Here is a 223,699-nt window from a genome sequence, read left to right on the forward strand (position 1 = left end):
AGCATATTTCAAATCCAATGCTTGCAGGTATTAACTGGGGCTCTATCAGAACTATGTCATCAGTCTGAGACAGATGAAACTGAAATACAAGCTAGTTGGCTGTCCTCGATAACTAACATGGTCGGCCTTATGTTTGGGACGGAGGGTGATTATTCTCGAATGCAGCAAGTAAAGTAAGTAAACTACATGTGTGAATATTTTCCAGCAGAGACTTGAACATTCATTCAGGCCCACTCATGGATGAGCCATCTTTCTCATCAGATGATGAACTGTAATCATCATTAATTATTTTTTCCCCAATTTTAATCGCATTTGCAATTGCAATCGCATATAATCTCTTTTATCGTTATTGAATTTTAAAATCCTTAAACGCATTGCTCTACTGATAACACAAGGCTTTCCTAGTGCAAACAATGATACAAAGAAACCAATACTCAAAATTCTAGTTTGCCTGTTAATAATTTGATTTTTCACTTTTTCAGCTGCAATACGGGTGCGTTGATTGCATTATACGAAGTTGTCCACTTAAATCGGAATTTTATGACAACATTAGCACACATTCAAACTGATGTTAAAGTGGGCTCATTTCCACAAGATGATTCTAACGCTGGATTAGAACAATCAACATTACTAGTCACTTTTTTTCAATATTGGTAAGTTCTCTACTTTTTCTTATTTCCATCCCCAATGAAAAAGTCAATAACCTTGGAATCCCATTGACAGGAATCGCCAGAATTATTAACAATAATTCAGAATAGTATGAAGATTTTACCTCTTATCGTTACAAATAAGTCCTAAAACCATAAGTCCTTTGAAATTAACCCATTCACTTACATTAACAAGCATATTTGTCATCACTGTTCCGGGACAACTGTGCATTGACGAAGTAACTTGTCAATTGTTTTAATTTTGTCAGTTTTAATTTCGAAAAAACATGCAATGTTGATGTCACCGTTTGCTAACCTTTCTATTTTTTCTTGCGAGCGGCTTTGCAATAATGATCGTGTCATTAAAAAGTTTCTGCACCCCTGCAGAAAACTATATTTTGTCAAAACAAATTTAATGATCAAGTACTGGTTTCTGTCCAAATGTTTAAAAAATGATTCGCTTATTTCTGTTAAAACACAGCCACATTCCTCAATATTTTTCTGATTTTATGAATCTCTTTGATTTTATTGTGTGAAAAACTGTATGTCTGCCATGGCCAAGGTTTTAAAAATACTTGCGCTAAATTTTCAGTCACAGTTGTAGGCAATGTAGAAACATTCCAATTGTGTTCCATATTTTTCAAAAAGTTCATGGAAATCAAAGCTATACAGGTTCATTCTAGGCATTATGTGCTTCTTGCCTTGCTCTCAAGGTAAATTTTACATATTATGTGACTAAGTTTTTAACTCAGTGTAATTAGCCTATGATACTCACCAATCTGTATTTAAACCTCACTCTTTTTTATCTCAACTTCATTGAAACAAAACCTATTTTTCTCAAAATTTATAAATGCGTTTGAATCTCTGATTTGGGACATTAACATCGAAAGAAAATTGCTTCGAGGAATAAGCATTGGTATGAATTTTGAGTCTGCGTCAACATGATTTTTTACAAAATAAATAAAGAAATCAACGGAGTCAATTTTGAGACTATTTTATTTTTGAAATAAGTAAAATTTCACACATCAATGTGTCCAAAAATTATTCTTTTAAGAGGGCTATAAATGTTGTATAATTTACTGTTTGCGTTACCTGATTCTGACTCTTTTTTGTTTCACAGTTCAATTGTTATGCAAGACCCAAAGTGTGCAAATAGTACAAAATTATGTTTTATCATATTGTCATGTATTGCTGAAGATCAATATGCAAACTTTTATATGCATGATTCAAATCTGATGTTCAAAGTTATTTTATATCGATTACCAATGCGACATCGGAAGATAACCCTAGATTCTCAGCCGCAAACGTTGGCTGCAACTCTAGTTGGTAAGTGCCTACATTTTTTATTTAATACTGCTGAAAACTGTTATATTCGTATGTGAACAGTGAATAAACATTTCTAACTGTGTTCCGGATTCAACTAATTACTTTTAAATTCTTGGTGAACCAAGCTTTACGCAAATCTGTACATAACAATTCCTAGTTAATCTCTTGTATTTTTAAATGTTTCTCCATTATCTGACATTCTTTTTTTTTTGGTGTTCTCTGTTATACATCCACCGAAGTCTCTTCGATAACATAAAAATCTCAAGTGAATCATTGCTTATTGCTGGTTCAAGGTGAGGGTTCAGGAGGTTTCATTTGTGGTCTAGTGCTAATTAATTTTTCTTTTACTTTTGCTCTCTTTCAGATCTAATCGTTGAATTCATTATGAGTCATATGATGAATAAATTTCCCCTCGAGCTATTTTTACTGGCAATCGGAATTATACATCGGATTCTCTGTTACCAGAAAAAATCGAGGGTTCGACTGAATTATCAATGGAAAAACTTGTGGAGTGCCCTCATTTCTCTACTTAAATTTTTAACCCTACATAAAGCTCAATTTGCCAAGAAGTATGATATATTTTCTCTAGGATCTCAGGTATGTTGCCTGTATCAAGAATTATTAACCTCTCATACTTTGAAAGTAGCTCAATGCCAGCGGTCAAAATGGATGTTCTTGGAAAAAAAAAGTGTCGTGAAACACAATTTTGTGTCAATGCCGTGTCAACAAAATATGTGTGAATTGACTTTAAAGGCTATACAACCAAAACTTGAGGTGAATTGTCCACTAGAAAAATAATGCCTCTTATGTTATAAACCAATGATAATTATACTTCAGTCTACTGAAATTAAATACAATGTTCACCTCTTTTCTGTCATCCAACTTTTACCTTCCTAACATTTTTTTTTTTTTTTTTTTTTTTTTTTTTTGCAAACCCCGCATAACTGGTGAAGAAGGATCACAAGTCAATTAGTTCTTTCAAAATAGGAGGAAGTCCAATTTTTCATACTAGTTTTTTTTTCATTTTTTACGCATTTCTGTGCGTCTGTCACCTGCGCTCCAAGAAGCAAACTTAAGCAATATGTTTCTCAACGGCTTTCTCAAGTAATATGGTAAGGACAATTGGAGAGTTCATAAAAGCAAAAAAATCATGTTTGAAAAATGGACTCCTGCCCTTTTTCAAAGTATTGATTCAAGCAGGTTGTTTGGCAGGTCAAGTATATTTATTTCCAGTCAACATCACACAAAAGCAATATACCAAGTAAAATAAGTAAAGGACAAAGGAAGAATAAAAAAATATTCAAAGCTTAATCTTTTCTGTCCTAATTCTTCTTAAATTAAAAGTATCAGTTCATTTCTTCTCGGAGCAATTTTTTATTGCGTCATGTCTTCATTTTACCTTTAATATTACCTAAATATATGATTCCAGGTTGTAAATATATTCAACTTATTCATAATGTATGGTGACTCATTCCTTCCATCACCAAACAGTTATGATGAACTTTATTATGAAATAATACGGATGCACACCGTTTTTGATGCCCTTTATACTTTTGGTAAGTCTTTCTTTATCATCAGTGTTGATGATCAAGATAGCTTATTGTTGTGTTGTTCCTCAGTAAAGTTGGTGGAAAATAAAAAGAGGCTCATTCCTGCTGTACGGATATGCTAAGGAAGAACTTTGTATGAATTTTCAAGAGTTGCCAAATTTCCTCAGTTTAAAAATCTCTTTTTAAGGAAAGTTATGCATATTATCCCTTGAAATTTTCAGATCTGTTTGATTAAATTGAGTACAAAATTATTTGAAAATTCAAAGGAAAATAAAATTCACAATTTTTCCTGCAATTTTGATCTTTATTGATAGAAATGTAGCGGTGGGTAGAGAGCATCCATGAAGAGATGGGGAGATGCCAGCTTCCGGAGGATCTCTACCATGACAGATTCCTGTGGAGAGTAGGCGTCGCAGAGCACCCTAGCGCGCCGTAAAAGCGGCTCATACATACACATTGATAGAAATGTGGCAAAGTCTGAAAGCTGTACAGCGTTCTTCCTTAGAATGGTAGTATATGACGGAAAGAAATTAGTAGCGGGACAATAGTAGCCTCTGATAATTCTCTAATAAAAGTCAAATGTCAATGGTGAAACTTTCAAACCCTGTATCTCGGTTTGCGGCTTAGCAGACTTCCTGTCATTCTTTATTTTTTGAGTAGGAAACTACTCCACATTAAATCTTAAAAATTCTCGTGATTTTTCTTCTTTTCCTTCTGTATGAAGAAAATTCGGTGTAAACTTCATGATATGATGTCGGTTTGTTTTTCTTCAAAGAAATAAAAAGGCAGCAAAGATTCAAAACACTGTAAACGAAATACGTGATTTGGGAGTTTTACCATCGATGTGTTTAACAAAATGTCAACTCACATTATTTTTGAGCATCAGTAACAGCCTTAAAATGCTATTTAGATTTGTTTTTGTCACTATGTATCTCCTTCATATATCTTCTTACAAGGCTGCAAAAATTCTGATTTCAAGTACCTATGCTACAGTTTCATCTTTTTCCCCAACTTCCTTTAGCTTTAGGAACATTTTATAAAGTCTCTATTTTTTAGATGTTCACCTATAGTTCTGTGTATTCTGGAAAGATCCCTCTATAATCCATACTTACTCTGTTCTGTTTTATTCCCTCACAGCTTCCAGGTACTCGTCCACCGATGGTGAATTCAAGTCATCGGCAATCTCATTAACAAACTGCTTAATTAATGTTAGGTAAGTTCAATTTTAGTTGAAGCTGTGCTGACTTTTTTAAATGAAATTTTGTATTTAAAGCCCAATTTTTTTAAATATGCCAAATTATTTAAATTTATTTTTTCTTCAACAATCCTCAGAGCCTGTGGATAAAAATTATACTACAAAAAGGTTTAATCCTGAAAGAAAGAATAGCAGAGGCTCAAATATATGTTGAGGTATAATAATTCAACTTTGCACTTGTTTGCTACTGAAGTGTTTATTGTCATCAAAGGCGATAGTATCAAATCAACCATTATGCCTCCATTCTTCATTTTATATTAGTGACAGGGCCATGAAGAACCTTCGATAGCAGAAAAATATTATAGCTCTTACTTTCCTTTGCGATTCAATTTTTTATTTGGGTTTTATACCACTGAAAATGAGGCCAATTCGTTGCTCATTAATTACACGTGGAGAAGGTAGGTTTAATTTGATTCACTATTTTTCTTTGCAGAGTTTCCAAATTTTAATACTACTTCATAATTTTCATATTTTCCAATTTTTTTCAGAGCCATTGTCAATCATTTTGCCCCAAAAATAGATAGTTGGCTATCCGATCAATCCTTATCGACACCATCTGAAGATCAAGTATGTGAGATTTCTTTTTTATATAGTTTTGCTTTTGCCAGTTTTAACCTTTTGATATTTTGTAAAATTTAATATTAAGGCCATTTGGAAATGTTGACTCGCAAAAACTCTCTCATTTTACATTCTTATTTGGATCTATCTTGCAAAAATAACTGCCCCCTCCTCTTAAGGCAATTATTCACTCCTTAGCAACTTAATACAATGAGAGTTTTTTTCTGAAAGTATAGATTGATCAGGAACGAATATAGGAGCAGTACACAATTTTAAAATATCGCGAGTTGAGGTTTGTGGCTCCCTAATTGCACTGAGTGTACAATTCATAATTCATATGACTCAGAAAAAAGTCATGGTGCATCTGCTTCCTACTAGTGTAATGTTTAAGTCCTATCTTGTTCCCAGATTTTAGAGGTGGTTCGGAAAAACTATGGAAGTCTGACATTGAAATTGCAAGATGGTTTGGACCAGTATGAACCTTACTCTGAAAAACCAAACCATACCGCCTTCTTCACAAATATGGTAGGCCTAATCTTGGCTCCTCAACATTATTTAATATCCTAAGGCCTTTTTTGGCCTCATACAGTTTGTGCTAATTCGATCTCGGAAACTACTGGACCGATTTTGCTCGGATTTGTTTTAAATGAAAGCTCTTAGGCTGTAGACGTGCCAACATTCCTTAGTTTTTCGATTTGCGAGACCGACGTTGCAAAATTTACCTCGATTTGATAACGACATGCTTGCGTTTTTGACGTTGGACAGTTTGTGCTAATTCGATCTCGGAAACTACTGGACCGATTTTGCTCGGATTTGTTTTAAATGAAAGCTCTTAGGCTGTAGACGTGCCAACATCCTTGGTTTTTCGATTTCCGCGACCGACGTTGCAAAATTTACCTTGATTTGATAACGACATATTTGCGTTTTTGACGCTGGACAGTTTGTGCTAATTCGATCTCGGAAACTACTGGACCGATTTTCCTCGGATTTGTTTTAAATGAAAGCTCATAGGGTCTAGATGTGCCAAGACCCCTTCGTTTTTCGATTTGCGCGGTAGTTATAATTACTGTAATTTATAAATCTCAGATCTCATTTGTTCCTGTTTTTTTCAAGGGGTAAAAAACCAAATTTCAGTGGTTGTACCTTTCAAGGCATTTAATCTAAAATGACCCCTACAGATGGAAGAGCGCAGTTAAACATTTTAAAATCAGTTCTCAGTCGAGCTGGGCGTTCTTTTATTTTTAGATTTGAATTTTCTTCTTGAGTTTGAAATCCTTACCCAGGATTGCAATGGTTTAACACCTGAATAATAGGACATATTTAATCTATACTCTTTCATGAAAATCTTGTATGTTAAATATGTCATTTACTTTGAAGAGGGAATCGAATCTGAAAAAACGTGGAAATCAGAATTTTACTGATCTTTTCCAAAATTACTAACCTACATTACTTAAAACCTCTTTGTCTCTACTAATAAAGGAAAGTTTGAATTAAAAGGAGTGTAAAGAAATAAACTTGAAAGAACTTTTTATTTACAGACTATAAAAGTAAAATTCAGCAGAAAATCACAACAAATTTCAACATTAGAACAAGTTTGTGCAAGTATCTGCGTTTACTACAAAATCAGTGCTTTCAGAATTCAGATGAACTAAAGTAGACTTCAATAAGTGATTAAATTTTTTTTTGTCTTTTTCAAATTATTCATCTACGCTGCAGTAATAAACATGATTCATTTGTTCTTTTTCTTCATGAGATATTTGAAAAAAATAATAAATGAATAGAAATCTATTTATAACACATATCATGCGTATTTGCTGGTTAAAAACTAGCACTGATATTTTTTAAAAAGAGGTCGGTGCTAATTTTGAACGTAGCAAGTGGGAAAATGTCTTAAGTTTGTTATTAGTGCTTTTATGTTGTTAGTATCTCTATGCTTCAAGTGCACGTGTGGGTAAACTATCAGACAGCCTCTATGACTGAACTTATGTTTCTAGTGCATCTGTACAACATTAGATCTTGATACATTATCTTCAGACCAAATTAATTCTATAGGACATAAGTGGAAACATGAAGGGGAAGAAGTTATTTCTGAACATGCATCTTTGCACTGTAATAATAACTATAAGCAGTATCAATAAAAATATTTGCATTATTTCTTAATGGACCACTCTACAAGGCATGAAATTAAGCGCTCTAATATATGTTTCCTTTTCAAAATTTCTTGTAGTACATGATCTGTGCAACAGGAGTTACTGACATTAACTTCCAATCAATATATCAGTGGTTTTATTAAGCACGAAAAATTTGAATTTCCTGCACACATGAAAAACCAGAGTTTACTCAGGTCAAATCCAGTACTACAACGGTTCCTTTAGGCTTCTCAAAAAGCAGTTTTCCTCTCCCATCCCGTGTTTCCTAAAGTGGAACAAACTGCAATAGGTGAGACAAAGCGACGATATTGAGGTTCTCATATTTTCATACTGCAAAGATTATAACAGCAACGTTCAGCATGAAATTCAACTCAAGCAAATTATGTGAGCAGAAAGTTTTAATTTATGCATCAAAAAACGGTAATATCTTAGTTAGAAGTCACTTCCAATAAGTTTTGTCGCACAAATCATGTTCTGTGTGAAATTCCAATGAAAAAACATACCTCATATTGCTTAAATTTACACATTCTCTAGTGTTTCATCGTGTAACTAAGAATTGCTCATTTTTTCGTATTATGTACAAATTGTATGCTAATCAATAAGCCTCTTTGTTTGTATTTTGCAGATTAGAAATGTTGTCATTGATATCAAGCAAAACATTGATTATGCCTCTTTAGATTTGCAAGTTATATTGAATGATTTTTCATCGATCACATAAGGTATCATCGTTTTCTAAGTTCATTGCTTCTATTCAGCCTTCAATTTCATTTTCAACTTTTCCACTATGAAATTAGGTTTATTATTTTAGTCAAACAAACAATTTTATGCTTTGAAGACACTTGAGGTATCTCCAAGTATAAAGATCAACTTACATCACGAACGATTTGACAGGAGAAGACTTCCACCTTGTTCATAATGGTTGTAAATTTTCTAAACTGTGTGTAACGACATTATAAATTTATCTTAATCACACATCTTGTATTACTTGATAATGCTTGTTGACAGCAAACCAACTCATTTATTTCAGCAATACATATATTTTTATGTTTCTACCTGTCTTGAACGTAACTCCACCTCAAGGCTGCAAGATCGACTTAAAAAATTAAATTGTTTACAAGAGTATGCAAGAAACCTTTGTGTGGGAAACAATATATTATGACACCTCCGAATTTGAAATTAAAATCAACAGCAATCTAAAATATTTAAAATAAAAAAAAAAACCGAGCACTAAGTAAATACACTAGATTAGAACAAGGTTACCACCCCTTTCTTTCTGTCTTTTACTATAATTCATTGACAATGTGCTTTATTTTTTCAGAATTTCTCTCCACTCACATCTCTAAAACTTCCTAAGAAGATTGTTCAAGCTGATTTTCAACTCTGAAGTATGAAGAATCAAGTATTCTGAGTTTTCTATCGTACTGAATTGGAAGTGCTTATGGCTTTTTCACCGTCAGACAGTACTTTGAGTGTTCTAGATGAAGTAGGCTAAAATAAGAGGAACTCAAAACATTTCCTGTAGGATAAGAATATGAGGCCAGTAGCTTGCATAGGTGAGGAATAATACGGAAATATTCGGAACAGACAGAAATGCTTATCAAAATTTAGCTTCTCTTCATAGAATTCAGCTCTATTTTATTAATACTTCCCCTGTATGTTAAAAAAATTGTTCCTATTTTAATTGAGCAAAGCAGTAAGATATATTACCTAACAATGGAATGAATATCTGAATATATTTTCGGAATTGTTTTGTATATTATGAGTTTTAGTGAACCGAGAGCCCTCACCCTCTCACCGAGCTTATTCGCTGAAGCTTCACGAAAGTATTCTCGGGTACAAGCTTATCTGACAATGAATTACCTTTTTGATGACAAATTAATCTTTGTAAAATATATATCATTGAAAGTATAATTATCAAAGATCAAATTAAAAACAAATCATGGTTAATACTTCGTTAAATTTGATGTATGCCTATCATTTACAACTTAATAGCATGGTTCTCATTTGCTCTAAAAAATTGCCATAAATCAAATTCTAGAAAACCACGATGCAGTGTTTTAAAGTAAAATCTTCATTCTCTACTCTCACTGTTTTATAATCGGTTTAGTAGCCTCCTCTTTTCCAAATGGACACTTTCTGATAAGTTGCCTGAAAATGAGCTAATATTTTTAGGCTCTGATACATGTGTTAGCCATCCAAGATTGATCTTGTGTCACTTAATCTCTCAGAAATGAATTTAAATATCAAAAGAGGATGAAAAAAGTATGTTCAAGTTTTTCACCGTAAAGCTGTCACCACCTCATTTGTTGAGGAGCTCCTCTGTTTGCTCATCATATCACAGTAGACAATGATTGACGTTCTATTATTCATGTAATCATTTCCTTTAAGGTACCGGATATCTCTCATTCTCAGAGAACCAGCCATTCTTTCATCAAAGTTTACCAGTTGTCCGTCACAGTTGCAATTGGTCCCATCCGAGAGTGTCTGAAATATTCAAAAGGGAAGAAATAAAAACGGAAGCCTAATTGGTATCTTCCATAATGCGCTCACAGCACAAAATTACAAAAATAAAGCAGCAAGTGGACATGTGATTCAGGTTTTATAATTGTAGAAAAAATTAGTCTAAAATTTCTAGAATTTGAGCACATAACGTGTTGAAGTCAATAGATGAATATCCTTTAGAACACTGATCATTGCAATTTTCACCCAGAGTGTGCAAATTGTTTAAGTAATTCATAAATTGAAGTATGCTCATTGTGTAAACAGCTTCTTTGTATTGTCCATTGGGTCAAGATAGTTCATTCGTTGATGAAGTTAAATTTTTCAGATGCGGATTATATTTTGATTATTTTGCAACAAGAAATTACTATTTTTCGCTCATCCATAATAGCACGTATCTGCATAGAGAGAGTAATGACACAAATCGAGGGCAAACAAATGATACCACCTTACTAACAATTGTGGCCAAAAAGAGTTAGAGACTTTCCCACATTCTACAATATAAAATATGCAAGCTGATGATTTAGTTTTTCTCCAATTCTGTAGGGGAGCTTCTCAGTGACTCTGTAATGTACGGAAAAAGTACAAATCTGGCCCTATAATTAAATAAATGACGAAGTTTTCTTTTCGTCCTGCAAAATCACCAGATTGCATATAGGCAGTATCGTTCGTGAGCCACTGAAATGTTGTTTTTAAAATGAATCAGAAATACTAGTTTCGTATTGCAAATTGTGGTCCATTTGAACTTTCATTTAAAAAAATTCCCTCAATTTGTTTGCTACGAACAATTCCACCCTATGATCTCTGCAGTGGGGGAATAAAGGCATGGAATGGAAAAGGAGACTTGATGATGAGAAAGTCTCATAACGTAGATGGAATAAATTAAGAGATTTCAAAGATTCAGTTTCAACCAGCACAAGATTGACCTTAATCTATCAATCCTAGCTTAATATCATGTTGCACCTTGACTTTCTTCACAGGGTGTCCACAGGTTTGGAAAACCAGGAATTGTCGGGGAGTTCTATGAGGTCAGGGAATAGTCAGGAATTTCAATGAAGAAGACTGAAAGTTTGAAAAATTTTAAAACTGAAAAAAAGAAAAATGGAAAAAACATGAGTGCTAGTCACAATCAAACTAAGTCTCTGTCTAATTTGGGACTCAATACTCTGATTTACACTCGAAATGGTGAATAGAAGAATAATCTTCAATTAAAATTGAAACTTTGTTTTCAATGACTTAATACCTGAAGAAGAAAGGGTCACACGTATCTGTCGTTTGCAGTGACATTAACACAAAAGATTGTTACTTTTTAGTTCTGTATGTGCAGATTGTTGATGGGAAAAGTCAGGGTATTTCGTTTATTTTGGTATTGGAAAACCTGGAAAAGTCTGTGAATTATTTCTAGCCAGGTCCAAATATTAAAATTTTACCTTTTGAAGCCTTGTTGAATGCTTGCTTGTTTGCTTTGTGTTCTGAAGTCGGAAAATTTCCTTGATCCCTCGAAATTCTTGGATAGTTTTCCAGAGATAACTGGTTGGGCTGAATTCTCGTTAGTGGTGGATTTTGAGTTGTACTTATACTTGTACCACCAATATTCAAAGGCCAAAGTCACGCAAGCCAACCCGATTCCCACAAATATCACAATGAATACACCTCCTGGGAAAGGTACAAAAAATGAAATGAAGGTAATGAGAGGCTCAAGGCAAGAGTATGAATGTGCGAGAATCTAAAGGAAAAAACAATTGATTTGAATGATTCAATTTTGTCACATTTTGGTTAAGGTATCTCTAGTGCCATTTGGACTGCATTTTTCAATTAGGAACTAAAATTTCTGGCTCAGTTTAAAGACAACGTATGTACCATTAGTTTCCCCGAAGACATAGGTGTTTTTATAAATGAATAGGAAATGTAGTTCCTAATTGCAAAATGTAGTTCAATTGTGCTTAGGCGCTACATCGCCAAACTTCTCAAACTTGTTCAATTTTTTATGGGAAAAATAACGAACCAACTCACATGTTTTCTTACCAATTTTTTTCCTTTTTCTTCAAGATCAATCTCTAAAATTTTAATGTAAGAATGTGCAAAAGTTTTGGAGGAAGATTAAGACAAGATTGAGATGTCCAGCAACATAGCGTCTAAGTGTAAATGACGCTTGTGAAGTTTTGGCCGAGAGGTGAAGTTATAGTGAAGAGCTCAGTGCAGGGAAAGGCACTTTTTGGTTCTTGTGTTTCAGAAGTTTCTTTCAGAATAAGTGTTGAAAACGACAAGGTTAATTTTTCGAATACCGTTGTGATTTTATGTATTGCTCAATGAAAATTTCATGTAAGTTGACAAGGTAGTTTTGTCTCCAGAAAAATATGATTCGTTAAGATTCTGAAGTATGATGTGAAAGGGTCTTTTCTATTAACCGGTAATTTTCAGTATTCATAAGAGTCTGCTCTTTTCAAGAATCTGTTATTTCTATCATTATAGCTTATTCTTAAGTGAAATCTTTAAAAGAATGGAGAACCAAATTAATTTTTGTCTCTGTACCAATGTTGTAGATACTGATGCCATCAGACTGATTATCCTGGGTGTCGCATGTTTTCTTCATCTTGTTTTGATTCCACCATATTTCTTTCAGTTTTTCAAGTTTTCGCTTATTCAGGAGCAGCAAAATCCTGAAAATTTTAAAACATATCACTGTAAGGAATACTGCTCCAACTCAAAGGTAGTCAAAGCTTGATGTATGTTAAAAATATTTTTCTTTTTTTATTTGCGTTAATGCAAAAGGGAAAAATCTAGATCAAAGAAACCTTTGTACGCTTAATTTCAAGCTCGATGAGTTTTGTCAGTGTGCAGGTATAATTGGGACAATTTTGTCTCCAAATTCTCACCTTTAATTAATCGTATTATCTTCAACTTCTCTATCGTACAGAGGCAAAGGATACCTGAGATAAAGGATCCCAAATTGTCGTTGTACGTTTTAGAGTATGTTGACTTTAATATCAGTAAAATATTTATTTAGGCCCAGCTACTTATTTCTATTGAGACTCGAATGTTACTATAGGCATTGTTTGGAGGATTTTATCATGATGAAATTTCTTATTCCCACAGGAACATAGTTTTTCATCAGCTTAGTAACACAATGGCTGTAGTAGATTATAACTAGGAATTAACTGCCAAAAGTACATCATAACAGAATATAAATAAAAATTGTTACGCATTATTGAATTGATCTTTAAGAGGAGATCCTTGTTGCACTGCAATGGCGTACGGCTTTCTCGAAAACTCATCACCCACCATTTGAAGATCACAATTTGTCATGACTTGGTACCGAATATCTGTTGCATCTCCTAAAAAACAATTGCATGATTATTGATTGGTCACATTTGCTTCGAAGAGACTTATTTTCTTTGTCACTAAGTAATGTGTTTTCATGAAAATCAAATAGTGTTAATGAAAAATTCATTTTCTTAGTATTTTTAAATTTATTTCCTTTAGCAAATTTTAAATGACATCGTCCTTTTATCAATCTATCATCAGCCTGACTCATTAATTTTATTTTTTCGTCCAAAAAAAAAATGAAGAAAAAAATTGCAACTAAAAGGCAGTTGATTGGTGCTTGTTCATTAATATGAGTAGCGCATCAATGTACCTTTAAGATGCACTTATTAATCAACCAAGCGTATAGTCATCATCAGACATAATATGGAAATGATTGACTCACACTGTCAGTTTTTCTCACATGTTATGCAATCAAGTCTTACACGTGTTTTTTAAATTCTACACTAAAAAAAAAAGACGAGAAAGGCACGCTCTCAGTATTCAACAAGAGGAATTTTTGTATTGCACATCTATGCCCTGAGTTGTATGAAGGGAAGTTTTTCCATGATCATTGATATTCCATGATTGTATAAATTTCGAATCTGTCAATTGCTCGTTTTTGGAGTTTTATGCCGTTTTATGTTTGTTTAAGTTTCAACTTTGCTATATGATGATGGTCTTTTGAACTACGTAGTCACTTGAAAAATAGCTTGTGACCTTTATGTTCTCTGCCTGGCGGTTTTTTTTCCCTCCCATCAATGAATTTAAAAATTTTAAGATCTAGGTCAAAAAAAATTGCCTTTGGTTTGACCAATTGGTCCCCTCAATTCATTAAGATACTATTTTGAACTTTTAAATGAGCTTTTCTCCAAATACTGCACCTTTTACTTATGCCCTTTTTCCCGCATAGTCCCCTATTATGTTGAAATATTAATCAACTACAAAAATAAATACCATTCATATTATTGAGGAGAATTTTTACAATAACTTTTACTTATGTTAGGAGGGGGCACTTGAATGTAGTAGCTCTGTAATATATTATTTTACATATGTTGTAATATCATTGCATTCCAATAATTTTTATTGTGTCATCTCTTAAGTCTTGAGCTTGACATATCTCAGTTGAAGTTTTTGAGTCACTTGCTTTTTTAGCACAATGAGTTATAGCTCCTTTTAGATAATAAGCATCAGTTCAAACCATTGTATATCACACTTTTGTCAAACTTTCATTCATTAAGATGTTAAAATTCAAAGCTTACTATCATAGCAGTGACATTTTTTCACATTATTTTTTGCAATGATCGATAAAAAAATCAACATGTATCAATTTATTTCTCGAGGAAGTCTTGCACAGGTCTCTAGCTCATGCGATATTGTAATATAACATTGCAATGGAAATATTCCAAGACGTCCAGAACCTAGTATTTTAAAGAATATTTTTCATATTCCCAAGTATAATTGAAGCTTGCTTTTGAGGGTAGTTAATGTGGAAGTGTGTGCCCACATTACTCTCAGCAACAATGTGCTATTTAAAAAACACTTTTTTGATCATCAGATTTTTTTGTCAGACGTAAGAACATGTAAAACTCTTATTAAGTAATTCTTGGACAGCTCATGTGATAGCTTGTCCAACTGCTCAGGCAGTATAAAGTTGTCCGAATGAAGATCTTTAAAGTTTTATTTGATAAATTAATACTCTGGTGAGCAGTTAAGCTTTAAGCTCATAGTCCTTACATTCTGTAGTATGATATCATACTGAATTTCTCGAACAAATACTGTTCTTAAAAAATGGACTTTTCACCAAACATTTGGTGAACAGTTGAGTTGTAAATAATAAGATATTATTGGTGAAACTAGAAAAACATATTTTTAGTGCAATACATCATAAATTTCCGGATTTACTTTTTTTTTTATTTCAATACACATTTCAGTGTTTTTTAGCAGTGCAGAACTACATACATTGGGATTTTTGTAAAAAGACATAGAGTTTAGAGCTGGTGACTTATGTTAGATAGGCACTAGAGGCAAGCAGTGAGCATTCGTAAAAGGTACTTTTCACCAAATGCAATTCTCAGTTAGCAGAATGTACTTATGTGCAAACATTTCAAGAAAAGAAAGTTTTGTCCACGAAAGGCACCATTTTGATAATTTAACCATAATTTTTTAGTTTTCCTATTAGTTATCTGTAGAATTTGATTACCCTCAAACCTTGCCCTTGTAAAACTAAATTTTCATTAAATCCCATCTCAAAAACAGATAGGTCCTTTCTAAAAAAACCCAGTGTAGGTATTTCCACACTGCTCTGTGATTTCCAATTAATCGATATTCTCTTGAAGGTTCGTGTGATTATTTATCATTCTTCTCGGAGAATTCTCCGAGTACTTCTAGAAAAAAAGGCAAGTACCGAATACTCTTCGGTCAAAACAAATTTTGATGCACAACAATTCAGATTTGTGTTTTTTCATTTTCACCAACCCTAAGCTTAAAGCCGATCATTACTTAAATTACCAAAAAAGTGTGTTGTCAATCCTACCTGTGTCAGTATTTTATACTTTTGGCTTGTCAAAACTTTTACGAGTTAATTTGTATTTTTATAGTGTTATGTTGATGAATTCATGTCTATTTCTTGTTTAAATAAAAAGTACAAATAAAAAAATGTCTTTATTATTTTACATTCCGGATAGAGTAGTCACTACCAATATTCATAGCTAGAGGTACAGCTAAATCAATCAAAATCAGCCAAAAAATCTGATTTTTTGCCATTAATGTCTTTGAACTTCTGTATATTATTGTGTCTGCTTGAATAATCAAGCAGTGCACTCTTTCAGGAAATCCAACCCAAATAACTCTAGAACAAACACTCACAAACATATCTACCATATTTTTCTCAACTTCGGCTTTAAACTCGACAAGGAATGTTGACCATAACTCTGATAAGTCGAGAAAAGTTTAAAAAAAATTGAAAGCTGCCCGGCTTTTTTGATGGTTGGATCTGGATGCAACTATTCGTGGTCTTGTGATGTCCGTGTTGCATACTCAAAAAATTGCAGGCGCGCTGACTTTCTTTAGCACAACAAATGATGGCTGCGGTTGTTAGCTCTCAAAGGTTTTTTAACATAGGATTTACAGACGTTTTTACCATGAAATCCTCGAAATTTGGTTATGTCGTGTAGCACCATGGTAGCGTTGCAAAATTGTGCAGATTGCGGAAATGTTATCGGCGATTGCCTTTGTGAAAACGTTTTTGGCGGAAAATTTGCTTTATTTGGCAACGGCGCCTGATGCAACACGGCTCATTCGAATTCCGAGAATTTCATGGTAAACACGACTGAAAATTCATCGTGGAAAACCCTTGAGAACTAACAATCGAACTGCCGTACTAAGGAAAAACGCCGTATGAGCCTTTAGGCGTTACTGAATTTCCTTTGATAAATCACGAATTTTCGGCAATATTTATCAACATTTTCCTTTCGATTTTTCAGAGCATTTCGTTCGTAATTTGATCGTAACAGTCTAAAAATTTCAAGGAAATATATTGATAACTTTTCTCAAAAATAAACATTTTATTGGAGGAAATTCGGCAACTCTCAAATGTTCATACGGCATTTTCCTCAGCATGGCAGCGCAGCCATCATTCGTTGTGCCTAAGAAAGCCACAGTGCCTGCAATTGTTTCGTATGCAACACAGATTTCCCAAGACCACGAATACAGTTGCATCCACGAAAACAGAGGGGTTTGAGTATTTAATGATCCGCGATGCCTACGTCGAAATATTTTAGGCAGTAGATTTGCGGAAAGTTGCATCACTTGGCAATGCAGCCATTTACTCACCCGCATCTCAAGGATTCAATTGTAAAGGAGGTTGTAAAATAATGTACTTAGTTACGTAAATAACCCTTGAGAACTAAAAACTGCAGACGAACGCTTGCTTAAGAAAGCCAGTGCGCCTGCAATTTTTAGTGCACGCAACTCGGACATCCCGAGAACACGAATAGTTGCATCCCTATCTAGCCATTGAAAAAGCCCGAGCGCCTTCAATTATTTCCGCTTCCGATAGAAAACTGTATCACTCATTGTAGTCGTACCTATGTTGTTGCGCGAAAAAAGGGCGCTTCCTAAGTGGCAGTGATCGAGAAAAATAGCGATTTCATCGGTTGATCATCGCGATCATAGATACAGGTGGAAGTTTTCGCGATATTATTGAATAAAAAATTGAGATTTATGGCGTTAAATCGCTATGCATCGCAATTTTTTGTGCGATGAAATCGCGATCAATTTTCGTCGAAAATCTGAATTAAATCATCATATATCGCGATTTTTGTTTCGATAGTATCGCGATAAATTGCCGGGCGATAAAATCGATATTTTATTGCAATAAGATTGAGGATAATCGCTGAGATGTTGATGGTCCTAGCGATCCCTGGTAAAAATTGGCAGTAGAATCTGTGTTTCAAAATACCATATATCTACAGCCGGCTGTAAGATTTCCAATAGCTCCTACAGCCGGCAACACAATTTCTTATAGCATTTTATAGCCGATGGCGATTGAGCAACAGCCTGGCGATGAAGTGTATGCTAAACGTTCCTAATTACGGATGCTAGGACTTAGTGAGTTTTTCGACTACCGCTCTCTTTTTGGGCCGTAGTATCTTGATTTATTTTGCGAGGAAAGCTCCGTACTTTTGAAGGATGCCTGCCATTCCTACTACGTTGGAGCGCCTCCAATTTCTTATGATACTGTGCAACACCTCTGGTGTGAAATAGTTGCTTCAAGTGCCGTGGTACGCTGCGGTGCGGAGCGGCGGGCGGGCAGCCAGCTCAAAACGCGCATTGGCGCCTACAAACCTAAGAGGATACTTCAAGCATTGCGCAATGCGTGAAGTATCCCTGTTAGGTTTATAGGCGCCAGTGCGCCGCCGCTCCGCTTTGTGTTAGGCTCTAATATTTAGTCTCGTGGAGTCAGCGTTTTTCAACTCATGACTTTGAAATGTTTGCACCCTCTGTACGGATTATTCTCATTTTAATTGATGAAAAAAATATGGAGTAAATGAAAATATAATGTGCCTTTTGTAAATATTACGGTGATTCCATACAAACTCAAAGATTTACAAAGCACACGAATTTCTACACAATTTCTTATAGCCTTTTATAGCCGATGGCGAAAAAGCAACAGCCAGGCGATAAAGTGTAAAGCCCGGTGATAGGAACTATAGCCCGGCTGTATGATTTTTTCCACTCTCTACAGCCAGCTATATGATTTTCTATCGCCTTCTTCAGTTGGCTATAAGAACTCCTATGGTATTTTGAAACGCAGCTCCTATCGCCAATTTTTACCAGGGTATAGGTGGAAGTTTTCGCGATATTATTGAATAAAAAATTGAGATTTATGGTGTTAAATCGCTATGCAGCGCAATTTTTTGTTCGATAAAATCGCGATCAATTTTCGTCGAAAATCTGGATTAAATCGTCATATATCGCGATTTTTGTCTCGATAGTATCGCGATAAATTGCCGGGCGATAAAATCGATATTTTATTGCAATAAGATTGAGGATAATCGCTCAAATGTTTATGATCTTAGCGATTTTATCGCTGATAAAATCGCAATACATCGCGATTTTTCCGTTGAAAAATGCTACTTGGATTTGAGTATGTAATCAACTTGATACAGAGTAAATGTGTAGCTCTAAAATTAATGGATCCAGGTTAATCTTCTGGAACGGTAAACTTACCTAAGTAAGCAAACCCTTCACTGGAGGACTTTGACTTTCTCACTCGAGCAATGGCCTCCTCCAAGGTGCTAGGAAGGCCAGCAGAGGACATCGCCTGCCACATTTTGGTATATTTGTCACTCACCGGATAATCCCAGACGGCCAGTTTGGCCCTTTCAACATCCGAGAGACTGTCATTCAAGCTCATATCTTTCCATATCCTGGAACATTTCCATAATTCCAGTGGGTAACGAATGAAACAGTGCTCGGAACTCTTATTTACATTAAATTAGTAGAGGAGACCAGAAAGGAATCTAAGTATACCCATTGCTTGGTTTTCATGTATTCATAGGCACGTTCCACTCTTATTTGGACCGCGTTAGGCAGAAAGGAACCAAGTCACATCAGCTATTGCAAAAATTTCATTGCGCAATTCAATTTTTTGTAGAAAAACTTTTTTGCGGATTTTTGTGTTAATTTCAATGAATTATCTGCGTAGTACGAAGCGAATCTCGAGGGCAGTGGCGATTCTTGAGACTTGGCGACACTGTTTTTCTACATTTAAATGTATGTAAACCAATCGATTCTTGGTGAGGCACTTAAAGTCGATATTTTTAATGGATTTAAATATGGAGGAAAAACACTGCTGCCAACTTTCTAGACTCGCCACTGCTCCAGGGATCAGTGGACAACAAATTTGGGTAGGTAAGTATGAGAAGACCCCGGAAATTGGCGGGAATCGCCGGTCATGCAATCCGAGATGTCACACGGTGGATCGAGTCAATCAGAGAGGTCGGACAGGATATTTTTGACTGAAACCACAAATTTTTATGTTTATCTCGTCACATTTTGAATTTTAAGGAGTGCTTCTATAAGAGGATTTCACGAGGAAACCAATGAACCCACTTTTAAAACCCCAAAATTTTGTGGTAACGGAGTTATAGGTAAGCTTTTAAAGTGTCCTAATTTTGTCCGACTTCTCCCGTTGATTCGATCCACTGTGCGCCAGGTCTTGTTGCATTAAAAATAGGGGGTGCCACACGGCCCGAGATTCCAATTATGTCTCTTGTATTCAGTTAGTTAGTTATGTATGATTTTCAGACATTCAGCGTCTCAGGCTATTAACGTCCTTACAGGTAATTTTGAAAATGGGAGTATATACGAAAATCTAGATTTTTAAATTAAGAGAGGTGAAGAGTTTCAGAATTTTGGTAGTAATATTGGGTTCATCGCATGTAAGTGGGTTTGTATTTCTGTTGATTGTAGGGGAGTACACTGAAAAAAAAATCTCCGTGTATTTACTAAGAAAAAAAAAAAATGAAATCTTGGATGGATCCCTGGATGGATTGGATCCCTGAATTCTTGGTAAAATTACCAAGAATTCAGGGTTCTATTTGATCCCAGTTTTCTCTTGGTAAAATTACCATTTATGGAATTGATAATTTTACCAAGAATCTCGGTAAAATTATTGAACTTTCTCGGTAATTTTACTGGACCTTGGTAAAAACGCCAATATTTTTTATCGACTGTGGTAGAATTACCGAGATAAAATGGCAAAGTTACCAGGAATTGATTACCAATAAAAGTGGTATTCTTACCTGAAAAAAACAGTAAAAATGTCGGTTTTTAGGTAAGCTTACCAGTCTGTCATGGTGAAATTACCAATAATTGGTAAAAAAATTGAGATGGGAAAGGTACCAACGGACCTTGGTAAAAACGCCGAGAATTTTTTTTCAGTGTAGATCTGTGATTTGATGAGTGGAGGAAAAAATTGTCAGATACGTATATCTAATATTGGAAGAGGAGAGTGATATTTACTCATAAAATCGAGCCTCGATCTCTGCCATCCTTTTGAAGAAAGTCATGGCGGCGGAACCGTTGAGGGGAGCGTACTGTATCTTGTATTGTTTGGAGAGGTCATCGAGGGACTCAACGGGGGTGTCCAATCTTGAGACCGTGAGGAAGGCGGCCAAGTTAGCAGTGTAGGAAGCGATGATGATGAAACCGAAAAGCCACCAAGTGGCCGCCACCAGACGTCCGGATAGGTTTTTTGGTGCCTCCCCTCCTCCCTGAAAACCATGGAATCTTCAAGATGGACTACATTTTGTAATTTGGAACTATACATTCTAGCCCGGTTTAAAAACAACGTATGTTCCAATAGTTTTCCTATGCACATGAGTGTTTTTCCGGAAGAGCCAGAATAAAATTTATAATTCCAAATTGCAAAATGCTGGCCATGATAATCCTTGCGAAACGCCACATCAAATTTTGATCAAAATTGATTTAATGGAAACAACATCAGTTGCTCCTGAAATTAAATTAACCATCCTCCCTCTCCTTGCTTCGCTTTTCTCCTTCTTCTTCTTCTCCTCCTCCTTCTTCCTTGTTTTGATACCTAGGTAGGCTACCCATGTATTTTATATGTAAATTTTCGAAGAAAGGCATGATTCAAAGAGAAGGGGAAAATCAGAGAGGGCGAGGAAAGGGAGAGAAAAGGGGAGGGAGAGAAAGGGTGAGGAAATGCAGCTTTGGATGAAATATTTTAGATTAAAAGTAGCTTTTAACTATCATTCAATTCGACAGCATTTTGCGATTTGGAATTATAAATTCTGGCTCTTCTGGAAAAACACTTATGTGCATTGGAAAACTCTTGACACATACGATGTTTTCAAACCGGGCTAGAATTTATAGTTCCAAATTGCAAAATGTAGTCCAATTCAACCACGTTACTTTCTCGCATCGTTGGGATGTTGGGTGAAAAGTTGAAAACGAAAGTTTGATTCGGAAGACTAGGTGCATTACATTGGAAGAGGACGGCGCAATGCATTATACGCGTACGCTTGCTAATTGGACACAATTGGTTAAAAAAAGTTGATGAATTCTGAAATGAAGGCCACGAAAAATTTCGAGTAGGTACTTAGATGCCTCAAGAGTAGAGGTAGACCCGTTCGATAGGTATGCCATTTTTTGCCTATCTTTCAGTTCCTTTAAGTGTATTCATGTTAAGTTTACATATATTGTCATAATTTCCGCGTATTACATTTGTGATTGTCGTAAGTATATGTATTTTCAGTTGCGTGATCGGGCATTGTAACTTTTAATGTTATACCTGAGGGGTGAGAGAGGTCATGCAGAACCAGAGACATTCCTTGAGAGTAAACTCTCGTTTTTCTTCATCGTCCTTGTACTTTTCGCGGTTGTTCTGATAGCTGTATGGACTCCATCGATCAAATACCCACATAAGGAAGCTGAAATTTTATAATCGTCATGTTATATTAAGGAAATACTTACTATCATAACGTATTAATAGTACATGAATAGCAGATCAAACGACGTATATCGATGGAAAAGTGCGAAATCACATATCCCCATTGTGTCGTTTCAAAATTTTCGCTCCCATTATATTTTACCAAAAATAAACGAGCCAACTTAATAACGTGAAATTTTTACTGCAAATTCTGGTAGTCGCACGACAAAGATACGCGGTTTCGCACTTCGGCCATCGGCATGCGAAGGTCTCCATTAAATAATTAAATGAATGACTAAGCTTTAAAATTGCGCCTCTTCGATTAAGACGCTACCGTGGTTAAAAATTGGCGATAGGGGCTGCGTTTCAAAATACCATAGGAGTTCTTATAGCCGACTGAATGGGCGATAGAAAATCATACAGCTGGCTGTAGAAAGTGGAAAAAAGTATACGGCCGGACTAAACGAAGCGATAAAAAATTATACAGCCGGGCGGCTATAGTTCCTATCGCCGGGCTTTACACTTTATCGCGTGGCTGTTGCTTTTTCGCCATCGGCTATAAAAGGCTATAAGAAATTGTGTAGAAATTCGTGTGCTTTGTAAATCCTTAAGTTTGTACGGAATCACCTTAATATTTACAAAACGCACATTATATTTTCCTTTACTACATATTTTTTTCCATCAATTAAAATGAGAATAATCCATACAGAGTGTGCAAACATTTCAAAGTCATGAGTTGAAAAACGCTGACTCCACAAGATTAAATATTAGAGCCTAACACAAAGCGGAGCGGCGGCGCACTGGCGCCTACAAACCTAACAGGGATACTTCACGTATTGCGCAATGCGTGAAGTATCCCTGTTAGGTTTGAAGGCGCCAATGCGCGTTTGGAGCTGGCTGCCCGCCCGCCGCTCCGCAGCGTACCACGGCGCTTGAAGCAACTATTTCACACCAGAGGTATTGCACAGTATCATAAGAAATTGAAGGCGCTCCAACATAGTAGGAATGGCAGGCATCCTTCAAAAGTACGGAGCTTTCCTCGCAAAATAAATCAAGATACTACGGCCCAAAAAGAGAGCGGTAGTCGAAAAACTCACTAAGTCCTAGCATCCGTAATTAGGAACGTTTAGCATACACTTTATCGCCAGGCTGTTGCTCAATCGCCATCGGCTATAAAATGCTATAAGAAATTGTGTTGCCGGTTGTAGGAGCTATTGGAAATCTTACAGCCGGCTGTAGGTCTATGGTATTTTGGAACACAGATTCTACTGCCAATTTTTACCAGGGTACAAGTCTCAGCCAATTTGTTTTAACCATAAAGCTGACCAATATTTACCCTTAAAAATTTCTGCAGAAGTTCTTCACTCATTCAAAAACATCTACAGAAAAATGTCAACAAAATATCTTGATTGAGTACCCAGTTATCTTCAAAAAAGTTAAATAAAATATCCAGAGCTTTTTAAATGTATCCATGGAGGTAGCCTCATACTTCCTTCATACTTCCTTTTGGTTCATCAAGAGATCGACAGGTATGCTATGGTAAAGTGAAGTGGAGACCTCAGTAGAAGATTTCACGCTTTTTTCACTGATGCCATCAGTTTCGAGAGAAAAAATTCTGCCAAAGCTGTGTCTTAAAAGTTACATACCAAACTTGGTATTTCAAGAAAATGTTAGCCTCGGTTTCTAACCGAACATGCACCAACAAGTCATAGATGCCTTCATCGTTCGACATTGAATATATTTCTCTTATCTTCCAAGAGTCATTTGTATGCAAAATTGTTGTCGTTTTCAATATATAGATATCCGTAAAAAATAAGACATTTTAAATAAACCAGAATGTGAGTGAGATATAGTCTTCTGGAAAACTCCACCCCTTCTTCCATAAGAAATTGGCTTCCTTCTCTAGTGAATCTTTGTGACGTAAAATGGGAAATTTTTAATCCGGGAAGGAATACGTTTCTTTGTTACCTACTAGCTAATTTCTCCCGCGTTTAATGATCCAGGTGCACCATACGTTTTTTCAAAGTTGGATAGGCTCACTCACCTCGTGAAAAAGTAAGCCCCCAAAATGCAGATCCACACATCTTGTTCCAGAACGGTCAAGAATTTGAACAGAGAAGTAGGAGCCTTTTGTTTCTTCATCAGAATCGTAATGCCCACCAAATCGTAGTATGGCACCGTAAAGTCAACGACATTTTCCCGTTCAGCCATGACGGAAAGAGAGCCCAAAGCTATATCCGCTCTCTGAAAAGAATCAAAATCGAGCCACTCTAGTATTTTGTTTTGACATGGGCGCAACCTTTCATTTACCAGTTAATGATAGAAATTTTCAAGACACTGCACAAAAAACTTTAACGAGATTTCTTGTCTTGTGATGATTTTATTCATATTCTGTATCTATACTGGGTCTTTGATTATAATACTACGAAAATGGTAATAGGAAACAAATGAACGTGACTGAACTGGTGCAAGCAACTATTACCACTCCCAAGCCGTTCATGTTGCCTAATCAGATTTTGAAGGCGAACTTTCCAAGACGAACGTGCGTCGCAAGTGTTTCGCTCCAAGCTAAAGAATAGTTCAGCGATCTTATCAATTGAGAGAGAACGCCGAAGTATGAATCATTTCAGTCCATCCATCCACGTGCTCGTATGGACACAAGTTCAACAGGTCATGACACAGTGAACATTTTTCGTCTTACTTTTTCAACGAGTTCTTTAATCATGCCATTCCACTGTCCATTCTCGTCCATGTTGCCGAAGTTGTTGTCCGGGACGACATATATTTCGTACTCGAACCCTATTTGGCTCTTGATTTCCTCGATGAGATCGATGCAGTAGCCCGAAAATTTCCAGTTCCCGTTTTCATCTTTCTCGCGCATGATGAAAGGATGTTGCTAAAATCAAAACAAAATTCCGCATGAAATATTGGTTATTGCAGATTGATCACTGGCAGCAGGATGAGAAATTACACTTTAAAAAAAAAAGTCGAAAAAAAATGTCTGTGATGGAAGGGTTTGCCCTTACCCTGACACAAAAAAAGTCCAAGAGTTAATTATGCAGGCTTCTGTGGATCTTATGGATAGGTTAATTGGACTTGACCTTCCAGGAAAGAACCACGCCGCGTGCAGTGGCGTGGCGTGCTTCGCGATATATCGCATGATCTGCCGTTTAAACCTATGGAAAAGGATCGATAAACAGGGTGTTCGCAGAACACCTTAATAATCGATTCTTTACCATGAGTTTCAATTTCATTTCTATCGATATATCGCAATTCACGCCACTCCACTGGCCGCGTGGAGTTAAATAGAAAAATCCCTTCGACTTCTACAAGACTCGAAACCATGAAAAAATCATGAAATGTAAGATCACGATTGGGATACTGAGAAACTTTTTAGGTAAAAGTAACGGGCCGTCCATAATTCACGTCATCCAAGTAGGAGGAGGGGGGAGGGTCTCCGATGGATGACGTTGGGTGACGGAGAGGGAGGCAGGGATCAAGGCAAGGATGACATAAGCTTTCCTGAGTGCAAAAAAGTTGAAAATGCTTGCTTAAAATTTGATTATGTCTAACGATTTTTATCGATTTTCAGCGTTTTCCCCCTAAAGGGGGGGGGGGCTACGCCAAGGATGACGTAATTTTTTTTTTTTGGGGGGGGGGGGTCTAGCAGAAGATAACGGTTGGAGACGGGGAGTGAGGAAGGGGTCGAGAAATAGAAAAATGGATGACATGATTTATGGATGGCCCTTAAGATAGGCGCAAGACAAGTCCAAAATCGCATCTTTTTCAGGGCATATCCATCCATCAGATTCTCCGTCAATTTGAGGGGTTTCGCGTTGAGGACCTATAATTCCTGGTGCGATGTTTATAGAAACATGATTCATGATGCATGAGCATGATGATTCAAACAATGCGATGACTGGTTGCAGCAATCGTACCAAAACCGTAACAATCCGATAGTTGGTGACAGCTGAGAAATTTGCCAATGCATGTGCATCTTTGATCAGGATGGGCGAGTGCAGCGAGGATTTCCATGAGCCGACGGTTTCTGCGCTGATACTTTGTCCGTTGATCACCGTGACTTTGTCCAGTTTCATGACGAACTCCTCAAAACTGTGACCGTTGGTTTCAATCACGAACGGAGCGTACAAAGGACGCTCCGAGACCTTCAATACGAGAAATCATATACAACAGTACATATCAGTATTAAAACTGGCAGAAAACGGTAAAAATTAAAGTGATTATGTTTTTTTTATATAATTTTTATACATTATCAATGAGAATGATTAACTCAAGTCTGCGGAGTCGGTTATCATCTTGCAGAAATCTCTTAAAATAATTTATTTTACTTATATCTATACGTATAAATATAAATTAGTGAATGTGGAACAAATGCAAAGAACTAATCAAGGAAAACTGTCGATTAATGTATCTATAAAAAATAAAACATGAGCAGAGACTTGCAACATCACAATCGGAGCAACGCATTTTCCGACTTCAAGCACTGCAGTTCTAAAAAACTGCAATGAACAACAGACTTCTTCGCACGAGGCCAGTCCAACTTGTATGACCGGCCTCAATGTTTATTTCATGTATTGGAAATATTATATCGCATGACAGCCAAAATCTGAGGTCAGATTCGAATTCCTCGTTGAAAATCAGTTGGAAACCATGTATGAAACGTCAGAATCGCATGAGGGGAAGGGTATGTACCGGTTCCTCCACATCGACGTGGGTGGTCACTGGGTCAGGAGTGAAGGAAACAGATTAGAGACATCAGCTCTCGGAAACGAAATCGAATTCTCTCGGTGGTGGCGCTTCCGCAAATTCTTGAGCAATTGCGGCGCGGCACAAAGGAATTCGAGAGCGCACCAGACAGAGTGGCGACAGGTGGCGCGCGATGGGCCTTCGATGTGAGTTGCGGGAGGGGAGGGATAACTCGGCGCGACTTGTGGTTCACTGTTGCGCCGTCAGAGAGCGTTGATCATCGGATAGCGCAAGTGCATTAATTCGCATCTTTTCTGGACGATAATAAGGGAGGTTTAGCTTACAGTTTTTTGTATTTAACTTCTGAAATGTTTTATATGTCTCGTGCCTCGTTGGCTATTATTTTCAGAAGGGTGAAAAGACATGGCTAAAAGCTGAGCTTCACCTCTCAAATCATCAGCGCTGGCAAATCACAGGGCGCCGTAAAAAATTATATATGCTACCGAGACTCCATGCCCGACGACGAATGCATCGAGTTGCACCAATTTTTGTGGGTAATCTACTGCCGTTAGGACTTAAAGGTGGGAAGACTCTTTGCAGAAACCCGGGATGGACCTTGAACTAATGTTCGGGTGACACAATATTGCCGACTCGAAGTCTTCTTATCTTTTATTCGTTTGATGAATCCAGGTGAAAATCAAAGTTGAGTAGTATAAAATCCATAATATTGTTTGGTAATTTATCATATACTTCTTGACACATTCGAATGTGAAATTTTACTTTTGTCCATTTAATCTCATCTTCGTCCCACTGATTAATTCTTTATTTTGCACCCTGTGCCGTCGAATTTTATTGTACCGACTCAAATAGCATTGTCATCTCAAGTAACAATGGCCCGGTCAAGAGAAAAATAACGTTTCGGATTTTACAAAGGTTTGTAAAGAATCAAAAGAAAAGCAAATTTTTATTTTTTTTATTTTTTGGAAAATACTCATTATTTAAACAAGTATTCTGACTCTGATTGAAACAATTCAGTAATTTTTGGAGTTCAATTGTTTTTTTATTTTTATTTTTAGGAGGCATCCTGTACCATTTATACGTAACAATTTACAATGATGTAAAAGTCAACGTGAAAAGGTCTTATAGAATGAAGTTGAAGGCTTTTCTTTGTCGTTGTCAGAATGTAATAGTCTCAACCACTCAAAACGCCTTCAATTCCTTGAGTATGCAATCCGCGCTCCGGAACGTCAAAATAGTTGCATGCAGCGCCGTAGCACACTTCTACAAATGAGGACTCCTAGACCAAGTTCCATATAGATCATTTCAAACATCGTCTCGCACTTCAATCCCAACTATTCATGCACGTATCCCCCCCCCCCCCCCCCAAATACTATCGTCTGAGCTATCAATGATACCATTAAACTTGGTTTCCTTAAAGCACTCACTGTTTGAAGGCAAAGACAAGGAGGAGGAGGACGACAGTTTTAAACATTTATTTTTCGGAAGCATACCTGACGAAGATGTCTCCTCAAATCCAAGTCAACGCGAATGGGCACATTATCGCTGTTGTACTCCTCACACGTTATGTAGGTAATATTCTTGGGCCATTCGCCGCTTGTCAACATGGATCTGGAGTCGAAAAAAGATTTAAATGTAGTATTAAAACCAGTTTGAAGTCTACTTGATGGATCAGTGAAAAATAATGCACAGAAACGGTAAACATTTCAAGCGCTTAGCGAATGCAGACCAGCGGTATGATCATTGAAATTGATAGATAAAAAGATAGACAAAAGAGGCAAAAAGAAAATGGAGCGATCCTATTGGTGGAGGCGGGTGGTTGCAATGGACGAAGGAGGTAAGTCATGGACTAACTAACAGCTATACCCACGAGAGACTCTATAGTTAGTCCATCATTTTACTCCTTTGTCTTTCAACCACCTATACATTCCAACCGACAGGACCGGAGCCATTTTTTTTGTCTTTTTTGTCCATCGCATTGTCCATCAATTTCGATGATCAGCCCGCTGAAGTTGTACTCGCATTTTTTGATTCAGCTCAATTTCTCAAAGGTAGGTGATCTCGTCATTTTCTTACGTTTTACGTTAGTAATCCCCTTTATGATAAGTGACGTGAATTTTTTTCTGTAAGGATTTTTTCTTGCTTTACATTTATATTTGTTTTTATTTCACAGGAAAGTACTGGAATGATGACATTTAGAAGAGGTAGCGCTTCAAAATATTTTCTATCCATGGCTAATGAACTCTTCTTGGATTACATTTTCTAATATTTATCTCTTGTTCTCCTTCTAAGGATAGGTTTTATCATTTCATTTATCCGTCAATTCAGTGCCTTATTTCTTTTGAGTTAAGTTCAACAGTTCGATCAAGACCTAATTTTTCTTGATTGCCTTCCAAGAAAATAGCATACACGGTGTTTCAAATTTTGAAGCCAGTAAGCGCAATTTTTCGAGCGACTTTGAGCTTTTTTGGTTTATGTGACAAAAGTTCGGCTTAGTTTAAAATTTCAGCCACGGACTGATACCTTCGCTTGGCAAAACGAGTGCTCCATAGAATTCCTTCCCGATCACACGACGCAGTATAAAAGACTGTACAATTGTACATTACTATTTTTAGATTTTGCAATATTTTTTCAGTTAAAATAATCCGGTAGATCAACTATACAATCCTTACTTCATCGCCAAGAGTGATCGGACAGCCAAATCGAGGTAGAATGTAGCAGTGATTTCTGGTTCGGAGGTGAAGCTGTACGTGGTTCTAAGATTAGACAATCGCTCTTTATTTTCAGGGCTCGGTTCCGGTTTGACGAGAATGATGGTAGCGTTTGAGCATCCGCAACGTAGTGATCCTTTATCCTGAAAACAAAAAAATTGATTCACACTTGCGTGATAGAAAATAAATGTAAAGGGTTCGGGGCTTTTTGAAAACCTGCAAGATTTTTGTGTTTTTTTTACTAAGCAAAAAAACATCCGTTGCATGCCACTCTAATGTAACTGCACCCACCTGAATTCCTTCCTTCTTAACCGCGGTGTAAATAGCTGTGAGGAGAAGCCCCCCTCCCCCCACTCGAGGCTCTCTAATCACACTGGAGCATTACTTGAAGGGTTTATGATCCCCCTGGCCCTTGCCTCTTATTCTTAATATTATCTATTTTATGAAATCATCCAAGTCATGCAGTGCGGGAGAGGATGGGACAATATGACTATACCGAGTGTATGATAACAACCGCATTTGTGTCCAGGGGCGGACTGGCAGTCGAAAAGTTAGGAGGCGAGCTAGATTTGGGGGCCCCTCCAGTCGTTCGGGGGCCCCTCCCTCGGAAAATTTTGAAAATTTCACACTTTTTCAACGCAACTTCAAGGATTTTCGGAGTCAAATTCAAGCGTATTTGAACTTCAAAATAACCTATTCTCAGGATTCTTTGGGGGCCCTGGCCCCCTCAGTACTTCTAGAGCCCCAGGAGCCTACTAGATGTCCCTGTGTATTCTGTATTATAAGTTTTAGGCGACCTTTTATGTCTCATAGAGACACATTTTCAAGGATTTTGAGGCTTCGGAGTGACTGAAAAGGATTGGAAAACTACAACGTTACGGGGTAAAAAACAATGATTCGAAAAAAATCGCCGCGGGGGCCCTTCGGGATTCCGCGGCAATTGTTAGGAGGCGATCGCCTCCCCGTTGTGCCCAACCTTCTGATTGGTCGGAGTATTTCTTTTAAAGCTACCAGGTCATAAGATAATTGAAAAAAAATGTGAAAAAAAAGAAAAATTGAGAGCCGCCGTTACTTCTCGATGCGCAGTGAACTACATCTACAAGAAAATAGCGCTAGTGCCATATTTCAGAAAATGAGTTTCCACCATCATTACCTGAGTGATGGCGTACCAGGCGTACTTCCTCCCGAAAAACTTTTGTGCGTTGGCATTGTCGAGGACGGTTTTTATGGTAGTAAGACGGCCCAAGATGAAGTAGTTGACGATGTCCAAGTCTCGAAATTGGGTTAGCTGTCGGCGAATACTTTTGACGTCCTCCACTCGAGCGATGATGTGGCGGGTTGGAATGTTTTGAAGCAGGGATTTGTATTTGTGCTCCATCACTAAAGTAGGAATATACACACTATTTTAGTAGTAATAGACATTTCTCCATGCACTGAGCTATGGAGGAACAGGGGGCCTACTCCCCACAATTTTTTTTAGTCCCCTCTTTAAAAAAAAGTCTGATTCAGCTACTTTTGGACTGCATGGACGTCCAAGTACCTTAAAGCTCCAGATTCTCTACTTTACAAAGAGCTAACGTCTAGCAAAAAAAAAGAAAAAAAAAAAAAAAAAAAAAAAAAAAAAAAAAAAAAAAAAAACGACAAAGAAAATGAAACTTGGAACGAGCACAGCGCTAGAGTCTTTCAAGAAAAAACCGGAAACCACTACTATTTAAATTTGAACATTTGCCTGGGTAAAGAAATTGAATTTTTGACCCATATTGTCTGATCAACTTTTAAAATACTTGTCATGTGACACCCATATAAAATCATTCATGATATACCACGGCTCTATCATTATACTGAAAAAAAAGCGTATCTGACATCGGAAGCTCCTCTTTTAAGTAAAAAAGAAAAAATAATGACCGATGATGAAAAAAAATATTTCCTCTAATTGCCACCTAGATCGGCCCTCTAGCCTATTGCTATCTAGATTTGTGAGTATTCACGTGCCAGCGAGGTTTTTTTAAACTGCATTTGCAGATGCCATGATATCAGATGCTTTCTTTTTTAGACATGTTTTTTCCTGATATTGTTAGGTAACTTACCGAATGAGTCATCGTACAATATTCCAGTGTCTGTGATATTTTGTGCCACCACAATACTTCTGATCACCTCTGGAATCATGTCGGCCGGTGGGTTGACTTGGATCAGATATTTCAGTTGCTCCCCGTCCAAATTCTTCCATTGTCTGTAAGGCAAACACCAGAATAAAATACATGTGCAGATTTTATGTGACCTCTGGATCCAGTTTGTGGTCTGTGGCTCATAGACGAAACTTCCAAACCACGTATCTCGGTTTGCGACGTCGCAGACTTCCTGTAATATTTTATTTTTAAAATGGAAAATTACTCAACGGCAATTCTCAAAAATTGCCGTGATTTTTCTTCGAGGTGCGAGAGAAATTCTGCAAAAACTTCAAGAACACTCGGTGATTTGTTCGTCATTTAAAAAAATGAAATAGGAGCGGAGATTTTCAAACATCGCAAACGAGATACATGGTTAAGGAGTTCCACCGTCGATATGAAATACTTATATGGAGTGCAATATACCCTTGCAAGACGAAGTTCTTCAAGAGCAAGCTCTCTCCAGAAATCTGTCATGGAGACCTGTTACTTCTTTATTATTTTCTAATTTCGTGTTGTTATACTTTCAGCATCAATAAAAGTTTTGAATGAACGTTCAATTTTACACGCTTCAGTATATTTTGTCATACATTTTTTGAAAAAACAATTGTATAAATAATTATTTTTCTTCTCTCATTTTTAATAAGACACACTGAAGTTAGATTTTAGCAAATTACATTCGCAGCAAAATTTCGTCAGACTATACGGTAGATAATATTTACTTACACCTAGCATGCTCCAATAAGTCTTCAAATCAAAAGGAACTACCTACATCGTGACCTGGTCTCTGAGACCCATAAGAATACATATATGACACGGCTCAAGTCATGGTTAAGATAGTCCCTTATAATGTAAATACGTCCAATTGTCCTATGCTCACCTGACATCGCCGTCCTGCCCAAAAGATGCGCTGATTGTAGGAATTCCCAATGCCGCTGTGAAAGTTTTGACTGCCTCAGATGGAATGCCACTCATGGTGAAATCAATCAGGATATGCGGCGGTTTCCCATCCTTCACAGACGCGTTGTATGTAGCGCATACTGAAAACATGAGATCGACATTATTAATATCATCTGGCTTGATCTGCGAAATAGATGAGTAGAATTATGCACCAGAGAAATGCAAATAATTGTGTACAGAATTGATAGATTTTATCATTTTTCTGGTTGATTTTAATGCCAAAATAGATTCGTAAAACTGATTGATTCGATTTTTCTCACAGTTCATCAGTTTTTAGCTAACTCTAACAGAAGAGTGGTCTATATTTGAACCAAATTTCTTGATTGAATCCAAAGTCAGCCAGGACCAGGGTTAAATATTTTCGCCATCTTTCTCTTTCTTTTTGTGTGTGCAAAACTTTTAAAAGACTCCAATTTAAGACGCACGAATGAGGTAATATGACAAAATCAAGTCATACAATTAATCGATTAAAATCCAGTAACCAGTATAAAGCTCTCTATAAATAACTCAACTTATATTTTCAAGCTCGATATGACCATTTCGACACTGCTGTTGTGTGGGGTTGCATGGGCGTCATTTTGAAGGCGAATTCAGAAACTCCAATTTAGTTCATATACACAGGCTGTGGGAACCGCTTGGGTATGAGACAAAGAGAGAGGCTCCTTGTATAATGTATACTCACAATTCTCCAGAATGACCTCTGCATCCTGTGTGGCAATGGAAACAGGATAGTTACCGCCAATGTGGATACCAAGTCTCGGATTCCGACGGATGTAGTTCAGAGCCACCTCCATGGCCTTAGAACCAATCAGATTACTCTCTTCATTGACAAACACTGAAAAAGAATACATCGAAAAGATTCAGAACTGTTACTGGGATAGTTCAATAGTTGGCTTCCATACTTTCTGTCGCATATCTACAAAGTCTATACACAGAATAATAAAAGAAATATTGACGGTGAAACTCCTAAACTATACGAATCTCGTTTGCGGTGTCTAAAAATCTCCACTTCTGTTTTATTTTTTAGAGAAGAAAAAAATCAATATCACTCCTCGAAGGTTTCTCAGAGTTTGCCTCGCACAGAGAAAACAAGTTGCAGATGTTTTTAAGAATGGACGTTGGGTGTAGTTCTCCATTTAAAGAAAAAAGTATAACAGAAAGTCTGCAACGTTGCAAACCGTGATTTGGTGGTTTTACCATCCATATGCGTCAATATCGTGGAAACATCTCTATTGGTTTGTATTGACGCATCTATATAAAAGAAGTTTATTTTTGGAATCCATATGATTTCCCTGTGGAATTCGTCCGTATGGAAATATCATTATAGAATATCCGCATGAATGCATCCGTCGCAGTCAATTACCAATCACCGGCGATCTGTATGTTAAGTAATGTGGTCCACGTGTTGTCTCGATAAATTGTATCAGTAGAGTAACGATTTGATAGGTAATGGTTTTTAAAAGCATGATCTCGGTTTGGAGCGCCTTCATTTTTTGTGATACTTTACGCCTTGCCACGGAGTTAGTTTAGTTGCGTGTGCGATCTAAACCTAACTGAAGGATCAAGGAGTTCACTAAACATTATGTGTGTGGCGAACAAACTAAATGTGTTTGCTACTACACTACCATGTTTTTACATGTGTAGGAGGAAAAATTCTCGAGGAAATAGGAGACGGAAAGGAAATATTTTTGAAGAGCATTCTACCCTTTTCTATCCCTTCTCATGACCCATTTTGTTTTCGTCTAATTTACAGTGTTACATCGATTTTATTATTTCTTATTTTGAGAAATAGGACAGCAAAAACTTCTATCTTTTCAAGGTCAAGATTTTTATTTTCTTTCTATCACCGCACGTGGAACCTACATTCGTTACATTTTTTCAAGTCGTTAAAATGTTGACTTACTTTCTGCCGAAATCATTCATTCGTTTGAAATGGGAATTGCGTCGCAAAACTGTCGATTTTTTTTTTGTTTACGTTCTTTTTGGGATAGTAACACCTATCTCATAAAACACTCTCATAAGGGAGAGAACGTAACTCAAATGTTATTTTATTCAGCGCACCTTGTGGTCATAAGAGTTTTGTTTGACTCTTCGACAAAATGCCAAAGAGCCAAACAAAGCCAATTAAGAATTTGAACCTAAAAATAATAATACCCAAGGAGAATAATTATTCTTTAAAGGGGGAATGCTGTTGGTGATTTACAAATTTTAAAAGCAACAAAGTAGTTTTATGATTTTCGGCGAATTGACATGATTTTAGCTTGACTTAAGCTCAATTTGAAGAAGATGGTCTCAGCACATGCATTTTGTTATAAAAAATAAATACCGAGAAAACATAATAAAAAATAAAGTAAACATTGTGGAAATCTGTATGATAAGAGGGCTATTTTCCAGCTTCCGTCTAAAATGGGCTGATGTTGGGGAAATATGAGCCTCCCCTCCCCCTTCACCCCCCTCTCCCCTCCTTCCCTCTCTCCCTCCCTCAGATTCATACTAACATTTATGTTATTGTAGGAATAAGGTCAAAATAACTAAATATACTTATTAGGGAACAAAAAAAAGAGAAGTTTTTTCTCGTCTTTTCTCCCTTAAAAGACTAGGTCTGAGACTCTGAAGCAAGGATAAAAATTGCTGAAAAGGCACCACCGGCTTAAAATTTGAATGCCGAAAGCTATAGTTTTTGGCCACAAAACGGCAACGTTTGACCGGAGTTAAATCATTAACGTCGTGAATGGTCATTACTCATCAACAAGTAGCTTCGAGTGTGTAAGTGCAATAATGAGGTCAGCTTTCTTCTGTGGAACGGTGGTTGTCCGATGAGGGATGTGCGCAAGTAATTCTTTCGTTTACTTTCCGTCGCTGATTTTTTGTCGTTATAATGCACCCTACCACAGATGATTCGAGCAAGAAAAGAATTGGACGATCAGACGCTTTTAAAGACATTAAGTCTCATTAAGATGGTAGAGGTGATTTAATACATAATAAACTTCATCTTTTATTTTTTTCGCACACCCATCCCTCTTGTAAGACAACCATGGCATAGGGAACCTCCTTACAAACTAATGTACACTTAAGAAATCTTCCTCGTCTTCCTCAACTTTAAATAAGTCTTTTTGGGACTCCCTTAAATATATTCGGAGGATTTTTTATCTTCACCCCCATTTAGCTTTTCCTCTTGTGACGCAGCGAATACACAAGACATGTCGTCACGAACTGGTGGCTTTTGAAAAATTCCCCTCCCCCTTACTTTTCAATATTATTTTCGAGGCTCCTTTAAAAATGTGCCGAGCAGTTTTTATTTTCTACTTCATACATTTGATCTTCTTATCACGCTTCAATGCCGAGCAGCACGTAGCGCATCGTGATTAAGCATTTGCCCCCCCCCCCCCCCCGGTCATGACATTCCGTGATATTTTTACACTCGCTCCATAGATTCAAATTCTTAATATCCCAAATGTAGTACTAGTAGTTTTATTGCTATTGAAGACAAAAGAGACAAAAATACCGAGAGCAAAAATTATTTAATTATTCGAAATTATTAAAAAAAAAAAATATTGAAAGTGAAACCGCAAAAATGCGTATCTCGGTTGCGGTATCTTGAAATCTCCGTCTCTATTTTATTTTTTAAAAGAAACCCGAACCAACACTTTGGCTTGAAATTTTCACAGAATATCCTTTATAGAAAGAAAAAAATTCACTTAAATTTTCAAAAAAATTAAATTCAGTAGTTTTCCATGTAGGAAATGAAGTAAGCCAGGAAATCTGCAAACCGAGTTACGCGTTTCTGTAATTTCACCAGCGATATATTGCCCATACATTATGCTGTTCAATTTTTTAATTACTCCCACTGAAAAAAATTCTCTGTTTGGATTCAATGGAAAATGAGCGATTGCAAGAATGACTCGATTCAGAATTACTCACTGAAATTGATGGTCTGAGCGCTCCCATCCACGGCCGAGAAGATCGCGGAGAAGAGCAAAAACCCGAGACACAACTTGAATTTCCACGTCATTTTTCGAAAGAGCCCGAGCATGGCGCGCGCCGGGGTTGATGCGGCCACCAAGACTTCCGGTCCCGAAATCGTAGTTCCGGACGGCGCTTTTGTGTCCATCGGCGTTCCCGTGGCAACGCCTAAAGTTCAAACAAGCATCAATGTTTAAGCATTAACAAGTATCTCCCGCCGCGCCGGTGGTCACGAAAAGATGCGCCAATCGAAGGCGACAAAGTGACAGGCCGTTGTTTCGCCTCGCCACACAGTGGATCGAATCAATGGGATGTCGACAGATTTACAACTTGAAAAACTATAACTCCGTTTATATTCGCAGGCAATTAGCAATCGCGGCAATTTGAAGCGTTCACACGTTGTTCAATAAATCGCAATAATGCGCATCGGATATGCAATTAGAAGGTTATGGCTTCAAAGTCATGAGCACGCTGAAGCGCCTCATTTTTGTGAACTCTACGCTTGTCCGATGTTAGTTTGTTGCCTGTCCATCTCAACCAACAATGTTACGGAGTTCACTGCACGCTCTCTAAGAGCAATTTTTGCCTGTTTTAAGGATGGAAAGTGTCTATTCACATTATAGGAACATAATCAGCACTCTAATCGTGTTATTTATTTTGATTTAATGGTTTCTACATTGATACTACTGGCTTGTAAATTGCCGCGATGCCATGTGCACATATACAAAACTTTGAGGTTTTAAAAGTGGTTCCATTGGTTTTCTCGTGAAATTTTCTTCTAGCTACACCCCTTAAAATTTAGAATGAGACGAATTGAAGATAAAAATTTGCATTTTTAGTTAAAAATTTCATGAACAACTTTTTTGATTGACTCGATCCACTGTGCGCCACCGTGCTTCAGCCCTACCTGTCGATCATCGTTTATTTGTCGACCCTTTCGAGTTTTCCTCCATGTGCGATTCTTCGGCGTGAAGTTGTGGATATCACTTGAATATCTCGAGGGGGTGAGAGGGCGAGGGGTGAGGGGGTGAGAGGGCGAGGGGGTGGGTGTGGGGAGAAAACTCGGAATCGACGTGGATAATGATGAATTAATACGTGAATATTTATTTCCTGTTTTCTGGAAAACGCGAGAAGGAAAACAACACAAAATCAACAGGAGTTAAACCTCAAGGTTTTCTCAATATTTATGAATTTGTTACTGTCTTTTATTTTTTCGCTTTTTAGTAAAATTTTTATTAAATTTTATCAGATTTTAGTTTAATGCTTCCGGGGGATATTTTTACGAAAATATTTCTTACCTGTATTCTAGAAAAAGCGTAAACATCCCGATTTCCATAGGATTCAAACTTCAAGGTTTACTCAATTTTTATGAATTTGCTCCTGTTTCTGTCTTCGCAAATATGCGCTATCGTCATATTTTATTTTCAATTCGTTTGAGATGTCCCAGATAAATAACTGACCTTAAATGATAGTATTCATTATATTACCACTTTTGTTATTACGTGAGGACACTTTTTCGCTTCCGTCCACACGGCTGAATCACCCCGTGAATAGACATAAGACAAGGATTTATAATCGACTGCTTTGTCTTAGTACCTGGCCATGAATACCATCATTAAACTATGCTTTACTTACGCTTTCTAATGACAAGAATTCCGGAAAAGAGAAGGGGAAACAGATTTAGGTTTCCCCTTCCCCCCAGAAACAGGGAAAGTTTTTTTTTTCCTGAAGCGCTATCAGATTTTTTAAACCCAGATTTTGATAACGCAACCTTAGCTTTTTTTTTTTATTTTTTGCATTTCTTGAATACATTTGAGGATGAAAATTTTCTCTCCCGACTATTGCTTGATATTCGCTTCGGTATTCGGCGGAAAAAGTCTTGGACAGGTGTGTCTTGATTAATTGGAATCGAATTTAACATATACATTCATTTCATTCATATTCTTGCACATTACAAATCGCTTGCAACCCACACGGAAATCCACCCGCCTACCATCCAGTACCTATTGGGTTTTTTTCATTTATCCTTTAAAAACGACTGATGCGGGTTTTTGACCGGTAAATATAGGGTTACCCAACATCAATGAAAAGATTCAAAAAATCAATTCCGAATATTAAAAGAGGACTATTTTTTTTGTGGTATACCTAACAATTTATCAAAACCGCTCTCCCACCGTAACATGCATACATTACGTCAATCAAAATAATATTCCATATTTTAAAGGTCACAGATCAGTTGAGCGGGAAAATGATTTTAGTTTAGTTAGACTTATTAGTGGCATTGAAAAACTTTTTTTCTAAGATACGGAGACTGTTTCCGACCAGTGGCGTGGCGCACTTTGCGATATATCAATTGATCTGCCATTTAAACCTATGGAAAATGATCGATTAATGGAGTGTTTGCAACACCTAATAATCAATTTTTTAACATAGCTTCAAATGGGGAAATCGACGGTGAAACTACCAAACCACGTATCTCGTTTGCGGTGTTTAAAAATCTACGCTCACATTTTATTTTTTTAAAGTAGACCAAATCATTATCATTCCTTGAAATTTTCACGGAATTTTCTCCGCACAAAGAGGAAAAATCACAGAAATTTTCAAGACTGGATGTTAAGTAGTTTTTCATTTAAAAAATAAAGTATGACAGGAAGTCTGCGACGTCGCAAACCGAGATACGTGGTTTGGTAGTTTCACCGTCGAAATATCAATAATCGATCATTCGCGCCTCGCCACTGTTTCTGACTAAATTCTATGATTCCTGTAAGAGAGGCTTATTTTGACCCAAGGAATTTTCTCAAAATCTTCGAAATTAAATGCGGTGAATCATTCTATGTGTGTGTGTGTGTGATTAGTTTGAGGACTCGATAAATTAGCGCTCAATATGCGATTCGGAATCAATCAAGAAACAGAAGGTAAAGTGAAACACTGTACTCATTGTCAGCGTTGTGGCTTCCCACGTAGCGTCTTCAGATCGATTTTTATTTCCCTGTTTTATCCTAATTTATTACTCTGTTCCTCGGTCGTTTCCTTTTTCAGTTTTAGATCTCAGACGCATGAACAAACTTGGATACCTGAAACTCCTTTATACTCCTCTCAGAATACTAATTTATCCAGCGAGGATTTGCTGATATTCCTCAGTGCAATTTAGAATTAGCATTTTGCCACACGCGGAAAAACCTGTAGCTCGTCGTGGTTAGCAAAAACCACGTATGAAAGTAAGATCTCTATCGGAGCTTACGTGGTTCTGAGTTATCGGGATGCTATTCTTGGCAACACCGTGCTTCCCTCACATCTCTGCTTATCATTTAGAGCGCGTGTTATTATTGTCAGTTGCAATCACTCGATACTGACAACCGGGCGAATTCTGAACCCGCTCTAATCACGTTCAAACCGTTAGTTTTTTCTTAATTTTAATTGTTATCTTCAGTTCACCTGCTCAATTATGGCAAAAATGTGTCTTCAAGGAAGTGGTGTCATGTGTGTTTAGTTGGTCAACGTCATATTAGTTCCTTTTTTCTCGTTGAGTGATTCATTTTGGACTCCTGGATTGAATAAACATCGATATGCTCGACTACACGCTTTTACCACGTGTAAATTGCAGTGAAATAATGTAGGTGAGTGATTTTGGAAATAAAAAAGAAAAAAAATCTGGGAGTCAGACAATTTCGCATTTTTCAAGGTTAAAAATATAAAATGACCAGCAAAAACATACTTGTTTTATTGATTTCAAAAATACATTTTATCATAAATTATTTGCATTATAAAACCTGAGGACGATATTAGAAAGTAATCTTTGGAGAATTCCAAACATAAAAATGTATTTAAACTTTGACAATCACTGCCGATGGTATGCATAGATTGGTGCCATTTCCACAAGTCAAAAACTGCCTTTATAGAATTGAAATTTTAGACTGCTCGTGCACTTTATACGGTGTGCACTGAATTTTAAATTTCAGCCTTATTTTTAATAGTGTAAAAAGGGATGATTTTCGCAAAAATTAGAAAGACTATGATTAATTTAATGATGCGTGGAATTATTTCAGGGGAGAAATGTCTGCGTCAGATTTTGGCATAGGGATACTAGGGATAGTGATAGTGATAGTAATAGATAGGGTATCGATCGTGGCCTAGTGTGGCGGCGGTAGGGGCAAAGAATGCCTTGATAGAATTTTCGGATTTTGTTATTCAAGATTCGCCTCTACTTAGCAAAACACTCTCCTGAGTAGATATACCATAAAAATAGTCAAAAGATCCTTTTGCATCGTTTAAAAAACAGAGGAGGATGATTTCAAATCTCTCAGATCTGTCCTGGATGTTCAAGGGTCAAATAGAAAGGGATCAGAGGTCGCGGACGTCGCGTTACTGATCATTTCCCGCGAAATCAGCCACAATGCGGTTCGTTGAAATACGCTTAATCCTCCTAACAAATTCTCCAGAGATTCTCCTACAAATTGGCATTAAAAGGCAATGGACCACTAGACAAGGTACGAATTTCAGCATTCTGATACACGATTCTTAACCAAAATTTCACGTAGAATACGACGCGCATAACGAAAATTACCGAAATCAACTCCTAACTAAGATATTTTATGATTATTGATGCGTGAATTCAAACCACCCGCTCATGAAAACTCAATGCTCTGCGTGATTCACATCGCGCGCTAAACGTTATCATGACAGTCTCTGCGATATAAAAATCTGGCAACCTCAATCTTGACGCTTTGGCTCAGCTGTAGCAAATTGCTTATAGTTTGAACAACACATGATGGGAAATGAACATTACTCGATTGAGAAGCTTGTTGAAACCGTTGTAGTGCGCGATTTGACTCACGTAGAGCTTTGAGTTTCTTGTGAGCGGGCAGTTCAAATCCCTCGTAACCAATGTGACATAAAAACGTTAATATTTTCGTTTGGAGTTTGTTTCATTAGTTTTCGTTGCGCAAATCGTGCTCTACGTGAAATTCTGGTTGAGAAACATGTATCAGAATGCTTGAATTCGTACCTTGTCTGGTGGTCCATTGTTTAAGACAAATTGACGTATTTATGCTAAAAGGAACTATCTGCATAGAATTTGCGCCCAACGTAGTTCCTTTTAGCACGAATACGTCCAATCGACAGTCATAACTTGGCATCGTAAAATCATTAAATACCTACTACCAACTCACTTTATAGATCATGCCTGCGACGACAGCTTGTAATTTTATCATCACGTGATCGAGTCTAGTAATATGCAAATTTCGTCTTCATTTTGTGCGCAAATTATGCAAGTCGTAAAGTTTTGTTTTCATTTTACAGTTTGATCCAATAAATCAAAGACACTCTTAGGTTTTCTCAGGAAGACACATATTCAGAGGAAACATTAGCATAATATGCCAAGGGCGAGTGCTCGAATTAGTTGACATATTTTGTGTTATTTGGCTCAAGTAAGATTACAGCTTAGCGTCACATCATCTTACTTTATCACGTCCTATTGAATAATAGTGTTTCATTTCGATAGGGTCGCAATTCGTCAATGAAAACATTGTTTTAAACTATAGCCGTGTTATTGTGAGAGTACATATCATGAGTGTGGATTTCACTCTGCGGCAGATTTCCAGTTGGTCAGTGGGGCTTATAATACGTTTAATAAAAAAAAAAAAAAAGCTTTCTGCTTATAAATTTAATAATTTTAAAACAAAATTATTATTTTTGTCTAAATGCAAAATGCATGTACAAATTGTCATATATTTAAAAGTTAAATGAAAAATTGTATATAATCATATTTGTTGAGAGGGTCAAGTGGGAGAATAAAAGTGCTTTCACAGCCAGCTATCTTTTTTGGCTCGTCAAAACATCATTAGAATAGTCACTTATGAATTTCGTCTCTAATCTGTGGAAGAAATTTGTTGAAGTGAGCTTATCTAAATTTAAGTGGGTTAATAGAAGCATCCTCGTGGTCGATTTACAACGAGAGCACTCAAATCTCAGACTAGTAGCTTAAGCTATAGTGCGTGGCGTAAATTACGATGTATCGATTGTTATGTCATTTAAACCTATGGTAAAGAATCGATTATTAAGGTGTTCGCTGCGAACACCCTGTTTATCGATTTTTCCCCATAGGTTTAAATGGTATAACAATCGATATATCGTAATTTACGCCACGCCACTGTAAGCTATCTGAATCTCAACAAGTGTTGAGCGGCAATCTTGAGGCTCTATTACCGTTTTGAGTTTTTCAGTAAAGTCGTATCTGCAATCTACCTTGCACACTGTCCATGCAAGAATTTTTACGAATTCTAATGCTCATATTGCAATGCAAATAAGACTCAGTCCTGATGAGCAGCTGGTACTCTAATTGTTAAGATGTTGATAAAAGATCGAGATTGAATTCTAGATCAAAAATATCCCGAGATCTGTTCTCTTTACAATGTAATCAGCGAGTGGAATTATGAGGCGGAGGGGGAGGCTTATAATAAAGGACAATTTTATGAAGATTTTAAGGAAAAATTCGTAAAATTGCATTTTGCGTTTATTTAAATACACCCGTCACATTTCAGGACATGTACCCAATATGTGAAAGAATATCGCAATTAACAATTTTTCAAGGATGTTGCTAATTTTTGCATCTGACACAACGGGCAATCTTCCAATTTATTTATTTAAATAAGCGTGAAAAATTTGTCGTGTTACACTCTGCAGAATTCACTATTCCTTTGACGCTGCGTGTAAAGATAACGGAGCTCTCATATACTTTTTAAAATGATATTTTTCCTCTTTATTTCTCCATGGCTTTTATATTCTTGAGCCCAATTTCATTGAGAAACCGTACGTGAGTGCACAAGATATTATATTCGAATAAAATAGAGAGAATTTGGAAATACAAGTTTTCGCAGGAGTGTTGCTCATAAGTTTTTAAAACATCAACTTTTGTCAATTAAATGCTCGATTTCGCGTGAAAGTAAATTCACCGTCCTGTTTTAATTTCAAGTAATTTTTGAGGTATTCTTGTTTTCCAGTGCTCATATTTTCACATAAAAAATCACGAATCACAATTTTTTTTATTCAGAAAGGTATATTATTTGTAGGATTTACGGCAGGGTCCAATCAAAATATTTTTAGATCTATAACCTATATGCATCTTTGTGATGTAAAAAAACCTTGTGCAGTAACCTTAGTAACAATAACGCTCCTCTTTTGCTCAACTTTCATGAATGGATCGTGTTCGATAGTGGCTCAATGCATCGTTTGGTTTAAAACAATAGAACATAATCCCGAGCCGAAATTTTAAGATATTTGTCAGAAAAGCTGAAAATGAGAGGTTTCATAGCAATTTTACTCCCCTTGGTCGATTAGTACTCCCACGAATTAAAAATCCATCACAAAAAACCCGTTCCGTCGGATTACTCAATTGACTTTTGAGGCTATGTTTATGTTTTGAACGAATCAATATCGATGCAACCTCACCCGTTCGATGTATCGAATACGATCTACACAACTCCGAGCCACCAAGGACAACAGGCTTTAACCGCCACCAAGCGCCTGTTAAGACGTGCCACGCAATGAGATCACTTTCAAAGGACACAACTATTTCGACACGTATACAGCTGTTTTTGCCTAGCTATTGAAATGAAGGCGAACCATGTTCCGTGTCAGAGAGAACGGTTTCAAGTTCAAGTGAGTGCTTGAGTACAATTCGCCTTCATCTCAGCCAATAGGCAAAATCAGCTTTTACGCGTTAAATTAGTGGTATCCTCAGAGTTGACTTGCATATGCTTTTTCGCTAGACTGATTATCTACTTTCACCAAAGCACACTCTAACATTTCGAGCGTTACATTCATGTCGTCAAGAGAGGGATTTTTTGTGGTTTTTGAGCTTGAGTCGTTCCTGTATTGGTATGTCCAGATTCTTGGTGATTTATGTATGTATGCAACTTTACGATTATGCGTGATTAGAGAGGAAATTGTTTGAGGGAAATCAGTTTCTTTCTTTCCTTTTTTCCCTCACTTTGAATTAAAGGATGATATGATCGAAACGGCAATCGATATGGAGTTTTGTGTGACTTATTATCAAGACATCTCAATTTCCTATATTCATTCAATGATATATTCGTGTAAAATTGGGAAAGTGTTGCTTTAAAAGCAATTTTTTCCACTTCCGAAACTAACTAATCTATATTGTTGTTTCAGGACCTGATGCCGAAGTTTTAGACGGAAAAGTGTCTTATCAATCTAGTTGATATCCATTTACCAGCTAACGTTTCACCTGCGTCCTGCATCCTAAATTCGCAATAAATGAACTAAGGAGAGGAATATGACGCAAAAATGATTTTTGGCAAATATGGAATTCTATTAGAATACCTCAAAGAATCAAATTGGAAATGTATCTCTTGCCATGCTCGATGATGATTTCAATTTTTTAAGACAGCATTTTATCTAGAGCCTGAACGTTAGAGGTCAAAAAAGATCTGGTAAGTTTAATAGTTCCAGTGCGACCGTACAATGCCGTACATACTAAGGATGAATCTTAATTTTGCGACAAGCGTTAGTTATATGTGATCGTGATGGACTGAAAATACAAAACACATTACATATTTTAGCGCGGTTATTAAGACATGATATTGAAGTGCAATAACCGAAGAAAGTAAAGGGGTTTCTCATTATGGTGACTCCTTCTTACCTATTTCAATCCAATTTATCTTAAAGTAAAATCTCGACGTCACATCAATTTGATTAAACAAGACATCGGAACACTTTGATAGCCCGTCTATTCAAGATAGCCAGCTTGATTTTCAATGCCCGTTTTGGTAGTGAAATTAGGAATCAACCCATCAAATAGTCGAACGCTAAATTTCATTTCCATATGCCAATTTACGCAATTTCTCATTAATTTGTCTGATTTTATTTACCCTCTTCCTATGTTTATTTTCATATGGACTGTTTCTGCATTCATTGGCGGATGCAGCAACTTGGCAACACCGGATTTCGTCCATTTAAACCTATAAAAATGTATCGATTCTTGGAGGGGCCAGGTGCTCCGACAAGAATCGATTACTTAGCACAGGTTCAAACGGAGGAAATCCGGTGTTGCCAAATTGCTGGATCCGCCTCTATCTGCATTGACTGCACGCTTCACATGGGCTACTTTTGCAATCAGTTACTGCAATCTATGGCTCATCCATAAGGACACTTAAGTTCGCAGGGAAACTGATGGTGCATGTTTTGTTTTGAACTGAGCCAGAAATCGTGGCTCCCAATAATTGCAAAATGCCCCCTTCCAGGCGGCAATATACCACAAGCGTCATTTGAACCCAGGCGTTATGTTGCACAACTTCCAGGAAATGTTCATGATATTTCTGAAATTGCTATCACATGGAATCATGCAAGAATTGTACAAAAAAATTTCTTTCAAAGTCAAAATTCATACTTGGCATTTTTATAAAAGTGCGCATTCAAATGTTTTATGAAATAATGAAAACAATTTGAGTAAAGTAATACATCGTCAAAGCTCAAATGGTGCTAAAGATATCCTGTCATTCCTGTCTGAGACTTTTTTTTTTTTATACTAAACAGTATGCTTTTTGCTTTTTATGCAGAGAAATACTCTAGGTTATCGAATTGAAATATCCGAAAAGATGTCGAACGATATTACAAAATGTTACCAGCCGGTTTTGAACAACTTAATTTCGCCGGAACGAACGGTGTTGGTGTTGTACACAGGTGGAACTATTGGAATGCTGCGTAATGAAGACGGTGGTACGTAGCATAAAAAATTACTCCTCATATTTATATGTATTGTTTTAATACTGAATACACTATTTCGCTGAATGTCTTAAAATTATAATAACTAACTAACTTTCATGAATTTGAGTTTCATGTAATACGGAAAAAATTTTCACGAAAGAGGAAAAATCCAATTATTAATGCATTTTCCTCCTAAATATTTGAACTTTTAGTCTTTGTCAGAGAATTGACGAAATCTTAGTCATTTTGGCTAAAAATGTGGACTAAGAAGGCATCCTCCTCACTGAAAAAAAAATTAGCTTGGATCTAGAGTCCAGATTCTTAATAACATTGACAAGAAAAAATACTCCAGATTCAATCCGATTTTTCCTTGAATCGAAGAGTCGAGCCTCTTGATTTAGAAGGATTTCCTTTTGATTCAAGCAAAAAGTCCGATTGAATCAAGAGTAATTCTTCTTTTCGATGTTTTTAAGAGTCTGGACTCTAGATCCAAGCGACTTTTTTCCAGTAGAAGTATGCTTTAAATTTTGGTTTATATTGAACACCAAACTTTTTCGGTTCAGGTAATCGAATTTTTGGTCACAGGAATCAAACTTTGGTTCCTACGGCTGAAAAATTGAGTCACCTGAACCAAATGCGCACTAATACTTCGGTCGATTTAACCGAGACGCACCAAAGTTACATCAAGTCGGAACGGAGAAAAATAGGTTTGAAGCAGTGGCGTGGCGTGCTTTGCGATATATCGATTGATCTGCCGTTTCAACCAATAGAAATGGATCGATAAATAGGGTGCTCGCAACAAACACCTTAATAATCTATTCTTTACCATGGCTTCACATTGGGAAATATCGATAGTCAATCATTCACACCTCGCCTTCGGTTTGAAGTTGCGTACTGCCGTAAGATTCTATGTTGAGGACAAATTTTAAAGACTGCTTTAACGTTCAATATATCGACGGTAAAACTAACAGACCATGTATCTCGTTTGCGGTGTTTAAAAATCTCCACTCACATTTTATTTTTTGAAGGAGATCAAATTTATATCATTCCTTATGATTTTCACAGATTTTTCTCCGCACCAAGAGGAAAAATCACGGAAGTTTTCACGAATTGACGTTGAGTAGTTTTCCATTTATAAAATAAAGTTTGACAGGAAGTCTGCGACGTCGCAAACCGAGATACGTGGTTTGGTAGTTTCACCGTCGATATTTTTTCTGAACCGTGAATTTTAGACGGGAGAAAATTCACGACAAGTTTAATTCAAAGCTGTCCCCACCTCATTTTCCTCTAAAATGCAACTTGGTGAGTTCTTACTAGATTTAGTCCGCCTGTACTACTTATAATAGTGAGACTGGAGTAGCAAGCTAGATGTATCAGCATAATTCAATGAACAGTTCGTGTTTCAATTTCTTTCGGATCTCATGTCGATTACAAATTGGCTACAACTTTTAATCTTAATTTTCAGCTTTAGCTCCCGTACGCGGTGCTCTTACAAAGAAGATTAGACTTCAACCTCAATTGCACGATGCTGAATTTGCTAAGAAGAAATTGGGAAAATATGCCGAGAAAGGACCTTGTGTTCTACCGTAAGTTTCCCAACAATTCTCATCACCTCATCTCTCATTCAGGGGTTTCTTAGTTCAGGCAACATAACTTTTTCTGGAAGAGTAAATGAAAAATAAAGGCAATAAATTTTTTTTTTTTTTTTTTTTGAGTTTTGTGGTTTCTATTCCTTTGTATTATTTTGATAGGAATCTACAGCCAGAGGCAATAAATGAATGACCGAAAGTGGGTACAGTAGACTCCGGATTATCCGGCTTCGTATTATCCGGACTCTGGATTATACGGATCGATTTTGCAACCATGTAACTACGTACGCATGTACGGTATGTACATGATGTATACATAATAAGAATACTGTGGTGTTGGTTGGTGGTGTTTGTGTTTCCTAATATTATCCGGATTTTTTTTCATCCGGATCGGGCCCGCCACCAATTAATCCGGATGATCCGGAGTCTACTGTATATAGTAAAGAAAACTGCAAAACTCCGATCATGCATTATATACAAATAATGAAAAGGTGTGCTAAGTTCATAAATGGTATAAGCCCCTGAATAATATGCTTATTTTCTTTTTCATGACATGAAAGGTCAGAAACTGAGTATTCTGAGGGCACGACCGACTCATCAGAAAAACCAGAAAAGAGAGATCTTTCTCTGCTGATGTATGGACAACAAAGTGTAATCGAAGCCCCGTATCAAAAAGGTGATCAATGCTGAGGAGATCTTAAATAACAGTTTCGCGCGTGTATAAAACATTTTGTAGTCCTATGTAGCATCCAAAATGAGAAATGGAGTTTCAAAATTTGACTGCAATTTACATATTAGAATGAATGAGGCTGCTGCGCTTTTGTTCCGAAATGAGTAAATTAGAGTTGGGTACTTTTCATTTGCTATGCGGTTTTTAAATGAAGAAAACAATTAAATTAATGCAAGAGAGCAAATGCATGAGAGTGATTGGGCCAAACGTATGAAGAATATACGTATGCTCATTGTATGCAAAAATACCTAACGCAAAACTGATTGCACTAACTTGCCCAAAATAAGTTGCACTAAAAACCTGGTAAAATGATTGCTATATCGACAGTGTAAGTCGGCAATCACATAACTCGGTTTGCGACGTCGCAGACTTCCTATCATATTTCATTTTTTAAACGGAAAACTACTCAACGACAATTCTTTAAAACTGTCGTGATTTTTCTTCTCTAGATGAAGAAAATTCTGCAAAAACTTCAAGGAATGATGTCCATTTGTTCTCCTCTAAAAAAATATTATAGAGACGGAGATTTTCAGACACCGCAAACGAGTTATGTGATTGCCGACTTACACCGTCGATATATTGCATTGGAGTATAGTGAATGTTGCTTCCCTACCGATTGAGGGGGCTCCTCATATTGATTGCTATAAAATTGAAACAAGTTACAATTTTTTTTTTCATTGCAGATTTCAAATGTTTTGCATCTCTCTGATGATTGAAACTCGTTCCTTTATGCAATTAGCGAGTTACACACACTTGTTCACTTATTGTATAATATGCAATTTCATAAAAATATCCGCACCACACCGTATCAGTTGGGAAAAAAGTTTCCAAAATGAAGATCATACTCATTAAATAATTTCTCTTTACTTCAAGTTTCCACTAAATATTGAACTGAAAAACTCTGCCTGTATTTCAAAGAAATTATTTAAGTATTTTTGTATTTGAGACTCCAGTGCGCGCTTCTCTCAGTCACTCTGTTTGACCAAGTGGTGAAATAAATAAGTAATTTTGAATCGTTTTTGATTTCTAGATGTGTGGAAAATGAACGGCGCGTATTTTACACAATTTATGAGTATGATCCCATTCTCGATTCCAGTAACATGGGCATGGAAAATTGGGTTCAAATTGCAAATGATATACAGGTTAGTTTCTATTTAATTTTCAATTTTTTTTCTTATATTATTTTGCCCGGATACATAAAAGGATACAATTCAGGGTTAGCGCTGTGTAGTTGCTCGAGGGGGGTGGGGGGGGGGGGGGGGGTGCGAGTGGAGGGACGATCCTGTGCATCGTTACAGCGCACAAAGAGAATCGGGAGGGGGGGGGGGGGGTTTCACAACTCCACAAGTTTATAGTTCAGTATTTTGGGGATAACCTATCAATACGTCGCAATTTCAAGAGAACTTCGGTGGTTTTTATTCCAATTAATTAAATGTTCATTATATTTCATGAACAAGATGTTTGAATTAATGACAACAGAAAACGAGATTTTTTTGTCGTTGATCGCCCTAGTGAAAAGAGAGAAAAAGAGAAAAAGAGAAAAAGAGAAAAAGAGAAAAGAAAAGAAAAAACACTTCTTCGTGATCAACTTTTTATGAACAGCCCTGTAATTTATTTTATCATTTTAAACATATTAAAACGCGTGATATCGAAAATCTTAGCTCAGATTTGAATTTTTCGTTAAAAATCGATGCTATTTCATGTATTATACGTTAGCATTCCATAAAGGTAAGAGATTAAGGAAAAGAAAAGAAAAGAGAAAACTACCTCTGCGTGGTCAATTTTTTATTAACAGCCCTGCAATTTATTTTATGATTTTAAATATATTAAAATGCTTGATATTAGAAATCTAAGCTCAGATTCGGATTCCTCGTTGAAAATCGATGGGATTTCATGTATCATACGTTAGAATTGCATGAATGGAAGAGATTAAGGAAAAGGAAAGAAAAGAGGAAACTAACTCCTGCGTGGTCAATTTTTTATTAACAGCCCTGTAATTTATTTTATGATTTTAAATATATTAAAATGCGTGATATTAAAAATCTAAGCTCAGATTCGGATTTCTCGTTGAAAATCGATGCGATTCCATGTATCATACGTTAGCATTGCATGAAGGGAAGAGATTAAGGAAAAGAAAAGAAAAGAGGAAACTACCTCTGCGTGGTCAATTTTTTATTAACAGCCCTGTAATTTATTTTATGATTTTAAATATATTAAAATGCTTGATATTAAAAATCTAAGCTCAGATTCGGATTCCTCGTTAAAAATCGATGGGATTTCATGTGTCATACGTTAGCATTGCATGAAGGGAAGAGATTAAACGTAGGCGTACTAATTTCATCATCCCTTACGGAAATAAACTCTTTATCTATGCCGCCGGCCGATCGGAATCTGTCAGGAATCTGTCGAAGCGCCACTAGGCGAAGATTTCGTCCCGAGGAATTTCCCTCACGACAAATTCTTCTTCTTCCTGTGCTGACCCATATTTGACTGATCAGTGTTGCCACATTTAGCTCTTTCCTTCACGCTATGCCAACGTGTGACACATGAAATTACATCGATTTTTCACGAGGATTCCAAATTTTAGCTTTGTTTTTGGATACCTCGCGGTTTTATGTAAGTCCGAAGAATTTCCCCAACGATACATTCTTCTTCTTCCTGTGCTGCCCCATGTTGGACTGATCAGTGTTGCCACATTTAGCTCTTTCCTCCACGCTATGCCAACGTGTGAGACATGAAATTACATCGATTTTTCACGAGGAATCCAAATTTGAGCTTTGTTTTTGGATACCTCGCGGTTTTATGTAAGTCCGAAGAATTTCCCCAACGATAAATTCTTCTTCTTCCTGTGCTGACCCATATTGGACTGATCAGTGTTGCCACGTTTAGCTTCTTTCCCTCACGCTATACCAACGTGTGATACATGAAATTACATCGATATTTCACGAGGAATACAAATTTTAGCTTTGTTTTTGGAAATCTCGCGGTTTTATGTAGGTCCGAAGAATTTCCCTAACGATAAATTCTTCGTCTTCCTGTGCTGCCCCATGTTGGACTGATCAGTGTTGCCACATTTAGCTCTTTCCTTCACGCTATGCCAACGTGTGAGACATGAAAATACATCGATTTTTCACGAGGAATCCAAATTTGAGCTTTGTTTTTGGATACCTCGCGGTTTTATGTAAGTCCGAAGAATTTCCCCAACGATAAATTCTTCTTCTTCCTGTGTTGACCCATATTGGACTGATCAGTGTTGCCACGTTTAACTTCTTTCCCTCATGCTATGCCGACTTGTAATACATGAAATTGCATCGATTTTTCACGAGGAACCCAAATTTGGGCTTAGTTTTTGGATATCCCGCGTTTTAATTATTTAAAAATGCAAAAGAGCTAGCCCGTTAACGTTTGCATAAGATGGCGGACGAGACTTAAAATGTTATCTCGGCTTCTGTTCGATCGACCTTTGAGAAAGTTGGCAAACTCGTATATATTTTTGAAGGGAAACTCGAATTTGAGATCAAATTTTTAAAATTTCGAAATCCAAGATGGCAGACGAGGCTTAAAAGGCTAGCTCGGCTTCTGTTCGATCGAATTTTCTGAAATTCGGTATCCATGGGTTCTTTCCGACCGTAAACTTGAATTTGACATCAAAATTTCAAAACTATGAAAACCAAGATGGCGGACGAGGTTAAAAATGCAACATGGCTCCTGTTCGATCGAATTTTCTGAAACTCGGTATCCACATGTATTTTTCAACGGGAAACTCGAATTTTTGGTCAGATTTTCAAAATTATAAAATCCAAGATGGCGGCCATGGCCTAAAATGCTAAGTCGGCTCCTGTTCGATCGATTTTCGTGAAACTCGGTACCCGGAGGTATTTTTCAACGGGAAACTCGAATTTTTGGTCAGATTTTCAAAATTTCAAAATCCAAGATGGTGGCCGTGGCCTAAAATGCTAAGTCTGCTCCTGTTCGCTCAATTTTCGTGGAACTCGGTATGTGGAGGTATTTTTCAACGAGAAACTCGAATTTTTGGTCAAATTTTCAAAATTATAAAATCCAAGATGGCGGCCGTGGCCTAAAATGCTAAGTCTGCTCCTGTTCGCTCAATTTTCGTGAAACTAGGTACCAGGAAGTATTTTTCAACGGGAATCTCGAATTTTTGGTCAAATTTTCAAAATTATAAAATCCAAGATGGCGGCCATGGCCTAAAATGCTAAGTCGGCTCCTGTTCGATCGATTTCCGTGAAACTAGGTACCAGGAAGTATTTTTCAACGGGAAACTCGAATTTTTGGTCAGATTTTCAAAATTTCAAAATCCAAGATGGCGGCCGTGGCTTAAAATGCTAAGTCTGCTGATTGTGGATGAGGAAAAAGATAATATACTCGCCACTATTCACCATACTTCGTTAAAAAAAGTAAATTCGTTCTTTCAAAAGTTAATAGCTATGAGGGGCGGCTCGCGGAACGAGTCGCAAGTTCATCGCGAAGTGAGGAACTGGGGGTCCAGGGGCACTCCCCGGCTAGGCGTGACAGCTCTCACAGTGAGCTGAACACGGCTAGTAGTTTATATATGTCCTGGATATGAGCGGCCCAGAGCCGCTCTCCAGCGGCAGTGCGCTGGAGTTACTGCTTGTTTTAAAATTTTGCAAGATATTACAAGGGGTTTTTCATCAATGATCTCGCACTCGTGTTTTTTTTTTTATTCTTTTTTTTTAATGTTTTATTTAAGGTTTTTAATAGGACTAATCAATGACGACTTGTCTCGTATCGCGTTTCCATTAAACTGAACATCTTGAAATTGGAAACCATCATTAAATGGAATAAAAACCATCTGAATTCCTTTAAAATTGCGGACGAATCAATCTATGGGGTTATCCCTAGATTACGTGACGACAAATTTTCGGGGTTTTTGCCCCCCGGGCCCCCCCCCCAAACCTTGCAAGTTTGTCGTCACGTAATTTAGGGGTGACCCTATAGATCGATTCGTCCGCATTCCGCAATTTTAAAGGAATTCTGATGGTTTGTATTCCGTTTGATTATTGATTTAAATTTTGTTTTGGTCGATTGAAAAAAAGGGTTCATTGACATTAAAGTATTGTTACAAAACACTTTAAACCTTTGGCATCAATATGGTTGTTGTTAGAAAGATGCATCATCTTAAACATTAACTTTTCGGGACATATAAAATATTAAAAATCGGAAAAAAATTGTAACCAAGTCTGCAGATACTTCACGAGATCAAACAGTGCGGTCTGGTCCCATGAATTATCGTCAGAATTTCGTTTCACAATCACTTTCCCTTTTCAGACAAGCTACGAGAGCTTCGATGGGTTCGTTATTCTACACGGCACGGACACACTATCATACACTGCATCTGCCTTATCATTCATGCTGGAAAACCTTGGCAAACCTGTCATTGTAACTGGATCTCAGGTTAAAACGATTTTTTATACAAATATACTTTCTATAATGATTAAAATATAATGTCAGACACATTATTCCGTAACATTTTCGATACATTAATATTAAGCTGATGCTTCGATGGACGCCGTATTTTGTGTCAGAACGACTTGCGATATGTCGCATGGATTAGTTCCATGTTTTCAGTTTCAGACGTCGTCAATTTTATCGAATATTGAGATCGCATTTCCGTCGTCACGAGATCAAAGAATTCCCTCACCTTTCGGAAACAAATTCAACGTAATAAAGACGGTTTTTTTAGAGGAAAATCTCCCATTCGAGTGCAGTTTCGATATCAGTATCGAATGCGATACTTTCCCCGAAAAACCCCGTGCCTTTATTACGTTGAATATGTTTGTCAAATTTGGTCGGTGAATTCTTTAGTATGACAAACAGACATGCGATCTCAAAATTCGATAAGTCATAATTTGAATCAGACACTCTAAAACATTCTCAGAGAAAAATCTATATATTTCGAAGAAAATGAGTGTTTTATCAGAGGATATTTAGCAATTTACAAATGTTCATACTGCTCTACCTTTCAGCACAATAGAATTCGAGGTTTAGGTCGTGCCACAGTCCTATTTTGGAACTTACCGATGGATGATTAGAACAAAGAAATTGAATCAAAACCACTTGTGTGTTGTGGAGGATTTTTTTTGTCTAGTCTTTGATTTTGAAGTCAATTTTTTCATCATTTGCCTTTTCTGATTGGCAAAGCTTGTTACCGCGCAACTTCTAAAACAAAGTTGCGTTGCAATGCGGTTTTATTTTTGAGTGTACATTTCTAAAGGTTCAACGATTAAATTTTTTCATAATATCGACATTTTTCTTACATACATATGAAGCCACTTTTATAGCGCTCTCTGGCGCTCTGCGACACCTAGCTGCCAAAGTCCCCTATCCTATCCTCCCAAAGCCCTTCGGGGACATTTTTCTTGACTTTGATATGATTTCAGATGCCCATTTTTGAGCTGCGGAGTGACGGAAGCGATAATTTTGCCTCGGCAGTCCTTTTAGCTGGCAATTACGATATTCCTGAAGTTACCGTGTTCTTCCATAATCGGCTTTATCGCGGTAACCGAACCTTGAAAACCAGCACGGGTAGCTTCGATGCGTTCCATTCACCAAATTTCCCACCTATCGCTGAGGTTGGAATCAGCTTGGAAGGTAAGAAATATAATTTTTATATAGATCAAACACGCAAATCCAGGCCCGCCACATCCCATCTCGGGTCCTGTTACCAGTTTTAAGGTCCGGGCCCCAAGGATGGGGGGGGGGGTCCAAGGGGCATCCCCCGAGAAATTTTCAGGATTCAAAATAATTAAGAATTCTGCAAAACGATAATCCGGGTAACAGGGCTTGGCTGTTCTGAAAACGCCTTCAAATGCGGCGTGATACCTCACGCATTCCGGAGGGTTCAAATAGTTGTATCATTGCGCCGTAAGAATGTGACGGAAGATTTAAATGGAATAGCCTCCATGCACACTGTGCTTGTCGATTTTTTCTGGAATTTTTGCAGTGGTGAATGCATATCTAAAGTGCGCTTCAGCTAGAATTGTATTTACAAATGGGTGGTTTTTCTACGAGGATTAAAAATAAACAAATGGCACGGAATATAACAAAAGAATATGAACTATGCAAAACGATAATCCGGGTAACGGAACTTGGCTGTTTCCAAAACGCCTTCAAATGCGGCGTGATATCTCACGCATTCCGGAGTGTTCAAATAGTTGTATCATTGCGCCGTAAGAATGTGTCGGAAGATTACAATTGAAATAGCCTTCATGAAGGCTCGCCACATCCCATCTCGAGCCCTGGTACCAGTTTTAAGGCCCGGGCCCCAAGCACGGAGGGGAGGGGTCCAAGGGGCATCCCCCGAGAAATTTTAGAATTTATACGACTAATCGGACGCATTTTGAAGCTTCCATAAATAATTTTTCCATCAATTTCTGCGGAATAATTATGTTTTTTTTCCCCTACTTTCAGAACAAAATACTTGCGAATTGTTGCATTCAAAACATCTGGAACATTTTTATTTTTTTTTGTTTGGGGGGGGCATATGATACTATTTTCAGTTCTAAGAGGGCCAAGCCCCCCTGGACTCCCCCTTTGTTTCTCTATGGCAAGGGAGTTGAGCCATTGAAGTCGAGGATGCCCAGACTGGAGCATCTGACGACGGAAGAAAATGAAACGCAGTTACTAAAAATATCCCTCTGTACTGAAAATCTTGAAAATAGATAGAAATTTTCCAGGAAGTATACTTCTTTGAAAATTTAAGAAGAATTCTACAGTGCCCCAGCGTGTTTCTGAAAATCTATTCACCTTTTGCGAAATTTTTAGGGTAAATAGTTCACTTTTTCTTACGAAACAAAAGTTGCATGTGAATTCGTAGTGGTTTTTCACGGGTAACAAGGGCCCCCTCCCGGGCCCGGGGCCCGGTACCAGGGACCCAGTATCCCCCCCCCCCTTGTGGCGGGCCTGCGCAAATCCTAGAATAATATTTTAATGATTTTACTTTTTACATGTTAGCGAAGTATGATAAAATTAAATCTTTCAGTTTTTTTTCTGATGTTCATGTGGCTTTGTGCCCAAAGTTTTCATTTAAAATGGAAAGTTTCATGTTCCTAGTCCTTCAGTGATTGGTAAAATGGTTCAGAAATTACCTTTCAAAAAAGTAAAATGCGGTAGGAAATTTCCGCAATACTGCAAACAGTACATGGTTTATTTGTAGTTTCACCTTCTATACTTGGATTTTAATGTAATTTGCGTGTGTTTATTTGTTCAACTCCGAAGTGCAATATATATGCAACTTGTTTTTTCACTTGCAGTTGACTATCGCTCGATTTACAGATCTTGCACAATGGACAAACTCCACGTCCATAGTGTCTTGAATGAAAACGTCGGAATTCTGAGAATATTTCCAAATATTACAACAAAAACTGTAAGTGTTTACCCAATCCATTTCCTTGTCAACAACCTCAAATTTATGAGCTGATATAACTCCCAGCACGATTTGAGAAATCTTCCTGTTCATAGATACCATAAAAAACTTATTAATCTGGATATGGTTCAGTATTTAAAAAATCTGGGCTGCACATGCTAATACGTGTGATTTATGCTGCGTTGGAAATTACTTAGAAACAAAGAGAACAATTATCCAAGTTGTATGAACGGTTCAAATTATAATTTCATGGTTTATTCATTCGCAATCATGTGAAGTTTCACGGTGGACGATTTTCTCGTCGTGCTTTTGTTTTTAGGCCTCCATCTTAGGAGGCTACATACAATTAAAGACGTGTAGAGCAGATCATATGAACTATGATCTATATGTACCACTCCATGAGTGGAATTAGAGAAGAATCTACAAAAAGGGCTGTGCCCTTCTTGTTGCAAGTCCATGGCGCTCTTCACGAATGTTTTGAAGATAGGTAAATTGAGGTATTTTGAGAGAGGTATATGAGAGTGGTCTGCTTAATGTGCCTTCCATGTAAAAATCTGGCATCAAAGTTCCAATTTTCAAAAAGTGTTTTTGAGCTTTATATGTATTATGTTATTTAGCTCTATATGAATGATTTTACTTTAAAACCACTCAAATCTGAAGCTGACTTTAATTTAATTTGATGTAACCAAACATATAAATATGTTTTTATCTATTAATGATTATTTTCACAGGTTAATTCCTTCATGCAACCACCTATGGAGGGTGTAGTATTACAAACTTTCGGTTCGGGTAACTTTCCAACTAACAGGAAGGACTTACTCCAGTGCATTCAAGATGCCACGAACAGGGGTATCATTATCGTCAATTGTAGCCAGTGTTTAACTGGAAGAGTCACTGATCTTTATGAAACAGGCAAGGTTTGTAAACGATGCAGTAGCTAACCATTGTTATTCTAATGACTAAATTCGAGAAATGTGTACATTCGCTGCAGAGCTCAAAAATATTGTACGTTAATGTTAAAAAAGAATTATCAAAACGTTTAAATGTATTGAAAAAATGATATTGGAATCGGTGGGAGAGATGAGAATTGTTAAGAAAACCCATAAATTTCAAATTATTGCAATTTATTGCAAATATCAAAAGAAAGGTGATTAAATTTTATAGGCTGGATATAAAATCATGCACTGAGACAACAAGGTAGCAATAAAAAATTGCTTTTATAAATGAATCAATAAAAAAATAAATAAAATAAACAAAACTATCTAATACTCTTCTATGATATAAAATCATAAAAGTAACGCGTTAAGTCTAAGCAGTTCGTCACAGTCTTCACTTTGCAGTCCACGCTTCAGCCCCCACATATTTACACACATATTTTAAATAATGATTTCGAAAAACCTGTGTATCTACATATGAGGCGTGTACAGCGTTGGGCTGTGGAGCGGTCAGAGGGCGGTAAGAGTTGTATAATTCTGTTATTATATGCAGCGTTATGCTTTCATTCACCTGCATAAATCACTTCACAATGAGAGTAAAAGTATTATACAAATAGGTAGACAAAATTAGAGGAGCACAGTAAGGCTGAAATATTTTGTCTATTTTTCAGTCACTTTATGATGCAGGGATTATTTCTGGCCTTGATATGACACCGGAGGCAGCTTTGACCAAATTGGCGTATGTGCTATCGCATCCAGAGTGGGATTTACCAACACGCCGATTGGTAAGTTACGTTCCTTGAGTTAAATTATATCTAGTTAAGTTTATTTCGTTAAGTTACGTTTATCTGCTAAGTGAAACACCTTTAAATAAATGCAAATAAAGTCTCGTCTCCGCATGGTGAAAATTATCATAGCTCATTCAGGTGTAGGCAAAAACTCACATTCATCAGCCGCTGTAACAGCTAACGATCCCGCGAAAGCATTCCTATATTGATATTAAATAATTTCAGCAATTTCAAAAAGAAATGAAGAATTGGTCCCTATTTCAAGATAATATTTATTCCACCACAAAATGGATTCTTTTTGAAACAACCAGAATGTCTTCGTGGGAACACTCGATGCAGTCTTATTTTCACTCAAATAGTAAATTTCCAAAGTCCTAAAAAGTACAGATTGCAGTTAATTGCAATTACATGGCGAAATTATTGCTATTGTACCAGAATGTTGTGTATGTTGCCTATGTTCACTGATTGAAGGGGCTCATAATTACTCATATTTTTCCCACGTGGAACTCATTTTTTTGATCGTTTAAAATCGGAACTTATCAACCAAATGGTATAAAAATATTGTAATTTCATGGCAAAATAATTGAAACTTTATTGCATTAAGTCCAAAATTATTTCAATATTTTCGCTGCATGCTTAAATATGCTGGTATGCACGTTCACATCATCGCTCCTCTGACGCTAGGGCATATCTGTATTCCCGCATGAGGTTCCGAAAGCATGGATTAATGTGTAAACTAGGGCTCACGTGGGCATTAAGATACACTGGAAGAAAAACACATTGGATCTTATAGAGTCCAGACTCTTGAAAACATTGACAAGAAAAAATACTCTTGATTCAATCGGATTTTTGCATAAATCAAAAGGAAATCCGCTCAAATTAAGAGGCTTGGTTCTTGATTTAAGCAAAAATCCGATTGAATCAAGAGTATTTTTTCTTGTCGATGTTTTTTAGAATCTGGATTCTAGATCCAATGTGTTTTTCTTCCAGTGTAGGCCCTCACATTAGAAGAGCGACGAAATCGGCGAAATTCTACTAAGTCCGCGGGTGCTCGATCGATTCTTGGAATCTATCAATGAGTTTGCCGAGACGCTCTCGTTCAAACTCACCAGAAAACAACATCTGCGAGGATCTCCTGCTCAATTCAATAAGATCCCGTCGACTGCAACCGAAGTACCGCGAAACAAGTAGATATTCATTAGACAACGGACTTCCAAAGACAACAACATCGTCCGTGCACAGCGCGATGGGACAGCCCCGGCGGTACCACTTTCGAAAGTGGTGGTTCGCAAAACCGCCTTCGATCAGCTTAGCATGCACATTACACGAGAGGCAAAGCTCCAGCCCAATCTTTCGCTCCTCAATAATGGCTTCGATATCCGGGGCAACATTGATGACATGACCCAGCCTGTCTGGCTCGTACGAGAGCAGAGTGCGAAGCTCTGTATCCGTGCTTGACTCTGGCACTTCCGCGAAATGTATCGTGATCTTCAACCCTTTTTCCCTCGCAAGAGCAAACGCTGGTCTGAAGATGGAGATGTCACCTTTGAGGGGATCACCGCACAGATCAATACCGATGATACCACGGTCTTGATATTTGATCGCGAGGTGGACGATTTCCATAGCTTGCTCCAGGGTGTTGCGACGATCGATGGATAGGATAAGATACGTTGACATGACTTCGCTGCTGTGCTGATTGATGACATCGAGTACAGTCTCGATGTAGATTTCTTTGGTGAGACCGGTTACTGTTGACTCTCGAGGTGTCGTGCGGAGTTCCAAATAGCGCACCCCATCTTCTTCGAACGCTTTAAGTACCTCGGCTGTTGTGTAAGCGACGGTGGATCGGTCATTGCAGAGATTGTAAATATAGGTATCGAAAAGCTTGAAAAAAGAGAGGATATCATGATGGGCGTTTTTAGGCCGACAGGCTGTTAAAGGATCTTCGAGATCGAATCGAGCTTTGGTTTTCCAGATTTCATGGAGGCACGCTGGACTAATGCTGCCTGTTAGATGGGCGTGCAGTTCGGCTTTGGGGAATGCCTTTGTGAAGGCGGCGTCGACGGGGAGGTCCATCGAAAAGCTAGAACAACCGGAAGAACTGCGCTGTTATAAAGTTTGATCCCTAGTGTTGCTCGTGTTGTGCTAAATAGATTCTAAACGCGATCATTTCATTCAACACTGGAAAAAAATACGTTGGATCTAGAGTCCAGACACTTGAAAACATTGACAAGAAAAAATACTCTTGATTCAATCGGATTTTTGCTTGAATCAAAGGGAAATCCGCTTAAATTAAGAGGCTTGGTTCTTGATTAAGCTAGATTCTGATTGAATCAAGAGTACTTTTTCTTGTCGATGTTTTTAAGAGTCTGGACTCTAGATTCAATGTGTTTTTTTTCCCAGTGAAGACCACAAAAAAATAAACTAAACGAACATAAAGGTTACACTCAATGAACACCAACACAACACAGGATTTAAAGACTTTATACAATGTAGAGGAACAGTTGGCCACACCACATAGGTACAACGCTAATTGGTATGCAAATGTTTTTCAGCACCAAATTGCGTGCAAAAAAACGCACTCGCTTACAAAATTATGGAACTCCTTCTTTCTGTTATGATATACCAGCTGCTAAAAACCAGGGGATGCACGGTCGCCAGAGACGGCTGCACTGAAATTATATCAGTTAGGCTTGAGTGACTGATAACATATCTAACGGAAAAAAGAAACGTCTGCAATTGAATTGTTATATACTGCTCAACATCTCCTTATCATTTACCACTTGATAAATTAACATTTTTGCTCACTTCACCGCTGCATTACACTTTCAAATGTATTTTCCGGGAAGAAAATACATAAACCGAGAAGAATCCTAAATCTGAGAGCACGCTGAAATTACTTCATTACCACTTTGACTTGAATAATCTTTGATTTTTTGCTATAAGCAACATGATTGGACTTTCGAGCATAGAAAATGTTAAATACTTGCCGACTGAGTCGTTTCTCGTTTGGAAGGTGTCATATGAAAGCCACCAAGAGTTGATCGGGTTTAAAAAATGATGCAACTATTCGGCCTCTGATGCCACGCTAGGAGGTATCTTTTCACAATGAAGGCGTTTCACATGCGTCGACGCGATTCATCAACAAATTACCTGAAACAATCGCATTACTTGCTAATCCACGCTGCTACACTGCTGATTGGATGATTAAGTAATGGAACTAAACCGAGCTACGTAGTTAATGAGTTTCACCGTCGAGGTCATTAGGTCATAACCGAATAGCCACGTTAAATACGACAGTCAGTAAGACTAAAATAGCAAAAATAAACTACCAATCCTGAGTTCCAAACTTCATAAGAGAGCAACAACGGCCTGAAAATTTCAAAAATACGAAGATCTCCCTCTAAACTTTAAGAATCGTGAAAGAAACCAAAAAGTTGTTTCGCTCGTATAGTTAAGGGGCTTGGAGGACAAGGTCCATAAGTGCAGTTTTCGCTGTTTCGAGAAATACGTGTTAGAACTTTTGAAATTACATGAATCCTTATGGTGGAGAGAAAGTTCAAACTATCTATTTGACGCTTACTGATTGGAATTTGGGAGCGAAGTTTTCGCAGCATATGCATTGAGACGAGTTTTACTTAAAATCGTTAATATATCAACTTTTTCGAAAATTGCACTCATGCGCCTTGTCCTCCAAGCCCCTCAGTTATTCTGATTAGGCGCTTCTCTGTTAAAGAGGCCTCTACATGTCCAACATTAACGAGTTACATGTCTTCTTCTTCTTCTCCTTCTTCTCCTCCTTCTTCTTCTCCTCCTTCTTCTTCTCCTCCTTCTTCTTCTTCTCCTTCTCCTCCCCCTCCTTTTCTTCTCCTTCTTTTCCTTCTTCTCCTTCTCCCCCCCTCCTTTTCTTCTCCTTCTTCTCCTTCTTCTCCTTCTTCTTCTTCCTCTTCTTCTCCTCCTCCTTCTCCTCCTCCTTCTTCGCCTTCTTCGCCTTCTTCTCCTTCTTCTCCTTCTTCTCCTTCTTCTCCTTCCTCTTCTTCTCCTCCTCCTTCTCCTCCTCCTTCTTCACCTTCTCCTCCTCCTTCTTCTCCTCCTTCTTCACCTTCTCCTCCTCCTTCTTCTCCTCCTTCTTCGCCTTCTTCTCCTTCTTCTCTTTCTTCTCTTTCTTCTCTTTCTTCTTTATCTCCTTCTTCTCCTTCTTCTCCTTCTTCTTCTTCTTCTTCTTCTTCTTCTTCTTCTCCTTCTTCTCCTTCTTCTTCTTCTTCTTCGTATCCCATTTTAAAGAATTCGTAGATTTAATTGATTCATTGTAATATTAAAATGTCATTATAGATGATGAGTCGGAATTTAAGAGGAGAGCTGAGGGGGTCGCCGCCCCCAAATGAGCATCCGATGGACGTAGTTGCAAGCGTGGCATCCTCCTTCGGAATCAAAACATCCAGAGACCTCGCACAACTCGTCCTCCTTAGTATCGTCAAACAAGGAGACATCAGCCGACTCAAAGAGCTCAAAGATTTCGTAAGTTAAATTCTCATAAATATCACGGGGCGTCATTTTTTGCACACGACGAGTCAGTTACACACGTTAAACTATAAACATGCCAAGAACCAAGAGCTGTATTCTGTCGTTTCCCTACCGAAAGAACGTAACTATACTTCAATGTTGCCAAATTTACTTGTGGAAATTGAATTTTTACCAGGAGAATCTTGGGAATTCCCAACTGAAAATGCTGATTTTTCCTCTGATTCCATGCAAAAATCAGACAAATTTTCAACGAAAATTCTGCAGGTGTAAACTCGGAAAAATTGAATTTTTAAATACATTTTGCAACCTTGCAACGGAGTTACGTTTTTTTGTCCGAGAAACGACAAATTATAGGCTATGGATATAGATGTACCATTTGTACTCAAGATTCAGTCTCTGACGCTATTGCACTAGTGAATTTGATAAAATTGTGTTGCCCTCTCAAGCACACGAGTTATTGTGGAGGAATGAAATTAAATGAAGTCTCGTAAAATTTTCAGGGCGCTGACCTCTCGTCAACGAACGTTGATAACAGGACTCCACTCCATATCGCTGCAGCTGAAGGAAATTTGAATCTTGTAATCTATTTATTGGAAAACGGATCGAATGTCCACATCAAAGACAGGTACTTTGCAACAGATTTGAAATTTAGGTTTTTTTTTCTTGGTAAAAATAGCGAAACAGCATCGTTATTCCTTGATCGTTTTTATCTACAAACTCGAAAAAAAATTATAAACTTATGAGTCTTAAAATGGATAAATATAGGACCACCATCCTATATGGATAACCATCCAAGGAAAAAGGCACGTTATTTCACGAGGCAAGATTTTCAGTTGAGCGATTTTCATCGCATTGGGCAGCAAATAACGGATTTTAATCTCTCGTTGCGGGACTTTATCAAGTAACCTAAACAAATGAGTCGGAACTAAATAGGATTGAAACTAAATTTAATTTAAAGCTCTGATAAAAGGTTCTAATTCGAAGGGAAGCCTGCTCAAGGTTAGATTTGTACACATATGGTTTGAATTCACTAATATTATTTTTCTTTCAAAACCCCCTTTTTTTAAAAAAAATAAACTAGCCAGCGTTTGACACACGATATTATGCTAAATTGTGCTGTTACTGTGTTATTTTAGGCTTAAACGCACTTCAACGGTGCACAGTTGGTGTATGAGTGTTTGACTGGCCGTTCCAATTTTTCAAGTAGAATTTGGCCATCAGGTAGTTTATGGTAGGCTTAGTAGATTTTTATTTCATAGCAAAAAGTATTATTCAAAATTATTTATAATAATTTATTTTGCAGGCACGACCGGACGCCTTTACTCGAGGCCATAGAGAATGATTATCACGAAATTATCAAAGTGCTGTGCAAAAGCGGAGCTCATTTAAAGAAGCCGTACTTTAATATTTCTGAAAAACTGTGCAGGTAAACGGAATGTTTGAGCTTAATTGCTTGGAGTTTAAAACATGATTAATCCTAAACTTCGTTTGGAATCTTTTCAATTTTGTGATAACAATAAAATTTTAAAATTGAGTCGCATATCACCAAATACGTCGCAAATTGATAAATGTAAATGAATACACCTACGCATGGGAAACGATCAGTAAGAGTAAAGAGAGAGCATTAATCTCGTCGTAAAATCCGCCCTCCCCCGCCCCTTTTGATATATTTGTGCGGCTCGCAAAATATCCTTCTTCGTGCATTGAACTTTCGATATTTTGTTTCAGTTAATTGATGACAATCATATGCGGCCAATATAAAACACCACACTTCCCTTAAGTAATTCATAAGATTAAATTTTTTTTCTCAGTACCAGACATACCGATGCCATTTCATTATGGTTCCTCACCATAAGCTTTAAGTGTCCATCATACTTTCTGATATGTACGTTACGCCAAGTTACGTATGTACGTACTTTTTTGTACGTTAGCTATAATTTATTGTTAAACGTATGGGCATACGAGATGTATTAATGTACTCGTGTAATTTCTAGTGCTGCATCTTTCAATGATTCTAAAAGACTCGAGTCTTACAGACTGGCTGGTGCTGACCTGAATCAGAAAAATATTAGCGGGCGTACTGTAGCACATGTGGTGAGTAATGAATTTTTTTCTGTTTATCAAGGGTTGAAGTGTTGAGGACTCTAATTTTTTTCTGAGCTTTTTGAAGACTCGTTCTAACCCCTCCCATGTAATCAGTGGATATGTGTAAAAATATCATGTTAAAATATAGATGGCCAATGTCGTAAAATGTGGCTCCCCAATTGCGAAGTTACACATCTCCGTTCACGTCTTATTTTCTAAATTACTCTAAACCATCCGACCCGACTTGATCTTCATTTCATGAAACTACTCAAAGTCATTTCAAGAGAGGGCGTTCAAGTTTGTTTCCTTTGAAAAAAAAAAAATTAAACCTATTTAGAGATTTTTATACGTTTGGTATCCTTAATCTTCGATTTTAGCCATTGGTGGATGAGATAAGCTGAATATGAGTTTTTAAGCATGGAGAAGATGATTTGAATTCGTACGCCTACTTTACTTTTTATTAGAACTTCTAACTTTGACTCAAGCTACTCATAATGAATGTACTAATAGTATAGCGCAATGCAAATATTGAAAGCACTTTGCAAATTAATGCAAACAAATGAAATTTTTTCACCAAGGAATTGGAATAATTTTTCATCAAGCTGGTAAATAATAGGTGCCATGCGTGAGTAAAGGTACCTTTACTCACGCATTGCCTAGGCAATTTGTAATGCAAAAGAATGCATCTTATTTCAATTGCATCGCAATAACTTGTGATGAGAGTAGCTCCTTCACTTACTAAGTAGACAACACGCACAACAACCCGATACAATCAATAGCAATAATTATACCAGACAATTGCAAATAGTTAAACTTGCTTACTTGGGTTACTGATATTCTCTTGCCATCTGTTTTCAGGCTGCTCTGCATGGCAACGAGGAGATAATAAATTATCTACTACGGCAAAAGGTCGATTTCAGCGAGAAGGATCTTTTGGGTTTCACGCCTCTCGATATTGCACAGAAAATGGAACACACGCATATTGTCGAGTTACTGACAAAGACGAAAATGGCAAATGGCCGATAAAGTATTCTCGCAAAGTGGGTAATGAACCTGCATGATGAACATAGCCCCATTATTGCAAAAGACTCATCGCAAACTTCTTAACTCAACAATGTAGTTGAGTTACCGACACCAATTTTCTGTAATTTCACTCTCAAGGAGCACTAAAGACCAATTTTAATTGTTTTAAATCATATAATTAAAAAATCTAGGAAAAATACAAAATGATATCACTAGACTTGCTTTTTTCTCCATTTTTATGCTCATTTGTCATTTAATGTCAATCCCCAAAATCAAATCACCAATGGAAATTTGGACACACGCAGTAAACTTTACTGGCGTTTTGAAATTGCCTCGTATTTTTTTGGCATAATCTGTAACACTTTCGAGCTGTAACTTTAAACGATTTGCTCTGCGATAAATAAAATAAGTGCGTAAATTATGATTTGACACAGTCGTAATACGTGTTTTTATGCGTTATGCGTAAGATATTAAATGTAATTATTTCATAATCTGACATTTTGACATGTATACCCCACGAGAAATAGCTACTATGCAAAGTTCTCTAAGTGCCTGCATTATTGTTCTATTGTGTTCTTGTCAAAAGCATATTTCTCATAAAAAAGGGGGAGGGGCATTATTTTCGGAGCACAGCATAAACAGAAAGGATCCTACTCATTCAACATCAAAATTCAACTTTCAGAATGCACTTGAAAGAACAACGCAAAGTTTCCTTGTTTTCTTTTTAATAAATTAAAATAGGAAAATTCATAACATTACAAGTAAATCAAATAAATTAATAAATAAATAATACCAACTCTAAAAAGAAAAATACAGTTGAAAACTACAGAGTGACTACGAAGGAAAAAACTGTCAATGCTTGTCACGTAGACAATAAAAGCAGCAGTTAAAAAAATATATGACACTTTTAATAAAGATATTTTTAGGAGGGTAAAGTGTCATTGAGACTAAAAGGCAAATATAAATTAGTTGAACACAAGTCTCACTAAATCAACTCATAACTGCACAGGTAAAAATAGGCGGCTTTCATACAGATTTTGTCAATTTTTTCACTGAAGATTTCGTAGAAAGAAGCAGTACATCATAAAATTGGGACACAAGTTCTGAATGTCGATCGGAGTAATAAACAGAGTTATTGGACATTTTCAAAATACGCTCCGTCTCTGCTTCAAGAGGATAGCGCACTATTGAAAAGTTCTAAACGTAAGAAAACTTTTCGAGAAAAACCGAAACTACGGTGATGGATTCCGTGCCGATTCTTCGCGTTTTGACTTTTTGATAGCATTCAACAAAGAATTAGCAGCAACCGTGAGTTTATTTGATGTGATGGAGCATTTATTGTTGTAGTAGTCACAATCTCTATTTTGCCCCAGGCTGAGTGCTTCGCCATAAGGTGAATCCTCCAGCATGTACTGCACCCAACTGAAACTAAAATTTTAATTTCATTAAGTCACGTCATAAAGGTACCGGATATATAGGTAAGGATATCCTTTCGAGATTCTTCAAAATGCCATTTTGGTAAATATTTGGTATTGATAAAAGTTTGGTCATGTGTAGAGGCATAATATATTTCTAACCAACTGAAATTAAATTGTGTACATGTTTTTACAACAATAAATAACAATTTACGGACAGTAAAACTCGTCCCCTAAGGAATGGATTCAAGTTTGATCCAGTTCATCTAGGTAATTGCGGAAGTAAAAGTTGACATCTGCAACAAACAGAAATCTAAGAGGATGGTAATCATTACAGTGAATGATACAATTTTTAAATTTTTCCGGGGTTTTCGATGCATGCACCGAGATAAATGAATCATCATGTTACTATAGAATTTTTCGATTATTTTTATCTCTCTTGCAACAATAGTCATTTTTTAGTCTAGTGATAGCTTTCCTTGTCAAGGGAGGAATTAGTGCATTCGTGAGGAAAACTTTTATTGTCAAAGGAAAGAGATAAAAATAAAATATGAAACTCTTTTCTTCTTCTTTTCTCTCATCATTTTTGTTGTGACGGGTAAATAACGCTCTCAGTATGCAAGGCTCCACTTTCACAGAAAAAAAAAAAAAAAAATTATTCATGTTTTTATTCATGATTTAAATTTTTTTAAATGAAAAAGATTACCTCGAGATGCCGTCAATGATCTTATCGAAGCTGGTGGCTTTAGACGCAGACACTCTATTGGCTGCATTCGAAACCATCCAGCAAACTACTTTTTGACTGCACTGCCCAGAATCGATGTTGAAGTTTTTCATAGTTTCCTCAAAGCGCGATAAGAGCTGGAATATATCTTCTCGTCCTGATCGTGTATCTAAAAATTAGAAAATTTGAGGAATAGATCATGTTGATAAGTCTCGAAAAGTAAACATACATGTAGCTAATATATATGTGAGTTGCTTTTATAGCGCTCTTTGGCGCTTTACGACGCCTAATTGCCACCTTCCGTCATCCTCTTGACATAACCGTACCTGACAAGCTGTTAGGTCATGACGTCGAACACAACGGATTTGTTGACGGATTTTAAAATTTGCAGCTAATACTTCGAGAAAAAAAAATCTATTTTTACTTTATTACTCTCCAGATATCTAGTTTTGGATTCAAGCCATTTTAATTTAATTTTAATGTTCAACCTTTCAAATTCTTGGGCATACTTTTGCCGGGTTTTAACATTATTTCATATCGCACATTTTCCATAAAGTTCAAACACTGATGTAAGATTCTTCTTCGTCTCCTGATTGAAATTAATGAATATAAGAACGAAAAAAATTTTGTTTCGCTGAAGTTCTGAACCTAATGAACCTTCCTAAAAAAATTCAAATATTTTATTAACATTCATGAAAAAAAAGGATCTCAGTCCATAAATGAAAATTTTGGGAAGGCACTTTTTGTCAAGTTTGGTCATGGAACCAGACTCTCAGTATTTTTAACATATGAAGCTTTCAAGCGTCACTGCTGTAACAATTTTTTTTTTTTCATTTAATCGGGCGATATTGAGCTCTTAACACAGAAACTGACTGTAACTTTTAAGAACTTTCCATTGAAAGTCAAAGGTATTATGAACTGAAAAACTAACAACCATAACATCGGTTCGGTTTAAAACGTTTGTTAGTTTTTCATGCCGAAAAGTTTGGAAAACTTTTATTGCACTATTTGTCAAATCTATCTTAATTTTGAGTCCTTCGGCAGTTAGGCTCTTCCCTCCTAGGCGTGCAGACACATATGAGGAATTTCAACTTGTGTACTTTGTATCTCTCAAGTGAATTATGCATGCCCAATTTACTAACCCAACTTCCCAACTAGCACAGTGCAACGAAAGTGTTGAAATTAAATTGGAATTTGATTTCAATACAATTTTAATTTTTTCACCGTTAAATTTTTACATCATTTACCTAGTCGATTTATGCCGATTTGAAACAATCAACAAAATGAGTTCGATGTGTCAGAAAGATAGAAAATATGCAATGCAATGAAAATTTGCAACTTATTTCAATTTTATTGCAAAAAGTTTCAATGAATGGGACCCCTTCAAATAGGAGCTAGGCAACATACACAACACTCGGTTGATCGCAATTATTTTACTGTGTAATTGCTATTTGGTGCAATCTGTGCTACTTGTGGAGGGGTAGAGAATCTTGATTTGACGGGAAAGAGTAACTTACAGGAGCGACCATGACCACCAGAAGAGCTGTCTGAACTTGGCATCGGGAAGTAGAGCCGGACCAAAGTGGGAATAATGAAGAAGAGCATGAACATAATGACTCCGGTGGCTAGAATTGATTTAGTGTTAATGTCGATGGTTGGGAACGTTGGCACTTCGTCAGAAGAGTCTTTACCTCCAATAGGAATGGCCAAAACTGGCACTGCAAATACCATTTCTACCTGTCAATCACAGAGAGTGGTCGAGGTAACAGCGGCCAATACCTTATTTTCATTACTTCCTAACAGGGTTAAGTCTTTAGTAGTATATGGCAGCCGTACACTGAAAAAAAACACATTGGATCTAGAGTCCAGACTCTTAAAAACATCGACAAAAAAAATACTCTTGATTCGATCAGATTTAGGCTTAAATCAAGAACCAAGCCTCTTAATTTGAGCGGATTTCCTCTTGATTTAAGCTTAAATCTGATTGAATCAAGAGTCCTTTTTCTTGTCAATGTTTTCAAGAGTCTGGACTCTAGATCCAATGTGTTTTTTTTTTTTTTTTTTTTTTTTTCCAGTGAATGATCAAAGCATTTATTTATGTTAGTGCACATGTAAGTGTTCTTGGTAAGTAGGCAAATTTTGAGGACCTTACGATTACCCGTAGAATTTTGCGTGTTTTTGAATGATGTTCCTCAGTTTTTCAATATTATGATCGGAAAAGTTGATTGAACTAAGAATTTTTCTTGAATTTTACTACATATTGAAAAATTTCCGGAATACCTGTGTCGGACAATTTTTTGAATAGGCACTGTATTTCATTCTGATGATTATTAATTTTGAAATTCTCATTTAATTGCTCAGAATTCTTGAAAGCATCGTTAAATAATTGAAGAATGTAGCGAATAACCGCGAGACAACTTGTCTCTCATTAGGGATAAGTTGTCTCTCCTGAGAGGAAAGTTGTCTCTCCTGAGAGGAAAGTTGTCGCACCTGAGAGAAAAGTTGTCTCTCCCGAGGGGAAAAATTCTTTCTCCTGAGAGAAAAGTTGTCGCTCCGGAGGAGAGGCTACTTGTGTCTCCTGAGGGACAACTTGTCTCTCATCAGGGACACATTTTCTCTAAGGAGAGACAACTTGTCTCTTGTGAGAGACAATTAGTCCCACATGAGGGATAGCTTGTGTGTCGTGAGGGACAACTTAGGTGTCCTGAGAGACAACTTAAATGGCTTGAAGGACAAGTTTTAATTACTTAAAGATTCTTTCAAGAATTATTGTTTAGCAATTAAATGAGCATTCGTCTCAAAATTAATAATTATTAGAATTGAATACAGAGTTGATGGTCAATAATTATAATTATTGACTTTCTACTCACGCATTTGATGAATTGCAAAATATGGCTTTTAGCTTTCGAAGAATACGTCTTGAGAAATCATCAAAGACACGAATCATACATTTTTTTAAAAAAGCCATTATCATTCAGTCATATGTATATTCAATCCTATTTCAGTCGTACAGACGAAGGGAAAGTAATTGACAGATTAATTCTACTTTTCTATCCTTGCGTTTAAGTCTTTTTACAAATTTCAATATTACAGCTGTAAGTGATTGCAGAATCAAAAGGCATGAGAACTTGATGAGGCAAAAATGCATGGATAGACTTCATTAAATTGCAAAACCAAATGTTCAGCTCAGCCCCTACGAACAAATCAGGTGTAAAAGGGAAATTGAAATTGCAGTGTATCACTAATTAGTTGACAGTTATGTAGATAAGTAAATTCTTACTCTAATATTGCTCTGATCATTGTTGAATGTCAGGTAACGCCTCTTTCTGTGTGGTGGGGAATCCGCGCCGGCAGGTTTTTGATCGGTAAATCCACCATTGGTTCTAAAAAAATATAAAAGGTTTATTTTCACAAAATATTATGAATCGTCGCTGTTACATCATGAAACATACTAAAATTGATTTCCAAAATACCTCCTCTGCCTTCAGCATTTGATTTAAAATGTCAGCCGTGTGAAAATAACGTTGTGGTGTGATTTGTTCATGAAGACAGATGATTCTTAAGCACCCTACACAACAAATCTTACTCTATAATACATAATCATAAAAGTAAAGCGTACCGTATAACCAGGGTCTCAAAATTTCACGAAAAATAAAATCTTAAAATTTCACTTGAAATATTTCATAAAATTTCAGAAATTTATGAGAGATATTGCAAAATACCGGTTCTTTTTCATGTTTTGCTAAATGTAAAAATCGTGTCTTTCTTCTATTTTGGTGTGTTTGAATTTGGGTTGCATACTCTCTGAAAAATAAGACATATTTCACATTCTTGTGAAATTTCATGAAATATTTCATTGGAATTTCCAAGCTTTCATTTCTTTCTTATGTTTCATGACACCCTTCGTAAAACGCCTGAGGTAATTTCAGGTTCACAAAATCACACTTTTAAAAATAATAATGTTCTGCTCTCATAATGAAGACAAGTTGAGTAAAGCCCTTCTTAAATTGAGTCGGATGAAACTGCGACAGGAACTGAATTGAAGAAATTCAGAAGCAATAATTGTAATTTTAAAGTTGGTCACGGTCGCTTTTAGATTTAAAAAAAAAAAAAAAAAAACTCAAAGTTTCAAAAGTATACTTTGTTGACTAAATCTTATTTTTAATATGGGCCAAAGTGCAAAACCACGTACTTTCGTTTGCAACGTTGCAGACTTTTTGTCATACCTTATTTTTTCTTTCTAAAACTAGTGAACTTAGTATCTCTAAAACTTCCTTGAAATTTCCTCTCGGTTACCAGAATGTTCTGTATAAATATCAAGCAATAAAGCTCTCTTGTTTCATTGTAAAAATGTAAAACAGGGGCGGAAATGTTTAAACACTGACAGATGCGTTATTTTACGTAAGAAACTACGTTGACTAGTTTACCAAAGAAAAAAGTAAGGTATGACAAGAAGTCTGCAACGTTGCAAACGGAGGTACATGGTTTTGCACTTTGGCCCATATTGAAAATAAGATTGAGTCGAAAAAGTATACTTTTGAAACTTTGAGTGTTTTTCTTTTTTTTTAAATTTTTTTTTATTATTATTTTTTTAACAGTCCGCAGCCTCAGACACTCTCTGCCAGGAAGAAATTTCTCTTGGATGGAACTTTGTCATTATAAAAAATGCTTTCTAATTTTAAAAACTAGTACTATCCTAGTAAAACATCAGGGGCCAGTTGACTTTAATACTCGAACTCGGCAAAAAATATATCGACGTCGTAAGTCGGCAATCACATAACTCGGTTTGTGACGTCGCAGACATCCTAACATACTTTATTTTTTGAACGGAAAACTACTCAACGGCAATTCTTTAAAACTGCCGTGAATTTTCTTCTAAGTGCGAAGAAAATTCTGCAAAAACTTCAAGGAATGCTGTCAATTTGTTCTCCTTTGAAAAAATATATGTAACATAGAGGCGGAGATTTTCAGACACCGTAAACGAGATATGTGATTGCCGACTTACACCGTTGATATGTATAAATGGATTGCATCTTGCAAAAAGGAACCACTAGCATTGCAATGTTGCTAAGATTGTGCAACTTCTTTTGTCTTGGCGGAAAAACCTGATTATCCATTAATGGTTTCTATTGTACTTCCTAAAAATTATAAATTTAAGACCAAAATTACCGTCTAAATTTCATAGTTTTTCACGATTTCCGTATAATTTTATTGCAAAGGATGAAGTTACATCATTGCAATGCTAGTGGTTCCTTTTTGCAAAATGCAATCCAAATCATAATCATAAAGTATTTCACTTACTGCTGAGATTCTACTTTAGGAGCGCCGCGATGTTGAGCATTGCCGAAACGTGGACTGCACAGAAAAAACGAGTAGATGGCCACGGTCCAGAAAAATAGCCTGCTCTGATCCATATTCCGCAAGTGTCACATTTTCACGAATACAAAGTCTCCGAAAAGTGGGAGTCACAAGTCATGGTCAAAATTTTCCCTGCTCCATTATTGGGCCAGATCATTTCTCGGAAATGAAACCGGGGGCTGCGGCAGAAATTTGATAGAGGGACCGATGGACTGCTTGTCGAAGAACCGAGGAATGGCTCAGGTCCTCGTGGAGTGGCGACAAAAAGATCGAGATTCGGTTACGCTTTCACGGGCTCCCTAAACACCGCTCTTCAGGCCGAGTGTCACAGTGTCCGAGCAACGGACCATAAACGCCAAACGAACTTTGAGTATAATTATACACTGCGCCGCTGTCGGTGGCAGCTTCAATCCTTAACGGGTCCATGTATGGAGATTTCTTGCAGTTTGAGACGAGTCTCATGAAGAGAAGATTTTTGTTGATATCCGTAAGAAAGAATAAATGAATCTTGTACAGGAAATTAAGGGATCCAGGGGACGCCGCACAGTGGATCGAGTCAATTGGAGAGGTCGGACATGGAATTTTTGACCAAAACTGCAAATTTTGATGTTTATTTTGTCATATTTTAAATTTTATGGGGTATTTCTAACGGACAATTTCACAAGGAAACCAATGGAACCACTTTTAGAACCTCAACATTTTTTATAAATGGAGATATTAGCGTTTAAAGTTTCCAAATTATGTCCGACCTCTCCTATTGACTCGATCTACTGTGCGCCGTTCAAATTTTGTTATTAATTGAAATTATGTTATTTACGACCTCCTAAAAACTTTCATGCCTAGATTTTGAGAAAAACACACTGAAATCATTTTCTCTTGAGATATTATTTTTGACTTGAAACGTCGTTTCTTATCGACAAAATTAGGTTTTTGAATGAAAGAGACATTTGATTGGTATCGGTTTTTAAACTTAAACTTAACGATAACAAAAAAAAGTTTCTTTGACAAAAAAAAAAAACCGATACTTTAAGTCCAAATAATATCTCAAAAAATGTTTTTTCATAATGCAGGGTTAAAAAGTGAATATTTGGGCATATTATACATGCATTTTTCAAGCTCCTGTGTTTGATAAAAGGACCCCATTTTTCTGAAGCTATTACATCTTCTAGGCCGCCACCTGGTGAAAAGACTGGAGACAGCCTCGAAGACGACGGTAAAAATACCAGAACACGTATCTCGGTTTGCTACGTTGTAGATTTCCTGTCATAGTACATTTTTTTAATGGAAAACTATTCATCGTTGATTCTTGAAAACTTCCATGTTTTTTATTGTCTGTGTAGTACTGAAACTATGAAAATTTGAAGAAAGGACATTGATTCGGCCTCCTTTTCAAAAATAATATGGTAAGGGAGATTTTTAAGAACCGCAAACAAGATACGTAGTCTGGTGGTTTCACCGTCGAAAAGTAACGCGTAGGTAACGCATAACCACCAAGACGTGAACCCTGGAAGCTTTGAAGGTTGGACTGCGAAGCGGTCAGGGAGCGTACCCCCAAACAAGTCAGTAACATGAACCACTGCTAATCACTGTTCATCATAGTCGGTTTTATTCAAAGGATAAAATTTTACAGTTTTTTTGCTTGGGTTGGTTGATGTAATATTCATGTTCATGTAAGACGAATTGGCCGAGGAGCAAGAATCCACCGGCATCACGTAAGTTCTCAAGAATTCTTCGACTGAGTGGAGATCGAATGGCATGTCGAACGATCTTTCCCCTGAAACAGAATCGATACAGCTTCGATCAGTTTTCGGTATCGTTCAGAATCGTCAAATCGGTAAGAAAGAGGCACAATGTGCCACCGGGAAGGAATACAATCAAAGCAACAAGAGTGATGTTTCATTATAATGTTTCTCGTTTCCCTTAATAGGGCCACAGCCGATGCTATGCCGACAGGCGCTTCCGGCTCAACGCACCCTCGTTCGCAATTGAGGGGGATATCGTTCCTCAGTAAATTTTGTTTAAGCCTAATGTATAATTTCTGCCTTTATGTGGCGTCTATTTTCTAGGTCAATATGGCATCTTGTAAAATTAAACTGTTGCTGAATAAAAAAAAAAAAATGTTTCTCATTAAAAATTCAAGCCAAAACTGTCAAATGTTCAGAAATTTCAAAATGAACCGATAAGGAGGATACATATCGACGGTGAAAGTCGGCAATCACATAACTCGGTTTGCGACGTCGCAGACTTCCTGTCATACTTTATTTTTTAAATGGAAAACTACTCAACGGCAATTCTTTAAAACTGTCATGATTTTTCTTCTCAATGCGAAGAAAATTCTGCAAAAACTTCAAGAAATAATATCAATTTGTTCTCCTTTAAAAAAATGACGTAGAGGCGGAGATTTTCAGACACCGCAAACGAGTTATGTGATTGCCGACTTTCACCGTCGATATGGAGGTGCTAAAGTTCGACTTAAAATCCATCAATTCAAACTTTTTACGAATTTACAAATCGTAATGCATGTTTCAGTGAACGAGGATGAACGTAAGGGGCCGTTCCTGAATTACGTAACGCTCTAAGGGGGAGGGGGGTCGAGGAGAGCGTTACGCCATTTTGTTTTTACGTGCTAAAGGAATGGGGCCAACGCCACAAAAGCGTTACAAGGGGGAGGGGGTCAAAAATGCCAAAAAAGTGCGTTACGTAATTTAGAGGTTTAGAGATGGATGGCTCCTGGGTGTTACTCTGAGGAGCATCAGTGGAATGCGGATCCGGACATCATAAAGCGGAACGTTAAGCACACCTCACGCTAGCAATGTGACTGAGATGTTTAAACCAACAGTAAGATAACATTATGGTGCACGGATTGACAGGCAGTGATTGTGTTTTATGATTACTGTTCTTGCTTTCAGTGGTACTGCATTTGACATCAAAACGACACAAAAACGAACGGCACGCGACGATGTCGTTCACGCTAACAGAACTATGCACACGATTTTACTGTTTGAAATTTTCTGCAATTTCTCTTACCACGTAATTAAGTTCAAAGAAATCTCAAAGATGTAGGAATTTTCATCATCGTTTCTTTAAACAAGAAGAAAGAATTCTAAGCTGAAATTTATAATATTTGGTTATTCAGACGTTTATTTTCAAACTGACTACACGGCTGAGGTATATTAATTAATTATAACAATTATGACTTTATTATTATTCTTGTTTATTTGTTTCTTTCTTTCTAGAAGCAAATGTACCATTGTGCTTAAACCTCCTCTCTCCTGTTAGTTGAATATTCACAAAAATTCACAAAAAGGGAATTTCTGATTTCATATTTGGAAGCAACTATTCGTGCTTGATGGATGTGTGCATTGCATACCCAACAAATTGAAGGCGCTTTGAATCGCACGGTGCTCACCTCTATCAGGTCCCGCTGCAGGCGCTGGAGGAAGCTGGTAGTTGGGGTATAGTAAAAAGAGGAGCTTTGGAACAATGTACAGAAAAACTATGGCAGTAAAGGCAGCAGTGATAGACTGGGCATCCAGCTCTATGAGTGGCCCCACGCCAAAAATTGGTAACTTCACAAATGGGAGCACAAAATCAAGTTCGAGCTGAAAAATATGTAAAAATTTCATTAGTTTTAAAACATTTTTCCAATGGCAAAAAAATTGACCAGGCGAATTTTTTAAGACCACATTCTGCATGTGTTCTGGTTTGCTTTTTGCATTATTGACATATTGCAGTGTAATTCTCAAAGTAATTTTTTTAGTACATTAATCATGTTAATGAGAGAGCGAGAGCCGCAATAGCCCGAATGCAGAAAACAATAAAAACACACTAAAATACAAAAAAACAAATGGGTATACAATGCTATAGAGGATAAATAAACAACCAGGACGTTTCGGGCCAATTACATGCCCATTCTCAACTGGAACAGAAGCTGAAAAATGTAAAAATTAAAACAAGAAAATGAGCATGCGACCGAGGTACTGACCGAGGTAGGAATCAGTGCAAACTGAAAAACAGAGCAAAGATGGACAGCCTTGTATACCCATTTGTTTTTTGTATTTTAGTGTGTTTTTATTGTTAATCATGTTACTGAGAATTGAAGAAAATGAAGAGGTAGGTATTAAGGGAGAAAAGAAAACTCGAAGAGAAATAATTTTTTACGCGATGTGTTAATGATAAAATACCAGACGCAGCAGCGCAAATTCCAGGGGGAAAGAGCAGAATATAATATACTTCTCACTAATATATTTACCAAACTTTATCAAGATAAAAGGAAGCTGCATACTGTAGAAATTTACTTTGATACTTATGCTTGAAGTATTATTTCAAATGTGCACACTCTGTACGTCATTTCTAGTGGGTGCATAATGACGCAAAAAAAATTAGTAAGATTAGTTACAATGAACTTAATTTTCAACTCACCCTCGGGCCCACGAGATCTCTAAAACCAAAAAATCCTTTATCCTTGTAAAATCCATCTTGAATTCTCTCTTTGAACTCTGAGAAAGTCCTGAAAAAACATTGTAACAAAAATTTAGTACTGGAATAGATATGCAAAAACAAGGACAAAATTCATACGACTTAATTGTGTAAGCCTCCACTGAAAAAAAAATCTCGGTGTAATTACTAAGAAAAGGGTAAAATTACCAAGAATTCAGGGTTCTATTTGATCCCAGTTTTTTCTTGGTAAAATTACCATTTATGGAATTGGTAATTTAACCGAGAAATCTCGGTAAAATTATTGACTTTCTCGGTAATTTTACTGATCCCCGGTAAAAACACTAATATTTTTTTATGGACTGTGGTAGAAGTACTGAGATAAAATGGCAAAGTTACCGGGAGTCGATTACCAATAAAAGTGGTATTCTTACCTGAAAAAAACAGTAAAAATACCGGTTTTTAGGTATGCTTACCAGCCTATCTTGGTAAAATTACCAATAATTGGTAAAAAAGTGAGATGGTAAAGGTACGAACGGACTTTGGTAAAAACACCGAGAATTTTTTTTCAGTCTCCTTATTCCGATTTTTAGCAGTGTTTTCTAGAAAAGAAAGACAGGATGGATTGGAGTGAACATTCGGAAAATTAACGATTTTATCTTGATGAAATCTTTCATAGAGCTAAAATTTTTCAATGTTATAATCTTAAAAATATCGGCGTTTATATTTTTGCCACCACAAAGTGGCAACAAAATCGCGATTTTTAACCTTTAAGTTGAAATTTTGCTCCATGATGGAGAACTTACCTCGCAGCTGCCGTAGTGATGTTAAAATTCAAGTCAGAACCAATAGCACACGCAGTATTTATTACTATCACCATGAACACGATTTTGAAGTGCATTCTACCACAAATATTGTAAATTAACAGTTTATTGGCGTATTATTTAGGTCACACTAAAATAAGAAGATCAGCACCGATCATTTTAGAACTTTGGAAGCAAATAATGAAAAAGAATATAATTAAATCGATTTGAAATAGGAGCGAATACCACGACAAAATTGAACGACAAAAAAAGTAAGTGTATGCAAAACGGAACTCAAATTAATTGCTAACTTATGAATAATCACCACTGGGGAAGTAGTTTTGAGACAGAAGCAGTGTCCAGGCTTAGTTCGATGCAAGGAATACGGATACTCCGGAACGGGAAATGTATTTATTCCGTTATACAATCTGCCTGCAATCTTGGCTGAAATGATTGAGTGGTCTAATTTGCCTTCGAACGAAAGATTTCAACCATTGTCAACTTAATGACCGTCGATCGTTCTGCTGCCGTTGCTTTGAAAATGAAAGTAAGGATTATCGTTGAATCGCATCGCCGCGCCGGCCGGTCAGTGAAAAAAAAAACGTCGAACTTGCATCACTTATGCAACAATAGATTGTTCCTTGTTGGAGATATATTTTCGAAGCGTATGGTGCTGAACATTGAAAAAATAAGACATCTTACACCAAAAAAACGTCTTTTTCAAGGAAAAAATATCTTAATATTTAATTTGAAAAATAGAATGAAATTGTGAATCAACCACTGTACTAATTGCGAGGGGCGTTGGTTCATTTGAAAGGTGTTGTTCTCAATGCTTCGGGAAAACTATAAATTATTTTCTGGGGTTCGTCCCCGATTTTTAAATCCCTAAAAACTCATAAATTGGATGAGGGGAAGTGGGGGTTTTTTGTTTTTTGTTTTTCGGAAAAGTTTTGTTGCTACGCATCTTACTTTACTGTTTGCTGTCTTTTTATCAGCTGTTTTCATTCAACAATCATCATTAAGTGAGGTTACTTCCAACACTCAACTGCCATCAACTTACATTTTTCTTTTCCCGCGTTTTTTTTTTTTTTTTTTTACGGTTTTTCATGATTGGTTCCATCTTTTTCCTATTGCCAATTTTTCCTCATTAAGGCAATAACCTCCAAGTTTTTTTTCTCATTTAACTTTTCACGCTGTTTCTTTTCAATGTGTATAAATATGTTTATTATTAATTTCCATTTTCATTTTATCCTTTTTCTTCTGATTTATTTTTTTAAATTTAAAAATTGAACTTTTCAGTTATGATTTTGTTAAAATAATAATAATTTTTACTAATTTTAATTTTAAATTTAACAGTTGTTATGAGTGAAATTTTCAATGACCGAGGCGGTCGTCCTCCAAAACGTGGTCGCGTTTTCCAGAATTCTTCGCATGTTCGTTTAGTGAAGCAAGAACTTAACTCTGTTATTAGTATAGAAAATCAAAGTTTCATTTCTTCATTTCGGAAGTATAAAATTGATGATCAGAACTTTGATGAAAATTTTGTTACCAAATTTTCAGTCGGTTCAATGAATATAATTTGTCATCATTGTGATGCTCGCCATTTTCAGGGTGAAATGTCCAATGGTCATTTTAATAACTGCTGCCAAAATGGCTTAATTTCTTTACCGAGTATTCGGACAAATACCGATTTGAAATCATTATTTTTATATTCTCCAAATTTCATAAAGCATATCAGAAATTATAATAGTGCTGTTGCTTTTGCCTCTTTCTCTGCAAATCGAATTGATATTCCGGGTGATGGACCTTATTGCTTTAAAGTTCAAGGATCCATATATAGGTAAGTTTATTTAATATTTACCGTTACGTAACGTACTTTTTTCAGTTTCTCAGTCCGTCCCTCCCTCCTTCCCACCCCTTAACGCATCCGGAATGCAGCTGCATTCCGGACCATGAAACCATGGAACCATGAAAAAAAGAACAGCAAAAATTAAAGACTCAAAGGGCAACGGGGTAAGAAAAAAGAAAAATTATTAAGTAGCGCAATTGTGGAATGGGAAACGGGGCGGAGAGTCTAAACACCAAAAAAACACCACTGACAATTAACAAACGACAAAAAAATTGAAAAATTACATTTCAAAAGCAGCAGAGAGAGGATTTTCTATTGTATGAAGATTAAAACAAAATTTTAGTTTAAAGTTTACTAAATAAAATTACAATTTTTGAAAACATTTGTTGCATTTATTCTCTCAAAGAAATAATTAGACCCGATTCAAAGACAAAACAGAAAATTAAATGAAAATAAATAAAAAAAAAAAAAAAACATGTGAAAGTGAAAAGTGTACAGGAAAAATAAGGGGCTGCGAAGCAGCCCCATAAGCCCCTAGTGATTCTTTCATTTCTTTTATTTACTTATGTTTTTATGAAAGAGTACAACAGGGGTTATTTCGTCAAGCGGTGGTTCAAAAGCGACACGGAACATTCTCCTCAAATGTAAGAAAATTCTGAAAAACAAAAAGTAAGCTCCAGGTCACGCATTAAAACAATAAACCCCACACCTGCTGATAAAAAAAAATGGTCTAAATCAGGTCACGTAACCGGCTGAAGTCGGAAATAACAAATCGGTATCCGTTGGAAAATTTTAACTCATATTGATATCATACTAAAGACATTGATTAAACGCTATTGCTTTATATTTTTAAAGTTTAAGTGCCGTGGCAGGGAAAGTACAGCCAGGGGTCTAGACCTCTCCCCCTAGACAGGGACATTTTCCACAAAAATGTAATTTTTTGTGATTTCCAGGGATTTTTTACATTCGGTCCTCTCTCATGAGAAATTTTTGACTGCCCACCACCCCCATCCTTCCCCATGGAAAACTTCTGATCGCACCCTCGAATGTAACACTCAGATACAATATTAAAATCTGTGAACATTTTTGGAACAACTGGGAAACAGTTTAGAACATCAGAAAATACAAAGATGTTTTTATCATCATTAATATAAACTTCGAAGGATTCAGACTTTCCCCAATGTGCCAATGATGGCACGCTCCGGCAACAAGGTTCTGTGACGAAATCATTTTTGCTTCCAGAGTCTCCAAAATGTATACATCCTAGTGATCAAATGTCCGATCACTGAGAAAAATGGCTCGCGGGGTGAGCCAAATGTCACTCGCGTAGCGAGTGATCGGGGGTCCAGGGGGCGCAGCCCCTTGGCTGGCCCCCTGTACTTTCATAATCAAAATAGGGTTTTTAAACGAGTCTACGCAAAGAAAAAATCATGATGATTCCGGCAAAATATGCCCCAGTTGTTAATTTTTTCAATGTCTTTAGTAACTACTTTTCATATGACAGAATCCTTTCGATAAACAACATTGGGTTAAACGCTCTCACGCGTTTACCGCGGTGCAAAGAAAACAAGGAGCTGCGTGCAGTTGCAGTTTTCAGAGGATGCAAGCCTCATTTGCATGTTTAAGCGAGTGTTGCGCAGGATTATTCACCGCTTTCTGACTTCAAAGCAGTCCCCTCTTACATACCCCCCTCAAATGGCAGCCTTCTTCTTAAATATGTGTATTTTGCAGAGGAGCTTCATTCCACCAACTCACTTGACACGCGTTCTTTGATTTTAGCAGGTTTTGCGGAACTAGTAAACTATTAGATTTTTTTCGAAAAAGAAAAAGCGAAAAAAATTCTGGTACAATTCAGCTCATTAAAATAATTGTCGAAGCTTTAAAAATTGTATCGATTTGTACTGAACGAGCATTGATAAGATTGCTTTCAACGCGACTGAATTTTGGGAAACTCTTGTGTCACGGCTGAAAATCTAATCATCTCTAAAAATTTAGAGGATCCGTCCTAATGCCAAGTTTTTGCATTTCTCGATTCCTTATCCAGGTAACCAAATCAGATATCTGCATGGAAAAGGAATCAATGACTCCATTTCCTTCGCTTACCTGGAATTAGAAAGTCAAAGAAAGTGAATCTTGATGACAATTTTCAGAAGTTCGCTTGAGATCCCGTATCCACCACCTTTTGTCAAAGGTATCTGCTTAGCAAGTAATCTTAAAGTCGTTTTTGGAATTTTGCGCCATGCTCAGTACAGTTCATGGACCTAATTAAATTTGCAACCCTGGTGCAATATTCTAGAAGGGGACATCTCGACTGTAGATAAAACTGTAACAGTAATTGAAGCATCTTTCATATTATAACTGAGGAAAAATCTGCAATAATTGGGAAAAATAATGTTTCCTCATTTTTGTTGGAAAGAACAAACTTGATAGAAATCTGCAACGATGCCATTTCGGATGCTTTTCTTCCACCATGGCTTTGTGACGTGTGAAAACACGACGTTTTAAAGCAATTCTCAGTTTAATTTTCAAAACCCTACAACAGCTTCACTTGTGTAGTGGCCACCAAAAAATTGAACCGGTTTCATGATAAAAGGGCACAAGCTCATTATTTTAGTTCTTTTTTTTGCACTTCCTGTTTTTTGAGGGATACATGCACGATTCTTGAATTTGTTTCATTGATTGGGTGGAATAAAACAGTGCCTCTAAATTGTCGATCCTCTGGCTCGAAGGCGTATCTTGACTCTCGTATGAGCCTCAGATAGCATAGATTTATATGTGAAACAGGCACACTTAGAAATTGAGATAGGAGCCCTTTATATTCTTGAAAAAAGGCGGAAGTCCTACAGTTGAAATTAGCTCAGAAAGGTACTAAAAACTCCCCTGAAAAATTATTTCAGAATCTTCTAACAGATGTTGGTCCGCCCTCTTTTAAGCAATCCAGAATATTCTTATTAATCCTACTAAATCAGTTTTATGCCTCTTCAGCGGGCTGATTGTTGAAATTGATAGACAAAGCTATAGACATAGAAGACATAGGGAGTGATCCTATTGGTTGAAATGGGTGGCTCCCGTAGACTAAGCAGGGGGTAAATGATGGACCAACTATGGAGTCTCTCGTGGGTTGCCGTTGGTTTGTCTATTAGTCACCTCCTTTGTTCGTTGCAACCATCCGTTTCTACCAGTAGAATAGCTTTATTTTCAGCGTGTCGTCTGTCTCTATCACTTTGTCTATCAATATCAATAATCAGTAGGCTGATCGTTGAAATTGGTAGACAAAGTTATAGACAAATATGACAAAAATGATATAAAGGGATCCAATGGGTGGAAGCGGGTGGTTGCGATGGACAAAGGAGGGAGGTAATAGACTAATAAACGGCAACCCACGAGAGACCCTTCAGTTAGTCCACTATTTTCACCTTTACTGGTTAGTCTATCACCCACTATTACCTATTATATACTTATTACTTATTATACTTATTTACTATTTCCTTTGTCTATAACAACCACCAGCTTCCACCAACAGGATTCCTCCATATCCCTTTTATCTACTTTGTCTAGAGCTTTGTCTATCAATTTAAAAAATCAGCCTGAAATATTTAATTCTTTGGACTTAAGTCTTTCCACCAGAAACCGACTCAACTGTGATCCTCTTAAGCTGACCATGGAGCCGAAAGCAGAAGTCAACAGCACCGTTCAGCGTCACACAAAACAAATCCCAAGACCTTGCGACAGCCCCACATGTGCAGTGGCTACAACAGCATTGTAACCCCTTCAAGCTGACCATGCCATACCGAAACCCGAAGTCAATAATACAGTTCCGTCCTGCAGACAGTGGTCTTTTGAGATTGTGCAATTAATTAATCGAGAAGAAGGTTGGTGACTTACATGTGTCACGCTCGGCGGCACCCCCTCATAGCTCTGCGTTCCTCGCCTGTTACACAACCGAAAAAGATGATACGAATAGCCACAAAAATTAAACACATTGCGCAAGCTATTCAAGATGATCTCGTAACGTCTGGTACAGAGACATTGTCCCGCGGGAGGAGACAATGGTAGGACTCGAACAAAGCGAGCCGCGTAACTCGTTCATTATCCATTCTGCAGCAATTAACGGGACGCCATAGGAGCTCCTGCGTTTTTGACCAGCGTTTTTCTGCGAGTTTTGACGCAAAAGTAGGGGCAAATTAGTCTATTGTTAATCCGAGTTATAAGTGATGCACTTATATCTGGGACCCTTATTTGATACATTGGGCTCTGCCGAGAGCAGTTAGGTACATCTCGCGCAACAGAAAGTGGTCGATTTTTTTGTGCGTCTTTTGGTATTTTTCACGGGTTTTCTCAGTTTATAGTGTAGCAAGCGCATTTTCCTCCGATAAGTGTCGTTTACTCGGTCTTGTGAAATAGTGATGGTGCGTCTAATGTTTACTTGAGACATACCATAAAAATTTAATCGTGTTTACTCAAAGTTTATGTTCTTCACAGTTGGGATATTTTAATTGGTGAGTATCTTGATTGTAAACTGGATGGACGTGTTTAACTTTAAAGGTCTAGGTAGGGTAAAAAATAGATCTTAGCATCATCTAATTGAAATAAAAAGGTTCTATTTAGACCAAAATCAGCCTCCCATGAATTTTTGTTATTGTTTGTGACAATAGATGGTCTATCTTGGCGGTAAAACTCCCAAACCATCTATCTAGTTTGGAAATGTTAAAAATCTCCGTTCTGCATTTTATTTTATTTTTTAGAACAAATCAACTTCGTTCCTTGAAATTGTTTTTAGAATTTGCTTCGTGCTAAAGAAGAAAAATTACGGAGGTTATTGAGAATTGGACTACATTTTGCAATTTGGACCTATAGATTCTAGCCCGGTTTAAAAACAACGTATATGCCATTAGTTTCCCTGTGCACATAAGTGTTTTTCCAAATTGCAAAATGCAGTCCAATTAATGTTGAGTAGTTTCCATTTAAAAAATGAGATATGACAAGAAGTCTGCAACGTCGCAAACTGTACCTATGATTTGATACAGCCAGTTATCAAATCCCTTAAGTGAGATATACAGAGTGGGGGTCCAGACCTAAAGTGACAGGTTTTTTTTTTTCTAGGTTATGAACTTCTTTATCTTGTAGCTCCCCGAATTTCCTCAGGGGCTGAAAGGGAGGTCCTAACTTAGAAAATCGGGATCTCCGTCAAAATTATAAAATCAGAATCAAAAAGTGCAGGAAGTTTTAAACTATTTCAATATCCAAAGGGCCCAAGATCGGCCTAGTGCGGTTCGAAATATTGACTTAGCACAGAATTTAGAGGATAGGATCCTCCTCGGTAAAACACTAAATCACTAAATTGAAAAGGAGGCCCGAAAAAAGTATTTTAGTAGGTAATGGACCAATAGACAAGGTACGAATTTAGGCAATCAGAAACATGTTCATTGACCAAAATTTCATGAAGATCACAATTTGCGCAATGAAAATGATTGAAACCAACTCCTAACAAAAATACTAAAGGTTTTATTTCACATTGGTTACGAGAAATTTGAACTGCCCGCTCACAAGAAACTCAAAGCCCTATACATGAGTCAAATTGCGCACTACGACGGTTTCAGCAAGCTTCTCGATCGAGCAATGTTCATTTCCCACCCTGTGTCGTTCAAACTATAAGCAATTTACTATAGCTGAGCCAAAGCGTCAAGATTAAGGTTGCCAGATTTTCGTATCGCAGAGACTTTCATGATAACGTTTAGCACGCGATGTGAAGCACGTAGAGCATCGAGTTTTCATGAGCGGGTGGTTTGAATTCATGCATCAGGAATCATTAAATATCTTCGTAAGGAGTTGATTTCGGTAGTTTTCGTTGTGCGCAGCGTGTTTTACGTAAAATTTTGGTAGAGAAGCATGTAGCAGAATGCTGAAATTCGTACCTTGTCTAGTGGTCCATTGACCCTAAGGAATCCGAATCTGATGATACCGCAACCCCTTGGGGCCTCGCTGGTAAGAATAAAGTGGAACCCTAAAATTAAAAATTAAACTTGTCTATGGCATGTCCTAGGGATGTCGATACTCAGGGAAGTATCGATACTCGGTATCGATACTGGTATCGACTCTAAGCATCGATACCGGTATCGATCATCGAGCTGAAGTATCGATACTTATGAGGTATCGATACCATCGATACTATTTCTGAATTATGCCGTGATTCTGAGTGTGCATGTGTCTGTCGGCCGTTAAATTCCGCCAGATTTACGCCTCTCTCGAAAAAGCCCTGTTCGCGTCCTTAGTCAACTATTTTGAGCCCTTAACTACAGTTATCGAACTGAGCTTTTACCATTTTTATTGAAGTATAATCATCTTGAGAAACTTGATTATTCCGTCGTTTGTCACAGTGCATCATAAAGGTGAAATAGTGGGGAGAGAATTTTTTAAAAAAGAAAAAGAGGCCTTCTTCGTGACCAAATCAGATTAAGTATCGATACCGTCGATACTGGGGTCTTGGCATCGATACTGCATGGTATCGATATCGTGGAGTATCGATGCCGAGTATCGTTAAGTATCGATCGAAAGTATCGATACTTTGCAAGTATCGGATAAGTATCGACATCCCTAGCATGTCTAGTGCCCCATCTGCTTTGAGAGCTTCAGCACCGCCGCAGTGTGTCAAAACCCCAGTCTACAACAGACCTCTCGAAATCTTTGAATATAGATTTAGTAGTTTTCATGGTCATCAGTTTTTAGCAAAAAAAAACTCGTTGTTCACACTCCCCTGGATTTAAAAAATCTGACAGACGGTTTTGAGACTATTGTCATGCCCTCGCACACATCATATCACATCACATGACATAAAATTTAACGAGAGGTCATTTTTCCCCCTGGATACGTGAGAGAAAAATATATTTTTTAAAAAAAATTATATTTGAATGTTTCAGACGATGGGATTCTTGGTAGATAATTTTTTACTCCTATCACTCCTCCTACGAATATCAGCGATTTACGGAGCATTGCCAGAACACATAGAGTTACCACCGAAGTAAGTAACCTTATAAATGTACATTTACCTCCTACTTATCATTTTGACGAGGTTATTCCTTTGCAAGTACCACTTGTAAATACCACCAACGTAAAAGAAGGAAGTAAACATTGAGAGTCCTCGATAGCATTCATTTTATGAATATGTTTCATTTCATTTTTGATTACACTCTAATTAAAACGCTTGATCATTGTAACAGTTGCGAGGCATGAATGACTGATTATCGATATTTCTCCATTTGAAGCTATGGTAAAGAATCGATCATTAAGGTGTTCTTCTTGTAGTAGTTACGTTATACTTAAATAACATTTCTTTAAAAAATAAATAAATAAATAAAATGTGTTCTTTGCGAACATCCTGTCTAACGATCCTTTTTTATAGGCTTACATGACAGATCAACCAATACATTCCAAAGTAAACCACGCCACTGAATTGTAATACTTTGTCAGAATTTTCCATCGGAGTAAACAGGTAGCAAATGAGATTAATTATTCTGAGATAACCCCATCATTTTAGGGTCATTACTTTTATTCCGTCAAATTTCAAGACAGCACAAGTATTGAATTCTGATTTAAATACTGAATGTTTTAGACATCTTAAGCTATCTTTAAAATCCAGTATATGCGATTTCGGAATTGCTTTGACAAAACAGTTGTCATTTTTCCTTTGTCCAGGGAATTTTTGCCAAGCCCGGTGAAATATTTCTCGAATGAAGTGAATCGAGACACAAATACTGTCACAGACTCATCGCCTAATAGTGAGAAGCAGCAAGAGCCGAGGGTCGGGTACATTAACAATTCAGGTTACGGCAGCTCTGCAAGCGGTCTCGATTATGGTTCTGTAAGTTTATTTCAAAGTAATTTTTTTCGGAAAACTTTTTCAACATTAAAAGCGATGGCCAATGTGCGAAACTATGTACCTGCATTGCAGTGTCCACAAGTTTACGTTACTATGTATTTTTTCGAAGAGAACTAACTTAACTTCGTAGCTTGAAATTCACGCAGAATATTCTTCCAACAAAGAAGTAAAACCAAGGAAGTCCTCAAAAAATTACGTTGACTAGTTTTCTGAGGAAAAACTGAAATATGACAGGAACTCTGCAACGTTGCTAACGGAGGCACGCGGTTTAGGTCCAGTTACACGATCAAATTGAGCCATCAAACTGAAGCTCTGATTGGTGGGAAAAGACCTGAGGTGAGGATGCGACCAATGAGAGGCCCAATTTGATGGCTCAATTTGATCGTGTAACTGGACCTTTTTGCACTTTGACCATCAAATTAGCGAACTGCGTTAACTTTTTGTAGATAAAACCACACAAAACCACGCTGAGTCCATCGAAAATGTTTAACATCTACCTAAAGTTTACAATTTCCACAGTCCACATAGCGCATTATCAAATTTTTACCGCTTTGTGGGTATTTTTTTTGCAATTGCTGACACTTTGATTTGTCCAGAAGGAGAGATGTAAGAAAATCCTACTTAAATAAACATTCTCGCACATTGTTGTAAAAGTTCCTCGTACTCTTTTTATCCGGGAAATAGTAGAAACGACCGCTTTAAAACGGCTGAAGTCGTGTGCGAGGAAGTCGTGTTCACACTTTGTGGGATTGTATGTTTATTTGAGCTAGATTTCTCCTACAACTAACTCGTGGCAAACGTGATCGCGGGCAAGTGGTGACTGCAAAAAAAAATGCCGGCGGATCGTCAATTTCGGTTTAAAAATTTGTGATTTTATGAATTTTTTAACTTTAAACTTTTTTTATTTAAACTTTCAGGGATATTCCGGTGCCCCTGGTCTATACAGTCCAGTGCGATTGGACATCGGAGTCTTAGTCCTGGGTGCGATCGTTGGACTTGGTGCCATTATTATTATTCCGAAAATTCTAGCCCTCTTCGCAACAGGAATTAGCGCTTATGCTAGTCATGCCTATGGTCGAGGTAACATGAATTCATAAGTGAAATATGTTTCTTACAAAGCGCATGAAAGGTAATGATTAAATTCAAAGTTTGCGGTGGCAGTTCAAATCTGAGAGTGGGTAGAATTCAGATGCTAATAAATGTTTTAAAGTCCTCACAAATACAGCATGGTTAATTGTTTAAATAGTAAAAAAATTACAGAATTTTCCCGCAAAAGAAGTGCAATAGGAATGAATAGTTTTCCAAGCATTTATGTTAATATTACTTCCTCTCCGAGAAAAGTTCAGAAATATATGCTTCTTAATTTCGCACGAAAGAGAAGGTTGGCTGGTGCAATGAGCCACAGATCTTGGCGCCACGCTCGGATCTCGGTTAAAATCCGGGCCTTTCATCTCAGTATTCGTGAGAAATTGTTGCTCCTTTCAAACCATGGCAGTGTCGTTTATTAAACGTAAGACAATAAATACAAAAATTAAAATATGATTCTTGCTAAAAAAAAAAAAAAAAAAATATTGTTAGATTTTTTAATTTTTGTCGAAATTAAACCTAGAAATGGCGAAAAAGAAGTCCGATCTTTTCCGCCCAGGCTGGTCGTGTGTAAAATCCCTCTAATTCCTCATCTGGACGAACAAACTAACATTATATCTCAAGTTTCCATGCTCTAAGGATTATTTGTCAGTGCAAGTGGAATAGAGGAAAGCAAGAGTGCCTTCATATTGAATGCATGCAACACAGACATCTCTTGAGCAGGTATAGTTGTATCCGAACTTAGAAGGCGTTTTCATCTCCAATCGTTTGACACATTACGACCGTTTTTGCAATCGTACGGATCAGATTGTATTTAAGGGGAATTTTAGGGTACTTTTTTGACTCGCATTATCCGAGACAAATTGAATTTCTCTGAATTTGTTCGCGCTAATCTTCAGGTGAACCAGTGGATGCAGCTGGAATCATGGACATGATGGCAAAAATGGACGAAACTTTGTCAAATTACAACATCGATTCCTCTGCCTGTATGCAGAAGGCCGTCTGCTCATACTTCCAACCTCTCTCAACACCGCAAGGCAAAGCCGACAATGGATCTCCTATGCTCAAAATGGCTCTAAAGTAAGATTTTAATTTTCCATATTTCTTAAATTTAGTGGTGCTTTTGCGTGGACTTCAAGGGAGGCTTTTTCCTCAAAATGAAGGAAAACATATTTTTTTAACACCAAAAATTTAAGAGAGGCCTTCATTTTTTTAAATACTTAAATTAAATACGCTATGTAAATGTAATCTTCCCGAGACAAGACGCAGAGGGGAAAATCAAAATGGAAAAATAGAAGGGAAAAGATTTAACTTATTTTGACCCTTTGATGTATTACGATCTCAACTTAATCATGCGCATATTCATATCCACTTTAGTTTTCAGCACATTTTATCCATTTCAGTAATTTTATAAATAAGTGTAAACAGTGCATTGAGGTGAAGTACTTTTTCTGAGGTTGTATGTACATTTGAAAATGATCATAGCATGGTCAAAATTCGTACTTATCAACAAAGTGAGAAATACTATGTGAATCATCCGCAGTGATTCGCATGTTCATAGGCGTAGCTAGAGGAGTCCTGCCCCCCCCCCCCCCCAGAAATCTCGTGGCCTCCCCCAGAAAAACGGAATCCTCCATTCCTCACCCCCCCCCCCCCGGCTCTCTTCACCACGAGAGGTGGTCCCATGCCCCCCCCCCCCCCCCCCGAGAAATTTCCTAGCTACGCCCGCCCTCCGCATGTTTCTCATCAAAAGGAATATCTTTTGGAGAAAAATACACTGAAATAAAAGTTACGGGCTTTATAAACGTACCTTACGTTCCGGGTGGTGGAGCCGTAACTTCGATTACTCCGGGTGCTACGCCCGGCTCTTTTGGCCTTTGAGCCCGAAACGCGGACGGTAACTATGTCTATGTAACCTGTAAGTACGGCTTCCACGGCCAGTTTGTTTTCCTGTGTAATTGTACAAACTTGCTAAGAATGTTTTTTTCATTTATTTACAGTAGCGGACTTGTCAACTTCCTAATCGAAGGATCAAAATTCAAGAGAGCGGCAGACGAGGGAAAAGCTGGAGCAGATTGTAATCTAATGTACCCAGGCTGCCCATTCTCGAGACAAAATATATTTGCTAGTTTAAAGCATTTGATGGCTACTAATGCGGTCTGATAGAGTCCACGCCAAATAAGTTTGAACACTGTTCAAGATCGATAGAAAATCTGCCATCTTCAGTTTCGTCTCGGCACGAAATGCAAAAATTGAGATGTTGATTTTTCTGTCAAACTTTAAAAGTGTTTTTACTTATTTGGCGTCGGTTGTAATCATCACCAGTACAAAGAGGCTGGAATAACTACATTCTAACACATTAGATCAAATGTTCATAAGAAATAACGCCTTATGAATTTGCGGATGTTGTCAAATGTTCTCTAATAAAACACGAATTTTCTGTAAAACTAGGAACTTTTTTTCTTTAAAATTTTCAGAGAATTTGATCCAAATTTTCTCAACTCACCGGACAAATTGATGGAACCATTATAATGACATTTTCAAAATTAAAAATTTTATTTAGGGAAATTTGACAACGTACGAAAGTTTCCAGACTTTTTGTGCCAATGCTCATTTAAAGGAGATAGAATCAAACCAGACACTTTCATTTAATATTAAGAGGAAGGAGGGTGATATCAGGAATGACCTCAGGGACTCGGTACGTGTATCGATGGTGAAACTAGAAAAAAAAAATATGTCCCTCTATAATATTTCAGATTAAAAAATAAAATATTTTCCTCTATAATATTTCAGATTTTCTGTTATGTTGCCTACTTCTTTTGAAGGAAGACTCTCTATAAATTTTCCGAGAAATGTCACGTGATATTTTTTTTTCTCCTACATTATTTTCATAATACATTTTAAAAATCTTGTGCAACAATGTAATTAAAACACTAAATATTAATATGATATTTTTCTACTTTCGCCATCAATATGAAACTTACAGTGCGATCTCAGTATTTATTCTAAAAATATATAGAAGTACGATTTTTGTACGAGTCGGGGAAAGAAAAATAGCACACAGTATGCACCAGTAAAAATTAAAAAAATGGAATGGACATAGTTAATTAATATATTTACAAAAGGCTTTTAAAGTAGGTATATTTCATCGCATTAAGGCAATCGCGCGAATATTAAAAATGTGTAAATAAATTATGTGTTGAGGTTAGTAGGTATTTTAATACTTTTCATGAATTTTGAAGTAGGTAACTCCAACGATATTTTTACAGTTTTGTCTAAGCAAACTTCGTAGTTTTTACGATTTCGTTCAGACTCGTTTTCAATAAATGACTATGTAAAGAGAAAACAAATAAATAATAATTCCATAAAGCGTGTTATTCATTTAATTAGTTGCTGGTTCTTTTGAGTCTCGCTCCTTGGTCTTTAAAACTCGGCCTCAGAAATAAGACCTTACAAATAAACAAACGTAACCAACACAGCATGGTAATAGAGCAGGGGAAAAGATGCTCGCCGATGACGGCGCAGTGATACGACTATTCGTGCTTGATGGATGTCCGTGTTGCATCTGCAAAATTGAAGGTACGATGGCGCGAGGCATGAATTTGCAATGATCCGCTCTATGCTGCCGACAAGGTGTCGTTCAGATTTGGGAGGAAAGTTAAAAAATGAGGCCCGAATACGACTGTGTGTATATCTTCGGCTGTGTTTACACTCGATTTGTTCTCCTTTTTTTCCGATTTGATGACTAATTTTTTCAGTAGAATGTATTTGTAGACCAATGTCTAAAGCTCGTATGCACCGGCACCAGAATTTTTCCGGTAAAAACAGTAGGATCAATTTAACCTAGTTTGGGATTTTTTGGAGTAGTTGTTAAAACAAATCCCCTGATACACGATTTTCTTCTTCTTCTTTTTTCAATCTTATGCCTGATTATTTTTATAATGATCCATCTGCATACCTTGACCTAAAGCTGGTACGTACTGGCACCATACAACCTGCAGGCCTCGTGCTTTTGACGGGCCTCGGGTCAATATGGTCCGGCCTGGGCATGTAAGGGTTAACGAAGAAAGAAGAAGAAAAAAGAAAAACTTTCGAGCCATTATTTGCTGGGATTAGTAACACAGGTAAAGTCATTCAAACATTTCAATGCTCCATCTAGTTGTTCAATTTTTTTGCTCCTCAAAATCGTACACACTAAAAAAGCTGTAGCGATAAGTCATTGTTATTCATAAAAATAAACGGTAGATTTCCCATTGACTAAAGAAAAAGAGATGCACAAAATAAAAGAAGATTAAATTAGTGAAGGAGAAACCTCACCCCCCTCTCTTAGTATTCCGAATTTAACGCACGACGCGACGATCCGCAAGTTGCGCTCACGTCCATCGCACGTTGGCGCGTGGCGCAACGTAACGTAACAAGCGGGAATCAACCGAAACTCCGCTTAAATTCATGCAAGTTTAGAAAGCGCCTTCAAATATTCAAATATGCAACTTGCGCTAACCTCAACGCAATATCCAATGCTTCCCGTTTCTCAGCATGGGATTTTCGGGATCTTTTCGTCGTCTCCCGGACGAAGGGACGTAACTCCATTCCAAGGTCGTCAAATGGACTCAAACAATTACTTTTTTTAACAAAAATATATCCGTGCATATTTTATCCAAAAAGTTTCTGATTTTTGCATGAAATCCTAGCAAAAATCGGTGAAATTTTAAAATAGAAATGCCGAAGATTCTCACGTTTGATATGCTTTTTGCGAGATGAAATTTGGCAATATTGAAATGGAGTTACGTTCTTTCGTGAAGGAAACGACGTTTAATTCTCATATTTGACACTTTGGTGTGGTTCATCAAGTGCAGGAAACTGTTACAAATGCCACGAACGATGACATTTCTTGCCTCTTAGACAATGCTCAACAACTTTTAAGAGGTGAGACTTTCACGATCGGATTGTTGCAACGGTTTGATAGAATCATTCTATAGAGAGACTTATAAGTAATTCAGAGAAGTCCGCATGTTTGTATTGTGCAAAAATGAGTGAAGAGTCATCCTTTATTTTTCCAATACACCAATTGACTAAGCATATTTGCAGTCTTCGTCGTGCAGTGTACAGCTCCTCATCTTCAACACTCAAAAGCGTGCGCGGAGAATTTTTTAGTACGTGAGCTAGATCGAGCGAATCCACGGTACGTCGAACGTAGGAACTCTGATACCCAGGGTTGCACGGATGAAATGAAAAATGTGAAATTTGGAAATTTCCGTGAAATATTTCATGAAATTTCACAAAGTTGTAAAAATATGACAAATATAAAGCATATTTTTAGGGACAGGACATGCAGCACACATTAAAAAACACCAAAAAGCAAAAGCCAGTCGCCTTTCATTTGATATCGCATTTAATTTCGAAAAATATTTTTCATATTTTTCTGTTCAAGATTTTATTTTTCATGAAAAATTGCGACCCTGCATACCCCCCTTTCCCTCCCCTCCTCCCAGGTGAATACAGTCCAGACGGTCTTTCTCGCAAATTTTCGCCGAATTCGCCTCGCTCAAAGCACCTACTTGAGTGAATTTGTGCCCATATCAGGAAACTTACAACGTCGCGATCTCAAATACAAATTGTTCTATCTTAATCTTAAATATTGTATTTGTCAGTCATTATGGGTACAGGTACTTATATTTTATTTTTTGGTTTAATTAAAAATGACAGCCACAGACCAATGATTGAGAAAAGGTCGTACAAGAGATCAATTTTAAAGCCTTTAAATAAGTTCAAAAGTCCTATTTCAAATTTTTGACTGATTCCGATGTATCGATGAAAATGGTCACTTAAAAATCAGTATGTTCGAACTTATTCAAGGTTTCGAAAAACAGTTTTTGGAAAAATTTATCACGCGGTGACAGATCTGGAGACTCACATTTCGATTTTTCCAAAATAATTTTCCTGGTTGTTAGAATTTTGAATCTGAATGCATCACGCCGTGCATTCACCCTAAAGTGGCAATTTGTTAGTTTATTCCTGTGAAATTTTGTCTAAAAGTGAGTGAGAGAGATGGATGAAAGCGTCACAGACTCACGAACAGTGGCGTGCCGTGAATGATCGATTATCGATATTTCCTCATTTAAAGCTGTGGTAAAGAATCGATTATCAAGGTGTTCGCTGCGAACACCCTATTTATCGATTCTTTTTCATAGGTTCAAATGGTAGATCAATCGATATATCGCAAAGCACGCCACGCCACTGCTCACGAAGTAGTATGAGCCTCGTCGATTTCGCGCTCTAACGAGGGTCAGATTCGCTCAACCACGGCGATAATCGACTCTATCAATATTTTAGATATGAATCATGACGTCAGACGGAGCTCCTCTGTGTTACGGTCGTGCAGTTGAAGTGATTTATTCTGCATTTTTGCGTGTGAACGCTTATGATCAACAAATGGTCATTTCGTGAAACCGCTTCACACCCAGCAGGATGGTAATTTTAATTCGATTGATTTTAAATTTGTTAAATTTTAATTCATTCAATTTTTTTTTTGGGTGAGGAGGGTAGGGAGTGTATAGATGAGGATATTAAAGAAAAGGCAAAATTTCATTGAAATTTCCCCTGATTTGCGCCATGGGCGGAATAGGGGGATCGCCCCCCCCCCCCCACAAACATACTTTGCCCCTACCGAGAAATTCGAGGGATTTTCATCAAAAAGTGCGTTGCTCATGTTTCATCCTTGCAATTGTGGTTCGATTCATTTTCTTGGTAAAAATAGCGAAAATTCAGCTTTATAAGTCTGTAATTTTTTAGCATGCGCCTTCAGTGAAAAATACAAAAAAAAACCAGCGGCGATTTTGCAAGTTGGTGACACTATTTTTCGTCCATTTAAATCCATTGAAAGTATCGATTGTATAGGCGAGGCAAACTGCTTCACCAAGAATCGATTGTTTAACATACATTCAAATGGAGGCAAAATATTGTTGCCAACTTTTAAGAATCGCCACTTAACTGCAGAATACGTCACCTTGCAGTCCTTGCACCCCCGCCGCACTCTCTGAATGGCCGGCAGTCAATTTTAATTTGCTAGGTTTTTAAACACTTGTCGCCATGCGCAGTCAGTGGTATGGGCCGAAGAGGGGGGGGGGGGAGAGTTAGGGGGCCTAGAACTTCTATTTTTTTTAAAACAAATTTTTAAGTCATTCTTTGAATGAGTAAACGTTGGACACATCTCCTTCCTCATCCCATGAAAAAATTTTGGTTAGGCCTCTGTATGTGCGTAGTTCTTGACCTATAGAAAAAATCGATCAGGCAAGTGGGAAAACATAGTGGATTTTCAATTATATAAGATTTGAAATAAAATTCTTAAAAACCAAAAATTACAAACTATATGATGAAAAAAAAACTTAAATAAAAAAGAACTGAAATAAATAAATAATTTAAAAACCTAAAAAAATCATGATATGGTCTTGAAAGCAATTACCCTCCGTTAATTTAACACGGATTGAAGTAATAAGAAAAAAAAGGGCACAAAAAATTCGGTCTGAAAAGCGCTATTTGGCAGCTATGGCAGGCGTCCATGAAATTCAGGGCGGGGTATGGGTGAGGCGGCAACCCTGCATACCGGTCAGCTGATCGGTTTATTTCAATTCAATTCAAGTTCCAAGCAAAGCTAAGCTATCAAGCTTATCCCTTATCTATTTATATTTTACAAGTGTGATATTTTCCAACATTTCAGCTTGAATCAAGTGTGTTTTTGCGGAAATTTCTGTTACAATGTCGAAACCGTTCGAATATCCTACGAATTCTTTATAGTGCGGGTTGTTTCACTTCTTGTTCGCATTTAGTGGATGGCCTATAAAATTTTCATTCTGGCATGTTCCCCTGTAATTGCTAAGAAGTTTCTGATGTGGTGAGTGGAAGTTTTTTAATTCAATGTGTTCTTCACACTTGGAAACTCTCTTATTCAACTATGTTTTTTGCAACAATGTGCTCATGATCTGGGAAAGCAAGAGAGAATGTCTTATATGCTGTTAATTTTAAAATAACTTCACCTTGAATCTTTCATCTCGCATAAGTTGCAAAATAATGCAAATTACCTCTTCTGAATGCCTGAATTATTCCTGTCACTTATCGCCGATAAATTGCAGTCTTGTATTAATTCAGGCTCATTAATCCACTCACAATGTTTGCCTTCCAAGTTGTGGTTCATCCCTATTATTTTTGAACCATGTTTGGTATTGCCACAGCCATGGTGTTGATGAAGTGAGGTTAGGTTTGGCCATGCCAATATTCAGAACCCTAAGGCTAAGTCTACGTTACTTTATCTATCACGAGGAAGCTTCTTTGCAATTTTCATCTTGTTTGTGAACATAATCATTACTTTTCCCCTCAATTTTCACTCATCCAAATTTAAACCGTTAATTGATCCACTCCGCCAATTCATCATACTTTTACTCTCGTCTTACAGTGTGAGCTATTTCCTCTCTTATCAATTTTTCCAGCAATCTATTCTATCTTCTTGCCTTTGAATGAATATTCATTGAAACTCTTCACCTTAAGTAATACTCTTCTCAATTAGTTTCCGAAAGCAAAACTGTATTCATATTCAGAATGGCCATTCTACGAATCTCCTTCGCAATTTGTTCGACACGATCATTATTTGTCATCAGTTGAGTTCCGTTAAGCCCATGGAATAATATGAGGAAAAAAACAAAGACAGCAATCAGATCGAGAAATGTAAGTAATTTTTTCCAAAATTGTATCTCTTGCTTTTTCCCTTCAAGTCTCTTCGCTTCACTATGTTTTCCCTTTTGGATTCCTGCTCATAATGGTGGTGTGTTTTGTCTGCAAATTGTGGAAAATGGGTTTTGTGTATCCAGTTTGGGGAAAATTATGGTCGTAAAATAGTTCCCTATGTGAAAGAAACTTTCTCTGTTCCACAGATAGACCCATAGATTAATAGAATTCTCACAGAAAATTGAAAAGTCGCAATGGGTGCCGTCGAAGAATCACTCTTACGCAATATTCGACAGTTTTATGTTGAAGTAGTGCGAATGAATAGAGTTGATTATTTTTTCGTCTCAATGCATATCACAGCCCATTCTAACGTCTCAAAATTTAAAGGACAGGCTTTACTTTTATATGCATGTAAATTTACAACCAAGCAAGTTTCCCCAAAAATGGAGAATTTTCATCTTATGACAAACCGAACTAGGTAGGTGAAATTCTTGGGAGACTTTTCATAGATCTCGTGTCCAGAGTTGCGCGGTCTATGACGATTTTTAAAAAAATCCGATTAACTTACGCCACCATTAAACAAGTTGATTTCAATAGTGATTCACAAGGGATAGCAATAGGCTTACTAAGTCGGTATTTTTCCAATAAGAGTAAATCATACCCCTAGGTGGCATTCAGTAAGTAGTTGGTAGTGTAGATATTTCTATTTTTCATCATTAAACTGTAGGCAACCATTTCTGAACACGCACAGCTTAAACAGTATCCATGACAGTATCGGAATGACTTATCTGGAGTGTGATGTTTCAAAATTTTCTTTACCATCTAAATCTACGAAGAGAAATTTTTGGACCTCTTTATGTGATATTTTTACCGGACGTATTTAACTGGAGAAGAAAAATCATAGATATATTTTTAAGAAATTATGAGTACCTTAATGAGTATTACCTTTCCATTCTGAACATGATGTGAGGTGGAAAGTCTGAAGCGTTGCACTCCAAGATACACTGTTTTCAAGATTACATATCAATATGCACAATCAGTAGGGATTAGCATTGTGATAATGTTTAAGCTCTCATATCCACTAGCCAAGTCAAATCTGATGATCATGCACCTAAGTGCGTACAGTGAAGTAGCTGATTGTCAAAGCAGGGACTTGCTTAACGGTAAAAAAAATGGCTGATTATAACTGAGATATACCATTTCACATTACCTCATTTATAACAATAAATGTAAGCCTTGAAAAATATTAGTAAGTGCTCTTCAGGAAAAGCATGAATCAATGAATTTTCTTGATGCTCAGCCACTCTCTCTCTCTTAGGTATCAAGTATCCATTATCTGTTCATAATCTTTCTCTATCATTTGTTCTTTTTTTTTTCTCTCGCCTAATACCTACTACAATCGCATTCTATTCCTCCCTCACTCACCTATTTTTTTTTTTTTTTTTTTTTTTTTTTTTACAACAGCCCTCAAACTAAGCTTCTATTGATTACAATTCTGCCGTGCCAAGTGAAACCCTGTATGAACCTTCAGCCGTTGCCAAAATCTTCAGATAAAATACTAATTTTCAAGAATATATGTGAATCGGACAATTTAATCTAAATTATCTAAAAATTTCACGGGAAATTATGCATAATTTTCCTCTAAAGTACCTGTTTTATCCGGGAAATTTGGCAACTCTTGAATGTTCATACTGCGTTTTACCTTAGCACGGAAGGATCGTACCACATATTCAGCAGCGTATCCAGGATTTTGTCGAGAGATATGGTTACTACCCGCCAGGGCTGGGAGTTACAGAATACCTAAACCAGAGAAAAAGGTCTGAGGGCCATCTTTAAAAATGTTTTCTAGACTCCTACAGGATTTCACTCAACACATTTCTTAGTGGGAAATGTCAATAAATTAGACCTTTTCTTCACTTTTTATGGTTTTTAGGTGTTAATTAGACCTTTGAATTTCCTTTTTCACTCGCTTAACTCCGATGAGCTTAAATACTCATGTGCACTTACTTATTTAAGGAGGGAGGGGTGGGGGTTACTATCGATCTCAGAGGGTGGCAGTAATCTCAACTCAAACTATTTACCTGTTCTTACTGGATACGCTGCTGTGTATATTTACAAGAATGGACCACTAGACAAGGTACGAATTTCAGCATTCTGATACATGCTTCTTAACCAAAATTTCACGTAGAACACGATGCGCACAACGAAAATTACCGAAATCAACTCCTTACGCAGATATTCAATAATTTTGATGCGTGAATTCAAACCACCCGCTCATGAAAAACTCAATGCTCTACGAGATTCACATCGCGCGCTAAACGTTTATCATGACAGTCTCTGCGATATAAAAATCTGGTAACCTCAATCTTGACGCTTTGGCTCAGCTATAGTAAATTGCTTATGGTTTTAATAACACATGGTGGAAATGAACATTGCTCGATTGAGAAGATTGCTGAAACCGTTGTAGTGCGCGATTTGACTCACGTAGAGCTTTGAGTTTCTTGTCAGCGGGCAGTTCAAATTCTTCGTGACCAATGTGAAATAAAAACGTTAATATCTTCCTTAGGAGTTGGTTTCAGTCATTTTCGTTGCGCGAATCGTGTTTTGCGTGAAATTTTGGTTAAGAAACATTTATCAGAATCCTTCAATTCGTACCTTGTCTAGTGGTCCATTCGTCATCGTTTCCTTATGTTTAACCTTCATGCATTTCGAGTGTAGGCATTGGTGTATCTTTATTAAATTTTTTGATCTTCAATTCCTCGTCGTGAAGTAAGTTTCGCTGGAAATGAACGTTTTTAATACTGACTGAGGAAGTTTTAGCTGAGAAAATTCCTTTAGAACATACCTAGTAACTTCTCCTTCGAAAACTTGTCTCCGTGATCGCATGAAACATTGAGTTCGTAAAATTTTGACTTAAGTTCCTGATCACTGAAAAAACCAAGAAGGCGTGTAGTCAGTAGTTCGTGTTTGTGACTAACCAGCTAATCAGTCGGTGACTAGAAAACTTTCGAATCTCCAGGAAAAAAATACCCGCCGGTTAGGATCGCGGCTTGCCTAACCGTTGCATTGAAGGCACTCGCGACCGAACGTTGCCCTCGGCTTTTGCTCATGCGCGATCAGTTCAACATCGTGTCCTTCCTCCTTTATCGAATATTTTGATTTCCAATAGGAATCTTTATTTCTGGCCCATTTTAGAAACGACACACATGCCATTGGTTTCCCTATGCAAATATGTGCTTGTATAGGAGAGCCAAAGTTAGTGGTTCCTTGTTGCAAAATGTAATCCATTTTATCGTTCTCTGCTCACTACTCAGGCACAGTTGGAATTTGATAACCGTAATGCGATGGTAAACGAAACAAATTCGAGCTATTATAGAGGCTTTGAGTTATCGTCAGGGATGAACATTTTTTTTTTCTAACGTTCCCATTTATTAAGTTGATTTTCATATTTTAAAACTCCCTTTTTCCAAATTCTTCAATTTTTCTTTCTCTTCCTTTTTTGAATGTGAGTGACCAGAGAACATCAGGGCATTATGCATGGACGAAAACGAGAAACAGTACAAGAAACACGAGGGATATCCTCAGTGACAAAGAATTTAGTGTTACGCGCAGTATCCAGAAAAACATAGACAATTTCAAAAGGGAAGGGTGTTTTGGAAAAAATCGTTATTTGTAAGCAATCTGCGGAAACCCCCTGAAACAATCAAAATTTTCAGACGGTATCGGTTGGCGAAAATTTGGAGGCTTCTTTGGCTGAATTTGAATGATCTCACAATTGAACGTATTTCTGTCAAACGGAACTATGTGCATTAAGATATGAGCCCTGAGACCCATAAGAATATATGCATAACAGGGCTCACGTCACAATGCGCCTAGTTCCGTTTAGCAGAAATACGTCCATTTTCCCACGTCCCAACACCGAGGAGTCGAGAGACACAATCAGGAGTTCTCAATTATTTGTGTATCATAGTACTTTTTAGAAAGTACTATGAAACATGTAGGTTACGTTCCTCAGACAGAATAGATACGTTTTTGGTTGTTGGAACTCTAAAAATTGGTGAAGTTCAAATAAAGAGGTTACCAAATGTTTGGATATTAACCATTTCTTATTTTTTTCTAAATACGCATTCCTAGTTGGATGCGATTCGGACGGATGTGAGAAAAAAAGTTTTTCTAGACCGTGAACTCTAACTTTTAGATTACTCAAGCTTTAGCGCACTCCATTATACAATCATGGTCAGTACGAGTACTCTGAGAAGAACATTTTTTCATCGCAGTAATTTTTTTTAACTTGACGCTGTTATCAGCAAGAATAGAACTACACCAAAGGATGCACTTAGACGTTCTAGTTTACATGACTTTCCTTGTGTCAGGGTTTCGTCAATTTTGTCGACGTGGTTTTATATCTCTTCAGTTGGTCCAGCTAAGGCTCAATGCTAGAGTGATACAAATTGTACATCTTATCTTATCTTATCATGCTTCATAAGCTTTAGTAAAGATCGAAATCAGCTGAGGATCATAACCGAGGTCTTTAATATTTAATGTTTTAATGTAAAGCGCGCTTACATTAAGAAACATTCAGCCGTAGCGTGCAATCTTAACCTTCAGATTATTATGCAAAATTTCATAAATTTAAGTTTGTTGAAACTTTTTCACAAAGTTCACGAGACCGTAAAACGTCTAGAAAATAATACCATGAACTTAAGTTTGGTATCTTGGATAAAAAGGTAACAGTCGAAGTACAGAATTTCAATTCCCGGCCATTTATTGCGGCTTGTATCCTCAATACCTGAAACTCCTATGAAACCTTCCGAAGCTGTTTCAGCCAAATATTATCTACTTTCGGGTGAAAATTCGAAAAATAGAAAGTTCTATATTCTATCCACCCTGGTAAAAATTGACGATAGGAGCTGCGTTTCAAAATACCATAGGAGTTCTTAAAGCCGACTAAAGAAGGCTATTGAACATCATATAGCTGGGCTGTAGAAAGCGGAGCAAATCATATAGCCGGGCTATACGAAGCTATAAAAAAGTATACAGTCGGGGTATAGTTCCTATCGCCGGGCTTTACACTTTATCGCCATTGGCTATAAAAGGCTATAAGAAATTGTGCAGAAATTCGTGTGCTTTGGAAATCATTAAGTTTGCTACGGAACTACCTTAATATTTACAAAACATACATTATATTTTCCTTTAAAGCATATTTTTTTTTCATCAATTAAAATGAGAATAATCCATATAGAGTGTGCAAACATTTCAAAATCATGAGTTGAAAAACGCTGACTCCGCGAGATTAAATATTAGAGCCTAACACAAAGCGGAGCGGCGACGCACTGGCGCCTACAAACCTAACAGAGATACTTCACGCATTGCGCAATGCGTGAAGTATCCCTGTTAGGTTTGTAGGCGCCAATGCGCGTTTCGCGCTCTCTGCCCGCCCGCCGCGCCGCGCCGCAGCGTGCCACGGCGTCTGAAGCAACTATTTCACACCAGATGTATTGCACAGTATTATAAGAAATTGAAGGCGCTCCAACATATTAAAAATGACAGGCATCCTTCAAAAGTACGGAGCTTTCCTTGCAAAATAAATCAAGATACTTCGGCACAAAAAGAGAGCGGTAGTCCAAAAACTAACTAAGTCCTAGTACTCGTATTTAGTAATTTAGTAACGTTTAGCATAAACTTCATTGTCTGGCTGTTGCCTAATCGCCATCGGCTATAAAAGGATATAAGAAATTGTCTAGCCGGCTACAGAAGCTATTGGAAATCTTACAGCCGGCTTTAGGTCTATAGTATTTTGGAACACACATTCTACTGCCAATTTTTACCCGGGTACTTTCAATTTTTTTTTTTCGTTTTCTACTAATTTACGCAAAGCTCACTGTTAACGATTTTTTTCGTAACGATTTTCAGCCGAATTTCTAAGTGAAATCTTGACCACAATTCTTTCACCAGTCCTCTTTGCCAGCAGAAACCCGAGCGACACCAACCAGTGCGGAGCACAAAATACTCTTTTTGTGAAGTTAGTTCTTTTTTTACGGAGCGGATGCCATCCCGCATGGATCGTTTTCGATACATCAAGTAGGTGAGATTGTATCGATATCGATTGGTTCAACATGTAAACATAGCCTCAAAAGTCAATCGAGTAATCTGAGGAAACGGGGTTTTTCTGATAGATTTTTGATTCTTATGAGTACTAAATGGCATCGCAAGGTGAAATAGTTAGGAATTTTCTCATTTTCAGCTTTTCCGACTGAAGTCCTGAAAGTTTTGTTTGAGGTTATGTTCTATTGTTTTGAACCAAACGATACATCGAACCACTTTCGAAAACGATCTATTTAAATCGCTCGGGTTTTCTGGGGGCAGAAGAAGGGTCATTCAATAACCATGTAACGCTAAACTGGGGATTTTTCGACCCACCTCCCTCAACGTAACGCTTTTGTAACTTATGCCCCTGCACTGAAAAACATAATCACGACTAGCTCTCCTCCGCCCCCCCTCTCTCTAGAGCGTTACGCATTTTATCACTCCGGGTGTGAAATGCACTCCGGATTTCTTTCACAGCTTTTCAGAAGTGAATAATCCTTCTCTCACCAGCATTTTCCGGGTTTTTATGGAGTCAGCCTCTTCCCTCTCCCTTCTGTCTTCTCAACTACGCCAATGCACTGTGAGGTAAAGATTCCAATGTGATGCATTTCTCTCTTTCAATTTTTTTTTCTTTTTTACGGGACCATTCTGTCGTGTCTTTTCGTATGGATTCAAGGGCTTCAGATTTGTTTCCAATTTTTTATTATAGAGGAAATGCGTTCGTCGCTTGCGACTTTCGTGAAAATGTGCGCAAGGCAGGGCGCTTGTTATGACGTGCAGAAATCGGTCTTGCTTCGCTAATTAAGTCTTAAGAGTCAAAGTCAGTTTGAGTGCATCGCAACTTTGTATAGATATTGAAGCGTTTTCCTCGTTCAGCTATGAGCCCTATGATTAATGCTCGATCTGCCTCGAGCTTTTTTCACCATGTACTCCAGATCGGTCAAGAGGAGCTTGTAACCGTCCGAGTTTGTGATTCGCTGGAACGAACACTGACACGTCTAGTTTCTAAAACGATATACAATCTCAACGGTAACGTTTCACTGCATGACGTTAATTGCGTTAACTTTTCCGTGCATACTCCAAGTTTTTAGGGGGGAATCCCTCTAGGGGGTTGTAATTTTTACAGGATGACCACTAGCGGCGATTTTTGCCTGTTGGCAACACTGGGTTTCCTCCTTGTAAATTCGTGAAAAACATCGATTCCAGGCGAAGCAGGCTGCTTCACCTGAAAACTATTGTTTCACATACCTACAGAGTGATCCATAAATCCCGCACCACATCTATGACCCTTTGGGTTTCGGCCCCTTTTCAGAGTGCCTCCTTTGAAATTTTGGGCGGTCTCACAAGTTGTTTTCTTTGACCTAGAGAATCACTCTCAAAAGTTCAAGTCTCTGTCTTTATTTGTTCAAAAGTTACAGGGGTGGTGCTAGTGATGTGGGACTTTTTGATCACCCTTTACCTTCTTTGAAATACAAGGAAAAACAGTTTGGTCAAAATTGCTAGAATCGCAATCATGACTAAAATATCCTGTTGAAAAATAAATGCTGTTTCAAGTGATGATGCTGATCTATTTTTCTAGTAAAAAATAAAGCATGCTCGAAAATTTTTAAACATCGTGATTTGAAGCTTTTGGTTTTAGAGTTTAGCCATCAACGGACCCGTATAATTTTGGCAACATCGCAGTAAACTTTAAGTGTTGTGAAATATTTAATTTTTAAGTAACTACCTAGTAGGAAGTGTGCCGTATCGGCGAAAAAAGTAGCAAATACGTGCACATATTTATAGTTTCGAAAAAACGCACGTATACATAAGGGTTCAAGACGGTGAAATAGTGCTGTGTCCACGCTATTTCTGTAAGTTCTACCATGAGATTTACGCTGTTACTTACAATATTCGAGCCAAATTTCTATTGTTTACTCTCTCTTGTCGTAGTGAAACATTGAATAAGAGGTATTGAGTAAATATAGCACATTGAAAACACGAGAATGCACATCGGAATAAAATTAAGATCACTCTGAATGAAGTTCCATTTATTCAACCGTATTTTATGCTTGATCAGTTAGTGAAACAATTTTTTTACGATCTCGAGGATTGGTTCCCTCGGCCTCACTCTCTTATCCATTTTAAAACATGAAGTTCATAATTTTTCTAAGCCTTATTTCACTCTCACCAGCCGGCATTGACAAGCCAGTTTTTTTTTTATTTTTATTTATTCGAAGTATTTATTTTTTTTTAAATGTTTAAAACTTAGCTAAAAAAAAAAAAAAAAATCGAGAGTCTCAATGCCGTCGACGATTTCTGTAAATTCTTCATTCTCGCAGACACCGAAAGAGGGGAGTGAAAACGGAGTGTGCTTCCTGGCTAGTCGTAGCCGCATAACTTGGAAATTTCGCGTCTCGATAGCGGTGTCTGTAAATATCCGATCCTTTTTTTTTATTATTTTTTCCAAGGGAAACGAGACAACTTTATCGCTTGAAATGTTTATGAAATGTTCCACATACAGAGACGAAATTCAAATCGACGGAAATCGTCAAAAAATTCCGTTGATTTTTTTCCCCCAATTAAAATATAAAATATATCTATAATTTCGCAATGTCGTCGGCACATACGTTATTTCTGAGTTTAGCCGTCCGTATCCAGTGCAGTGGGCTGATTATTGAAATCGATCGATAAAGAACACAAAGTAAAATCGGAGCGATCCTATTCGTGGAAGCTGTGAAAGCCCCTTTTACGGTCTATATGGACGTACCGTCTGTTCCGGGCTTAGCGGCCAAAAAGTCCGGGTTCAGCACCTGTTGCTCCGGCCACTGAACCTGGCGCATTCGAACTCCAGTTTCAGCACCTGGAACTTTCCAACTCTGAGCTCAGAACGAACGGTATGTTAACCCGTAAGGTTTTTTTTCAGTGTATGATGAAAGCTCGATTATTAAGGCATTCGTTGCGAACATCGTGACAATTGGACGTATTTCTATCAAACGGAACTATGTGAATTAAGACATGAGCCCGAGACCTATAAGAATACATGCATAACAGGGCTTAGGTCATAATGCATATAGTTCCGTTTGACAGAAATTCGTCCAATTGAATCGCATAGGTCGATCGCATTGATTTTGCATAGGTTCGAATGGCATGATCAATCGATTCATCGCAAATCACGACACGCCACTGGTATTAAAAGTCTGCCACACCCGCGCCTCCGGGCGATTCCAGAATTGACCTATAGAGTTCTACTAATTATATTCCCGGAATAGTCCCGATTTTCGGAGCCAGTCAGAGCAGATTAGTCGATCGATCCACGGATGTGTCGATCAATTCACGGGTTTGTCGGTCGATTCACGGGTTTGTCAGTCGATTCAAGGATTTGTCGGTCGATTCACGGGTTTGTCGATCGATTCTAGGATTTGTCGGTCAATTCACGGGTTTGTCGCAGGGATGGTCGAATATTTAGATATTCAAATATTCGATATTCGAATCATCGGCACCGAGATAATCGCATCACATTCGAATATTCGCTTCCGAAGTATTCGAAATCACAAATTTGAATATTCGAATAATCGCATTCGAATATTCGAATAATCGCATTCGAATATTCGAATAATCGCATTCAAAAGTGTCATTTTATCTCTCACGGTTCATCAAATATCAAAAATCGAAGCAATAATCGAAAATATTCGAATATTCGCATCCGAACTAGTCGCAATCACAAGATTCGAATTCTTAAATACTCGCAATAATCGCATTCGAAAAGTTTCGAATATTCGAATATTCGCATTCGAATTCGATTTTCGTCCATCCCTAGTTTGTCGGTCAATTCACGGATTTGTCGGTCGATTCAAGGATTTGTCGTTTGATTCACGGATTTGTCGATCGATTCACGGGATTGTCGATCGATTCACGGCCATAGATCGGTTCACGTATTTATTTTTCGATCGATTCATGTCGATCGAATGCCACATACCTTCCGTCCCTCCGTATGTGGAGCATGAATGACGAGGCGCATACCGCGAGACAGGCACTCAACAATGACTCGGTCGATGGGATGCGGCGAATCAGCAAACCTGGTGCGGTGCGGTTTGGAGCGGCGGCGATCGATGCACAGTAGCCTAATGGCTGAATGACTGAAGGAGCCCCAGCCCCTGCCTAGGCTGAAGTAGTCGAGCAGCTCTGTGAAGCAAGTTCAAGGTCGCCCGCTCTGAGGTGCGGGTACCTCGCCGTGCCACCGTGGTTACCTACCCGAGTTGCCTCAAATCCCACACCAGGGGGTTGAGACATCCAATTCTTTCCTGCCCTCCCTTTCGAGTCATTCAGGGGTTCCTGGAAAAGAAGTTCATGAGCTTGTTTAGAATTTCTCAATTATCTCTTTTATGAAAAGTAGAGTGTTCTTCGTTCATGCGAATTTTCTTAGATTTTTTTAACTCGTCCGAACGTCAGAGAAAATTCACGTGAACAAAAGCTCTTCACTTTTAAAAAATATAAAATTATAATTTCTGAACGAGCTGATGGTGACAATGGTAAGGAAAACTGGGGCAGCGCTATATGTTCTTAAAAAGTGGGGGAAACCCACGATGTCTAAGACCTGCTGGCAAACTCAGATAGTCAGGTGATGAAACCACGAGACAAAATTTTCGTGTAAACCCACACAATCAGGATACTTAGATGTTTTATCAAATCGATCGTTTGCAAAAAGTCGTAAGTTCAATGCAAAGTTTCAAAATGGCGGACGATTTTCAATTTTTGCACGGAATGACCACTGAGCAAATTTCGTAGGAAAATATTATCCTATTATGTAACCGAAGTCGGTAAAATTTTCAGGGGAGATTTTATCAGTGGTATATGACGGTGGGCCAGCCGTTGCAAAAATTGGAAGCTCGTAGCAGTCCATAAACGTTCCAATGAACTTACGCTCTTATCAGTGGCGTGGCGTGCTTTGCGATGTATCGATTGATGTGCCATTTAAATGTATAGAAAAGGATCGATAGACAGGTTGTTCGCAACGAACACCTTAATAATCGATTCTTTACCATAGCTTCAAATGGGAGAAATATCGATAATCAGTTATTCACGCCTCGCCATTGGCCCTCATGCAGAAAAATTGATTATATTGTAATTAATTTGGTAAATTTTTTCCTTTGGAGCTGTAACTCTCGCAGAGGCATCGGCATGATGAATGCATAACGGCAGTGGCGTGGCGCGCTTTGCGATATATCGATTGATCGGCCGTTTAAACCTATGGAAAAGAATCGATTATTAAGGCGTTCGCCGCAAACACCCTGTTTATCGATCCTTTTCCATAGTTTTAAATAGCATAACAATCGATGTATCGCAAAGCACGCTACGCCACTGCATAACGGAAATTGCTTCGACACTATTTCGTGGCACGTGAAATTCCGACATTTCACGTAATAACACTCCAAGAAATCGGTTGAAGAACTCTGTTGAAAACACTTATGGACAGTGCTCCAAGAGATAACGGGGAGCAATTCAATTCAATGCTAAGTTACTCGTCGTTCTCCGTGAATGTACTATTCTCAAGGCTTATCCGGACCTACCTTAAAGTTGCGAAATTATCGAGTCTTCCTAGGGAGTGATATGTCCCAGAAGTGAGAGCCAGTTACACGTTTGATAGTCGGAAGTTAATATTAAGTACCTACCTGTCTGCGATGACTCTGTACAGGGTGATCAAAAAGTCCCATACCAACACTGAAATTTTTCAAAAAGACTTTAGATAATTTAGAAATGCCCTTAGGTGAGAAGGAACTACTTTTGAGGCCCCTAAACATTTGGAGGGTGGGGGTGTGCACGGTTCTTACCTTCTTTTTCTTATGGAAACCTCTTACTCTCAGAAATAGACCATTAAAAAGAACATAAAAAATGTTCAGGAAGCCTCTGATAATATCGGATAAAAATTTTCAATGCGCGGCGCTAGTGACAGAAGAGCGTAACTGAAAATTGACGTTAACCAGAGTTTATCTCATGGAGTAGGAAGTCGAATAGACCTAAAAATTGAAAGTTTTTAAAAATTGTTGAACTTAATCTCATCCAATACTTTGGAAATTCCCAGTTTTTGGTATGCTTTCCCTGACATTTGAAAGTACAAAAATCTTACAATTAGAAAATAAGCGACTAATTCAACCAGAAACAAGAAGTATTTTATCCTACCATTAAATTTTCCATTGAAGGAATCAATCTAAGAGTTACATAAAGCACCACATGTTTACCCAAAGGTTCCTCAAGTGGATTAGTATTCCGTTCACAGTAGGAGTCCCCAGATGAAGTTGACGACATCAGGCCTTATCCTTTCTTGCTATCTCGCGTGTCTCTATAGTCTCTCCCGACACGACGATTTTTTGTGCGGATGTCGCGAAGAAAAGCTGCGTTCGAATACGCGATACTTAGCGAGTAATGTTCCGATGCAACCCAGTGCAATGTAAGATTCTCCTGCATTTCTCCGTTTATGCAACCATCAATCCATAGCGTTGTAAAATTTACCTACCCCAAAAATTCTAATAGCTAGCTTGGCCTCGAGTTATTTTTTCCCCATGCTTAGTCGTTTTTTCCCCAGAAAATTAGCTGTCAGTGCGCCAAGTCAGTTCAATTTTTTTTTCTACGATTAAAGGAGAACTGCTCAAAACGTTCAGCTCTTCAGAGGATGCTTAAGTAAGTTCTGTAAAATGTGTCTCAGTGGTTTTATCCTCAAATTACAACATACAACGTGGTTCACTTCCAGTGGTGATCCTTGAAAGTTGGCAACGCTGGTTTTTCTCCATTTAAATGTATGCAAAACAATCGATTTTTGGTGTGGCAGCTTGCCTCACATAATATCAATATTTTTAATGGGTTTAAATGGAGGAATAACTGTGTTGCCAACTTGCAAATCGCCACTGTTCACTTGAAACATTCCAGACAACGCGGACCCTTCTTAAACTTTAAATTATAGTTTTTGTTTCGAAATCCAAGTCCTTCTTACCTCTATACTAGAATGACCTCGATAGAGGCAAGGTATATGATGATTTCTGCAATCGGCTCGGCATAGCTAGATCATTCAAATCTGTAACATTGCTAACGATGAGTATTACAAAAAAAAGTAACAACTTGCATCATTAATCAAATCAGACGATAGAAGAGAGAAATGAGGCCACGTTTTTTTTAAACTAAACGGAATCGCAGGTATAGTTTCTCTCTCTTTTTTTTACTGTTCTTCCGAATGAAAATAAATGAATATCAAAGGGATAATCAAGTTGAATTTGGGGCTCTCTTCAAAACTTCAACAACTGCAATTAGAATTGAGTTCGGGAGCACAGTCTTGATACTTGTTTTTTATAGGTGTAGTATCAATGAACTCGTAGCATTTAGCAGTCTTAAAATAAATTTTTCCTGCTCACGCGTGTCTTTGAACTTTGAATACTTAAATTGTTTCCAACCTTGAGCTGCCTTCTTCTAAATGCAGTTTGATTTTTTGAACTTCTTGCGCATTTTCTTTATCGATCTCTGTCCAATTAAAATTTAACGCTGAGTGTGAAGCGAAGAGGAAGCACAAAATTTGCTCGATAATTAACTGAAAATTGCAATTTACTTCTTCATCAATTGTTCTTTTTGAGCGTTCATTCCACTTACTGTCTATGCACTCCCATAATAAAAACGTGGTGTCCGCATTTTGATCAGACCGTAATAAAGAAGAAAACATAATAGCTCTAACTTGAAAGTTTCGATGTTTAATAGCTTTCATAGGCCCTGAAGACAAAAGGTAGGAGTGCTTGGAGGTATTTTTATTCCAATGAAAATACTTAACAAATAACACATCTTGATTTCGTATTTTTGAAAAGTAAAAGACAAATTTTGTGGAAAGTGATTAAAGCATCAGTATTTTAATAAGAAATAAGGAAAAAAGTATTCTACCTCCCAAAATTCAACATCCTTGTGTAACCGATTGTCACCCTCTCGTGCAAGGTGCTGATGAACCCAAAAACTAAAAGTAGAATTCGCATTTTCGTAAAAAAAAACGTGATAGTAGATCATAATTACTCGGTGCCGAAGTATCGATAGGCCATCACAAGGTTTTTGACTAAAAGTAGGAGATTCAATAAAAGGGCGATTTTAACGCACATTTAAGCCTAGAGTGACAGGATGTGGAAGTTATATACATTTATAGAATACCAGAACATAGAAGGTACAACCTAAATTTGCAAATCAGAAGACTTATAAGATCAAGTGTAGAATGCAAAGCAGAGACGATTTACATTTTCAATTTCAATGACTCGAAAAATTAAGAATCACGGATTGGACTTTGATTCGTTGAAAATAATTAGTCTATTCGCTCCTTCTTTTTTTTCTTTTTTTTCGAAAAAACGTAGCGTTTTGGGGTTGATACACAGTGGATGATTCTCAAAATTTCCCTGAGTATTAGCTTCCTTTCCACGTTGCGCGCGAGTAACTTAGTAAAAACGATAGAATTGACCGCTGAGAAAATATCTGGAAAAGTCAAGGAAAATCGGAAAATTTCTCTGTAAAATATTGAAATTTAAGAAATTTTAAACCTGTACGTAACCTCTACGGACTAAGAACCCTCTGTTGAATTTAAGTCTGTTAGTAAAATTTTTAACGCCAGCTTTTTATTTTTAGATAACCATCGAAGAATCCTAGAGATGGTCGCGAATAACTAGTTCATTTTTAAGGTTTTCTCTCTTTTGCTCAGCAACTCAGTCTATAAATTGAGTTTCAATGTGAGAAATTTGGGTAAATGATGACGACGCCCATATAGATCGTTTTCGATAGTGGTTCGATGTATCTTTTGGTTTAAAACATAACCTAAAACAAAACTTTCAGGATTTCAGTCGGAAAAGCTGAAAATGAGAAAATGCCTAACTATTTCACCTTGCGATGCCATTTAGTACTCATAAGAATCAAAAATCTATCAGAAAAACCCCGTTTCCTCAGTTTACCCGATTGACTTTTAAAGCTATGTTTACATGTCGAACCAATCGATATCGATACAATGTCACCTATTCGATGTATCGAAAACGATCTATTATGACATCAATCCCGAACAAGTCGTCTCTATACTGAAATTAGAAGGATTGAAAATCCATGGAACTGAGGTCAATCTACAGCCCCAATCGGTCAATATCCTCGAGGTTGATCCTGTTCCATCCGGGTCACTATGTATTTATATTTCATACGGCTCTCCGCGGACGGACGCATTAATATTTAACTATCTCGTCCGTTTTATTCAATAATGATTTGTTTACTTTTCCAGTCGTGATGAGTTCGCACCAATTTCGTGTCGTAAGGTTAGGGTCTAAAAAATCCGTTATCTCGGCTGGAGTTATCAACATGCTGATTCTTCATGACCCTATTACTGCTGCTCCCATGGAGTGGTCCCACAGTGTTTTTCTGCGACCACGTGATAACCTACGTGAGGATCCGTTTCGCCAGGAATCGAATTTAGATTTTGATTTTGATGCTTTGCACTGCCCGTGCATGCATCATTATGTTCTCTCTCTTATAAATTTTTTTTTCTTCGAGTGGTCGGATTTCCTTTTCAAGTTTTTTGATCTCTTCGTCCTCAATTCTATTTTTAATATTTAAGGTTTGGAGTCAAATTTCAGTCATGACGTCAAACGAGGCAATTCACCTTTCAGGAAAGTCCGGTGATCCTATCTAAATGAATTTTTCCACTCATGAAAGAAGGTCAGTTTCTGATAATGCTCTCAGAAAAATGCACCGAGAAGGAGATTTTTGATAATTTTTGCCACGTTCTGAAGGTATGCGGTGATTTCGTCATTGAGGGTTATTTTAGCGGACGTCTTGTATAGTTGGTGATAATTATTTTAGGCATCCCTACCTCGGCTGATTTCACTGACAGGTTCATTTCGGGGTCGTAAAAGTCATCTCAACTTTTAAAAACTTTTACGGAAAAGAGAAAGCCATTTGCAATGACCAGAAATCTAAATTAGTGGAGATTAAACCAAAATAATGGAGTTATCACGCTTCAAACAGAAATAAAACAAGGTAATACAACGTAACACGCCTTCAATGCAACGTAACAACGGTAGCAAAGGCGTGATGCGACTATTCGTGCTCTTAGGATGTCCGTATTGCATATTCGCAAGATCGAAGGCGTTCCAGTGAGCTACGTGCGCGCCGCGCTTAAATGATTCGATTACAGTATGTGTCCCGATGAGTCAAAAGGGTTTCATACAGTACCGTGCTGCATTCATTCCATGTGTTTCTGCTCCTCCCTCCTTGAATCAAAAAATCATATCAGGGTCTTGTAAAAGCCCGTACTACTAAGTGCTGCTTGGGCCAGCATAGCCGAAGCGCCTTCAATTTTTGAGTATGTTTCACGCACATCCGCGGAGGTCGAATAGTTGTACCAATGAGTTGGTATTATTATTTTGCGTATGCTGGAGGAGGTGTCTCACTTCGCCTTTTAGGCAAGTTTACAGTCTCATTTCATGCTACAATTCTACGAAAGTTGAATTATACTTTCCTTTTTTTTGAATTTTTTCTCGCTCGCTCGCCCGTGGGAAAATAATGAGTATCGTCAAAATTTTTCCCACCGACGGTTTTTTTTTTTTTTTTTTTTTTTTTTGAAAGTAATTGATGACTCTCATTTGAAGCTTTCATTCTCATTGTAAGCATATGTTCTGGTTGAATCGAATAGATCCTCTGAATCTGATGCAGTGAATCCGTATTTTCTCGTGATCTCGTTTTCAGGGGCCGAATTTTTCGGCTCTGTCACACGAAGGTGCAACATCCATCGATGAGTCCAACTCGCACCACCGGCCAATCAGAAGCCCTAAGGTAGACTGAAATGCAGTCGAGACTCGTCCTAAATATATTTCAACTACGGTGCAAGGGGCGACAAAATTCGGCCCCAGACGGTCCAGAGGGCTCACCAAACAGATGGACTGCATTTTGCAATTTGGAACTATAAATTCTGGCTTATCTGAAAAAACACTTATGTGCATAGGGAAACTAATGGCATATACGTTGTTTTTAAACCGGACTAGAATTCATAGTTCCAAATTGCAAATTGCAGTCCAGATGATCGATGTTCACCGGAGTCATTGTTTGGATCCAAACTGTACCCCGTGAATTACTAGGGACTTGGTGAATCTGGTCCGAACACGGAGAACAAAACTTCGTGCGAGGGACCCGAAGTTTAGGTCATATGGATCTCTGAAGTTTTCGGATTGAGCATCTGAACACTTTAGGTCTAGCTGTCGAGGTTCGGATCACACGTCTGAAAATTCAGTTCTTACATCTGAAGTACTTCAAATGTGAGAACTGAACTTTCAGATGTGTGATCCAAACCTCAGCAGCTGGACCTAAAGTGTTCAGATGTTCAATCCGAAAACTTCAGAGATCCATATGACCTAAACTTCGGGTCCCACGCCCGAAGTTTTTTTCTCCGTGAAGCTCTCTGTCTCTGATTGATCCGTACTGATGGATCTGTCACCTCACCGATGGCACCGGACGGATCGATCGGATTGACGCGAAAATTCACTCACAATCAGTGTAAGCTCAGCATTAGCAAGGCAAAACTGATTTTACTCGTAGCCGGTGCTGTTTTCCTCCAGACGGTGAACGATGCTGATGATTTCGGTTCTTTTCGTTGCATACTCGTTGCTTTTTTTTTATTCGCCGTCGACGAGGCTCGGAAACGAGTCGGGAGAACCGGGTAGCCCACGTGGGTAAGCCAAAACACGGAAGTGGCAATAGCTGTTTTTAACTGATCGGGAATGCTAGTGCCTCGGTTTTCCGCAGCAGCGCTTTAATCGCGCGTCCGAAGCGCGCCCGCCAGTCCTGATTCTTGCTCTCCCGGTGCATCAGCTGTCGCGAGTCTTCTCGGCCTTGGTCAAGTTTTCTGTGTTTACGCTCCTCCGTGCGCACTACACGAGGTGATCCCGGCGTTTTGTGCGGTACAATTTCGCATTTCGGTTTTTTTTGAAATCTTAACGCGCCGTATCGAGGTGGTCTACTGTGTTTTTATGTTAGTTTCCCTTCACTTTGTATCTTATGCTAAGTTTCGATCCGCAACTAAAAAGGTTATTGGAGAGGACGAAAAAAAAGCGCCGAAAATATTAAATGTTTGAAAATTGATTCATTTCCCCCCCCCCCCCCCCCATTTTATGTGGCAAAGTGTTTTGACATAATGCCTTTTTTTCAACACGAGGATCTGATTTCATCTCGTCCAGTCGTTCAGACACCGATTCGATATTAAATTACGGATACATTTAATAGTATGCATAAACAGTTTTATGTCGACTGTATTTTCATCTTTTTCACCTCCAATCTGAAATGGAACATTAAATGTTAATCAAATCCCTCTAACCACCTCCTAAGCACTTGTCTTCATCTTTGTTTTATTCTATCTTTAGCGATGTGTCTTTTTTTAAATTCACCAAAAAGTACATGAACACTTATGAACAGGGTAGTTTCTCTCAAGCTATGACTTGAAATTAATATCATTCTGGGGAAATAACGGGGTAGGCTGACTTTTGACCCGCAATAGTAGCAAGATCTCAAATTCATTTATCGTGACCTTACATTCAGAAGACAACGCGCGTTTTTGACATCCCCAGCGCTTAATCAATATAGAAACTATTGAATTTCACACGAAAGAGTGTTATCAATCGATGCCAGGATACTGAAAAAAATGTGGATTTTCCAGTGCCCTTTACCAATTTCAAATTTCGCGCGTCGAGACACGTTGTTCAACACCCTGTGCACCAATAAATCCCCGTGTTAGTTAATGCAATGAAACTCAAAGAAATACTCTATCTAAACTTTCCGGGTATTTCCGGTCATAAAAGTTTCCCCCATTCTTTTCTCATGGTAAATGTATTGTATTTTACGATCATTTCACCAAAATTTCCCTCAAATTAAGAAAATCACGTATACTTTATAGTCAAATTTATACAACTTGCAATCAACTGAAACCCTTCCCGATTTAAGGCATAAAATCAGTTTCTCCCATCAAAACGCAGAAGTGAATTTCGTCGCTAAAATACCAAGGCGCCCTGAAATGAGACCAAAAAAATGGTACCAAACAAAATGTTGGCATAGTTATGAGACGACGTATCTGCTATGGCTTGCCTATGTTCATATCGGTGTATTTATCAGTGTGCCAAAACACCCAGTACCTATCAAATTAAGACTGCTCAATTAACGAGAGTCCACCATATGACTTCATGCGCAAAGCGGAACCACACACTAGAGTTTTTAGAATGTAAACATTAAGCAAGAAAGAACCAACTTTTTTGAACCCCCTGTAAAAACAGCGTATGTACTATCGATTTACCTGTGCAGACAAGTGCTTTAATGGGTAAGCCAGAAAAGTTAGTTCCTCTTTGCGTAATGCAGTCCACGCACAGTTCCTTTTTGCTTCATGCAGATTATTCCACAGTGGCAAAGCAAGAAACCGGAGAATTTGAAGACACTTGTCGCTTGATAAGATGAAGACATGTGGTAGGAGGAGGGTGGGTTATTTATCCCTAGAAGTAGGCAGTACCTTTCGGATTGACTTTTTGACCTTTTTATTTTCAATTAATACCCTCATATAGATTATATACTTATATAGCGAGTGTTAAACTGCACTGCGAGGAGTAAACATTGCATAGAAAAAGACTATGACACTTTTCAGAAAGATTTCTTTTCAACAAATTTTTTTCGTAGGTTGCGCCCACAAATAGTTGCTAGAACTGGGGAAAGAAAAGATGTGACATATGCCATATCAGCCTGAATGCATCAATCATCAGTGGGCCTATTAGTTACCACCTAAATTTATGTTGAATGGTGTCGTTCTTTGATGTTATATTTGTCTCCTCTTTTCTTTCCCCTGCGGACTGATCGTTGGAATTGATGGACAAAGCTCTAGACAAATAAGACGAAAGGGATGTGAAGGGATCCTATTGGTGGAAGTGGGTGGTTGCAATGGACAAAGAATATATGTGGCAGACTAACTAACGGCAACTCACGAGAGACCCTTTAGTCAGTCCATCATTTCATTTCCACGAACCGCTCATTTCAACCAGTAGGATTGCTCCATATTCCTTATGTCTTCTTTGCCTATAGCTTTGTCTATCAATGTCAACAATCAGCCCGCAGTTCTAAAATAACAGATCTTTTCGTGAAAAACCGAGCAAGTCGCTTTCTTTTTCGTCCTCTCCAACGCTAATTGTGTTTTATTACTCAGTGTTAGATGGATGCAGTGACAGGTGTGGAGTTTCCATCCGCGATTAGAAGTTCAGTGAAAAGTACAATCCCACTCGGGTGAAGTTCCGCAGTTTCTCCGGATTTTTCCTCTCCGGATTTTGCTCTTGTGTGGTTTTTCGTATCATGGGTGACCCTTGAACTGACAATGAGTTATATTATCACCGCGATCGAGTGATTAGAAGGAAATCTGCAAGTTGGGTCTTTCACTCCTCTCGTGCGTTTATAAACGGTATTGATGACTGACAGCAGCCACGACTTTGTTTTATCGGTCACTTCACGCTTTAATCGTGGACTCGTTCGGGCTGAAGATGATGGAACACGTTTGGATGGAAGATATGGTATGTTTTTTACGTCCTTCCATCTTAATTTTGATCGAGTCGTCAAAGGGTAAACTGTCATTCAAATCAAGGAATAATTTTTCGTGTTTCGTTCAGAACAGATCTTTATCGTAAAAAGTCCCCCATAAATCAATAGATAAATAATGTATATACCTTGCCTACGAAAGGTAAGATCATAGTTTGTCCAGCGTTCTTATAAGCTGGGCGCACTGGAAAAAAAGTCTCTTGGATCTAGAGTCTAGACTCTAAAAAAGTTTAACAAGAAAAAATACTCTTGATTCAGTCAGATTTTTGTTGAATCGGGGCCTCGGGGGCAAGTCTCTTAATTTAAGCGGATTTCCTTTTGATTCAAGTAAAAATCCGATTGAATCAAGATTATTTTTTTTGTCGAAGTTTTTAAGAGATTGGTTTCTGGATCGAAGAGACTTTTTTTCCAGTGCTACTTCATAGTCGGAAGAACCAAAAGCAGTTCCTTACGAAATGGATTTAGTGTGTAGGAGCACTGAAAAATGGTGTATTTTTCCTTCGGAAAATACACTAAAAGAGGTCGGATGACTTGGACACAGTGTTAGCCCATATTGGGTTTAGCACAGACGTATCGATTTTTTTTATCGATCATTTAACATAGGTTCATACGATTGGAATTCGGTGTTGCCTAATTGCTAGATCCGCCTCTGACTTTTACAGGGGGAATCTTGGGGTCTTAGGCATTTTTGACTGTAAACACTGATTTTGCTTCAGATCCCATACAATAATCGGAATTTTTCTTTGCAGAAATTGCTCTGGAGCATTCTTGTAATAAATTGAATTGTTATAGTCAATTTTGCAACCTCGGAGTTACGTTCATTCGTCGAAGTTAGATCGAGAATTTTCTTCGCCCCTTTTTTTCATTCACTCCTCCCCCGCTGGAAGTCTCCGTTCGCTATTAAGTGCATTATTCACTCGCGTAAATCCGAGGCGATGATATATTATCATAAACTACAGAGAGATAAGGCCGAAAATGATGCGTCTTTTTGCGGCCGCGCGTAATATCTCGAGTGAAGTTATTGCACTCACAACTCGATCGCAAATCAATTCATCACCTGCCCGCGCCCGGTGGTACTCCCAGTTCCTACCCATCATCCATGCATGATTTTCCCATTTGAGAGGACCGAAGGATCCTGTTGCAAGTCCACGATTCCCGCCATGAATCAACATTTCGGCATGCAAATCAACAGGAGTAAGCTGATTGTTTTTACCTCTCCCATGAACAGAGACAAATACTGCCGTGCTAAGGAAAAACGCCATATGAGCATTCGAATGTTGCCAAATCGCCTCTCAGGAAATATTCATTTCCTAAGAACTTCATGAATATTTTTCCTTGACATTTTTCGGGTACTCTAGATCAGTTAACGAACGAAATTCAAACGAAAAATATTTACGAATTTTCCCGATGATTCGTGATATTTCAAAGGAGATTTGACAATGCCTGAAGGCTCATACGCCGTTTTTTCTTAGCACGGCAGAATAGGTACGCGGCTCCTCTGTCACGGCTGACGGCAGTGGTGGAAAATTTTACTTTTTGGACGCCACCAAAATCTTCGAGTTGTTGGCCTCCGAGCATTGTGTTAAACTTGTTTTATTACTTTTTAACTAATAGGAAAAATATATCGGCTAGGTTCCTAAATCAAAGTTTCTATCTGTTGTCATCGGTTCTTTCTGACACAATGGATCATTTTACACCCTGGGCACCGAGCAATGGCGAGGCGTGAATGAACGATTATCGATATGTCCCCATTTGAAGCCGTGGTAAAGAATCGATGATAAACGTGTTCATTGAATATTGAATATAGCGCCACAAACCAAGGGAGAACGTCGCCAATACTCATGGGAAAAAAATGAAGAAAAACGATGATTCTCCCAAAGAAATTGAGAGCCCGCGGCTCCAACTGAGGGAAATTCTGAAAAAAAGTAATGAAGGAAACAAATCTTATTTTCTTCCATAGAACATGCTCCAGCAGTATGGCGATGTGACCCTGACGGGGCAGCCGGTACCCTAACAAATCGAAGTTCAAAAATGCTGCATATTAGTTTATTGGGGCTTCATTTCGCTTGACAAAATCGTCGTTCTCTCTAGATGACTGTGGTCAAAGCCCTTTAATACAGGTCCTTTTACGGTACGCTTTTCCATTTCCCTCTCGGACGTAGACAAAAAGATGTAGCTGGAAACGCATGTCTATCGACGGCGTAGGACTGTAGCGATGATTTAACTCTTGAAGACTGCATGGTATTTTTATTCCGAGCAGTTCAAGAACCGGGTTATGCTCTCTCTCTCTCTCTCTGATAATCTAGAGGAAAAGAAAAAGAAACTAAGCTGCCAATGACCAGGTAATGGTTATCAGTCTATCTTTCTTACTCGACATCCGGACGTTCTTTTTCGCGAAAATGACCCAAATTTGTTGCCTCGTTATGTAAGGTCATAGTATTGGTTTTCTTTGAGAGTAGTGATGGAAAATTTTATTACAATGTATACTAGTTATCATTCACATGCAAGCAGTTGTGAAACTGGATGTCTGCACCACCTACGAGTAACATGTGTCGTAATATTTTTGCTCCCGTGGAAAACGGAAATAATCGATGATTCGCTAACTCACTTGGACAGCCGATTATTGATTGGCTGATTGGCATATAAAAACTAACCGAAGTGTCTCTGAAACTAACAGTAAATGTGGTCTTCGTTTCTTCAGGATATATTGTATGAATTAAATCTGATTTCGTGAATTTTGTCAGAGTAAAACGGGCGCACTTATACGTGGGATTAGTTACGACCGTACTCAAATCCGTTTCAGGGCTTCTGATTGGCCATCGTTGCAGTTTTAGCTCATCGGCAGATGAGGGGTTTGGAGGGCTAGGGTCATAAGTGTAGTTGTTGAAAAAATTCAGTTATAAATGATTTCAAGTAAAACTAGTCTCAATGCGCATTCTGCGAAAAACTCGCTCCCAAATTCCAGTTTTTCAGGATCAAAAAGTCAGTTTGAACTTCCTTTCTGCCACAAGGATCCGTGTAATTTCGAAACTTCAAACACGTGTTTCTTGAAATAGCAAAAACTGCACTTATGCGCCTTGTCCTCCAAGCCCCTCAGATGTTGTTTTGGTACAAACGTGGCCGCTCTCAAAAAAATTCGGTCACTGTTCAGCTTTTAACTAGACTCAGTGACGATCCTCGTGAGATGGCAGTACTTTTTGCCTCCAAATCAACTCCATTTTAAATACTCGATTCTTTCACGTACATTTAAATGGGCGAAACCCAATGATGCCACGTTTCAAGAATCGTTCCCGATCGGTGAAGGATTAAGTATCAAACTTTTGTTTCTCCTCCAAGAAACAAGGGATGCTCCTAGTACGTGTCACTTTACTGTATCGTGGTTACCTGCCAATTCATTCCTTTCGCTCTCTAAAACGTTTAAAACGCTCCTGTTGATCGCTTCAAAAGCCGTTTGCATTGATTGATTAGAATCGGTTTCGTTTCCAATCACTACGCGACGAAAGATTGTCTATGTTTCACTTACTGTGTCTGCTTTTTTTCATAAAAAACAGGCCGAGTGTGAAGAATCCCATTTTTTCCCTACACTGTAGAGCTGCAGAGGAAAAGCGCTGTGTACTCGGTAATGTGAATTACGCACACGAACAAAAAATGAAGTCAGTGCTTTCCAGATTCCTGGTTATCTATACTTCCCAGTAATTCCAGTTACGTTCACAAGATGTATTTGTATGATATGCTGTGTTAGAATTCTAGTAGTGCCCATAAATTTTTTGAGGATCATTTCTAATCAGGAATCCACACGGTCAATTAACCAAGGATCATACTGAGGAGTCCAGTAGTCAGCAAAAAATTTATGACTGCATATCATGCGGGTGGTAAACATGACCATGGTTATGTTCACCAGCCGCAAATGTAGAACTACCTGGCTACTAGGTTTCCTGGGGATCACAAGGAGTCAGGAATCTGGGGACCTTTGCCGGGTACAATTGAGCTGCAGCTCTTGAAGCTCCAAGAGTAAACCATAAGGGGAGGGGGGGGGGGGGGCGAAAAAATCAGCGTTATCGCAAAAATGGGAAATAATTCAACCAGTAATTTAGAGGTAAGGTCGTGGAGTTTTTAAGGCCTATAAGGGCAACCAACCTATTAACTCCAATAATTCAGAATGATATATTATTACAATTTTTACGACCTTGCCAATCTCGCTTGTGAAGCACATATTTAACTTATTTTTTGTATGAATTCACCCATTTCTGTGGCAGGACGCTAATGTATGAACATTCTTGGCCATCTTGGTTTGATATTGGAATTTGAAGATCGGCATCGGCGTTTTCTGGTGTTTTTTCGTTTTAGTTGGTTAACTGCTTTTTAAGCCCTAAGAGCTCCATATTTCGACATGCCCGGACTCTCCCTGGATAAGCTCTCTATATTGGTTACTAGGTTTCTGGGGGATCATAAAGAGTCAGAAATCTGCACTGAAAAAAAAACTCCGGCCGTGGGAGCCGCAATTTTACGGGCTATATAGACATACCGTCCGTTCCAGGTTCAAAGGCCGAAAATTCCGGCTGCTGGAGCTGTAACTTCGGCCTCTGAACCCAAAGCAATCGAAGCTACGCCTACAGCAGCCGGAATTTTCGGCCTCTGAGCCCGGAACGGGCGGTATGTCCATATAGCCCATAATTGTGGCTCTCACGGTCGGCATTTTTTTCTGCGTGGGAACTTTTGAGCTTCAGCTTTTAAAGCTCCAAGTATGCACCTTAAGAGATGGGACGAAAAAAATCATCTTTATCGTAAAAATTGAATTTTCAACCTGCAAACAAGCGTTCGGAACCTGTGGAAAATTCCTCACGCCGAGCTTTTTCCGCTTTACCGCACGAAGCGCTCCAACTTGCACTTTTGCTAAAGGCCTCGGCTCTGCTGGTTTCGCAAGGAAGGCCTCGCAACGCGAGAAGAAGTTCACTCGAACGGAACCGAGTCTTCGACTCGCCAGCAGTCGGCTGCATCCCACGTCCCCCTACCGTCCCCCCGGCCCCCGGGGGCCCCCTAGCTGCCGGCCGGGGCCCTTTCGGAGCGGCGCGCGGAGGAACCGGGCCCCCCGCTCCACGCCGGTCGGTGCCGGTGCCGGTGCCGTCCTTGAAGCGCCTCACCTGTCTCCACCTTCCCCGTGCCCAGTTTTCAGGTTCAAGGCCAGCCCCGCAACCCGCGACTCGCGCAACGCCGAGTCTTCCCTTTCTTCCGAGGAGATGCCTTGAGAAAGTCCTGCATGCCCCCCTGCCCCCCCGCCCCCCGCCGAACCCCCGGGAGGGCGCCCTGCCCCGGTGCCGGCTTCTTCCTCCTCGGTCGCGAGTTCTGTCATCGTCATCTCCCGGCCCATTGTCGTAGGCCAGGAGCTGGCCTCCAGGTTGCCACGCCTCGTCGTCAGGCTTCGGAGGAAACTATTTCGGGGCTGTATTCAGGGTTGCCACAGTCAGGGAATATTGGGAAATGTCTTGGAATTTTAAAAAGTCAGGAAAAGCCTGGAAATGTCAGGGAATTTTAAAAAGTCAGGGAAAACCTGGAAGTGTCAGGGAAAATGATAACAGTGTCATGATGATGATATGATAAAGTGTCAGGGGAAAATTGGTAATTCATCTTTTTAACCATCTGGCATGTTTTCAATTGTCAGGGAATCTTACTCAAATGTGTCAGGGAAATCCGGGAAATGTCAGGGAATTTCATTTTCTTAATTTTGTGGCAACCCTGTAATATTCCGTCGAAAATCCGGTGAAAATTAGTGCGAGGGGAGGGGGCGAACCAGACCAATGTACGCAGGTCACTCATTGCGTATCTTTTTGAAATCCACTCCCCCGCCCGGCCATAACTTGACCGCAGCTAATGTGACGTCATATTGGCTGCTCCCGTAAGAAATTCATTGCGGGCAGCCAATTCCAGGTCACTGCGCAGTAGAGTTCCAAAACTCGTCATCGGGAACGACTGACCTGTGTAGATTGGTCTTGAAGGGGGGAGGGGGGGGGGGAGTTCTGCTTTGCGCATTGGAATTCGTAAGGAGGAGGTCCTTGTTCACGACGTAGCGGTTGGGTTACGAGGGGAGGAGGATCAAAAACCGAGGTATGCCCGTTACGTAATATCTGGTAGTCCTTCTGTTGTTCAGTTATCACGTGTAGAAATGACATATCAGCCCTCCATTGATGCTCAGATTATGCGTAGCTTGGCCCATAATTTGCTACTAAACGTGACAAAATATTTTTAGGAATCGGATAGGTACTGTCAGACATTTTTCAATTTGAACTTTGAAGAACCCGCACTATTAAAAGTTTTGGAGTAAAATTCTTTGCTGGAGTCTACATTACACTCAAAAACTTCGAGTGATATGATTGCGGAGCAGAAGCTACTTTCCTTACGGAGTGACTTTTACACTATTACGTAGCGTCATACGCTTTCATGGTGTTAATTTTACTTCGCCTTCATATCTTTCGGGGTTTTTGAGCGGTGTATAAACTCCGGCACCGAATTTTACTCCTTGACTTTTGACAGTGTAGATTCCCAACTTGCAGTTCGTAGCGGATTAGCATGGAATGGTTTACAAAGTATGGTTTGGAGAATTATGTTTCTGATTTTTCCAATAGTCTCGAGCCTAGACCAGTTAATTTTTTCCATAAATTCCAGAATTAATCTACGCACCGAAAATTGTTCGATGCGCGTACACCTTATTTGAATTGAATGTTGCTCCAAACGTTACAGTTATTAAAATTTTCGAATTGGAAAAAGTAGGCCTTCGGATGCAAATACTCCTAATCAGACACTGTCACGGTATTTTTTTTTTATTTTTTCCTTTTTAATGGAGAAATTTTATTTTGATTAATTGCAAGTTTTACCTCGATCAAAGCAATATACTATCTCAACAAGGAAATTTACACCTAATTGCACGTAAATAATCAAGAGAATCATTTGAGTAACTTTGTCTAAGTCTACTTTATTAAAGGTATGAAGCAACGAAAGCTTTATTTCACAATAATTATCGGTGGTATTAATATGAAAGCCAACAACAAGCGCCCCCCTTTCAGTACATTTTATTTCTTCAACGAAAAAACGGACAACTTTTCCTCTTTTCGCAATCACACAGCACCTCCCCTTTTCGTTCATTTTATTTCCAACTAAAAAACGGACGACTTTTCCTCTTTTCGCAATCATACAATCACATAAAAACATTGGCCTCGATCATCCGAATTACTTCAAAGAGAAATGAACGAAAATTATTGAAATGTGCGTAAACGTGATAAGCTAAAACGCCTGAGGGTAGATCATGAAAATGCATCAACATTTGTTTCGTATCTTATATACTTTTGACCTGAGTGCCGAGATAATCTCGAAGAATCGATAGTAGAGTAATGCATAGGGTTAGGTTGAACTTTTTACGTCTTTTCAAAATTTTTTCTCCAAGACCAGTCCACTTAAGTCCCCCGGATGAGTTTTAAGACCCTACTGCGCTTTGTCGGTAGGAATTTTAAATGCGAAATCCTTCTTACGGGAGAAATCAATGAAAATACCAAAACCAAATATAATCGTATGTTTGGTCCTCTAGTGATAATTTGTACGTGGGCAAATTTTTCCATTTTCCACGCTCTTAAGTCCCATCACACGCACATGGTCACCCTTACGATTCTAATATAGACGTATCCATGCTAAGAGGATATTTGTTGCATACAAACACTATGCACAGCGTTCCTTTTAGCATAAATACGTCCATATGAACTCTCAAATTTGAGTCTTTCTTGATTAATTAAAATCAACCAATCAAGGAGAACTAATTAAGGATGTATGTACCGCGTTTTTCGTGAAGTTTAAATGGGAAAAATTAATCCTCGATGCTGAAACCCTCAAAGTCCTTAATCCACTCGGAAACAAAAGAGGAAGACAGATACGCAGTATATTGGTGTGCCGTGAGCATCTGTGTGTTGCAATGATCTAGACTCTGTATATGTTTCGTAACTGTTCCGCCTGTTTAAGTTGTCACTACTTGTGTTGGTGGTGTTATTTCAAAATGATCAATGCTTTAATTACCATTATTCACGCAGTCATAAATGTGATACATTCAAATTGACATTTTCCGGGTGCGGCGCGAAGAATCCTGAAACACAGGGGAAGAAAGAAAGAGGAAACCGAAGGAAAATGTTTTGTGCTGACTTTTGAGCAACTCGGCGAAATTTCTTCAGCAAATTTCTTATAGGTGCTTGGTGCCAGCCATGCATAAACTAAAGGTCATTCATGACTGACATCAGGCCCCTGCTGAGATGAGGAGTAGGTTAAAAAATGTGACGCGGAAGAAAGGCGATCTTGATCTATAAAAACTCAAAATTGACACCATGGAAAAAGGGGGGTGTCGGTGTACCCCATACATATTGAGGCAGGTAATGCCCAAACATAAAGGACTAAGTCGAAATGAGGATCGTTTGAAGTGCCCACTTCCATAAACGTAATTTCAAGGAGAGAAAATCGAAATTCTAAACTACCGCATGCTCAGAGAACGACACTGGTCGACTCTAATGCCTCTTTACGCCCTGTATATGCTCTAAAATGGATTACATTACTGTCAACTTGCTCTTTAGAACGCTATACTGAGAAAAAATATTTCAGTTACAGAGCCTGAAATTCGGCTTTCGTTGAACACCGAAGTTTTTCGGTTCAGGTAGCCGAAGCTTTTAGCTAGGAGAAACGAATTTCGGTCAGGTGAACCTTAGCTCGGTTTCTGTTCCCGAAAGCATCGGTTATGTAAACCGAGAAACTTTGATGTTCAATACGAACCGCAGTTTTTTACTTTCTCGCTCCCCTTGCAGGCAGAAGAAGTATTGCCATCGTGGGAAGAAAAAAAGATAAGAAAAAGAATGCATTTATTCTCTCCGTGTAGAGTTTTTTTTTTTTTTTTTTTTTTTTTTTTTTTTTTTTTTTTGTCGAAATCTCAGAATCAGATTTTCCAACCTAACTTAATGAAAATCACTGCATTAAAAACGTCTTCTTTGCAGACCTATGTCCCTCTGCCCGCAGGCGGTCGTAAATAAATTACTAACTATTAAGCACGAGTTATCACTCCTCGGAGCCGAGTTAGATTTACCATGGGGAGGAATTGAATAGGCGCCAACGCGGGCGGAAGGAAGGACGGATATGAATGAAATCGAAAGCGTTGCGTGTTGCATCACACCGCACTCCAAGCTCGCACCATTCACAGCCGAGCGCACCTGCTCAGCGGGGAGCGGGAACCGTCCAGTGTGGCCGTGTCGACAATTTTAATCACCTCCTCCTCACATGAAAAATCCTCCAATTTTCCGCTTTGTTTGACCGCTATGTATTTACGTGTCGTAGTTTCGTCCAGGCTATTTATACCCGCGCTTTTTGCGGGCTGAAGCTCTGATATCACCGAGTTAATTTAATGATACATGAAATTATAACTTGGGAGGTTTGTTAATCGAGTGACACATTTCGGAAGGACCATTCAAGTATCAAATGGACGTATTTCTGTCAAACAGAACTATCTGCATTATGACGTGAGCCCTGTAATGCATATATTCTTACGAATCTATCTATAGTAAAGGTCTTATCAGTACAGAACGTCAAAAGTATCACCGCGGCTTTGTGCGCCTTCCAAGCCCCATGATACTCTCCGCTTTGCCATGCAGTTAGTTTAGTTGCTTATCCGAACCAAAACCAACTAAGGCCACTGATTCAGTCGAGTCACGCACTTACGAACGTATTGGCCGGTATCATCATGCATTCGATAAGAATGAAACGCATGTTTGAAGCGTAAAAATCAGTATTTTCTCTTTTATTTCGTTACCAATGAATTTTTTACATTTTTTTATTCAATTTGCCGGCGATTGCCAATGAGCGACTGTACAAGGTCTGAACTAGAAGACAATGAGATTTCCTCCTCAACACTTACGGAGAATACGATTCACACAACGGAAAGTTTGGAAATAAACTCCTGGTTGAGATTTTGTCAATATTTTTAACTCAGATCAAATGGAAGTTAGATCATACAAATGACGCCACACTGGAAAAAAACACATTGGAGCTAGAGTCCAGACTCTTGAAAACATTGACAAGAAAAAGGACTCTTGATTCAATCAGATTTAAGCTTGAATCAAAAGGAAATCCGCTCAAATTAAGAGGCTTAATGGTTCTTGATTTAAGCTGAAACCTGACTGAATCAAGAGTATTTTTTCTTGTCGATGTTTTTAAGAGTCTGGACTCTAGATCCAATGTGTTTTTTTTTTTCCAGTGCATCTGTATGTTTTTCATTTAACCAATGTTAATTGTAAACCCTTATATCTTGTTCAGAAGTTGATGACCAGACTTCCTGTTGTGTGATTCGTTTTCCTACAGAAATTTTGAAGAGGAAACATGTTATGTAGTGCTGTAACTCATACCTTGTCTAGTGGCCTGTTGCCCAAGACAGATGCAATGCGCATGAGAAAGGAATCATAAGCGTCACGCAGAGTTTTAATTTAAAACGTAGTTGCGTAAACGATTGAGGGGTGTAGAAAGTAGAGACCTGTTTAAATTCACACAATGAACTTTAAGCGAGCAGCCCTCATAACAGTCGCTGCACTTGTCTGTTAGTGTGCACGGCTAGGGTTCAAAACCCTGGAAAAAATGCGTGGCGCAATTCAAGAACTTTCCCTATTTCCCTAATCGAGCAAGCTCAAGGTTTTGCAAGAGAGCGTTCACCCGTGATGGATGGATTCGAGAACAGGGAATTGATGGGTGACGCTGCGAGTAGATCTATGACTTATTGATCTGTTCCTGATCTCAATGTTCCCTACATAAATTACCCGCCCGGTGTGATTGAGCGCCGGTTTCCTGTCGAACATCGCCGAGTCAAATCGCTTGTCAAGTAACTGCGTTGATTTTTTTAAACAAAATCTATAGATAGACGGGGATCCGACTGGTTTTTGGATTTCATAGTCGAGTCAGGAAGCTAGTATTTAAAATGTGGTAACGTGATTTTGTATCGATAGGATTTAATTTTATGCACATTGCATCTCAGTCAGTTTCAACATGTGATCTACCAAAAGGATCGACCTACTAGGCCGTGCTACCGAAAAGAGCAGTACAACGCCAACATTTTTAAAATGTAGTTTCCTCCAAAATTCGACTAATTCAATTTGAACGAACTGACTTATTTATATAAAAGAGCAAGACTCAACTCATTTGTTAAAAAAAATGGAAATGAAGGGACAACAGTAAAGGCTCAGAAATTGAAGTTAATCGAGGCAAAATAGCAGTGAGTGCACATTCTTCCGCGAAACAGAGCTGTCCTTACTGCTGTCTTGAGTAAAGTGGTGACCATTTCTGCCAGTTTTCAACCTCAAACTTTGTTTTTTGTGTATTCAGAAACCCGCCTACATCATTGCACCATCTCAAAGTTTACTTTGAGGTAGGCAAATACTCAACCCTAAAGTTTGCCGAGACCAAAATCGTAGAATTTTTCTATCGTATTTGTTTCTTTATTGCAATGGCAAATTATTGTCATCTTTTGTAAGGGGTTTTTCCCGTAGTTACACTTTGAATTTTCTGCGAGCTTCCTTTAAATTTTCCTTGTTATAATGTTAAATTGAGTCACAGTGCAAACCGTTTTTGGCCTCCTAAAGTACTGTTTAAGGAACGATCATGAATACTGTTTAGTGCTCTGCTCTCCCCAATTCTACGAGTCACCCCCAAAGAGGGAATGGAAATCGCCCCCTGCTCCTCTCAAAATGGTGGCGCCTCTGGATTAAGTTCTTACCTCCGCCTATGATGATTGACGAGCAACGCACTGGGCGGTCCATTCAACAAGACCCGGTTTGACAAACTTCCTCTGCTTGACATTCGTCATTCATCTCCCGGCAAAAACAATCGTTATTTCCTGTAATCAATCGTCGAGTCCATATCGCTGGGTACGCAACGCGCCGGAGTCTCAAAAGTATTTTGGTTGTTGTTGTTGAGAGTTTTTAGAGATTTTATATTGTTTCCAAGTCGATTGAATTATTCATCGCGCTCTTCGACTGTTATGTCGGCATTCTGGAAATATTTAAGCATTTGTCTCCGGGAGGATTTTAGCGAAAGTGAACATTACACAATACGCTGCGACTTGAACGCATAGTAAAGATTGTAAACACTCGTTGTCCACTCTCCTCTTTCCGTTTTCCTGTTTCCCTTTTTTATCCCCCCTTTCGCGACGAGTGTTTATTTTTAACCCGCGCTGAAAGTAAAATATGCAATCTTGCATTCGTTCGATACACACGGATCATGACGTAGCCGGGAGGGAATCATCTATTCACGAATTTACATCCGAGTCGTGGAAGTGCTTTACAATAAGCCTATATGTAACCCTGGCTTACGTAACACAACGAGCCCAGTCATGTGGATTTGCATGAGTTATGATCGGAGACAGCTAGATCTGAAGGAAGTATTTATTACAGGCTTTCCTCAAAATGCACCGGTCTCCCTTCTTCTCAGATCTAATAGATAGGGTCCAGTTAGCCCTCTTCTCCTCTCTGATCCCATGGAAAAACTAGGAGGAAGGGATGTAGGAATAGGTGGTGGTTCGAGCTGCGGCTGTCGAATAATTTTTTATTAAAATAGTTTGAATGGAGATGTCGCATGTGTGAGGAATTTGCGATTCGACTGTTGATTCTATTGTAAAAGTTCGCGAGAAACACGATGGTGCTTCTGGTTTTCTCTGATATCAACTTTCAAGCTCAAAAAAAGCTCTCAAGTTGAGGCCAAAATGGAGGGGATATCCCACGCTATCCTGAGAGTCCACCTCTACATCCAGACAAACTCTCCATGCAAAGATAGGGAGCAAATACATTGACAGGACTGCCACTTTATTTGGGGATTCTAAAGTTGAAAACACGGCATCACTGCTAAATGTATTTGCTCCCTATCTCTGCATGAAGAGTTTGTCTTGATGTAGAGATGGACTCTAAGAATAGCGTGGGATATCCCCTCCATTTTGGCCTCAACTTGAGAGCTTTTTTTGAGCTTGGGAGATGATTTCAGAGAAAACCAGTGGCACCATCGTGTTTCTCGTGAACTTTTTCGTAAGAACCACTAGTCAAATCGCAAATTCCTCACACATGCAACATCTCCATTATTTGTTTGTCATCCATGTTGCTATCGGGTGTATGCTTACGGATTTCTCAATGAAAAACATTGTTTCGATTGAATTCTATCTTTGTTGTTATAGAGCATGGGATGGGTATGTTGAGTGGAGTGAAAATGCACCCGTGAAATAACATTGTGCCCACAGCTCGCGTCAATCGTAAGATGGAGTGTGAATCAGTGTTAGTTGGGCCGCGTTCAGCAGAAAGGGACCAAGCCACATCAGCTAGTGCCACAGTAATCTGAGCCATTCAATTTTATACAAGGAAATGTTCGTGCGGATTTCCGTGAAACTTTTTAGGGATTTGTTTCGTACTCTGCAAAAAGTTCGCTGAAATTTGTAAAAAAAAAATTCGCCCAACCGTTTTCTTGTAAAAAATTAGACTGCCCTATTAAATTTGGTAATCGCCGATGTGGTTTGGTTCCTTTCTGCTTGACGCGGTCCAGTTTTCAGTAGTTCTATCCTGCTCTGCTCTCTACGGTGCGTTTTTAGTTAAATCTCTGCGGATTAAACTTCAAGTCAGTTTTCTTGAGTTAAAAAAGCGTCGTTTTCCTATCGTTAAGTTTAAGTTAGAAAACCGATACCAAACCAGCGTTTCCTTGACTCTAAGAAACTGACTTTAAGTTAAATCCGTACGGATTGAACTCAAAGGAACCAAATTTTGTCGACAAGAAACGACGCTTTAAGTCAATATACCATCTCAAGAAAAACAATTTTCCGGTGCGTCGACGTCACCAGTCTCGCTCAGTTCTGATTTGTCTCGTCCCAATAAAAAATAGTTAGTTGGTGTAGTTTTTTTCTTGCACTTCGCCAATTTGGTAAAAAACGCACCAAATTCAATTGGCAATCGTCTATTTGGCATATTCTCAAATACGGTTTTGAAAATTCTACCTCCCAACAGTCGGTCTCTCGCACTGGAAAAAAAAACACATTGAATCTAGAGTCCAGACTCTTGAAAACATTGACAAGAAAATGGACTCTTGATTCAATCAGATTTAAGCTTAGATCAAAAGGAAATCCGCTCAAATTAAGAGGCTAGGTTCTTCATTTAAGCTTTTTGATTGAATCTAGAGTATTTTTTCTTGTCAATGTTTTTAAGATTCTGGACTCTCCAATGTGTTTTTTTTTCCAGTGCGACGAATTTTTCGTCAGGTTCAAGTTTCAAGTTGAGTTTTCTTCAGGGAAAAAAGAAGGAAAAAACCTTCAGCGAAATCGGTCGGAACTCGAAGAAAAAAGCACGACTACCACTGTTTATTTATACGGATTAATGAAAAACCAGTTTCACTCCGGTCTCAAACTCTCAGTTTTAGTTTAGCCGAGGCCGTTGCTCGAGCAAGTTAAGTTTATCGTGCGTTTAAGTTCCTGCCCGAATACCGCGCGCGCGCGCAGACAATCCCGCTAAAACTGAACTTCCAGCGTGCCCGTTTATTGTGCGTTCAGGATATTTATTTGTGATTTCTAATGTTATTCTTCCCAGAATGGTGAGTCTTCTCCACATTGCAATTCTTAATCTTCATAATTCTTCTTCATTATATTCCATCCTCAATGAATAATACTGAGCCCAGTGAGAGGTTGGCGACAGGGGGTGTTAAATGAGATAAGAGATTGTCAACTCCCTGATGACCTGTGGGAAGACCGAGCTTTGTGGCGATTAGGCGTCGCACAGCGCCAAAGAGCGCTATAAAAGCGACTCATATATATATATGAATAATACTGAAATTGCAATGAAGAGTCCAGGGCGCCTAGCTATTTCAAGCGATAGTAAGGGGGAGGCGCACAAGTAGATAAGGGAGGGGAAGGGAAGCAAAACCTAAAAAAAACTACAAAACTGTATTATAATTTGTCGTTTTCCTGACGAAAGAATGGAACTATATTTCAACGTTTTCAAATTGACTCAAACAATTTAAACAAAAGCAATATCTGCCCAATCTTTTTTAGATTTTTGCCTGTGATCAGAAGATAAATTAGTTAATTTTTTTCAAAATTCAATAAGAAATGTCCGATAGTTTTCGGGTAAAGTGCCATTTGCGGGTGGAAATTTCGCGGCGTTGTAATACAATTCCGTTCTATAGTTCGAAAAACGGCAAATTGACTGGAATTGCTTAAAACAAAAGAGGAAGGTCAAGGCCACGTTAGGGAAAACTTGGAATTAGAGAAGTCTGGTAAAAATTGGTCGAGGAAAACCGGCGAAAAGTATGAAAAATGAGGAAAATGACCCAAATGTCAGGGGAAAAAATTTGCCTTTACCGAAATTCTAAGTAACTTTTATCAACAAATTGTTTACGCATCGCATCACGTGATATTTAACTTGTCCTCCTAATATAGTTTTTTTATTCCTTCGTGTTGTCTCCTAAATCAGGAAATTTTCGTAAACTTTGTCAAGGAAACCCTGGAAAAGTCAGGGGACGCGAAAGTGCTCCCCCAAACTATACGTCAAGGGGGAGATAATAGCAAAGAGCATTGAATTTTTTCGGTTGATGGTAGGGTCGCGTTAGGTCTCTATGTTCTCATTTCGGGGGTGTATTGCTACTGAGCAACACGTCGTCGAATTTTCCTGGGGAAAGCTAAGGTATAAGCAGTGCCGTGGCGTGGTTTGCGATTAATCGATTGATCTGTCATTTGAACCTATGGAAAAGGATCGATGAACTGGGAGTTCGCAGCGAACTCCTTAATAATCGATTCTTTACCACAGCTTTAAATAGAGAAATATCGATAATCATTCACGCTTCGCTACTGGTCATAAGCGAGGGGGCCACCCCCGCGGGGCCACCTCCTACGTTTGCGACTATTGCCCCCTGGCTACCAAAAGTGTCAATCCTAATAACACTTTAAAGCCATCGAAAAAGTTTCTATTTGACGAGGAACTTCCGCTAAACAGGCGCTGTAAAAACGTGACGTCAGTGATGAGCTCCACTACAAGGCATTCCATGTATCTATGACTTAAACATGTGTGACGGCACAGTTAGATAATTCTACTAGACGAAACACGTAGACGCGGAATAGATCCACGTAAACATATCCAAAACATGTGAGTCGTTAGGTAATCATTGAAATATCTTTTCGGAATCGTTGAAATGTCTTCGCGGAAATCGCGGAAGTGAAAGCACCCTCGTAACTCGTTCGCATTTTTCTCCAAAGATACCCTCTGTTCCCTCTGACAATGGGCTTATTCACAATATGCGAAGCAATTTCGGAAACCCTTTTCTACTGTACTGTGTGGGCAATTGAGCATTGAAAAGAAGTTGGTGTTGCGCACAAAAAAACTGCTGCTCTGAACCAGTCAATGTAGCCGGTACTGCACCCACTAAATTAGTCGGTACTAAACACCAGTGAAGATGTGCAAAATACCAGTTTGAGAGATGTAAAATGTACAGTACCAACTAAGCCAGTTGCCTCAAAATCAGCAGATTTTTTATGTACAGTACCTACTCTTTTTTTCTGTGTGTGCACGTATTTTTTAATCTAAATTATATGCTAGTTATCCAAGAATTGAGTTCCACAAAATTATATCACGGTATGTTATGTTATGGTTTTTTTTTTTTTTTTTTTTTTTTTTTTTTTTTTGACTTTTAAAATGTACTTTCACACTGGAAGAGAGAGGAATGACACTGTTCATACAATCTGACATCGTATTTGAAGGTAAACGCGCGTTGCTCATGCAAATCGTTGCACAAAATCTGATTTTCTCTCCAATCTAATCTTGATAAATGCCAAACCAGTTTACCACACATTGAAGCTGAGAATATGATGATTAAAATAAATTGACTCTTTTTTCTCTCGGCATTCTTTGCTTTCGAGGACGAAATTGGCAAAGCCCTTGTTGCACCGAAAGGTGGGAATGGGCACGCGAAGACTGCAGGTGTTTTCAGAAAATGTTGAGTTTTCTCACGGATCCTCCAATGGATTTTCAAAATCTCGGGCTTGTTTTAAAGCTACGAGTAAGCCTGATGATACGTCTGCTCATACCAATTTGTCTTTAGAAGGACGGAAAGTATAAAGTAGGGAAACTTAATTTTTGGATGAACCTTTGTAGTTCAGTCGGAAGTACGATCTAACACGATTCAATACATTCCACCAAATATTTCTGAGAGCGTGGTCAGATACACGAATGGGGCATTTGAAATACTTGACGTGAGCACTGAAGCATCAAGAATCTGCAGGTTGGGCGTAGGATGGATTTTAGAAAGAACACTGTCAAAAGGAATTATTGTATCAACTGAAACAGTTGTGAACAACTGTGTTAAAAACAACATTTCTTTTGATAAGATTGTTTCATGACGTGATGTTTGTCGTCATTTTTTTCGTTAAGATCTGCGGACCTTCATTTGCTTTGGGATTTTGGCAATTTTAGTATGATGCAGCTGTTTTATCACTGTAGGAGTCTCTACCAAAAAATAACATTAAGTGTACTCATTATATGTTGTGTATTATTATAGCTTCTACGGAACTCCCCATACTCTATCATGGATGAAATGAAATGTATTACAGCTAGTATTCACTGCATCAAATAAAGCTAATGCATTACTGTAGTATTTGAGATTAAATGCATTTCCCTTCACTGGTACAATTTTCCAGTTCAAGTTTTTTTTTTCTTTCTTCCTTTCTTTCATAACTGGATGACATTTACTAAAATCAGCCCAGTTAGATCTAACGTTGTCTAATTTCTTGCAGTGCTTTATTTTTTCAATAAATAACTAATTGTAAGCTGCTGCCTTGAAGTTTTTTTTGGGTGTATACAGATTCTGTACTCCTTACAAACAAGTAAAACTGTATGAAGAGTTTCACAGCACCATCTATCTTAATTTTAAGTAATAATTATATTAAAAGAAATTAGGCAACTCAAAATGCAGTTCTGTGGATTTCGGTTAGAGCAGTGCAATTTATTTTTTTTTCGTCTTGTCATGCGGAAAATGATCTCGTATTTTATTGCATGCTGCGTGTATATATTCATCACGTAAGAGGGATTTAATAACCTTTTATCCCCGTTTGCCCTTTTACTTGTTTTTATTTATAACCAGTTTTTTGTATTGGGTTTTCCTCCTTTCTATTAGAAAATAATCCACCGGGGGGGGGGGGGGGAAGGAAATATTAATCGACGATTTTGTCAACACGTCGCTTCCTGGACGAAAGAACGTAACTTCATTCCGTGGTTGCCAAACTGACCTAGAAAATTCGATTTTTTACCAGAGTGCACCTGTGCATTTTTTGTCGAAGATTTTTTTTAGATTTTTGCGTGAGACCGGATGAAAAATTAGTAACATTTTTAGTCAGAAATGCCCAAAATACTCCATAGTCAAGATTGCAGTTTGCGAGAGGAAATTTGGCAACATTGAAATGTAGTTGCGTTCTTTCGTGGGGAAAACACGAATACATTCCGCAGGCGTAGAGTACTACAGCGGAGCCCAAAACACAAGCCTGTCAAAATGTTCTCAAATCCGAAGGTTCTAACCGTAGTCGATGAAAAATTAATGAAGGTTTATAAATTACCATGATCTATCCTCTGTTTTGAAATGAAGCGGAAGTCTTGTAAGCCTACAAATAAACAGAAACTAAGCCCGCTGTAGCCGTGAGATGCTTTTTAGACGGAATAATCATTTAATCGGTGCTGATATAGTCAGTGTCGTCCGTAATGACGTCAGCCCTCCTCGCGAGATGTTGCAAAGGGATACAAAATATTCACGCAACTCTCATGGCAAAAGTAACCTCCTCCTCCCAAGTGTCATAAGTTGGCGTGCGTTTATCAGTTTTCATAGTAACTAGAATTTTTTTATGTGGGGAATGCGTCACATGGAAAGTTCGGACGACTCTTCAAGACGCAAATGAAGTGTATCAAATTGCGGAAGAATCAAGTGCGTGGATCTGTTTGCAGCGGCAAACTTTTTATTACCACGATGTTGCAGTTTCCGCGGTTTCCCCTCTTATTTTCTTTCCTTTCCATTTCTTTTTTGAGCAGAAAACGGAGACAATATATAGAAAAAAAAAAAAAAAAAAAAAAAAAAAAAAACTTCTAAGACTGGCTGTCCGCCTGGACTAACCTTTTTGATAGTGAGAGTATCACCTAAAGTCGTTGAAATATGACTCAATTCAAAATTGTAAATTTAATCCCAAAAATCGCTAATGTAATATTTAAAGTCACAATTTAATGCAGTGGCGTGGCGTGAATTGCGATGGATCGATTGTTCTGCCATTTGAACCAATGGTAAAGAAGCGATTATTAAGGTGTTCGCTGCGAACACCCTGTTTATCGATCCTTTTCTATAGGTTTAAATGGCATAACAATCGATATATCGCAAAGCACGCCACGCCACTGATTTAATGGTAAGTGGAAAAAATCAAACGGGTGATCAGGAGGGCAATCCGAAAAAATTGACAGCGAGTTGTCCTTTCCTCCTGGTTTTTTTTCTTAAAAAAAAACCAACCCAGTCGAATCACGTAGCAGTACTTTATTTTTCGTTGCAAGGCAGACATCGCCCACAAAAAGTTGAATATGCCACCCCTCAACAGCCGTGCTCGAAAAGTTGCTGCACAGTCGGGACCCCATCAATATCACTTTTTTGCAAACTTTCCCCTTCAGTTTTTCTCCTATTCTCATTAAAAAAGCAAAATATTTACAATCAATACAGGTTATTTCAAAGAATAGGGCAGGTATTTAGGGTGGATAATAAAATTTTACACCACGTTAATGCAAGTTTTAAACGATAACTCATACGACCTCTCTTTATTTTTATTCCCTGGTTAAAATTCTTTTGAGATAACGTCAGTGAACTGTTCGGGCTTCTACGGGTGCCATCCAGTTTTTCATTTTTATGTCTCAATTATATCGACAAATGTTTTCGTCTCTCCATAAATATTCTGATATATTAATTAATTATTTTTGGTTCCACGAATATAGGACACTTAGGGAGAGGAAAATCTTTTTTGTACTTAATGACAGTCGAAACTTTTGAGTGAATCGAGGAATCGCTCTATTCATTAGCGGTGCAGTCGGCCTTCAAGGTCCGGTCTCGGCGCAGAGTGTCAGGGGGATCTCGGCTATAAATTAATATCTGCCCGAAACCGAAAAGTGGGCAGAAAATATGCTGCTGAGTAGATAAACTAATAAAGGAGGTATTTATCTCGAAACCGAAGGTTGCCAGGAATTTAGGCTGGTTCTTGAATTTTGATGAATTCCATAGATGTTTTATTCATTCCCCTCTCGCTTTTTTTTCATTCAGCCGTACGCGCGAACTTTGTTGATATTTAACTGACAGTGCAAAATGTCGTACCTTATTTAGCGCCAGGGGAAATAAATGCATTTTTGCAGTTTTTTATTATTTGTTGTAAATCTTCCTCTCTCTTTTTTATTTTATTTTATTCGATGGGAGGCAGGCGAGGGTGATTGACCACCGCTGCAATTCTTACGAGGGCTGATTTTTTGCACACCATTTCTTTCGCAGTGAGAGGAAACAACATATGGTCTTTTTGTTGTCGCCAAGATTTTTCGAATAAATTAATATTTTCCAGAGGTCTTCTGATTTTGTTGTATTCTTTTTTTTTTTGTTTTTTTTGTTTTTTTATTTGCACTTAATTTAAGTGGACGTGAAGCTTTCAAGAAAAATGCGTATTCATTACCGCACCAATGTCGGATACTTACTATCGGAGAAATTTCCGTGAAACTCAAGTATTGATAGTGGATGAATGCCGAATAGGCATGCTTTCCTCTCGCTTTATTTCCTGTCTTTCATCTTCATCCAGTTCAGTTCAGACCACTCAGGATGAATGACCTCCAGGATCAACGTTTTCTTAAATTGCATCTACCTTTAAGCGGGTTTGAAGTAATAAAAAATTGTGCCTTCGCTCATAACAGAGGTTTTTTTTCGTGAGGATGGTCAGGAAATCCATACGCATTATACAATGTTAATAGGAAATTCGCAAGTTCAATAAAAAGATAAAAAATAAACAAAAATTAAGTGGGAACTTGAGAAAATAAACAAAAATCAAGTGGAACTTAGAAAATAAACAAAATCGATTCTTCTTTTTTGAAGAAATTCCCTCTTAAAATTCTCGGTCCGACCAGTATACTTTTGGATACAAAATCAGGATAATACTACAAATCTTTTTAATAGAAAGTCTTTAATTTTCCTCAAAACATTGAGATACTTTTGAGCCGAAAAACCTTTACTAATGAGGCAGTGCGCCACTTGTACTTCTACTTAACACGAAACTCTTATCATTGTTTGTGTTTTGACTGTTTATGTCTAACCACTCGTCTCATTTTTTGTGTATCAAATTGCGCGTAGTCATCAACAGTTCATTGATTCGCCGAAAAAGCACCGTCCTAACCACTAAAATCATCAATTAGAATACATCAGCTATCAGCTTCCCTTCATTCAAATTAGAAAAGTTGTTGCGATTAACTTTTGCGTCAAGTAAATAACGGATTACGTCGGTGATGTAACTTTAAAAAGTTCGATAGCTAAAATTATGCAATGCAGATATGCTAGCCGATAGAACTCGCATCTTTATCTTAACAACGAATGAACCGTGGGTCTTCTTGTCTTTTCCCCCATCAGCGTCTATTGACGTAGATCTTAACTTTTTATTTTTTCATATCGTCATCTATTTCGTCTTAAAAAGAGATAAAAGATTCTGAACATTGAAAAGTAGCCTTTAATTCGCTGATTGATTGTTGTATTGTTTTGATTTTCGCCAATCTCTTTCTAATCAGAATCTGCTCCAACGCGTGTGCGTTGTTATGCGATACAAGTGATTAGTTCACGTTACTGTTTTGCTTGTTGTATACAACTAAATAACCACACGTGTCAATAATTTTTCTTCGTGGTGGGAAATTGATCACTCAATTTTTGTGCTTCACTAACGAACGTTACAGAAGTTATTTCGAATGCTTTTCCGTAGTTTGCTTTATCTAAAGACATTGAAATGTCCACCACATTTTGATACATACTGCTCTGCTTCTGTATTCCTCTTCATTCTTTTTATTAACATCCTTTTCCTTTTCTTAAATTATTAATATTACCTGAAGCTTCTCCCCTCATTTCAGTGAATTTTCTTCATTTCAATTTGATGGTAGTTTTCTTGAGCCTCAAATTGTTAAAACATCAGTAATTACTGTCGAGGATTTAAGTGACTTCATCATCTCAAGATCTAAACCGCGCACAAGGTTTTGCAGTTCTACTGCTTGTTATGGAACGTAGATAAAAGACTACCTTTAGAATTCCTTACCCTATGAGATATTTGACTAAATTCGTCTAGTTTTTTATTTTGATTAATTTTTTTAAAAAATTTTTCATCTTTGTTTTTTTATTATTTGTTTTTCCAGCATTTTTTTTTAAAACGATGATAATCCCTAACATGAAGGCCGATTTATCATGTTTTCGTATAAAATTTCTTCCAGCAGTTCACAACCAAATCTGAATACTTCTTGATAATTCTTTACGAACGTGTTTAAATAGGTGGTTTCAAAAAGTCAAATAAATGGAAAGAATCGCTAAATTTGGAACTTTTTTAGACAGTCTAAATGACTGTAAGTTTTCCTCCTTCACTTAAACGATCATATAAGTGTTAGAAAACGTGTAGCATGAACGTCCCTCCTTTGCCCTCCCCCCACAATTTTCTCAGTTTTCCGTCGTAGAAGTCAGCCAAATGTCACTGACAATGAGTGAACAGAATTTGCCTATCAACAGAGAGCAGAACCATGAGACGAATGATTCCTATTCGAACATTTTTAGTTTAAAAAAATACGAGTTGCACATCTGCCCATCCTTTTCTCTCAAAACGAAAGAAAGCTAGAATTAACTTTAAATTAATTTTAATCTATCACACGTGGTTAGTTCAGGTTTTACTCGATCAGTAGCCTCCGTGCCGATTCTTGTTGCAGAAGCTAGTATTGATGGATGATTTTAATTCATGACGAGTTTATTTGGACCATTTATTTTAAAAAGGGCCCAAGTTGTGAAAACTCATCAGCATTGTGGAAGTCGTGATAGATAAGGGGAAGCAATGCACAAGAGTGTTTGTTGCTTGGGTCCTTTTAAAAACGAACGATTCATTTGAGGAGCATGCTGGGAGAGGGCTGTGTCAGGAGATAACCTCTCATATAATAAGTGACTATCGGTGGCTTGCGTTTCCCTAGGTGGTGGTAATTTTTGCTTATTATCAGCTCATGGATAATCGTCTCTCCAGATTTGTATAGAATCCACACCTCGCTTACTTACTGCAAAATTCAGAAATAATTTGCCGATGCCTGTTATAATAAATAATATTTCGGAAGCGGCATCTAACACCGTTCTGAACAGTGTCTTAAACAGCCCTGCGGTTTTTTTGTATAAATTGTGGTAGTATCCCAATAAATTAGGTTACTAACTCAAGCACTGGGAAAAAAACACATTGGATCTAGAGTCCAGACTCTTGAAAACATTGACAAGAAAAAGGACTCTTTATTCAATCAGATTTAAGCTTAAATCAAAAGGAAATCCGCTCAAATTAAGAGGCTTGGCTCTTGATTTAAGCTTAAATCTGATTGAATCAAGAGTATTCTTTCTTATCGATGTTTTTAAGAGTCTGGGCTCTAGATCCAATGTGTTTTTTTTTTTTTTTTTCCAGTGAGTGTTACGGTAATACGGCAAAATGAATTGGAAATGCTCGTATCTTCCAACAAATTGGGGTAGCACACAACATTATGACATATCCCCTAACACTTTTGTCCGAGAAGTTTAAGTAGACACCTTGTTTTCGGCGGAATTTCACATACCGTTTTCCAAAATTTTTGTTTTGTTTCGAAGTTGGACACTACTTTTTTCAAAATTAGGACCCTTAAGTGTTTTGCACCCAGAATAACTATGATTTAAGTTGAAGTTGTCACTTTTAAGATGCGCAATGGACTCATGATTTGTTTTGCTTTGTGTGTGTTTCAGGTCTCAATGATGTCAGAGGGCCCTCCAGTGGCAACGGCGGTGGGAGCGACAAATGTGAGTGAGATGGTGATAATCAAGAAGGAGATCGACGGCTCCGGCCGGGCGAGGGCGGGGGGCCTCGATTGCTCACCCCCGGACAACTCCACGGCACTCCAGTACTCTCCCACCACTACTTCCGGGTTTCATCTTCACACCGAAGACGTGAGCCTTTTCCTCCTTTTTTACCCCTGAAATTTTCGAAATCTTCCTCCAACCAAAACCGAAAGTCCGCCGCACAGTAGATCGAGTCAACGGGAGAGTTCGGACAAAATTTGGAAACTTTAAACGCTTGTAACTCCGTTTATATACAACTTTGAGATTCTAAAAGTGGTTCCATTCATTTCCTCGTGAAATTTTCCTTTCGAGGCACCCGTAAAAAATGGAGATGTTGCATGTGTGAGGAATTAGCGATCTGACTGTTGATTCTTATGCATAAGTTCGCGAGAAACACGATGGTGCCACTGGTTTTCTCTGAAATCAACTCCCAAGCTCAAAAAAAGCTCTCAAGTTGAGGCCAAAATGGAGGGGATATCCCACGCTATCCTGAGAGTCCACCTCTACATCAAGACAAACTCTCCATGCAAAGATACGGAGCAAATACATTGACAGGGCTGCCACTTTATTTGGGGACTCTAAAGCTGAAAACACGGCATCACTGCTAATGTATTTGCTCCCTATCTTTGCATGGAGAGTTCGTCTTGATGTAGAGGTGGACTCTCGAGATAGCGTGGGATATCCCCTCCATTTTGGCCTCAACTTGAGAGCTTTTTTTGAGCTTGGGAGATGATTTCAGAGAAAACCAGTGACCATATTGTGTTTTTCGCGAACTTTTACATAAGAATCAACAGTCAAATCGCAAATTCCTCACACATGCAACATCTCCCATTAGTGAGATCTGACATGAAATTCCAACAAAACTGCGTATTTTGATGTCTCATTCGTCACATTCCAATTTTTTGCACGATCAAGCTCTCTTCCTATTGATTATTTTAAAACTTCGGCTTAGTTCTCTAAGTGTATCGCACGATATGGGCAGTAATGGTAGTATTCGGCGTCTGCAGTTGAGTCTTATCGTTTGTACCGCAAAATAACCAATTTTTCGATGCATTATCTGTAATTTAATTGCGAGGAAACAAACAGCCAAGTTTATAAAAGTTCAATCAGAGCAAATGAATTGAAAAATTATCGATTCCGCGACATTTTTGGAGGAAAGAAGGAAGAGACCTAAATTCGGATATTAAATACTATCCTCGTGATGATATATAAATGAAAAATTCATCCTATAGAATTTTTTTTTTAAAACCTCTAAATTTTAGGGCCAAAAAAGCCTTCATGACACATGACCTTTCATTTTAAATACCTCATCTTTTGAATCTAGTATTTATACTGAAATGAATAGTTCCTAGACGTCCAACCACCCAAGGAACACAGGTCGCACTAATAGTAATTCACCGCTATCGCTCGGTAAAATCTGCACTAATGCATTAGAGCGTTGTATATGTTGCCTATCTACTGATTGAAGGGGCTCTTCTTATCGAAATGTGATGCAGTGAAATTGAAATAAGCTACAATTTTTATTTGCATCGCAAATTGCCTATCTTTCTGATACGCAGAACTTATTTCTACTATCGTTTGAAATCGGAATGTGCTCGGCAAATTATATAAAAATAATGCACTTTAATAGAAAAATGGAGACCTTATTTTGATGCTTTCTCAGCATTGTCCCACTTTTGCTGGGTTAAAAACGTCTTATGGACCAAGAAATGTATTACATGAAGCCATAGTCTCTATGAATAGCATTTAATATTTTTCTTTCGTTAACAAGTGGTAAATCTCGGCTTTATTAGACTTTTCAAGACAAATTGTAGTATTTAATGAATGTTTATAAAAATCTCAAGCGTATAATTTACGCAAAATAGTGAGATGTTTCTTTTGAATTTTCAAAACTTCATCCAACTTGATCAGTTGTGTTTGGGAAATAATTGTTTTGTGTTGTTGGAAACCTTTAAATTTTAAAGAATATAGGTCTGATAAAACCAGACTGGAAAAGCCGTAGGAAACTGAACTGCTGTGGGTGACATCATAACTGTGTTGTTACAAAAAGCGAGGGGTGTTATCTCGGTTGATGTGCAAAATTGATGTTTGGACTGATCAAACTGTCTTTTGGGAATCTAAAATTTTCAACCATCAAAACTCAGTTTTATTCGTAGCACAACTGATTCATCGTTTAAAATCTTGGCTTCTTGGCCAAGATGTGCATTGTAGATCAGGGATGCAAAGGCGTGCTGAATGATTAGTCTTGGCTATCACAAACTTTACCTGCTAAACTATTCATCACAGGATGTCCAGTTTTATCAGGATGCCTCCTATATTTCAAATCTTAAGTTGCAGCGGAAAGTGTTTCTAAGAATATTTGTCTTCATTTTAGAAATTATTCATGATCTTGACTCATTAATTTTAATTTTTATGTTTTCCATTTTCTACATGAAATTAAAGTTAAAAATTGAAATTATGAAAATCATTCTTTTCTGTTTGTGAACTCACCGAGAAGATCATGCTATACCTAGTGTTTTATGCTCATGCCGTAAAAAGTATTACATGAGTAGATATTTTGAGATATTGTAATTCAAAGTCAGCAATATAGTTTCTTATCATTGTGAAACTTGCATTGTTTTACTCGAATTATATCCATTAATCGCAGCCGAATATTTGTTTCAGACAAAGTATTCCGAAGAACACTATGGGGCACCATCTCCGGGCAGTCCAGATCATCAGTATTGTTCCAGCACAACACAGTCTTTGGGAGATCCTCTTCTTGATACTATAGACGTGAGTATTATCCTGAACTCTTATTTTATTTTCAAAATGTTTCCCTATAAGAGACAAAGATAATGGTTTTTAGATTTCTGGAAGAATGTGAGCAGGGAGGGCCTGACTTACCTTAGAATTTTAGTACATCCATTTTGCCTCCAAAAATTAAAAAGTAAGATGGGTAAAAGGAAGGAGATCAAGGACACCAAAAGAACTGCAAAATTCCTACTTAGGAAAATGCAAAGGTTGTCATCAGGAACAATTTAGTTTGTATCGTATCCTCTTTGTGTGGGAAGCTCCCCCACATCATTAGACAAACGTTTCAGGGATGTTTTCTTTGTCCAAAAATGTTAAAAATTTCGAAGTCGGGTGACTGTCGTGTCGTTTGAATGTCACTCGTACATATATTTCATACTTTTCATTCTTCATTTATCAGATTCTGAGAAACAGGCAATGTCTCTTGTTGTCTCTTTGTACTGATTCCTTGGAGCCTGTTTTGTGAGTCAAATTTTTACCCTGGCTCTGCTCATATCTCAACCCTCCACAAGGCAACTCCAATAGATTTGACACCATGTCTGTCTCTCTCTCATTTCTGCTCTTGAAATCTAAATATCTAATCCCTGATTCATATAAGATTTCTAAAATAGAATAACAACAGCCTAGACACGTCCAGCAATCAATCTCCGATTGATCTGCCATTGAATACTGTTTTTTAATGTTTCCAGTGATGCTCTTTTGTTTTGTCGCTAATAATTTGAGATTAAAAACTGCCCAGCTTATGCTTCTAAACCCTTTGCATGTGCAAGAGAAGATTCATCCATTTAATTTATTCCTCAATTTGGAAATTTCCCAGTTGACGAGAGATTCAATCAAATACCTAATTGGTGTATTCCAATCATGAGGAAGTTGTCCAGCTATATGTATCACCAGAGTTAGGTTTTCTTTATTTTGATTTGTTGATATGGCCTTACCTACCAGCAATCCCCTCATTCAGCAAAGTGAAGCAAAAACCATACATACAAAAAGAGTCGCCTCTACAGCGCTCTCTGGTGCTCTGCGACTCCTAACCGCCACAGACCCCTATCATTCCATAGCCATTCTGAAAAGTGGCATTTCCTCATTTTTTGTAAAACCCTCCGTCACCATCCTTTCACTGGGTTTCGCCTTCATTTCTTCTCAGGAGGAACCCAATCAAACATCATTTTTGGCAGCCAGTCTTCCGTCATTCTGCTCACATGACCATAACAGACTAGCTGTTAGGTTATGACGTTGAATAATTAACAAAGAAAAACAGAAAAACCATTGGGTGACTAAGTCTGAATGGAAGGGTTGACTAGGAAGATGAATACTTTGTGAAAATGTAGAAAATCTATGATGATAATCAGAAGGTATGATTCCAGAAATCTCCCAATTTGTTTCATTTCACGAAGAAAATTTTGAATGAATTAAGAAGTTGTCCGTAGTTAAGGTTTATTAAGAATGTAAGTAAAAATAAATGAGTAACCCTGAATGAATAGGAAAGTTAATATCCGATTCTGCAATTCTGTGATGTTCTCATTGATTTCCAACCAGACAACAGCTGAAGATTTCCTTCTTGTCCTTTTTTTTGTATTACCTGCGCATAAGTTGAAAGTAAAATCGTGAGTCCCAGTTCTTGTTTAGATGCATTTTCATTCCGGTAACACTCCGAATGGGAAAACAAATACCAAATAGAATAGGAGGACATCATCTCCTATAATATATGTGATAAATATTCTGGACATAGATCCTGAGATTATGAAACGGTTTCGTCACATGTTTTGTCACACTTTTTCTGAATAACATTTTGAATCGGAATAGTTACGAGGCTGGGATGCTGGTCATTGCCCCATGATCCATTTTCCTTGTTCTTCCAACTCTATGGGTAGCTTTGAGTCAGTCTGGCTTTGTCCATTCACTAGTGCTCACGTCAATCGGGTCCTGATTTTCATCATAATTTCTCGTCACGCAAATTGCCTAGCCTCCTCCCTTCTTTATTCATTTTTCTCTTCATGTATGTTGAGTGTGTATAGATGTGTTATTCTCGTTTTAACATTTGAATATTTTAGATGCTCTTTTCCATCTTTATCAATCACAATTAAGTCAGTTAATTATTTTTGTGCCCTCATACAATTTTGATTGTTTTACAAAAGTTTCGGGTGCCGGCTTCTTGCATATTCGCTAGGACATCCTTTTACTTTGGTTTCGTAAAATCTCTGCCGTGTTATCGGAATCATCAGTTTTCGGATCGTTGTTTATCTGTTATTACATCAAAAGGAAAAGTGTGTTTTCATTTATGGATGTACTTCTGTGATGGGAGGCAGTGGGAACGCTTGTTAATTGCATTCTTAAAATGCCTTCAGCAATGGGAAACAACTGATGAAAGGTAGCATTCTAGCACTTATACGCGTTTTCAATTTGTGATTTGTTCCATCAATATCTTTGAAATATTTAGTATTTTTTCTCAACCTTTTTTTTGTGGTTTTGGATGCAGCCCAAATAACTAGTCAAACATTATTTTGAGTACGAACATTTTTGCCAATACGGATGCTATTATGGTGTTTCCTAAATATTTAAAGTAAAAATTGGTGCATGAGATACTCTTAAAATTGTGATTTCGCGTATTCTATTTTAATTTTACTCATGCATCAATCTGCTATTGTGCTAAGTGTTTTTTGCTTTCTTTTTTTTTCTTTTAATTGATGTGGAGAAGTTTAAACATAGGAGTGTTTCTGAACTAATTTTGTGCTCAAATACTGTTCATTCGAATCAAGGATTTTTATCAATGGGTCAGTTATACGGATTAAGTAAACAGGATCTGATGCTAAATTCGTATAGTTGAGCTTGAAAGACAAATGAGCTAAGTTTCTAAATTGATTACTAGTGACAACTAAAAGAAAACCTTGTTCAAAGTTTGTAATGGTCAGTGTCCTATAACACCTAGGAATTTGCCTTGCAAAATTCATCTTGCACCTAGATTCATAATGAGTGAACCTGAACTTGCCTTTATAGGCACCAGGTCTTGAATTGTTACAGAAAAAACTAGTTATTACAGACCAAGTAGTGGTGAACTGACATAAACCATTACTGACTTTGCATGAAGATTTCTTTATCTCCCAGTCAAATTTCTTTGACTGTGTATTTAATTTTTTATATTGCCAAGATTAGTGCAGCTATTTTTCTGTTCTGCAGTTTTTTTGAAATAATATTTTTCATCAAGAAAGAGGGGAATTATTGAGCGTATCTAGAAGTGAGGCAGATATGTGCTGTAATAAAAATGCAATTCTAAGTCCAAAGACAGCGAGTACTTTTGGCTGGGATATGGTGGGTCTAAAATAGGGGGTGGAAAGAAAAAATAGGAGTTTGTTAAGTTGGCAATAAAATATGCATAATCCAGTATGGTATCTCTTTTAGCATCTGTCCCTTTCGGCTGAGTAGAATGGAATGAATTGGTTTTGCCTCTTGTTTTCTTGAAATGTCAACATTTTTCTCTCTGTGTTGTGTGCCCACTTGAATCAGTGCTTTTGATCATACATAATTCCATCCAATTTCGGCCATTGAATGGAGATGGTCTAAATTTCAATCAGAACCTTTTCAGTGTCTCAGATTACTGATTCTGCAACTTTCAGTTTTTTATCTATTAATTGGAGTACCTGTTGCAGAGTTTTGTTTGTTTCTTTGATTATTTTCATTTTCCAAAGTTGATGTATTCTCACAAACGCTGATTCAGTTGGTTTTGTCATTTCCAACGATATTTTTAATTTATTTTCATTTGGTTGATGCAGTAATTGCATGTAAGAAGTATCCATCTACAGTTGATGGAGAATTTCTAAAGGCGAATAGAATTTTCAGGAGGAGGAGGGGAGAGGTCTTTTTTCTGTGTGTCTGATTGCAATCTGGCAGTGCGTGTGGAAGTTGAAAGTTTTCGTTAAGTGGCGGTTAGTCTGGCCCAGAGTGCACAGGTTTTTAGCGCCAAAGAAAGTCAAACATTGTGTTACCATCTTCATCACTGTAGTCGAATGTAATCCTTTTTTACTGTAGAGAAAAACAAATTGCCCCTGTTTTAATTGACTTATTTACTCTTGTCATCAAGTTCAAGTCGGTACGAATGAATTTACTACACTAGTACTTTTATGTATTATGTGATCAGATGGATAGAAAATAATTTTTTCTGTGTACTCATCACAATTTTAACTTGTAGGAATCGTTATTCTCGCTCAAATGTAAGTTACAAAACCATTTCATTGTTTCTGAAGGAAGAATTTTAGAGTCAATTTTTGTTTCCCGACTTGCTCTCGATTTTAGAAAGATGCATTTTCTAGTTTTATTCTGCTTTAAAATTCATACCAAATATGCCAAGCATAAAAAAGAGGTAGAGAAAAAAGAAATAGTGTCTCAAAATTAGTCTGTCATTCTTATCGGCCTCCATTTTATGTGGATCACACATTCAGCTTTCAAAGAGCAACTAGAGTTTGTGTGAAAGAATAGAGTTGTCATATGTTTTGAGGAGCTCAGTTTTTAATGCCGTTTAGTCAAAAATAAAGTAGGTAACTAAAAGTGAAAATAAAGTACATTCTCTACAGCAACCGTATTTTACAAAAGTAGGGAGAAAGAAATGAGTTCCAAATGTCTCAACATAGCTTTTTATTCAACACATAAAGTACTTGAAATGTTTATTCTGCTATTCTGTCAAATCTTTTAATTTTCTAGGAAGATATCTAGAACTCTATCGTCTCAACTAGTATGTGATTGATTTTCACATTCAAAATATGTAGTTCTGCAAGTGATATGCCATGCATTAGTTTTATGTTGTGAGTTTCTCTATTCTATTTTTTTATTTTTGATTCTATTGTGGTGTAAATAGTGACAACTTTACAAGTTCTCATTGTGGTGAGTGAGGAAAGTACATAAATAAGAATTTTTGGTTTGGTCTCAATTCATAAGTACACATTCTTGATTATAGATGCAATATTCTCCCCACTAGATGATGTAGTCACGATCACTTATCTCTTTTCCTTGAATTGTAAAATTTAAGTACAAAAATGACTTTTGTATTAATGATCGTCATTTTTCCGTGATGTTGACAGTCAGGCTTTCTTTTTTGCAAAAACCGGAGACTATTCACGTTTTGGTAAACAAGTTAGTCAGTGGATGCTAAAAGAGGTTCTGGAATTTTAACCCGTTGACTATTTGGTTTTTCCGAGGATGCGTTTACTGGGTCAGACCCCGTTTTTATGGCTTGTACTTAGATTCTGATGGTTTTGGTGTTTGGATTGGTGAAAATAGAAAAAACAACTCTCTGGTGACGAACCAGGAACCTCTTGTGGAGCTTAATGGACCTTAAAGACATTATAGACCCAATGGATTGTGGTTCTTCAGGTCCTTCCACCTCTTCTCAAAATATGGTAAACATGTTTGATTGGGTCATTTAGGTTTTGCCTTTTCATGGCTCAAGGCAACTTTAGAGAAAAGAGTGTGTCCTCTTTCAAACTTATGTTCCCCTCGTAAACTTTCTTCCTAATGAATTATCATTTTTATTTTTTATGAGCTAACCTCTCCAAATTTTCAGCTTAAATTCGAAAGTTCACCACTGTCAATTGAAAGTCATTTTCAGGTTGAAGCATTTTCTCCTTACGCTACCCGTCTAGGGGTCCCTGAAGGTGAGCTTTCGGATTCCTCCAGACTTTAGCAATTTTGAATTTAGTTTTCAAACTTGTGCATCTTTTAGTACACAATAGGACTACACTTCCAAGAAATGAAGTCGTAGCTCTATTTATGAGACTCTAAAAGTTGCCAATGTCTAATTATATCTTCAATTGAACTAATGAAATTCTTACAGTGTCCTGCAAGTATCATTTCATCTCTGAAAGATTCAAGCAAAATTAATTTTATCTAATTAACGAAGTGCACCTGAGTACCACTTATTAAAGCTCAAAATATTTATTCACAATGCCAAGAAATCTAAAGCCTAAGGTTTAGTGATTAATAATTGCTTCAGCATATTAACAAACATGAAGGATTTGATAAGAAAATTTCTGTAAGCTGTATGGCTTAAAGTTTTCCTTCTGTTCTTGCAATAGTATTTTATTTACCATCCCTTTTCTGTATTTAGTTTCCTCCTTTCATGAATGTATCATCCAATCAAAATTCTTCCTCTAATTGTAATTGCAGATGTTTAGTGAAATTTGGATGTGAAACTAGATACCATAAAAAACTCAGATGCAAGGCAAAATAATTAATATAGTTTTCCTCAACCATTGAAGTCATTTATAATTAAACTCTCTTTAAAAATTATTGTCATAGTTTTTTATTATTATTTAATTTTTAACTTGGATCATACCTAAAATGCCAAATCGACTCACACAAGTATCTAAGTAGCATTTGTGAAAAGAACTGTCAGAATTTTATTAGCTCACATGCGTTTTCTCTTTTCTTTTTTTTAGGTTTTATAGAATCATGTCTTCAGTAGCCTTCAAGATGTATGAATCTTGGAGGTTTAGCATGCCAACGCAAGTTCCAGCCATTTTTTTCATGAGATTATTTTGTCTAATTTTTATTAATCTATTCCCGTATTCCGTATGTTACAGGAGCGGATCAAGGAAGAAGATATTCCCAGACGTTTGTGTTTAGTGTGCGGTGATGTAGCCTCTGGTTTCCACTATGGAGTAGCTTCCTGTGAGGCGTGCAAGGCTTTTTTTAAAAGAACAATTCAAGGTACGTAATTTATTCTATGCCGGATATTATTTACCCATTGTTACGTCAATGTGGCTGCTATATTATTTAGGAATGGGTCAGTTGCGCTGGTCACAGAATCGTGTTTTGATGCTTGATTCTTGTAGATTAGATGGAAATAATAAGATCTGCCCAAACCGCAATTTTCTGCATTCAATATTGACGGAGGTATCGCCCTTTGAAATGTCTGGTTTTTGACATCATCCACTCTGGCAGTGACATCCTTGGTTTCTTCCTCTTTTGTTTGATCAGTGACATAGAGGGTGCAATGCAAAGCTTCAACTACGTTAAACATAAACAAACGGAGGTGAACTGACTGACCGCCTAATCTCTTCGCGGCGAGTGTGTTATCTCATAATAAGAAAATCTTTTAAGTGCGAATCTGTCTGTATCTTGAGTTTCTTTACGTTTAACATCGTTAATGTTTCGTGTTGCACCCTCTGCATCACTGATCAAACAAGAGAGGAAGAAACCAAGGGTGTCACTGTCGTGGTGGATGACGTCAAAAACCTGACTTTCCAAAGGGTTATTTCTCGGTTAATATTGAAAGTAGAAAGTTGTGATTTAGACAGATCTTATTATTTTTTGCTAATCTACAAGAATCAAGCATCAAAACTTGATTATGTGACCAGCGCAACTGACCCATTACCTAGAAATTAGGTGTCACCTTGGTATATTTTAGTAAGAAACAAGTTTCTAAGCTTAAAAAAGCTCAAAATAGCTTCTTTGATAGAAATTTAGAAGCTTAAAGTGGTAGTCTCAAAAAAAGTTTCCCATCTGGTCTGTATTTTATGTCATGTGGAGGGATAATCCATGGGATAGATTATTGTGCATCTTAGGTAACATGACAGATGTACGATTTAAATAACGATGCATTGATATTTCATTGAAAAAAAAAGAAGAAGAAAAAAAACAACAAAAAGATTCACTTCAAATCCTAAATCATTGATGACACTGCAAGCCTGGCTGCATAACCTCTCATTGTTACTGTATTGTACTTAATCAAACGTGGGTGAGAGGATACACAGTGATCAATTCTTCCTTTGATGTCACCAAAACTGTTGACGCGATATTTGTCTGTTTAAAACAGGGTTGGATTTTTGGTGGCTTCAAAAGTCATTTTCTTGGCCAAAGTTTGAGCAAATGAAAACAGAATAATGCAGTATTCTCATTGTTTATGAAAAGGGGGGTGCAACAGCCCCATTTCTTGCTTGTAACCCTGCTTTTTCTGTATATGTACTCGTTAGGGTGCAAAAAGGTTCAAAATGTGAATGTGTGACTAGTCGTGTTTTAACAATTTTAAAGGCCCAAAAAAGAAGTTTATTTTGTGGAACTCTCCCATACTTTTGTTCTTAGATTTGGAGTAGTGAAGGTTTGTTGCTTACTCATTGATCATTTCTAATTTATTACAGGAAATATTGAATATACTTGCCCTGCTACAAATGACTGTGAAATCAACAAGAGGAGACGAAAAGCTTGTCAAGCATGCAGATTTCAAAAATGCCTTCGCATGGGCATGCTTAAAGAGGGTGTCCGGCTAGATAGGGTGAGAGGTGGAAGGCAGAAATATCGTCGGAACCCTGAACTACCTCAGCCTGTGCAGCCATGGCATCAAATAATGAATACTCCATCTTTAGAAGGTAAAAGTGTGATTGTTTACCTCGGGTTGTTATTACTATCAACGTTGTAGTTACACCTTTGAGTCATTTAGACAGAGAGATAGTATATTTTATCACTGTGCGTTTAAGTTTTTTGATTTAAAGCAATTTTTTTGGGACAAGCTTGCATAAGTCTTGGAATTTTTTAGACCTTCTAAAGGACAAAATAGATCAAAACTTTTATTGTATGAAGGGCTCTCAGAAAATTAAAACAATATTTTCTCTATCCAAGGAAAGTTAGCAATGAAAGTAATAACTTTTTGTACAATCGGGATGATTTCTGCAAAAAATAGTTTTCCGTAAGTGTCGTGTGATGAAATATATCTGATCATTTTGTTTTCTCAGCATTTAGATATCCACAAAGGATTATTTTTATTATTTTTTTTTTAATCTATTTTTTTTTTTAATGTTAGTTCAAGCGCCTTTTTTTGCCAACTTGTCCCAACAGACGGAAATTGAAGAGAGAATATAAGGATAGGTGAATGAGGGAAAATGAACATCCATTCTCCTCCAAAATGATAAGATCTGACCCCTGCAAATCTGCACACCCTGGCCAGGATTTGAACTCGGGACCTCTGGGTTGGGAGTCACTTGCGCTTAGACCAACCGAGTTTGATATCGTAAAATTTTACAGCTACAAAGGAGCAACAGCTCCAATCAGCAGGGCCAAGAGCGTTGTTATTATCCTCTCTTATGCCCCTGCGCAATAAAATTAGACCAACGCAACAATGACAGTCAACTCACCTTAACAAACCTAGCCCTTGGTTCCCATAATCGGTAAAGAGACTGAATAATCTTATCAGATAAGATGTGCAGTCCTGGTCTCTGGGTCTCTGGTCTCGCAAGTCGACGCATCCTGAAATGAGGAGAGGATAAGGAAAACACAAGCGCAGAAGATAGGTGCGATACCATCGAGGGGAAAGGCTTTCTTTACAAAGAGTCCATGCCCGACTTATCTCCTGTGGTCGTTCGAGTGATGTATGGCGGGTTATGGAAAACTATTTTTCGCAGGAACAATGATCCCGCTTGTACAATCCCAGCAACTAGCAACAATGAATAACTCAGCACAGTTCAGTATTCTCTTAAAGATTAGTACCATTTGCCTCGTTAGTAAAAGTTGTCAGAATTTCTAACTTCTGTGCGATTTTTCATTATAAATTACAACAATTATCTTTGTTTAACTTTCCATTTTGGGTTGCAGATAACAAAATGTTAGAGGCTCTAACACAGTGTGAGCCAGACATGCTGTCATGTTTGTCCAGTTCCTCCTTAGCTGTGGATATCTTGTCTATCCTGAGTGACTTGTATGACAGAGAACTTGTCGGAACTATAGGATGGGCCAAGCAAATACCTGGTTTGTTTTTATCGCTTTGTATCCTCAATTTAAAAGTCTTCAATCAGGGCAGTCCGAGAACGAATTTTCCTCTCAGTTTAAAAAAACAAACAAAAACCCTTCCTAAGTTTAATAAATTTCCATGTCTAAGGTTCGTGCTATTTGATGAAATCTTATGCCGTGAAACCTTTAGTTTAAACGCAGGTTGCTAATGCAGAATATTTAAAAAAGAGGAGGTTTTTTATTACTTGCTTTCCAGTGATTGTGCATTAATCTGATGGCAGTGGGGAGCTGTTTGGATTAAAAGAATTCAGTCATCTCGTAAAGTAGACGAACATCTCTCAATCAGAGATCTATCATATCACAGAATACAATGGAATGTTTAAGCATTTGTGAAATAGTAATCTTTGAATATTGGCTTTAAACACCATTAAAATTTTCAATGGAAAGCATTCCTCTCATAAAAAAAAGTAATGTACATATTAATGAAAATATACTCTTTAATTATGTGCAGTTTTGACATCAATAAGTTTTTGAATCCAAAAATTTCGGAAGAGAAGCAGAATATTCACAAAAATTCAGACTTGAAATCTTTGTTTACCCAGGTTTTCAACATAATTTCGACATAGTATTAACTTCTTTTCTTTTTTAATCCAGGCTTCACGGATTTGTCTTTGAATGACCAAATGAGGCTTCTTCAGGCATCTTGGGCAGAAATTCTCACTCTGACGCTGTCATACCGTTCGTTACCTCTTAGCTCTGGTAAACTAAGATTTGCCACTGATTTTACTTTAGATGAATTACAAGCCAGAGATTGTGGTGCATTTGAAATTTATCAGTTGGTAAGTATCAATATTTCCTCACCTTCTTTTGTAACTATTTATCATTTTGTCTTAATTTCCCGTAAGGAAATGTTGCATGGTTTGTTGGGTCTACAAGTCCATGATTTTTTGAGGTTTTACCGCACAGTACTTTGAATTTTACAGCGACATGCTTTATTGTTTGATCGTGGTCATTTTCTATGTTGTAATAGTTTTGCGGATACTTATCATTTATTTGCCTTCAGAAAATATAGTCTGAAAGCCAGACAATATTTAGTGACAGACTCATGACAAAAGTTTTGACCACTCAAATCTGCACCGCCACGGAAAATGGTCGTCTGCCATGTTGTAGAGTGTGCCATTATGTGACACACAACCATTTTCTGTGACAGTGCAAATTTGAGTGGTCAAAACTTGTGCCAAAATTTTGTCCTCAAATATGATCCAGGCTCTTGGATTAAAACACGAAAACAGAAAATATAGTCTGAAAGCCAGACAATATTTAGTGACAGACTCATGACAAAAGTTTTGACCACTCAAATCTGCACCGCCACGGAAAATGGTCGTCTGCCATATTGTAGAGTGTGCCATTATGTGACACACAACCATTTTCTGTGACAGTGCAAATTTGAGTGGTCAAAACTTGTGCCACAATTTTGTCCTCAAATATGATCCAGGCTCTTGGATTAAAACACGAAAAGTCCTTTGATCAAAAGTTTCTTCACAATTTTCTTATTTTCTCAGGTTTTCCAATGTTGCTCATAAACTAATTAATTTTTATGTGATCAAAGCCTTTATCATAATTGACTGACTGATTCTCTGAGTAAATTCGATCATCAGATGTTTTTTTACATTTTCAACAGAATTTGTGTGAAATAGATGATTTCTCTAAAGACAACAAGAAAAAGGTTTTGGTTTGGATCCAAAATTCAAGGTCTGCGCAGCTTTATTACGTCAAAAATCTTAGCTGAAATGCAGAAGTTCAGCTGTGAAGTGAATTGAAATGTCTCTCATTGTATTTCCTCCAGAGCAATTTTTTTAGAATTCTGTTCTTTAAAATTTTTATGAAAAATTGAAACTCTGCAAAGAGTAGGGGCAACCCCTGTATTATTTGAAAATTGACTGTTGCATATTTCAAAATCAAGATTTTTTGGACTGGACATTACAAAATGGATGAGTTTTAAAACAAGTTAATTATGAATGTCTTTATTTTACAGTGTTTGCAAGTAATTGAGAGACTTGAAAGATTATCTATCGCAAAGGAGGAATATTACCTGCTGAAAGCTCTTGTACTAGCAAATTCTGACGTCCGATTGGATGAGCTGGTATCACTGAAGAAATTTCGAGATAATATTTTATCTGCACTTGGAGAGTGTGTCTTTGTCATTAGGTAAGTTTTTAGTGTTTCCATTATCAATATTTATTCTGCCCGTTAACATTGTCACTGTTGTAAAAATCACCAGTGGTCAGTGGCCTTTGAAGGCACAACATTTGCCGCCTGCTGCAGTCCAGCATTTTCTCACAAAAATTCCCAAAAATCCCTCAAAAATTCCCTATTCTCTTCCCATCCGCCAAAGTATTCCTCATCTATACATGAATGTCAGTTAGAAATGTCCCAATGAATGGAAGTGGATTATGCTTTAACTTTTCTACTGCTTTGACCCATTGCCATACCATTTATCTGAACATTTTCCTGGCCTCGCTGCGCCATTTAACTTATGAGAGGTACAGCCCTTACAGTCCATACCCCATTATTCTCTATGTCATTCAATTTAATAGTGTTTTATAAAATCTTTTTGGCTCACTGACACTTTCAAGTATGCATGTCGACCAAAAATCCCTTTTTCTTTCTGTTTATAGTATCAGGAAGGTCTTACCTCAGGAAATTCAGTCATGTTGTAGCTAACTTTATCGGGTGACATGTTGAGTTACCTTTTTTTCTTTATTTGCCCAATGAGTTGAGAAGCACTTTTGCTAAATAGATACAGTTAAGCCAAACAATCACATCGACATTACAAAGTCCTGAAATCTCATCACCTATCTTAACGTTTTGGAAGGAAACCAATCAACATCCCCACTCAAAAATGTTGCGATTTTTCTTGCCTATGTGAAGGTTATTTAAACAAAATTTTTCTTGCCTATGTGAAGGTTATTTAAACAAAATTTCAAGTGAAAATTATGGTTGGTTTAACAAAACATTAGAGTAGGAGATGAAATTTTGAAACACAGCAATGTAGATATAACTCTTTCGCTTTATTCTATTTGAACACTTAATACACCATGTCCAATTCATTTAATTTCATTAACCCTCTTCAGGTGTAGAAACAAAAGTGGAAAATCCAAACTGAAGCAACTGATGAAGCAATGCTGATAAGGCCTCCAAAAATGTTTTAGCTTCAGTTGCATCTTAATTTTGCCGTATCGTTTTTGCATGTAATAAAGGCTAATGAAGGCAGTTGAAATAGCAAGAATGTGCCATATCAGCAATCCTTTTTGCAAATTTCTTTGCCTTTCTGTATGTGGAAATTAATTATAATTTCATTTGTAACACCTAAGTTGTATAACTTGAATTGCTCAGGAACTGAGATGAATGAATTTGAATTTAACTAAATTTGACATTTTTTGCAGCACATATTGATAATTTAGTGTTTGACGTTTATGATTTCAGGCCTAATATGTGCGTGAGTCATACTCAAAATTTGCTTCTGTGTCTTCCTATCTTAAGGCAAGCAGATCAGGTAATAAGAAGGTTTTGGTCATCCGTTCATAAAGAGGGAAAAGTATTAATGAATAAATTATTTGTTGAAATGTTAGAAGCTTGTTTACATTGAAAAGTGTAAACATTTTTAGTAGATCCAACTACCAAAGTTTTCTTTGTTTTTGTTTTGTTAGTGACTTGTTTTAATTTATTAGCTACTCCTATATTTATTGTGAATGAATAGGGATTTATTTTTGTTGAACTAATTTGTTACAAATTTGCACAGCGCCCTTATTTTAGTTACTCTCAAAATCTGTGTAAAATGTCTTTATCGCCATTCAGTGGTGAACCAGCTAAAGGAAAGTGAGCAAGAAATAATTTTTTTAAGTATTTTCTCCTTAAAGGGTAATACTATTGCCTTGTTCCTTGTCATGGCGCTGAGGTGCTTATTTTTGTTCAGGCCATGAAACAAACTTGCATTAAAACTTTAATAGCCACTTCCCACCGTGAACAACAAGGGAATCAGCAGTGGCTCTTCCATCCAACAAGCACATTAATTTTACCAGTATGCCAGAGCTTTGAACTAAAGAAACGCTCTGTAGTGCTCTTTTCGCAGTGGAATAATTATTTTTCCTCAAACTGTTAGTCTGTAAGACAATTTAGTCTTACAGATGGCAGCTGTTATTACATCTGCTTTGGCCCTCAGGAAGGCGTTAATTCTGGTGAATGTGAGCGATGTGGAAGAGATTGTGTAAATTTTTTTAACTCAAAAGTAAAAGTTGCTCAAAGATTTTGTTGAAAAATAATGTCATGAACGCTTTGAGTGCTTTTAGCACATGAACTTCGGTACAAAATTTTCTGGACATAAATCTTACTACTTCCTATGGGACTTTTCGTATGAGATTTTGAAACGTTGACAATAGGTCCCCATCTTGATTTTCCCCTGATGTGTTGCGCTTATTCTTTAGTTATGATTCATTGATTATTTTTGTGTATGATCACAACCTACAAATATTAATGTAACATTATTAATACACAAGACCAAAAAACTAAAGCCTCTTTTAGATCAGCCTAATGAAATCATGAGTTCCAATAGTTCCCAAATTTTTCATTTGAGGACTTTCTTAAATAAAAAAACAAGCTTTACGGGAAGCTTGTAGTAAAAAGAGTTTGCCAGTGTTCTCTCATTTTACCTCTCAATATTAGGGTGTATAGGCGTCTATCATTATTAAATAGTATGGTTATTATTTTAGAAGTATAACTTTGAATTCCATGTAAGTCTGTAGAGCATACCCCCCCCCCCCCCTTTCCCCCATTATGAAAGTGAGCAATTTTATCTTTTCGAAAGGTAGGCCAAATCATTACAGGAACAGAGTAACAGACTCTTGAAAAATACCAACAGAAATGTAACTCAATGCAACTCAATATTTCTAGTGTAAAATTTTGGAAAATACCCAGAATGTTTCTTTCAAACTTTAAATCCATTGATTTATATTTTTAAGCCCATTTATCTCTGATAATTGTAAAAAATAGGTGTTGTGCTGATAAAGTGTAGCTGAAAAATAAGTGAAGTTCCTTTTATTTTTTAACTGTTTAATGATGTACGATAGATAACTGTAATATGATGGCGGGCTGGGAAGAAGGGAGTTCATCTATGTATATATAAGCATATTTTTGTCGTTGATCAGTTGAGAGCTTTCCCTTCCAATTTTGTCCCATCTTTCACCATAACGTCAAGCAGGGTTGCAACAATCAGGGTTAACAGGGAAAACCAGGAAATTTTAGAGAATTTCAAAGTAGAAAATGTCAAAAAAATGGCTAAAGTGTCTAGGATTAATGATTAAATTCCCTGTAAAAAAATGAATATTATGTAGTAAGAAATTGGAGAAACGTTACATCTCTTCTCCAACGATGCTGAATTTCTTGAATAACTTTTGTAAATCAAAAGGCACTCTGAAAATAATGTAAGGTTAATCTTTATAAAGATTAATTAGATTGTATTGACACACGTAGACTTCTTGGTAGTACACTCCCTGCAAGGCGTTAAAATTTTTTGGAGCAAAGATTATTCTCAGTTGCTTTTTAAAAGAATTGGTGTATTTAAAACAAGTCTCACAATCAATCCTCCTTCTGTGAAATTATGAATTAATTAGAGTACTAACATCCTCTGACATGATCGTCTCAATCATTTACAAAAGTTTTCTGATACTTTTGCATCTAATGCTTTTTATTTCTAAATCCAATAATTTCATTTCTTCTTTGATTTTCTATTTTTTTCTAATAATCATAAAATCTATGTAACTTTCAAAGTCATTGCAGCTTTATATTATCTTGCAAAATGAATTTAGTTAATTTTTTTGATTGAAGACTGTTATTCTCCAAAGTTTTAAGATCTAATTGTTTCAGTTCCTCTATCAACTAAAAAGTGGTAGAATAGATATACTTGTTCAGTGCACCTCTAGAAACCTAGTATGAGTGTTTAAGTACCTATGTTCTCATTTGTTACTATGTTAACGTTGTAAATTGAATTCTCATTTTATCCACCCAAATAATAATGAAGGAATTTTTCTCTGAAAGGAAAAAAAATGTAAACTTAATTTTACATTGCAAATGTCTAAGGGCTTCTAAGGTCTTCAAAATATATCCTGCTATATCCACACAGAAATATTGCTACACTAATTTGTCACAAACTCCAATTGAAGGGTCTTGCGCAGGACTTGATATATCAGTTCCTTAGAGCACAAGGGTTGCAACTAAAATGTCAATAAAAATAAATTCATTCGTATGTTCAATATATGTATTTTAAAGTTAAATATGTGTGAAGAAACTATGTTGTAGTATCCAACGCTGGACATGAGCTACAAAACTTCAAAAATTGCAAATTTCAAGAAAAGTGATGGGGAGCACCAGACAAATTTTTCCAAGATTTGTAAGGGGAAAAATGTAGGTACAACCCTTTTGCTCAAAGTCACTGCTATAAATTTAGTGATTTCCTGAATACAGCGCTGCTCTACCGGTGATGAAGTTTTGCCAGATTTCTTGGAGCCTTGAAAGGAACGTGCGCTCTCTGGGTTTTAATTTTAATTCACACACAGGCGCACTTTGAATTTCTCGAGGATCCAGATTAAATTATCCATAATGCATAATGAATTACATACTTCTTTTTCCTAGTTTACTTTAGTCCTGAGTAGAATAGTAGGTATGTAGGTTTAGGAAATCATGTGACCTGTAGTGAATTAAAACGTATTAAAAAATGATATTAGTTAATTATGTCTGATTCGAGTCTTTTTAGTCTGAGACAATAGGAAGAATAGTATTTTTAGGCATAATAAAAAAAATGAAAACAAAGATTGAAATGTGTTAACTAGTTTATTTTTTTCAATCCTGTGGAATCCAGTTATTTGTTGTTCTGTTGTATCAGGGGCTATTTTTGTGTATTTCTTGGCGATCTCATTGAAAAGATTAAATCAATAGGTTTTGCTTATTATCAGCTTTTGTGTTCTCTAGAAAGTGCTCATGGCTAAGCTCTGTAAATTTTCAAGACGCTGAAGTTCAGCATAATTCATTCTTTATTTTAAATTACAAGGCAAATCCTCTCAATGTAGCCTGGTATATTAGTGAATCCTTGTTATCCCTATCATGACGATCAAATAATTTATCGAAAATTCTCATTGTGGAACAAATAACTTCATAACATAATTATCATAAATTCTCCTCATCTCAAGGCATTCTAGTTGTATGATAAAGTTATGTTCAATTCTAGAAGCCAAAATAAGATCCTAGATTTTTTTATATTTATCCTTGTTATCACTAACTTATGACAATGACTCCAAAAAAAGATTTTGTGCTTTGTCCGCACAGCTTTGATTTCAAGTTCTGAATCAAAGTGTTAGGTATTAGGTTTTGCCACAGATATTCCAAAAATTAATTTTGAAAGATGCCTGCAGCCTCCTGAGAACTGTTGAGTGTTGGAGACCTTCATCAAATATAAAACAGGCTGAACATTCAGTTTGTCCCTTGGCAACTACCACTGTAGCTCAGTTGGCACTACAGCTTGCACTGCTCACCAGGCTCTTTGACTATTCATCGACATGGTAGAGTCTTGTACAGTAATAGAAACGTAATGAAACTTGTCATAATCATTATATCTGGACAAAAGCATGCTTTACAACTTAGGAAAGAAATATATTCAAAAGAAGTGTGTATTGTATTTGGATTTATATTACCTGAAATTCAAAGGTTCACTAAGTTTTTTAAGCACCCATTCAAGTGGATAATACAGGTAGAGCGCCCCCCCCCCCCTTCAGATGTTTAAATCCTGCAGAAATGTATAGTATAAATCTCATTTGTAAAATCATCCTCCTTATCTTTTCTTATCAGAGTAAATATATTTTAGAGCCCCACACTGTTATATTCCCAGTAGTGAAAAAGTCACTTTCAGAAGTCAAATTTCAGAGTCTCCCTATTATGACTGATGACAAAAGAGTGGAACAATTGGTTTAGCAATCCAAACTTACTTTGCAGCAGTTTGCCTAGCAAATTGCTTGCTTTGACATTCATCAGTTATCATTTGACAAATTTTGTTGGATTTTACGCTCAACAAGTTGTGCATCAATCATCATTAGGCGGAAAGTCAGAGAGTAGTGTCGACCTCCAGATTAAACTTCTACTTCACCCGTTAAAATAGTTTTGATTGTCAGTACGGGGTCTCCAAAATATATTGTCTCTGTCTCTTATTCTCAACTTTGTATCACTTTGAAAAAGGAGAAGGATAAAATCACATTGTAAATTAAAAAATAAAAAGAAAAAAAATTCACGTAGGATTTTTAGGAACCTCAAATTCGTGTTCACCTTTAAACTGTGTAGCATTCTAGTTTTAGCATCGTTGTTATTAAACCAGTAAATATTCTAGTAAATTGTGATCTTGGGAATGTTGTCAATAAGATGCTACAGATTTAAGTGCTAAGTCTTGGTAAAGAGCATATGCTGCACAAGAAAATTGTCGGTTTATTTTTAAAGGGGAAATAAGTGGGTTCTGTTTGAAGATTACTGTCTTCAACAGGGGGTTTGTCATCTAGCTAACATTGTTGGTTAAGTATGAATTCCTTCAACATTTCTACAGATATGCTGAAAATGTAAGATTCTTGTTGTAATTTGAAAATGCCTTTGCAAAAATTTATTTTCTACTTTAATTGTGGTGTACCAAAAAAAAATTCTTTGAAATCTTACTCTTTTCCTGGAATATTCAATCTGATAATTTATCAGATGATTTCAGACTTATAGTCAGTGAATTTAATGGAAAAGGAGCAGTATAAAATGTTACACGGAGCTAGACTTACATTCATCTGTCAGTGCGAATGCATGAAGCACATGAGATTTTTCCTCTCCAAGGGTGGAAATGTCTCTTTCAAACATGTGAAAGAGCAGTGAAATAATATTTCACTTCATTAACATTTTTTAGTTTGGTACCTAATAATTCATCCCGATGGAATGAGACTTTATTGAGTCTTTAGCAATCAAACTTAAATTATATTCCCTGTTATATGCTCTTTCCGTTTTCTTGGTTCAGTAGTGAGTTTTATAGATTATAGATTTGTTATATGTTCTAAAAGCTGCAAGTAGTTTTCTGAAAGAAACTCTCCAGCAAAGATTTATGATCAATTTTACTGTTGAGTTTGATTTTTTCCTAGCTTTATTGAAAATTCACCTTGGTGTCTATTCCTTGCTGAGACCTTCATTTTAAAGTATCATTAGAAGCTCATGTATCTCAGTACTTACTTTTCTTTTGTGAGTTTTCTGGAGAAGATTTGTCTCTAGAGGATATTTTGAAGAACATGGCGATGGTGAAACTGCAGAAATGTATATTTCGATTTGCGGTGTCGCAAACTTCCTGCCATATTTTATTGTTTACCCAGAAAGCTACTGAACGAAAATGTCGGTGATTTTTCTTCTTTTTGAGAAGAATCTTCTGTGGAAATTTAAGGTCATGAAGTTGGTTTGGTCTCCTTTTGAAAATGAAATAGAAATGAAGATTTTGGAACACTGCAACTGAGATCCGCATTTTTCAGTTTCACAGTCGATATGTAGTGATGCTTAGTAGTGCCTCTTGGATTCAGGTTTTCCTCTTGAACATTTTACAAAAATGGGTCACTATTGTGTCACCATGTCACCTGTATCTTACCAGCCGATGTAGTGCCAACTTTAAAAATACTTCTGCGAGAACAAGGAAGAATAAGAGTATTAGACAAAAATCTAAATTGTTTTTATGTCAACAAATTGTTTTATAATTCATAGTTAATAGGTTTTAAAAAATCCAATTAATCATTGTTATTAAACTGGGCTTGTATAGAAAGATATTAAAAGACTCAAGATGAATCTGATGTACAAATAGCAATATTATGATGACAGGTAGGTTCTGAACGTTGTGTCATGTGTATCATGTAATTACTTAGGCACCTATCTGTGTTTGTGTGTTTTTTCCTTTTTTTCATCTTATGTAGTTTCATTTGTTTCTTTTTTTTTTCAATTTTTTTTTTGGTCTTGTTTAGTTTTCAAATGATCACATTTAGTCAATTGTTTCTAAATAAAAAATTCTATGTGCAACTAATACCTCTCTTCTCTATTTTCTCAGATTCCCTCTTCCCTAAATTGTATCACAAAGGATGCTTTTATGAGCTACTTTGATTTTCATGCTGACTCCGTTAGCCAATGTAATAACTCCACTGTGAGTTCTGAGAAATGATAATGATTAAGGAGTCTTATCCTTAATGAAAATGAATTAAAAAGCAACAAGTTCAACACAAAAACAAAAGAGCTCCTGTTGCCATGTATGCAAAAAATTTCCCAGAAATTATGATTGAGCCATCATTTTTGACAACCATACTGAACTTAATCCATCACGTCATACTGACCTACAAAAGTTCTAAAAGTTCTACAAGTTTTTTTTTTTTTTTGGGGGGGGGGGGGGGTTCTTTCATCTGAACAACGTCCTCCTCAAGGTTTTGTCCTTTGTTGAGAGTCAACTTGTTTTGTTGGTGCTTACCTCTGGTTTAGTCAAGTTCATCATCGATGGCTTACAATTCTTAATCTGCCGGACAGGATAAACTGAGATCGAAAATTCCATTAAAAATAGGAATTCGAAATCTCAGTGAAATTTCAAAAAACATCTCAGGCTATTCATCATGAAATTCCAGAAACTTAAGTAATTTGATTGAAATTCCACGTAAAATTGTACGTAAAAGTTTGAGGGCGATCTCATGCTAGAACAAGTTTCTTTTTCCCGTGTGCACTTGCGTATGAGGAGAAATTTCCTTCATTGCGATGAACAGATACAGTTGCATGCCGGAATATTGATGAATGCTGACAGTCGGAGTTGTTCATCAAAAACCAGAACCGTTACATTGCTGCTGACACTCATTTCGCACACGATGTATGACTCAACGCAACACTCGTAATTTGGAACCAGCATTGGCACCTAATTAAGAAAAAAGAGGGAAATTCGAATTTTAGGAAAAACAGTTTCATACAATGGCGCAGAGACCATGAAGCAGTCTACATCATTTAGGCTGATCAATGTGGATATGAGATAAGCCGGATACAAGATTTAATTAACATCAATCTGTGTTAAAGAAAGGTTATCCTGCAAAATGGTCCGCGTTCAGCAAAAAGGAACCATGTTTCATTAGCCATTGTTAATTAAGTGAGTTAATTTTTTATAAGAGGACGTTTGTGCAAATTTCATAGAAAAGTTTAAGGAATTTGCTTCGTAATTTGCAAAATGTTCACTGAAATTTACACAAAAATCCGCACAATCGTTTTCATGTAAAAATTAAATTGCCCAATCAAATTTGGCAATATAGCTGATGTGGCTTGGGTCCTGTTTCCTTAACGCGGTCCACATAGTTGGCTCTAGACTGTCCTTTTTGCCAGGGCCGGATTTACTTACTTGCCGCCCATGGGCCGCCTGTATTTTGCTGCCCCCTTCTCATTCGTTTTGAAACATCAATAAGAACCATCAAGTGAACGTGCCAGCGGGGGTGGGGTGCATAAGACGCGTTTGGAAACATTTTTTGGGAAAGCCCTGTCAACACTACTAGCAAAAATTCACCGAACTTTGCGCGAACGTTAAGTTTCGTAAACCTATCTCTGCGTGGCCAAAGTCTTCCACTCATAAGAAATCAACGAAAAAATTATGAAAGAACAAACATAAATGTGGTTTAATGATTTTAACTTCCGCCGCCGCGCCGCGCAGACCGCACTGTGTTTGAAGCAATGCGTGAAGTATTCCGACAGTTTTGTAGGCGCTATGAGTTTAACGCCGACGACCGCTGCTGAACGCACTGTGTTTGACGCAATGCGTGAAGTATTCATGCGTTCTTGTAGGCGCTATCCGTTTCACGCTGACCGCAGTGACCGTACTGCGCACTGTGTTTGATGCAATGCGTGAAGTACTCGTGCAGTCTTGTAGGAATGTAGGCGCTAATATGTGTTACATTACTGTTACATGCCGACCGCCGCGCCGAGGGCTTCTCCTTTTCATCTCAAGTACTCGTCATCAATTCTCTCTCAGTCGCGCACCGTTCCTGGCTAAATTGCGTATTTGGTCTCTCTCTTAACTCGATTAATTAAAGGTGCTGTCTCTTGTATCACCGAAAGACGACAAAATTAGAAATTACTATACTCTCCGGAAATGAGAGATTTTGTTTGTAATTTTTTTCTAAATCCGATTTTTTTTTATACCTACATTTAAAAAAATTTGCCGCCTCCTAGATTTGCCGCCATGGGCCGCGGCCCATGTGGCCATCCCCTTAATCCGGCCCTGCTTTTTTTCCTTCCTTAAAGTATTAATTTTCTAAGGAGAAGTTCCCGCCAGTTGCTTGCGATTGACAGGGGTTCCCGCATCTTCCTGAGACATGCAAGCAATAGTTGTCGTAATTTGATTTTCTTCCCGCTCTCGCAGCAGAAAAAACGAACAACACAAAAGAAGAAAGAAAATGCTACAATTAAAGTTAATTCCAACTTATTTACTTGACAAGAGGTGTACCTAACCGGCGTTCTCAGGAAGCGCTATATTACGCGCCGATCCGTGAACCCTACGAGCAGTTAATTTTTTAAATATGTAAGTACTACCGAATAATAATGATTATTGGAAAAACGATCGCCGTGAAATCGGACGCCTACTCGGAACTCCCTAAAAAGAATAACTTTTTACTATAAATCGGGAGAAGTTACTTCAACGCCGTATCAGTTCGCCTTCAATTTTTAGTGCAGGCAACCCCAGCTCTCACGTGGTCGAATAGTGGTATCATCGTAAAATGTCACTCGAAGAGGTTACTTTAACGTCATGCCAGTTTGCCTTCAATTGTAGGTTTAGGCAACACACAGTGGTTTCGGCAAGATTTCTCCACTGACTCCAAAAAATCACACAAAATTGCGGGAAGATATTTTATTTAGTTGTCCGTGAAGTAGCTAGGTAAACCATAATTGCGGTGGAGATTTTTAATGGTGCGATTGAGATACGTACATTTTTTGCATTTAGTCATTGATATAGTTGTGTTCTTCATGGAGTAAAAGAGGATGTTTTTTTCTAACCCTGCCATCGAGGTGCTTTATTTTCCCTCAACCTCATCGTTATTAAAATGTATGATACCGATCAATTAAAAATTATGATATTTGTCAACGCATCGTAAAGTAGGAACAGTTTTTCAAAAGATTTTACTTTTTTCAATCGTAAGAGAGCTTTGCACTTAGCCAGCCGGGTAAAAGTAAAGACATTTTCTTAAAACTCCAGACTCAGGGAGCAAAAATATTAAACATCCTGTGTTTTGTATTCAGTTTCAAATTCTCACATATTGAATCGCGACAGTTTTCTTTAAGGACGTTTGGACTAAGGTCACTTATCACCCTTTTTCAATTGAATCAGTGAGAACGAAAAAACACCAACTCGAGAAAATGCAAATAATCAAGACACACGCAAAACTGCACAGTAGGTAGTTGAAGAAGTTACTGCAAGAAAAAGATTTTTGGTGCCGAAAAACATGTGCTTAAAGACACTTTAAAGGTCCAAGTTGGAACAGATGCGTTAACTTCACTTACCTAGTTATGAAAACTGACTCTCTTTAGTGAAAATTGAGCATTTTTGAGCTATCGAGTTGGTGTGTATTCGTTCTCACTGATTCAATCACTGTTTGTCGTGATTTCGTGGGTTTGCCGCTTGGTTGCCCCGTCGTCGTTGTGATTCAGGCGCGAGGATGCAACTATTCCTACACCTTCTGCGCGGATTGCGGTGAATGGAATAGAAGGCGCTCTAAACGGCTCATATTATTACCCAAATAACATTTTCTTTTCTTTCTGTTACCTGTCTAGATGGTGAATCCATTTTAAACACACTCTTGTTGTAATGAAAGACAACAGTCAGTGAAGTGAAAGCTTCCTTTTTAGAGAGATTCTGGAGAAAAACTTGAATCTTTAAGTGAGGCCCTAAACCCAGCACCTGAAAAAAAAGGAGCAGTAGAGAAAAAGTTCATTTCCTGTAGTTGCGAACTACATTGCTACGAATAATGTTCCGTGTTAAATGAATCAGAAGAATATATTACTGATCCACAGCTCTGAAACGATGTTTTATAGGCGGGTGTCGTCGATAGTTGATAATTAATTATTGTGCCCTGCAAAGCAATGTGGCAGTCTACAGTTCTGCACCCTTAATTTCTTACGATATCCTAAAATAATTTTATCAAGAAAAATGACTTACACGGCCCCTTTGTCTTTTCTTTAAATCAGAGAATTTTGTTGTAATTTAAAACGAATTTTGCAATCCAATTTTTCATCGTTAAGCTGCAGCTTTATCGTGTTCCTAGACGCTTTCTCCAGAAATTCATTAACCGCCAAGTTATTAAACTACAGTGGCGATTCTTGAAAGTTGACAACATTGCATTTCCTACATTTTACTGTATGTATGACGATCGATTCTTGCCTCACCAAAAATCAAAATTTTTAATGGATATAAAGGAGGGAAAACGGTGTGCCAACTTGCAAAATTGCCACTGCATTACTTTAACATTAACACATCAAGCGACTTACGTTTGTCAGTACGCTTACTTTTCTGCGCATGCGTTAAAGTCTCTCAAGTGATTCCTGTATTTTTCCGTCTCGGCAATCCCTCATGTGGTTCAACATATTCAAATATTGAAATAAAAATGTCTCCGCGCATCCGTGACAGAGACAAGAGAGCAACAAACCCTCCACTAGTATCTTGGCCATTGTGGAAGCTTTTACTTTCGGGACTGCAGCACTCTACTGTTGATTTATCTACATAGTTGATGTACAACAACGTGTTGACAGTTTCGTTTTGCAAACAAGCCGAGAATGGCTGACGTTTGGGCAACTTGTTTGGCTCATGATGTCATCCGAAGCTCATCATCGACCATGTAGGTAAGTCAACAGCCGAAATTAGGGTGATGACTGTTGCTCCCTAATAATTGTCCATAAGGAACTGTTGAAACCCCGAAAGTAAAAGCTTCCATACCTGTCGCTAGGGGGCCAGTGGAGGGTCTCTTGTCTCTGATCAATGAACTCCCGTTTGTCGGTATTCCTATTTTCCTACGCTCTATTAAAGTCTCTGCAGGAATTTCTACATTTGGATCCAATTTTTAAAGAAAAAACTTTCGAAGCAATTTGGACGAATGCTCATAATTTTTACCCCAGAAAAATATCCTTTCCAGCCGCAAACGATTCTGAGGAATTTTTTTTTGGCTCATCTTAATATGCTCGAGTGTTTTCAAGGTGTTACCGTGCTTAATTTTCCTGTTTTGTAGAAAATACGTTGAGTATTTTTAAATTTAAGAGCACACTATTTAGCAGGAACGAAGAAAAAAACACTAAGAAGTGGCCCGAACTGTATGTAACAAGGTGGAGAAAGGAGGATTTAGTAGGAACTCTGCATGTGTCGCAAACTAGGATAAGTGTTTTTACAGTTCTCGACAATGTCGATATCATATACATGGAGGAACATGCAAATAAGTTGTAGATTGGAAGGACCAGGCGAAGTTCAGGTGGAGTTTTTCAAGTCCCTCTTATCGATCATTCACGTACATAGAAACACATGCCAAGAGAAAGGGTCAAAAACAAGCATCGTAGTTTTATTACATGTTGAGCAACCAACAACCAACAATGTTACAAAAGTTGCCAAGAAGTTTACCTGAGCCGTGAGTTTCAGCGAGTTATTTTGAGATACAGCTGAACTTTGAAGGGCTTTCAAGTACTCCTCGCATGTCATAACATTCAGATGAAGCCACGACCGTTTCCATTGCTCGTAAATCTCTAAAAGAAGAAAAATATTAATGAAATACACTGGAAGAAAAAACACATTGGATCTAGAGTCCAGGCTCTTAAAAACATCGACAAGAAAAAATACTCTTGATTAAATCAGATTTAAGCTTAAATCAAGAACCAAGCCTCTTAATTTTAGCGGATTTCCTTTTGATTCAAGCTTAAATCTGATTGAATCAAGAGTCCTTTTTCTTGTCAATGTTTTCAAGAGTCTGGACTCTAGATCCAATGTGCTTTCTTTTCCAGTGTATCAAACAAACTTCTTGTGATGTTGAATTTCGACGCATACATCTAAAAAAACAGGCACTATCTTGATGATTAAAATATATTTCAGAAGTTTTAAATCACCAAAACGGAATGAGTTTAATGAAATTACTGAGGTGTCAGTCAAAAAAAGGCTAGAGCATTCACTGCAATCAACAATTATTTTTTTACTGACAAGTTTCGGGCTCATTCGCCCATCTCAAGGGCAGGGGTGGATCTAGCAATTTGGCAACAACGGATTCCCTCCATTTAAACCTTTGTTAAATAATCGATTCTTGTCGGAGCACCCGGCCCTTCCAAGAATCAATACATTTCCATATGTTTAAATGGAGAAAAACAATGTTGCCAATTTGCTGGATCCGCCAATGCCCATCTCAAGGGCTTAGCGGGGCTTATTACTAAAAGAATTTCATGAAAAGCATGTGTTATTCTGAATGAAATTGTACATTTTTTCTCCAAAAAATTGTGTTGGAAACATATCCTATGCTCACCTATCTTTTGCTCGCGTTCTCTGATGGTTTGTTCGACCAAGAGCTTGCTTTTTTTGGGAACATTCAGCTTAATTTGAGAGTTAGGAGGAGGCAGTGCTAAAATTCCTGCTCTCTCACCACATCCAAATTGAGCCGTCCTCTTCAATAGCCGTATGTTCAGACTGCCCCCTAGGAGACACAATAAAACCAATGCATCATTACTAAAATATGATAAAATAGTATTTTTATTGAAGTGGATCATACTGTCAAAGCCCTGATTCTCCTTATCTTTACATTGAGTTCCACATTAAGTGTCAACATTTTTAAACTTAATGAAGTATAAGGAAATCAGTGTGAAAATCAAGAAGAAATAGGAAAAATTCTACAGATGTAGTTTTAGTTGAGTAAAGTCAACGCACGGGCTCAGAAGGGATAGTATGCACGTCTTAACTTTTCTAAGTTATTTTTAATCCTACAGAGGTGGCTAAAAGTAATTAACATAACCCTGATGTAACAAAAGTAATTTGCAACTGATTTATAGACTGGTTAAACTGCATAAGTTTTCCTCAATGACACAATTCTTGATTTATTCGATTGCATTGATGACAGTCATATGTTGTTATTCAGACATACATCAAAACTTACAGTACGTTCACATTGACGTATATCTAGTATGTTTACATTATAATGTAAACATACTGTAAGTTCAAATGACCCTAGTTCATGAACTTCGCGAAGCTCATAATTTATATCTAAACTTTTTACCAATGGATATCTTTGGTGTCGCTGTTTTTTTAAGCTCCAGATCCATATTGATATACCATAAACTATTCGGGTGCTTAAGAGCTCCAAACCTTTCTTTGTGCGGAAAATTTTTGAGTTTGGGTGAGGGAGGTTTTCTTTTCCAGGTTATTGACCTGAAATATGTTAGAGTATTCTTATCGGTGTTTCAGAATCAACCTTTTCTTCTCTCTGGGCTATCAGATTATCTTACATGTGACACTATAATTTTCGACTAGGATTGTCAAGAATAATTTGCGCCGTACGTTAGCATATTATGATTGAAAAGTAAACTTTTTACTATCTACAAAATGAGAACAAAGAATTGTTATAAAAATAGCCCTCCGTACGCTCACTCAGAGACCCAAGTTTAGTTGCAATAGTCCATCTGATTTTCAAATTAAAACATTTGTAGGATCACGTACTTGTTGAAATTGTGATGAGAGCGCTTTCTCCTTGACCATACGGACCAAATATTATTGCGGACACAGGTTGTGGGGTCGCAATGGAATGCATAAGCTGAGGGCCCGAATAAAAGAACAAATGACTGGTTTTCTCGTCTCTAAACCGGCACGAAACTGCAACCAGTTTCAGCGATAAACTCATTATAGGAATTGAGGCTAAAGTGATAGGTATGCCCGGTAATTCTACACTCCACTGCTTCATACCCTGAGAAAATTATAAAAGATCAAATGTTTTTCTATTGAGGAACAAACACGATTGAGGGTATCTACATCACTAGCTACATATATACAATGTGTATGAAACTTTTTGATCGTGAAAAAAGTGAACGACACTTTTTTTTTGAAAAAGACAACACAAGTGAACAACACGGGTAACGCTAGTCATGTTAATGTGTGCATCATTCTGATAAGTTTTCAATTTTTCGAATAGTCGCCCAAGAACAATAAACATCATAGTTTATTTCCGAAACTGCAGCTCCCAAGTAAAATGAAACATAATAATCAATAATCTTCAGAGGTGTGAAAAGACCCTGATCAATGACCACTGCGACAGTATGTCTGCTGGATTGTGATATGGTGCGTTCCTGCTTCCTTGAATTGAACTTACGTGTCAGAATTTATCAGTAAAGAAACACAAATGATTATATGACAATCCAGTGACACTGCATAGATGAAAATTAAAGATATTTCCGCACCTCTGAGGATCATTGATGATATTTTATTTCTATTAGGGCTATTTGTGCGCACAGAACATGCTTTTGCCCACACATCAATATAAATCAGCGATAACAGTTCGCAGCGCTCTGCGTTACAAAAAGTGGTTCGCCTTCATGTCATCGAGTAGGCAAAAACAGCTCCCCAGAGTCGAAATAGTCGCATCCACCAAGAGCAAGGGGTCGTCCTAACCTAACTGAATTCTGTTCAAATATAGCTACTTTTAAAGACAAGTATTGTTGGATGTGCTTACTTGAATGGTGAAACAATGTAGGGTAGAATCCATAAGGGCGGTCATAATGAAATCTCCCTGAAGAACCAGCCCGATTGACGGAGCGCTGAAACTGGCAATACACTCTGTTTTCTTTTCATTCATCGTGTACAAACAGCCATTGCGAGTGGTGAATATTACGACGTAGCTCACAACGTACAGCCCCGAAATAGCCAGGTGACTGGCTATACCAGGCATCTGGGAACAAAGAATAACGGCATAATCATTGAAGTTTTTTCAAATTCCAAAATGAACTTCCAGTCGAATGATGCCCTTGTTCAGTAATTTATAATTTTTGCATTTTTGAAAGTAGATGACGCACTTAGCTTCTAGGAATTTCTCTGTTTATTTGTTGTTTGTTTGTTTGTTTGTTTTTTTTTTTAAAAAAATTAAATTATGAAAGAGTTTAAAATTGCGTATATTTGGAGCTTCCATGTGAACGCGCATCATTGAGAGAGTCAAGATGTACGTACGATTGCAGGGCTGCAGGGATCACAAAAGAAATGAAAGCTCTGAATAAAGTGCGACGTGGTTCCGGAAAGAGCTTACCTGAACTTTTTGAACTTGCTCAGTTTTGCATGATATTTATTGATAGTGAATACTTCATATCATGTATTTCGTAAAATAGTCACCAACCTCGACGTTGAATAGTTTTCCATTCAAAAAATAAAATATGACAGGAAGCCTGCAATGTCGCAAACGTGGTATGAGTTTTACCGTTGATATTCACTATTCACTCGGTTTCGTTTGTTGCTATCCTAGTATTCAGTGTATCCATCATGTCTTCTCATATCACCTTCATTATCTAATGTTGTATTAATACGCCTCCAAAAAAATAAAAATAAATAGATACATCAAAGCATTATCTACCGATAGAAGGAAAACTGTCAAGTTTTGATTGATCTCTTGGTAACTTTGAAAAGTTACATCCTCTCATTTTCATAAACTTCCCCCAATACAAAGATTCCATATGAATCTACTGATGTAACTTACGGAAAATTCATTAAGAATGGTGAATGCTTGGATGTCCAGAAAGTAGAGTTTCGCACATTCAGTAGCAAATACCAAACAGGATATAGATTTTTCATCGTCTGTCGAGTATTTTGGTATTGATGTCATACATGTGATGGTAGTCTGTAAAAAAATTCAAACAAAAATCATGAATTTTGATAGGAATGAATTTCATTACCATTTTTAGCTCCTCGAAATGATAAGCACAGCATTAGAATTATTCACAAGATCATTTTTAGCATCTGAAAAAATATCTGAGTCACCTTCTTCATATAATAGAGGTTTGCGTTCATTTCGATTTGCTTACCTTTCTTCTCAATCCCAATGCAAGTTGTCCTCGTGTTTGAACGAATTGTTCCCTCAAGTGTGGTTCCAGGAGAAGGAGCTTTTGCGATGCTGGACTGAGGTTTGTAAATCCTAGCTCCATTTTCAGATCCTCCAAAAGCTTCGTTAGTTGGGTAGCGTCGCATTTTTGCTGCCAAATGTCAGCCTCGAGGGAATTGACCTCTGACTGAGGGGGCACCGTAAATTTAAAATAGGGTCGCAGATTTTTGTAGACATATATGTTCGGTCCCGACGCTACGCCTATGCCTGAAAATTGGAATTGAATCTAGAATGAGACACTTTCATGAGGGTGAATAGAAAAGTTTTTTGAAGGAATACGTGGCTTAAAAATCTCGATGAGGAGCAAGAAGGGAATCGTGAAATTCACTTTTAATGTTGCAATCCTATAAGAAAATGTGTGCACTCGGGGGGTTCTTGCCTCACAATGTGTCGCAAAGACATAATTTGACACAAATAAGTCACTACAGTTTCACAACTCCACATAAAAAAACTATTGAAAATGGCCCATTGTCATGCGGCACGGTTCCTAAGGTATAAATACAAGCAACAAAAGTACTCCGGCTTTTTAAACTTAATTGGAAAAATAGGACAAAGAACATCTTGAATTTATGACGTTTTCAAAATTGAACGGTAAGGGTTCCATTTAAGAATTTTTTGATGAAAAAACTTTAAAAAATATGCTCAAATTCTATACTGACCTGGTATTTTGGTTTTATTCAAATCCGAGTAAAATGTTTGTATAGCAGACGGGGTTCCGGGTAATTTTACCTCACCATATTGGGTTGTTCCTTTAAATATCTGTAAATTACATCATTACATTAAGTCATTTCTTAACAATAACTTGAAATCAAGATAATTTTTATTGCAACGTTGTATCGATCGCTTAATTGTTCTGTCAAAAACAGTATTCACTCCCGGTTAAGAGTGACTGATATCACTATATTTCAGAAACTAGGGACAAAGTAAAGTGGTAATCCAACTGAGGAACATCAAAACATTAGCATTTTGAGTTTGGGGATATCTTTTTGCGACATATTCTGGACTATCCAGGGGGGCTCCTCAGAACCCCCCCTTCGTCACTGAAAGCCCTCTCCGCCCTCGATTGTCTCTGGATATGCCACGACTGATCTTATCACTGATATTAATCGATGCATAAACTTTATTGATTCGTTAATTTACAACTCGGCTCCAATAGAGAAATTTACGGCTTACGCACCTTAAGTTTAGCGTCCGTGTAAGTTTCATCGAAAGCTCCAACAATTAATTTTGAGTCAGCGTCATCTTGCAAGTCTGCTAATGCGATGCATGAGGGTAGTGTATTCAAAGCCAAATTTGAATCAGAAAAGGCATCGATCCACGGTTGTTGAAACTGCAGTGTTCTTGAGCTACGCAAATGAGTGAAATTTAATTTTAGTCATAAATATGCACGTTATAAATATGATTTTTTTGTTTTTGTTTTTTGGCCGTTTAAAGGATGAATTTTATGATGGAGTTGTGCAATAGATGCAGACTCGGGAAGTTTTAAAATACTTAAGTATAAAAGTGCAGGACTGATAAATGCTGATAGAAAGGGGTACATAAACATTTAAAGGGGACACAGCGAGCACAAAAACGAGCACTTATGAAAACCATCTAAGACACTATTAAGTCTCATAGCCACCGAGGTGTTTTTAATCTTCTTAGGAGGTATGCTTCGTTGCGTCGAGGAGTTCCACTTACATGTTTCCTGCAAATCGGACCTATCTCCAAAAAATGAAAGAAAAACGTTCTATTCGGCCACGGTCCGGTCACCGTGTTTGCAGTTTGAGCGGTCACAAACATGAAGCGCCTTCAATCTAGTTGATCGCAACTTGCTTTGCAGGAGTGTCTTTTGAGAAGAAACAGTTGTTATAGGCGATTACTTGTAATGTAACGACGCATGGGGCAGGTTTGGATATAATAATACAATGTTGTTTGGATAAATTCAACCAGAATCAGTTTACTGTGTGTAACATTGCCTAATTTCCTCTTATGGCTTATCTATATGGTAGAAATCTAAACAACCTGACACTTTGAAATTTCCTGATAATTTTTTTCACATGTCAAAATAGCACCCTCACTTTATGTTGAGACTCTCCGTCTAGTTTCCTGTTAGCAATGTAAAATGAGAGAATAAAGCAGGCAACTTCTGATTTATTTCAGATGAATTCGAGTTGAATTATTTTATTTTTGTTCCTCATTGCTTAGATCAAAAATTTACCAAGACACGTATATGAGTATTGAGTATATTATGGATATGTGCTTATTTAGTTGTAGAAAAATTCTTCACTGTGTTTTCGTTGTCGATAGAAGAAAGAGCAAAAAAGAGGTTAGGTGAAAAGGTTTCCTCCGCGCAAATTTTGTTCTTGACATAGTCCTCGACAAGTGTAGATCTAGCTAAAATTAGTTATGAGAGCATGTGAATACATTTAATTTCATATATTTGTTTTTAAAAACATTCAATGCAATTTAGTTAAGAAAACCATCAAGAAACATTCATATGGTCATCGTTCAAATACATTTTCGAAAGTATAATAACTATGATGTGAGCAAACAAACATCAACACTCTGTACACACAACAGTAACATTAATTTCAGAAAATTACCTGAATCCAGACATTTTAACAGTCAAGTGATGAATTACAACTTTGACAAGTTATGGAAGCACTAATAAATTAAGGAGCACGCACTTTGGATGTTAGTCTAAAGGTACAAACATGCAGAAGGATATAGTGACATTTTAGGGAGGATTTTTAATCTCGATCATTGAGAAGAAGAACATGGCTGTAACGCGTCAAGAAAACACCGAAATATGCAACATTTTACCATTCAGGATACTTGTTAAATTTGCAGTATGACATGTTATAACTACTTTCCACACGGTACAACGACAGGACAACGGAGCCGGCGTCGAGAATGTAAACATAAACACAACAATCGTTACCATGGAAACACCGCACGTATGGTAAGTGCTGAGGGCTTCGTGGGCCAACTCCCGGTATTTTGTCCCTTCTATTCAGTGTCTGTTTTGATCAGAAGAATATATGATTCCATTCAATACATTTAGAAATAAAAGTAAACTTAGGGATGTTACAAATAATTGAATCAGTGAGTTCGAAAACACACCAACTCGGTAACTCGAAATTGCTGAATTTTCATTAGAGACGGTCAATTTTTATAAAAGTCATTGAGGTTAGCGCATATCGACGGTGAAACTACCAAACCACGTATCTCGGTTTGCGACGTCGCGTCGCAGACTTCCTGTCACACTTTATTTTTTAAATGAAAAACTACTTAACGTCCAGTCTTGAAAATTTCTGTGATTTTTCCTCTTTGTGCGGAGAAAATTCCGTGAAAATTTCAAGGAATGATATTGATTAGGTCTACTTCAAAAAAATAAAATGTGAGCGTAGATTTTTAAACACCGCAAACGAGATACGTGGTTTGGTAGTTTCACCGTCGATATGTTCCAACTTTGACCTTTAAAATGCCCTTAAGTGCTTGTATTTCGGCATCAAAATCTCTTTCTTAGACTAATTTCTTCATTTACTGTTTGGTTTTGTGTGTGTCTTGATTCTTTTCATTTTTCCGAGTCGGTGTGTTTTCGTTCTCACTGATTCAATATGAACGTGACGATTGATCTGATTTACCAGAATTACAGTGTGAATCTCTCTACGAATGGATGCCTACAATGAAAAACCGCGAATCTCACAGTTTGCGACGTTGCGGTTTGCTTGCTATAGTCTATTCTTTGATGAGACACATAATTGACTTGGTTTCGTGAAAATATCAACGATTTTTCTTCTATCGTTACAGAGTATTTATCTTGAAAATTTCAAGTACCAAAAGTTTGTTTTCATTTGAATTGATAAAGTCAGGAGTGGAAATTATGAAACGGTACGTGGTTTCCAAGTTTAGCAGTAAATACTGTGGGTCATTGGTGATGTGATCCATTTACAGGTGTTCTATAGATCAAATGGATGTTTTTTGTAAATACTGACTTTTGGCATTCCCTTTTTAGCCACCCCCCCCCCCCCAAAAAAAAGCAAGGGAAATATTTTAGATGATTTCGAGAAACGATGACGGTAAATTTTTTAACAGCATTATTTGAACAGTATTAAGAATAAAAGAACTAAATAACTTTTCTAATATTAAAAAAGTAGTTCGGCTCGATTTGTATAATTATTTAGTAGCTTTTCAGTTTTGAGACGGAGGAACTTTAAAATCGATTAATGAGGGCTGCATGATAAATGTACATCCTGAAGTAAGTTTTATCCGGAGGGACTTCTTTGATAAACGCATTCTATCCTCTACATTCAAGCATTTCTCCCTTGATTCAAGAGAAAATCTCCTAAGTTGTAGATTCTAGGATATTCTGACCAATCAAAAAGCAATACATTTCGGCAAATATCACAAATCAAAGAGCAATAAAGTTCTTTTTCTTCTCCTGTTTTTTTTTCCCCCTGATACTTTACAAATGGCGATGTTCATTCTCCTAGGCTGCAGGCTTCACACGAGATACATAAACCGTATTTATACTTACACACACCATCATCAGAATTCATCACTCAACAATATTTCCGTTGAAATTACGCCACTTTAGTCTTTTATCATCCACTGAATGACAAAATAAAAACGAGCCATCTCTGAGTATTTTTGAGTGGATTTGTATTCCGTCTGTCAAATTGGCCTTACATGATTTTTTTATTTTTTTTTTTTTAAATTTTATTTTATGAAACGTCATCCACCGATCCAAATCTACTAAGATGGGAGTAAAATGGTCTTCCAAGTTCACCTCGTCTGAAAACTTCAAAAGTTCAGATCATTTTTCCAAGATGAGTGAGCCGTCGCGTCGGCGACCCGAGCCGAGCCGAGCGATGAATATGATATTAAACACGGAATGGCATAATTAATTGAAAACTTACCTGCGTCACAATATTAATAACGGCCGCTAACAACTCAATAAAACCTCGCTGCATACATCATTAATAAAAGCCATGATTAATGACGCGAGGCCACGCCCACGGCGGCCACCACCCCCTTGGCCCCTTCACCCCCACCCCCTTAACCCCCCACCCGCCCCCGCCGGGTCCACGCTGCTGCCGGTCTCGAAAAACCCACCGGGGCTGGAGGTGTTTCCTCCGATGTTGGTGCCAGTGGCGTGGCGTGAATTGCGATATATCGATTGTTATGCCATTTAAACCTATGGAAAAGGATCGATAAACAGGGTGTTCGCAGCGAACACCTTAATAATCGATTCTTTACCATAGGTTTAAATGGCATAACAATCGATATATCGCAATTCACGCCACGCCACTGCCCGATGTTGGTGCGTGTTTCGGGTAATTACGGAACGCGTTTGAACTGTGAACAATCAAAAACCTATTTGGCCCCCGACACCCCCTCCGAGTGTCGCGGGTTCTCGCTCCTGCACCCCTCTCGGCTCTGCAAAGCCTCCATTTTGACTTCTTCTACCCTGATAATTGTTTCCTTAATTATATGATAAATATTGACTCGGCTCTAACTGATTTCGAATTTTATTAAGCTTAATCGCCCAAATTGAATTCCCTCGTTTTCGTGTTATTTGCCATCTTTTTCTCTGCCGCGAGGGTCGGTCTATATGATTGAGACATTGGGTGCGGTGCAGAAAGAGCATTTCTTGGTTGCGGTGTTTTAGAACCTCCACTTCTAATTTATATTTTAGAGAGGTAAACATTGGGTGAATTTTCTGAATTTTTTTGTTTTCAGCATTTTAACATCATAAAGAAAATCCAGCAAAAGTCTCGACGAATTCCATGCATTTGTTATAATTATAGTGGATGAAACGTTGGGTGAAATTCCGAGATATAGCAACCAAGAACTGCCCTCTCTGCATCTGCAACCAGTGCATCGATTATGAATTAATAATATAGGTTACTGCTAGAGTCTCTCTTACTGAGAAAAAGCTATGACTTATAAACCAATCAGTGGTTTATATGGAGCACTACTAATACATAGTAGTAAAGGCAAAGGCATCAATTAATAATAGCACATTTACCTTAGTGATGGTATACACACCTTAGTGATGGTATACACCTTAGTATGGTACGAGATACATTGGTATGGTACGAGATACCTAAGTGCAGGGCCGGATTCACCTACTTGCCGCCCATGGGCCGCCTGTATTTTGCCACCCCCTTCTCATTCGTTTTGAAACTCGATAAAAACCATCAAATGAACGTGCCAGCGGTAGAGGGGTGCATAAGACGCATTTACTCGTGTTGAACACATTTTTTGGGAAAGCTCTGTCAACACTACTAGCAAAAGTTCACGAAACTTTCCGCGGAAGTTAAGTTCCGTAAACCTACCTCTGTGTGGACGAGGCCTTCCATTCATAAGAAATGAACGAAAAAATTATGAAAGAACAAACACAAATGTGGTTCAATGATTTTAACTTCCGCCGCCGCGCCGCGCCGCGCAGACCGCACCGTGTTGGACGCGATGTGTGAAGTATTCACGCAGTCTTGTAGGCGCTATCCGTTTCACGCTGACCGCACTGTGTTTGATGCAATGCGTGAAGTATTCGTGTAGTCTTGTAGGCGCTAATATGTGTTACATGCCGATCGCCGCACCGAGGGCTTCTCCATTTCATCTCAAATTCCTCGTTATCATTTCTCTCCAAGTCGCGCCGTTCTAGGCCAAATTGCGTGTTTGGTTTCTCTCTCGTAACTCGACTTATTGAGGGTGCTGTCTCTTGTATCACTAAGAGAAACTTAGAAATTACTATACTCTCAGCCTATTTTCTTGCGACCAATGAAGAACCGGCACAGAAATGGCCATCCACTGTCTATGAAGGTACTCTACACGCTACTGCGTGGGCACGATGGGGTACAAACAAAAGGAAAGCAAGGACGGAGGAAGGGACTTTATCAAATCATATTATTTTCGCCAAGGTGTAAACCTCAGCCTTGAAGACCAGACTTTCATGACCGCGAAACTGACCCGTTTGAACTGCTCAACTTTCAATAGAACTATGGTAAGAAGGTAGCATGCAGTGTTATACCAGGAATCCGCCGTGAATCGCAGCACAGAGAGCGCACGAATTTCCACAGTCATCGACGGAGGAATAGACGAAGGGGATGACTTTGCAGTCTATTACATAACGCTGATTCACGGCGCTCATTTTTCACCCGATTTTTATTTCCATGTTTACATTGCTCGAGTCAGAATTTTCCGTCGCATGCTGTGAAGTTAATTAAAAGTATAAGTGAGCGAGTAATTGCGAGGCAGTGTGTGTGATCTTCCACCGAGGTGCTCGATAGGCTCGGCGATGGTTCGATCTTTAACAAAAACCATCGGTAGATGCGGATCCATATTCTTTCAGCGAAGAATTTTGTCTATTAGCCGCACAAAGATTGAATATCGCGCTATGAAATTTCGGAGAAATTATATGCCCATACAATTTTTGAAACGCTTACGGCTACGCGGTTTCCCAGGTGCGTGCTGATCTTGCCAGATTGATCATGATTTATTCATTCTCAGCCTGCTAAGGCGTGAAATATCATTCAACATTGTCCTCTCTACAACAGACTTTTATTTTTAAAAAAACTGAACAGATCTTAAGATGATGATGCCATACATTAATTGGATTGCATTTGGCAAATAGGAACCAAGAACATTCCGACGTTGCTAGGATTGTGCTATTAACATTCTTTGCAATACAGCTACTGAAATCACGCAAAAAATTGAATTTACTGAGGTAATTTTCGTCATGAATTTATAGTTTATTGACAGTAAATGTGAATATTATTTAAAAATGAACAGTCTATATTTGTAAGGTGAACCAAGTTGCACAATCTTAGCGACATTGGAATGCTCTAGGTTCCGTTTTGCAAAATGCAATCCAATTTACACTATGCACGAAATATCTTCACGAGAAATATTCTCACGTATTGCTTTGTTCAAATGATAACGAAACAATGCTAAAAAATAAGGACAGCACAATTAATTTAGGACTGAAATCGCTGAAATTAAAAAGCCCAAACCTTCAAGTAAAATTAAATCAGGATGGTTTTGAGTTCTTTATAATTTCGCGATTTTAGTTTTAATTGCTTTGTTTGTTTGGTTCTTGTTCTTTTTTAAAGGAATAAGACGTGACAACGATGCTCTGTGGCATGACGAAACAAGGCACTAATCAATCAACCACTTTCTAAGGTAATTAATTAGCTTCGTTTCAAACTGTGCCATATTGTTAGTTGGCTTTTTCAAACTCTGGTTTTGAATTCAGCACGTCGTTTCTCGCTGCTTCCTAATCTCCGAGTGCCAAATCAACTTAACGGAATAGTCACCCATGCTCTTTTTCCTCGCCCAGCGGCAAAATTGCGTTCACCGACGCTCATCCAACTCGTGGGTATCACTGGGTAAAATTGTAACGAAAGAGAATATTCAGTTCTCACTTTTCCAACGCAGGATCCAGGAGATAACTATTCGTGCTTCACGGTGCCCTATTTTGCCTAATCTACACGTTGAAGGCGTTTTCAGTGATCATTCAATTTTTCATAAATTGTTGGTCCAACTCATTGCTGTGCTTACAGGTTCTCTATTTCTAGGTCGAATACTTGAATTATTATTTGAAATGCTTACTTTTGGTCATTTATTTTGCACTTAAAGGCTCAAAATTATGTTATGCTTCTCTCCACTTTGTTCCCATGATTTTTCCTGCGCTAGAAATGGAGGATGCACTATCTCTTAAATTTTACTACTTGAGCATGGAGGAGATTTTTATCAAAGTGAAAGGAGCAAACAAAAACGCCGATATTCCAAACTCTTACTCTTACCCTTCACTTGAATTGAGGTGGGAGAGGAGGGTGGAGGAGAAGAGTGGAGCTTATTTTTTTCGTAAAATTCCTGAAGAAAATGTCTCTTTGAAAAATTACGTTTTCCAGTAACTGCGGCAGAAACAGTTTAAAGCGTACACATTTTCTAGTCAGCAAGTATAAGTTTTCCCTTCTAAGAACACGTGCTCGTTCGTGATACAAAATTAAGTAATTTAACTAATCTATCAAAAGGTGACCGAACCAAAGGGAGGAGGGTGGGTCGGCATACGGAACATTATTATCTATTTTCCGAGGTAACCTCAAAGGGTGGCGTTTTGGGAGATCCTAATCGACAAAAGTGCGGCAGGCTCTCAAACGAAGGAAAAGCACTCGCTATGACTTAAGTCTCTCCTTCATTTTCTCGATTGCTCGCCAAGTCACCTCACCACTCACCATCGCGAGCACTCTTCACATCGGTTGAATACCTCGAGGAGTGCTCAATCCCGCCCCCGAGATCACGGCCGAGATAGAGTGATACCTGTTGTTTTAATGTCACCGTGCACAAGTGGCGACTACCAATTGTGAGAAACAGCTCCATTTCATTAGAGCGGTCACCCAGCTCCGCAACACTTAGTGTCACATAATTAGGGGGCCCTAACGACGTGATATCGTGCGCCGGACAGCGGTCGACACCAGCTCCGAGCAGATACCATCTCCGACACAGCATGGTTCGCTGATGAACGGTGTCACTGCCCGGTACTCGCGCTTCCCCCTTACTGACTTTTATTCTCTTCACACCTCCATGTTTAGGTCTTCCCTGTGGTTGGTGTGCGGGGATATAATTTGTCCATGTTGATCAGTATATATTTTGAAAATATTTGTTTAGGATTCCCCTTATCACTGGTAAAAAAAAGCTCTTGGTTCAAGAGTGAAGTTTCTTGTCGCCGGATTTAAGAGTCTGGACTCTTGTTTCAATGCAAAATCCGCTTGAATCAATGCAAAATCAGCTTGAAACAAGAGTTCAAGACTCTTACATCCGGCGACAAGAAACTGCACTCTTATGTCAATGCAATGCGGCATTGGTCCAAGAGGTTTTCTTTACCAGTGTATAATTTACCATGTTTATATCCTCTCCATTCTAATAAAATCATTTTTAAGACGATCGATGGACGGGGTAGGAAGGAGAGTAAGGCGGTTGATAGGCAGGAGTGAAGAAGGGAAGTTCAAAGGTTAGAGTTTTAATAGAGTGGGTCTTTACTTTCAGAGGCCTTCGTTTAGTCGACCTAAGGTCTCTGAGGTTACCTCGGAAAATAGATAGTAATGTTCCGTATGCCCAACCCCCCCCCCCCTTCCTTTGGTTTGGTCACCTTAGATTAGTTAAATTACTTAATTTTTTATCACGAACGGGCACGTGTTCTTAGAAACGTGGTCAAACTTATACTTGTCGCCCAGAAAATGTGTGCGCTTTAAACTTTTTCGGTCGCAGTTACTGAAAAACGTAATTTTTCAAAAAGACCTTTTCTTTAGGGATTTTACGAAAAAAATGAGCTCCACCAATCTCCTCCAACCCTCTTCCCCACCTCAATTCAAGTGAAGGGTAAGAGTAAGAGTTTGGAATATCGGCGTTTTTGTTTGATCCTTTCACTTTGATAAAAATCTCCTCCATGCTAAAGTGATAACATTTAAGAGGTCCATCCTCCATTTCTAGCGCAGGAAAAATCATGGGAACAAAGTGGAGAGAACCATAACATTACTTTGAGCCTTTAAGTGCAAAATTAATGACCAAAACTAAACATTTCAAATAATAATTCAAGTATTCGACCTAGAAATAGAGATCCTGTAAGTACAGCAATGAGTTGGACCAACAATTTATGAAAAATCAAATGATCACTGAAAACGCCTTTAACGTGTAGATTAGGCAAAATAGGGCACCGTGAAGCACGAATAGTTATCTCCTGGATCCTGCGTTGGAAAAGGGAGAACTAAATATTCTCTTTCGTTACAATTTTACCCTGTGAAAATGAGATGGATGTTATGAAGCTCAAAGCTGAGACTTTTTGGACAATCGTTTGCGAATTTTTTTTCTTCTTGAAAAATGTTTTGTTCAAAAGTACGAATATCGTTATCCCTCCGAAGGTTAATAAGGGTGTCACTACCGCTTCTGTTCACCGAGGGCCTCAATAATTGAGATGTTGCACGTGTGAGGGATTTGCAATTTGACCATTGATTCTTATATAAAAGTTCGCGAGAAACACGATGGTGCCACTGCTTTTCTCTGAAATCATCTCCCAAGCTCAAAAAAAGCTCTCAAAGTGAGGCCAAAATGGAGGGGATATCCCACCCTACCCTGAGAGTCCACCTCTACATCAAAACAAACTCCAAGCAAAGATAGGGAGCAAATATATTGGCAGAGTTTCCGTGTTTTCAGTTTTGGAGTCCCCAAATAAAGTGGCAGCCCTGTCAATGTATGTGCTCCCTATCTTTGCATGGAGAGTTTATTTTGATGTAAAGGTGGACTCTCAGGGTAGGGTGGGATACACCCTCCATTTTGGCCTCAACTTGAGAGCTTTTTTTGAGCTTGGAAGATGATTTCAGAGAAAACCAGTGGCACCATCGTGTTTCTCGCGAACTTTTACACCAGAATCAACAGTCAAATCGCAAATCCCTCACACATGCAACATCTCCATTCCCCAAACCCCAACATGGGTCGATAAGACCATGCAAGCACCAAAGCATACACCCCTTTAATTTTACAGCTAATCTATGGTGGCGGGGAGCGTGGCCACAAATCATCGATAAACATTCACCATAAATTGATGCTCCTTCGTCGAGCCGACCCGTGAGGCTGAGGACGAGGTGTATTTAAATTTAGAGTAGATTCTGATCGATGTCGGTGAGCCAAGAGCGCACAATTAATTATAGGGGCCGCTTATCAAAGGAGAGTAGAAAATCCCCCGCAACGTTGCCATACCGCAATATCCATGATATCCTCGGGGGAACGGCCTGGTCATATTTGCGGTAAATTTGGCAGCGGCGCGATTCGACTCCAGCGAAGAGAGGGCTGGGATCAGTCACTTCCTCAATCACCGCTGGAATATCAATAACACAATCTTGATTGAATTGCTTTAATAAAACAAAGTAAAACAAAAGTAACAATAACAATAATAGCACGCCCATGCATCATTAGCTAACAGCCCCTTTGAGTCCACGCCTTTCAGTGGTTCGAAAAGCGACTCGTCGGACAATGGCAAGCCAGCATCAGAGTTGCGAGATGCGCACCTGGACTAGCACCGATCGAATGCGATGTTTATTTAATTATGAGGAGTGTGTGGATTAAAATGCAAAAAGTTAGAAAGCGGAATTGCGTTAAGTTTCCAGCATCTGTTTTGAACCATAAATTGACGAGTAGTGTCAGAAAAAGGATCCAAAGAATAAAACGGATGGCCGCAGCAGCAGTCAATTAGACGCTGAAATTCCATGTGTATACTGAAAAAAGTTAGATTGGAATAATGCGAAATTGCATAAAAATAATGAAAATTTGAAGGTATGATTATTATGAAGGTGATGTTGCACGCATAAAGTAAAATAAAGTAAAAATATGATTGGCTCCATCAGAGTCCCGATTCATTGTATCTGATGTTGACTTTATTGAACCAAATTGCCAAGTTGCCAACTTCGATTTTTTTAATCTGACCCATACTTTTTATGGTAAACCAAATTAAGCCACTCAAAGGATTATCGCAAGGGATCATTATGTAGATTTCAGAAAATTCTCCATATTGCGTGGCACGTCATGTCTACAGGAATGTGACAATTAATAATCTAGTTGCTAAAATTTTCAGCCGCTTTACCCTAAAGTCAGTCTTGTTCTATACATCCCAGTTTAAAAAAGTTACCATTTCTCGTAATTACCGGTCAATGCTTGAGCTTGACAAAACATTAAGAATTTTCTAATGTCAGACGCAGAACTAAGCTAGTTATAGTTCAGAAGTTTGTTCGTAGCGTAAATTTCTCGTTTTACTCATAAATACCAATTTCAAATAGGTAAACTTACAAATCGAGACCTTACAACAGGTAACCAATTTAAAAGAAATCCGTAGAAAATCAGTATTTTTTAAGAAAATTATGGTGAAAAAGAGGAAAAAACAAATTGCACCTTATTTTTATTTAAAATAATTAGAATAATGCAGTGCTAAGTTACCTCTTGGAAAGGAATTCGCTGAACTTAGGTAATGTATTTTTGATCCCCATGGGAGGAAAAACCTTTTAGTAATTAACACTGATCCCTGGACCGGACGGGCGGTTTCTATTCTCAACCGCGAAACCGTTTGATTAATATCCAATGAGGAAGTAACGATGTAGAGAGGACTAACTATACCCAATGATCCAGCCCAGATCACAATCAGCACAGAAATCATATCCTGTGTCACGCATCGACTATTCAAGTTTAAGCAATGGAGCCTCATTTTAGACTTGCTACAGGAGAAAAATTGGCTTCCTCTTTTTTCTTTCTCCTTGAATGATTCTAAAATTGTAAAAAGACGTCGGGGCATTACATCGATCAAAAAGAAGAATCGTGAGTAGTCTTTACAATATCATGGTAGTCTTTACAATATCATGTTAACTGTCAGGTAAAATATAGATTTTCCCTCTAAGTTACATTGACGTCTTTAGTAAGACACGGTGAAATTGTCACCCTCGAGGATTCCAAAAATTCATGGAATTTTGTGCGTGCGTTACTGAGGACCAGCGGCGTGGCATGTTTTGCGATATGTCGATTGATCTGCCATTTAAACCTAGGGAAAAGGATCGATATACAGGGTGTTCGCAACGAACACCTCAATAATCGATTCTTTACCATAGCTTCAAATGGGCAAATATCAATAAATCGATAGGTCGCGCCACGCCACTGCTGAGGACACGATAGACATATTTGTCGTCATAGTCATATAACGATTCTATCCCACATTGATGCTGAAACTACCGAACCGCGAATCTTGATTTGCGACGTTGCAGATTCTTGCCTAACTTAACTTTTTGAACGGAAAATTACTCAACTTCAACTCTTGAAAACTTCCGTGATTTTTCCTCTCTGTGCTAGGCAAATTCTGGAAAAACTTTACAGAACGATGTTGATTTGTTATTTTTTTAAAAAATGAAATCGGAGCGGAGATTTTCAAACACCGCAAACCAGACATACGTGGTTTGATAGTTTTACAATCGATATGGTAACGCACAGTATAGTTTAATCGGATGGAGAAACAATACATCAATCAGTTGCGCGTGTCACAGAATTTGATCCGAGTTTTTGACTATAGATGAGCAAGGATAATTTAAATTTGGAATAGCACACGGACTGTCAGAATTATAAAAAAAAATCTGCCCGCTTAATACAAGAAGCTACGCGAATACATTTTCAACACCCTATCAATCAGCACCGGGAGCATGGCCCTATATACTCGGAAAGCACTCGGTCTGTCCACGCATCACGCTTTAATTCATTTATCTGAAAAAAATAAATGTGAGTAAATTGATTCCTATTCTGGGATGGATCACTTGTCGACCCCTCTAACAACTCAATTATATGATAAAAGAGAACGCCGGACCCAAGGGTACAAAGCGCCGATCTCAAAGGATACCACGATGCCAAATCGCCGAGGAAATAGACGAGTCTTTATAACTATTCCACACTGTTTCAAACGGAAGAGCTGTGAGAAATATTATGCATTCGATGGTAAGCTGAAGAAGCGGTATGACAAGTCTTCCCCAGACTCGACTTGACGAATACCTATTTGATCTAATCTTCAAAACGCCTGCTGGAGCTAGAAATATTCAGTCATCGATGGGTCTGTCAGATAATTTATAATAACTTGCGGTATCGGTATTAATTTTTCAAAACAAAATATATAAGATTTGTGGATCAAAGACTTGCCGCGACTTCTCGCGAGAAACAGCAAATCATCGCTTAAGTTTTTTTTTTTTTTCACTCGGGTAATCTCTGATCACTGATCTTAGGTAGAATAACTTGGAGCAATCTCATCATAAGACGGTACACGTCTAATGCGGTGCAGCTGGAGTAGTTGCTTGAGAAGATTTGCAAATTACTTAATTCTGAATGTACTTAATTTAGTTAAATGTGGGAGCTGAAAGCTAATGATACGTTTTCAAATTTTATGGTCACTTTTATAGCCTCTCCTTGTTGAGTCGTGTGCCCGGAGTTCACTGAACAGGTGTGCCAATAGTAGTGAGAGATGGAGTATGAGTTTACTGGATTAGCCACCTGCCACCTGCGCATTTGAGTAAATACATAATTCCTCCAACGCTCGAAATATCAATTTCTGATTAAAATCTATATATGTATTTAACTCTATTAATTCAATTTCAGCAGGCCTTCATTTCATACGTGCATGCGATTCTTATCACATAACGATATTTTCAACATTCTACTCGTCAAATTCCTAAATTTCTACCAGGGTACTCTTAATATTTTTTTCTTTTAAACTTGTCTGCCAACCATAGCGTCTATAGTCGGCACGTTGAAAAGCGTCTGTATAGTTACAAGCCGTCGGTACTTAAAATTTTGAAATTTGGTTGACTTGTTCCCAAGAAATATTTTTCAAGAACTGATTGTTGCTGAGGGTTAGCAAATTGACAAGAAGCCTTGCATATATAAATAAAAGATATTCAACGGGATCTACGAACACCGGCAGAAATCTCGCGATCAGTAGAAGCATCGGACACTTATCTGGGAGAAAACTTTTGACTTTGTGAGGATAGCCTAACCAGAGACTGTCGCAATATCGGTGAGCCATTTATTACACCTACATTCAAAGTATTTCCGCCTTAAACGGAACACTTATTAGTCAATCTCTAAAGATCTGAATTTAGAGCTACAGTTTTGATTCGTTGCAGTTATTTTTGTCCAAGAGGACTGAGAAGGAGTAACGTTAGGCTAAACTTGTTTTGCGTCATCAACCGAACTTGGTTTGCCTTCAATTAATTGCAATTAAAATTATGCAAAAAAGCGTGTAAAGCATCGAAATAGTTGCAACCTCGAAGATTGAGCTGATTCTAGCTAGTTTTTGTCTACGCATTTCATCACAAGAATAGGTGACTGGCAGGGACAGCAGTAAAGCACAGAACTGCTGCGTTGAGATTTCAAGAGTATTTTTTCTTGTCAATGTTTTCAAAGTCTGGACTCTAGATCCAATGTGTTTTTTTTACCAGTGCAAGGTTCTTTGGGATCCCCCCCCCTTTTTTTTTTCTTTTTCCACAATGCTTTATTTTCTTCTTTAGAATATGTGTGTACAATTGTAGGATGACACATTAGCCTTAGTGCAAGGACTAATCTAACCTAACCTAAGCCATGGAGTGTTCCAGATGAGGAGGATTTACAATTTACTTAATTATTCTCTGATTATTGAATCAAGAGTCCTTTTTCTTGTCGATGTTTTTAAGAGTCTGGACTCTAGATCCTTGTGTGTTTTCCAGTGTGATATATTGATAAAGCAAACACAAAGTCTGTAAACATCTCAAGAATTATGCTTGTAAGACCAACAAACACCTGTAAAGGCACAGTGCATAAGCCTGCATCGATGCGCTGCACCACGAAGTGGCATCGAGAGCGTAACACCGCGCCGCTCGAGTCCCGAACTCCAACACCTGTGCTAGATAAATCATTACCGGAGGTGAGAGGGAGACGGAATATTACCCAGGATCGGGAACGAGCGAGCGAGAGAAAGAAAAAAGCGGGAGAGGGGGGGATATTGGCGGTCAAAGGGAGCAGGCACGCGGGGGGGGGGGGGGGGGGGGGTCGGGAGAAAATGAAGTCATCTCCGCTGTGGGAGCTAACACCTCTGGAGAGGTGGCTCTGCGGGGCGCTGGATTCCTGGGCAGGGGAAACCGTGAAACGGGACGGCCGGGTCGGGGACGGCTGCGGGTGAGGGCGGGCGACTGAAACGACTTATCACCCCACAGCTAAGCTAATTAGAATTAAATACAAGACTAACAGACGTGTTGGCTCATGTAACGCAAGTAACTGCGCCCATGCGTTGCCGCTTATGCCCCGTCCGGCGAGTACTCGTTCGTCTGCCTGGCCATCACTCGCCACGCTTCTCATCTCAAGCATTGACCTTCAGGGGCGGATCCAGGGGGGGGGCGATAGTGGGGAAATCCCCCCTCCCCCTGGAGCCAATAAAAAGAGGGAGGGAAAGAAAGGGAAAAAAGAGGAGAAAAAGAAGGGAAAGGAAAAAAGAGAAGGGAAAGAAGGGGGAAAAGGTTTTAATTTTTTCTCTTGTGTTTTACCGTCAAATTGACGGGAAAAAGTGGGGGTACCTATAAAAATATCTGACTTAATATCAGGAACTTCCAAGATTAAAAATAGTCTAAAATTCCATTAGCAAGTGTTTAAATTCTCAAAATTTTCCGAGGGAGGACCCCTAGACCCCCCAGTCACGTGCCTCAAATTCGCCCCCTCACCCTGGAGATACGTGGTTTCGCACAATCACCATCGAATAGTCTGCTACGAATGGTCATCGAGCAAAATGCGCGATAGAAAATCTGTAACGGCGCAAAGCGAGTTGCGTGGTTCAGCAGTTTTTCTAAAGTTAGACCCGGATATCGGCGAGAGTTATTTCGTTTAGGTAGACCTCAAGCCTCAAGTGCAGCTCTAAGTTGAGATTAAGATCATCTGGGATCCTGTTATTCGACTTGAAGTTTGCGAAAACTGTAGATTCGAGAAAAACCATTTTAAATTCTAGTGCAAGGTGCATACTAATGATACATCCATAGCTCATTCATTGGCACAAAAATGAACTAAACCTCTTGCAGACTACATTTTTTGATTAATCTTACAATATCAAAATCCGATTTTAAAATCCGACTCGATTAAAGTCGCTATCCTGAAAATTTTGCCTCCGTGAGCTGAGGGCTATTTCTTCCTGAGCGTTCAAAAATGTAAGGGATTCTTCTGTCAACGTTTGATATATTATTCCCATTACTTTTCGGCGAGAAAAGTTCAAAATTCCTGCTCAGAATAATGGAGATGTTGCATGTGTGAGGAATTTGCGATTTGACTGTTGATTCTGGTTTTAAAGTTCGCGAGAAACACAATGGCGCCACTGGTTTTCTCTGAAATCAACCCCAAGCTCAAAAAAGCTCTCGAGTTGAGGCCAAAATGGAGGGGATATCCCAAGCTATCCTGAGAGTCCACCTCTACATCAAGACGAACTCTCCATTCAAAGATAGGGAGCAAATACCCCTATATAGGGCTGCCACTTTATTTGGGGACTCCAAAACTGAAAACACGGCATCACTGCCAATGTATTTGCTCCCTATCTTTGCATGGAGAGTTTGTCTTGATGTAGAGGTGGACTCTCAGGATAGCGTATGGGATATCCCCTTCATTTTGGCCTCAACTCGAGAGCTTTTTTTGAGCTTGGAGTTGATTTCAGAGAAAACCAGTGGCACCATCGTGTTTCTCGCAAACTTTGACATAAGAATCAACAGTCAAATCGTAAATTCCTCACACATGCAACATCTCCATTGTCAGAGGTTTCCCGAGGGGCCCCTTCTTTTGACCCGTCTTAGAGTTAAAAAGTGATGCCTCAAAAGCCCTTACAATTGAACCGTTCCTTGTGGTAATTTCATACTTGAAATCTACGCAATCTGTGCATTTATGCATCCTGTAGACTGGAATTTTGTCTGTCGCATGAAGTAGTTGCAGAATTTTGAAGAAAAACGGTGGGCAAGAAGTGCATTGTGCGGGTAAAAATAACACTCATTTCTGAATAAGTCAACAACAAGGCGCCACTTCACGAAACCTAAGTGAACGTCACGTCAGCACCATGAGTTGTATACAATAAATAATGGTCATTACGAACAAAAGGAGTGACGATCGAGAAAATGAAATAAAATATCTACCTGTGATCATCTCTTCTTTGTTCCCACCTCGGCTTCAAATGTCATGGAATTTGTCACTGTCAGTTTAGCGTTCAACGGCGCCTTGAGATTCTGAATTGATTAGGTGCACGGTCTGTGAATGCATCAATACATAATTACATCTCCACAACAAACGGTAGCTATTTCCGTCATTTTCCGTTTGAATCTTATTCATTGGAAATCAATTTTTTTCCCCGATTTAATGTCAAGACAACGCATGATTCTGGTTCGCTGCTTTCACAGTGCCTGCTAGTGCTAGTGCTAATGCTAATACCTGAAATGTTGGGACAACTAAAATAGTGACAGTTTTTCTCCTAACTAATAGGAACGAAGGCGAACTCTCATTTTCAGAGTGTCTCCTGAATGGCCGCAATGAAATCATGCCATAACAATTTTAATTTTAATTTTAATCCTATGCTAATATTTGGATTAAAAAAGTCGACAGTTTACTCTATTGTATCCTTCTTTTTCTCTATCTCCAACCACTGCAGATGTATCTAATCTGTCATAAGTTTAAGACCAGAGTCTATGACTCCTTGCAAATGATCAACCAAGAGTCTTCAAAAAGGATCATCGATGACTTGGACTGATACAGATAGCCGATTGGATGTATTTATGCTAAAAGGAACTATGCGCATAGGGCTTGTGTGCAACATAGTTCCTTTTACCATAAATATGTCCAATTGAGGGGCCCGTTAAGGCATGAATGAGCCCCTTCGAAACTTTTAGTGTAATCGAAGGTAAAATCTCACCTGCGAAGTTGAGAAAAATATTGAGTCAGTCAACACTATAAATAACAGTACCAAATAGAGTCTTTGTGGAATCCTATGAGCAACTCAGAGAGAAAGAGAAGTTTGTTGATTTGTTCACGCCTTGTCTCCACGGGACGTTCCACGGGATTTTTCCCCACTTCGAATCGCAGGAATGAAACTTCTGGGCTTTTTCCCCATTAAAGAACACAACGGAATTTCTTCTTCTTCTTTTTAAAGTCGTCCCCAGGACTCCACAATGATTCTTGTTGGCACTGCGATTAGCATTGACTAACCCAATATTTTCCCCAGCTTGGCATGTGAGATTTTTCCCTGGGACAAATCACATTAAACGTACCGTGGAGATAAGGACTCAACGAGAAAAAAACCCAGAAGTTCCAAACCTGCGATTCAAACTTGGGACAAATCCCATAAAACGTCCCGTGAAGACAAGGCCTCAACGTATGCAGAGGTGCTCCTATTGGCCACTTTTCTCGAGAGAATTTTTTTATAGCGAAGTGGCAACATTGAGGGGAGCTCTGTCGCCCCGCTGGCTGCTCCGGAGCGATTCCCGGGCCACCACCACCACCCTACCGCGCCACCCCACGGCCGACGTGCGATGCGCGGCGCGGAGACTTCAACGCGCGGAAGAAAAACAGCACCACGTTTTTCTCGGGATAAATTAGTCCCCCGATCCTCCACCGCGGCGCTGAGCACACTTACACACTCACACGCTCAACGCGGACATCGAGCAGATTGTTTCCACGTTGAGATCTTAACCGAAGCCCGGATAATATTAATAACCGAGCAATAATTTATACGAGTTTACGCCGCGCGGTCGTTTTTGATAATTTATTCCCGGCACAGGATCATTCCGAGCGACTCCAAGTCTGCCGTGCCCAGGAAGAACGCCGTATGAACCTTCAGACGTTGCCACATTTCCTTCAATAAAACCTCAACCCTCTATGGAACACTGGAAAAAAAAAAACACACATTGGATCTAGAGTCCAGACTCTTAAAAACATCGACAAGAAAAAATACTCTTGATTCAATCAGAATCTAGCTTAAATCAAGAACCAAGCCTCTTAATTTAAGCGGATTTCATTTTAATTCAAGCAAAAATCCGATTGAATCAAGAGTATTTTTTCTTGTCAATGTGTTCAAGAGTCTGGACTCTAGATCCAATGTGTTTTTTTTCAGTGCTTTGTAAAGCTTGCTTAAAAACACCGAGAACCAAACTTTTTTTCCAAATTTTGAATTTTTGGGAATCAGTTATTCAAAAAAAGATAAAACTAATGAAAATCTGCAAAATCATTATACAGAGGAAAGATTCAATTTTTAAAAACCCCAAAAATAAGTCGTTACGAATTTGTAACGCCATGCCACAGAGGGTTAAATTACTAGGAAAATATTGAATTTTTTTCTTTAAATTTTTCAAACGATTTTTTTTAGCAATTTCGTATAAAATGTCTGAAAATTTCAAGAAAAATCACGCATAATCGTCCTCAAAAATACATGTTTTATCCGGGGCAATCTGGCAACTCTCGACTGTTCATACGGCGTTCTTCCTTATGAAGCATGGCAGAAGTACCCAGCGACGAAGCGTCCTTCACCGGTTGCCAGATCCCGCTGAAAAAAATGCTTTTCCCACGTTCGAGGCGAATTTTACCGTCCAAGACGGCAATGATGGTCGTCTATTCCGGGGTCAGGTGGGGACGGGAGGCTTTTTCGATACCCGCTGTGTGTCCCTTGTAACCCGGCGCGATAGGTGTAACACCCAGGAATTTCTCACTTTATACGAGCTAATCATAGCTCGTTTATTAAATCATAACCAATCGCTTGAATGATACGCGTTTTAATCTTCTCGACTTAACTAGCCTCTTTTTCACAGTTTCGAATGCTGATCTATTTCAATTTGGTGCTCATAATCCGATTTGATTGGGTATTAGGGCCTCAGCCTAAACAGGTTTCGCTCAGGAGTGCTGCTCGCTTATTGGACTCGGGGCGTTTGGGATTACTGGTGTCAGGGCTTAATTTCATTAGGCACCTAACCCTTTAATGTCAGTTCCTCGGATCGTTCCTACGCTGTTCAAGAAGAAACTTCGCTACGGGATCGCGTCAACATCTTCATCCGCGATTGGAATACCTCCAGCTGTATCCCCATATGATTTCCGAGACGAACGCGATGTTTACTTCCTTATATTGAGGAGATGATTGGACAGTTCCGTATTGTTTCAATTGCATCCGGGTGCAAGGGTTAATCTCTTCTCTTAGATCTCCATTTTGATTGAACTGTCAAGAAAACAGCTCTTTGTAAAAATGCATGGCTCGAGAAATATTAATAGTCTATCATTGAACTTCGAGTACTCGGAAATGACAAAATCATTCTACCTTAAATTTTTTTTTTTTTAGTACAATTAAAGTATTTTAGCCATTTGATAAGGGTCAAGGACCAGATACCACGAGGTTATCACAAATTGTAAGACCACATTGGACTCTAGAGTCCAGACATGCTTAAAAGAGCAATACAACAATATATGGGCTCCAATTTGATTCAGTGCGGCTTTTGCGTTAATCAAGAACAAAGCTCTTTAATTTGAGCGGATTTCCTTAGTGATTTAGGGCTTAACTCCGATTGATGCAAGCGGGCCGATTATTGAACTGTGGTCAAAGCGATAGACAAGAAGACATAGATCAAGTATGGACGATTTTTTGTTTCCAGTGCGTAGGTTTTTACAAATGGAAGAACATGATGGCAACTCTGAGGACTATAGTAGCGATGCGTTAGTTAGTCCAATACAACAATTTCTGGGGCTCCAATTTTGCTTCTAGGTTGCGGCTTTGCGTTCGATAGTTTTTGTCGTCTGATGTTCGATACGCTTAGTGTCCAGAGGTGTCCCCACCCATTGTGCCAGGGTCGATGCTCTCTAGACATGATAATTGCATGTAGCTTGGCGAAATGTAAAATTAAGTGTCATGAAATTTCCACGTGTGTCATTTTTGATTTACCGAAGGGCACGACGGATAAGAAAATAGGCACAATGTGCATGGAGGTGCATTGCTTATAATGAGGGAAGTTCGACAAGCTAGACCCAATTCCATTTTCAATATTTTTCTTTTCACGGTTTGTGAAAGAATCGATACCTTTGAATACAGTAGAAGGAGCTCACAGGATCGTTAAGATTTCAATTTTTGCTCTCGTTTCCGTGAGGGTAATACACCTGTCTTGGATCTTTTCAATTTTATTTTCAAGCGTGACGAGAAGGTGGAAGGAGCAGGCAAGCTCGACCAACTCCCGGGGCAAATTTCTCCGATGGCGATTAATTTAAAGCGCATCTCTTCACGCGCAACAGCTCAATCTTTATAGATAAAGATAGGATAATTAAATGATTAATCTCGGGATTAATTGAAAAAAAATCACGGGGCAGGGTTGTAAATAATTAAAATCATGAAAAATAGAGGGCATCGGAATGGGTTTCTCCCATGCACCGAGAATGGAAGAAGAATGAGAAAATGCGATGGAGCGGAGTGCGGCAGCAGGGTATACGCCGTGCTCAGGAAAAACACCGTAAGAACCTTCAGACGTTGCCAAATTGTCTTCGATAAAACATGAATTCCCTCGTGAACTTATGAATATTTTTCTTTCAATTTTTCAGAGGATTTTGTTCGTATTTTGATCTAAAGCTCCTGAAAATGTCAAGGAAAAATATGCGTAGACTTTCTTTAAAAATAAATATTTTAGCGAAGGAAATTTGGCAACTCTCGAATGTTCATACGGCGTTCTTTCTTACCGCGGCAGGGTACGCGAGAGTGTGAGTCAAAAGCGGGTCGAAAAGAGGCAATGAAAAAAAAGCAGAATCATCCTCATGCGTAACGTATTAATCAGTGGCATGGCGTGCTTTGCGATATATCGATTGTTAGGCTATTTAAATCTATGGAAAAGGATCGATAGACAGGGTGTTCGCAGCGAACGATAATAATCGATTCTTTACCACGGCTTCAAATGGGGAAATATCGATAATCGATCATTCCGCCTCGCCACTGGTATATTAATCTCGTATACGCCTCTTGCCGCCTCTTCACAACCCCGGGGGCTCTCTCCGGCGAACCCCACTATCTCCGCCTGTCCAACATATTTTAACAAATCAATTCCCATTTCCATTTGTAATCTTATTTATCACTCTAAAAATGATAGCACCATAATTAATTTTCTCCTCCCCGGGTTCGAGGTGGGGAAAAAATCATTCCCGCGCTCCTCCGGTCCCCCGTTTTTTTTAAATTTATGAATTTATATTATTTATTACGCGTTATAACTTTATTTCTTATTTTGCTTTGACCGCGAGCCGCTCTGAGGCGGCGTTCATCTCCATTGTCAGCCGATTTTAAGCTCGGTCGGCCCCGGTCGGTTGACCGCAAGTTGGAGTCGGCTTCTTAACTCCGCCACTCAGCGGGTTCAACTTTGTTTTATGGCGTGCATAATTTTCGGTGCGCGGCACTCAAGCGAGAACGACTCTCATCGTTGCTAAATATTCAACGATGCTCGATTTTTTCGATCCCTTTAAAATGAGCGGAATTTCCCCCGAAATGTGCCAACGATGGATGGCTGTTCCTCCGAGACAGCGTGTCTGCAGATCCAGTCAATTTATTCATCTAAAATTCATGATCGCCACCTCAATTTTCCTTCCCATCCTCGCGTGCGCTCGCATTTCTCAACTTTAAATGAATTTCACTGAGCGCGTTTCCTCGCTTGACGTGGCTCGTGTATGATGTTATGCACTATCCTCAAACATCCTTTATCATCTGATTGATCTATTCTGATAAATCAATTCAATTTCAGTGGTACGTTCCTTCATAGGGCGTGAAATTTAAAGGATAGTTGCATTGGCGGATCCAGCAAATTGGCAACATTGTCTTTTCTCCATTTAAACCTATGGAAATGTATCGATTCTTAGAGGGGCCAAGTGCTCCGACAAGAATCGATTATTTAGCATGGGTTTAAATTAAAGAAATCCGGTGTCGCCAAATTCCTGGATCCGCCTCTGGATAGTTGTCATAACTAGCGGCAGATAAAAAATGTGGCAGCTCCCTTTCGGTAGTTAATTTGACTGTCGTGGTTTAGGACAGAGCTAACCCCGTAGTTACAACAACTACTATGGCAGTAGCAATAACAAACCGCGAGCCACCGTGATAGTTGTTGTAACCACCGGGGTAGTTTTTTCCAGTATCACGGCTGTTATCGTTTCTACTGCGCGGTAGTTGGTGTATTTATAAACGGCCACTGGTTGCGGCGACATTCTTTTTTGCCGTGAATAATTTTGAAAATTTGAAATTCCACTCCTGCAAAAAATTGAAAGTGTGCCATGTATGACCAAAATGTCATTTTCCTATCTAGCTAGAAAAAATTTCCGAGAGTTCCCGAGGTATATGCAGTTGATACTTTCTGCATCAGATTTCTTTTTGAGAAATTTGAATTTTCTGGCGGAATTTTGAATAGCAAATGGTTTCAAGGCACTAGCAAAGACTTGCAAGAGACTAGCAATTTTTTAGTGTAAATTTGAAATTGTTCGAAAAAACTTTAGCTGTCAACTTCGTGGGGTTACGAAATTTCTATATTTCATGGCAATTGAGATTCTTTTCACGATAACCAGAATTTAATTCAGAAATTCGGAAATTTTGGTCGCCTCAAGGGAAAAACCCCAAACAAGAAGACAATAACAGGACATCCTATACACTGGAAAAAAATCACATTGGATCTAGAGTCCAGACTCTTAAAAACATCGACAAGAAAAAGGAATCTTGATTCAATCAGATTTAAGCTTAAATCAAGAACCAAATCTTTTAATTTGAGCGGATTTCTTTTTGATTTAAGCTTAAAGCTGATTGAATCTAGAGTCTTTTTTCTTGTCAATTTTTTCAAGAGTCTGGACTCTAGATCCAATGTGTTTTTTTCCCAGTGTAGGGACTCCGAGAAATTTTTCTCATGAACCTGCAAAGGCTTTCAATTTGACCGAAGATCGATGAGCTTGTGAAAGTAAAAGCACGCATAGTTATTTCCAAAAACCAATCCGAGGAAAGATCCAGCGAGAGGGGAAAATCGAGGTGCGGCGTAGTGTAATAGGTATAATAAAGACGTAATCAATATATTATGATTGAAAGAGAGAGAGACCTGCGCCGGAGGTGCGAGGGGAGGGGGTGAGGGTGTGGGAGCCATCAAGTCTCGCGTGGTGTCGGGCCGTTAAAAATTAGTTAAAGTTAGCGCTAGGCATGAAATGACGGCTCGGAGGTGTGACTCACTCACAAATCACTGTCCGAGGGTTAACCACCCCCTTAACGCGCCCCTCGGCCTCAGCAAGCCGTTTACGTCCCGGCCGATCTCCTCTTTGAAGTAACTACTGCCAACTTTTTAGCTTCTACCTCTCGCGATTTTCCCCCTTCTATTAAATCCCGCCGAGCGTTTTCCAGGAGTTTTCACCCGAGAGCGAGCCTCATAACGTTTTTCCAGTTTTCACGATGCTTTCCTCCTCCTTAAGGCTAAGTAACGCAGCCTTGGTCCGTCTATCATGAATTATGTTACGTTAAGCAGTCCCCCTTAATGGAGATGTTGCATATGTGAGGAATTTGCGATTTGACTGTTGATTCTTACGTAAAAGTCCGCGAGAAACACGATGGTGCCATTGGTTTTCCCTGATATCAACTCCCAAGCTCAAAAAAAGCTCTCAAGTTGAGGCCAAAATGGAGGGGATATCCCACGCTATCCTGAGAGTCCACCTCTACATCAAGACAACTCTCCATGCAAAGATAGGGAGCAAATACATTGACAGGGCTGTCACTTTATTTGGGAACTCCAAAACTGAAAACACGGCATCACTGCTAATGTATTTGCTCCCTATCTTCGCATGGAGAGATTGTCTTGATGTAGAGGTGGACTCTCAGGAAAGCGTGGGATATTCCCTCCATTTTGGCTTAAAGTTGAGAGCTTTTTTTGAGCTTGGGAGTTGATTTCAGAGAAAACCAGTGGCTCCATCGTGTTTCTCGCGAACTTTTGTATAATAATTAACAGTCAAATCGCAAATTCCTCACACATGCAACATCTCCAATATTTACCCAAAAAGCTAGAAAAAGTTCAGACGAAAAGTTATATAAAATCTGGTTGGTATGAAATCTGATAGGTTTTTGAAGTTGATATAGAAGTAACCCGCCAGCAATCATTGTAAGCAATGTTGCACTAAAATTTTTAAACGGTAATGTCTGAATCATAGGAAAATTATATTATCACCTAGTTATTCAATCGTTATGCGTGAGAGTGCAGTTATTTTATGTGCGTTCTTTTTCTGCATGATAGCACAATTTTGTTCAAATGTCTCTGTGTTTTTCTAGAAATTAAAAGAAAATGGCGTGCGAAAAAGGTTATCAGAGGGAAAAAGAAATAAAAGAAACGACAAATAATTCATTAAAAAATAAAAATGATCTGAAGGAATACAAAAATACAAAAAGAAACCAATAAATAGACGCCGAAATAGACTACTTATTTTTTAGTATTACACGGGGGAGGGGGTTGGGGGGTGCACTTCCTGCACCTTGATCAATGACATATCCCAGTTTTTCCCTTTTCTTTGTATTTTTTCCAAATAATGTTTTATTTTAAAAATGCCCTTGCCTTAGGCTCAATATTTGACTGCCACGTACCATTTCCTTCGCAACCATAGGAAGGTACAGAGTGATCCAAAAGTCCTGCACCACCAACATCAGGCATCATCCCCTAACTTTTGAACAATTGGATATAGAGACTTTAAATTTTTGGGAGTGCTTCCAGATCAGAACAAATAACTTTTGGGAAGTTCCAAAACTCTAGAGGGGTCACTTTGAAAAAGGGCAAGGACCTCAGGGGTTGTAAGGGTAGTGTGCCGTGGTGCGAGATTTTCGGATCACCCTGTGAACTACATACGTCCCCGGCATCTCACCCAGTGATAGAGGTGATATTCCTTCAGATGATCATAAAATAATCATGAGCAGGCGGTAATAACTGTCGAGAGTTGGAATCTATACAGTGGCGAGGTGTGAATGATCGACTGTCGATATTTCCCCATTTGAAGCAATGGTAAAGAATCGATGATTAAGGTGTTCGTTGCAAGCACCCTGTTTATCGATCCTTATCCATAGGTTTATATGGCATAACAATCGATACATCGCAATTCACGCCACGCCACTGAAAACCGTAATGAACGCCCGAGGAGAAAAAAACAACGGGTTCCAACAAATTGATGAGGTGGGGGGCGGGAGGGGGCAACGAACCCTCAGAATAAAGTTATTATTTATTTCACTTACTGCGGTTGGCGTGATTGAATTTGATCACGAGGGTTTGCCTCTGAGGTGCACATCACCCGGGGGAGTTACTCAACTCCCTTAAATAATGTTATGAAAACATGAAATCAGCTGGTCGCCCCCGCCCCGTCCAGCGGCACCTCACCACGCCCTCTTTTTTCAACCCAAAAATAAACAAGGCGACGTTGTCGGAAATAGTTTTTACCTGACGGGAGAAGTCTGGGACCAGAAGTTTGGGAATCGAAGCTGACTCTAATCTTTACTGCGTAGGCAGATCCAGACACCTCGGAGGGGGATAGGGGTCGTAAAGGAGGTCCAATGGGCTTCCCCCCGAAATTTTTTGAGATTTTAAAGAAGCTAATTTGCAGGTTTCAGTCAATTTAGTCATCATTATTTACCAAATATGTTTTCCCATCTTCTTTCCTCTGCTCCTTCCTTTTCTTTTTTATTTCTTTTGAGCGAACGAGAGGGGGGCGCCCCCCCCCCCCCCCCCCCTCTGGATCCGCATATGATTTACTGGATTTTTTTCATTCGACTCACTTTTCATCATAAAATTTTCTTGATTTTGTTCGTGATTCAATCTTTTTTTTTCTTCTTTTTTTTAAATCAATAGGAGAACTACGTTTCACTTCCTTGTTTGCAAATGACGTCAATAGTTATACATTTGACTTCAAAGAGACGCCATGATGATTGGAGAGAAATATTATATCCAGAAATTATGTAAATAAATAAAGTTGCCTTAAGTAGCTCTTACCTGACAAAAACTGCCGAGGATAAGAGCTTTAGGAATCAGTAGGTCACCTTGGTTCCCCAATTTTATTGAATGAACCAAAGGTTCTCCTTCTTTCTTTTTCACCGCAACATTCAGACTACTTTTGACTGCCTTATTGATTTTTCAAAATACACGATGACGTCATTTTTTGAAACATTCATATTGTAGAAAATGTAGCAAATTTAAATGAAACTGATCACTGGATGAAAAAGTACTTACATACATCATAAATGTCTATTCAGTGATAGTATTAAGTCAACGCTCTAGGAATGGGATAGTGGATGTTGTAATATCTTCCTCCCGAGAATGAAAATAGGAGACAAATTCTTTCCATCCAAAATTCAAAGAACAATAATTGTTTTCCTGTTTTTAATTTTCATAATTATTGGCTATTTAAAATACAGCTTAACTGCACTGTCTTCCTAAACTGTCCTCTACGAAAACTTATTTCATGCTTGTCTTGAGTTAACTTAAACTTCAACTTCATCAAATGTGCATTTTGGGGACTCTCCGGTTTTGAATACAAAAACGTATACGTAGCATGGATGCACAGATGCCGACATTGCATGTTCAGAAATATTTAGGATTTGATTCCGAGATCACGAACAAACGAAAATCATCAACATTGGACTACGAGTCCCTCGGGGTTATTTGAAAACTTAATACTTTACGGGGGCCAAATATATAAATCTGAGATGCGGTGATGTTTGAAAACTCGTAACCCAGGGTTCTGTGATAAGGAAATGTATGCTCTGATAATTATAGGTTTGTTATTCGAGGATGTAAACTGCTCCTCTTCATTTTCGACCAGACATGAAATCAGGGAGCCTTGTCTTACTATCGATACACAAATTCAAGCGTTTGTGTTATTTGTGGTTTTGTTTTCTTTCGTCCCGACTAGTTGAGGCGTGCCCGGTATAAGGGGCACCTTTACTAGTCAGGACGGTGGCGGATGAGGAGCAGGCTGCATCAGACGTCATCACAGGAAAAGTGTTAAAATGCAAGGAAAGAAAAAATGTGAGAAAAACGGAGAGAGAAGAAGTACGGAGTAACGATAAGTATCGAATTTGTCGGGGAGCACGAAGAGCAAGGTATTCGAAAACATGGTCATCCCGCTACATGATCTGACTGAACCTATATGATCGATATATACGATTCGGTTGGTTGATTATCCTCTACTTAAATCTCGCCTTCAATTTGACCAAATAGGCAACAAATATACCGAGGAGCGCGAATAGTCACAGTCCATGTTTATAGTAAATTTACCCGCGTTTAGAGACTGCGACAGAAGATCGTGTGACGTCATAGTTTAGCATTGAAACTAAATAGTAAGAATCAAGATAATGGATCCTATGTCCCAGTCTAAAAGTGTGTACATTTATGTAGCGTCGACTTCATCTATTCGAAAAAAATATACATTTTTATGGCTCCATAAACTTTGGTTGAATCAATAGACAATGCGTAAACCATAATTGGGCGGATGTTTTGGCGACTTCAGGCTCGCCTTCAATTTCGCTGCAAATGCAACAAACATGTACTGGAGAACAGGGCCGGATTAAGGGAGTGACCACATGGGCCGCGGCCCATGGCGGCAAATTTTGCAATTTTTTTTTTAAATGTAGGTATAAAAATAAAATTGCAAACGGAAATAGGGGACAAAATCTTGCATTTCCTGTGAGTATCGTAATTTCTAATTCTGTCGTTATGCGGTGATACAAAAGACAACACCTTTAATTCGTCGAGTTATGAGAGAAACCATACACGCAATTTGGCCAGAACGCTCATTTATGAACATTTTTGGCTGTTTTGGTCTGACATTGAAATCTGAATTTTGTCAGTGACATTTTTGTGTCAGAAAGTTGGCAGCCCTTTCATTAGTCTAGTTGAGAGAGAAACAAAACACGCAATTTGGCCGGGAGCGGGGCGGTGCAGAGAGCAATGATGACGAGGACTTGAGATGAAAAGGAGAGGCCCTCAGCGCGGCGGTCGGCATCATGTAACACATATTAGCGCCTACAAGACTGCATGAATACTTCACGCATAGCGTCAAACATAAAGCGTAGTGCGGTCAGCAGCGGTCGCCGTGAAAGGCATACGCCTGCAAAAGTGTAGGAATACTTCACGCATTGCGCCAAACAAGGTGGAAGTTAAAATTATTGAACCACATTTATGATTGTTCTTTTATAATTTTTTCGTTCATTTCTCATTAATGGAAGGCATTTTCCACACAGAGACAGGTTTACGGAACTTAACTTTCGCGCCAAGTTCCGAGGATTTTTGCTGGTAGTGTTGACAGGGCTCCCGTAAAAAATGCATCCAACACGAGTATACGCGTCTTATGCATCCCTCTCCCTTCGGCACGTTCTCTTGACGGTTTTTATTGATGTTTCAAAACGAATGCGATGGGGGCGGCAAAATACAGGTGGCCCGTGTACGGCAAGTAGGTAAATCCGGCCCTGCTGGAGAACACTAATGAAAAACAGACATTAAACTCGCAGACCCAACACTATTTTATCAACTTGTTACAGACAGTTTCAGGTCTTGTTTCTTAGTGAGCAACCCAGTAGGCAAAAGTAGTGTAAGTACATTTAAGGTATTGCTAGGATTATACACATTCATTAGACACAGTTTAAAAATAAGAATATTTTTCTTTAGAGCCCCCCAGGAGCTACTGAATTTCCTTCTTTTAGATATTCAGACTTTACCGAGTAAACTATAAATTATTTTTTCCCCTGCCTTTCTTCGTTCGATAAAGGTCATAATTTACATTAAATAACCATATGTTGAGGTTTCGATTTTAACCGACTCCCGGATGCAGTTAACCCTTCAGCAGCTTACGAAGAGATGTTTCCAGTGGCGTGGTGTGCTTTGCGATACATCGATTGTTATGCCGTTTAAACCTATGGAAAAAGATCGATGTACAGGGTGTTCGCAGCGAACACTTTAATAATCGATACTTTACCATAGGTTTAAATGGCAGAACAATCGATACATCGCAATTCACGCCACGCCACTGAATGTTTCACTCGGTGTGTTTTTAATCCGATTAAATCATAGAATATGCAATTATGTTATATTGAATTTAGAGTATAGGCTTATTACTTAAAATCTATTTTGGTACTATTACTAGGCTATTAAAATTGATGACGCTTAGAATGCAAGTGGGTCTCGTGATATTAAAGTGTGAGGAGTGAGGAAGTATCCAATTAATCCCTCCTTCTGGTATCGGGAAAAAAGCACCCTATAACGTCATACAGTGGAGCGAGTCAATGGGATAGAGGTCAGACAAAATTTGGAAACTTTAAAAGCTTATAACTCCGTACAAGCAATATTTTGAAGCTCTAAAAGTAGTGCCATTGGTTTCCTTGTGAAATTTTCTTCTCGAAGCACTCCTTAAAATTTAAAATATGACAAAAACATCGTCGAAATGCAGTCGTTTTAGTCGAAAATTGCATGTTCGCCCTCCCTGATTGACTCGATCCACCGTGCGCCGTCCATATTTTATATTTCACAAAGGTAAATCGATTCATGCATTTATTTATTTATTTTATTTAATTTTATTTTATTTTTTTTGGTGTCGCACCAGGTGGTTTGGAATTTCAATCTGTACGTGTTTCCGTTTTTGCCTAGTGAGGGTCAGTTTGGAGTTAGTTAGTTGGAATATTGTCGTTCAGAAATTCAACAATAAAACCAGAGCTTTGCTCTCTTTATGTTTCTAAGTGTATTTTTAAGGTTTAAAAAGGCTACACAAACTTCATCCCCCGCGCAATTTTTATTGGCTGCGTTGCTCGATGTTGTATTCGGATCTCTTTACTTTACAATTCTCTCCAAACTGGTGCATCGTAAAAAAGGTCACACTGGAAAAAAAAAAAACACACTGGATCTAAAGTCCAGACTCTTGAAAACATAGACAAGAAAATGAACTCTTGATTCAATCAGATTTAAGCTAAAATCAAAAGGAAATCCGCTCAAATTAAGAGGCTTGGTTCTTGATATAAGCAAAAATTCGATTGAATCAAGAGTATTTTTTCTTGCCGATGTTTTTATGAGTCTAGCCTCTAGATACAATGTGTTTTTTTCCCCCAGTGCATCCTAAACTGCACAGCTACCTATTTTTTCGCCAGGTAACGTGCCCCCTAGTGCCTAGTATTTGAGATACAGGAGTAACGGAAGCAGGAAAGAAATAACCAGCAAAGAAGGAGCCAAGACAAAACCAACAAAGTGAAATTGACGGTTTTGACACCAGACTGTGGTCCCTCTCGGAACTAACAAAGAGGATAGAGAAGGAGAACGGGCCACGAAAGAGGGAGGACGAGAAGAACTACCGAGTCGTCTGAGGGGTAGCCCAAGGAGAGAAACGCCGATCCGCGAACCGCACGCGGTAATTTAAGAGAAATTGTTTGGAAGTCACCTGAAACACGCAATATTCGAAAAAAGAGGGAAAATAGCCTTCGACGTAATTAAGTTATTATAAGTATCTCGGGGTGCGTCCAGCGTCGGGGGACGAGCGGGGAGAGGAGTGGAAAGGGGGAGGGGGGAGGAAGAGGAGATTTGCTGTCCCTGACGGGGTTTCACGACGACCGTTTCGATATTATCGGGCGTCGTGCGTTGTCGGGAAGCATAGCCTATCATTAGCGGGCACTGATTACCATACTCTCGTACACGGCCCTATTGATTTCATGCGTGCAAACATCTATTAATCCTGGCTCTTAAATACATTTAAATTTGTTTTAAGAATTAGACCTCGAGTCGAGCACACCGCCGATCCGATCTGCCGCCTGGTGGAACCTTCTGCCTCTCAGCGCTCTCTTCACGTGTCTGGACGTCTTGGGCCCGTTGTTTGCTCCTGCCGTTGTTCTTCGCTCCAACTCGATCACCTGAAATCCATCGAAATGGGACCTTCGAAATGGAAGATCCAGGCTGCCGTGCTGTAGAAGAACGCCGTATGAGCCTTCAGACGTTGCCAAATTTCCTTTTACATATCATGGATTTTTAAGGAAATGGAGATGTTGCATGTGTGAGAAATTGGCGATTTGACTGTTGATTCTTAGGTAAAAGTTCGCGAGAAACACGATGGTGCCACTGGTTTTCTTTGAAATCAACTCCCAAGCTCAAAGGAAGCTCTCAAGTTGAGGCCAAATTGGAGGGGATATCCCACCCTACCCTCAGAGTCCACCTCTACATCAAGACAAACTCTCCATGCAAAGATAGGGAGCAAATACATTATTGACAGGGCTGCCACTTTATTTGGGGACTTCAAAACTAAAAACACGGCATCGCTTCTAATGTATTTGCACAGTATGTATTTGCATGTATTTTTGCACAGAGAGTTTGTCTTGATGTAGAGGGGGACTCTCAGGATAGCGTGGGATATCTCTTCCATTTTGGCCTCAACTTGAGAGCTTTTTTTGAGCTTCGGTGTTGATTTCAGAGAAAAACCAGTGGCACCATCGTGTTTCTTGCGAACTTTAACATAAGAATCAACAGTCAGATGTCAAATTCCTCACACATGCAACATCTCCATTTGTGAATCTATTCCTTATGATTTTTCAGAGGATCCATGAGGATGATTCGTAGTTTGGCCTAAAAAGTCTGAAAATTTCAAGGAATATTATCCATAATTTTTGGACTGACTTAACCCCCTGGAATAAATCTATCCTCAATATATCAAAACTTCAATCTTCGTAGATCACTCTTGAGCTGCGCACCTTAAAGTAAAAATCCCATCACAAGAATGAGTCCCACTGAAGGCAGTTCATAAAATTGTCGACATAAAAAAATATCTCGAGGATACTATTCGCAACCATAGCCCTGACTTCCTGTCAGTTAAATATTGTGAAGGCAAGATTTTAAATAAAAAAGGAGAGAAAGAAAAGTGAGTCATTTTAAAGTTACTCGTATAAACTACAAGTTCCCGGTAAGTTTTGGAGATGATTCATTTCCTTCTGTATCAGCATTCGCCTAAATCTCTCGGAAAGGAACTATGAGTCAGGAAGAACGGTCGAGATCGCTTTCAACGTGGATATCGTAAAAGAGATCGTAAAAGAGGGCGGGGAAACGAGGCTGGGTAAAGTGTCATTATTGAATTACCAACGCGAGAAAACCACGAACCAACGCTGTTCATCGCCAAAGGATTCCGCAATCCTGGTTGTGAGTGGTTGGGATGCCTGCATCAAGACCTACCTATCCCCGCAACCACGATGTGGCCAAATTTACCTTCATAATTGTATAATGATCACGATACCGCCCAGATACACTCAGGTAGATTGCGTTTGTGGAAACACGTCTTTGAATAGTCCTTGCAAAGTTTTCCCTCAACTTTTTCAATTTCCACAAGGAGATCTAGCAAAGATTTTTCTCTATTTTTTGAAATTTTATCGCAGCAGCCCACATATTTTCTACAAAAACCGCAGTAAGTTTATTCGATCAAATTTTACACAAAAATAAGATTTTTACTGGATTTGTTTCATGTTGCATCATCGATATTTTAAGGCTACACTTTGGATAGGGCTGGTCGGGTGCAAGTTTAATTCCGCATCAAGTTTTAAAAGTTGGAACTTTTTCTGAACATAGTTTTAATTTTCAGTTTCTTCCTTTTACCGGCATTTCTCAAAGTTTCTGAAAAAAAAAAAATCAAAAAATCTAAAAAATAATTGTCAAAAAATTTAACTGCGTCTTAACTCAAGACATTCAAGACTTCATCAGTCAAGACTTTGCATTAATACTGACACATTGCTAAGTCAGCAAATGTATGCGAGTTCGAAAAAAAATTCCTATAGATTTGATTTAAATGTTGTGCACTGCTTGCATCAAAATTCCTCCATGAAATTAAGCGTTTTCATTTTTTCTACGCGCATATCCAAGTAATGAATGTTTTAATACCGTGGAACCCAAAAAATCTGATGAGCCACTCCTATTACTAGGAATTTATATTTATTAGTGTACTTAAAACAAAAAACAAAAAAATATCGGTACACTATTGGACCTCAGCGCATGGTTATTCGAGTCAGGAACCCATGACGACGAAAAAGAGGGCGAGCACAATGAAAAATAAAAACCATTATAAGAGAGATCTTATTTTTAATATTTTGGCGGAAGTAAGGACCTTGGGCTAAACGAACCGGATGGAAACTTGCGCGATACGATAAGACAATAGACGATCTGGCAACGAGGCTGGAGAATCTAATTAGTCGGCCCGTTTCCAGAATTAAGTTGTTATACCTGCAGTATATTGTCGAGCAACAAATAAGATCGTCGAGCGCTCATCACTCATCTTCACACTGTGCTAACTCTAATTTCATTCCCCCGCCGCGACCGCAACCCACCGCCACCTCCACCACAATGCCGTGTTAAGGAAAAACCTCGGATCTACGCGGGGTTTCCCTTGGAGTTGCGTTGTTTTTGTTCGGCATAATCCTCTTTTCCATGTTTCTGCATACCGTTGTTCGCGGATCCGCTTTATTTATTGCGACTCGCACGCCCCCGAGCGGCCCACGCCACGGTGGATCGAGTCAATGGTAGAGGTCGGTCATGGGCCAAAAAAAAAAGTCGGATTTTAAATATTTTTTCTTGGTTTTCTAGTAGTTAAGCTTCCAAAATGAATGTATCCATGGTTCAAGGGTCTTTGAATCCTTCCGCTTTGACATGCGGGTTGCCTAAAGCTGACATTGCAGGTGGTATCAAATTTGCCGTCTGATTCTCAAGGTTTTATTTCGCTTTTGCATGAGTTCTGTGGCAGATGAATCAAAATTTCAATTAAACATGCTTATTCTCCTCCCTTTAAGGAACATTTTGGTATATCATTAATGTACATTGGCATATTTTTAGGAGGATCAAAACCACCTCCAAAACTTGCTTTAAAAAAACGCCCAAAAAAATGTTTAGATAGCTCGATAAAAAAATGTCCACAAGTGTCCGCAAAATCCTTTGTTGGGTTGCTTCCAGTACACTATCAGGAATGATATTATGTAATAATTAGCCGCTAATATCCGCTAATCTGCGAAAACGGTCCATTTGAATGATAGGAAGTCGCGCCTGCTGGGAACTGATCTTGCTCTAATGTCATCAATAAAATCGTGCATCACACGATATCCTTCAATCTCGGTAATTTTTCTACTGATTACTGATTTTGGCTGATTTGTTGATATTTTTGGACGAGACATTAACCTCCTGTTAGTTTATGAAGCTAACTTGATCAGTGTTATACAGTGCGATAAAGTTTAAGATGTATGTTTTGCGCACTGTATATTTCACAAGTCCCGTTTTTTCCAAAATGTCTTCAACATACCTAGAACTCTTCCATGAGCTCCATACAAATAAAAATCGGTTGTGGGTTGAAAAAGAATAAATACAAGAAATTTCGTCAAAAGACATTGGTCCTTCTCAGAGGTTCTTCAAGGAGTTCAAGGGATCAGAACTTGCATGAAAAATAAATTTCCTCCTATTTTAATATTTTTTCAATAAAAATGTTTCAAACTTCACTCCAAACTTCGAGTAACAAAACGAAATAATGGAAGATGATATAATTTTTTTTTTTTTTTTTTTATTTTTTTTTTTACTGCACATTCAATTTTTTATATCTTGTGGTAAGTACCCATAATAATCTTCTAGGATGACTCGATAAAAAGAAGCTACAGTATATACATCTCTTTTTTTATTTCTTTAATATATTGATCTATTATTTGAAATATGCATATTTGTTGAATAACTGAAAGAGTAGAGGGTTCATGAAAATGAAAACGTCTATTGACTGGCTGGAAGAAAAGAGAAGAAAAATGAGCATTATCAGAATGTTCCGTAATGTGTCAGTATGCAATTGCGAGAACCAATTAACATGAACAAAAAACGATGTTAGCAGAAATTGAAAGAAATATGGCAACATTCGTGGTGAGGGGCCTGTGAAGCCGCCCTCCCTCACTCCTCAAGTAATGTTTTTGAGACAAGTTTTGTAAAATTCATCTTTATGTAAGATGCTTACGGTCCCATTCGCCGAAAGTAACGTGAAAAATAAACTATCAAGGATCCTATTTTCAATAGTTATGAAAAAGTGTGTCAAAGTCGTATTAAAACTCGTTATTCGGCTGAAATATGATAAAAAATGGAATCTACGACGAAAAATACACGAGGTAAGAGTAATTTGCTCTATTCTAAGGGTGGAAAATCTCTGTAATCAGAGAAAATAAGACGCGTGATGCGCGATGACCGACCACTCCCATTGACTCGATCCACCGTGGGCCAGCGCCTAGAATTAAATAAAGTCGAATTATTCATCCATCAGCCGAGTGCTTCAAAATAAATAAAGCACGGCTGGATAAGGAGAAAATATTACACAAACTCCGTGATAACAGATTTTCAAATAGAGTACCTTTACAGACAGAGTATGGCCATTTCTGTGCCGGTTTTGCATTGGTCGCGAGAAAATAGGCTGACACGATGTTCTTACGGCCGCAAATAAACGAACAAGATGGCTGTTATCAGCAAGAAATTTTGAGGTTATGCACATCTTACACCAACCTGTGATAAAGGCGAAAGGCGATATAACAGTGTTTTCATGTGTTCTTCAGGTGTTATTCGTAGATATGCTAATTTAAATTGTTACTGTCGTATAATTGACATTTTTGTCAAATTTTAATTTCTTATCAATGTTACGATGAGTCGCCATCTTGTTTGTTTATTTACGGCCGTAAGAGCATCATGAAGCCTAAAAACTCGTTGACCAATTAAAAAATCGGTACAGGTTTCCTGTAGTAAAAAGATACGAATGGCCATACTCTGTCTATAAAGGTACTCTATTTTTAAGGAGTAAAAATTATTCTCATGGATCATCACTAATTTGGCCTTTTCTGCACGAAGGAACGTAACTCCACTCAAAGGTTGTAATATTGACTCAAACAATTCGATTTTTTTAAAGAATGCAACTGTGCGATTTTTGTCCAATTTTTTTTCACTTCAACCAGATCAGATGAAAAATCAGTGACATTTTCAGCTAGAGATGCCTATGATTTGCGAGAGGAAATTTGGCAACATTAAAAAAGTTGTTACGTTCTTTCGTGGGGAAAATAACGAATCATGCTATGTTTTGAGGAAAAAGACATTGTATTCGAGAGAAAGGGACTCGGCAACAGTGCAAAAGTTACTTTCTAGGATTATTACTATCTTCCCTGTTACTATGGTGATCGATTTTTTTATGCAAAGCGTTTAGGGATCAAACAAACACGGTATGTTTGTAAAACTCATCGCCTCAGGGTTCAGAATTGTTTTTGTTGAATGACGGTAATTGCTCAGTGATGTGCGCGCGTTTAGCAAACAAGACCTTTTTTGAAAAAAAGCAAAATCCGAAATGAAACAATTATCATCAGGCCAGGAAAAATTCTCATTGAGTCGTTGATCAATCATTATTAGGTTTAAAAATTGTTGATACCCAAAATTACATTTTACCTCATCGACTCACATTACTTTGATGGACGATGCAGGATTTTGAAAGTATTCTATCTCTCAATAATGTGGACCTTGTCAGAAGATTGTGCCATCAGGCGCCATGTGTTTCACACCGACCACTGCTGACCGCACTGTTTTTGACGCAATGCTTGAAGTATTCATGCAGTCTTGTATAGGCACTGTGAGTTTCTCGCCAATCGCTGTGAACATCGATTCAAACAATCAAGTGAACGTGTCGTAGGAGAAGGGGTACATAAGACGCGTTTACTCGTGTTGGGCACATTTTTTGTGAAAGCCCTATCAACACTAGCCAAAGTTCACGGAACTTTGCGCGAAAATTTAGTTCCGTAAACCTATCTCTGTGTGGACAAGGCTTTTCATTTATAAGAAATGAACGAAAAAATTATGGAAGAATAAACATGAATGTGGTTTAATGATTTTAATTTCCGCCACCGCACCAACCGCACTATGTTTGGCGCAATGCGTGAAGTATCCCTACAGTCTTGTAGGCACTGTGCGTATCACGCCGACCGCTGCTGACCACACTGTTTTTAACGTAATGCGTGAAGTATTCATGCAGTCTTGTAGGCACTATGAGTTTCACGCCAACCGCTGCGCTGCTGACCGCACTACGTTTGACGCAATACGTGAAGTATTCATGGAGTCTTGCTGGCGCTAATATCGTCACCTTCCAGGCAAAGTATCACAAGCGCCATGCGACGTTTAAAAATTTCCGCCGCCATTTTATTTTTTTACAGAGAAATTGTTCAACGAAGCTGTCCGAAAATTTCACTGAATTTTCTTTGTGCTGCCGATAAAATTTAGTGAAATTTCCAAACAGATTCAACCAACAATTTCTCAGTAAAGAAATAAAATGGCGGCGGAAATTTTTAAACGTCGCATGGCGCTTGTGATACTTTGCCTGGAAGGTGACGATATGTGTTTCATGCTGACTGGCGCGCCGAGGGCTTCTCCTTTTCATCTCAAGTCCTCGTCATCATTGCTCTCTGCGCCGCGCCGCTCCGGGCAAAATTGCGTGTTTGGTTTTTCTCTCAACTAACCTAATGAAAGGCGCTGTCTCTTGTTTCACCGAAAGACGAACAAATTAGAAATTACTTTACAATAACTCTCAGGAAATGAGAGATTTACTCGCCTTTACTCGTTTGTAATTTTTTTCCTGAATCCGATTTTTTTTGTTGATACCTACATTTGAAAAAATTGCAACATTTGCCGCCTTCTTTTGACGCCATGGGCCGTGGCCCATGTGTCCACCCCCTAAATTCGGCCCTGCTCTTCATGGATAGATACAGCTTTCACTATCGTCTACGATCGAGGGAAGAAAAAATAGTAGAGTAGGCAATTATTAATGCATTATGGTGCGGCTTTTTGCCTACTCTACTTCTTGAAGGCATTTTTCTTGGCCATCCGCTTCCCTCCCACTCGCTCTCCAAATCAAGGTTGTAAACTTCAACCACTTTGGCGCTCAGCTTTCATCGTGGAATCATATTTTTCTAGTTGCGTTTCTTTTTGGTTTGGTTTTTTTTTTTAAATGTTTAAGCGCTTTGGTTTTAAATGAAGGTGAAATTTGCTTGTACTGTCACAGTCCTGCCACTACGCATCAGCAAAACTCACGTTACCAGCTGAAAGTAATTTGAGAGTGGTATTTGCAAGGGTGCTCAAGCTCATGGTTCTTTCTAAAGTTCACGATTTTGCTTCCACCCTAATGTATCTCTTTCATAATGTCTCTCATTGTTTTTCTGCGCACAATCAGTGAATATCACTGCACGGACGGCAAAATGTACTATCGAAAAAGGTCAGCGATTGGCATAGTTCGCAGGCTTTAGAAGAATTGTTTTTCGAAGTGGCTCAGTTTTCACTGACCGGGAACGTTACGAACTTTGTAACGATTCGAGGAAAGTTTAAAGAGAGGTATTTTTCCTCTTAGACTGAGACAAAAAATGTCGTGACAAGATATACCATACTGCCGCACAAAGGAGAAACACCGTATGAGCATCCGACTATTGCCAAATTTCCTCTCATAAAGTATTTATTTTCCAAGATGGTAATGAATATTAATCCTTGACATTTTCGGACACTTTCGATGATTTAGAACGAAATGTTTCGAAAACTAGAAGGAAAAATACTTGCTAATCCTCCTGAAAATTTTTGTTTTGTCATAGGGAATTTAGCAACGTCTGAATCCCACACGGCGTTCCTCCTTAGCACATCGGCATAGTTCAATAAACTCACAGCCTATTCTTCCTACAATTAGAATACATGTTGCAAAAATGAGCTCACATGTCTCTGATAGAGACTTTAATTTGACATAAATTCGGGATCGCGAATGTTTTAATTTCCATACTCGAAGGTACAACTTTAAAATTGGTGTCAAATCTTTAATTAAAAACAAATGCCGCTACATCTGACGATACCGTGAGTCCGTCAATAATAATATATTATCCTTTTAATAATGCATAATTACGGTGTACTGAAATTGAACAATTCGATTCGGGAGGAGGCTGCCGTGCTAGGGAAAAACGCCGTATGAACATTCGAGAGTTGCCAAATTTCCTTCGATAAAATGTTCTTTTCAGAGGAAAGTTATGAATATTTTTCCTTGAAATTTTCAGGAATTTCTGATCAAAATACGAACAAAATTCTCTGAAAAATTGGGAGAAGAATATTCATAAGTTTACTAGGGAATTCGTGTTTTATCGAAGGAAATTTTGCAACGCCTGGAGGTTTATACGGCGTTCTTCCTTGGCACGACAGAGTGGGGAACAGGCCAGAAGTGGGGCGAAACATCTGCTCGTGCCCGAAAACATCTTAATCTTGTGCAAAATTATTATTCGACATGCCAGCATCCGCCCTTTTCACTTTTCTTGCCCGCACCGAGCCGAAGCGGTTCGATTTTGATAAATTACAAGTGGTGCAAATTGAAATTAAAGTGAGGATACTTCATCATCGCCTGATTCTACCGCATTGCCCGGTTCTCAAAGAAAAAAAAAGGAATAAAAGAAGGGAAAGATAATCTTACTTACTGTTGCTCTCTTTTAATACTTATTATTAACGGTAGGTAATAGCTCCCGAGGCAACCAACTATCGAAAACCACCAACAAACTTCTCTCTTCCGTATGGGGGGGGGGGTTGGGGGTTGAGAAAAGTGCATTTTTTGCCTTTTCCACTCTTTGATTTTAAATTTGAGACCGTATATCATCATGAAAATCGGCAAATATTTCATTTTATTCTTTAAATATAATCAAATACTCAAAAATTCACCTGAAACTTGACAGAATATGTTAAAGCCAAAATGCTTTAATAGTGGAAACAGCCACGCCAAATAAGTTTACCCACTTTTAGACCGCGACAGAGCATCTGTCATTTTGATTATTCCTATTTACTTTACAAGTAAATGTGACGTCATACGGTATTCTGTTGCAGTCGAGAAGTGCGTTTAAACTTACTCGGTGTAAACTCTATTGAAGTTCCATTCTTCGAGGATGATTCTCCTTTTGTATTTTTTCCTGACATTGGATAGTTCTCGTTACAGAGAGTAAGTCAAATTAATAAAGTATCCACTTTTTTTCTGTGAAACCAGAGTGGAAAAAACCATTGGAAATTGAAAATCCGATCATCCCCGGAATATTTAAAGGGTGTCTCTGCCAAAATTTGACGCAATAACTTGACGTTTGGACCGATTTGATTATTTCATTATTCATTTAATTACATTTTAATCGCGTTATATTTTTTTTTTTTGATCGTATAGGATTCAATCGGCAAATCGCGGTCATGTGGCGTCTGAAACCAAAACAGTTTTACACTGGAAAAAAAACACATTGGATCTAGAGTCCAGACTTTTAAAAACATCGACAAGAAAAAATACTCTTGATTCAATCAGATTTAAGCTTAAATCAAGAACCAAGCCTCTTAATTTGAGCGGATTTCCTTTTGATTTAAGTTTAAATCTGCTTGAATCAAGAGTCCTTTTTCTTGCCAATGTTTTCATGAGTCTGGACTCTAGATCCAATGTGTTTTTTTTTTCAGTGTAAAGCTCAAATGCATATTCTAAAAGTGCGCATTTGCACGTTGAATAAAAGAGAGAGCACGATGATAATTTTCGCGATAATGGATCGTCCGATGGCTTGATTACGAGACAGTCCGATGCAGCCGAGGCACTAAGGACGGCGAAAAATAATTACAGCGACTCCATTACGAGCTGCACCTCCGGAATCAATTTTCGCGCACAAATTTGTTCTCGCGAAGCTGTTACGATCGTAAAGTGTTGCGAGGCCTTACCCTTCTACGTGCAGTTTTATTGCACGGAGCGCGAGAGGCTGTGTAATTGAAGTGAGGAGCAAGGAGATATGGAGGGTTCAAGAGGCGTGCGTTGCTTGGACTTTATTAAATAGTTGAGATGCGTTCTATTTAATTAACGACAGAACCTGCCGCCGGCGAATTTTCAAAGAGAGGTTACGAATCGTCTCGGCCGCGCCGCGGCCGGCGTTGGCTCGCCGAGATATGAATCAGAGCGAGAGCACATTCAATTTGAAATCACTTAATCTGCACACGGTGACTCTTATAATTCAGATCATTATTATTGTTATTATAATAATCATTTCCCCGCTGAGCGTTGCCAAAGATTACGTCCATCATACCCGACGAGGGCAGTTTTTGCATCATCCAGGTGCATTTGGACGTATTTATGCCAAAAGGAACTAGAGTCCCTCTATACTGCCGTGCAACGCAAAAACGCCATTTTACATTTCTTGGAAACGATGTATCATAGCAGAAAAAGTTGTGTACATTAGGGCAATGTTTTTACATAATTCTTTTGCAAATACTATCAAGTACTTAACCTGAAAATTTGAGGTGCATGGGTAAAACATTTTTTATTTTATGAAGTGTTAAGTTCCAGAAAACGAGGGAAAATCTTGATGGATTTACGGCGTTCTTGCTTAACGCGGCAGTATAGGGAGAGTTAAGACAACGCGGCTCATGGATATCACAAACAGGAATAAAGATTACACAAAGCGGACGTTTTTTGAATCTTTGATTAACCCATTCCCAAAATCCTATCTCCGTTCTCTCTCTCATTCCACTTGTTCCTTGCCGTACCCCCGATGTCCCGGTCCATTTCAGTTCATAATCTTTGCAATTGGTAAAAATGTAATCTTCATTCCCGTTTGTGACAATGTGGAGGCCTAAAATACGGGAACCAATTAGAAATGGACTCGCATTGTCTTTACTCTCAGTATAAAGGGACTCTAAAAGGAACTAGAGAGGGGTGGGGAAAAGCTGTAAAAGCTTGTAAAAGCTACATACGAAACAATGTAACAGTAGGTTAGATTCCTCTCGGGAAATTACATTAAATCAAAAGAAAATAAGTGCCAAAATTTGGGAACTCATGAGCTGAGGGTATGTGACAAGAGCAGGGCCAAATTTTCCTACTTGCCGCCCATGGGCCGTCTGTATTTTGCCGCCCCCTTCTCATTCGTTTTAAAACATCAATAAAAACCACCAAGTGAAAGTGCCAGCGGGGGAGGGGTGCATAAGACTCGTTTACTCGTGTTGAACACATTTTTTGAGAAAGCCGTATCAACATTACTAGCAAAAGGTCACGGAACTTTGCGCGAAAGTTAAGTTCCGTAAACCTATCTCTGTGTGGACAAGGCCTTCCATTCATAAGAAATGAACGAACAAATTATGAAAGAACAAACACAAAATTTGATTTAATGATTTTAACTTCCGCCGCCGCGCCGACCGCATACCGTGTTTGGCGCAATGCGTGAAGTATTCACGCAGTCTTGTAGGCGCTATGCGTTTCACGCTGACCGCACTGTGTTTAGCGCAATGCGTGAAGTATTCATGCATTCTTGTAGGCGCTATCCGTTTCACGCTGACCGCAGTGACCGCACTGCGCACTGTTTGATGCAATGCGTGAAGTATTCGTGCAGTCTTGTAGGCGCTAATATGTGTTACATGCCGATTGCCGCGCCGAGGGCTTCTCCTTTTCATCTCAAGTCCTCGTCATCACTTCTCTCTAAGTCGCACCGTTCCAGGCTAAATTGCGTGTTTGGTTTCTCTCTTAACTCGACTACTTATTAAAGGTGCTGTCTCTTGTATCACTGAAAGACGACAAAATTAGAAATTACTTTACTCTCAGGAAATGAGAGATTTTGTCACCTTTTTTCGTTTGTAATTTTGTTTTAATAAATCCGATTTTTTTCATATACATTTAAAAAAATTTCAAAATTTGCCACCCCCTAAATCTGGCCCTGGACAAGAGCGTTATAGACATAGTTCATGAGTTAACGCGCTTCGACGTCGATCTCCTCGTCTCTATAGACGTCACTGGCGCTCTATAATTCCCACTCAATTCTTACGGCCGTCAACTAATGAGCACACTCATTCTTTCCCTCCCGTATCTCGTTCCTTGTAGCATAAATACGTCCATTTGGTTGTTGGCCCTGTCTATCCATTCGATCAAATTAAAAGCTCAGAACTGAACAAAATAACAAACACGTTGATCACACACGTTCCGATGATTTGCTTCATTTTGAGCTCCCGTTTTGAAAGTGGAAATAGAGTTTTTCTCAGGGGTCGTAATTTCAGGGGGTCAGGCAACGAGGTCAATATTTTTCTTTAGTGGCAACGGTGTACACCTTGTATTTCATGCCCTCTCGGAGTACACTCATTGGTAAAAGGCATTTGTTTTTTAAAAAAAAACTGCATGATGGATAACCTGGCGGAATTTGTAGTTTTTCTTAACAAAACTTGATACTACGTAAATAAGAGAAACATCATGCAGCTAACTGTATAAATAAATATCATGTTTATCATGCCCCGCATACATTAGATCGTGACATTGGCGAACCCAGCAAATTGGTGACATTATTTTTCTCCGTTTGAATCCACGGAAATGTATCGATACTTGGAGGGGCCGGGTGCTCCGACAAGAATCGATTATTTAACATAGGTTTAAATGGAAAGAATCCGGTGTTGCCAAACTTCTGGACCCGCCTCTGGATCGTGATCGATTGCTTTATATATCGATTGAAAAAGTGCTAGACCACTTATCACAGTTTGCGACTTTGTATAGACTTCCAGTCGTACTTGATTTTTTCCTTAGAAAACGATTCAAAGTCATTTCTTGAGAACTTAGCATCACTTGAAAACTTATAGCTTTTTAGCAGCTAGCATTACTTTTATGACGTGACTGAGAGCACAAATACTAAGACATGAGAGAAAGAGCTTTCGCTCATTTTTATACAAGATGGAATGCAAAATGTGGTCCAAAAATGTCCTTGCCATGGCACGCTGTTTGAAGTGGGATGCGTGAGAATGCGCAAATTTCTCACGCAAATTGTGAAGTTGGGAGTGAAATTCAAACCTTCCCAAAGGGTTTATCGTGTTTTTCACGCCATTTTCCAGCTGAATCAGCTCTTCTCTTCGCTCCAGCCAAAGTTTGCAGCAGACATACCGTGGCATACCAAAGCATAAAATCCAGCAAAAACATCCTGTAGAGGAAAGCATCTTGCCAAGTTCGGTCATTTTTCGATTAAACGCATTGAAAGGTGCGATTTAGACGCACGACATGACAACCTCGTGGATGAGTCCGCGTCCTAGGGTAAAGTTACATTTTCTTCGGGCGAAAATTAATAACGCCTCGCGCCTCGCCAAATGGATAGGTAAAAGTGTCCATTTTTAATTAATCCAAGTTAAGTGCTAGCCAGCCCGAGACGCGAGGGGGGCGGGAGCAGGCGTGAGGAGGAAGGGCGGTCAAGCGGCCGAGCCGGAGCGAAAGAAAAGAAAGAAAGAATTAATCAGCTCCGTTTTGACTTGCGGGTTGTAATCAAGAGAGAGGAGGGTCCAGCAGTTAGTGTGCATGATGAGTTGGTCCGGCGGAGAGTTGGCCGCTTTTGAGTCTTAACACCTTCCTCGGCTCGTATATTTATATGCTCTCGGTGCTGGAGGGCGTGGGTTCGTGACTCGCCCGCGTATAACTTTCACATAAATTCACTGCTCATTACCTCCCTTATGAGTGTTTGTTTGGCGGTTGGCTGCCCGGCTCGACTCCCACCGCCTCGGAACCGAGCGAGTCGGGAATGATGGCTGGGGCTTTATCGGGGTGGTGGCGCGGCCGAGGAAATTCAACTGCCTACTTATTATTTAGAGTTTCCATGCTCGGTGCGTAAGACAATGGGGTGTAACACTGCCGCCGGTTGTTTAGGATCATAATGCAAGCGTCGGAGATTAACCCGCAGCTCTGGCCGCCACGCATTGACTCATCAACTCACTATCCGAGGAATTTCCAATGCCCCGGATTCTTATCAACGAGTAACATCTTCGTTA

General features: G+C 38.1%; 9 protein-coding genes across 23 annotated transcripts in view; 4 read left to right on the top strand and 5 right to left on the bottom strand.

Annotated features, from left to right (window-relative positions):
- Nucleotides 1-9,433, top strand: part of LOC109042654 (armadillo-like helical domain-containing protein 3) — a 15,935-nt gene extending 6,502 nt beyond the window's left edge. The window contains exons 8-17 of the mRNA XM_072301329.1: nt 28-173; nt 483-653; nt 1,768-1,973; nt 2,338-2,570; nt 3,403-3,529; nt 4,661-4,736; nt 5,267-5,345; nt 5,745-5,861; nt 8,112-8,205; nt 8,805-9,433. Coding sequence (XP_072157430.1) covers nt 28-173; nt 483-653; nt 1,768-1,973; nt 2,338-2,570; nt 3,403-3,529; nt 4,661-4,736; nt 5,267-5,345; nt 5,745-5,861; nt 8,112-8,204 — 1,248 coding nt within the window. The 3' untranslated portion in view covers nt 8,205; nt 8,805-9,433. The remainder of the gene's footprint in view (nt 1-27; nt 174-482; nt 654-1,767; nt 1,974-2,337; nt 2,571-3,402; nt 3,530-4,660; nt 4,737-5,266; nt 5,346-5,744; nt 5,862-8,111; nt 8,206-8,804) is intronic.
- A 289-nt stretch (nt 9,434-9,722) lies between these two features.
- Nucleotides 9,723-36,913, bottom strand: Ir25a (ionotropic receptor 25a). The gene is made up of 17 exons (XM_019059526.2): nt 36,730-36,913; nt 33,491-33,643; nt 32,729-32,888; nt 31,771-31,913; nt 30,837-31,063; nt 29,645-29,826; nt 28,466-28,583; nt 26,186-26,413; nt 24,949-25,143; nt 24,292-24,491; nt 22,110-22,248; nt 20,819-21,069; nt 19,022-19,221; nt 13,188-13,320; nt 12,518-12,645; nt 11,416-11,641; nt 9,723-9,970 (listed from the first exon to the last, which is right to left on the bottom strand). The coding sequence occupies exons 1-17, from the start codon at nt 36,839-36,841 to the stop codon at nt 9,925-9,927; spliced, it is 2,841 nt and encodes a 946-aa protein (XP_018915071.2). The 5' UTR covers nt 36,842-36,913; the 3' UTR covers nt 9,723-9,924.
- Nucleotides 36,914-40,079: 3,166 nt separating this feature from the next.
- Nucleotides 40,080-66,792, top strand: LOC109042993 (L-asparaginase 1). Of its 3 annotated transcripts, none has more exons than XM_072301330.1 (15): nt 40,081-40,388; nt 44,941-45,221; nt 46,347-46,506; nt 47,960-48,080; nt 49,844-49,955; nt 54,124-54,249; nt 55,236-55,446; nt 57,108-57,220; nt 57,952-58,137; nt 58,827-58,940; nt 63,276-63,461; nt 63,968-64,092; nt 64,771-64,893; nt 65,462-65,561; nt 66,411-66,792. In XM_072301330.1, the coding sequence occupies exons 3-15, from the start codon at nt 46,386-46,388 to the stop codon at nt 66,576-66,578; spliced, it is 1,806 nt and encodes a 601-aa protein (XP_072157431.1). In that variant the 5' UTR covers nt 40,081-40,388; nt 44,941-45,221; nt 46,347-46,385; the 3' UTR covers nt 66,579-66,792. The 3 variants fall into 3 exon arrangements, with proteins under 3 accessions (XP_072157433.1, XP_072157431.1, XP_072157432.1); XM_072301331.1 differs by having other exon boundaries at nt 40,081-40,384; XM_072301332.1 differs by lacking the exon at nt 44,941-45,221 and having other exon boundaries at nt 40,080-40,388.
- LOC109042998 (N6-Methyl-AMP deaminase) lies at nt 59,199-62,766 on the bottom strand. Of its 4 annotated transcripts, none has more exons than XM_072301337.1 (2): nt 61,534-62,766; nt 59,199-61,026 (listed from the first exon to the last, which is right to left on the bottom strand). In XM_072301337.1, exon 2 carries the CDS (start codon nt 61,017-61,019, stop codon nt 59,979-59,981), a length of 1,041 nt encoding a protein of 346 aa, XP_072157438.1. In that variant the 5' UTR covers nt 61,020-61,026; nt 61,534-62,766; the 3' UTR covers nt 59,199-59,978. The 4 variants fall into 4 exon arrangements, with proteins under 4 accessions (XP_072157438.1, XP_072157439.1, XP_072157437.1 ...); XM_072301338.1 differs by having other exon boundaries at nt 61,526-62,766; XM_072301336.1 differs by having other exon boundaries at nt 59,199-61,124; nt 61,534-62,765.
- Nucleotides 66,793-66,930: 138 nt separating the features above from the next.
- Nucleotides 66,931-74,525, bottom strand: LOC109043011 (uncharacterized). The gene is made up of 5 exons (XM_019060029.2): nt 74,016-74,525; nt 71,995-72,097; nt 70,232-70,451; nt 68,697-68,883; nt 66,931-68,003 (listed from the first exon to the last, which is right to left on the bottom strand). Exons 1-5 carry the CDS (start codon nt 74,126-74,128, stop codon nt 67,808-67,810), a joined length of 819 nt encoding a protein of 272 aa, XP_018915574.2. The 5' UTR covers nt 74,129-74,525; the 3' UTR covers nt 66,931-67,807.
- A 963-nt stretch (nt 74,526-75,488) lies between these two features.
- On the bottom strand, nt 75,489-109,323 carry LOC109041863 (uncharacterized). 3 transcript variants are annotated; one of them, XM_019058359.2, is made up of 4 exons: nt 79,316-79,989; nt 78,495-78,582; nt 77,482-77,674; nt 75,489-75,846 (listed from the first exon to the last, which is right to left on the bottom strand). In XM_019058359.2, the coding sequence occupies exons 1-4, from the start codon at nt 79,408-79,410 to the stop codon at nt 75,656-75,658; spliced, it is 567 nt and encodes a 188-aa protein (XP_018913904.2). In that variant the 5' UTR covers nt 79,411-79,989; the 3' UTR covers nt 75,489-75,655. The 3 variants fall into 3 exon arrangements, with proteins under 3 accessions (XP_018913904.2, XP_018913913.2, XP_072157443.1); XM_019058368.2 differs by lacking the exon at nt 79,316-79,989 and adding an exon at nt 108,887-109,323 and having other exon boundaries at nt 75,490-75,846; XM_072301342.1 differs by lacking the exon at nt 79,316-79,989 and adding an exon at nt 99,787-100,094 and having other exon boundaries at nt 75,490-75,846.
- On the top strand, nt 85,187-93,492 carry LOC109041857 (DM4/DM12 domain-containing protein Desiccate). The gene is made up of 6 exons (XM_019058348.2): nt 85,187-85,660; nt 88,079-88,179; nt 88,854-89,019; nt 89,955-90,117; nt 91,023-91,203; nt 92,124-93,492. Exons 2-6 carry the CDS (start codon nt 88,082-88,084, stop codon nt 92,284-92,286), a joined length of 771 nt encoding a protein of 256 aa, XP_018913893.2. The 5' UTR covers nt 85,187-85,660; nt 88,079-88,081; the 3' UTR covers nt 92,287-93,492.
- Nucleotides 97,758-166,276, top strand: ERR (estrogen-related receptor). 8 transcript variants are annotated; one of them, XM_019058273.2, is made up of 10 exons: nt 97,758-98,014; nt 98,573-98,841; nt 143,560-143,760; nt 146,317-146,427; nt 153,015-153,141; nt 154,572-154,799; nt 156,019-156,171; nt 156,808-156,992; nt 158,189-158,361; nt 159,640-166,276. In XM_019058273.2, exons 2-10 carry the CDS (start codon nt 98,803-98,805, stop codon nt 159,800-159,802), a joined length of 1,380 nt encoding a protein of 459 aa, XP_018913818.1. In that variant the 5' UTR covers nt 97,758-98,014; nt 98,573-98,802; the 3' UTR covers nt 159,803-166,276. The 8 variants fall into 8 exon arrangements, with proteins under 8 accessions (XP_018913818.1, XP_018913809.1, XP_018913827.1 ...); XM_019058264.2 differs by having other exon boundaries at nt 98,607-98,841; XM_019058282.2 differs by having other exon boundaries at nt 98,684-98,841.
- A 367-nt stretch (nt 166,277-166,643) lies between these two features.
- On the bottom strand, nt 166,644-179,346 carry BBS1 (Bardet-Biedl syndrome 1). Its single transcript, XM_072301344.1, has 11 exons — nt 178,940-179,346; nt 177,532-177,700; nt 177,014-177,113; nt 176,278-176,561; nt 175,953-176,093; nt 174,942-175,157; nt 173,936-174,179; nt 172,752-172,919; nt 171,866-171,987; nt 170,027-170,161; nt 166,644-167,143 (listed from the first exon to the last, which is right to left on the bottom strand). The coding sequence occupies exons 1-11, from the start codon at nt 178,951-178,953 to the stop codon at nt 166,982-166,984; spliced, it is 1,755 nt and encodes a 584-aa protein (XP_072157445.1). The 5' UTR covers nt 178,954-179,346; the 3' UTR covers nt 166,644-166,981.
- Nucleotides 179,347-223,699: the final 44,353 nt, after the last annotated feature.

This window comes from Bemisia tabaci, chromosome 6 (assembly GCF_918797505.1).
Source record: "Bemisia tabaci chromosome 6, PGI_BMITA_v3".
Taxonomy (NCBI): domain Eukaryota; kingdom Metazoa; phylum Arthropoda; class Insecta; order Hemiptera; family Aleyrodidae; genus Bemisia; species Bemisia tabaci.

Coding starts and splice junctions, on each gene's coding strand:
- Ir25a (XM_019059526.2), bottom strand. CDS start 36,841: ATGCTCGGGCTCTTTCGAAAAATGACGTGGAAATTCAAGTTGTGTCTC. Junction 24,492..24,948: donor TTAAAGAACTCGTTGAAAAA/GTAAGACGAAAA, acceptor GATTCTTTTCAG/AGAGCGGATATAGCTTTGGG. Junction 9,971..11,415: donor ATTCAACAAGGCTTCAAAAG/GTAAAATTTTAA, acceptor TGAATATTTCAG/ACACTCTCGGATGGGACCAA.
- LOC109042993 (XM_072301332.1), top strand. CDS start 46,386: ATGTCGAACGATATTACAAAATGTTACCAGCCGGTTTTGAACAACTTA. Junction 48,081..49,843: donor AAAGGACCTTGTGTTCTACC/GTAAGTTTCCCA, acceptor TTTGATTTCTAG/ATGTGTGGAAAATGAACGGC. Junction 64,894..65,461: donor ATTTCTGAAAAACTGTGCAG/GTAAACGGAATG, acceptor TGTAATTTCTAG/TGCTGCATCTTTCAATGATT.
- LOC109042998 (XM_072301337.1), bottom strand. CDS start 61,019: ATGGACCTCCCCGTCGACGCCGCCTTCACAAAGGCATTCCCCAAAGCC.
- LOC109043011 (XM_019060029.2), bottom strand. CDS start 74,128: ATGGATCAGAGCAGGCTATTTTTCTGGACCGTGGCCATCTACTCGTTT. Junction 70,452..71,994: donor ATGATCAGAGCAATATTAGA/GTAAGAATTTAC, acceptor TGTGATTGACAG/GTAGAAATGGTATTTGCAGT. Junction 68,884..70,231: donor TGGTGGTCATGGTCGCTCCT/GTAAGTTACTCT, acceptor TCTAATTTTTAG/ATACACGATCAGGACGAGAA.
- LOC109041863 (XM_019058359.2), bottom strand. CDS start 79,410: ATGCACTTCAAAATCGTGTTCATGGTGATAGTAATAAATACTGCGTGT. Junction 77,675..78,494: donor GAGATCTCGTGGGCCCGAGG/GTGAGTTGAAAA, acceptor CATATTTTTCAG/CTCGAACTTGATTTTGTGCT. Junction 75,847..77,481: donor TGCAGCGGGACCTGATAGAG/GTGAGCACCGTG, acceptor ATTCTGTTTCAG/GGGAAAGATCGTTCGACATG.
- LOC109041857 (XM_019058348.2), top strand. CDS start 88,082: ATGGGATTCTTGGTAGATAATTTTTTACTCCTATCACTCCTCCTACGA. Junction 88,180..88,853: donor CACATAGAGTTACCACCGAA/GTAAGTAACCTT, acceptor TCCTTTGTCCAG/GGAATTTTTGCCAAGCCCGG. Junction 91,204..92,123: donor ATGCTCAAAATGGCTCTAAA/GTAAGATTTTAA, acceptor ATTTATTTACAG/TAGCGGACTTGTCAACTTCC.
- ERR (XM_019058273.2), top strand. CDS start 98,803: ATGAGGAAAAAAACAAAGACAGCAATCAGATCGAGAAAT. Junction 143,761..146,316: donor TTCATCTTCACACCGAAGAC/GTGAGCCTTTTC, acceptor TATTTGTTTCAG/ACAAAGTATTCCGAAGAACA. Junction 154,800..156,018: donor GAATACTCCATCTTTAGAAG/GTAAAAGTGTGA, acceptor TTTGGGTTGCAG/ATAACAAAATGTTAGAGGCT.
- BBS1 (XM_072301344.1), bottom strand. Junction 172,920..173,935: donor TCTCATCACAATTTCAACAA/GTACGTGATCCT, acceptor TGTGTCTCCTAG/GGGGCAGTCTGAACATACGG. Junction 171,988..172,751: donor AGAACGCGAGCAAAAGATAG/GTGAGCATAGGA, acceptor TTCTTCTTTTAG/AGATTTACGAGCAATGGAAA.